Source organism: Scyliorhinus torazame, chromosome 8 (assembly GCF_047496885.1).
Source record: "Scyliorhinus torazame isolate Kashiwa2021f chromosome 8, sScyTor2.1, whole genome shotgun sequence".
Taxonomy (NCBI): Eukaryota; Metazoa; Chordata; class Chondrichthyes; order Carcharhiniformes; family Scyliorhinidae; genus Scyliorhinus; species Scyliorhinus torazame.
The window spans coordinates 18,042,736-18,331,093 of record NC_092714.1 but is presented as its reverse complement, the minus strand read 5'-3'; the positions used below and the strand labels follow the sequence as shown (position 1 = coordinate 18,331,093).

General features: G+C 47.1%; 1 long non-coding RNA gene across 1 annotated transcript; it reads left to right on the top strand.

Moving 5' to 3' along the window:
- Positions 1-143,587: 143,587 nt before the first annotated feature.
- LOC140427665 (uncharacterized) lies at positions 143,588-249,809 on the top strand. The gene is made up of 3 exons (XR_011948584.1): positions 143,588-143,771; positions 214,082-214,198; positions 246,624-249,809. It is a non-coding gene; the product is annotated as an uncharacterized lncRNA (long non-coding RNA).
- The last annotated feature ends 38,549 nt before the right edge of the window (positions 249,810-288,358 follow it).

Here is a 288,358-nt window from a genome sequence, read left to right as displayed (position 1 = left end):
CAAGAATAAGGAGGTCATGCCAAAGTACAGAGTGCTTTGGTGAAACTATAGCAGGTGTACTGTGCGCAGTTTCTGGAGATGGTGCGATAAAGGTTCACCACATCTGTTCCTGGAAAGAAAAGTTTGTCCTATATTGAGAGGCTGGGTAATTTAGAAGAACGAGAGATGATCTTATGGAATCATACCAGATTGTGAAGGGGCTTGACAGGGTAGATACTTAAGGCGTTGTTTCCCCTGAGTGGGGAATCTGAAACATGGGGGCAAGGCCTCAGGATAAAGGGGCTCAATGACTTAGGGCTGAGATGAGGAGAAACGCCTTCACTGAAAGGGTTGTTAATCTTCGAAATTCTCCTTGACTGCTACTTCGAAGTACTTCCTTGACTGTAAAGCATAGGACATCGGAATTAGGAGAAGCAGTAGACAATTCAGCCCTTCAAGCCTACTCCGCCACTTAATCAGACAGAAATGTATCTATCTCTTTCTTGAAACATTTAATGACTCAGACTCCACTGGACTCTGGGGTCAGAGAGTTCCACAGATTCACTCCCTTCTGCGGGAAGTAGTTCCTCCTCATCTCAGTTTTAAATGTAACGCCTCTCAACCTCCATCTGTGTCCTCTCATTCCAGGTTGCCCTACAAGGGGTAACATTTGGTCTTCATTTACTTTATCAATCCCTTTTAGTATTTTATATACCTCAATCAGATCTCTTCCCACCCTTCTAAACTCCAGCGAATAAAAGCCCAAACTGTTTAATCTCTCCTCATACGTCAACCCTTTCCTCCCCGGAATCAATCTGGTGAACCTCCCCTGAACTGCCACCAATGCCACCACACCCTTCCTCAAATAAGGAGACTAAAGCTGGACACAATGCTCCAGATGTGGTCTCACTAACACCCTATATAATTGCGACACTTCACTGCTTTTACACTCCAGTCCTTTAGCAATAAACCCGAACATTCCATTTGCCTTTTTAATTACAAGCTTTACCTGCATATCAACCTACTGTAATGCATGAACAAAGGCACATACATCCCTCTACCCAGACACATTTTTAATCTGCTTTCCAATGAGAGAATAATTTGCCTTTCTATTTTTTCGGCCAAAATGGATAACCTCACACTTACCCACATTAAACTCCATCTGCCAAATTTTGTCCCAATCTCCCAGCATATCTATATCTATCTGTAAAATGTTTATCTCCTCTTCACTGACTGCTTTTCCACCTATATTAGAATCAACCCCAAATTTTGCTATGTAACACTCTGTCCCTGCTTGCAGATCATTTATATAGATTGTAAACAGTTGAGGTCCGAGGACTGAACCCTGCGGCACCCCGCTAAAGAAAAAAGAGCAAAGAAAAGTACAACACAGGAACAGGCCCTTCGTCCCTCCAAGCCTGTGCCGACCATGCTGCCCATCTAAACTAGTATCTTCTACACTTCCTGAGTCCGTATCCCTCTATTCCCATCCGATTCATGTAATTGTCAAGATGCCTCTTAAATGTCACTATCGTCCCTGCTTCCACCACCTCCTCCGGCAGCGAGTTCCAGGCACCCACTACCCTCTGTGTAAAAAACTTGCCTTGTACATCTCCTCTAAACATTGCCCCTCGCACCTTAAACCTATGCCCCCTAGTAATTGACCCCTCTACCCTGGGGAAAAGTCTCTGATTATCGACTCTGTCTATGCCCCTCATAATTTTGTAGACCTCTATCAGGTCTCCCTCAACCTCCTTCGTTCCAGTGAGAACAAACCGAGTTTATTCAACCGCTCCTCATAGCTAATGCCCTCCATACCAGGCAACATCCTGGTAAATTTCTTCTGCACCCTCTCAAAATCCTCCACATCCTTCTGGTAGTGTGGCGACCAGAATTGAACACTATACTCCAAGTGTGGCCTATCTAAAGTTCTAGACAGTTGCAACATGTCTTGCCAATTCTTTTACTCAATGGCCCAGCCAATGAAGGCAAGCATGACGTATGCCTTCTTGATTACCTTCTCCACCTGTATTGCCCCTTTCAGTGACCTGTGGACCTGTACACCTAGATCTCTCTGACTGTCAATACTATTGAGGATTCTACGATTCACTGTATATTCCCTACCTGCATTCGACCTTCCAAAATGCATTACCTCACATTTGGCCGGATTAAACTCCACCTGCCATCTCTCCGCCCAAGTCTCCAAACAATGTAAATCCTGCTGTATCCTCTGACAGTCCTCATCGCTATCTGCAATTCCACCAAACTTTGTGTTGTCTGCAAACTTACCAATCAGACCAGTTACATTTTTCTCCAAATCATTTATATATACTACGAACAGCAAAGGTCCCAGCACTGATCCCGGCGGAACACCACTAGTCACAACCCTCCAATCAGAAAAGCACCCTTCAATTGCTACTCTCTGCCTTCTATGACCTAGCCAGTTCTGTATCCATCTTGCCAGCTCACCCCTGATCCCGTGTGAATTCACCTTTTGTTCCAGTCTTCCATGAGGAACATAAGAACATAAGAACTAGGAGCAGGAGTAGGCCATCTGGCCCCTCGAGCCTGCTCCACCATTCAATGAGATCATGGCTGATCTTTTGTGGACTCAGCTTCACTTTCCGGCCCGAACACCATAACCCTTAATCCCTTTATTCTTCAAAAAACTATCTATCTTTGTCTTAAAAACATTTAATGAAGGAGCCTCTACTGCTTCATTGGGCAAAGAATTCCATAGATTCACAACCCTTTGGGTGAAGAAGTTCCTCCTAAACTCAGTCCTAAATCTACTTCCCCTTATTTTGAGGCTGTGCCCCCTAGTTCTGCTTTCACCCGCCAATGGAAACAACCTGCCCGCATCTATCCTATCTATTCCCTTCATAATCTTATATGTTTCTATAAGATCCCCCCTCATCCTTCTAAATTCCTACGAGTACAGTCCCAGTCTACTCAACCTCTCCTCGTAATCCAACCCCTACAGCTCTGGGATTAACCTAGTGAATCTCCTCTGCACACCCTCCAGTGCCAGTACGTCCTTTCTCAAGGAAGGAGAACAAAACTGAACACAATACTCCAGGTGTGGCCTCACTAACACCTTATAAAATTGCAGCATAACCTCCCTAGTCTTAAACTCCATCCCTCCAGCAATGAAGGACAAAATTCCATTTGCCTTCTTAATCACCTGTGGCACCTGTAAACCAACTTTTTGCAACTCATGCACTAGTACACTTAGGTCTCTCTGCACAGCAGCATGTTTTAATATTTTATCATTTAAATAATAATTCCTTTTGCTGTTATTCCTACCAAAATGGATAATCTCACATTTGTCAACATTGTATTCCATCTGCCAGACCCTGGCCCATTCACTTAGCCTATCCAAATCCCTCTGCAGACTTCCAGTATCCTCTGCACTTTTTGCTTGAGCACTTATCTTAGTGTCGTCTGCAAACTTGGACACATTGCCCTTGGTCCCCAACTCCAAATCGTCTATGTAAATTGTGAACAGTTGTGGGCCCAACACTGATCCCTGAGGGACACCACGAGCTACTGATTGCCAACCAGAGAAACACCCATTAATCCCCACTCTTTGCTTTCTATTCATTAACCAATCCTCTATCCATGCTACTACTTTCCCCTTAATGCCATGCATCTTTATCTTATGCAGTAACCTTTTGTGTGGCACCTTGTCAAAGGCTTTCTGGAAATCCAGATATACCACATCCATTGGCTCCCCGTTATCTACCGCACTGTTAATGTCCTCAAAATATTCCACTAAATTAGTGAGGCACGACCTGCCCTTTATGAACCCATGCTGCGTCTGCCCAATGGGACAATTTCCATCCAGATGCGTCGCTATTTCTTCCTTGATGATAGATTCCAGCATCTTCCCTACTACCGAAGTTAAGCTCACTGGCCTATAATTACCCGCTTTCTGCCTACCTCCTTTTTTAAACAGTGGTGTCACGTTTGCTAATTTCCAATCTGCCGGGACCACCCCAGAGTCTAGTGAATTTTGGTAAATTATCACTAGTGCATTTGCAATTGCCCTAGCCATCGCTTTTAGCACTCTGGGATGCATTCCATCAGGGCCAGGAGACTTGTCTACCTTTAGCCCCATTAGCTTGCCCATCACTACCTCCTTGGTGATAACAATCCTCTCAAGGTCCTCACCCGTCATAGCCTCATTTCCATCAGTCACTGGCCTGTTATTTGTGTCTTCCACTGTGAAGACCGACCCAAAAAACCTCAGCCATTTCCTCACCTCCCATTATTAAATCTCCCTTCTCATCCTCGAAAGGACCAATATTTACCTTAGCCACTCTTTTCTGTTTTATATATTTGTAGAAACTTTTACTATCTGTTTTAATATTCTGAGCAAGTTTACTCTCATACTCTATCTTGCTCTTCTTTATAGCTTTTTTAGTAGCTTTCTGTTGCCCCCTAAAGATTTCCCAGTCCTCTAGTCTCCCACTGATCTTTGCTACTTTGTATGTTTTTTCCTTCAATTTGATACTCTCCATTATTTCCTTAGATATCCACGGTCGTTTTCCCCTCTTTTTACCGTCCTTCCTTTTTGTTGGTATAAACCTTTGCTGAGCACTGTGAAAAATCACTTGGAAGGTTCTCCACTGGTCCTCAACTGTTTCACCATAACGTCTTTGCTCCCAGTCTACCTTAGCTAGCTCTTCTCTCACCCCATTGTAATCTCCTTTGTTTAAGCACAAAACACTAGTGCTTGATTTTACCTTTTCACCCTCCATCTGTATTTTAAATTCCACCATATTGTGATCGCTCCTTCCGAGAGGATCCCTAACTATGAGATCCTGAATCAATCCTGTCTCATTACACAGGACCAGATCTAGGACCACTTGTTCCCTCTTAGGTTCCATTACATACTGTTCTAGGAAACTATCGCGGATACATTCTATAAACTCCTCCTCAAGGCTGCCTTGACCGACCTGATTCAACCAATCGACATGTCGATTAAAATCCCCCATGATAACTGCTGTACCATTTCTACATGCATCAGTGATTTCTTTGTTTATTGCCTGCCCCACCAGAATGTTACTATTTGGTGGCCTATAGACTACTCCTATCAGTGACTTTTTCGCCTTACTATTCCTGATTTCCACTCAAATGGATTCAACCTTATCCTCCATAGCACCGATGTCATCCCTTACTGTTGCCCGGATGTCATCCTTAAATAACAGAGCTACACCACCTCCCTTACCATCCACTCTGTCCTTCCGAAAAGTTTGATACCCTCGGATATTTAACTCCCAGTCGTGTCCATCCTTTAATCATGTTTCAGTAATGGCCACTAAATCAACTCATTTACCTTATTCCGAATACTACGAGCTTTCAGGTAAAGCACACTTATGTTGGCTTTTTTACCTCTGTTCTGAATCTTAACACCTCGATCAGTAACCTCTCCTAAGTTATATTTCCTCTTAACCTTTCTCCTAATTTTCCTTGTCGCTGAACCCATATCTTCATGTAACAACCTGCTGCGTCGCTTACATTAATGTTTTCACTTCCCGTTTTATTCCTTGTCAAGGGCCTTACTGAAGTCCAGACAGACAACATCCATTGCCCTACCTGCTTCAATCATCTTTGTGACCTCTTCGAAAAACTCTATCAAGTTAGTGAGACACGACCTCCCCTACACAAAACCATGCTGCCTCTCGCTAATACGTCCATTTGCTTCCAAATGGGAGTAGATCCTGTCTCGAAGAATTCTCTCCAGTAATTTCCCTGCCACTGATGTAAGGCTCACCGGCCTGTAGTTCCCTGGATTATTCTGGCTACCCTTCTTAAACAGAGGAACAACATTGACTATTCTCCAGTCATCCAGTGCATCACCTGAAGACACTGAGGATCCAAAGATTTCTGTCAAGGCCTCAGCAATTTCCTCTCGAGCCTCCTTCAGTATTCTGGGGTAGATCCCATCAGGCCCTGGGGACTTATCTATCTTAATATTTTTCAAGACGCCCAACATCTCGTCTTTTTGGATCTCAATGTGACCCAGGCTATCTTCACACCCTTCTCCAGACTCAACAGCCACCAATTCCTTCTCATTGGTGAATACTGATGCAAAGTATTCATTTCGTACCTCGTCCATTTCCTCTGGCTCTACACATAGATTCCCTTGCATATCCTTCAGTGTGCCAACCCTTTCCCTGGCTACCCTCTTGATTTTTATGTATGTGTAAGAAGCCTTGGGATTTTCCTTAACCCTATTTGCCAATGACTTTTCGTGACCCCTTCTAGCTCCTTGCTTAAGTGCCTTTCTACTTTCCTTAAATTCCACACAGGCTTCATCTGTTCGCAGCCTTTTAGCCCTGACAAATGCCTCCTTTTCTTTTTGATGAGGCCTGCAATGTCTCTCGTTATCCAAAGTTCCCGAAATTTGCTGTATTTATCCTTCTTCCTCACAGGCACATGCCAGTCCTGAATTCCTATCAACTAACATTTGAAAACCTCCCACATGTCAGATGTTGATTTGCCCTCAAACAGCCGCCCCCAATCTAGGTTCTTCAGTTCCCGCCTAATATTGTTAGAATTAGCCTTCCCCCAATTTAGCACATTCACCCGAGGATCACTTTTATCCTTGTCCACCAGCACTTTAAAACTTACTGAATTGTGGTCACTGTTCCCGAAATGCTCCACTACTGAAACTTCTGCCACCTGGCCAGGCTCATTCCTCAATACCAGGTCCAGTACAGACCCTTCCCTAGTTGGACTGTCTACATATTGTTTTAAGAAGCCCTCCTGGATGCTCCTTACAAACTCTGCCCCGTCTAAACCCCTGGCACTAAGTGAGTCCCAGTCAATATTGGGGAAGTTGAAGTCTCCCATCATCACAACCCTGTTGCTTTTACTCTTTTCCAAAATCTGCCTACCTATCTGCTCCCATATCTCCCGCTGGCTGTTGGGAGGCCTGTAGTAAACCCCCAACATTGTGACTGCACCCTTCTTATTCCTGATCTCTACCCATATAGACTCACTGCCCTCTGAGGTGTCCTCCCGTAGTACAGCTGTGATATTCTCCCTAACCAGTAGCGCAACTCCGCCACCCCTTTTACATCCCCCTCTATCCCGCCTGAAACATCTAAATCCTGGAACGTTTAGCTGCCAATCCTGCCCTTCCCTCAACCAGGTCTCTGTAATGGCAACAACATCATAGTTCCAAGTACTAATCCAAGCTCTAAGTTCATCTGCCTCACCCGTAATACTTCTTGCATTAAAACATATGCACTTCAGGCCATCAGACCCGCTGTGTTCAGCAACTTCACCCTGTATGCTCTGCCTCAGAGCCATACTGTCCCTATTCCCTCGTTCTCCCTCAATGCTCTCACCTTCTGACCTATTGTTCCCGTGCCCACTCCACTAGTTTAAACCCTCCCGTGTGACACTAGCAAACCTCGCGGCCAGGATATTTATGCCCCTCCTGTTTAGATGCAACCCGTCCTTCTTATATACGTCACACCTGCCCCGTAAGAGCTCCCAGTGGTCCAGATAATGGAAACCCTCCCTCCTACACCAGCTGTTTAGCCACATGTTTAGCTGCTCTATCTTCCTATTTCTAGGCTCACTGGTACGTGGCACAGGGAGTAATCCCGAGATTACAACCCTAGACGTCCTGCCTTTTAACTTTCTGCCTAGCTCCCTGAACTCCTGCTGCAGGACCTCATGCCCTTCCCTGCCTATGTCGTTAGTACCAAAATGTACAATGACCTCTGCCTGTTTGCCCTCCCCCTTCAGGATGCCCTCTACCCGTTCAGAGACATCCTGGACCCTGGCACCAGGGAGGCAACATTCCATCCTGGAGTCTCTTTCACGTCCACAGAAGCGCCTATCTGTGCCCCTCACTATAGAGTCCCCTATGACTATTGCTCTTCTATGCTTTGACCCTCCCTTCTGAACATCAGAGCCAGCCATGGTGCCACTGCTCTGGCTGCTGCTGTTTTCCCCTGATAGGCTATCCCCCCCAACAGTATCCAAAGGGGTATACCTGTTCGAGAGGGGGACAACCACAGGGGATTCCTGCACTGACTGCCTGCCCTTTCTGGTGGTCACCCATTTCTCTGCCTGCACCTTGGGTGTGACCACATTTATATTTCTGCTACCTATGACACATTCTGCCACCTGCATGCTCCTGAGTGCATCCAACTGCTGCTCCAACCGAACCATGCGGTCTGTGAGGAGCTCCAGTTGGGTGCACTTTCTGCAGATGAAGCCATCCGGGACGCTGGAAGCCTCCTGGACATGCCACATCTCGCAATCAGAGCACTGCACCCCTCTAACTGACATTGCGTCAATTAATTAGTAAATTAAAGTTAAAAGTTTTCTAAAAAGTTACTGTTAACTATATGTTTCCTAGCACTAGATTTCTACTATAAATGTGAAAGCTCGATCTCTGGCTTAGATACCCCTCGAAATTATAATTAAGTAATTATGGTTAATTAGTTTACCAATGCTTCTTTTTTAAAATTTGGTGTTGATTCCCAACCAGCCAATCACGCCACAGCTTTTCTCTGATGTCACTTCAGCCCCCCCCCCCCCCCCCCCCACATACACACAATTTGAAAAGGTAATAAAAGTAAAAATGAGTAAAAATCACTCACTTACCTTCCGAGGGTCTCAGATGCTCTTCGGTTCTCTCCCTGCTGATTAAAAGTTACAGGCCAGAAGAAAGAGAGAGAACAAAACAGTAGGGACAAAGCACCTTCTCCCACTCTGCACCGAATTACCTCACTGGTCGAGAGACCATGCCCTACGCTTGTATCTATATGCATGTATCTGAATGAAAATAGAGTACACTGATTGTGTGGTGCACAGGGTACATATTACATCCAGTACATTGTGTGTGAAATAAATGATGTGCACAATAAGCAAGATGTGGAATTAATGTATTACAATGTCTGACATGAAAAGCGAGTCTGATGCTTTTCTCTTGGGAAAAGCTACATGAAGGAACAAGTTGAATTCAGTTGTCAGATGCTTCACGAAGGAAGAAGAGTGTGTCAGATGGTGCATTGAAGCTCATGAAGATTAAGGGCGAAAAGTTCAAAGCAGAAACTATCAGAGTAATATGGATAAAACAGGAAAAGACAAAAATAAAGATTGTGGTAGAGGTGGTGAGTTATCAGACTGATGGTGAAAAAGGCAGAATTTCCAGTTGCCAACCTTTTTCTTTACACTTTGCAACATCCTCTGTTATAATGGAAAGTATTTCCTGTTACATTTTTGTTTCTTGTGCTGAATGAGTATAGGCATTTCAGCTTCCACAGAATTAAGACTTCTCCATTTTTTTCCATTTCCGTCTTAGGGATGAATTCTTCGTCTCCCGAGCTGCATGTTTCTAGCCAGCAGCCATCGCTGACTGCCGGATTTCCCATTGGAGTCATCCCACGCCGCCGGGAAAACTACGGGCAGGGGTTAGCTTCCGGCAGAGAATTCACCCTCAAGTCTTCTGTTTCCCAGCTGTCGGAATGAACATTGGGAATCATTAATTGACTGTAGAAAAACCTTGGTCTGCGTGCATGTGTTCCTCAACAGGCACTCACAGACTGCACTGTCATGATATTCAAGAGAACATCACAGCACATAACCACATACATAATGATAGACAGAGCAACGGACCAATTAGCACACATAACACGACAGCCAATCACAGACAAGAGCATACACAGTACAAAACAAGAAACACAACACTTCCTGGGCAGTCCATCAGGAGACGGCACAGGGCAAGGACCTCAAAGCCAGACACTCACACAGTCACCACGTGCTGAGTACCAAGTTTGTTGTATAAATAATTTAACAGAATAAAACTGCGTTGTACCAATCGCAACCGTGCTGGTTCGTCTCTATATCAGAGCACCCAACACTTCATGCACCGGAAAGGCACGTCGGAAAACCAATGCTTAAGGGCAGGCAGCGAACATTCCCAGGAATCAATGCAGATTAAGCCTCACTCAGCGTGGTAACACAGCGGTTAGCACTGTTGCTTCACAGCTCCAGGGTTCCAGGTTCGATTCCCGGCTGGGTCACTGTCTGTGCGGAGTCTGCACGTTCTCCCCGTGTCTGCGTGGGTTTCCTCCGGGTGCTCTGGTTTCCTCCCACAGTCCAAATATGTGCACGTTAGGTGGATTGGCCATGCTAAATTGCCCTTAGTGTCCAAAAAGGTTAGGTGGGGATGCTGGGTTAAGGGGATAGGGTGGAGGTGTGGGCTTGGGTGGGGTGGTCCTTTTGAGTGCCGGTGCAGACTCGATGGGCCAAATGGCCTCCTTCTGCACTGTAAATTCTATGATTCTATGAGTCTCCATTGCCCCAACAAAGTAGTTAAAAGCCCAATGTGGCATTTCCCGTTTACTAAATCTGCCCAATTAGTACCTATCCTGCAATTCTGTCAATTTAGTTTCCAATTTTCTGCATTTCCTAATCCTTTGAGCTCCCGAGTGTTATTTGAATTTAAGACCAAGTACTCGGGGTAGAGGGCAATGCTCTGACACAGTGTTCACCTTATTTAAATAAGTGTGTAAATTTGTACCCTCACCAGAAACCCTACCAACCAATAAACAACAGTGCCCTCAATACAAACGCAGCTGAGGTCAAATGCAGACTTAGACATCAGGCTGCTGCAGAGGGAACAAGAGGTGAGTATTCCTTTCATTTTTAGAAGTCAATTGAACGCTGTCAAACATCCCTAACCACGTAACATATAATCAGCCGGCGCTGAGTTGGGAAGTGATTGCCAGTTCTAGCAGGAGACTTTGTATATCAGAACATAAGAACGTAAGAACTAGGAGCAGGAGTAGGCCATCTGGCCCCTCGAACCTGCTCCGCCATTCAATGAGATCATGGCTGATCTTTTGTGTGCTCAGCTCCACTTTCCGGCCCGAACACCATAACCCTTAATCCCTTTATTCTTCAAAAAACTGTCTATCTTTATCTTAAAAACATTTAATGAAGGAGCCTTTACTGCTTCACTGGGCAATGAATTCCATAGATTCACAACTCAGTCCTAAATCTACTTCCTTTATTTTGAGGCTATGCCCCCTAGTTCTGCTTTCACCCGCCAGTGGAAACTACCTGCCTGCATCTATCCTATCTATTCCCTTCATAATTTTATATGTTTCTATAAGATCCCCCCTCATCCTTCTAAATTCCAACGAGTACAGTCCCAGTCTGCTCAACCTCTCCTCGTAATCTAACCCCTTCAGCTCTGGGATTAACCTAGTCAATCTCCTCTGCACACCCTCCAGTGCCAGTACGTCCTTTCTCAAGTAAGGAGACCAAAACTGAACACAATACTCCATGTGTGGCCTCACTAACACCTTATGCAATTGCAGCATAACCTCCCTAGTCTTAAACTCCATCCCTCTAGCAATGAAGGAGAAAATTCCATTCGCCTTCTTAATCACCTGTTGCACCTGTAAACCAACATTTTGTGACTCATGCACTAGCACACCCAGGTCTCTCTGCACAGCAGCATGTTTTAATATTTTATCATTTAAATAATAATCCCTTTTGCAGTTATTCCAACCAAAATGGATAACCTCACATTTGTCAACATTGTATTCCATCTGACTGACCCTAGCCCAATCACTTAGCCTATCCAAATCCCTCTGCAGACTTCCAGTATCCTCTGCACTTTTTGCTTTACCACTCATCTTAGTGTCGTCTGCAAACTTGGACACATTGCACTTGGTCCCCAACTCCAAATCATCTATGTAAATTGTGAACAATTGTGGGCCCAACACTGATCCCTGAGGGACACCATTAGCTACTGATTGCCAACCAGAGAAACACCCATTAATCCCCACTCTTTGCTTTCTATTCATTAACCAATCCTCTATCCATGCTACTACTTTACCCTTAATGCCATGCATCTTTATCTTATGCAGCAACCTTTTGTGTGGCACCTTGTCAAAGGCTTTCTGGAAATCCAGATATACCACATCCATTGGCTCCCCCTTATCTACCGCACTGGTAATGTCCTCAAAAAATTCCACTAAATTAGTTAGGCATGATCTGTCCTTTATGAACCCATGCTGTGTCTGCCCAATGGGACAATTTCCATCCAGATGCCTTGCTATTTCTTCCTTGATGATAGATTCCAGCATCTTTCCTCCTACCGAAGTTAAGCTCACTGGCCTATAATTACCCGCTTTCTTCCTACCTCCTTTTTTAAACAGTGGTGTCACATTTCCTAATTTCCAATCCGCAGGGACCACCCCAGAGTCTAGTGAATTTTGGTAAATTATCACTAGTGCATTTGCAATTGCCCTAGCCATCGCTTTTAGCACTCTGGGATGCATTCCATCAGGTCCAGGAGACTTGTCTACCTTTAGCCCCATTAGCTTGCCCATCACTACCTCCTTAGAGATAACAATCATCTCAAGGTCCTCCCTGTCATAGCCTCATTTCTCTCAGTCACTGGCATGTTATTTGTGTCTTCCACTGTGAAGACCGACCCAAAAAACCTGTTCAGTTCCTCAGCCATTTCCTCATCTCCCATTATTAAATCTCCTTTCTCATCCTCTAAAGGACCAATATTTACCTTAGCCACTCTTTTTTGTTTTATATATTTGTAGAAACTTTTACTATCTGTTTTTGTATTCTGAGCAAGTTTACTCTCATAATCTATCTTACTCTTCTTTATAGCTTTTTTAGTAGCTTTCTGTTGCCCCCTAAAGATTTCCCAGTCCTCTGGTCTCCCACTGACTCCCATATGATGCTGGTAAGAGGTGAAAGCAGCAGTCTTGAGGTATGTGGATCGCAACTTCCATTCCTGCCCTGGGCTGAGTTAGCTGGGGGAGCAGGAGGAGGCGCTGCAACTGACCTCAGTGCCCAAGGTATTAATGACGATTGGAAGAATCTTTTGCTGCAAAGTCTATTTATTTGTCTTTTACAAATTTAGAGTATCCAATTATTTTTTCCAATTAAGGGGCAATTTAGCGTGGCCAATCCACCTATCCTGCACATCTTTGAGTTGTGGGGGTGAGACCCACGCAAGCACGGGGAGAATGTGCAAATTCCACACGGACAGTGACCAGGGGCCGGGATCAAACCCGGGTCCTCGGCGCCGTGAGGGAAAGTCTATTTGTGAGTGATGGATGAGAACAGAAAGATGGGGGGCGGGATTCTCTGATCCTGAGGTTAAGCGTTGACGCCGTCGGCAACGCCGTCGCGTTTTCCGACGGCATCAACACGGCCTCAGGATCAGCCATTCTGGACCCACAGGGGGCCAGCAGGGCACTGGAGCGGTTCACGCCACTCCAGCTGCTGATTGGGCCGTGGAATGGATGCTGGGTGATGCGCACATGTGCAGTGGTCCGGCACGAACCCGCGCATGCGCAGTCCCACCGGCGCGATTTCCGCACATGTTTTCCCCATGTCTGTGCCGGCCCCGACCCAACATGGCACAGGAGTCCAGGCGCCGGCGTAGAAGAAAGGAGGCCGGGAGACAGAGAGGCCAACCTGCCGATCGGTGGGTACCGATCATGGGCCAGGCCACATCGGAGGCTCCCCCCGGACCGGACCCCCCCCTCAGGCCGCCCGCGGACCTTTCAATGCCGAGGTCCCGCCGGCTCAGAGCATGTTAGAACGGCACTGGCGGGACCCGGGTTTTTTTAAAGCCGCTCGGCCCATCTGGGCCGGAGAATCGCGGGGGGGGCCACGTGGAACGGCCCCCGCCTAGCGCCGCACCAACTACGCCAGCCCCAATGGATTCTCCGCAGAGAATCATGTCCCGGCGTCGGGGCAGCGTGGTGCGATTCGAGCGGCCCACCAGTGTGGGGTCGGAGAATCTCGCCCGAGATTTCTTGCGTCTGTTGCAATTCATAAAATAAATGGAAGTAAAAAGTAAGTGCCCAGAATCATGCTCAGTTGCGATAATATTTTCTAATTTTCTGTGACCATTCTCTTGCACGATGAGAATTTTGAAAGGCATCACTTCTAATGCTCAATTCGTAAAGAAAACTTTATTCTCACAGGTAAAAAGAGATTTTAAAAAGGTGATGAATAAGCGGGTGAGATTGTTTCTTCCCATAAGAATCTGAACAACATGTACTTTTTTTTAGCTTTCTTTGGCAACTTGAAAAGATCTTATGGCCCCTGTGTTGAAATCTCTTTGATCCCTGTCCATCTTGTAGAGACTCAGAGGAAGACATGATAGAACACTCTGTAAAGAGAAATACCAAAGCTTAAAAACTAAGAGGTCACAAATGCTGGAACAGACATGCATGTTATCTTGTATCAGTCAATTAAGCTGGGGTGGAACGGTGGCACAATGGTTAGCACTGTTGACCCACATCACCCGGAACCCAGGTTCAATTCCAGCTTCGGGTGACTGCCTGTGGGGAGTGTACACGTTCTCCCCGTGTCTGCGTGGGTTTCCTCCGGGTGCTCTGGATTCCTCCTACAGGCCAAAAAAATGCCGGAGAGGTATATTGGCCGTGATAAAATGCTACTTAGTGTCCAAATGGTTAGCTGGGATTACGGGGTTGGGGTGGGGGCGTGGGCCTATGTAAGCTGTTCTTTCCAAGGGTTGGTGCAGACTTGGTGGGCCGAATGACCTTCTTCTGAAATGTAGAGATTCTATGACCTGCTGCTGCGGGAAGGCATGGAAATTTATTGATGATACCTTTTACACAACACAGTTATCAGCCCCATAGTTAGCGGGGGAGCTCCAATTCCGGCCACCCCAACACCATCAGAATTGCTGTCTCACCCCCCCCCCCCTACAAAGAATGCACACACGGTAGCACGGGCAGCACGGTAGCATTGCGGATAGCACAATTGCTTCACAGCTCCAGGGTCCCAGGTTCAATTCTGGCTTGGGTCACTGTCTGTGCGGAGACTGCACGTTCTCCCGTGTGTGCGTGGGTTTCCTCCGGGTGCTCCGGTTTCCTCCCACAGTCCAAAGATGTGCGTGCGGGTTAGGTGTATTGACCATGCTAAATTGCCCTTAGTGTCCAAAATTGCCCTTCGTGTTGGGTGGGGTTACTGGGTTATGCGGATAGGGTGGAGATGTGGACTTGGGTAGGGTGCTCTTTCCAAGAGCCGGTGCAGACTCGATGGGCCGAATGGCCTCCTTTTGCACTGCAAATTCTATCACTCTGTGAGTCTAAATAAAGAGCCTGCCAAAGACCCCCTAAATAAAGAGACACCCCCCACAGAGACCCCCTAAATAGAGAGAGCCCCAACAGACTTCCTAGAAAAGTGACCCCTGTCAGGAAGCCCCCAGAAAAGATACCCCTGCCTGTGAAACGAGAGAGCAGTTCAGGCAGAGGCAGTGGAAAAGAAATCACTGTTGCTCCACTCATCCGGACATTCTTGGGCAGTCGTGAAGCGTCGAGGATGACCTGCTTCCAGTCCCGTGAGGTGGGTTCTGCGGTGGGGGAATAAACCAGTCTTGGATCCGCAGACTCTGCCACACGTTTGGCAGGTGCTGTTTGATGAGGTGGGTAGGTGGGACGTCCTGGATTCTGCATTCTCCTTCCACTGTTTACGCTTGGTCTCCCCGTGCTCCACCCTGTGACACTCGAGACGATTGGCACCTTCGCGGATGGTTTTTCTCCAGTTTGTGTATTCTAAGGCAAACGATTCCCACGTGCCAGTGGGGATGTTGCACTTATTTAGGGAGGCTTTCAGAGTGTCCTTGTAGCATCTCCTCTGCCCTCCTAGTGATCGCTCGCCATTACGGAGCTCGGAGTACAGTACTTGTTTTGGAAGTCTTTCTGTTGGGCATGCAAGCAATGTGGCCCACCCTTTGCAACTGGTCGAGCATGACCAGAGCCTCGCTACTGGGGATATTGGCCTGAGAGAGGACACTCACGTTGTAACGCCTATCCTGTCCATGGATTTGTTGGATTTTGCAGAGGCAGTGTTGGTGATATCTCTCCAAGGATCTGAGGTGTCTGAGGTCTTTGAATACTCAGTGTCTGAAGGCTGCACCAGCGCAATGGAATCAATGTTTGATTTCGTCATCAATATCTGCTCGCTCCGAGAGAAGGCCCTTGAGGTAAGGGAATGACCCACATTGTCCAAGGGCTCACCGTGGATCTTGATGGTTGTGGGACAGTTTTGTGTGGCAGGAGCGGGCTGGTAGAGAACCTTTGTTTTCTGGAAGTTTAGTCTGAGGCCCAGTCTCTCATAAGCCTCGGTGAATGTGTCGAAGATGGTTTGTAGCTCGGCCTCTGAACGTGGGCACACACAGGCATCGTCTGCGTACTGCAGCTCGAGGACAGAGGTTGGGGTGGTCTTGTTTCCAGCCTTGAGGCGTCAGAAGTTGAACAGGGTCCCGCTTATCCGGTAGGCTAGGTCCACTCCAGCGGGACCTTCAGGGTGATGGGGAGGAGTGTTGCTGCGAGGAAGCTGGAGAAGAGCGTTGGTGTGATGATGCAGCCCTGTTTGACCCCAGTTTGCACTCACATTGGGTCTGTGGTGGTTCTGTTTGTGGAGATCATGCTTGCATGTCATCGTGGAGCAGGCGGAGAATGGTGACGAATTTCTACAGGCAGCCGAATTTGAGGAGGGTGCTCCACAATCCCTCATGGTTGACAGAGGAGGGCAACACGGTGGTGCAATGGGTAGCACCGCAGCCGCACAGCACTGAGGCCCCAGGATCGATCCCGGCTCTTGGTCACTGTCCGTGTGGAGTTTGCACATTCTCCCCGTGTTTGCGTGGGTTTCACCCCCACAACCCAAGGATGTGCAGGGTAGGTGGATTGGTCATGCTAAATTGCCCCTTAATTGGAAAAATTAATTGGGTACTCTAAATTTAAAAAAAATGGGTGACAGAGTCAAAGGTCTTTGCACGATCAATGAAGGCCATGGACATGTAGCGCGCTGAAGATCATATCCATTGAGCCTCTCGATTGGTGGAAGGTGCACGGAGACTCAGGGAGGAGCTTTTCAGCGAATGGGAGCAGGTGGTTGAGGACAATTCACGCAATGACCTTTCCCGTGGCGGAAAGTAGGGACTGGTCCATAGTCGGACTTGTCACCTTCCTTGAAGATGATCACAATTATGACTTCTTTCAGATCATCTGGCATGTTCTCTTCCTTCCAGACAAGGGTGTGGAGGTTGTGGATTCTTGTCAAGAGTGCATCTCCCGCCGCATTTTAGTACATCTGTGGGGATTCTATCTGCACCATGGCCTGTTATTCATCAGTTGTCGGATGGTTTTTCGACCTCATTGTAAGACGGGATTGCTCTGAGATGGTGGCGGGTAGCATGTTGCGGGATAGTGTCGAGGATGCTTTTGGCAAAGGCTGTGTTTTGGTTGAGGAAATCCTCAAAGTGCTCTCTCCAGCGATTTGTGATGCGCGGGGGCTGGGGGGGGTGGTGGTGGAGGGGTGGATTGGCCAGCCGCAGGGCTTCGCTATTGGGCTACATGCTCAAAATGGCAGCCTGATAGCGGGATTCCCTTGGGAATCGATCACAATTTTCGCCATGCATAAATTCGCATGGCTGAGCATTGGGAATCGCTTAATGTGAATGCAAATCAGTAGCAATTCATCTCCAGCGGAAGAACCTGGCTGGGATTCCTGCCCTGCCTCACCCGTTTTCTGGTGTGGTGCGCCCCGTCGGCAGTGGGATCCTCCATCCCGTAAGCCAGCCAATGGGGTTCCCCATTGCGGACACCCCCAGGCTGCCGGAAATCCGCGGGCATGAGTGCGCTGCCAGCGAAACGGAGGATCCTGCCGAGAATTTCTCCCATGATTTTGTTCACTCTTTATGTCTGGAGTGCTCCTTAACTTCCAGACATGGTTGACTGGTTGTGAAGGACCGAGGTGGGTGACGAGGGGGGGGGGGGTCTCTTTTATGGTGGATTAGTGAACAAATAATCACTGGACAAATAATGCATGTACCCAGGTTAATGCTGTGGAGGCATGGGTTTGAATCCTACTACAGCAGCTGATGGTATTTGTTCAATGAATTAAATTTCGAAAATGAAGCTGGCCTCAGTAATGGTGACCATGAAATTATCATTGATTGTTGTAACAATCCATCTGTTTCTCTAATGCCTTTTAGGGGAGGAAATCTGCTGCCCTTACCTGGTCTGGCCTGCAAGTGACTCCAGAACAACAACAGTGCGGTTGACTCTTAACTACCCTTGAAATGGTTCTGCAAACCATTCAGTTCGAGGGTAATTTGGCAGGAGCAATAACTTCTGACATTTCCAGTGCCACCCCCATCCCATGAAATAATTTTTAAAATGCTACTTCAGATGACTTGAAGTAACAAAGGAGATTTGGGTGGAGCACAAACTCCAGCAGGGAGAAACTGGGCGGGATTAGTTGTAATTGTTGCCAAATTAATGTATTACCACGTCCACGTTTTTAATTTAAAAAATGAAACCCACGTCTGAGAGTCTTCAGAATCAAAGGAAAATTCATTGCAACATTCCGTGGTGGGAAAGGGGTTGGGGGAGATCTTCCTTTACTTCTGCTCTGTCACTGCACTGTTCAAGTTTATATTATCAAAAGCCATAGCTCCACTGATCATTCGTGCAATAGTAGAGCTGTGTGCTGCTGTTTGGAATCATAATCCTCTTCAGAGGGACAAGCCTTTCATCCAAACAGTAAAGGCACAACTTCCTTTGACGTCAATGCAGAGTCATCACAGAACATTAAGGAGATAAAAGCTTGGGAACAGACCCATTGCACCTTCCTTAGTTACTCCTATGCTGTTAAGATGACTTGTAGGACGTCAGCCTTGGCTGTACCTAAGTAGGGCTCTCGCCTCAGAGTTTGAGATTTGTGAGATTAAGTCGGGCTCAGGAGACCTAAGCAGATAAGCCTAATGCAGAGGGATTGCTGCACTCTCAAAGAGTGCCATCTTTTGTCTGAGATATTTTAGACTGAAGCCCTGTCTGCCTTCTCAGATGGATGTGCCATGTGACATAACCAGATAATAAGACCATACGGCCATAAGACATAGGAGCAGAATTAGGCCACTCGGCCCATCGAGTCTGCACCGCCATTCAATCATGGCTGATATTTTTTCATCCCCATTCTCCTGCCTTCTCCCCACTATCTCTGTCTGACAGACACTCAGTGATTTGACCTCCACAGCCTTCTGAGGCAAAAAGTTCCACAGATTCACCACCCACAGGCTGAAGTAATCCCTTCTCATCTCAGTTTTAAAGGATCATCCCTTTAGTCTGAGATTGTGTCCTCTGGTTCTAGTTATTCCTACAAGTGGAAACATCCTCTCCACGTCCGGTCTATCCAGGCCTCGCAGTATCCTGTAAGTTTCAATCAGATCCCCTCTCATCCTTCTGAACTCCAATGAGTACAGACCCAGAGCCCTCAAACGTTCCTCAGACGACAAGTTCTTCATTCCAGGGACCATTCTTGTGAACCTCCTCTGGACCCTTTCCAAGGCCAGCATCTCTTTCATTCATTGAGGATGAGGCATAAAAATTGGCCAAGATCACCAAGTAGAATGTCTTTGAAATAGGCAATGCAGTTTCAAGTCTCCTCTTCATTGTGTATTTTATGTTTGCCCTATTATGTATTTTATGTTCATGTACGGAATGATCTGCTTGAGCAGCAAGCAGAACAATACCTTTTACAGTCCCTCGGTTCCCGGGACAATAAACCAATCCAATCCAATGATTTTCAGCCATCTGATAGGCCAAAACGGGGTTTAGTGCCTCATCTGACAAACACCATCCGTGACAGCGCAACGCTCCCTTAGCCACTGTCGATCATCGATATTCCAGTGGAAACCAGCTGATCTCTCACGGTGTGGGTCCTCATCAGAGCTTTCACCCTGGTCCCATTTCTCTGTTCTCCCCCTTACCGATAAACCATTTCTCTCTTCAAATATTTAATTACCCCTTAAGTGTTGTGATTAACATGACTGCAATAGACTGGGCAGCATGGTAGCATAGTGGTTAACACAGTTGCTTTACAGCTCCAGGGTCCCAGGTTCGATTCCCGGCTTGGGTCACTGTCTGTGCGGAGTCTGCACTTTCTCCCTGTGTCTGTGTGGGTTTCCTCTGGGTGCTCCGGTTTCCTCCCTGTGGTGGTATGTATTAGGGGTAATACGGTACACCATGTGTCGACAGGCTATTGGTGGAGGGATGCCAGGTCCTGATAGGATCTGCCACCTACTGGCCTGATCTCCACCCAGAAATGCCGGTATAAGAGCCCAGTTTTTCCCTCCATTTCCCTCAGCAGTTTTATTCTGTAACCACGCTGCTGGGGATAAAGTTCTGCTTAATAAAGCCTTCAATTGACATTACCTCAACCTGCCTCGCGTCATATTGATGGTGCTACACTCTCCCACAGTCCAAAGATGTGCAGGTTAAGTGAAATGGCCATGATAAATTGCCCTTAGTGTCCAGAAAAAAGGGTAGGTGGGGTTATGGGGATAGGGTGGAAGCCTGGGCTTAAGTAGGGTGCTCTTTCCAAGAGCCGGTGCAGACTCGATGGGCCGAATGGCCTCCTTCTGCACTGTAAATTCTATTAAATAGCTACTTTTCAAGATGTGTTCAGCACCTGAACAACCGGTCGCATTAAAAAATAAAAATAAATAAATAATCTTTATTGTCACAAGTAGGCTTACTTACACTGCAATGAAGTTACTGCGAAAAGCCCCTAGTCGCCACATTCCGGCCCTGTTTGGGTTCACAGAGGGAGAATTCAGAATTCTCAGCTGGTACAGGAATTGAACCCACGCTGCCTGATCTTATTCTGTATCACAAACCAGCTACCTAACCCACTGAGCTAAACTAGCTAACCTGACCCCTGCTTTTCAGCTTTGAGGGAAAATATTTGTGGTCCCTTGTTGTTGATGCAGCAGCCAATGAAAACAATTTTCCTCATTCAGACACTTTCATTATATCTACCCTCATAACCTTCTCTCCCGAAATGGACACAGGTCTGGAATCAACATGTCACTCACCACAACAATTTCCTTTTGTCCTTGGCATTATGCTGGAAAATCTATATGACCTCTCCTGCATGACTTCAATGTTCTTCCAAAGTGGGGTGCAAATCATTGTATACTGAATGTAAATGGTGACCCCTGAACATGCACAATGCTTCCCTGCTGAAGTAGAACAAAATGAAGGCAGTTTGCACTTAATCCTGTTGAAGGAAAATGTTGACTGACATTAATATTTGATCTTGAAATGGTTTTCTGGGGGAGGCAGAGTGCACCATGTCCTTAAGTAGTCACTGGGGTGACATGAGTTGCCTGCCATTTTAAGTGGTGGCACGGTAGCACAGTGGTTAGCACTGTTGCTTCACAGCTCCAGGGCCCCAGGTTCGATTCCTGGCTTGGGTCACTGTCTGTGCGGAGTCTGCACGTTCTCCTCGTGTCTGCGTGGGTTTCCTCTGGGTGCTCTGGGTTCCTCCCATAGTCCAAAGATTTGCAGGTTAGGTGGGTTGGCCATGCTAAATTGCCCTTTAATGTCCAAAATGGTTGGGTAGGTGTTATAACCTGCCTACTTACCATTGGCTGGGGACTAATGACTATCCCACAATCCTGTGGGAGTATGAGCTTCCCCAATGAGAGAGGCGGAGAAACCACTAGTAAACTCCTAGTATAAATAGGCTGGCCAGTTCAGGAACCAGGAGGAAGGAGTATGTAGCAAGGGAAGTTACTGCTACTGTTATATATATATATATATATATATATATATGTTATAGTAAATAAATGTTATTACTTTGTATCCTTAAAACTCGTGCTGGATTCTTCGTGGCCCTTACAAAACTGGCGACGAAGGTAAAAGTGAATAGCTGTCTACACTGCTGAAGCCACCTCCCTGGATTTTTGTTGGATACAGGTTGGAAGTTGTTTTCTATTATACCATGCCTCTGTACGGACGTTTGGATGTTTTTGATGCTGCGCTGGAAAGCTGGAACCAGTACACACAACGGATGCGTTACTATTTCCGGGCAAACAATATCACTGAAAACGAGCGCCAGGTGGTCATATTGCTCACCGCCTGCGGCCCGCATACGTTTGGGATGATTAGGAGCCTTATGTACCCAGCTGCGCCGGACACCAAAACGTTTGATGAACTTGTGAATATAGTGGGGCAACACTTTAACCCAACCCCGTCCACGATAGTCCAGCGTTACCGGTTTAATACCGCTGAGAGGACCCCTGGAGAATCCCTTGCCGATTTTCTATCCAGGCTACGCAGGATTGCGGAGTACTGTGACTATGGTGAGACCTTGTCAGAAATGTTACGCGACCGTTTGGTTTGCGATATTAACAATGCAGCCACCCAGAGAACATTGTTAGCGGAGCCAACATTGACTTTTCAACAGGCCATTCAAATAGTCTTGTCCCGAGAGGGCGCAGAGCGAGGAGTACAGGAGCTACAGGGAATGGAAGTGCATGCCTTGGGGCGCAACCCTTTCCGCCCAAAAACGTCCCCCCGCACTCCTGCGGTACCTTGGGCGAGGCAACGTCCGGCCCGACGCCAGTGGCCATCGGACATTTCTCCCCGAAGGGAGCCTTCTCCAGAGCCAATGGATGAGGAGCCATGTCCATGTCAGACTTGTAGGCGCCGACCCCGTCGCGGACGGCGGTCCTGGGGACACCAGAGGCGCCGTCGTTCCGACCGAAACTGGGACCAGCCCAGGGGCCGTAACTGGGACCAGCCCAGAGGCCGTACCTTCCATGTGGATGAACCTGCGGCGACTATTCCTGAGGACGTGGAGACGGAGGACGACTGCCTGCAGCTGCATTGTGTGGCAGCTCCCCGTGTGGCCCCCATTAAGGTGACAGTATGGGTCAATGGCCACCCGCTTGAGATGGAGGTGGATACTGGCACAGCGGTCTCCGTGATCGCCCAGAGGACATTCGATCGCATCAAGCAGGGTATACAGACCCTTACATTAACCGACTCACAGGCCAGGTTGGCCACCTACACGGGGGAAGCACTGGACATTGCAGGAACTACAATGACCCCTGTTGTCTATGGACGCCAGGAGGGGCGTTTCCCACTTATCGTGGTGCGCGGCCATGGGCCCAGCCTGTTGGGTCGGGACTGGTTGCGCCATTTGCGGTTGCAATGGCAGCACATCCTCCAAACAGTTTCTGAAGGGTTGACTGAGGTGCTAGGACGATACCCAGATGTATTCCAGCCTGGTTTGGGGAAAATAAAAGGGGCCGTAGCCCGTATCCAAGTTGAACCAGGAGCCACGCCACGCTATTTCCGGGCGCACCCAGTGCCTTACGCCTTGCTCGAGAAGGTAGAAGGGGAGCTCACTCGTTTGGAGAGTTTGGGTATTATCAAGCCCGTCCGTTTTGCTGACTGGGCAGCACCAATTGTACCTGTAATGAAGCCAGATGCCGCAGTTCGCTTGTGTGGCGACTATAAACTTACAGTGAATACAGTTTCCCGACTCGACCGATATCCAATGCCTCGCATAGAGGATCTCTACGCGAAACTTGCAGGTGGACTCTCGTTCACAAAATTAGATATGAGTCACGCCTACCTGCAGTTGGAGCTGGACCTTGCCTCCCGACCATATGTAACGATTAATACACACCAGGGCCTGTATGAATATACACGGTTGCTCTTTGGAGTATCCTCTGCCTGCACAAATTTTCAACGTGTTATGGAGGGCATTTTGAGAGGTTTTCCACGCGTGGCTGTCTACCTAGATGACGTTTTGATTACAGGGACGTCGGAGCAAGAACATTTGGAAAATCTGGAGGCTGTCCTTAGACGCCTTTCGGAGGCTGGAGTCCGTTTACGTCGCACAAAGTGCGTATTTCAGGCAAAGGAAGTAGTTTACCTAGGTTATCGGGTGGACTGCGAAGGTCTGCACCCCGTCGCAGAGAAGGTGCGTGCAATTCAACATGTCCCCGCCCCGACGGACACTTCGCATCTTCGTTCTTTTCTCGGTCTCGTAAACTATTACGGGAAGTTCCTCCCCAATCTGGCAAACTACGCTGGCCCCTTTGCACCTTCTGCTAAAGAAAAATCACACCTGGGTTTGGGGTCAGCCGCAAGAAACCGCTTTCCGGCGGGTAAAGCAACAATTGTCGTCGTCTGGGTTACTAACCCACTATGATCCTGGAATGCCTTTGCTCGTCACATGTGATGCATCCCCGTATGGTATTGGGGCCGTCCTGTCCCACAAGATGGAGAACGGGGCCGAGCGACCGATAGCTTTCGCCTCCCGCACATTGACTGCAGCGGAGAAAAAGTACGCGCAGATCGAGAAGGAGGGCCTGGCAGTGGTTTTTGCGGTGAAACGCTTCCACCAGTACGTGTACGGCCGCCATTTCACTATCGTGACTGATCATAAGCCTCTGCTGGGACTTTTCAGAGAGGATAAGCCAATACCGCCCATTGCTTCTGCACGGATCCAGCGCTGGGCTTTGTTGCTTGCTGCATATGAGTATTCGCTGGAGCACAAACCAGGTACGCAGATAGCAAATGCCGACACACTGAGCCGATTGCCTTTATCGACCGGCCCCATGTCGACCCCCACGACCGGTGAGGTGGTTGCAACCCTAAATTTTACGGACACCTTGCCTGTCACGGCATCACAGATCCGTGAGTGGACCCAGACGGAGCCAGTCCTGTCAAAGGTTCGGCACATAGTCCTGTATGGTGGGCAGCATAGACAGCTCCCAGGCGAGTTGCGGGCATTTTCCTCCAAGCTGTCAGAATTCAGCGTGGAAGACGGCATCCTCTTGTGGGGGACGCGTGTGATTGTCCCGGAAAAAGGCCAGGAGCTGATATTATCAGACTTGCACAATGGGCATCCGGGCGTGACCAAGATGAAAATGTTGGCCCGGAGTTATGTCTGGTGGCCAGGCCTCGACACCGACATTGAGAAGGTGGCCCAAAACTGCTCCATTTGCCAGGAGCACCAGAAGCTTCCGCCGGCCGCGCCCCTACATCACTGGGAATGGCCAGGGCGGCCTTGGGCACGCTTGCATGCAGATTTCGCAGGCCCTTTTCAGGGATCCATGTTCCTCCTACTAATTGACGCCCAGTCCAAATGGCTAGAGGTGCATAAGATGCAGGGGACAACGTCCTGTGCAACAATTGAAAAGATGCGTTTATCGTTTAGTACGCATGGCCTCCCCGAGGTGCTGGTCACGGATAAGGCACTCCATTCACGAGTGAGGAGTTTGCTTGGTTCACAAAGATGAACGGCATCCGCCATATCCGCACTGCCCCTTACTACCCGGCTTCAAATGGGGTGGCAGAGCGTGCAGTGCAAACATTCAAAAGAGGCCTAAAGAAGCAGTCTTCCGGATCAATGGACACGAGACTGGCTCGCTTTTTGTTTACGTATAGGACCACCCCCCATGCAGTGACTGGGGTAGCTCCCGCAGAACCCCTAATGGGCCGGCGACTTCGCACCCGCCTTAGTATGGTTTTCCCGGACATTGGCGCAAAAGTACGGCGCACACAAGAACGGCAGGGACAGGGATTTTCTCGGCATCGTCCGATTTGGCAGTTTGCGCCCGGTGACCCAGTATTCGTTCGGAATTTTGCTGGTGGTGCCCAATGGGTTCCTGGTGTAATCTTTCGCCAAACGGGCCCTATATCTTACCAAGTGCAAGCCCAGGGTCGTCTCCAGCGAAAACATGTAGACCACGTTCGGTCCGGAAGATCATCCCCTCAAAAGATTCCCCGCCCCCGGAGCTCATTTCAACAGCCGCAGAGACCAGAGACAAGGGAAGGTAGTCCTCACAATCTTCCACTGGTGCCTCACTCGAAGCCTGCGCAGGTCGTTACGGGTCCGAATGGAGATAGAGACGCTGTCATGACGGAGGCAGCAGACTCTGACTCCGAGATGGAGACACAGGATGCATCAGAGGGGGAATCCTCGGGTCCACAGGCCGTGGATGTACAACCGCGCCGTTCATCACGGAAGCGCCGGTCTCCGTCTCTTTACACGCCACCTGATCCAGTGCCGCATGCAAATGGCGTCCGGCCTGCGGCCAAATGAGTCCGACGCCCTCCTTCGCCAGGGTCTTCGGTGGATTCTTTGGACTTTGGGGGGGAGGGATGTTATAACCTGCCTACTTACCATTGGCTGGGGACTAATGACTATCCCACAATCCTGTGGGAGTATGAGCTTCCCCAATGAGGGGGGCTTAGAAACCACTAGTAAACTCCTAGTATAAATAGGCTGGCCAGTTCAGGAACCAGGAGGAAGGAGTATGTAGCAAGGGAAGTTACTGCTACTGTTATATATATATATATATATATATGTTATAGTAAATAAATGTTATTACTTTGCATCCTTAAAACTCGTGCTGGATTCTTCGTGGCCCTTACAAAAGTAGGGTTACGGGGATAGGGTGGAAGTGTGGGCTTAAGTAGGGTGCTCTTTCCAAGGGCCGGTGCAGACTCGATGGGCCGAATTGCCTCCTTCTGCACTGTAAATTCTACGTAAATTATCATTGAATGTTGCCTCCCAATTGTCTGTCGTATCAAATACTCTGCACAGACTATCTACATATTGTGCTGTCTCTAAAATGGGATTACAGATCCTAGAGAGACTGCCTATTGCAGTGGACACCTGTGAGAGAATTGTTGGATACTGAGGTAAGTCCAACATTAAGGTTACTCTGTGGTATGAACACAAGAATTCTGAGAAACAAGGAGGCAACACTCCAAGCTCAAATTAAACACTAATAACTTGACTAGATTAGCAGGATTGTCAGTTATCAACACAATCCCTTCTCGTAGTTGGCCAAGTTACTCTGGCTATACACTAAACCACCTTTGAGCACAGATACCCTATTTTATCAGGTGAGCAGGATCTTCCATTGACAGGATCATATTGTCCTACCAAAATCAAGATTAAGCTGCACTGTCCAAAGATGCATGAAATCCTTGGCGGGATTCTCTCGTCCCGCGGCAGAGTGTCCACGTTGTCGTAAACGCCACCGCATTTTACGACGGCGTGAATGGGCCGCTCCCAGGACTAATTCTGGCCCCTACAGGGGGCCAGCATGGCGCTGCAGCAGTTTACGCCGCTCCAGCTGCCGATCCTGGCGCGAACTGGGCGCCGCAGGATCGGCGCATGCGCAGTGGCTTCCTTCAACGCGCCGGCCCCAACGCAACATGGCGCAGGGCTACAAGGGCCGGCACATAGGGAATGAATCCCCCAGCCAGACAGGCCAGCCCACCGACCGGCGGGCCCCGATCGTGGGCTAGGCCACAGCGGAGGCCCCCTCCCCACCCCGGGGTCGGAGCCACCCTCCCTTCCCACAGGCCGACACCCGACCCTTCTACGCTGAGTTACCGCCAGTTGAGAGCAGGTGTGCACAGCGCCGGCGGGACTCAGCGCTTCCACGACGGCCGCTCGGCCCATCCCGGTGGGCGGGTTGCATAGAGCAGCCCGTGCCCAGCGCTGCGCCAACCACACTGGCGCCGATTCTCCGCTCTGCAGAGAACCGCGTGCCAGCGTTGGGGGGGGGGGGGGGGCGGGGGGGGCAAATGTGATCCAGTCGCGGGGATTCTCCGGGCTGAGAGAATCCTGCCCCCTTTGTCCAAACCACGACAAGCCCTGAGCATGAACACAAGTTTGAAATGTTCTTCAGTAATTCCAATTCCTTGTGGCCACGGCAAGATCTTGGTCAGTAATGTGTTCCCTTGGTCAATGGATAACAAAACAGTTCAAGCTCTTTCAAGTTCCTGGCTCTGTTCGGAGAATTTAAACCAAGTCCATCTGACAAAGTATAATTTCTCTGCATTTCAAAAGAAATATTGTCAATCAGTGAGAGTTTGTTTTCCAGTTTTGCAGCATCTAATACACCCATATTAGCATTAAAACAATATCCTAGACAACATGTCTTCAGGTTCTTATGATATGTAAAACATCTCCTTGACATCAAAGTGAAGCGCAGCTTTTGAACATCCTTGCTTTGTTAAGGTTTCCTTCATTTTTATGAGTTTTTATGTTTAAAAGTGCTTCTGAGTATCTGTCATTAATATAATAGACATTAATGTCTGCAGCTGTTACAGCCAATGGGATTCTGCATTTAAGCTGTTAACTTCCTTGGTGAGATAGCCTCAAACGTCTGAAACAGAAATTTGAATCACAGTAATATTACCGTCTCTTGCATAGGGTAGCCATCCGCCATCACACCCCCTCCCATCCCTTTCTATTTACTTGATGCCTACACGGAGGCTCCTCGAAGAAGTGAGGGAGGCACGCTTCCTCAGCACGCACAGATCCATCCCAATGGTCACCATCATAAAGGCCAGGACAGGATCAACCCCAGGGCACACCACTAATGTAGAAAGAGGTTTAATGACCTCACAAGGAGGAACAACACTTTTTTGTCTCACTCTTTCAGCCAGTACTGTTATAGTTACTGACAGATGTCACCCATCAGCAGTGACTTCCCCACCCAGAGCCGGCATTTAATGGCTGATTGTTTTTCGACGTGGCCAATATTATGAAGGTGATGGAATCTTTCTGACGGTGTACTGTGACCAAAAGAAGAAGGAAAAGAGAGAGAGAGAGAGAGAGAGAGGGCAAGAGAAAGATACAACCAGAAGAGAAAGAAGGAAAGAACAAAGACGTGCATTTATATATAATGCTCATTTACAGTCACCAGGGGGGTGGATTTTCGACCATCAGTAGTGCGGCCGAGGATCGAGCTAAAAACGGTATCGGCACCAAATGTGTTACATGCCCTGCGCCATCGAGAGGATGCAAATGGATTCAAACAATCCGTTTGCATCCCATTAACGGGTTCAAAGCCATCGGCCGGGATTCACACAGGTGTGGATCGGTGCAGTTATTTTCCAGCATGGCGCTGATGTAGTGGATCCCAAAATCACCTCATCCCCCCCACAATGCAAATCCTGCCTATTCCAGCACACCCCCTACCAGATGTTTATAAACATCTAGGAGATAAGTGGGGGCTGCATGGTGACGCATTGATTAGCACTGGTGCCTCACAGTGCCAGGGACCAGGGTTTAATTCTGGCCTTGGGTGACCGGCTGTGTGGAGCTTGCACAATCTCCCCGTCTCTGCGTGGGTTTCCTCCTGGTGCTCCGGTTTCCTCCCACAGTCCAAAGATATGTGTGTTAGGTGGGTTGCCCATAATAAAATTGCCCCTTAGTGTCCAGGAATGTGCAGGTTAGGTTATGGGGATAGGGCATGGTGGATGAGGGAGTGAACATGGGTAGAGTGCTCTTTCATGGAGTCGGTGTCGACTCGATGGGTCGAATGATTTACTTCTACACTGTCGGGATTCTCTGAGTCTATGAAATGCTTTCACTTCCTCTTTTTCTCTGCGGAAAGCACTTAACTGCTTTTTATGTGGTGAGGACCTGTCATTCATATCTAAATGCTTATAAACATTCTGGCAAGCTTCACTGCAAGTACTTGAAATGGATTCAAGTATGAAGGGAAATTATAATAAACACTCCACTCCAGGCACCTGGCTGTCTGGAAGCTATTACACTGTCAGTTGCATCCTACTAAAAGTAATTTCTCTTTTAAAGTGCATAGAAGCCTCGCATAAAAAGGATCTGAGGTGATTTAAAGCCTTGTTATGTGTTTTGGCTGTCAATGAAGTAACAGCTGCTGCTTTCAACACTTCTGCCTGAGACAGCCGTTGTAAGGGACTGGAACATGAAAAAGCAATGATTGTTCACTATTTCTGACTAAAGATCTGTCCTTTAGTTTACAGGCAGAGGTGACTACTGGGGGAATCTCTGATATCGAGATCTTTGATATGGGTGTCTCTAATATGGGGGGCCTCTTATATTGGGGTCGCTGATATGACTAGTCTCTGATATAGGGGGGTCTGATATAGGGGTCTGGTATGGGCATCTCTGTTGGGAGTCGGGTCACCCTCATTCGTGTGGGGGAGTGAGCTGTATTTCCCGTGATGGTAAGGGGGAGGATGCCCCTCCTTGTCAGCGTGGGAGAGGGTGGGGAATGTGCATTGTGGGAGTGAGGGGGTCAGCCCTCCGGACCTCGGTATCTGGCCACCTGCCAAAATGGAGGCCCGAGAGTGGGATTCCAAACTCGCACTAGAAATTAGCTTCGCAAGGGAAAGTGAATCCCTCCTGGGCTCCGCGCCTCGCACCAGCGCAGACCCAGAGCAATTATACTCTGGCGGGAGAGCTTAATCTCCCAAACAGAGAATGCTGCTGCAGATGTCTCAAAGTGTTAATGAGGCACTTCTGACGTGTTGTCGCTGTTGTAAAAGAAAAGTAGAAGACAACGAGGAACAGAGGACGAGGAATCGAAGGAATGTGAAGAAAAAGAACGGCAGGTAAAAAAGAGGGTAGGAGAGAGATTTGAGTGAGATCGGAGGGGAGAGAAAGAGACTGGAGGCTGTACTGGAATGTGGAGTTCAGAATCTCACTGCTGTTTGCCGATTTTAGACAATACCGCATCAGTGCGGAGCAATCTTCACAGATTACCAAGAATTGTTTCAAAGAAATGAACAGGGACTTTTCCTACAGCTCTTTATTTGCCTGGTTACTTTGGGGAAATAGATTGATTCAAATGGTTTCTGAGAGGCGCAAGCATGCCTCACATTTGTAAAGGAGCAGTGTGAAAGGAATGGTGCTTGCTAAGCTGACAGTGTCATTAAGAATAAAGACATCTAAAATCCGTTCCAAGTTGAGAGGTGCAGGCCAGAGGTTTTTGTTCTACCTTCCTCAGGCCAGACCTGTAATAAGGCACAGCTTCCAGCTCCTGGCCGGGTGTTTAGCACAATGTCATTTGGCGCCCGTGTCATTCTTGGTTCCACTGACACATAAATCCAACCTGACCCTCCAGTGCTGGATTGAGCGACTGTCATCTTTCAAATGAGGCACTTAACCAAAGCCCCGTCTTCCCTGCCAGGTGGATATAATACCACAAGACATAGAAGCAGAATTAAGCCACTCGGCCCATCGAGTCTGATCCGCCATTCAATCATGACTGATATGTTTCTCATCCCCATTCTCCTGCCTTCTCCCCATAACCCCTGATCCCCTTATTAATCAAGAGCCTATCTATCTCTGTCTTAAAGACACTCAATGATTTGGCCTCCACAGCCTTCTGAGGCAAAAGGTTCCACAGATTCACCACCCTGTGGCTGAAGAAATCCCTTCTCATCTCAGTTTTAAAGGAACGTCCCTTTAGTCTGAGATGGTGTCCCCTGGTTCTAGTTTTTCCCACAAGTGGGAACATCCTCTTCACGTCCACTCTATCCAGGCCTCGCACTGTTCTGCAAGTTTCAATGAGATCCCCCCTCATCATTCTGAACTCCATCGTGTACAGTCCCAGAGTCCTCAAACGCTCCTCATATGACAAGTCCTTCATTTCGGGCCTATCATTCTTGTGATCCTCTCCTTGATTGTCCCTCAATCAATATCACTGAAACAATCATGCTGTCACTTATTCCAGTGCTGTTGATTGCACTTTCATCTGTAAAAATGTGACTATTGTGCTTCCTACTGGGTGACTCGAAGGAAAATAATACCTCCGTGGGTTCAAAAGTACTTTGCGATATCCTGAGATCATGAAAGGTGCGACATAAATGTAAGTCTGTCTGCCTTTATCTCTGAGCCTCCATCCATCCATCTATTTTGTTTTACAACCAATTACTCGGCCGCAGTATCAAATCCGTCTCCTCGAACAACGGCGGTGGAATACTTTTGTTGTTGCTGCAGGATCCAATAAACTATATGGCGCCTACATTCACAAAGGCTGACTTCTCACCAGTGATTCCACAAATTCAGGTGGTCCGGTGCCTTGATCTGTCTTTGAGAGCGCCGCAGTGCTGGTGGCGACTCAGGCGCTGGCTTGGCCTTTGGTGACTCCGGGAGCGTGTCGAAATCCTCTTCATCCCCGGGTGGGAGCAAGGGGAGGGCGGGTTGTCCTGGAGCGGGGGCTGTGGTGGGGTGCGCTGGGGGGAGGGAGCGTGGCGCCGGGGCAGTGTGTGACCCAGCTGGTACCAGGTCCCTGAGGGAGACTGTGTCTTGGCAGCCATCGGGGTACGCGACGTAGGCGTACTGCGGGTTTGCGTGGAGTAGCTGTACCCTCTTAACCAACGGGTCTGCCTTGTGGAGCCGCACGTGCAAGCGGAGGAGAATGGGTCCTGGAGCTGCCAGCCATGTTGGGAGCGAAACCCCGGAGGTGGACTTCCTGGGGAAGGCAAACAGATGTTCATGGGGGGTTTCATTATTCGCGGTGCACAGGAGTGACCGAATGGAGTGAAGTGCGTCGGGGAGGACCTCCTGCCAGCGGGAGGCTAGTAGATATCTGGACCGTAGCGCCAGCTGGACGGCCCTCCAGACCGTCCCATTCTCCCACTCCACCTGCCCGTTTCCCCAGGGGTTGTAGCTGGTCGTCCTGCTCGAGGCAGTGCCCCTATTGAGCAGGTACTAGCGCAACTCATCGCTCTTAAATGAGGATCCCCGGTCGCTGTGGGTGTAGGCGGGGAAACCGAATGGAGCGAAGATGGTGTTGAGGGCTTTGATGACGGTAGCAGACATCATATCGGGGCATGGGACGGCGAAGGGGAATCGGGAATACTCATCGACCACTTTGAGAAAGTACGTGTTGCGGTCGGTGGAGGGGAGGGGCCCTTTGAAGTCCACACTGAGGCGTTCAAAGGGGCGGGAGGCCTTCACCAGGCGCGCACGGTCTGGCCGGTAGAAGTGCGGTTTACACTCCGCGCAGGCCTGGCAATCTCTGGTGATAGCCCTGACTTCCTCGATGGAGTAGGGCAGATTGCGGGCCTTAATGAAGTGATACAAACGGGTGACTCCTGGGTGACAGAGATCGTCGTGCAGGGTCCAGAATCGGTCCACTCCGCTGGCCCACGTACCTCCTTTGAGCTTACCGGTGTTATGGGTGAGGTGTTTTCAGAACCCCAAAATGTATCATGGAGTTCAACCAACCACTTCCTTTAATGGATTTGTTGCTTTTCCTAGCACACGGCTTTTTCCCTAGGTGTGAGATTACAATTATGGACACGTGGGTTTTTAAACACAAAACAGTGTTTATTCCATGAACTCAACTTAACATCTTAAATAAACATTGGATCTCTTAACACCCTTACTTCAAAGATAACTCAGAAAATATTGCAAAAGTAACTAATTCCTTAAAATGTTCCTTCAAACTTCCGAGAGACTTAACACCTTTAAACAGTATCACATCAGGTTAAAGGATATATATATTTTCTGTAGAATGGCAGAGATATATTAGCTTGGTTGACTTCAGCTCTAGCACCTTGCTTTCTTCCTGCAGCTCTCTGGAAACACACCGACACACACAAACTGCTTTTTCCAACTGCAAAACGAAACTGCAAAATGGCTGACCTGAGCTCAGCCCCACCCACTCTCTGACATCACTGTTTTCTTAAAGGTACATTGCTTAAACATCCATGTCTGAAAGGTACTCTCACATGACACCTCCCCCCAAGAAAAAGAATAAACCATCAACTTCAAGATGGTTTCATTTTTCACTTTTGCACCATCCACTAAGAAATGTACACAGTAAATATACCTTTTTGTTTAAAAAAAAAAACCATGCAAACAGGTATAATAATATAGTCCATTTTTCTTTGTTCTTCTTCCTCCAACCAAAATCCTTCTCAATTGATCACATTTGTGACAAAGCAACGGCTATCACATTTTCCCGTTCTGCCACATGTACTATTTTTAAATGAAATGGCTGTAACAATAAACTCCAGTGAAACGGCCTTGCATTGTTATTCCGGAATCGCTCCAAAAACGTCAAAGGATTATGATCAGTATATATAATGGTGTCAGATGGATTGCTGGTCACATAAATGTGAAAATGTTACAAAGCTAGCACCAAACTCAAAGTCTCCTTCTCAATCGTCGAATACCTTTTCTGGTGAGAATTTAATTTCTTTGAAAAATAACCAACAGGCCACTCTAGCCCTTCGTCATCGTCTTGTAGAAGCACCGCACCTACGCCCACATCACTCGCATCAACAGCCACTTTTAATGGTTTGGTATAATCTGGGATGATGAACACAGGAGCAGTGGTTAACACAGCCTTCAGGCCATCAAATACCTGTTGAAACTCCGCTGTCCACTGGAATTTGTTACGCTTCTTCAGCAAGTCCGTCAGTGGAGCGACCACACTGCTAAGATTTGGTACAAATATCCGGTAAAATCCACTCATACCAAGAAATCGCATTATTTCCCGTCGTGTCCAGTGTATCGTAAACTCCCCAATAACGTTTGTTTTCACATCGCGTGGGATCCTGTCCGATTTGTATGGCCAAGGAAAGTGACTTGGGCTTATCCAAATTCACTTTTGGCTATGTTTATCACCAAACGCGCCTCCTGAAGTCGATCGAATAACTCCCTCAGATGTCTTAAATGTTCTTTCCATGTCTGGCTGAAAACTACCAGATCGTCGATGTACACCGCACAATTGGGTAATCCTGAAACGACTTTGTTAGTTAACCATTGAAATGTTGCTGGGGCATTTTTCATGCCAAATGGCATAACTTTGAACTGGTATATATCATCTGGAGTCACAAAAGCTGAAATTTCCTTCCCTTTCAAAGTATCTTTTAAGCATATCCATATGACACACTCGGTTAGTCTTCCTTCTATCTGGTGTTTTTACCACATAATTCACCTCACTTAATTTCCTTTCAATCTGATACGGTCCACAAAACCTAGCTTTTAAAGGCTCCCCTACCACTGGTAACAACACTAAAACTTTATCCCCACTGGCAAAACTACGAACTTTCTTGCCGCTATCCGTTTCATCACATTTTGTGCAACTTTCAAAACTTGTCCAGCCAATTCACCTGCTCTATTTAATCGTTCCCTAAAATTTGACATGTAATCCAATAGTGTAATTTCCGATTTCTCACCCACCAATTTTTCCTTAATCAATTTAAGGTTGGTGGAATTGCGGGTAGCGATGAGGACTGTCAGAGGATACAGCAGGATTTAGATTGTTTGGAGACTTGGGCGGAGAGATGGCAGATGGAGTTTAATCCGGACAAATGTGAGGTAATGCATTTTGGAAGGTCTAATGCAGGTAGGGAATATGCAGTGAATGGTAGAACCCTCAAGAGTATTGAAAGTCAAAGAGATCTAGGAGTACAGGTCCTCAGGTCACTGAAAGGGGCAATACAGGTGGAGAAGGTAGTCAAGAAGGCATACGGCATGCTTGCCTTCATTGGCCGGGGCATTGAGTATAAGAATTGGCAAGTCATGTTGCAGCTGTATAGAACCTTAGTTAGGCCACACTTGGAGTATAGTGTTCAATTCTGGCCGCCACACTACCAGAAGGATGTGGAGGCTTTAGAGAGGGTTCAGAAGAGATTTACCAGAATGTTGCCTGGTATGGGGGGCATTAGCTATGAGGAGCGGTTGAATAAACTCGGTTTGTACTCACTGGAACGAAGGAGGTTGAGGGGCGACCTGATAGCGGTCTACAAAATTATGAGGGGCATAGACAGAGTGGATAGTCAGAGGCTTTTCCCCGGGGTAGAGGGGTCAATTACTAGGGGGCATAGGTTTAAGGTGAGAGGGGCAAGGTTTAGAGTAGATGTACGAGGCAAGATTTTTACGCAGAGGATAGTGGGTGCCTGGAACTCGCTACCGGAGGAGGTGGTGGAAGCAGGGACGATAGTGACATTTAAGGGGCATCTTGACAAATACATGAATAGGATGGGAATAGAGGGATATGGACCCTGGAAGTGTAGAGGATTGTAGTTTAGTCGGGCAGCATGGTCGGCACGGGCTTGGAGGGCCGAAGGGCCTGTTCCTGTGCTGTACATTTCTTTGTTCTTTGTTTGTTCTTTAAGTGGTCCTCTGACCTCATGACCAAAAATTAGTTCAAAAGGACTAAATTTGGTAGACTCATTTGGTGCATCCCTAATTGCAAACAGTACGAATGGAATTCCTTTATCCCGATCCTCTGGATAATCATGACAATAAGCCCTCAACATTGTCTTTAATGTCTGATGCCACCTTTCTAACCCTCCTTGCGATTCTGGATGGTACGCAGATCATTTAAATTGTTTTATTCTTAAGCTATCCATAACTTCTTTGAATAACTTTGAAGTAAAATTTGATCCTTAACCTGATTGAATTTTTGTGGGTCGTCCATATCAAGTAAAGAATTCAAGTAACTCCTCCACAATACTTTTTTGCTGTAATATTACGTACTGGAATGGCCTCTGGAAACCTAGTAGACACATCCATTATAGTCAAAAGATATTGATTACCACTTTTTGTTTTCGGAAGCGGTCCTGCACAATCGATTAGGACCCTTGTAAAAAGTTCCTCAAATGCTGGAATGGGTATTAAGGGCGCTGGTTTTATACTGCTTGAGGTTTCCCTGTCACTTGACATGTGTGACATGATTGACAAAATTTAACTACATCTTTATGTAGTCCAGGAAAATAAAAATGTTTCTGGATTTTAGCTTGAGTTTTCCTTATTCCCAAATGACCTCCCACTGGTACCTTATGTGCAACTCGCAACACTTCCTTTCTATACCCTACCGGCAAAACTACTTTATGAACTTCTGCTCTCTTTTCATCCACCTGTATATGTACAGGTCTCCATTTTATCATCAAGACATCATTTTTACGATAATAACACTCTGGTATACTCTCAGATTCCTCTTCCGTTTATGCTTTCTGATATATCCGTTTTATTTCTACATCTTTCTGTTGTAACTCCGCCAATGTTCCTGAACTAAAAATATCCGCCTCATCCTCCACCTGTTCTTGTTCTTTTTCAACCATCTGATCAAAAATCGTTTCTGATAATTGCACTTCAACTTAATCTTCACTCTTTGATTTCTCCTCTTGTCTTAACCTGTGACTTTGCGACCTTGTTACTACACAATCCGGAAAAATTCCAGGATATTCGTCCTTCAACACTTCAGTTGTCTGATTTTCCACTGGCTTATCAACCACAGTAGGCATCACTCCCACCTGCGATCCAGCTATATCATTACCCAAGATAAACTGTATTCCTGGACAAGTTATTTATCTACTACTCCTACTACCACTTCACCACTCTTCACTGGACTTTCCAACCTTACCTTATATAATGGAACGCTACTCCTGTCACCCTGAATTCCACTTATCACCACCTTTTCTGGCAACATTCTTCGCAAACTACATAATTCCTCATCTCTTACCATTAAAGATTGACTAGCCCCTGTATCTCTTAAAATTGTGACTTCTTTACCTGCTCCTCCTGATACACATGAGGAAACTTTACCCACACAAGTAAATTCTTTAAAGACATCTGGCACCTTCTTAACAATTACTTCTTGAACAGGCTGTACAATCGTTTGCACCTCCTTCGCTTCCCTTGGCCTTTCCTTTACCACTCTAACAAACCCCACCGTCTTATCCTGTTTTACCACATCAGCCTTCCCAGTGTTTTTCTTCAACCAGCAACACTGTGACTTTACATGGCCTATTTTATTACAGTGAAAACATCTGAAACTTTTCATTTCTTTTCCATCCCCTTGGATTTCTTTTTTAATCTGAGGTACACTCTCTTTATTGTCTCCCATCAGATCACCTTTACCTTTACCACTTGAGTATTTCTCATGTCCCCAGTTTCTATCCCTCACTGGCTGAAACTGACGTTGGAAACCAATCTTTGATTTATGAACTAATTCATAATCATCTGCCATTCCCACTGCTAATCTTGCAGTTTTAACCCTCTGTTCTTCAACATGAGTTCTCACAACATCAGGAATTGAATTTTAAACTCCTCCAAAAGTATAATTTCTCTGCGAGCTTCATACGTTTGGTCTATTTTCAAAGCCCTTATCCACCTATCAAAATTACTCTGTTTGAGCCTTTCAAACTCCATGTATGTTTGACCAAATTCTTTCCTTAAATTTCTGAACCTTTGTCTGTAAGCTTCAGGCACTAGCTCATATGCACTTAAGATGGATTTCTTTACCTCCTCATATGTTCCAGATACCTCCTCCGGTAGTGATACAAACACTTCACTAGCTCTACCTACCAGCTTTGTTTGAATCAGTAACAACCACATGTCCTGTGACCATTTAATTTGTTTAGCTACCTTCTCAAATGAAATGAAAAAGGCTTCCACTTCCTTCTCGTCAAACCTTGGCAATGCTTGGACATATTTAAATAGATTCCACCAAGCATTCGACTATGATGCTCGTTCTCATTCTCCTCATCACTATCATCCAACTGTACATTTCCCTTTCCGTCTGCCAATTTTAACTGATTGTCATGTTTCATGGCCATTTTCTGAAGTTCAAACTCCCTCTCTTTATCTTTTTCCCTGATCTGTATCTCCCTTTCTTTTTCTTTTGGTTCTGCAAGGGCTATTCTTTCTTTTCTCCTTTCTTCTCTCTCCTTTTCTTTTTCCTCTCTCTCTCTCCTTCTTTCTTTTTTCCCTCTCTTTCTCTTTCTTTTTCCTCTCTCTCTCTTTCTCTTTCTTTTCCCTCTCTCTCTCTTTCTCTTTCTTTTTCCTCTCTCTCACTCTCGTATTCAAGCCGCTTTAATTCTTTCTCATGGTCCATTTGTTTAATTTGCAACAGAATTTTTGCCATTTCCAATGAGTCAAACTCTATCTCAGGCAATTTTAAATGCTTAACCACCGCCCAAATCATCTCATCTTTTCGCATTTTGTCAGGTAATGTTAACTGCAAAGTTCTTGCCAAATCTAACAGTCTGCTTTTCATTTCTGTCTGTAAAGTACTACGTGTGACATTCTCCACCCCCAAAAACTTCTGAGCCTCTGAAAGAGCCATTGTTCACAACACTCTCCCCACTTAAACTAAAATACCACACCGGAAAAGCTACAATCCTTCACTCTCTTTAAATTCACAAAAGTCAATCCAATAGATAGACTTTTATCCCCCTTGAGTCCCCAATTGTTATAGGTGAGGCATTTTCAGAACCCCAAAATGTATCATGGAGTTCAACCAACCTTTCGCTTTTATGGATTTGTTGCTTTTCCGAGCACACAGCTTTTTCCCTAGGTGTGGGATTACAATTATGGACATGTGGGTTTTTAAACACGAAACACTGTTTATTCCATGAACTCAACTTAACATCTTAAATAAACATTGGATCTCTTAACACCCCTTACTTCAAAGATAACTCAGAAAATATTGCAAAAGCAACTAATTCCTTAAAATGTTCCTTCAAACTTCCAAGAGACTTAACACCTTTGAACAGTATCACATCAGGTTAAAGGAAATATATTTTCTGCAGAATGGCAGAGATATATTAGCTTGGTTGACTTCAGCTCCAGCACCTTGCTTTCTTCCTGCAGCTCTCTGGAAACACACAGACACACACAAACTGCTTTTTCCAACTTCAAAACGAAACTGCAAAATGGCTGACCTGAGCTTAGCCCCACCCACTCTCTGACATCACTGTTTTCTTAAAGGTACATTGCTTAAACATCCATGTCTTAAAGGTACTCTCACATGACACCGGGGCGATACAAAATCTCGTAATTGTAGGTGGAGAGCCTCATTGATCCTATCAGGGTCGCCAAAGTGTTTTTAACTAGGACTTAATCTTATGGCCCTGCTCTGTATTCATTTCTTGATGGGCAGACAATTCAGTTGAACAGGCTTCCTTGGCTTTGCTGCTAAAGCTTCAGCAATACACCGGGAGAAAGCTGAAAATGCCAAATTCACCCAGTGTCTATTTTACCCTGGGGACATATTCAAGTCCAATGGCATCTGCCCCTGACACATAGGGCAAACTTCTAAGTGTGATTTTGGTGGGAAAAATGGGGAGAATCCCGCCAGCTGTTCCAGCATGATTTCCATTGCAATTCATCTACATTCCTTTGCAGCTTGGGGAGATTCTTACCAAATTCCCTCACACTTCAATTTTATTTCTAGCACGAAGAACAAAAGATGCCAGCAAGACCGGTTCCTCCCTTTTTTAAAGGGTGCCCAGATCTCAAAGTTAAGGTGAAGGTCACCCACAAGCCCCCCCCCCTCCCCCACCCACTGAAATCAACAACGTCCACAGAGATGGGTAACACCCACAGCCCTCACCACTGAAACGGCAAGCACCCCTCCATCATAAAATGTCCGTATCACCCATCCCACCCCCCACGCCCTCCCCACAAGACATGCCGAGATGCGGGTGAACCGGCCCCACCCCCATTCCCATTATGGGGGTCGCTGAGGGGACTCCACCCACCTTTAAGGACCCCTCATTCAGCCCCTCCCTCTTTCAGGGTCCCCATGCACTCACTTCAAGGCCCCCCCTTCATGCTCCTCTTACACACCCCACCCTTCATACCCCCTTCATACCCCCTTCACCTCCCCCATTCATGGCCACGCCCCCCCCTCAGGACCCGTCTCCCACGATGCCCTTTGACAACCAGGCACTGTCTGTGACACATGACGCGGTGCCAACCTGGAATCCCTGCATTGCTAAATTGGCAGTGCCAGATTGGTACTTCCAGAGTGACAGTGTGCAAGTTTGCCACTTTCCTGGTGCCAAGATGCCAGGTTGGCACTGCCAGCGTGCCAGATTAACACTGACAAGGTGCCTGGGGCAGGGCCAGGGCACTGTGAGACACTGTCAGTAATGCGTTCTTTCAGCTGAGATCTTCAATCAAGGCCCTCAGTACCCTCTCAGTGGACAGGCAGGACCCCATGTTGCTATTTCCCTGACAATATTCCCACTGAACCAACATCACAAACAAGTTGGAGCAGTGGACTGCAAAACAGTATGTAATTGGCACTTTGGGATGTACCAAGGCTTTTTAAAATTCATTCATGGGACTTGGGTATCGCCGGCTGGGCCAGCATTTATTACCCATCCCTAATTGCCCTTGAGGGGGCAGGTAATAGTTAACCACGTTGCTGTGGGTCTGGACAAACATGTGGACCAGATCAGGTAAGGATGGCATTTCATTCCCTGAAGGACATTAGTGAACCAGATGGGCTTTACGCCAATCGACTAATCATAGAATCATAGAATTTACAGTGCAGAAGGGGGCCATTCGGCCCATCGAGTCTTTGCCGGCCACTGGAAAGGGCACCCCACCTAAGGCCACACTTCCACCGTATCCCCGTAATCCAGTAACCCCATCTAACGTTTTTGGACACGAAGGGCAATTTATCATGGCCAATCCACCTAACCTGCACATCTTTGGACTTGTGGGAGGAAACCAGAGTACCCGGAGGAAACCCACGCAGACACGGGGAGAAAGCGCAGGCTCTTTTTAAAAAATAAACTTAGAGTACCCAATTCATTTTTCCAATTAAGGGGCAATTTTAGCGTGGTCAATCCACCTACCCTGCACATCTATGGGTTGTGGGGGCGAAACCCACGCAAACATGGGGAGAATGCGCAAACTCCACAAGGACAGTGACCCAGAGCCGGGATCGAACCTGGGAGCTTGGCGCCGTGAGGCAGCAGTGCTACTCACTGTGCCACCGTGCTGCCCTCGAAGGGCAGACTCCACACACGCAGTGACCCAAGCCGGGAATCGAACCTGGCGACCCTGGAGCTATGAAGCAACAGTGCTAATCACTGTGCTACCATGCCGCTAATGGTCATCATTAGACTTTCAATTGCAGATTTTTATTGATTTCAAATTTCACCATCTGCAGTGGTGGGATGTGAACCGTGGGTCCCCAGAGCCTCACCCTGGGACTCTGGTTTACTCGTTCTGTGACAATCACCACCCCCTGGTATGGAAGGTGTTTTATAAATACTGTACAAATCAATACTTTTCTTTCGTTCATCTGCAATGGTCTGCAAAGTTTTCTTCTTGAAACCTATCTTTGACACCGGGTGGCCACATGTTGACGAGCAACTCAGTCAGCGACAGGATACATGTTTCCTTGCTTCAGCATTAATCAACCTCGAGGAGGAGATTGTTTGACTTCTGAATGAAGCAGCAAGTGCGGGCAGAGGGAATTGGCCAGATGCCGTGATGCAGCCGGCTTCAAGGAGCTGAGGCAGATACGAAGAATCAACATGTTGCGTGCTGTTGCATCCTAAACAAGAACACAGGGTTCTGCATGCAGCAGATTGTCGCTGACAAGTGATTAGCAATAGCCCCCTACTCGACTGTCCCAAGGGCGAAAGAAACATGCATAGCTATTGAATGCACATCACAGACGCCTAAAAATAAAACACATAAAAGTGGAGCTCATTATATGTACCGTCAAAGCAACTCTTCCCCGGGGAGATTGAGAAATGGCCTTGCAGGTATTCAGGTAGCGTTGTGATTTAGCTCCCCCACACCCCTCCACCCCACCCAACACTTCCGCCCTGTGGTAGCCACCTCCCACCATCCCCCACAACTATCAACACCACCCGACTCTGATGCAGACTGGCGAGATGTCGCACCTATTATCAATCTCGATTATGTACAAACACATTCAGGGAGCAGATATTCTGCTTCTGTGCATCCCTCTCAGCTCTCACTAATAAGGAGTCACATCACATCAAATGCGAGGCAAAGCTGTCAGTCGTTGTTTGAATTGTTGATGGTTGCTGAAGGAGTCTTGTATGACGCAACACTTTGTGATGTGACTGAAATAATACACTGTGCGATTCAGGTCCGCAATTCACAGGGATAATGTGGCTGATCTATGTGCGTGATAATGAATTCTCCTTGTTTCCTTCCCATCTGGTACCAACAGCTGTACTTCCTTGATGTATTATATATCATGATCTCCTACAAGTATGTAGGCCAAAAATGACAACTCTCTTGTGTGGCAATTCAGCACATTTTCCGATTATATTTTGACATTGTACCTCGTAAACCTGGCTGACGAAAAGTTCCCTGGAGATTAACAATCATTCTTTCGTGGAAATCACCGAAAGGTAATTCATAACATATGCGCCAAATGGACTAATTCCACTCTTTGCCAGATTCCCCACGTGTTGTCCTGGTACGAATGAGGGTGGTACCACTGTTGTCTAGTTTGATGCACCTGTTGTCTAGTCTGGTGCGAAAGGATGGAGGGAAAGGTGGCTACAGTATTGACTCTGTGAAATGCTGTCAGACAGAAATTAGAAATATAATTCTCCAGGAAACCTTCAGGAGGCTGAGCATGTTTTGGTAAAGAAGTGAACCTCAACCAGATGTTTTAAATGATTAACGATATTGTGCGCCAAATTTACAGAACGTGATACAGGCCATTTGACCCGACAGTTCCATGCCAGTGTTTATTCTGAACATGGTTCAAGGTAGCGCCCCTGCCTCTGAGTCAGAAGTTGTGGGTTCAATGCTCACCCCAGGACTTGATGACCAAGGGAGGTGCGCTCATAACGAGGCCCAACAGACAGAGTGTCAGCCTGCAAGTCTTTCCAACACACATCAATGGCTAGCGGTAAGAGCGGGAGAGACTGCTAGTCAGTCATGCTTGATGTGGAGTGGCGCCGCTCAAGCTACAAGCCCCTGGTGACAGACTAACAACTTGTTCCAGGAGTGACTAGCTATGGAAACAGACAAAAGTCTGCCTTAATGCACCAAGAAGTGTGGGAAGGGAATTGAAATGGAATTCTCAACAACGACTCTCGTCTCATCTTGCTTCCTCTCACTCTGTTAATCTATCTTACTTTCCCTTTCTTCCTCATGTGTTCATCTAACTTCTCCTTAAGTGCACCTGTGCTATTTGGCCAAGCTACGCCCCTGACAGGAAAATTGTTCCCCATTCCAACCACTCTCCAGATAAAGATTATTGGATTTATTACCGACCTATTATAGTTGTGACCTCTAGTTTTGGGCTCCACCATAAGTGGAAATATCCGCTTTAAATGTAATTGTAAGGACATCTATTTGGCTAGCTTTTCTCTTTTCTTGAGAAAGGAGCCGAAGCCATCTCATAAGGATGATAAATGGATAATCAAAAGCTCTCAGTCTGGTGTTATTCCAAATCTTTTTTTGGACTTTCTCCAGTTTTGGACTCTCTATCAGTTGTGTAATATGGAGACCAAAACCGTACAGCGATGGTCTGAACAGTTTTTCTGCCTCAGTGATGGGTTCAAAAAGGTGACAGGATGGGTTGCGTTCAGAAGTCAGGCAGAGAAAATGAAGCTGAACGGGACTGATTAACTGAGATAAGATCAAGAGACGGTGATATACATTGCTGGGGGTTGAGGAAAATGCTGAGCAGGCAATTTGGGATTGAACAATGATAAACACTTAGAGTTTAATCGCCTGCCTTGCTCCAATTCCTTCCTCGTCCCGCTGTTCTCACGTTACATGGAGTTGGTAATGGGGCTTCCTCACCTTTTACATCAGCCAGAATTTTCCAGAGAATTGACAGGTGGTTCCAGAGCCACATGCCCCTTCCTGCCATGAATGCCCCCAATTTTATCCAGCTATCGACTGACACCGATATGCGCCAGATTGCCTGCCCCGATGGCTGGCTTCTTCTGTGGTGAACAAGTGCTGAAGTGGGACTTTAACCCAGGCGCTTATGGTTCAGGGAAAGTATAGCTATGTACCCAACCACCCCCGTTATATGTTTAAATTGTTAAAGCACCTCCAGTGACGAGTGCTGCTAGTTGATGAGAAGCACAGAGGTATTTTTTTCTTGTTTCAGCTTTATGTCCTATTTTTTTGCATCCTGTTATTTATTTTGGCACGACTCCACTGCAGCCTGCCAACTTTATGACAACTGAGTCTCTTTCACAGCAGGAGCAATAACTCCAAGTGGAATGTGAGTTTGTATTTTGAAGAACAACTTGATAATTAAGCCCAATTTTAATTGGACATTTACGCGCTGCCTTTTCCAACGGTACGATCCATGATCCCCGCCCAGCGCCTCCATAGGAGGTGTGGCGTTGTCCTTGCCTGCGCCGCGTGGTGCCCCGCTGGTGAGTAGCGGCTTGAGGGTGGCTGGTATGGCAGGGCGTGGGGTGGAGGATGGGGGCTGGGGTGTGGGGGAACCCATGTGGCTGGTGTCACTCTGCAGAACTAGGGGCCAAGATGGATTGGATGGATTTTGTTTATTGTCACGTGTACCGAGGTAGAGTGAAAGGTATTTTTCTGCGAGCAGCTCAAACAGATCATTTAGTACATGAAAATAAAATAAAATAAAAAGAAAATACATAATAGGGCAACACAAGGTACACAATGTAAATACATAGGCACCAGCTAGGGTGAACAATACAGGGGTGCAGTGTTAATCAGGTCAGTCCATAAGAGGGTCGTTTAGGAGTCTGGTAACAGTGGGGAAGAAGTTGTTTTTGATCCTGTCTGTGCGTATTTTCAGACTTTTTTATCTCCTGCCCAATGGAAGAAGTTGGAAGAGTGAGTAAGCCGGGTGGGAGCAGTCTTTGATTATGCTGCCCGCTTTCCCCAGGCAGCGGGAGGTGTAAATGGAGTCAATGGATGGGAGGCAGGTTCGTGTGATGGACTGGGCTGTGTTCACGACTCGCTGAAGTTTCTTGCGGTCTTGGCCGGAGCAGTTGCCAAACCAGACTGTGATGTAGCCAGATAGGATGCTTTCTATGGTGCATCTGTAAAAGTTGGTGAAAGTTAATGTGGACATGCCGAATTTCCTTTGTTTCCTGAGGAAGTATAGGCGCTGTTGTGCTTTCTTGGTGGTAGCATCAACGGTGTACCAGGACAGATTGTTGGTGATGTGCACCCCAAGGAATTTTAAGCTGTTAACCATCTCCACCTCGGCCCATTGATGCAGACAGGGGTGTGTACAGTACTTTGCTTCCTGAAGTCAATGACCAGCTCTTTCGTTTTGCTGGCATTGAGGGAGAGATTGTTGTCCCTGCACCACTCCACTCGGGCCTCTATCTCCCTCATGTCCTCTGACTTGTCGTTATTCGAGATCCGACTCACTATGGTCGTGTCGTCAGCAAACTTGTAGATGGAGTTGGAATCAAATATTGCCATGCAGTCGTGTGTGTACAGGGAGTAGAGTAGGGGGCTACGTAAGCAGCCTTGTGAGACCCCGGGATTGAGGACTGTCGTGGAGTAGGTGTTGTTGTTTATTCTTACTGATTGTGGTCTGTGTGTCAGAATGTCGAGGATCCAGTTGCAGAGTGAGGAGCCAAGTCCTAAGTTTTGGAGCTTTGATATGAGCTTGGCTGGGATTTTGGTTTTGAAGGCTGAGCTGTAGTCAATAAATAGGAGTCTAATGTAGGAGTCCTCGTTGTTGAGATGCTCTCGGGGTGAGTATAGGGCCAGGTAGATGGCATCTGCTGTGGACTGTCATGATATTCATGTGAACATCACAGCACATACACACACACATAATGATGGACAGATCAACGGACCAATCAACACACACAACACAACAGCCAATCACGGACAAGAGCATACACAGTACAAAGCAGGGAACACGACACTTCCTGGGCACTTGAGGAGGAGAGAACTCAGGGCACAGACCTCATTGCCAGCCACTCAGAGGTTCACCATGTGCTGAATACCAGAGTTTACTATGTTTATAGTTCAATGAAATAAAACTGCGTTGTACCATACGCAACCGTATTGGTTCGTCTGTGTGTCAGAGTACCCAACACTTCATGGTACAAGGAGTGAATTGACACCGACCCACAAATCTGCCATCCTGCGCCATGGACACCATCAACACACCGCAGCCGCTGCAAGTCGCTGGGAACCTCGGCGTAAATTGGAAGCTATTCAAGCAGCGCTTCCAGCTCTTTCTGGAAGCCAACGAAAGAGGGAGCGCCTCGGACACCAGAAAGATCGCCATCCTCCTCACCACCGCAGGGCAGCACGCCATCCATATCCACAACTCCCTGGTGTTCGCGGAAGGCGAGGACAAATCCAAATACGAGACGATCCTTCTCAAGCTCGACCAACACTTCAACGTCGAGGTCAATGAAAGCTTCGAGAGATATGTCTTCCATCAGCGCCTGCAAGGTAAGGATGAGCCCTTTCAGTCATTCCTTACCAATCTCCGCATCCTCGCGCAGTCCTGCGGTTATGACACCACCTCAGACTCCATGATTCGGGACCAGATCGTTTTTGGGGTCGCCTCGGGCACCTTACGCCAGCAGCTTTTAAAAATAAAACGCCTCACCTTAACCTCCGCAATCGAAGCCTGTGTCTTGCACGAATACGCGACTAGCCGCTATGCACAATTTCAGGCGACCAAATCGGCGCGGCGGGGGTCCTACGCGGCCGGATCGGCGAGCCAGGTGCCCCACGAGGCCGTACGGGTCCAGGCAATCGAGTTCCTCCCGGCCTGTGGCCCGGACGACGTCGGCCATTTCGCGCGCTTTTCGGGGCCTCCCGCTCTTGTGCGCACCAAAACCTACGGCAACACTGAGGAACGTGATGCGTAGGCACGCCCGACGCAAGATCGAACTGCGCATGCGCAGTGGTGCAACGAACATCATGACATCACGACGTGCGGCAACTGTGGAGCTGCACGTTTAAAGCGGCAATGTCCTGCAAGAACCCGACAATGCCTACGCTTTGGCAAGGTGGGCCACTACGCTGCTTACTGTCGAGCAGCTCAACCAGTCAATCTTCCACAATTCCGACAACCTCGCAGGGACGTGCGGACCATTCAGCCTCCCCATTACGAATCTTCCCCAGACGACATCCAGACCGGTGACACAGATGACCGAGACGCCTTCCGTGTTGTGGTCATTGATGGGAACCGAGTTAACACGATCAATCCGGGTGATGAATGGTGTGCCACCCTGACGGTCAACCGATCGCCGATAACTTTCCGCCTGGACATTGGCGCCTCCACCAACCTCATAGCATGGTCAGCCTTCTACCCCATGAAGGTCAGACCACCAATTCGGCTGTCCCGGTGCAGGATGGTCGACTACAACGGAAACGTTATCCCGGCCATGGGATCCTGCCAGCTCCAGGGGACACACAAAACACACACGGCCACACTCTCATTCGAGATAGTCGGCTCATCGAAAGATTCCCTGCTCGGCGCACAGGCATGCAAGGCTCTCCACCTCGTGCAACGAGTCCACTCTCTCTCTCCAGACGGATCGTCTGACTTCCCGGATGCAGAGTTTAAGGCTCAGCTCCAATCGCTCCTCGCCCACAACCAGGAGGCATTCGAGGGCATGGGAACACTGCCATACACCTATAGAATTCGGCTCAAACCAGACGCCACCCCGGTCATTCACGCACCTCGCAGGGTCCCTGCGCTATTCAAAGACCGCCTCAAGCAGCAGCTGCAGGATCTCCAGGACCAAGTGGTCCTATTCAGGGTCACGGAGCCCACGCCGTGGGTCAGCTCCACGGTGTGTGTCAAGAAGCCCCCCGGCGAGCTCCGGATCTGTATTGACCCAAAAGACCTCAATAACAATATTATGAGGGAACATTACCCCATACCCAAATGGGAAGAGATCACGAGTGAAATGGCCCAGGCGAAAATATTTACCAAACTGGATGCCTCTAAAGGCTTTTGGCAGATCCAACTAGATCCGTCCAGCCGAAAGCTGTGCACTTTCAACACCCCTTTCGGCAGGTTCTGCTACAACCGAATGCCATTTGGCATCATCTCGGCATCCGAGGTCTTTCATAGGATCATGGAGCAGATGATGGAAGGCATCGAAGGGGTGCGCGTCTACGTGGACGACGTCATCATCTGGTCCACGACACCACAGGAGCACATCTATCGTCTCCAACGCGTCTTTGCACGCATACGTGAAAACGGCCTGCGCCTCAACCGAGCCAAGTGTTCTTTCGGCCAAACCGAGCTGAAGTTCCTGGGGGACCACATTTCCCGGTCAGGGGTCCGCCCGGATGCAGACAAGGTGAGCGCCATCACAGCCATGCTGCAGCCAGCAGACAAGAAAGCAGTGCTACGCTTCCTATGCATGGTCAACTTCCTGGGGAAGTTCATTCCCAACCTTGCCTCCCACACGACGGCTCTGCGCCACCTCGTCAAAAAGTCCACCAAGTTCCAGTGGCAGCACACACACCAGCAGGAATGGGAGGAGCTCACCACGGCACCTGTACTGGCGTTTTTCGACACGTCTCGTGCTGCTAAAATCTCGACTGATGCCAGCCAGTCCGGCATTGGGGCAGTGCTCCTGCAGCGGGATGACACTGCGTCATGGGCCCCGGTCGCCTATGCCACGTGGGCCATGACCCCCACAGAGCAGTGCTACTCGCAGATCGAAAAGGAGTGCCTGGACTTGCTCACCGTTTTAGACAAGTTCCATGATTATGTGTATGGTCTTCCCCGGTTCACTGTTGAAACTGACCACCGCCCCCTGGTCAGCATCATAAACAAGGACCTGAACGAGATGACCACTCACCTCCAGCGCATCCTACTTAAACTTAGGAGGTATGACTTCCAACTGGTCTACACCCCAGGGAAGGACCTTATCAATGTGGATGCCCTATCGAGAGCAGTGAGCACGCCGCCAGATTCGGAGGGGTTCGTATGTCAGGTCGAGGCGCAGGTGGCCTTCACATCGGCAAATCTGCCAGCTGACGACTCCAGTCTGGCCCGCATTCACAGAGAGACTGCGGCCGACCCCCTTCTACAACGTGTGATGCGCCACATGATGGGAGGGTGGCTCAAAGGGCAGTGCCCGCAGTTCTACAATGTCCGAGACGACTTGGCCGTCATTGATGGTGTCCTTCTGAAGCTGGACCGGATTGTGATTCCGCACAGCATGCACAAGCTGGTTCTGGACCAACTACACAAAGGCCACCTGGGGGTCGAGAAGTGCAGAAGCAGGGCCCGAGAGGCGGTATACTGGCCGGGAATCAGTGATGATATTGCCAATGTGGTGCTCAACTGCCCAACCTGCCAAAGGGTTCAGCCAGCGCAACCTCCTGAAACGCTTCTGCCCCATGAGCTGGTGACGTCCCCATGGGCGAAGGTGGGTGTGGACCTCTTTCACGCGCTCGGCAGGGACTATGTCATCGTCGTTGACTACTTCTCCAACTACCCAGAGGTCATACGCCTCCACGATTTGACGTCGTCCGCTGTCATAAGGGCCTGCAAAGACACCTTCGCTCGCCACGGCATTCCGCTGACGGTCATGTCGGACAATGGGCCAGCCAGGAATGGTCATCGTTTGCTGCCTCATATGGCTTCACACACGTGACGTCTAGCCCTCTGCACCCCCAGTTCAACGGAAAGGCGCAGAAGGGCATTCACATTGTCAAGCGGCTCCTCTGTAAGGCTGCTGCTGCCGGATCGGATTTCTGCCTAGCCCTGCTGGCCTATCGCTCAGCCCCACTAGCCACTGGTCTCTCACCAGCCCAGCTGCTGATGGGTCGCGCCCTCAGGACTACTGTACCTTCCATCCTGGTGCCCACGATCGACCATGCTCCGGTACTGCACAAGATGCAACTGCAGCGCCGGTCTCCAGAAGAGGTCATATGATACACGGGCAACTGATCTTCCCACCCTGGCCCCTGGAGACGAAGTCCGCATCCACCAACCAGAAGGTGGCTGGTCAGCACCTGCCGAAGTTCTCCGACGCGCGGCTCCCCGCTCATTCCTGGTTCGCATGCCTGATGGATCCGTTCGTCGGCGCAATCGTCGGGCTCTTCGCCTGCTATCACGCTCGCTACGGGACCTTACACCGACACCGTGCCCTCCTGTTGTTCCTGATTTCGACTTTGTGGAGCTGCCTGCTACCATGCCCCTTCCGTCATCGCCCGTGGCCAGGCCCGTTCCTCAGCCGGTGGTTCCAGACCCACCCTTGAGGCAGTCAACCCAAATTCGTCGCCCACCTACTAGACTGGACTCATGAGACTGTTTATACATGCAACCACTTTGTTAATATGTTTATGTTCTTATCGTTACAGGAATTCGTTTTATCGTTCAACGTTTCCCCGTTCTTTGTTCATGGTACAACCTCGTTGTTATGTCACACCCGACATCGCCCCTTGTATATAGTTAAGCCCCATGTACATGCTGTAAGTATTGCACACACACACATTTAGCTACACTCAGTATACTCTATTTATAACCACGTAGGCACTTAATCCTGTAAAAAAGGGGGGATGCCATGATATTCATGTGAACATCACAGCACATACACACACACATAATGATGGACAGATCAACGGACCAATCAACACACACAACACAACAGCCAATCACGGATAAGAGCATACACAGTACAAAGCAGGGAACACGACACTTCCTGGGCACTCGTGCAGGAGAGAACTCGGGGCACAGACCTCATTGCCAGCCACTCAGAGGTTGACCATGTGCTGAATACCAGAGTTTACTATGTTTATAGTTCAATTAAATAAAACTGCGTTGTACCATACGCAACCGTGTTGGTCCGTCTGTGTGTCAGAGTACGCAACACTTCATCGGTTACGCCAGTATGCAAATTGCAGTGGATATAGGCATTCTGGGAGCATGGAGTTGATGCGTTTCATGACCAATCTCTCGAAGCACTTCATTATGACTGATGTCAGGGCCACCGGACAGTAGTCATTGAGGCATGTTGCCTGGTTCTTCTTTGGAACCAGTATGATTGTGGTCTTTTTGAAGCAGGTGGGGATCTCGGAGCATCAAACATGTCCGCGAACACATCTGCCAGCTGGTCTGCACAGGCTCTGAGTGCACAACCTGGGATCCAGTCCGGATCGGTCGCTTCCGCTTAAGTTTCTGCTCATATGCCGGGAGAAGGAGCACCGTCTTATGGTCTGATTTTCCAAAGTGCAGGCGGGGGATGGAACGGTTGGCGCCTTTGATTTTTGTGTAGCAGTGGTCAAGAGCGTTGTCGCCCCTGGTGGGACAGGAGATGGGCTGGTGGAATTTTGGCAGTGCATTCTTGAGGTTGGCCTTGTTGAAGTCCCCAACCACGATGAACAAGGCCTCCGGGTGTTCTGTTTCGGTGTTGTTTATAACTGTGTGCTGTTCGTCCAGCACCTTCTTCACTTCTGCCTGGGGTGGGATGTAGACCACTGTGAAAATGGCTGAAGTGAACTCACGTGAAAAGTTGTGTGGGTGGCACGTCACAGTCAGGTATTCCAGGTCCGGGGAGCAGTAGGTCACCAGGGTCACCACATCCAAGCACCAGGAGGAGTTGATGAGAAGGCATATCCCTCTTCAGCAGTGCTGACCACTGTGCCACCATGTTGCCCACTAACTATTCCAACTATCTTTGCCTTGTCAGAAAAGGTGGCTACAATGCAGCCAATCCCTTCATCCAGGTTATTAATATAGATCATAAATATCTAAAGCCCAGCACTGATCCATGTGTACTCCACTACTGACTGTTTGTTACATCCTCAAAGAACTCTACTAAATTTGTCAAAGGTGAATTGGTTATAATCTCTTAAAATATTCTAGATTCTGGCCAAGTCCCACTGTACTGGAAAATCGAAAATGTAACAGATCCATTTGCAAAAGTTGTAGACAGAAAGCAGGAAACTATAAGCCAGCTAGCCTAAGATCTGACATTGGAAAATACTGGAAGATGAATTCCCTTTCATAAAACCATTTTGGCTCTGTTTGATTGTAGTCTGATTTTTGTAATGTTCTTCCTTTACTTCCTTAATAATGGATTCCAGTATCTTCCAATGTCAGATCTTAGGCTAGCTGGCTTATAGTTTCCTGCTTTCTGTCTCCAACTTTTGCAAATGGATCTGTTACATTTCCGATTTTCCAGTACAATGGGACTTGGCCAGAATCTAGAATATTTTAAGAGATTATAACCAATGCATCCACTGTCACTTTTAAGAGACAAAAAGGCAGGCCATCAGGTACAGGGGACCTGTTAGTCTTCAGTCCCAATAGTTTTCCGAACAAACTTTCTCTAGTGATACTGTTTGTTTAAAGTTCGTCCATTTCTTTTGTCTATTGATTTTTTGAATACTGTTTTTGAGATGTTCTTTTGTGTCTTCTACTGTGAAGATGAATACAAAATACTTGTTTCAAATTCCTGCCATTACCTTGTTTCACATTGTTTTTTCCCCAGTCTCAACTCTGAGGGACCATCATGTACTTTAGCTACTCTCTTCCTTTTGTAAGGATCCTCCTGTTCAAACTTGGTTCCCCTTTGATATTTCCTGTTACCTTTTTCCTTTATAACTTGTGTGCCTGGACAGTTGCTGGGACTTATGTCTTTGAGGTGGACATCATCCTTTAATTTTAGCCCCTCCCCCCCCTCCAGGTACTAGGTACAAAGTGGTCTGGCCCAAAGAGATCCCCGGAGCAATGTGCTATATGGTTTGATCCAGTGATGATCTATTTGGTCCAGAGATGACCTTTTAGAAAGTGAAAAAATTGAGGGAGGACTGAGGAATAGGGCCAGTATGGCTCTGAGGAAGAGCAGACAGGGAGATGTTGCTGAAAACAGCAGGACTGGTGGCCTGTAGTGCATATGGTTTAATGCAAGAAGTATAACAGGTAAGGCAGATGAACTTAGAGCTTGGATTAGTACTTGGAACTATGATGTTGTTGCCATTACAGAGACCTGGTTGAGGGAAGGACAGGATTGGCAGCTGAACATTCCAGGATTTAGATGTTTCAGGCGGGATAGAGGGGGATGTAAAAGGGGTGGAGGAGTTGCGCTACTGGTTCGAGAGGATATCACAGCTGTACTGCGGGAGGACATCTCAGAGGGCAGCGAGGCTATATGGGTAGAGATCAGGAATAAGAAGGGTGCAGTCACAATGTTGGGGGTTTACGACAGGCCACCCAACAGTCAGCGGGAGATAGAGGAGCAGATAGGTAGACAGATTTTAGAAAGGAGTTAAAGCTACAGGTTTGTTGTGATGGGAGACTTTAACTTCCCCAATATTGACTGGGACTCACTTAGTGCTGGGGGCTTAGACGGGGCAGAGTTTGTGAAGAATATCCAGGAGGGCTTCTTAAAACAATATGTAGACAGTCCAACTAGGGAAGGGGCTGTACTGGACCTGGTATTGGGGAATGAGCCCGGCCAGGTGGTGGAAGTTTCAGTCGGGGAGCATTTTGGGAACAGTGACCACAATTCAGCAAGTTTTAAAGTGCCGGTGGACAAGGCTAAGTGTGGTCCTAGGGTGAATGTGCTAAATTGGGGGAAGGCAAATTATAACAACATTAGGCGGGAACTGAAGAACCTAGATTGGGGGCGGATGTTTGAGGGTAAATCAACATCTGACATGTGGGAGGCTTTCAAATGTCAGTTGATAGGAATTGAGGACTGGCATGTTCCTGTGAGAAAGAAGGATAAATACGGCAAATTTCGGGAACCTTGGATAACGAGAGATATTGTAGGCCTCATCAAAAAGAAAAAGGAGGCATTTGTCAGAGCTAGAAAGCTGCGAACAGATGTGTGGAATATAAGGAAAGTAGGAAGGCACTTAAGCCAGGAGTCAGGAGGGCTAGAAGTGGTCACGAAAAGTCATTGGCAAATAGGTTTCAGGAAAATCCCAAGGTTTTTTACACGTACATAAAAAGCAAGAAAGGCTTGGCCCACTGAAGGACAGGGGAGGGAATCTATGTGTGGAGCCGGAGGAAATGGGCGAGGTACTAAATGAATACTTTGCATCAGTATTCACCAAAGAGAAGGAATTGGTGGATGTTGAGTCTGGAGAAGGGTGTGTAGACAGCCTGGGTCAAATTGAGATCCAAAAAGACGAGGTGTTGGGCGTCTTGGAAAATACTAAGGAAGATAAGTCCCCAGGGCCTGATGGGATCTACCCCAGAATACTGAAGGAGGCAAGAGAGAAAATTGCTGAGGCCTTGACAGAAATATTTGGATCCTCACTGTCTTCAGGTGATGTCTCGGAGGACTGGAGAATAGCCAATGTTGTTCCTTTGTTTAAGAAGGGTAGCAAGGATGATCCAGGGAACTACAGGCCGGTGAGCCTTACGTCAGTGGTAGGGAAATGACTGGAGAGAATTCTTCGAGCCAGGATCTTCTCTCATTTGGAAGCAAATGGACGTATTAGCGAGAGGCAGCACGGTTTTGTGAAGGGGTGGTCGTGTCTCACTAACTTGATAGAGTTTTTCGAGGAGTTCACAAAGGTGATTGATGCAGGTAGGGCAGGGGATGTTGTCCATATGGACTTCAGTAAGGCCATTGACAAGGTCCCTCATGGCAGACTGGTACAAAAGGTGAAGTCACAGGGGATCAGATGTGAGCTGGCAAGGTGGGTACAGAACTGGCTAGGTCAGAGAAGGCAGAGAGTAGCAATGGAAGGGTGCTTTTCTGATTGGAGGGCTGTGACTAGCGGTGTTCCGCAGGGATCAGTGCTGGGACCTTTGCTGTTCGTAGTATATATAAATGATTTGGAAGAATATGTGTAACTGGTCTGATTAGTAAGTTTGCGGATGACACAAAGGTTGGTGGAATTGCGGATAGTGATGAGGACTGTCAGAGGATACAGCAGGATTTAGATCGTTTGGAGACTTGGGCAGAGAAATGGCAGATGGAGTTTAATCCGGACAAATGTGAGGTAATGCATTTTGGAAGGTCTAATATAGGTAGGGAATATACAGTGAATGGTAGAACCCTCAAGAGTATTGACAGTCAGAGAGATCTAGGTGTACAGGTCCACAGGTCATTGAAAGGGGCAACACAGGTGGAGAAGGTAGTCAAGAAGGCATACGGCATGCTTGCCTTCATTGGCTGGGGCAAGTCATGTTGCAGCTGTATAGAACCTTAGTTAGGCCACACTTGGAGTATAGTGTTCAATTCTGGTCGCCACATTACCAGAAGAATGTGGAGGCTTTAGAGCGGGTGCAGAAGAGATTTACCAGAATGTTGCCTGATAGGGAGGGCATTAGCTATGAGGAGAGGTTGAATAAACTCGGTTTGTTCGCATTGGAACGACGGATGTTGAGGGGCGACCTGATAGAGGTCTGCACAATTATGAGGGGCATTGACAGAGTGGATAATCAGAGACTTTTTCCCAGGGTGAGAGGGGTCAATTACTAGGGGGCATAGGTTTAACGTGCAAGGGGCAAGGTTTAGAGGAGATGTACGAGGCAAGATGTTTACACAGAGGGTAGTCGGCTACTTTCATTTCCCAGAACTTGACTAGCTCTCGATCCTGATTGGGGCTGGTTTCGGAATAGAACATAAGAACTAGGAGCAGGAGCAGGCCATCTGGCCCCTCGAGCCTGCTCCACCATTCAATGAGATCATGGCTGATCTTTTGTGGATTCAGCTCCACTTTCCGGCCCGAACACCATAACCCTTAATCCCTTTATTCTTCAAAAAACTATCTATCTTTATCTTAAAAACATTTAATGAAGGAGCCTCTACTGCTTCACTGGGCAAGGAATTCCATAGATTCACAACCCTTTGGGTGAAGAAGTTCCTCCTAAACTCAGTTCTAAATCTACTTCCCCTTATTTTGAGGCTATGCCCCCTAGTTCTGCTTTCACCCGCCAGTGGAAACAACCTGCCCGCATCTATCCTATCTATTCCCTTCATAAACTTATATGTTTCTGTAAGATCCCCCCTCATCCTTCTAAATTCTAACGAGTACAGTCCCAGTCTACTCAACCTCTCCTCGTAATCCAACCCCTTCAGCTGTGGGATTAACCTAGTGAATCTCCTCTGCACACCCTCCAGTGCCAGTACGTCCTTTCTCAAGTAAGGAAATCAAATCTGAACACAATACTCCAGGTGTGGCCTCACTAACACCTTATACAATTGCAGAACAACCTCCCTAGTCTTAAACTCCATCCCTCGAGCAATGAAGGACAAAATTCCATTTGCCTTCTTAATCACCTGTTGCACCTGAAAACCAACTTTTTGCGACTCATGCACTCGCACACCCAGGTCTCTCTGCACAGCAACATGTTTTAATATTTTATCATTTAAATAATAATCCCTTTTGCTGTTATTCCTACCAAAATGGATAACCTCACATTTGCCAACATTGTATTACATCTGCCAGACCCTAGCCCATTCACTTAGCCTATCCAAATCCCTCTGCAGACTTCCAGTATCCTCTGTACTTTTTGCTTTACCACTTATCTTAGTGTCGTCTGCAAACTTGGACACATTGCCCTTGGTCCCCAACTCCAAATCATCTATGTAAATCAGATTGTGAACAGTTGTGGGCCCAACACTGATCCCTGAGGGACACCACTAGCTACTTATTTCCAACCAGAGAAACACCCATTAATCCCCACTCTTTGCTTTCTATTCATTAACCAATCCTCTATCCATGCTACTACTTTCCCCTTAATGCCATGCATCTTTATCTTCTGCAACAACCTTTTGTGTGGCACCTTGTCAAAGGCTTTCTGGAAATCCAGATATACCACATCCATTGGCTCCCCGTTATCTACCGCACTGTTAATGTCCTCAAAAAATTCCACTAAATTAGTTAGGCACGACCTGCCCTTTATGAACCCATGCTGCGTCTGTCCAATGGGACAATTTCCATCCAGATGCGTCACTATTTCTTCCTTGCTGATAGATTCCAGGATCTTCCCTACTACCGAGGTTAAGCTCACTGGCCTATAATTACCGCTTTCTGCCTACCTCCTTTTTTAAACAGTGGTGTCACGTTTGCTAATTTCCAATCCGCCGGGACCACCCCAGAGTCTAGTGAATTTTGGTAAATTATCACTAGTGCATTTGCAATTTCCCTAGCCATCTCGTTTAGCACTCTGGGATGCATTCCATCAGGTCCAGGAGACTTATCTACCTTTAGCCCCATTAGCTTGCCCATCACTACCTCCTTGTTGATAACAATCCTCTCAAGGTCCTCACCAGTCATAGCCTCATTTCCATCAGTCACTGGCATGTTATTTGTGTCTTCCACTGTGAAGATCGACCCAAAAAACCTGTTCAGTTCCTCAGCCATTTCCTCATCTCCCATTATTAAATCTCCCTTCTCATCCTCTAAAGGACCAATATTTACCTTAGCCACTCTTTTTTGTTTTATGTATTTGTAGAAACTTTTACTATCAGTTTTTATATTCTGAGCAAGTTTACTCTCATAATCTATTTTACTCTTCTTTATAGCTTTTTAGGTAACTTTCTGTTGCCCCCTGAAGATTTCCCAGTCCTCTAGTCTCCCACTGATCTTTGCTACTTTGTATGTTTTTTCCTTCAATTTGATACTCTCCCTTATTTCCTTAGATATCCATGGTCGATTTTCCCTCTTTTTACCGTCCTTCCTGTTTGTTGGTATAAACCTTTGCTGAGCACTATGAAAAATCACTTGGAAGGTTCTCCACTGTTCCTCAACTGTTTCACTATAAAGTCTTTGCTCCCAGTCTACCTTAGCTAGTTCTTCTCTCATCCCATTATAATCTCCTTTGTTTAAGCGCAAAACACTAGTGCTTGATTTTACCTTCTCACCCTCCATCTGTATTTTAAATTCCACCATATTGTGATCGCTCCTTCTGAGAGGATCCCTAACTATGAGATCCTGAATCAATCCTGTCTCATTACACAGGACCAGATCTAGGACCGCTTGTTCCCTCATAGGTTCCATTACATACTGTTCTAGGAAACTATCGCGGATACATTCTATAAACTCCTCCTCAAGGCTGCCTTGATCGACCTGGTTAAACTAATCAACATGTAGATTAAAATCCCCCATGATAACTGCTGTACCATTTCTACATGCGTCTGTTATTTCTTTGTTTATTGCCTGCCCCACCATAATGTTACTATTTGGTGGCCTATAGATTACTCGTATCAGTGACTTTGTTGCCTTACTATTCCTGATTTCCACCCAAATGGATTCAACCTTATCCTCCATAGCACCGATGTCATCCCTTACTGTTGCCTGGATGTCATCCTTAAATAACAGAGCTACACAACCTCCCTTACCATCCACTCTGTCCTTCCGAAAAGTTTGATACCCTCGGATATTTAACTCCCAGTCGTGACCATCCTTTAACCATGTTTCAGTAATGGCCACTAAATCACAGTCATTCACGATGATTTGCGCCATCAACTCATTTACCTTATTCCGAATACTACGAGCATTCAGGTAAAGTACACTTATGTTGGCTTTTTTAGCTCTGTTCTGAATCTTAACACCTCGATCAGTAACCTCTCCTAAGTTATATTCCCTCTTAACCTTTCTCCTAATTTTCCTTGTCGTCGAACCCATATCTTCATGTAACAACCTGCCGCGTCGCTTACCATTAATGTTTTCACTTCCCGTTTTATTTATTTTAGTATTCCTGGTCCTATTCACTGAGCTCCCCCATGTCACTGTACCTTGTACTGTCGCCCTTTTTGATTTTTGACTCTGGCTTCTCTGCCTTACACTTTCCCCCTTACTGCCTTTTATTTCTGTCCCTGTTTTACTACCTTCCAACTTCCTGCATCGGTTCCCACCCCCCTGCCACATTAGTTTAAACTCTCCCCAACAGCTCTAGCAAACACCCCCGCTGGGACATCGGTTCCAGTCCTGCCCAGGTGCAGACCGTCCGGTTTGTACTTGTCCCACCTCCCCCAGAACCGGTTCCAATGCCCCAGGAATTTGAATCACTCCCTCTTGCACCATCTCTCGAGCCACGTATTCATCCTATCTATCCTGTCATTCCTACTCTGGCTAGCTCGTGGCACTGGTAGCAATCCTGAGATTACTACCTTTGAGGTCCTACTTTTTAGTTTAACTCCTATCTCCCTAAATTCAGCTTGTAGGACCTCGTCCCGTTTTTTACCTATATCGTTGGTGCCTATGTGCACCACGACAGCTGGCTGTTCATCCTCCCCCCCCCAGAATGTCCTGCAGCTGCTCCGAGACATCCTTGACCCTTGCACCAGGGAGGCAACATACCATCCTGGAGTCTCGATTGCATCCGCAGAACCGCCTGTCTATTCCCCTTACAACTGAGTCCCCTATCACTATAGCCCTGCCATTCTTCTTCCTGCCCAGCTGCGCAGCAGAGCCAGCCACGGTGCCATGAACCTGGCTGCTGCTGCCTTCCCCTGCTGAGCCATCTCCCTCAACGGTATCCAAAGCGGTATATCTGTTTTGCAGGGAGATGGCCGCAGAGGACACCTGCACTGCCTTCCTACTCTTGCTCTGTCTTTTGGTCACCCATTTACTATCTCCCTCAGTACCTTTCACCTGCGGTGTGACCAACTCGCTCAACGTGCTATCCACGACGTCCTCAGCATCGCGGATGCTCCAAAGTGAGTCCATCCGCAGCTCCAGAGCCGTCAAGCGGTCTAACAGGAGCTGCAACTGGACACACTTCTTGCACGTGAAGGAGCCAGGGACAGTGGACGTGTCCCTGAGCTCCCACATCGCACACAAGGAGCATGACACGGGTCTGAGATCTCCTGCCATGTCTTAAACCTTCGGTTAACTTCAACAATTTACAATTTCCCCCCCAAAAATTTAAATAAATAAATAAACAACGAAGAAAAAAATAAATAAATATACCAATGTTCCGGAAACACACAGACAGGCTCCACCTTGCAGATTTTAAGCTTCACTTCTGATCAAGAGGCTTGGGAGATGGGGATGATCTCTCTCTCATCTGATATCCTGTGATCAAAGACCTTTCTCTCTCTGCACAGCCTGTGAACTGTTGGCAAGTAGTCAGTTTTTGTTTTGCTCTATCAGCTGGAAAGCCAGAGCTCAAAATTCCCTCTCATCTGATGGGTTCTTTCTGAAGGTCCATGATAAAGACCTTTCTCCCTGCAGTCAATTTGACCTGCAGGAGAATCCAGTCCAGCGCCACCTTCAGGCAGACAGGCTTGTTTGAAAACCCTTTTACATTCTCACATGGAGGACTCTCGACGTATCTCAGTGGGGCTGATAATTAATGCAATGAATGCAAGTTAGAATTGAACAGAGCTGAGCGGGATCTTCTGTGTGAAAGCACAGGTCAATAAAAGTGAAGGTGACTCCCCAGAGGAAGTCATAAAGCCTAATAATTCCAATTGAAGGTTCCAGCTGGACGTTTCAAACCAACATGCGGGAAGTGTGTCCAGCTGCAGCTCTTGACAGACCGCATGACGGCTCTGAAGCTGCAGATGGACTCACTTTGGAGCTTCCGCGATGCTGAGGCAGTCATGGATAGCACGTTTAGCGAATTGGTCACACCACAGATTAGGATTGCTGAGGGAGAAAGGGAATGGGTGACCAAAAGGCAGAGAAAAAGCAGAAAGGCAGTGCAGGTGTCCCCTGCTCTCGCTCCAAAACAGGTATACCATTTTGGATACTGTTGGGGGAGATGGCTCGCCAGGGGAAGGCAACAGCAGCCAGGTTCATAGCCCCATGGCTGGCTCTGCTGTACAGAAGGGCGGGAAAAAGAGTGGAAGGGCTGTAGCCATAGTGGATTCAATTGTAAGGGGAGTTGATAGGCTGTTCTGTGGTCGAAAACGAGACTCCCAAATGGTATGTTGCCTCCCAGGTGCATGGGTCAGGGATGTCTCAGATTGGCTGCAGAACATTCTGAAGGGGGAGGGTGAACAGCCAGTGTCGTGGTGCATATAGGCACCAATAATATATGTAAAAAACGGGATGAGGTCCTACAAGCAGAAGTTAGGGAGTTAGGAGCCAAGTTAAAAAGTCGGAACTCAGAGGTAGTAATCTCAGGATTGCTACCAGTACCACGTGGTAGTCAGAGTAGAAATAAAAGAATAGGCAGGATGAATGCGTGGCTTGAGAGATGGTGCAGGAGGGAGGGGTTCAGATTTTTGGGACATTGGGACCGGTTCTGGGGGAGGTGGGACTACTACAAATTGGCCTGGGCCGGACTGGAACCAATGTCCTTAGGGGTGCTTTTGCTCATGCTGTTGGGGAGGGTTTAAACTAATGTGGCAGTGGAATGGGAACCAAATGAGGAGGTTAGTGGACAGTAAGGAGGTAGTAACTAAAGCCTGTAAGGAGCTAGATCATGAAGTCAGCGTGACTAAGGGGAAGAGTAGGCAGGGAGCAGATGATGAACGCAAAGGGACTGGTGGTCTGAGGTGCATTTGTTTTAATGCAAGAAGTGTAGTAGGTAAGGCAGATGAACTTAGGGCTTGGATTAGTACCTGGGAGTATGATGTTATTGCTATTACTGAGACTCGGTTGAGGAAAGGGCATAATTGGCAACTAAATATCCCAGGAATTCGATGCTTCAGGCGGGATAGAGAGGGAGGTAAAAGGAGTGGAGGAGTTGCATTACTGGTCAGAGAGGATATCACAGCTGTGCTGAAGGAGAGCACTGTGGAGGACACGAGCAGTGAGGCGATATGGGCAGAGCTCAGAAATAGGAAGGGTGCGGTAACAATGTTGGGGCTGTACTACAGACCTCCCAACAGCGAGCGGGAGATAGAGGTACAAATATGTAAAAAGATTATGGAAAGATGTAGGACCAACAGGGTGGTGGTGATAGGAGATTTTAATTTTCCCAACATTGACTGGGACACACTTAGTGTCAGAGGTCTAGATGGAGCAGAATTTGTAAGGAGCATCCAGGAGGGTTTTCTAGAGCAATATGTCAATAGTCCAACTCGGGAAGGGGCCATACTGGACCTGGTGTTGGGCAATGAGCCCGGCCAGGTGGTTGAAGTTTCAGTCGAGGATTACTTTGGGAATAGTGATCACAATTCCATAAGTTTTAGAATACTCATGGACAAAGACGAGAGTGATCCGAAAGGAAGAGTGCAAAATTGGGGGAAGGCCAACTATACCAAAATTCGGCAGGAGCTGGGGAATGCGGATTGGGAGCAGCTGTTTGAAGGTAAATCCACATTTGATATGTGGGAGGCTTTTAAAGAGAGGCTAATTAGAGTGCAGGACAGACATGTCCCTGTGAAAATGAGGGATAGAAATGGCAAGATTAGGGAACCATGGATGATAGGTGGAATTGTGAGACTAGCTAAGAGGAAAAAGGAAGCATACATAAGGTCTAGGCGACTGAAGACAGACAAAGCTTTGGAAGAATATCGGGAATGTAGGACCAATCTGAAACGAGGAATCAAGAGGGCTAAAAGGGGTCATAAAATATCTTTAGCAAACAGGGTTAAGGAAAATCCCAAAGCCTTTTATTCATATATAAGGAGCAAGAGCGTAACTAGAGAAACGGTTGGCCCACTCAAGGAGAAAGGTTATGCGTGGAGTCAGAGAAAATGGGTGAGATTCTTAACGAGTACTTTGCATCGGTATTCACCGAGGAGATGGACATGACAGATGTTGAGGTTAGGGATAGATGTTTGATTACTCCTGGTCAAGTCGGCATAAGGAGGGGGGATGTGTTGGGTATTCTAAAAGGCATTAAAGTGTAAAAGTCCACAGGTCTGGCTGGGATCTATCCCAGGGTACTGAGGGAAGTGAGAGAGGAAATAGCTGGGGCCTGAACAGATATCTTTGCAGCATCCTTGAACACAGTTGAGGTACCGGAGGCTGGAGAATTGCTAATGTTGTCCCTTGTTTAAGAAGGGTAGCAGAGATAATCCAGATAATTATAGACCAGTGAGCCTGACGTCAGTGGTAGGGAAGCTGCTGGAGAAGATACTGAGGGATAGGATCTATTCCCATTTGGAAAAAAAATGGACTTATCAGTGATAGGCAACATAGTTTAGTGCAGGGAAGGTCATGTCTTACCAACTTAATAGAATTCTTTGAGGAAGTGACAAAGTTGATTGATGAGGGAAGGACTGTAGATGTCATATACATGGACTTCAGTAAGGCATTTGTCAAGGTTCCCCATGATAGGCTGATGGAGAAAGTGAAGTCTCATGGGGTCCAGGGTGTACTAGCTAGATGGATAAAGAACTGGCTGGGCAACAGGAGGCAGAGAGTAGTAATGGAAGGGAGTTTCTCAAAATGGAGAACTGTGACCAGTGGTATTCCACGGGGATCCGTGCTGGAACCACTGTTGTTTGTGATATTCATAAATGATCTGGAGGAAGGTATATGTGGTCTGATTAGCAAGTTTGCAGATGACACTAAGATTGGTGGAGTAGCAGATAGTGAAGGGGACTGTCAGAGAATACAGCAGAATATAGATAGATTGGAGAGTTGGGCAGAGAAATGGCAGATGGAGTTCAATCCGGGCAAATGCGAGGTAATGCATTTTGGAAGATCCAATTCAAGAGCGAACTATACGGTAAATGAAAAAGCCCAGCGGAAAATTGATGTACAGAGAGATCTGGGTGTTCAGGTCCATTGTACCCTGAAGGTGGCTGCGCAGGTTGATAGAGTGGTCAAGAAGGCATATGGCATGCTATCCTTCATCGGAAGGGGTATTGAGCACAAGAGCTGGCAGGTCATGTTACAGTTGTATATGACTTTGGTTCGGCCACATTTGGAATACTGCGTACAGTTCTGGTTGCCACATTACCAAAAGGATGTGCATGCTTTGGAGAAGGTGCTGAGGAGGTTCACCAGGATGTTGCCTGGTATGGAGGGCGCGAGCTATGAAGAGAGGTTGAGTAGATTAGGATCTACTGAGGTTGAGGGGGAACCTCATTGATGTATAGACAGGGTGGACAGCAAGAAGCTTTTTCCCAGAGTGGGGGACTCAATTACTGGGGGTCACGAGTTCAAGGTGAGAGGGGAAAAGTTTCAGGGAGATATGCGTGGAATGTTCTTTACGCAGAGGGTGGTGGGTGCCTGGAACGCATTGCCAGCGGAAGTGGTAGAGGCGGGCACGATCGCGCATTTAAGATGTATCTAGGCAGATACATGAATGGACAGGGAGCAGAGGGATACAGATTCTTAGAAAATAGGCGACAGTTTTGATGTGTTGGGTACTCTGGATCTGTGGCGACTGCGTTTACCTTAGCAGTAACATAGACAGGCTACCAACACTTGTAATAGTACAACTCTATTTTATTTAACTAAGAGCTGTTAAACATACTTGCACTGTGGGTCGACACTATGTTAGATTGACTGAAGACCTATGCCTAACCTGACCATCCTGTACTGCGAGCACATGGTGGATGTTTGTGCTACTGACTGCGGGCTCTGTCTGTCTCAGAGGCTGCATCGCGAATGAGCGGGAAAATTAGTGCCCTCTGTCTTTTTTGGTGACCGTGCCCTAACTGATGATTGGCTGCTGTGTTGTGTGTGTTGATTGGTCTTGCAGTGTGTCAGTCAGTGTGTGTCTCTGCACCATCATATACTTATGTGTATATTATGACAAGTTTTAGATAGAGGATCTGGATCGGCGCAGGCTTGGAGGGCCGAAGGTCCTGTTCCTGTGCTGTAATTTTTCTTTGTTCTTTGTTGAAACGAGTGGTTTCAGTGCTCCGCATCTTGGGAAGATAGCCAGCTACAAAGACTGCAACATCAATAACAAAGATGCTCATCTCTCATCGCTTTTAATCCCTATTATTGTGACCCTTCCCCTGCCCTCTGTGCAGTATTTGGGTAGAGGGTGGGACTGAAAAACGGGATAACAATCAGATTGGCAAGCCGTTAATCTAGTCTCACTATTACATGTTTAACTCTGCTCTTGTTAGAAATAAACAGTTATTGTGTTTTACTTACAGATCTGGGGCGTCATTCTCCGACCCCCCGCTGGGTCGGAGAATGGCCGTTGGCCGCCGTGAATCCCGCCCCCGCCGAAGTCTCCGCTCCCGGAGATTGGGCGGGGGCGGGAATCCGGCCGCGCCGGTTGGCGGGACCCCCCGCTGGATTCTCCGGCCCGGATGGGCCGAAGTCCCGCCCAGGAATTGCCTGTCCCGCCGGCGTAAATCAAACCTGGAATTTACCGGCGGGACCAGGCGGCGTGGGCGGGCTCCGGGGTCCTGGGGGGGGGGGCGCAGGGCGATCTGACCCCGGGGGGTGCCCCCACGGTGGCCTGGCCCGCGATCGGGGCCCACCGATCCGCGGGCGGGCCTGTGCCGTGGGGGCACTCTTTCCCTTCCGCCTCCGCCACGGCCTCCACCATGGCGGAGGCGGAAGTGACTCTCCCCGCTGCGCATGCGCGGGAAACTGACAGCGGCCGCTGACGCTCCCGCGCATGCGCTGGGAAACTGACAGCGGCCGCTGACGCTCCCGCGCATGCGCCGCATTTCCGCGCCAGCTGGCGGGGCAACAAACACCATTTCCGCCAGCTGGCGGGGCGGAAATCCCTCCGGCGTCGGCCTAGCCCCTCAATGTTGGGGCTAGGCCGCCAAAGATGCGGAGACTTCCGCACCTTTTTGCCGGCGCGATGCCCGTCTGATTTGCGCCGGCTTTGGCGCCAGTCGGCGGGCATCCTGCCGTTGGGGGAGAATTTCGCCCCTGGTGCCTGATTGGAGCAGTCAAGGGTGAAACATCTCAAAAAACTATATCTGAATTATTGGTCAATTCACTTCTGTTGGGCCTGTCGGGATAGAGCTGACCACGCCCTAGCCCAGGGTTTTTTTAAATGTGTTCATGGAATGTGGTTGTCACTGGCTGAGCCAGCATTTATTGCCCGCCCCTGAGGGTATTTAAGAGTCAACCACATTGCTGTGGATCTGGAGTCACATGTAGGCCAGACCAGGTAAGGATAACAAATGTCCTTCCCTAAAGGACAATTAGTGAACCAGATGGGTTTTTATGACAATCGACTATGGTTTCATGGTCAGGTTCAGACTTTTAGGCCGGGATTCTTCAAAACGGCGGCTAGGTGTTGACGCCGGTGTAAACACCGGAGTATTTCACGCCGGCGCCAACGGGCCTCTTGGCCCAGCAATTCCGTGGCCCACAGGGGGCCAGCACGGCGCCACAGTGCTCCACGCAGCTCGTAAGGAGATAGGAAAGAAAATAATTTTACAACTTGGGATAATTTAAAATAACAAAAACAAGTATGGATATTATTGACATTACATTAGGGAGAAAATTCCAGAGTTTAGGGCTCAGGCATCTGACACCTCAAATACGAACGTTCCAAAGACTTGCCACTCGATGGGACTATCCTTCCATGAAGAAATGGCTGTATGGAATGGCTTCCTCGGTAAAATTGTTATTGCTCTGTTGGTCTGCACTTTAAATTCAGCTTCCCTTTCTAACATACAGGAAATTCATTGATGTGAAGGACTTTGAGAGTGGATGGGGCAATACCAGGGCAAAAGGGTGCAGGAAGAGAACTTCAGAGATTGGGGGATATATGGCTAAGAGGTCAACAATGAAGCAGAAGTCACAGAGAAAAAGGAACAACTTGGTGGGGCTGTCGGTGGCTGCTAATGTTTTGTGAAGTGAGACCACGATGAGATGTGGAAGTGACGATGAGGACAGTTTAAAAAAAATTAGTAATCATTTAGCCAGCAGCAAGTTTGCTGTTTTCAGGGCATTTGCCATCTCGGGATGTTTATCTAGGTTACAGGTGCCACATAATGCCCTTCATTATTGTTGGGTTTAAGTTGAGAAACCAAGGTCAAGATCCTAGAAGGTGAACACCATCAGAGTTAAAAAGAATAAGTAGATGAAGATGATGGACTGCAGTGTGATTTCTAATCGTGGAAATATCATTCCCCGAAGACTTACAGTCAACGAAAGCATCAAGGGGGAGGGAAAGGGAGTAGAATAGTCGTTATGCTACTTGTCGCCAGTCCTTCAGCAAGAACACATTGAGCTTAAATGAAACCAATATTTAAAAGCGGACAGAAAAAGTCAATGTGTCAGCTCTTGGCTCAGCAAGAACCGGAGAAGTTGATTTTAAAATGACTGACACTGCTGAGTCACTGGAGGTCAGATCCTGAAGCCACTCCGTCAGCAAGAACGCAGTCAACTCAGAAGAAGCCAAAAGGAAGTACTTCAAAAAGGCCATTTGCAATGGACAATTTTCACAAAATGGCCAAATTTTCCATTCCATGGAACAGTGAAACTGGACCTAAAAAATAGCTTGATGCAAATTAACACATGATAATTAAGCCAGTCGACGAAATGCGCCTATCCAAGGTTTAAAAGATTGTCTCAACCATCAGGTTGTTGTGAACCTCTGTAGAAATTAAAATAATACATACTGGCAAATGAGCGCGATGTAGCTTGTGTTTTAATGTGCTGCCATATTCCTCGGAATATTCCTCTTTGCCACAAAAGGGTTTGAGTACAGGAGTACTGAGGTCTTGCTGCAATTGTATAGGGGATCAGTTGGACCTATGTTAGACGGCATACTGTGTGCAGTTTGGTCCCCTTACCTCAGAAAGGGTATTATTGCCAAAGAGGGAGTGCAACGAAGGTTCACCAGACTTGTTCGAGGAATGGTGGGGCTGTCTTCTAAAGAGGGATTGGGCAAATTGTCCTGTATTCTCTAGAATTTTGAAGAATGCGAGGTGATCTCATTGAAACCTACAAAATACTTAAAGGATTAGACACGGTAGATGCAGGTTAGATCTTTCCCTTGGTTGGGGAGTCTGGAACTAAGGGGCAACTTTTCAATGGAGTGGCCACTTAGGACTGAGATGAGGAGAAATATTTTTACACGGACCTTTGCAAATTGTTGGAATTCGCTATGCCAGAGGGTTGTGGAAGCTCAGCCATTGACTATGTTTAAGGTGGACTCAATGAGCCGAATAGTCTCCTTGTGCACTGTAAATTCTATGATTCTATGAACGAGATTGATAGATTGCTGATTAACAATAATATAAAGGCTTTTGGGGATAATGTGTGTAAAAGGCTTTAAAGTATCTGATCAGCCATGATCGGTTTGAATAGCAGAGCTGAATCAATGGGCTGAATGGCCTGCTCCTATTCCTATATACCTATGGAATGTTAATTGCCAAGAACTCTTTCATGAGGGACAAACCTGATGATGTGAAACTAGGATCTTCCCCTCAAAACACATGTTAACTGACCCAGGATCTGAGATTGTTGCAATGTGTAAAAATGTATGGATTCGGGAGGTGCTTGTGGAGAAACGGTGACATAGTGATAACTTCACTGCGCTAGTAATCCAGGGACCCAGACTAATGTGCTGAGGACCTGGGCTCAAATTTGGCTATAGTATCTGGTGGAATTTAAATTCAATTAATAAACCTAGGATTGAAAGTTAGCCTCAGAAATTGGTGACCATGAAACTAGCATTGGATTGTCATGAAAGATTTTTTGGATCATTAATGTTTTTTAAAGAAGGAAATCTTCCGTCCTTACCCGGTCTGGCCTACATGTGACTCCAGAGCTGCAGTAATGTGGTTGACTCTTAACTGCCCTCTGAATTTACTGACATTTCTCTTTCAGGAATGCCTTCCATGAAGGAGGACTACTTTTCTCTCTGACGGGATTTCCGTTTGTCCCATGTTATACTTCTCCCTCTCTTCAGTGCTGGTGAAGTACCAAAAGGACTGGAAAAATTTCTCCTCTTACAGATGCTGTAAGGCCTGCTGAGATTTGGGCCAGCATCCTCTGTTCTTGTTTCACATTCCAGCATCCACAGTATTTTGTTTATTTTCCTCACTTCAAGGGAATCAGGAACGGGTAACAATTGGATTGGATGAACTAAGGTAAAGGAACAGAGAGCAGCAGCTTTGCAGCAACCCTTCAGTCTGAGTGCAGCACAGCATTTACAGCTACAGTGTTTGTGAGGACGGTATTGATTTAACTTTAAAGGGAGCTGGTTCTGATATTTGTACATCCGTTGATGTTACAATACACTATTGCACAGAAGAGTTGTGAGCCTTGACCATTTTCTCCAACTGGGCAGAATCAGGCTACATCTCAGGCCAGAATTTTACGCTCCCTGCCCCGGTGAGTTCTGAGGTGGGGGTAGGTGGAGGAGTGTAAAACTGCAAGGGTGGGATTTTCTCTGGGACCCCGCTTGGTGGCGATTTTACACTGGAGTGGGCAGTGCCTTAGAGGGCAAGCCTGGTCTTGCACCAATTAAGACCCCTAAGTGGCGATTTAAGGGCCGCTAATGGGCCCTTTCTAGCCCAGGCTAGATTTTTCGGCAGGTAGGCCAATGATAGATCAGCGGGGGGTGGAGGGCAAACTTTAGCCTTGGGCAGGAAATCGATCGAGGTTGGTGTGGGGGGGGGGGGGGTGACACTTACATCAGAAACTCCCTTCTGACTGACGACGTTGCCTCATTAGGGCCAGAGCCGGGATCAAACCTGGGATCTCGGCGCCGTGAGGTAGCAGTGCTACTCACTGCACCACCGTGCTGCCCGAGGGCTTGGTGACTTTGGGACCTGCCCCCCCGACCTATTCACCAAGACCCCGATCACACCTCCCCCCCCCCCCCCCCCCCCCCCCCCCCCACCACCACCCACGCCGACCCCGATTGACCCTCGGGCCTTCCCAATATGATTGGCCGGCAGCTCTCCGAGGGCAGGACTCCTTCACTGTGATGGACGGAAGTCCCACTTTCTGCCAATTCAGGCCTGTCAGAGGGTGAAATGGCATGGGGCCTGCTGGAGTTGGCGGGGATATTTTCCCTGCCAACTCTTCAGATGGTGGGTGCCGAGCCTTTGCCATCCTGAAAAGTCCGGCCTCGGTGCTTGGAGTAGCAGAGGGGAGGTGCAGATTCATCTACCCACGGACTAGCTACCTGGAGATACGAGTTCAATTCCCCCACCTTGAGTACCTTGGGGATTTAAGTTTGAAGAGTTAAATAAATCTTGAATATAAACAAAAAAGTATAACAGTGGTACTGAACATAAAACCATCAGAGTTTCATTAAAGATCAATACTTACGAGGGCGGGAAATGTACCAACATTACCTCGTTTGGCTTATATGCCACTGTCGAGCCAGATATTCAGTTGTATTTAAGAAGGAGGCTGACCATGTAGAGGGCAATTAGAGGTGGGTAATAAGAGCTGATGCTTCCACAAAAGCCCACAATCACTGAGTAAACAAGAACAAGTTTGCTTGTTTAACACAGGGAAAAAATCCCTCAGGTGCTTCAGAGTATAAAATTATCAAATGGGTTTCACACTGAACAACTGAAAGAGATATGAGGGCAGAATTTGATCACCAGGGGAGGCATTGAAGAGTGAATATAGAGATAGAGGAGGAGGAGAGAGAGGGGGAGATGTAGAGGTTTAGCGATGAAATTCCAGAGTTTACCTCTGAAAGCATGGCTGCCAACGGGGGAATGATCAAAACCATGGATGAGCAAGAGACCGGAATTATCATAGAATTTACAGTGCAGAAGGAGGCCATTCAACCCATCGTGTCTGCACCGGCCCTTGGAAGGAGCACCCTACCCAAGCCCACACCGCTACCCAATCCCCGTACCCCAGTAAACCCACCTAACCTTTTTGGACACTAAGGGCTGGTGCAGACACGATGACCAATCCACCTAACCTGCACATCTTTGGACTGTGGGAGGAAACCGGAGCACCCGGAGGAAGCCCACGCAGACACGGGGAGAACGTGCAGGCTCTGCACAGACAGTGACCCAAGCTGGGAATCGGACCCGGGACCCTGGCTCTGTGAAGCGACTGTGGAGCGCAGAGATCTCGGAGGGTTGTGGACCCAGAGAAGATTACAGAAAATGGAAGGGTGGGTTCAAAGAAAGATTCGAGCCCCTTCACCAACAATTTTAGAAGGAATAGGAAGACTGTAGCTTTCTGCGTAATAGATGATCAAATAAACACCGAACCGCAACCCCCCCCCCCCCCCCCCCACCCCTCAGATCAATGACTAATAATCAATGTCAATGTCCTGAATTGGTTCTGACTGGAAGCAGTTTCTTCAGGTATTTGTTTAGGCATCCTGAGGGAATAGATTACAGATTCTCAGAAGCTTTTGAGGGCTGTTTTTTTTTGCTCCCTCCGACATGGTTCTGCATTCCCTCTGGAAGCAACTCATTCTTTCAGAAGCTACCTTTCCTGCGAGTCTGTTGCATCCGTTAGCTCAATGCTTGTCATTGTCAATCCCTGTGGGAGGTGCTATTTATGGGTTTACTGATTCTGTCTGCAAGCTGAGTTATTGTACAGAGAATATCCTGGAGCACATGTGGAAACTCCTCAACCAGACCTGACCCCTTTGAGATGAAAAGAAACAGATTTTCTTTTATCAGACGGATTGGGGAATCTGCTTATTTCAATGATTGTCATCTGAGGCTCGAGAACGCCAAGTTCTGTTCAGGAGGCCAACCCATCTCAAGCCCTCAACCCAGACTCCTACTCCCTCTATTCACACTCACATATCAAGAAGGGAGGGCGAGAGAAGCACGTAATCATAAAATCATGGAAAATATGGAACTCCGGGCCAGGTCACATGACTCCAGCACGATGTTCGAAAACCATAAAACCATTGGGCAGAGTCAATGTGGATTTATGAAAAGCAATAAAAGGAAAATACTTTGGGTGCTGGAAGTCTGAAATAAAAACAGAAAGTGCCGGAAAAACTCAGGAGGTCTGGGAACATCAGTGGAGAGAGGACAAGGTTTTACTGCTTCTAGTCCAACTTGGCATCTTCCATAGACAAGTCACGTCAACTCTGATTATCGCACCAAAGTATGATTCTCTCTTCACAGAATGATGTCGGACCTGCTGGGTTTTTGCAACACTTACTGTTTTTATTTGATGAAGGGGAAATTGTGCTTGACAAATCTGTAGAGTTTGAGGTCGCAATAAGCAATAAAGGGGATTAAATCGATGTGGTGCATTTGTATTGCCTTAAAACTTTCAATAAGGTGCCATCCAAGCAGCTATTCGTCAAAATTACAATTGTTGGATTGGAGGTAAAATATTAGCATGGATTAAGTGTTAGTTATCACGACAGGCCCTTCCTCGCATTTGTGTGAGAGGGAGAACAAAGGCAGGGCTGCCTGGAGCCTAAGTCTTCAAAGCCTCGATCTTGGATCTTTGAACACATCTATTTGACACATTTATTCAGGATATCCTGGACAGGTTTCCCTCCATCACCATGCCACCAACCCTTGGCCTGGTCTCTGTCTAGCCATGACACCCCCACCTCCACAACCCCTTTTTCAGGTGAAGGATACCCTAGAGGTCAAAAGATGAGTGTTCCTCCCCTTTATTCATAACTGCGCATGGCAACTACGCATTGGCCTGCGTGATGATAGCACCCTACCTCAGACCATTTCAGCTTGTCTCCATTACCCTGGACACTCTATCAAGAGAACATTGCTATGGCATGATGGAAAGACTTTCTGCATCATCCCCTGTCAACCATGACCATTGAGCAGGGAGTACGGAAAAGTGTGGAATGTGGATCCGCTCCTTGGTGGAATTCGCTGCCATCGCTTCTTCCCTGCCTCTGATCAGAGCAGATGGCAAATCAAGATTCAACGCCAGCTTTAGACCTGGATCGATTCTCACAAGGACGTGATTCATTTGCTTTGGGGTGACACGGTGGCACAGTGGTTAGCACTACTGCCTTAGAGCATCAGGGACCCAGGTTCAATTCCGGCCTTGGGTCATATCATAGAATTTACAGGGCAGAAGGAGACCATTCGGCCCATCGAGTCTGCACTAGCTCTTGGAAAGAGCACCCTATCCAAGGTCAACACCTCCACCCGATCCCCATAACCCAGTAACCCCACCCAACACTAAGGGCAATTTTGGACACTAAGGGCAATTTAGCATGGCCTATCCACCTAACCTGCACATCTTTGGACTGTGGGAGGAAACCGGAGCACCCGGAGGAAACACACGCACACACGGGGAGGGCGTGCAGACTCCGCACAGACAGTGACCCAAGCCGGAATCGAACCTGGGACCCTGGAGCTGTGAAGCAATTGTGCTATCCACAATGCTACCGTGCTGCCATTGTCTGTGTGGTGTTTGTACATTCTCCCTGTGTCTGCGTGGGTTTTCTCCAGGTGCTCTGGTTTCCTCTCACAGTCCAAAGATGTGCGTGTTAGGTGGATTGGCCATGATAAATCACACTTACCGTCCAGGGATGTGCATTAGGTTATCGGGTTATAGGGAAAGGGCGGGGTGGACGGAGGAATGGGCATGTTAGAATGCTGATTCAAAGGGTGGGTGCAGACTCGATGGGCTGAATGCCCTCCTTCTGCGCTGTAGGGATTCCAGGTTTATATGTTTCAATGCCCCTTCCACCACTTGAAGCTCAAGAGCAGATCTCAGCCCAGCCTGCTTCCCCATGGAGTGAACAAATAATTATTAAGGTGCCCCTTCACCCAGCCAAAAAGAGGAGTCATTAACTCCTTTCACCAACTGAGACCTCGACCATATCACTGTCCTGGAAACTTTATAATCACTGCGCAATAATGTTCCACATTGCAAGATGGTGTATATCCAAGTTGTGAGTGCTTCCAGCACCTTCTAACTTCCCCTGGTCACCGACCAATTTCCTCCCATCCTCCTTCGGCAGTGCCTCCTAATTCCTCACCCTCACACGCCAGCCTTTCCCCATTACCCTTGGCCTGATCTGTTCTCCCTCCTGTTCCCCTCGCTGCGCTGTTGATGTGCCCATGTTCCCCCCCCCCCCCCCCCCCCCCCCACCGACCCCTCTGACCTAATCCAATCTGACCTAATCCAACTGCCATCTCTGACTGCAACTGTGCTGCCTGAGTCTCAGTATCTTCCTTCCAGCCTCCAGGTCCTAATGCAGTAACTCACAGACCATGCCCTTTTGACACATATCTCTAAGCCCGTCACTGCCCAGAGAGGTCATCATCCACCCAAGAATGGGACCAAGACATGTGTGACGTGATGAGCCCTCCAACATGCCCCAGTGACTCTGGATTCCTTCACTGGAGTGTCCGACGAGCAAGCCGCAGACCATCTCCCACCGTCCCCCAGACAGCCTCCTACCCTTCCCCGGACAGTCTCCACCTTTCCCTGTTAGTACTGCTTCCCGTATCCAGCCTTGGCTCAGCTTCTGCTGCTGGCACCCAGTATGATTGAGACTCTAAACAGTCGCCAGAGAGAGGCAAAAGCCATGTCTACTGACCTCAAAGTTGTGGATGAGGCGGAACCTCCACAGGTGAGCACCACTTATATACAGTCCTGAATGACCTAATTCCCCATTGGGGGAGAACTTAATCTGCAGGGCAAACTTAATTCTGGCAAGGTGGCCTCTTCATGAGCATGCATGAGATGCTACCGCATGCAAAGGCAGCTCCGAACATTGTTCATCGGGAAACTCTACCCATTTTTAACAGGCCTTGAAAGTCCTGGGAACAAATTACCAACAGGTCAGCCTGCCATCGGCAAATGGATTCTTTGCCTCATGCTGAATTAATCCCCCCCCCCCCTCCCCCCCTGGTGGGACTTGGGCGATCCCCCTCTTTGGCAGGAAAACTAGAGAAGTATAATATTTTTTAAATGGGTGGGGAAATGAGAAATGTCGATCGTTCGAGAAATTTGGGTGCCTTTCTGCATTAATCAAGGAAATTAAATATGCAGGTACAGGCTATTACAAATGGATATTAGTATTTATTATAAAGTTATTGAAATATAAGAGTGAAGAAACTACGACAATTTTATAGGGAAAACCAGACCTGAATATTGTGTAAGGTTTTTGCCTTTCTTACTGACAACGTACTTGTCTTTAACAGAGTGCAACTGACGATTCACTGATTTCCAGGATGACAGTCATAGAGGTTTGTAGCACGGAAAAGGCCCTTCAGCCCACCGTGTTTCCGTCAGTTAAAAGAATCACCCAACTATTCTAATCCTATTTTCCAGCACTTAGCCCATAGCCTTGTATGCCTTTGCATTGCAAACACATATCTAAATACTTCTCAAATGTTATGAGGCTCTCTGCCTCCACCATCCTTTCAGGCAGCGAGTTCCAGACTCCCACCACCCTCTGGGTGAAAAGGTTTTCCGTCACATCCCCTCTAAACCTCCTGCCCCTTACCTTAAATCTATGCCCCCTGGTCATTGATCCTTCCACCAATAGGAAAAGGTTTCTTCCTGTCTACTCTACCTATGCCCCTCATAATTTTATACATCTCAATCATGTTCCCCCTCAGTCTCCTCTGCTCCGAGGAAAACATCTCCGGTCTATCCAATCTCTCCAGCTCAGGCAACATCCTGGTAAATCCCCGCTGCACCCTTTCCAGTGCTATCACATCCATCCTATAATCTGGATTCCAGAACTGCACACAATACTCTCGCTGTGGCCAAACCAATGTTTTATATAGTTCCAGCATAACCTCCCTGCTTTGAAACTTTATGCCTCGGCTACAAATGCCTTCTTAACCACTGTATCCACTTGCCCTATTAACTTAAGGGACCAGTGCACATGCACAACAAGGTCTCTCTGATCCTCAGTGTTTCCCAGGGCCCTGCCGTTTATCATGTATTCCCTTGCCTTGTTTGGCCTGCCCAAGTGCGTCACCTCACACTTATCTGAATTAAATTCCATTTGCCACTGATCAGCCCATCTGACCAGCCCAACAAGATGCTTCTGTAATCGAAGGCTATCCTCCTCATTATTTACCACCCCACCAATTTCTGCACCATTCGCAAACGCACAGACCAACCCTCCTACATTCATGTCTAAATTATACCTCAGCTATTCACAATATATATTAATGATTTGGATGAGGGAACAAAATGTAACATCTCAAAGTTTGCAGATGATACCAAGTTGGGTGGGAGGGTGAACTGTGACGAGGATGCAGAGATCCTACAGTATGATCTGGACAGGTTGGGCGAGTGGGCAAATCAATGGCAGATGCAGTATAATTTGGATAAGTGTGAGGTTATTCACTTTGGAAGCAAATACAGGAAGGCAGATTACTACCTGAATGGTTGTGATTTGGGAGAGGCGAATGTTCAGCGGGACCTAGGTGTCCTTGTGCACCAGTCATTGAAGGTAAGCATGCAGGTGCAGCAGGCGGTAAAGAAGGCTAATGGTATGTTGGCCTTCATTGCGAGAGGTTTCAAGTACAGAAGCAGGGATGTGTTGCTGCAATTGTACAGGGCCTTGGTGAGGCCACACCTAGAATATTGTGTGCAGTTTTGGTCTCCTTTTCTGAGGAAGGATGTTCTTGCTATCGTGGGAATGCAGCGAAGGTTTACCAGACTGATTCCAGGGTTGGCAGGACTGTCACAGAGATTGACTCGGTTAGGATGGTTCTTGCCGGAGTTCAGAAGAATCAGGGGGAATCTCATAGAGACTTATAAAATTCTAACAGGACTAGACAGCGTAGATGCACGGAAGATGTTACCAATGATAGGTGTGTCCAGAACCAGGGGTCACAGTCTGAGGATTGAGGGTAAACCATTTCGGACAGAGATGAGGAGACATTTCTTCACCCAAAGAGTGGTGAGCCTGTGGAATTCATTACCACAGGAAGTAGTTGATGCTAAAACATTGAATATATTCAAGAGGCGGCTAGATGTTGCACTTGGGGCGAATGGGATCAAAGGCTATGGGGAGAAAGCAGGATTGGGCTATTGAGTTGGATGATCAGCCATGATCGTGATAAATGATGGAGCAGGCTGGAAGGGCCAAAAGGCCTCCTCCTGCTCCTATCTTCTATGTACCTATGTACTTCTATAAACCACAAACACCACAGGATTGTTTCATGAAGAGAAATTGCGTAGACTGGAATCATATTCCTTGGGGTAGAGAAGAATGAGAGGTGATCTCATCGAAACATAAAAAATGCTTGACAGGGTAGATGTTGAGAGGATCTTTCCACTGGATGGAGAGTCTAGAACATGGTTTCAGCCATTTAGCACAGAGGTGAGGGGAAATTTCTTCACTCAAAAAGTTGTGAGTCTTTGTAATTCTCCAGCCAGGAGATTGGTGGTGCTCAGGTGTTGAGCATACTGGAGACTGTGATTGACAGACCTGTGTATACTGAAGGAACCACGGGAGATGCAGATAGTGTGGGAAGGTGGCGTTGAGGTGGAAGTTCAGCCATGATCTTATTGAATGACATGGCAGACGTACGGTGACGGAAAACTGGCCCCTGTTCTATTCCTTAAGCCCTTAAATTTCCACCCCACACCTACTCATGTCAAGCCCTGGCCCCAACTCATTGATAGACCCAGAACCCCAATTTAGCTCTCATTGGCCAGTGGCAATTTCCAGAAAGTGGGTAGCACCTATAACAGTTGGTCCAATTGGTCCAATTGATGCTAGCTGATTTCTATGGGCATGATTTAATGGAAATGAAAAAGAGTTCCAATTTGGGCGCTTTTAGCGGGGTATTTCCCGGTGTTTGCAGTAGGGAAAATGACCCCCTATTAAACAGGACTCTGCTTCCTATTCAGGCCTTGGTGAGAAAAATCCCACCAAGGCCGCACTTAGACTCATTTCCTGCCCTAACAAGCTCACCCCTTCCAACCTGGTAGTGTAACCTGGACACCCATTGTCAGGGTAGCACCTGAGGGTGCCAGGGTACCATCCTGCCCAGGTGAGATATACCGAGCACCCTAAATATCTCGAGAGGCCTCTCGTGAGATCGACCCGCTTCATCGCGTCCTGAGTGGGGCACGATGTAGCCGTTAGGTCATGCCCCATGGCTTCATGTGCTGTGAACTTCTTTGGAAGAGCTCAACGATGCAGACTAAACTGGGACCAGAACTGAATTGGACACCAGGGGCGGGATTCTCCCCTACCCGGCGGGGCGGGGGGTCCCGGCGCCGAGGAGTGGCGTGAACCACTCCGATGTCGGGCCGCCCCAAAGGTGCGGAATCCTCCGCACCTTCAGGGGTTAGGCCGGCCCCGGAGTGGTTTGCGCCACTCCTCGGCACCGGGACCCCCCGCTCCGCATCCGCCAGCCGGCACGAGTTGCCGCATGCACGGGAGCGCCAGCATGTGCTGGCGCATCCCAGCGCATGCGCAGAGGGCTTCGTCTCCGCACCGGCCATGGCGGACCGGTACAGCCACCAGTGTGGAAGAATAGAGTGCCCCCACGGCACAGGCACGCCCGCGGATCGGTGGGCCCTGATCGCGGGCCAGGCCACCGTGGGGGCACCACCCGGGGCCAGATCCCCCTGCACCTCCCCCCGAGGATCTCGGAGGCTGCCTGCGCAGCCAGGTCCCGCCGGCAAATACCTGGTGTAACATACGCTGGCGGGACTGGCCGAAAACGGGTGGCCACTCAGCCCATCGCGGGCCGGAGAATCGCTGGGGGTTGGGGCGCTACCAGCGGCCGCCGACCGTGCGCCGCGATTCCCGCCCCCGCCAAATCTCTGGCGCCGGAGAATTCGGCAGCCGGTGGGGGCGGGATTCACGCCGCCCCCCCGGCGATTCTCCAACCCGGCCGCCCCAGATCTCTTACAAGCCCAATTCCTAACTGACCACACAGCAAGAGCCCTGTCAACTGGAATAGCAAAGTGAGAATGGGAGACCTTTCCTGGAACAATCAGGTGACAGTTCTTCTGGGGTCTTCGTTAAATCAGAGAATAGTACAAAGAGCAAGAAGGAATAAAAGTCTGCGCTGTTCTTTCAAAGCTAGTTCCAGTCCCATGTCCTCTCCGCATATCGCTGGAATTATTTTCCCCTCCAACTCCCTTTTGAAGCTACGATTAAATATGTAACCACCACCCGATCGGGCAGTGCATTCTGAATCCAAACCACTCATTGCATCCAATTTTACATCATGTCATCTCTCGTTCGTAATTCAGTCCCTTCTGGTTATTGAACCTCCAACCATTGGAAAAGGTTTATCTTTCTCTTCTCTATCTATCCCCTTCATGATTATTGACACCTTTATCAAACCCCCTGACTGACATATCTGTGTGGAGGGAACCCTGAACCCCTCAATCTCAAACCCCCCCCCCCATCCTCCTGATCTTGACCACCATCACCCCCACCCACCTGAGGTCCAACCACCCTCAACCTCCAACCCCCGCCAAGCCCCATGCCCCCCCCCCCCCCCCGCCCGACCTCTGACACGGGAGGGTGAGGAATGGCTGACTTCCACCCTGAGGAGGCTATTGCTCAATTACTCATTTTCCGTAGTATTGTACACTGGAATATGCCTCATCTGTACATTGGTCACACCATCAGCATGTGTTGAAGTATTGGAGAATTTGATAATCCTGAATTGCGGGTAACTAACTTCGAATACATCAGCATAAATGAACGTTTACAGAGCGTATTCTTCAACAGAAGGTTGAGCATCCACGCTGCCTTTGCCAAAGTTAGTTGGACCTGTCTTCCAGACTGAGAAAAATGAACCATTTATTCTAATTCTAGGGCTCATTTCCAAAGCTTGTGCTTGCAAATATTCAGGACTTACTTGGATAGATCAACAGCAAAGGAACAACAAAGAATAATTTCCTAAACATTTTGGGGGGGGGAAATCAGACATTTATCTTTTTATGGGTGAATCTGGACCTTAAATTTGAAGCTATGTGTGAACAAATCACATATTGGCCTCCATATAAAAGCTTGCATCTCAATGTTAAAATATTTCAGTGAACTCTGACTGTCTTTTGGATGGGAAGTTAAACAAAGGCCTCGTTCGTCCCTCTTACAAGGACTTAAAGATCACGTAGCATTGGCCAAAGAAGAGCAGGGATTTCTCCCCAGTGTCAGAGCTGCTATTGATCCATCAGCCAATATCATTAAACCAGCTTACATAGAATTACAAAGGACATAAAGAGTAAGAGAAGACAAAAACTCGGGCGTCATGGCAGACAAGACGTCCGCTCCACAGTGGTGTTTTTCACTCTTAGCTACCCTCTGAAATGGCCCATCAAACCTAGCTGTTTTAGGGAATGTAGGGATGAGCAGGAAATGCCCACATCCCACAATCTAGGGAAAAATCAGGCCATTCTGCCCAATTAGTCTGTGCTAGCGTTCTTACTGCAAACATTCCATCAACCGCTTCTCAACCTCCCAGCTTATTTCCCTTCCTTTCACGTACTCATCTAGTTTTCTCTGAAAAGCATCAAAGTTATTTGACCCGACTGCCCTATGAATAAAGGAAAACTTCCTTATTTCCCGAATGGATCAATTGGTAAATATATTACACTTGTCGCCCCAAATTTTTCTTTTTCCCCCACAAAGTGGAAACACCTGCTCCACCCAACTCATTCACAACCTTGTCAGGTCACCTCTCTGGGGTAAATAAACTGGTTCCATCACGGGCAGGACGGAAAGTTCTGACGGACCATTGAAGGTTCCGTTGACCTCGGAGGGGCCGGAATTTCAGGGGCGGACGGGCCTGGAAAATCCTGCCCAAAGTCTTTTAGCTGGTATCCTCTCGTTGCTGTTCGTGGGACCTTGATTTGTGTCCATGAACAGCTATAGCTTCCTCTATCGTGACAATGCCAGCACTTCAAATGTACTTCTGTGTCTGCAAAGCACTTTGTGATGTACTGAAGCTGTGAAAGGTGTTATGTAAATGCTGCCATTGAAGATAGATTGTTTTCTGAGATCGCACTTTTAGTGATGTTCACACATAAACATTTTCTGCTCTTGTGACCCATCTTGTGTTAGCTATCTTTATACACAACATCGATGTCATATTATTTTGACTGAACTACTTTGGTCACCCCAAATTCCTCGGCCCGCTATCTTAAAGAACCTGATCGCCCATCTGTATGATGTTGCAAGTTTGTTTACAGTGCAAACTGCACGAACACATCACACCAGCTCCTTGTTATACCTTTCCGGTCACGCATTCCCTGACACAGCTTGTTGATCAGTGGGAAATGAATCTGTGCTGGGACAAACTGAGGAATGGCAAAGGGAGGGAGCTCCAATGGTTTCAGACTCTGCCAGGGAAGTCCTGGTGGAGGAGTTCATAGAATCTCTACAGTGCAGAAGGAGGCTATTCGGCCCATCGAGTCTGTGCCGGCCCTTGGAAAAAGCACTCTACTTAAGCCCACCCCGCCACCCTATCCCCGTAACCCAGTGACCCACCTAACCTTTTGGACACTAAGGGGCAATTGGTCACGGCCAATCCACCTAACCTGCACATCTTTGGACTGTGGGAGGAATAAGGAGAACCTGGAGGCAGCACGGTAGCACAAGTGGATAGCACTGTGGCTTCAGAGCGCCAGGGTCCCAGGTTCGATTCCCCGCTGGATCACTGTCTGTGCGGAGTCTGCATGTTCTCCCCGTGTCTGCGTGGGTTTCCTCTGGGTGCTCCGGTTTCCTCCCACAGTCCAAAAACGTGCAAGTTAGGTGGATTGGCCATGATAAATTGTCCTTAGTGACCAAAACGATTCGGAGGGGTTGGGTTACGGGCATAGAGTGGAAGTGAGGTCTTAAGTGGGTCGGTGCAGACTCGATGGGCCGAATGGCCTCCTTCTGCACTGTATGTTCTGTGTACTCTGTTCTATGGAACCCGTGCAGATATGAGGAGAACGTGCAGACTCCGCACAGACAGTGAACCAAGGCAGGAATTGAACCGGGGTCCCTGGAGCTGTGAGGCAGCAGCGCTAACCACTGTGCCACCGTGTTGCCCCTTGGAGGACAGAGTTCTACCACCATGGGATTGGAGGAATGGCCGTTTTTCAGGAGGCCCATCCAGCTACAAAATCAAAGGACAGTCAAATTTGATAGCCCCGGATGTCAAATTAGAAGCCAATGCTAAGGTCCTGGAATTGACACTTCAATGCACCAAATTACTCAGCTAGCAACAATCTCTTCCAATCCGAACTAATATCTAACACTCTGTGTTTCACCTCACCCAGTCACACTTGACAATGTTGCAAGCCCGATGCCCTCATTTGTTCACATGGTCAGCTATTTAACCTGACAGTCACATCGCCCAAATAGATTACATGGCACTCACTGACAACCATTGCTGAAGCTTTGGCCAGCAGCTGGGTTGAAACCATTGAAGATGACAGCGTCCTCATACTTAATTCTGCTTCATAAACCCCTTATCTCACAATTTCTCCCGATTTGGTGGTGTAGGCACGGACCTCTTACTTGCCCCACCAGCTCTCACCACACAAAAACCTTAACCTGAGGCCTTTATTCCTTTCAGATACCCAAGGATGGAAACCCTGGCCAGGCAGTGGAGTGACAGTGATGAGAGAGTGAGAATGAACCTGCAGCACTGACATTGTTTTTCACACACGCAGTCACCAGCTCAGATGCACACACTGCCCACATCTTAGATTAGAGGTGGAATCTGCGTGTGGTGAGGGAGCAGGTATGTGTGGGCAGCATCACCCCTTAATCACCCCCCCCCCCCCCCCCCCCGCACATACACACACTGCACTTTGGTGAGTTATAAATCAATTAATAGTTTGTAATACTTGTGATTGTCTTGGAAAACACATGGTGTAGGGCTGGTAAAGGATAGAGTTTTCACTCCTGAAGTGTGGACAAGTCAACTCAATAGTTAAAGTCATACGCCTCAATCATTGCAACATTTTATCGAAGAGTTGAACTTTCTGCAGGCCGGTCTTGTTACTAGGAAGTTATCTTGCCGTGTTGTTGGACTAAAGACACTACAGGTTTGGAGACTGCAACAGGCAGACAGGCAAATATAGCAGGAAAAATAAGGACATCCTGTGAGCCCGGAGCAGCAATCTTTCAGAGGCAAGTCGGGGCATGTCGTGGTTCAAGAGTCCTTGTTTATTTCTTTTATTCATGTAATGTTCTTGTTGGATGGCCTGATTTATATTACAAGAACACTTGTAGCTAAAGCTAGAAATGATTTATTGACATTACCTGTGGGACAAATATATACAAAACAACAGATGAATAACAGTATGAACATGCACAAGCAACCTCTCTCCCAGTTTCCTAGTTAGTCTGAAGTCACCTGACTCTAACATTCATATGCTAATGAGACTCCTAGTGGTCAGTCGGTGAATTACAACACAACTCTGATATCACCACAGTTCTCATTTCTTTTACTGCATTATTTTTGGTCCAAGCAGATGAGTACTTGACAGAAACGTGTTCCAAGTTTTGTATTTTGGAGAGACCAAACCAGGCTCGTCAGCACGGAGTGACTCTTAGAAACTGGTTTTGGAGGAAGTCGGTTCAATTGACGAACTGGCAACCGATGGGTAGGCCGGGACAGTGTTCTTCTTGACAACAGTTAGCAATTGGCTCCTGCCAGTTGGTGTTTTCGGAGAGAACCTGTCAGAAGACTCTAAACCCTCGAAGGAAGAGGAGATGTGTTTACTGCCTCTCTCTCTTCCGCTGCTTGCCTGCTGCCTCTGTGCGTCTGCAGTGAAGATCATTACAAGCTGAAGGAAAATAAAGTACCCGAACCTTCAGAAAGAAACTAACTGGAAAATATCCATCTGAATCAAAGATCCTTTATCCTTTTATTATATTGTTATTTCTCTTCCGTTTCCACCATCCTTTCCCTTCTGTGTTGTTTGCCTGTGTGTGTCTGTGAAGAAGTCGGGGTGAGTTAGAAACATGAGGGCGTGGTTGGGAATCAGGGGCGTCATTCTCCGACCCCCCTCCGGGTTGGAGAATGGCCGGGGGCTGCCGTGGATCCCGCCCCCGCTGGTTGCCGAAGTCTCCGGTACCGGATATTCGGCGGGGGCGGGAATCGGGCCGCGCCGGTCGGCGGGCCCCCCCCCCCGCTCGATTCTCCAGCCCGGATGGGCCGAAGTCCCGCCGATAAATTGCCTGTCCCGCCGGCGTAAATTAGAGTACCTATTTACCGGTGGGACAAGGCGGCGTGGGCGGGCTCCTGGGTCATGGGGGGGGGGGGCGCGGGGCGATCTGGCCCCGGGGGGTGCCCCCACGGTGGCCTGGCCCGCGATCGGGGCCCACCGATCCGCAGGCGGGCCTGTGCCGTGGGGGCACTCACCTTGGCGGAGGCGGAAGAGACTCTCTCCACTGCGCATGCGCGGGAAACTTTCAGCGGCCGCTGACGCTCCCGCGCATGCGCCGCCCCGACATGTCATTTCCGCACCAGCTGGCGGGGCAACAAAGGCCGTTTCCGCCAGCTGGCAGGGCAGAAATTCCTCCGGCGCCGGCCTAGCCCCTCAATGTTGGGGCTCGGCCAACATTCCGCACCTTTGGGGCAGCGCGATGCCCGTCTGATTGGCACCGTTTTGGGCGCCAGTCGGCGGACATCGCGCCGTTTCGGAAGAATTTCGCCCCAGATCTTTTTCCTATTTAATTATAATTACTTTTAATAATAAAGGTTACTTATGGTTAAATTTACAAACCTAGTGACTGCCTTCAAGTTAACTCAACCAAAGTCACGGATATTAATATAAAATTAAATTTCGCCTCATTGCAACTCTGGGTCAAGTCGGGCTGAAATTGACTGCACACTAGCCCACGGTGTCGTAACAACTGGCATGTGTTCACTTCACTGACTCTGTTTAAGAGAAGGGCGCTTGGCACATGCAAGAGGATAAAGGAAAGTGTTACAATCTGGTAACCACTGTTACAGAAGAAGGACCCTGAGCTCGGAGCTCAGAGAAGAATATCAACCATTGAAGATGGAGGACCCTGAGCTCGGAGCTCAGAGAAGAACAACCATTGAGGAAAGAGGACTCTGAGCCCGGAGCTCAAAGAAGAAGATACCTGGGTTGAATGACTGAAGCCTGGCCAGTTCCCTCACCAACACGGGTAATACTGAGTACTCAGCCATGAGTCTGTGTACTATCTTCTCAGAAATCTAGCTTAAGCTAACGCTTTTAAAGAAAGTAGAGTTGTTCTAAGTTCAGGTGTTTTCTTGTTTCTATCTCAGCTGATCAAGCAGGGTCTTGGTCAACAAGACCTCACGATATTACCGTCTCCAGCTCTTAAGGATTAGGTGTTGCTATGCTTTCTGCTGTTTCACCCATTGTTCAATTCTTACTGACTGCACTTAAAGAATAAAAAGGGAGATCCACATGTTTGCCTTATCATGTTATTTGTCGCAGCTTCTTTACAAATATAATGCTGAGCTTTCACTGATTAGCCTCAACGTGGATTATTTTTGCAGACATTCGGGCCGGGATTCTCCTTTTTGGGGATTAAGTCCCCAAGCCTGCCGGAAAACGGGCGAGAATCACTCCGGACTTTTTCCTCGAACGTCTGGGGTGATTCTCCATTTTCCAGGGGGCGAGCCAGAGCCCGGTGTGTGTCCCACATCTCTGGCTGCCGGCAGGGCCCTGCTGTCCAGACCCACGGCAAGCAGGTCCAGCATGCGCGCGCAGCACACCTCGGCGCGGGCGCCGCCGACATGGCGGAGCCACACAGCGGGCTCACGCGGAGTAAGGTAGGTCCCCCCCAGATCGTGATCGCCCTCCGATCGGTGGCCCCCAATCGCGGGCCTGGCCACCTCTGAGGACCCCCCCCCGGAGTCAAATTCCCCCCACATCCTAGCAGGACTGCCATCGTGGCCGTGGGTCCAAGCTCCCGCCGGGTGGTACCAGATGCAAACCACGCCGGCGGGAGTTTGGCTGATCGACCACAGAGAATCGCCATGGGGGCCTATTTCAGTGGCCCCTGACTGACGCTGCAGGGACCGCGCAGGTGTGATTGGCCGGAGAATCGATGGCCCGGCATCGTGGCGGCGTGGCGGGAATTTCCCGCGCTCCTGCCGATTCTCCGACCCGGCGGGGGCTCGGAGAATCCCACCCACAATTTGGGGGTTTGAGACAATCACGTCCTTCGTTTCAGAATGACACATTCAAGTCAGGAAGTACCTTTTTGGATGGTTTCCAGGGATGTGCAGTGATACTTCTAGTCTAGAATGTGTCCTTTTGTGCTTTTGAGACAGTGTGGCAGTTTTTGAATCCACAGAGAAAGCTAGATGACTCTTTGCGCATAGCTTCCACACTTCCTCTAGTGTCCATTTTAAAGAAAATAAAATCCTTTGCAGAAGATTCCACACTCACTACAATTCATGTTTTAAAGCTATGACTGTGCATGCCTTTTTTTGGTGTGACAATAATAAGAGAAGGGAGGGAAAGTATGTATGGGACTACTGGTGAATCGATACTGTTTACTGGTATTGTTACTGCACTCAGTTGAGTTCTTCAATTATCGTCCAAGTGAAAAGAGGGTATCGAGATTGCCTCTCCACTTTCCTCTTCTCCTCAAACTCTTGCCATATAGTTGCTGGCAGTTATGAAGTGTTGAAGGGTACAGGTGTCACGATGATTGACGAAAATATAGAAATACTCATAGAAGTATTGAACTTAAAGACCTGTCTGTTTTAAAAAATGGACATTCAGGCCAAAAATGGCGGAGGATATAAGGTCAGTCACTGGCTGAATTACTGGTGTGCAATATTTGGAGAGAGAGAGACAATGGAAGCACACTCTGTTTACAAAGAAGGATATCTACCTCAAGCTAAAAAACGAGTCATACAGAAACTAATGGCCATCTCCTGTGGAGATAATGGGAGCTAATTATCATCTCAACACGAATGATGCGCTGAGCCATATCCGAGACCAGTTTGTGGATTTCACCTTTCGGGAACAAATAAAGACTGGCATAAAAAACAAATGCAAAGTTTGGTAAGGTGTGGACTAGTAATAATAATAATCACTTATTGTCACAAGTAGGCTTCAATGAAGTTACTGTGATAAGCCCATAGTCAACACATTCCGCCATCTGTTCGGGGAGGCCAGTACGCGAATTGAACCAGCGTTGCTGGCCTTGTTCTGCATGACAAGCCAGCTGTTTAGCCCACTGTGCTAAACCAGCCCCAACTGCTGCGGGCGTCAGAGGATATGTGAAACAAAAGCAGAAAGCCAGAACGGCAATGTGGCACAGTTGTTAGTATTACTGCCTCACTGCGCCGAGGCCCGGTTTTGATCCCAGCCCCAGGTCACTGTCCATGCAGAGTTTGCACATTCTCCCATTGCCTGCACATGTCTCATCCCGCAACCCAAAGATGTGCAGGGTAGGAGGATTGGCCACGCTAAACTGCCCCTCAATTGGGAGAACTTTTTTTTTGAAAGAAGGAAAAAGCCAGCCAGCAGCAGACACCCCTGCAAAAGTATTTTTTTGTTGTAGGTACCTCACTCCCAGTCTGATTACTGAGGAAAGCCACGTCAAGCAAAGCCAGAGCTGTAAAGAAAGCAGGACATCTTCTCAGCAAAAACTACAGAACACTGGGACCTTAAAACCACTAATTCGGCTGCCGAAGTCAGGGCGACGGGAACCACATTCCATCATCTACCCAAAGAACAAAGAACAAAGAAAAGTACAGCACAGGAACAGGCCCTTCGGCCCTCCAAGCCTGTGCCAACCATGTTGCCCGTCTAAACTAAAATCTTCTGCACAAACTAAAATCTTCTACACACTAAAATCTTCTACTCTTCACAGAGATGTTAAGGACTGATTCATATTCTTCTCTTTACTCACTTACTTTGGACTCAATTCTCCGATCTAACCTGCATGAATGTGTATGCATGCAGTTATTTTAAAAATCATTTTCTTGTGTTTAGTGGTGAATAAACTCACGCTTTCTTTCACTCAAGAAAACCTGGTTAAATTGTGTCCTTTGGATACTTAAATATGACAGAAATCTTTGGATTCTCACTGTCTTCAGGTGATGTCCCGGAGGACTGGAGAATAGCCAATGTTGTTCCTCTGTTTAAGAAGGGTAGCAAGGATAATCCAGGGAACTACAGGCCGGTGTACGTCAGTGGTAGGGAAATTACTGGAGAGACTTCTTCGAGACAGGATCTACTCCCATTTGTAAGCAAATGGACGTATTAGTGAGAGGCAGCACGGCTTTGTGAAGGGGAGGTCGTGTCTCACTAACTTGATAGAGTTTTTCGAGGAGGTCACAAAGATGATTGATGCAGGTAGGGCAGTGGATGTTGTCTATATGGACTTCAGTAAGGCCTTTGACAAGGTCCCTCATGGTAGACTAGTACAAAAGGTGAAGTCACACAGGATCAGGGATCAGCTGGCAAGGTGGATACAGAACTGGCTAGGTCATAGAAGGCAGAGAGTAGCAATGGAAGGATGCTTTTCTAATTGGAGGGTTGTGACGAGTGGTGTTCCACAGGGATCAGTGCTGGGACCTTTGCTGTTTGTAGTACATATAAATGATTTGGAAGAAAATGTAACTGCTCTGATTAGTAAATTTGCAGACGACACAAAGGTTGGTGGAATTGCGCATAGCGATGAGGACTGTCAGAAGATACAGCAGGATTTAGATTGTTTGGAGACTTGGGCGGAGAGATGGCAGATGGAGTTTAATCCGGACAAATGTGAGGTAATGCATTTTGGAAGGTCGAATGCAGGTAGGGAATATACAGTGAATGGTAGAACACCCAAGAGTATTGAAAGTCAGAGAGATCTTGGTGTACAGGTCCACAGGTCACTGAAAGGGGCAACACAGGTGGAGAAGGTAGTCAAGTAGGCATACGGCATGCTTGCCTTCTTTGGCCGGGGCATTGAGTATAAGAATTGGCAAGTCATGTTGCAGCTGTATAGAACCTTAGTTAGGCCACACTTGGAGTATAGTGTTCAATTCTGGTCGCCACAGTACCAGAAAGATGTGGAGGCTTTAGAGAGGGTGCAGAAGAGATTTACCAGGATGTTGCCTGGTATGGAGGGCATTAGCTATGAGGAGCGGTTGAATAAACTCAGTTTGTTCTCACTGGAACGACGGAGGTTGAGGGGCGACCTGATAGATGTCTACAAATTTATGAGGGGCATAGACAGAGTGGATAGTCAGAGGCTTTTCCCCAGGGTAGAGGGGTCAATTACAAGGGGGCATAGGTTTAAGGTGCGAGGGGCAAGGTTTAGAGTAGATGTACGAGGCAAGTTTTTTACACAGAGGGTAGTGGGTGCCTGGAACTCGCTACCGGAGGAGGTGGTGGAAGTAGGGACGATAGTGACATTTAAGGGGCATCTTGACAAATACATGAATAGGATGGGAATAGAGGGATACGGACCCAGGAAGTGTAAAAGATTGTAGTTTAGTCAGGCAGCATGGTTGGCACGGGCTTGGAGGGCCGAAGGGCCTGTTCTTGTGCTGTACTTTTCTTTGTTCTTTGTTCTTTATTGGGCCTAGGAAAAGGGTTCCAAAACGGAATATGTCCTATTTTAACATGAATCTTGTTGTGACCAACCAAAGGGATGGAATAAAGGAAGGACCCACCAGTACATTACTCCTCACCCAGGGGGCACTACAGTTTGGGGGTGTTCCAGCCGGAAGTTAACAATTTGAGGGATCTTGTCCAGGCCAAAAAATTTGGGGAAGCTCACCTGAGGGCCGTTCCTAACACCATAAACCCTGATACCCACTCTGCTGAGAACTGTAGGGCTCCTCCAGAGGAGTGCAAATGTGTTTTTCAGCTGGCTAATGTCCTGCTCTATTACATTCCACAAGGCAGCTTGGTTTTCTTTGTGTGCGTACTACCCATGTATGTAGAGACTGTGCACCAGGGTCACCAGACATGCCAGCGGTGTATGGTCCTTGTTACCCACATATCACCCTTTGATTGCTGAGCTGACTGTCATGCAGCTGGGACAAGAGAGTGCTGCAGGACAAAGGTATCATGGCTGCTGCCATGGCATTGTTACAATACCACAGTGAGTACACGGTCAGTCCTAGCCCCACAAATCTCGGAGTCCGAACATAATTGTATTATGGGATGGGATCCGGAGGCCAGGGACATTCTTTGGGTAACGGGGTGTACCGTGAGGGAGCAGCGCCTTACCGTAGAGGGGTGGATGAAGCTTTCCGTGCTCCCGGAGTCAAGAAGGCAGGATGTCTTGTGCCCATCAACTTTCACCGTCGTCGTCGCGGTTGCGAGGTTGTGAGGCCGGGACCGGTTAAGCGTAATGGAGGCGAGCAGCGGCTGGTGCTGGTAGGCCCCGGGCTGGTCGGTGGCAGTGACAGGCAATGAACGGCCAGAAGAAGTTCCCGATGAACCGGGGTCCTGAGGTGCCATCCAAAATGGCACCGAAGATGGCAGTGCACACGGGCCGCACGTGGTCTGCAGGGACGAAAATGGCGGCGCCCACGGGTTGCACATGGTGGGTGCAGGAACGCTGGGCCTAGAAACTGCAGCGATCGACCGGGCCTGGCACACAGCAGCAAAATGTCCTTTCTTTCCACAGGCCTTGCAGTTTACACTCCGCGCTGGGTAGCGCTGCCGGGGGTGTTTGGTCTGCCCGCAGAAGTAGCACTTGGGCCCCCCGGGGTTGGCTGGCTGCTGCGCGGCGCAGGCTTGGGGTGGGCTGTGGGCGGAAGCTGGTGGGGCCCATGATGTCCATGAGGGTGCCGTGCGGTCGGGAGCGTATGACTGTACGTTACGGGAGGCAACAGTCAGTGAGTTTGTGAGCTGCCTGGTTGCCGCAAGGTCGAGCGTACCCCCTTCTAATAGGAGCTGGCGGATGTACGCTGACCCCACGCCCGTAACAAAAGTGTCCCTGATTAAACGTTCAGCATGTTCGACTGCCGAAACTGCCTGGCAATCACAGTTCCTCGCCGGGATGTGCAGGGCATGCCAGAAATCATCTAAAGACTCACCAGGGAGTTGCTGTCTCGTGGACAGAAGGTGCCTGGCATACAGTTTCTTGATTGGGCGAATGTAATGTGCTTTCAGGAGCTCCATTGCTTCCATGTAAGTAGATGCATCCCGGATAAGGGGAAAAATATCGGAGCTCACCCGTGAGTAAAGGACCTGGAGCTTCTGTGCGTCCGAGGGTGGGTCCGTCGCGGATCGGAGGTAGCTCTCGAAACAAGCGAGCCAGTGGTCGAAGGCCGATGTGGCGTTGGCTGCTTGCGGGTGCAGCTTGATCGCTGTAATATCTCTGCTTAATAAATTGACACACTATCAATTACGATGAGACAAAAGATGAGAGTAATCGAGGCTTTATTAAGCAGAGATGTGTTGCCTCCTGCAGCTGCCCTACCAGAAATGGTAGCAGCTCAGTGTGCACACACATTTATACTCCGCCTACTGGGCAGAGCCAGCAGGCAGGGATCTACCCCCGTACCTGTAGTCAGGAGCCTTACCGTATTACCTCCAATACAACTATTATACAAACAATGGTGACTACCACAGATGGCAGAGTTTCTTCCCTGAAGGGCATTAGCGAACCAGATGGGGTTTTATGACAATCGGCAATGGTTTCATGGTCATCATTAGGCTTTTTAATTCCAGATTTTTATTGAATTCAAATTTCACCATCTGCAGTTGCGGGATTCGAATCCGGGACCCCTGAGAATGACTCTGGGTCTCTGGTTTACTAGCCCAGTGACAATACCACGACGCCACCACCTCACAGTGAAGAGAGAGAAAGAAAGCTTTGAACTGTGCGGCTGGAGCTGCAAGTCTGAGATTTTGGACGAGGGCACATTGTTGGTGCAACATAAATAAAGCCTGCCTTTGTATCTAACCACGTCATGTCTGACCCGGATACTGAGGCCATTGGGTACTTGAAAATTGTTCTGTCACTCAACACAATAACAGCCCTCACAAACAAAATAATTAAAATGCACAAAATAGAATCAGAACATTCTATCTATATCCTCAATAATAATAACACATAAGAAAAATTCAAACCTGATTTTGAGTTACCAATCTAGCCACGTTCATTAAATAACAATTATAATCTGTAATCTTGTTCCATAACATCATCAGACAGCTTGATTAGGTTCCAGCCCTGCAATTGTCAGCAGGAATTTGGTATTCTAGGTACAATCCACCCATGATTTCCTGACTGGATACAGTCATTAATTACTCTCACTGCAGTATGCACTAACTATACACAGGAACATACTTAGAAAATAGAAGCAGGAGGAGGCACCAACTACTTCATGTGGTAGTAAATTCCACAGATTCACCACTCTCTGGGTGAAGACATTTCTCCTCACCTCAGTCCTAAAAGTTTTACCCCTTATCCTCAAACTATGACCCCAAGTTCTGGACTCCCCCACCATCGGGAACATTTTTTCTGAATCTACACTGTCTAATCCTGTTAGAATTTTGTGAGTTTCTATGAGATCCCCTCTCACTCGAAACTCTAATGAACATAATCCTAACCGACTTAGTCTCTCCTCATATGACAGTCCTGCCATCCCAGGAATCAGTCTTCCTGGGAGAGGGTGCACCTTCGCTGCACTCCCTCCATTGCAAGAACGTGGGGCGCGATTCTCCCATCGGGCGGTGAAGTGCCGACGCCGGCGTGAAAACGGGAGTGTTTTACTCCGGTGTCGGCGCTCGTTCCGAGACCCGATTCTCTGGGCCACAGTGGGGTAGCACAGCGCTGGTGTGGCCCTCGCCGCTCCAGCTGCCGATCACGGCGTGAACCGGGCGCCGCGGGGTCCGCGCATGTGCAGTTGGGCCGGCGCCAACTAACGCATGCGCAGTGGCCTTCTTCCCCGCGCCGGCCCCGACGCCAAATGGAGCAGGGCTACATGAACCGGCATGGAGGAAAGGAAGCCCCCCCCGACAGAGAGGCCGGCCCGCCGATTGGTGGGCCCCAAGCGCGAGCCAGGCCATTAAGGAGCCCTCCCCCCCACCCCGGGTCGAACCCCCCTCCCCCCCCACAGGCCGCTCACGGACGCTTCAACGCTGAGGTGCCGGCGGCTCAGAGGATGTTAGAACGGCGCCGGCAGGACTCGGCTTTTTGGTGATGGCCATTTGGCCCGTCTGAGCCAGAGAATCGGCGCGCCAGCCCATGCCGGCCCAGGCCAGAGAGTCGCCGCATACCCCGACCGATGCCACACCGACCACATCGGCCCCAGTGGCGCCGACTCTCCGCTCTGCGGAGAATCGCGTCCCGGAGTCGACGCGGAGTGGCGCGATTCTCCGATCCGGCGGGAGGTCGGAGAATCCCACCGATTCTTCTTCAGAGAAGGACACCAAAACTGCACATAATTCTCCCAAGTGTGGCCTCACCGATGCCCTTAACAATTGCAGTAAAACATCTCTGTTCCTGTACTCAAATCCTCCCACTATGAAGGCCAACATACCATTTGCCTTCTTTACTCCCTGCTCTACCTGCGTGTTTACTTTCAGTGACTGATACACGAGGGCACCAAGATCTCGCTGAGTATCCACCTCTCTTAATTTACACCCATTCAAATAATAATCTGCCTTCCTATTTTTGCTTCCCAAGCGGATATCCTAACCTTTATCCACACTATGCTGCATCTGCCATGCATCTGCCCACTCACTCAGTCTATCCAAATCTCGCTGAAACATCTCTGCATCCTCCTCACAGCTCATCCTCCCAACCAACCTTGTATCGTCTTCAAATTTGGAAATAATACATTTAGTTTCCTCACCCAAATCATTAATATATAATGTGAACAATTGGCATCCTAGCACAGATCCCTGCGGTACTCCACTAGTCAATGCTGCCAAAGAGAAAAAAACATTTATTCAACTGTTTGCTTACTAGCTTTCTATCCATCTCAATACGCTACCCGCAATCCCGTGCACTTTAACTTTACATATTAATCTTCTATGTTCTTTATTAGTGTCACAAGAAGGCTTACATTAACACTGCAATGAAGTTGCTGTGAAAACCCCCAAGTCGCCACACTCCGGCACCTGTTCGGTTACTGAGGGAGAATTCAGAATGCCCAATTCACCTAACAAACATGTTTTTCAGGACTTGTGGGAGGAAACCAGAACAGCTGGAGGAAACCCACGTAGACACGGAAAGAACATGCGGACTCTGCACAGACAGTGACGCAAGTGGGAATCAAACCCGGGTCCCTGGTGCTGTGAAATGAGACCTTGTCGAAAACCTTCTGAAAGTCCTGATAACCAACATCCACCGGTTCTCCCTGGTCAACGCTATCAGTTACCTCTTCAAATTATTCTCGTAGATTTGCCAAGCATATTTTCCCTTTCATAAATCCATGCTGACTTTGTCTCATTACACCACTGCTTTCCAAATGCTTTGCTATGAAATCCTTGATAATGGACTAGCAACTTCCCTACTATTGAGGTTGGGCCTGTTTTCTCTCTACCTCCCTTTTTGAATAGCAGGGTTATGTTAGCTACCCTCCAATCTGTAGGAACTATTCCAGAGTCCAAAGAGTTTTGGAAAATGACCACCCAATAGATCTACAATTTCTAGGGCCACTTCCTTATGTACTCTGGGATGAAGATTATCGGACCCTCGAGATTTATCCGCCTACAATTCCATAAACTTCCCCCAAACTATTTATTTATTAATACTAATTTCCTTCAGCTCCTCATTAAAACTTTTTCTTCAGAACTTCCAGTATATTATTCATCTTCCTTTGTGAAGACAGATGCAAAGTACAGATTTATTTCCCTAGTTATTTCTTTGTTCCCTGTTATGAATTCTCCTGTTTCTGACTGTAAGGGGCCTACATTCGTTTTTATAAATCTTTTTCTCTTTACATACCTCTAGAAACCTTTACAGTCAGTTTTTATGTTCTCTGCTGGCTTACTTAAGATTGTATTTTCCCCTTCTTAATCAATGCCTTGGTCCACCTTTGTTGAGTTTTAAACTGTTCCCAACCCTCAGGTCTATTGTTTTTCTTGCTAATTTATTTGTCTCTTCTTTGATTCTAATACTAGTTCTAATGTCTCTTGCAAGCCAAGGTTTGGCCACAGTACGGTAGCTGTTTAGCACAGGGCTGAATCGCTGGCTTTGAAAGCAGACCAAGGCAGGCCAGCAGCACGGTTCAATTCCTGTACCAACCTCCCCAAACAGGCGCTGGAATGTGGCGACTAGGGGCTTTTCACAATAACTTCATTTGAAGCCTACTTGTGACAGTAAGCATTTTTTCATTTTTCAGTTCCCTTTCCACTCTTGCGCCAAATAGGAATAAATAACTTTTGGAGTTCAGCTATTCGTTCCTTGAATGCCTGTCATTGCCTCTCCACTGTCCTTTCTTTTAGTCATGTTTCCCAGTCCGTCATAGCCAGTTCATGCCTCATACCATCATAGTTACCAGAATCAACTAACGCACTATCCACCTTGATAAAAAATTCTATCATATTATGGTCACTCATCCCGGAGAATTCACTCACAACTGGATTGCCAATTATTCCTTACTTATTGCACAACACCCAGCCCAAGATGGCCTGTTTCCTTGTTGTTTCCTCAACATACTGGTCCAACAAACCCTCCCATATACACTCCAGAAATTTCTCCTCTATTGTACTGATTCATCCAATCTGTGTGCAGATTAAAGTCGCCCATAATCACAGATGTTCGTTTATCACATGCATCTCTGATTTCCCGTCTAATGCTATTCCCAACATTACCACTGCAGTTTGGTGGTCTGTATACCACCCCTGTGAATGCTTTTTTCCCTTGATGTTTGATAACCCGACCCAGACCGATTCCACATCATCTGTACTAATATCTTTCCTCAATATTGTATCAATATCTTCTTCAATTAACAATGCAACTCCACCACCTTTACATTTCTGCCTGTCATTCCTAAAAGCTGAATACCCCTCAATGTTTAGTTCCCATCCTTGATCACCTTGGAGTCATGCCTCCATAATCCCAACTATATCATATCCCTTTACGTCTATCTGCGCAACTAATTCATCCATTTTATTTTGAATGCTCTGTGCATTCAGGTACAAAACCTTAAAAGGATAGTGCTTTTAACATTCCTTGTCCCATTTCGTAAGGGCGGCACAGCAGCACAGTGGTTAGCACCGTTGCTTCACAGCGCCAGGGTCCCAGGTTCCATTCCCGGCTTGGGTCACTGCCTGTGCGGAGTCTGCACGTTCTCCCCGTGTCTGCGTGGGTTTCCTCCGGGTGCTCCGGTTTCCTCCCACAGTCCAAAGATGTGCATATTAGGTGGATTGGCCATGCTAAATTGCTCTTAGTGTCCAAAAAGGCGTAGATGAGGTTACTAGGTTACGGGGATGGGGTGGGGGTGCGGACATGGATGGGGTGCTCTTTCCAAGGGCCTGTGCACACTCGATGGGCCGAATGGCCACCTTCTGCACAGTAAATTCTATGATTCCCTACTATTTTTTACTGTATCCTTATCTGATAAGGCCCTTGATTTCTCTGCCTGTCACTTTTCCTATTCTCCTTTCTGTCTTTTTCTCTTGTTCTTGATTCCCCCTGCTCTGAATCTGTACGCAGGTTCCCATCTCACTACCGTATTAGTTTAAACCCTCCCCAACTGCCCGAGCATGTACCCATCCTCCAACGACATTAGTCCCAGTCCTGGCCAGGTGTAACCCATTCAGTTTGTACAGGTCCCACCTCCCCTAGTGCCAGTCCCAATGCCCCAGGAATCAGAAACCCTCCCCCTCACACCATCTCTTCAGCCACGTATTCATCTGATACATCCTATTACTCTGACTAGCACGTGCACTGGTCGTGATCATGAGACCACTACCGATGAGGTCAGACTTCTCAAATGTTTTCCGAACTCCCTGTATTCTGCTTTTAGGCCCTCATCCCTTTTTTACCTATGTCATTGGTCCTGACGTGTACCACAACCACTGGCTGGTTACCCTCCCCCACCCCCCCACCCCCCTCTTCGGAATGTTCTGGAACCGCTTTGAGATATCCTTGACCCCAGCACCAAGGAGGCAACATACCTTCCTGGAGTCTCATTTGCAGCCACAGAAATGCCCATCTATTCCCGTTACATTTGAGTCCCCTATAACTGTTGCATTCCCACGCTTTTTACTCCTCCCCTCTGCAGCAGAACCATGGTGCAATGAATTTGGCTGTTGCTGCTTTCCCTGAGAGGTCATTCTCCTCAACAGTTTCCAAAACAATATACTTGTTTTGCAGGGGAATGGTGACGGGAGATTCTTGATTCCTGTACTGCCTGCCCAGCTCTCGTGTTCTAACTGGTGGTCACCCATTCCCTTCTTGCCTGTAGAACCTGAGCCTGCTAGCCACAACACTCTCCACCTCCTGAATGCTCCACAGTGTCCCCAGCCTTTGCTCATGCTTCTAAACCCGGGCTTCCAGGAGCTGCAGCTGGAGACACTTCCTGCACACATGCTGGCCCTAGGCAATGGAAATGTTCCCGGTCTCCCACATGGAGCAAGAGGAGCAAACCAAGGCTTTAAGTTCTCCTGCCATGACGTACCCTTTTCATTTAAAGCTTTGGAAGATGCCTGATATTAAATTGTAACCAATTCTTTAGGGACTTTCTTTCCTTCTCTTTGTTACTACCAATTATAGCGCAGACAGATTATAAACCTCAAAGCTTATTTTCAAACTATCAGTGATGAAAGTTGTGATGACTGAATGACCTTTCCCAATACTTACCAATCTGCTGTCTCCCTTGTAGCTTCAACATCAGCAGCAGGGCAAGGCCACTCTCTGAAGATTTTAAAAGTTACCAAACAAGGAGAAAAAGCACCTGTTCCCGCTCTGCACCGAATTCTCACTCTGCTTCAAAGTCCCAAGTTTAAAATTCAATAACCCATTTGGTTTAATTGTTGACCTGTTATCTCAGTCATATGTCATCGTTCATATTTGTGGTGCTATCAGTGGAATAAGAATGCAGCAAAAAATACACTTTATTTGACTCCCACGATGAGAACCAAGTGCTCTGTCTGGAAAGCAACAAACAGCATTTAGTTCAAGGAATATGTTTCTACGGAAATGGTTATTTCTCTCCAGGTTTTCTCCCCTGTCCTCCTCCCCTTCCCTGAAGACAGAGGATAAAGCTGATTTACAATGCCACCAGCAGTAATGAATGTTGTTTGCGAGAGCACAGGGGAACTCAGCTCAGGCTGCACGTTATATGGGAACAGGTAATTTAGTTGTCCATTACTCAAGCACCATTATGCGGCAGGAGGAGAGCAAGATAATCACTATTCACTGCCTCCAATGTTTGCTCCTCTCATTCTGAACTCTGCAAGAGGAGATCATAGATTTTTCTGCCATTAAGGCAGAGACCAACGTTCCCTTTGTTACTCAAGTATTCCCTACTCAATCCATGACCTTTTTATTTAGTTTCCTTCCCATCTGCTCCATTTTTACTAAACTGAAGACCACCCAAATTAACTTGAGGCCCCGTTGCTGGCTAACTTACCATCAGTAAATTATTTCCTCATTTCAGACACTTCGCCCAACTTTCAAAATCATCACTGACAACCCCATCACCCAAAAAAATCTTCCCTTGATTCCTCTTCTCCTGGAAGGCACTGGCCATCTTCAACCCCTTTCCTTTTACCATTCCTTCGATGTGCTGGTACCTCCCAGGTCAGATCGGCTGAAGAGTCCATCTCTTCCTCCAATCCTTTTGTGAACTTTTCCAAGAAGGGTTTCCCTCCGGAATGACACTGCCCAAAACCCTTTGTTGTTGAGGCCATGGTGCATCATTCTCTTTCCCCGCCCTCAATCTCCTCTGCAGCATTCAAAATTAGTCCACAAAATTAAAGCACTCTATTTGTCCAGCTTGGTGGGTTGCCAGTTATTTGCTTTAGGCCATTCCTTTTCCACTCAGTACATCTCCAGCAATCGAATATTTTCAGATTGCCTTTTGTGCCTGCACTCACTGGAGTTTAGGAGAATGAGAGGCGACCTTATGGAATTCTCAGGGGCTTGACAGGGTAGGTGCTGAGAGGCTGTTTTCCCTTGTGGTTGAGTCAAGGGCCGGTGGGCATAATCTCAGAGTAACGGGTCGCCCATTGAAGACAGAGATGAGGAGGAATTTCTTCTCTCAGAGGGTATTGAATCTGTGGAATTCTCTACTACAAAATGGCTGGCTCATTAAGTACATTCTAGGCTGATAAAGACAGATTTTAATCAGTGAGGGAGTCAAGGGTTATAGTGATAAGGCGGGAAAGTGGAGTTGAGGATTATCACATCAGGTCATGATCTCATTGAATGGCGAAGCAGACTCGATGGGCCGAATGACCTACTTCTGCTCCTATGCCTCATGCCATTTGATCACCTCTGGAGTATCCCAAGGAAAAACCATTCAAATCCCTCCACTTCTCATCTACAAGCTACCCCTTGCCATGTTAAATTCTTTGCTGGAATTAAATGTAGGTGACAAAGGTCTCACTGGTTGGCCAGAGACTCAGCAAGAGTACAGCGTCAGGCACCCCCAATCAGGCACTCAACTGGACAATGGCAGGTCTCATAACCAATGAGACCGGGGCAGAAGCCACGCATGATTAGAATTACCAGCCAATCAGATGTTGGCAGCTCTTCATTGCTCAGTGGCGCCCTTGGGGAACCAGTGGCTGCTGCTGGTAATGCACCCACCCGAGGCCCAGGACCTCTGGGGGAACCAAGTCACAGGCGAATGATGGTCGGAGGAGGTAGGGGAGGGGAAGTAGGAGGGCCTGGCAGCAGGATCCTGGGGTGTGGCTCTCAGCGGAACCCCCTACCTGATGCCGAGTCTCTCCATCAGACACTGGGGGCGAAATTCTCCGTTATCGGCGGAAAGACTGCCGATCGGCGCAAAAAACGGCGCAAATCCGACTTGCGTCACGTCGGAAAAATGGGTCGAAAGTCTCCGGCCCGAAATGGGCTAGCAGCGACGTAACGGGATCCGCGCTTGCGCAGTGGTTCACGCCGTGCAGCGTCATACGCGCCGCACGGCGTCACGGCTCATAAGGCCGCGCTGCTCCCCCCCACCCGACCGGAACACCCGACCGCAACACCCGACTGGATGGCTGGCCGCCGCTCAGCCCCGAGGTTCGAGTCACGGGATGTGGAGGCGCTCCTGGACGCGATGGAGCAGAGGAGGGACGCCCTGTATCCCGGGCACGGCCGCAGAGTTGCCCCACGCCACAGCCGGCGTCTGTGGAGGGAAGTGGCAGAGGCCGTCACCGCTGTGGCCCTGACACCACGGACAGGCACCCAGTGTCACAAGAAGGTGAACGACCTCGTCAGAGCAGGCAGGGTGAGCCTCCCCCATATCCCCCCTCCCCCATATCCCCCCTCCCCATATCCCCCATATCACCCCCTCCCCATATCCCCCCTCCCCCATATCCCCCCTCCCCCAAATCCCCCCCTCCCCATATCCCCCCTCCCCCATATCCCCATATCCCCCTCCCCATATCCCCCCTCCCCCATATCCCCCTCCCCCATATCCCGCCCTCCCCATATCCCCCCTCCCCCATATCCCCCATAACCCCCCATATCCCCCATATCCCCCTCCCCATATCCCCCCTCCCCATATCCCCCCTCCCCCATATCCCCCATATCCCCCCTCCCCATATCCCCCATATCCCCCCTCCCCATATCCCCCCTTCCCCCATATCCCCTCTCCCCCATATCCCCCCTCCCCCATATCCCCCATATCCCCCCATATCCCCCCTCCCCCATATCCCCCACTCCCCCATATCCCCCCTCCCCCATATCCCCCCTCCCCCATATCCCCCCTCCCCATATCCCCCTCCCCATATCCCCCCTCCCCCATATCCCCCCTCCCCCATATCCCCCCTCCCCCATATCCCCCATATCCCCCCTCCCCATATCCCCCATATCCCCCCCATATCCCTCTCCCCCATATCCCCCATATCCCCCCCTCCCCCATATCCCCCATATCCCCAAGTGAATCCAGCCCTAACCTTAACCTCTGCAATGCACGCGCAACCGATGGCGTGCATTCATATACCTGCCTAACAATGTTGCCTTTTACCCCTGCCACCCCCCCCCCCCCCCACAGGATAAGCGCGCACACAACAATAGGGAGCATGTGAGGACTGGAGGAAGCCCCGCTGATGAGAGGCCACTGACCGAACACGAGGAAAGGGCCCTGGAACTGGCTGGCGGTCCTGACGACCGGGAGGTTGCTGATGCAGAGGTCGGGGGCGTAGTAGCAAGTGAGCCACCGACAGCCCGTCCCCATATCCCCCCTCCCCTATATCCCCCTCCCCCATATCACCTGATCACTGCCTGATGTCTAACCATGCATGCTTCATTGTGTATCGCAGGACCAAACGTCCAGGCACCCATCCCCGCAGATGCACACCGCCCGCAGGATGCCCCTCGGAGACCACGGGAGACGGAGAGACCCGGAACCTCCAGCATGCGACGCCCGCAGGATGCCCCTCGGAGACCACGGGAGACGGAGAGACCCGTACCCTCCAGCATGCGACGCCCGCAGGATGCCCCTCGCACACCACGGGAGACGGAGAGACCCGGACCCTCCAGCATGCGACGCCCACAGGATGCCCCTCGGAGGCCACGGGAGACGGAGAGACCCGCACCCTCCAGCATGCGATGCCCGCAGGATGCCCCTCGCACACCACGGGAGACGGAGAGACCCGCACCCTCCAGCATGCGACACCCGCAGGATGCCCCTCGGAGGCCACGGGAGACGGAGAGACCTGGAGCAACAGGGAGACGACACCCCCGTCACGTGCGGGAGCGACCACCCAGCGACGAGGGGGGCAGCCACAGGCCCCCGTCACATCCGAGCCAGGACACCACTACCCAGGACACCACTACCCGGGACACCACTACCCGGGACACCCCTACCCAGGACACCCCTACCCGGGACACCACTACCCGGGACAGCACTACCCGGGACACCACTGCCCAGGAAGACGAAATACCGGACAGTGACTCAGAGTGGATGGGTGGAGACGAACCCCCACCCCAAAGTGCCATGGACTCAGAGTGGGACGAAGAGCACGACACAACGCCACTGCTGTCACCAACACCCTCCACCATCGCAGAAACACTCACCTCGGTTGGGCACTTTAGTGATGAGGCGTCTGGTACACTCACTGGTGCGCACAACACAGCCGTCCCGGTACAGCAGGTGGAGGTAGGAGCAGCAGAGGGGTGGGGCGGTCGGAGGGCAGCCCAGCCCAAGTGAACATCTGCCGCCCAGATGGATCCTGGGTACCTGGAGTTACCACACCCACACATAGATCCGATGCAACCACTGACCCGGAGACGAGCGAAGAAGGTGACGGGCGGCTTGCGGCGGCTGCAGTCGCAGGTGGAGGAGTCCACCCGCGTCCAGGAGCTGGGAGTGGTGCCGGTCATGCGTGCCACCCAAGCTGACACCGCACGGGTGGCGTCCGCGGTGGAGACAATGGGTGCGACGGTGTCAGACATGGGGAACGGTCTGCGAGGCCTGGGGCTTTCCGTGCAGGCGGCGTCTGTGGCCCAGTAAATGGCTGCCCTCTCACAGGAGGCCATGAGCCAGTGCCAGCGCCAGATGGCAGAGGCGCTCAACGCCATAGCCCAGTCTCTGCAGGCCATGGCGCAGTCTCAGCAGGCCATGGCCCAGTCTCTGCAGGCCATCGCTGAGGGCATCGGCGCCAGTGGCCATGTGCGAGCCGGCGTCGCACTGTCACAGACAGGGTTTGCCAACCCCCTGGGCTCCATGGCTGCAAACCTGCAGACCCCTGTCGATACCAGCACGGGCCTCCAGGACTGGCAGCGCCAGATGTCGGGGGGGGGCGTCGGATGGCCAGTCCGTTCGCATCCCCCACCCATGTAGAGGCCTGGAGGCCATCGGGCACTTTGAGGGAGGAGGAGGTGGTGTGGTCCGTCCCGGCTCCCCCTGTAGGGGAGGTCCCGGTACACCGCGACACCTCGGACTCCCCCCCTTCCGTCCCAGGTGCATCGGGTGGGCAACGGGCAGGACAGGCTGGCAGCTTGCCATCCCAGTCGCCCGGGCTGCAGCCTGGCCCATCTAGGCCAGGACGCCCCAGGAAACGGCCGCCAAAGGGATCCAGTGTCAGAGGGCAGGAATCACAGGAGTCCACCTCCAGTTCTGCTGTACCGTCTGGGGAACCACGTAGACGTAGTCAAAGGGCCCGTAAGGCCAAACAATTAGACACTGAGTAAGTTGGCACGGGTGCAGGGCACAGATGAGTTTTAGGGGCTAGGGCACGTGCATGAACTCCTTTGGTTATTAAAGTCAATGTTACACCTACAGAAGCTGCCTTTGTCCTCTGTCCAAAGCGTGCGGGGGTGTCATGTACGTTGAGCGCAAGTGTGTGTGTGAGGGGTGGTCTTACCTCAGCCCCAGGTGAGTCTGCCCCCTTCCCCCTGGGCCGCCATCAACATCCCCCGGGCAGAGGACGGGACCGTGCGCTGCAGTGTCACAGCCGCATGCATGGATGGTCCGGGTGGATGGTGGTACTGTGGCCATGGGTCAGACATAGTCCAACGATGTAGAGCCAGGAGCTCACCGCAGGGCGGGTTGTCATCATCCTCCATGGCCTGCAATAGACACGCGTCCACCCGCAACTGTGTGAGCCCGGCCCGTTGTGCCGCAGGTCGATCGGCAATGGGAGGGGGTGGTGTGCATGTGGGTGGGGTGGGTGGGGTTGGGGAGGGGGGTGAGGGTGTTGGGTGGGTGGATGTGTGGGGGGTGTGGGTGGTCGGCTGTTGCCATGGTGTGCGGTCTGTGGCCATACTACCCGATTCCCACGCCCATCTAGTCAGTGAAGCGGGCGTCTATCAATCTGTCCCGTGCCCGCTGGGCCAGCCGGTAACGGTGGACAGCCACCCGCCTGTGTCTACCCCGTCTGCCCTGACCATTACACCCATCCCCCTCATCTGGGGAGGACTGCGCCTCTTCCTGCTGCTCCTCCACTCCGCCCTCCTCTGCCTGCGGCACATCGCCCCTCTGCTGGGCTATGTTGTGCAGGACGCAGCACACCACAATGATGCGGCCGACCCTATCTGACCGATACTGGAGGGCGCCCCCAGAGAGGTCCAGGCACCTGAAACGCATCTTCAGCACGCCAAAGCACCTCTCTATCACTCCCCTTGTCGCTACATGGGCATCATTGTAGCGGTTCTCCGCCTCATTGCGTGGCCTCCGTATAGGCGTCATCAGCCACGATCGCAATGGGTAGCCCCTGTCGCCCAGCAACCAGCCCCTCAGCCCGGGATGGCGTCCCTCGTACAAGCCGGGGATGGATGTCCGCGACAACACGCATGAGTCGTGTACACTGCCTGGGTAACGGGCGCAGACGTGCAGGATCATCATGCGGTGGTCGCAGACCACCTGTATGTTCATCAAATAGGTCCCCTTCCTATTGGTGAACATGGCCCTGTTATCTGCAGGTGGCCGCACGGCGACGTGCATCCCATCGATCACGCCCTGGACCATGGGGAATCCGGCCACGGCAGAGAAGCCCACGGCCCGGGCATCTTGGCTGGCCCGGTCCACTGGGAAGCGGATGTAGCGGTGCGCCATGGCATATAGGGCATCTGTCACTGCCCGGATGCACCGATGCACCGATGTCTGCGATATGCCGGACAGGTCCCCACTCGGTGCCTGGAATGACCCCGTTGCATAAAAGTTCAGGGCCACCGTAACCTTGACAGACACGGGGAGAGGGTGTCCCCCGCCAGTGCCACGCGGTGACAGGTGTGCCAGCAGGTGGCAGATGTGTGCCACGGTTTCCCGCCTCATCCGGAGTCTCCTCCTGCATTCCAAGTCCGTGAGGTCCTGGTATGACTGCTGGGGCCGGTACACACGGGGCGCTCTCGGGTGCCTCCGTTGCCGTGGGGCCGCGACGTCCTCCTCCCCCTCCTCGTCCTGTCGGTCAGGTGTCCCTCCAGCCTGGGCGGCTGCCGCCTGTCCCTCTGCGGCAGCCTGCGCCGCCTCTCTGGCACGCTCCTCCTCCTCCTCCTCCTCCTCCTCATCCAGGGCAACATAGACATGAGCGGCTGCCGCCACGGCGGCCAACATCGCTGGATGATCGGAAAACATGACGGCCTGGTGGGGGGGAGGGGAATGACGACATGTCATCATTGTCCATATCCCCTCCTCCCCCCAGCCAGGTGGCATGGACCGTATGGGTCCAACTGTTGAAGGCTGGCACCTGGCCAGGTGGACCAACTCACTTGCCCTCGCATCCCCCTCCCCGGCACGGACCCCCCATCCCCCTACCCGGCACGGACCCCCCATCCCCCTCCCCGGCACGGACCCCCCATCCCCCTCCCCGGCACGGACCCCCCATTACCCCTCCCCGGCACGGACACCCCATCCCCCTCCCTGGCACGGACCCCCCCCCAACTTCCACCCGGCACGGACCCCCCCCAACCCCTTCCCCGGCACGGACCCCCCCCCATCCCCCTCCCCGGCACGGACCCCCCACCCCCCTTCCCGGCACGGACCCCCCATCCCCTCCCCGGCACCCACCCCCCCCAACCTCCAACCCGGCACGGACCCCCCATCCCCCTGCCCGGCACGGACCCCCCATCCCCTTCCCTGGCACGGACCCCCCCCCCCAACCTCCACCCCGGCCCGGACCGCCCACCCCCCTCCCCGGCACGGACCCCCCCCCCAACCTCCACCCCCGGCACGGACACCCCCCCCAACCTCCACCCCGGCACGGACCCCCCATCCCCCTCCCCGGCACGGACCCCCCCAACCTCCACCCCGGCACGGACCCCCCCCCAACCTCCACCCCGGCACGGACCCCCCATCCCCCTCCCCGGCACGGACCCCCCCCCCAACCTCCACCCCCGGCACGGACCGCCCCCCAACCTCCACCCCGGCACGGACCCCCCATCCCCCTCCCCGACACGGACCCCCCCCCCACCTCCACCCCGGCACGGACCCCCCCCCAGCCTCCACCCCGGCACGGACCCCCTCCTGGCACTCCCCCGGAGCCCAGCCTATTCTAACCACCCCCCCCCCCCCCCCCGCCGCACACACACACACACAACCCGAGACACACCTCTCGTCACGCATTCAGACTGCGGCCACGCCATCGCCTGCCCAGAGCCAACCCCCCAGGCCGTCACTCACCTCCACGCTGGTCGGCGTGACCCTGGAGCACAGGGTCACGCCGATGAAAAGGAGGTTTGATTCACGTCGACGTGAACGGTCATCACGTCGACGGGACTTCGGCCCATCTGGAAGGGAGAATATCGGCAGGCCGAAATTCGGCTGCCTTGCACAGACCCGTGACATTCTCCGACGGCAGCGGCGGCATTAACGCCCCGCCGACTTTTCTCCCTTCGGAGACTTCGGCAACCGGCGGGGGCGGGATTCACGGCGGCCAACAGCCATTCTCCGACCCGCTGTGGGGTCGGAGAATGACGCCCCGGTTGTCTTTGAAAATCCCCCCTCCCCTACACACACCCACCCAGAAAAGCCCACAGACAACCCCAGCAAGGTTTCTGCAAAAGCAGAATCCCTCCAGCTGCTGGGAAAACAACAGCAATAGTGGGTTGAGGACCTTAACTGGTCATTACTTCAGGACCTCAATTAAGGACCAGCATTTTGAGTGAATATGGCAACAATGATGTTGGTGAAGGAGCGGAATGGACAATGAGTATCGTGCCAGGGATGCCAGTCGAGTGAATTTTGTTTTCCTGGATGGTGTTAAGCTTCATGTGTTGTAACGGCAACCCACCCCGGCAAGCGATGAGATTTCCATCACATTACTGTCTTGTGCCTTATAGATGGTGGAAAAGCCTTCAGGGATCAGGAAGTGAGCCCCTCATTGCCAAGCACTCAGCTTTTATCCTGTTCTTTAGCCCAGGGCGGCACAGTACATCTTTACATATTGGGTGTTGATGGCGGGAGTTTTGGCTCCAATGGTGCCATTGAAGTTCAAGAGAAGATGGCTGAACTTTCTCTTGCTTGAGATGGTCATTGCTATCCCCTATGTATTCTGAATGTAACATGCCACTTTTGAGCCCAGGTCTGTATGCTGCCCAGCTCCGTGCTGTAGGCTGAATGGACTGCCTCATTTTCAGAGGACGTGTGAACTCAGCTGGGCTCTGTGGAATCGCCAGCATCGTGAGGACTTTTTTTATTGGCGATGCTGACAGACTAATAACCTGCTGCCTATGATTTCAGTCGGCAATAATCTGCTGATGATGAAACTGAGCAAAGAATTTCAGGCTGGACAGTACAGAGTGCAGACTAAGTCAAAATTGCTTCAGGCCATCTTGTTATTGAACGATAACCCTTGGGTGCGAAAGAAATAAACTAATCTTCTTTTAGTCTTATTGGGAGCACACTTTCTTTCAAACTCAATGGTTATGGCTTCAAATTCCGCTCCACAGACTAAAACTCGCAAATCCAGGCTGGAGTACTGGGGGGAGCACATCAGTGCTGGAGGTGTCATCTTTTAGCTTTGATATTAAACCACAGCCCCCGCCTGCCAGCTGAATGAATGTACAACTACTTTCAGACATCCTGAACGATGCCATATAAATGCAGATTATTTATCTCTCAAGTAGTTGGGTCAACATTCACTTGCGTAAAGTTATGCTGGACGACAACTGGGAAAGAAACGAAATGAAAATCGCTTATTGTCACAAGTAGGCTTCAAATGAAGTTACTGTGAAAAGCCCCTAGTCGCCACATTCCGGTGCCTGTTCAGGGAGGCTGGTACGGGAATTGAACCTGCACTGCTGGCCTTGTTCTGCATTGCAATGCCAGCTGTTTGGCCCACTATGCTAGACCAGCCCCTAAAATGAGAAGGAATTAGTCATTCCCTCATCTTCTGCTAACATTTTATGGCAGGGACAAGATGGGTTGCCTCACACTATTATTCGGCATGTTTTGGCAGCGGGTAAAGGAACCGATTCACTTACCGCACCAGGAAAACGTTATCCCTTGCTTTGATCTGAAAATACAGAAACAAAGAACCGAAAGGTGAACACGAACGACAGAAGCTTGGTTGTACGAAACTTGAATGTTGCTGAAATGAGAGTCATGTTGCCAAAGTATTTTTGTCTTGTACTACGCAGGACAAACAATAATGAGCGAGACTTTCCAGTCGCTCCGTGGCATGTTTTCTGGTGACGGCAGAGGCGACTCGCTCAATCTTCCATGCCCACCGATGTCTGCGGAGTTTTACACGGCACACCTGTCCTGCCGCTGAGGAAGGGCCGGAAAACCCTGGAGTGGTTATCAGGAGGGGTTATTGGGTTACGGGGATAGGGTGGAAGTGAGGGCTTAAGTGGGTCGGTGCAGACTCGATGGGCCGAATGGCCTCCTTCTGCACTGTATGTTCCATGTTCTATGTCCAAAGATGTGCAAGTTGGGTGGATTGGCTATGCTGGTGTCCAGGGATGTGCAGGCTGAATGGGATTGTGGGGGTGGGGGGGGGGGATTCGGCTGGGCGGGGTAGGGGGGCCGGTGTAGAGTCGATGGGCCAAGTGGCCTCCTTCTGCGCTGTGGGGATTCTATGGATTCTTTTCAGGAATGAATGAAGAAATGTCCAATTCTGATTCCATTGAAACGTAATGACGCGTCCATCATTCTGTACTGAATGCGGAATTTTCCTCAACTGCCAGTCAATTTGGGGAAACTTAAGGAAATGTGCTAATCATGAAAAATGAAAATCATCAATGTGGAATAGTGCAGAAAAAGGGCAGGCTGAGATGAGGGAAGCACATGGTAAAAGTAGGCAGATTGCATCCAGAAAAGAGACAATACACTGCGTCCAATGGGCTGGACAATATTTTCCCATTAATTCATTTTCTTCTTAAATATAAATTCTTAGGAAAAATCTATTTCCTGTGTCAGATATCTAGAAAAGATTGCCAGAGCACGTAGTTGATGCTGGGCCAAGTGGCACTTGTACAAGAGAGCTAAATCAATACGAGTTCAGAAGAGGGACTGAGAGTTGTAGAGCTCTCTTGTTTCAGAGGAATGATGAAGAGCAAGAGGTGGGAGGTGGGGGTAACAGGCGACGCTGGTGCTGAGAAGAAAGGCTCTGAAGTCTGGGTAGATATCACTTCATGACTCCATGGGTCAAACAGGCTTCTCCGACTCCTGGCTTTCTAATGCAGGAGTGCCCAAATTGTGGGTCACAGCCGACAGAGGGGTTGCAGGCCGAGATTTTGGGGTTGCAAGCTATGGGGCAGCAATGGCAGGCGTGGAGCTTGGACTGAGTTGCGGCAGCTGTGAGGCCTCTTTTGAATGCTAGTGATCTTGGCCCTTTCGCTGCTACCACTATTGTTGTTTTCAGGAGTTTCCCCTATGTAGTGGATTGAGCTGCCTGTCTCTTTAAGACAGCACAGCAGAGGAGGGTCGCCTGGCTCCCAGCGCTAATGTGGACCGAGAGCAGGTGATCACCCCAGAGGGTGGAGTCCCCCCTCGGACAGAATATATCGGGGAAACATGTAGTAAAAACATGTAGCGAGGGCCCTCTCTGTACCATTGTTCCTAGTTATCAATAAACTCTGTTGGTTCACATGAAGTTAGTTTTTCTTAAGTTTTCGAATTAAGGGACAATTTAGCGTGGCCAATCCACGTACCCTGCACATCTTTGGGCTGTAGTGTGAGACCCAAACAGACACGGGGGGCGGGCTTCTCCAATCCCGCGGCAGAGTGTCCATGCCGTCGTAAACGCCGTCGCGTTTTACGGCGACGTGAACGGGCCGCTCCCACGTCTAATTCTGGCCCTTACAGGATCTCCAGCTGCAGATCCCGGCGCGAACTGTGCGCCGCGGGATCTGCGCATGCACAGTTGCGCTGGCACCAACGAGGACATGCGTAGAGGCATCGGCGCCAACGCGCACATGCGCAGTGGCCCTCTTCAACGCGCCGGCCCCGACGCAACATGGCGCAGGGCTACCGGGCCCGGCACGTAGGAAAGGAGGCCCCCAGCCACAGAGGCCGGCCCGCCAATCGGTGGGTCCCGATCGCGGGCCAGGCCACATCGGAGGCCCCCCCCCGCCCCGGGGTCGCGCGCCCCCCCCAACAGGCTGCCACCCGACCCTTACACGCCGAGGTCCCGCCGGCCCAGAGCAGGTTAGAATGGCGCCGGCGGGACTCGGCTCCTTTCCTACGGCCGCTCGGCCCACCCGGGCTGGAGAATCGACGGGCCAGCCACATAGAGCGGATCGCGACCGGCGCCGCGCCAACCACACCAGCGCCAATGGCGCCGATTCTCCTCACTGTAGAGAATCGCCTGCCAGCGTCGGGGCGGTGTGACCCGTTCGCGGGGATTCTCCGGCCCGGCGCGGGGCTGGGAGAATCCCGCCCGGGGAGAATGTGCAAACTCCACACAGACAGTGACCCAGGGTCGGGATCGAACCCGGGTCCTTGGCGCCGTGTGGCAACAGTGCTAACCATTTTGCTCCACCGTGCCTCCCTATTGTTCACATGAAGAGCCTCAACTCCATCGCTGTCAGGCCACGACACTGACAACGAGGATAAAATTGATTAACCACAGCCAACCTGTGAGTATTCGGTTAAATTTGATTATGAAGTGAGGAAAGACTCCCCCAAATGCCTGTTGGGAAAAAAAACATAGTGCCAGACCCTGAGGCACCGATGCACAGCAAACCTGAATTGGCTCAGACAGTCAGAAGCTTGGGAGGAGGTAGAGCAAAAGCAACCAAAGAAAAATAACCATCAGAAACCTGGGGCGTCATTCTCCGACCCCCCGCCGGGTCGGAGAATGGCCGTTGGCCGCCGTGAATCCCGCCCCCGCCGAAGTCTCCGGTACCGGAGATTGGGCGGGGGCGGGAATCGGGCTGCGCCGGTTGGCGGGACCCCCCGCTCAATTCTCCGGCCCATATGGGCCGGAGTCCCTCCCAGAAATTGCCTGTCCCGCCGGCGTAAATCAAAGCTGGTATTTACCGGCGGGACCAGGCGGCGTGGGCGGGCTCCGGGGTCCTGGGGGGGAAGCGGGGCGATCTGACCCCGGGGGGTGCCCCCACGGTGGCCTGGCCCGCAATCGGGGCCCACCGATCCGCGGGCGGGCCTGTGCCGTGGGGGCACTCTTTCCCTTCCTCCTCCGCCACGGCCTCCACCATGGCGGACGCGGAAGAGACTCTCCCCACTGCGCATGCGTGGGAAACTGTCGGCGGCCGCTGACGCTCCCGCGCATGCGCCGCATTTCTGCGCCAGCTGGAGGGGCAACAAACGCCATTTCCGCCAGCTGGCGGGGCGGAAATCTCTCCGGCGCCGGCCTAGCCCCTCAATGTTGGGGCTCGGCCCCCAAAGATGCGGAGCATTCCGCACCTTTGGGCCGGCGCGATGCCCGTCTGATTGGCGCCGTTTTTTGCGCCAGTCGGCAGACATCGCGCCGTTGGGGGAGAATTTCGCCCATGATCTGTGATCCTACGTTTAAGAAAAAGGGAGCTGAAGCTAAAAGAGGAAATCAACAAAGCAGTGAAAAATGGAAGATATGTGGAACCTGCCACAAAAGCCTGGGAAAGTGAAGAGGCCGAGGCTCCAAGCAGGAGTGGGAGTCGACAGTTTTTGCCAGGGATGACTTCGACCTGTTCAGGAAAAAGGAGAAAAAAAAGTTTTAAAACCAGCCCCGCGGATTTTCGAGAGCACTGGATCCATTGGTGAAAGTGACGGCACATCGGGAGAAAGCAATTTTCTTTTCATTGAGAAAGTTTTTCCACCCTAGAAGAAAAGAACAAGTGAAAGAGTTTTGAAGGGTGACCATATTGAGGAGCTGCAGGTTCCTGCAAATTTCCTGAGGTGTGGAAGAGAGAGAGGGAAACAGCAGATGTGAGTGAATTGAGTAAAAAGTTTTCATCAGTCTTAAAGTGGGAACGCATTTGAAGTTGTGCAACATTAAATCAACAACCACCAGAAAGCACAAAGGACAAGAGACAGGAAAGTCAAAGAAGACTCCCAGATAGAGGGCAATTTTAAAAGGGGGTCCATTAGTCACGGACGACTTCAGAAAAGATCGTGAAGTCTCAAGAAAGAGGCACTTCAATGGAAGACCTCGAGGAAGAGCCAACGCTGGAGCTCAGAGGAGGTAATACGCCCTCACGGGAGAGGCCACACCAGACTCAGAGTAGGCACCGAAAGGAGCCCCAGAGAGGGTGGAATAATGGTCAACCCCAACCCAAGTGAGGTGGGGAGGGGGGAAACAGTAGTGGACTCCAACCTCAGAGAGTGGAGGGGGAAACCGCAGAGAGAACCCAGGAAGTGGGCAACCGAAGACCTCAAAGGATTAAATGAAAAGCTGAAGAGAACGAGACTCATTTGCATTCCATCGTGAGACGTTCCTTGGAAGTTTTGGCAATGCGCGACAAGCAAGCTGTAATCAGTCAGAAAGTAAGACAAGCCACAGCAGAAGGAGAGCTGGGCGGAAAGGAAAAAGAGTTGGATAGAGTCAGCCAAAAAGTGCAAGTAGTGAATGAGTTATTAATATCGTGACCCTGACCAAAATGAACAAGTTCGGCCACAGAAGAGTCAAGAAAAAAATACAAACACTCTGCCAAAGGTGGAAATGACTAAGAAATCTATCAAGGCCATTAAGAAAGAGTACGACATTCACCAGCCAGGGTAAGGGAACGAGAGCTCCAGCCTTAAGAAATAAAAAGGTCGGGTTGAGAGAAAAAATACCAACAGAATCCAACAGAGGTCATAGAATGGGACTGGAATAGAGCCAAGGAAATCCCGAAGTAATGGGAGCCCAGTTTTTTGTGATCGGTGAGAGAACCTCTAGTCTCAGAGTGAAACTGATCAAAGATGTGACCCACGGCGTTCACGTAGGACATCCTGTATCGTCTGCTGCAAGAGTCATTCAGACTTCATGAGAAATAAGACTGATCGTTTAAAACAGGATTTGTCGATAAAGGAATCTGAATTCCTTGCCTTATAAACCAAGCTTGAAATATTGAACAATGAAAATATTGATTGTAAACTGCACATTGAGGTGCTCAAAGAATCACTCACTGCTAAAAGACAGAGAGCTATCATATTTCAAACAGAGGATACCAAAGTTGCCTCACTGGAGAGAAATGTTAGGGGATTAGAAGGTGAAATTCCAATGCGGAAGATTAATGGAGCTTTGAGTACTAATGACTGGGAAGAGGAGCTTCAACAAATGGAGGTTTACAAGAGCCATTATTGGGAATTCTTTGGAGATCTGTGTGGACTATTATACAGTGAATGGTAGAACCCGCAAGAGTATTGACAGTCAGAGAGATTGAGGTGTACAGGTCCACAGGTCACTGAAAGGGGCAACACAGGTGGAGAAGGTAGTCACGAAGGCATACGGCATGCTTGCCTTCATTGGCCGGAGCATTGAGTATAAGAATTGGCAAGTCATGTTGCAGCTGTATAGAACCTTAGTTAGGCTACACTTGGAGTATAGTGTTCAATTCTGGTCGCCACACTACCAGAAGGATGTGGAGGCTTTAGAGAGGGTGCAGAAGAGATTTACCAGGATGTTGCCTGGTATGGAGGGCATTAGCTATGAGGAGAGGTTGAATAAACTCAGTTTGTTCTCACTGGAACGAAGGAGGTTGAGGGGCCGACCTGATAGAGGTCTACAAAATTATTAGGGGCATAGACAGAGTGGATAGTCAGAGGCTTTTCCCCAGGGTAGAGGGGTCAATTACTAGGGGGCATAGGTTTAAGGTGCGAGCGGCAAGGTTTAGAGTAGATGTACGAGGCACGTTTTTTACACAGAGGGTAGTGGGTGCCTGGAACTCGCTACCGGAGGAGGTGGTGGAAGCAGTGACGATAGTGACGTTGAAGGGGCATCTTGACAAATACATGAATAGGATGGGAATGGAGGGATATGAACCCCGGAAGTGTAGAAGATTTTAGTTTAGACGGGCAGCATGGTCGATGCAGGCTTGGAGGGCCGAAGGGCCTCTTGTGCTGTCCTTTTCTTTGTTCTTTGTTCTTGTATTCAATTGAATGATCAACTGCCAGTCATGTGGAAAAGACACATGAGCTTGTGAAAGGGGCATTCAGCAGAGAGTCAGAAACTGTCCCGTTTTTGAGGGTGCGGCGGAGGACAGAGCAGCGGACAAACCCAAAGAAAGAACACAACTGATTCAGGGACAGGAACTGAATGGATTGCGAAAGCAGAGCGGAGGACTAGAGATTGGTTGCGATCCTTTTCAGTGAGAGAAAGTTGCTGTGGCCTAAAGGAAGCCGCAGTGATTGTTGAAGAAACCCGAGGTGTTCAGTAACAGATTATAACATTGGCGGAAAATGCCAGTGGATTAGGAAATTCCAGCAAAGAGCTGGAAGTTGAGGCGTGAACGTTGATGGAGCACCGTTTCCATGACTGGATTGGATTTGATTTGGTTTATTATCCCATGTACCACGGTACAGTGAAAAGTATTGTTTTGCATTCAGCTCAGACAGGTCATTCCGCACATGAACAAAAGTCAGAGAGCATACATCAATACACAATATAAATAGACAGACAGAGGCATTGGGTGAAGCACACAGGAGTGCAGTACTACTCAGTAGAGAAAATGTGTGAGAAGATCAAATCAGTCCATCAGAGTGTCCTTAAGGAGTCTGGTAACAGCGGGGAAGAAGCTGTTTTTGAATCTGTTAGTGCGTGTTCTCAGACTTTTGTATCTCCTGTTCGATGGAAAAAGTTGGAAGAATAAATAACTCGAGTGGGAGGGGTCTTTTATTATGCTGCCTGCTTTCCCAAAACAGCGGGAGGGTTCATGTGAAGGACTGGGCTGTGTTCGCGACTCTCTGTAGTTTCTTAGTCTTGGAGCGAGCAGTTGCCATACCAGGCTGCGCTGTAGCCAGATAGGATGCTTTCTATGGTGAGACAAATGGATTGAGAATAAAACTAGAACACACTGAGGTGAAGGATCAGAAACCAAGAAGAACACCTGAAGCATCCCAAGCAGAAACGTCAGCTCTCAATCGAGTGGGAGTTTGGGAAGGCAACAGTTGGGAAATAAAGTTCAGTTGAAATGAATTCGGACGTAGGTTAACAACTGCATTATCTACAGGGAACTCTCTGATCACCGAGGAGCCACTTGAAGCTGTCAGTTCATCCAAGGGTACTTCAGATGGTGACCAAGAGAAGGAAAAGGAGTTGTGAAGAAATAGGTAAACCGGCTGTGGGAGATGGAGCTGGAACGGGCTCAGACCAAACTGCTCCTGGTGGTGCCGGAGTGAAAACATCGAGGGGTGGAGGAAGAAGCCGATGTCTGGTATAAACAATTCCTCATGTCCATGTCTGGCTTAAAGAACTCCTCATGTCCAAGCAGGAGATTGGTTGATGCTGAAGATGAAGGAAACTGAGATGACTTGCCAGAATAAGATCGCTGAAGTGATCAAGCAAATAAATATGCACAACGATTAATGTGGTAACAAGGGCGATGGAAAAGATGAAAAGAGAAATGCTAGAATGAGGAGGGACTTAATCACACAACCAAAGCACCAGAAACAGTGTGCCATAGAATCTCTTCAATAGAGAAGGCGATCATTCAGCCCATCAAGTCTTCACCGATCCTCTGTACTATTGTCCCTTGTTATCAATAAACTGTGTTTGTTCACATGAAGAACCTCACCTCATAGCTGCCAGGCCACCACACCCCACACTGAACAAGTCCACCTCACTCCACACCAGTTAATCACAACCCATTACCAAACCACCTCCTCCCTCACCTCCAACAAATTGGGATCACACATTGTTTGAAGCATTGGAATGGGATCACAGTGGAGAAATGTTTGGAAGACATTTTTCTAAAGTAATAAAGAATGTTATAAGCCGACTTAAGGGGAAACAAAATAAATGTAATATTAGGAATGTAAGAAATGTCTCAATAACAACAACTTGCAACTATATAGTGCCTTTAACTTGTTGCGACATAAAAAAATATGACACAGAAGTGTTATCAAACAAAATTTGACACTGGATCTCTTAAGGAAATATTAAGACTTAAGGGAGGAGAAAGGTGCTATGGGAGAGAGATTTAGAGAGGGGATTCTAGAGCTGCAGGCCAGGCAATGAAGACATGGCAGCCAATGGTGAATTGAGCAATTTTGAAGAATTGGAGGAAATTAAAGGGTTTTTGGGACAGCAGAAATTACAGAGATAGGGTGAGGCAAAACCGGGGAGAATGTGAAAATATGAGAATTTTTAAATGAAGTCATTGCCAGACAAGGGTAGGTCAGACAATGAGAGCTTTATAATGAAGGTGAGAGGTGATGTGTGATTGTGCTGTGGATTGCCTTGGAAAATATTTTACTTCAAACATTAGTGATTCTAATCTTTCGGAAAGATAGATGGAGACAGGAAGCTCTTGCATGTTTGTCGTTTTCGAGAGAACTGATTTAGAAAGATGTCTGGCAAGGGATACCGAGTGAGAATGCATATTGAGAGGCAAAAGCTGAGAGCTCATCTGGGGGAAGCAGTCAAAAGAGGTATCGTACCCTGTCAATAATCCAAACAAACCCGAACCAAAGCACATTTCAGATATGTCAAATGGTTTCAAGACGCAATGGCATTTTTCACACATTTGCAGCAAAGGAAATAGTCTGTGTTTACTACTTCATTAAAACTGCAACGTTTTGAAGTGCTTCTCCAGTACAATAGATGCAAAGGACACTTGCAGTTAAGGTTGATGCAAAGATTTAACAAGTAAGGTCTGAAATAATTCACCGTTCGTTACACAGGCCCAGGGTCCAAGTATGAGTTTGGATTGTTGAGCAGTTCAGGAATTTAAGGTGACATGCACAATTGGTTTCTGAATCCATCTTGAAGGTGAGTTATTCGCCGTAGGATTCCTAGCCTTTGGCCTGCTCTGGTAGCCACAGTATTAATGTGGCTGGTCCAGTTCAGTTTCTGATCAATGGTAACCCCCAAGATGTTGATTGAGGGGGATTCAGCGACGGTAATGCTGAATGTCAGGAAGAGATGGTTAGATCCTCTCTTGCAGTGGATGGCCATTGCTTGGGACTTGTGTGGCGCGAATGTAACTTGCCACTTGTCAGCCCAAGCCTGGATATTAACCAGGTCTTGCTGCTTTTGGACATGGACTGCTTCATTATCTGAGGAGTCATGAATGGTGCTGGAAATTGTACAGTCATTGGCGAACATCCCCACTTCTGACCTTATGATGGAAGGGTCATTGATAAAGCAGCTGAAGATGGTTGGGCCGAGGACACTACCCTGAGGAACACCTGCAGTGATGTCCTGGAGTTGAGATGATTGACCTGCAACAACCTCAACCATCTTCTTTGTGCCAAGTATGACTCCAACCAGGAGAGTTTTCCCCGATTCCCATCGACTCCAGTTTAGCTAGGGTTCCTTGATGCCATACTCAGTCAAATGCTGCCTTGATGTCAAGGGCAGTCACTCTCACCTCACCTCTGGAATTCAGATCTTTTGTCCATGTTTGAACCAAGGCTGTAATGAGATCAGGACCTGAGAACTCACTCCGAGCTTCAGTGAGCAGGTTATTGCAAAGTGAGGATTGCTTGATAGCACTGTGGATGACTCCTTGCATCACTCTGCTGATGATGGAGAGTAGACTGATAGGATGGTAATTGGCTGGGTTGGATTTGTCCTGTTTCTTGCTGGGTTGGACTTGTCCCCTTTCTTTTGTATAGGACACACCTGGGCAAGTTTCCACATTGCCGGGTAGATGTCAGTGTTGTAGCTGTGCTGGAACAGCTTGGCCAACAGCGTGGCACAGGCCTTCAGTACTATTGCTGGAATATTGTCAGGCCCAGTGCGTTTTCAGTAGCCAGTGCCTTCAGCCATTTCCTGATATCAAGTAGAATGAATCATATTGGCTGAAGACTGGCATCTGTGGTGCTGGGGACCCCGGAGGCTGAGATGGATCATCCACTCACCACTTCTGGCTGAAGATTGTGGTGACTGCTTCAGCCTTGTCTTTTTACAGATGCGCTGGGCTCCTCCATCATTGAGGATGAGGATATTTGTGGAGCCTCCTCCTCCAGTGAATTGTTCAATTGTCCACCACAATTCACGGCTGGATGTGGCAGGACTGCAGCGCTTAGGTCTGATGTATTTGTTGTGGAATCACTTATCTCTGTCTATCATTTGCTGCTGATACTGTTTGGCCACAAGTAGTCCTGTGTTGTAGCTTCACCAGGTTGGCACCTCATTTTTCGGTGTGCCTGATGTCGCTCCTGGCATGCTCTCCTGCACTCTTTGTTGATCCCCTGGATTGGTAGGAACGGTAAAGTGGTGGATAGGCCAAATGATGAGGTTGCAGATTCTGGTTGAATACAATTCTGCTGCTGCTGATGGCTCACAGTGCATCATGGATGCCCAGTCTTGAGTTGCTAGATCTGATCGAAGTCTATCCCATTTAGCACAGTGGTAGTGCTACACAACATGATGGAGGGTAACCTCAATGTGAAGACGGGACTTTGTCTCCACAAGGACAGTGTTGTGTTCACTTCTTCCTGGTGCCTGGTGGTCTAGAGATTAGGATTCGGGGGTCCCACCGCCGCAGCCCAGCTTCGGTTCCCGGTCAGGGAACATTGCTTTTTGAGGGTGGCGTGGTGGCACAGTGGTTAGCACTGCTGCCTCACAGCGCCATGGACCCGGCTCCAATTCCAGCCTGTGGGAACTTGCTGTGCACATTTTGGCTGCTGTGCTTCCCACATTGCAGCAGTGACTACATGCAGCCACATGCCCCCTGAGGTTTTGAAAGGTGCTGCATTTGCTGCAAGTGTGGCTATTTTAGCACTGAGAACTCACCATTTTGCAGCTGCTGGCTCCTGCAATTTGAACCCTCCGTCACATGTGGCGAGCAATTTGCCTGCTTGAATCTTCCCAAGTTCAATGGGATCCTCCGAAATTGTACCAGCTCTGCGGCCATTCTGCAGTCCATGGGCTGGATTCTCCGTTTCAGGGACTATGTCCACACCATCGTAAAAGCTGTGGCCTTTGACGTCGGAAAAACTGGCGTCAAAAGGCCACAGATTCACTGCCCTTCAGGGGGCTAGCAGCGCCCCCGATCGGCCGCGCGCCCGACCCGGACCGCCCGCTCAAAAATAGCCCGGTCCCGTATGAGGCACCCCCCTGCCCTCCGATCGGCCTGCGCCGCCACGCGAGGATCCCAAACGGCTGGGACCATGTTAGAAATGCGCCGTCGGGACTTTGGCCAGTCGGGGACGGGGAATGGAGTGGCGGGCCTCCAGCAATGACCGCAGGTAGGGGATACGGGGTGCAGCAAACATCCCGGGAACGCCGCTTTTCGGGGGCCGGAGAATCGAGGAACCAGCACCGGTCCCAATTCCATGGATGGAAATGGATTCTCTACCCCGGCGCCTGTTGCGATTTCACCGTCCGGGTGCGAAACATCCAGCCCCATGTTCTTGGAAACTTTGCAGTGACCTTCTTTCAAGTTGTGCATTCAATACCTTCAGTCCCAGCAATGCACCATACAATGCAGACGAGGCTTTTGTTGCTGACACCAGCATAATTTCAGGATTCTAATACTAATCAATAAATCCGAACTTATCTGCAACAGCACCTAAATTAAACCTCGACAAGAAGAACCCCTGTAGCCAGTAGCATCATAAAACTGATCCCACTCCAGCGACTCAACTGGATGAACGGAATAAGATCTAATTATAGCACATCAGTGTGAAGTACTTCCGTTTTCTTATCAGACATTCTCATGACTTTCCAGTGAGATGACACATTTAGCTCTGCATCTTTGTCTGCTCGGCGCTTACCTTCTACAAACACAGACTTGTTTCACTTAAGGTCCTTGAAAGGCAACAAACAAAGGAGAAATTCAATTTATTAGTTTGAATGCGTGTGAAACTGAAGTACATTTTGGAAACAAGCTGCAGTATTGATCCTATACTATATGATCATATCTTACTCCAGATGATCATTCACTCCAATAGGGAGGAACTTTTCAATAATTCTTGAGCAGGAGCGTTATTGTTAAGTTACACAATAAAACTTAGGAATAGTAAAGAGTTGTATGGCTGATCAGGTGTCCATTTGGTTCAATTGGTAGCATTCACCACCCCCATGAGTCAGAATGTCCACTACAAAGACTTGAACACAAAAATTAGTTCGCCACTTTGCTGCCGTATCAAAGCATAATGCACTGTCAGAGGTCCCACCTTTCAGATATGCTGCTGACCCAATCTGCCCACTTAGGTGGGTGGCACAGTGGTTAACAATGCTGCCTCACAGCACCAGGGACCCAGGCTAAATTTTGACCTTGGGTGACTATGTAGAGTTTGCATATTCTCCCTGTATGTGCGTGGGTTTCTTCCGGGTGCTCCGTTTTCCCCCCACAGTCAAAAGATGTGCAGGTTAGGTAGATTGGTCATGCTAAGTTGCCCCTTAGAGTCCAAAGATGTGCAGGTTAGGTAGATTGGTCATGCTATGTTGCCCCTTAGAGTCCAAAGACGTGCAGGTTAGGTGGGGTTACGGGGCTGGGGTGAGGAATTGGGCTTAGGTAGTATGATCATTCAGAGGGTCAGTGCAGACTCGATGGGCCATATGGCCTCCTACTGGTTCTAATAGATCCCCTGGCATCACTCTGAACGGAGGTCTCCATGATGTCCTTCCAATTATTTATCCCACAGGGAACATCACTTAAACGGATCATCTGGTCACTTATCTCTGTGCTGTTCATGGGATCATTCAATATGAAATTTGGCTGCTTTGTTTCCAACAATGCAACAGAGACTACAGGCAGTTTTCAGTTGCTCCAGCTCCGAGACCGGAAATTCCGGAAATTTCCATCCAAGCCCAATACACCTTTAAATGGTACGCCAAATTTTCCATCCCGCCCATGATTGTTAAGTAATGGGTTAAGAGACATTGCAATTAGTTGTCTCATTTATGTTAAGTATCCATTAATTGACACTGATATGTAAAGGGGCTTCAGGTGGCCTCTGTGAGGTGATGTATAGTTAGAGTTTTGTGCTAAGGCTGTTGGAATGAAATAAATGTGTGTTTGTGAAAAAGGAACAGAACTTTAGACTCTTCATATCACAGCAACTAAAACGTCTTACAGCGATGATTCCCATGCCGGGAGAGACCAGTAAATAAATGTCCACGTGTCAAATGTACTTTGATTGACTGTAAGAGTGTTTTGCAATGTTTCAATATAATGGAAAGCGGTGGCATAAACGCAAGTCTTGAATTTTCAGCAATTCTGCTCTCTCACCAGGCTTTGTTCCATCAGAGAATCTGAAACGGTTTCTCAATTTCAGACAATGTTTTGTTTCCTGCCTACATCCACCTTGGGTAAACCAAAACGAGAACCATTCAGCCCATCATGTCTGCACCGGCCAACAAAGAGGAAAATGAAACCAGCCACTCTAAAATCCCACTTCCCAGCATTTGGTCCCTAGCTCTGCAGGTTCCAGAACTTCAGATGTAGGTCCGGGTATATTTTTATCATTTGAGCACTTCTGTCTCGACCAACAACTCAGGCAGCAAATTCTAGATGCCCACCACCCTCTGGGTGAAAATGATTTTCCGCATGTCCCCTCTAACCCTTCTACCAATCACCTTAAAACGGGGAAACAAATCTTTCCTGTTTACCCCATCCCGGCCCCTCATAATTTCCTAAACCTCAACCTTTGGCCTCCTCTGCTGTAAGGAAAACAACCCTAGCCTATCCAATCACTCAGGTTTCAAGCCCTGGCAACATTCTTGCAAATCTCCTCTGCACTCTCCCCAGAGCAATGTCCTTCCTGTAATGCGGTGACCAGAACTGTACACAACATTCCAGCTGTGGCCTGACCAGTTTTTTATACAGTTCCATCATTGCCTCCCTGATTTTGTAATCAATACCTCTCCCTATGAAGGAACCCATTCTATTTGCTTTCTTGACCTGTCCACCTGTCCTGTCACCTTCAAGGACCTGTAGGCATGCACTCCTTTGACTCTCACTTCCTCAACCCCTCTCAATGTCTTCCTGTTTATTGAATCTTCCATTGCTTTGTTTACTCTCCTCAAATGCATTGCCTCACACTTTTCTGGATTGAATTCCATCTGTCACTTCTCTGCACACTCAACCAAATCATTCATATCATTCAGGAGATGACAACTCTTCGCCTCACTATCAACTACACGGCCCATTTTTGTAACATCTGCAAATTTCCCAGTCATGCCTCCCACATTTAAGTCTAAATCATTAATATATACAGCAAACAACAAGGACCCCAAGACTGATCCCTGTGGAACACCACTGGAAACCATTTTCCATTTGCAAAAGCATCCATCAACCATAACCCTTGCTTCCTGTTATTGAGCCAATTTGGGACCCAACCTGCCACCTCCCCCTGTTTCCCATGAGATCTCACTTTTCTGGCCAGTCTGCCATGTGGAACCTTGCCAAATACCTTACTGAAATTCATGTGGATCTTATCCACTGCACTCTACTCATAAATCCTTTTTGCTACTTCCTCAAATAGTTCTATCAAGTTAATAAGGTACAAAATTCCCCGAACAAAACCTTTCCACTTGGTGAAGGGATCAATAACCGAGGGCACAGATTTAAGGTAAGGGGCGGGAGGTTTAGAGGGAATGTGAGGAAAACCCTTTTCACCCAGAGGGCGTCTGGAACTCGCTGCCTGAAAAGATGGTGGAGGCAGAGACCCTCATAACATTTGAGACGTATTTAGATGTGACCTTGCGATATCAAAGCATACGAGGCTATGGGCCAAATGCTAGAAAATTGGATTGCAATATTTAGGTGGCTGTTGTTGAGTGGAGCAAACGGGATGGGCCAAAATACTTTTTGTCTGCTTTAGACCTCCATGACTCTGAAATCATGTTGACTCACCCTTTAAATCCGTGCTTTTCTAAATGACAGTATATCCTGTCTCGATGAATAGTTTCCAATAATTTGAACACTACCAAAGTCAGACTGACTGGTCTATAGTTTACTGGTCAAGCCCTGGAACCCTTTGAAAATAATTGTATGCAATTCTCAGACCTCCAAGCCTCTGCGACCTCATCTTGAATAATCCTCAGAGCACCTGTTATTTCTTCCCTGGCTTCTTTCAATGGTTGGGGATACAATCCATCTGGTCCTGGTGGCTTATCCACTTTCAAGGATGCCGGCCCCTCCAGTACTTCCTCTCTCACTCTGTTTATCATATCTTTTGAAAAACAGTTCAGAGTACCCAATTGTTTTTTTCCAATTAAGGGGCAATTTAGCGTGGCCAATCCACCTACCCTGCACACCTTTGGGTTGTGGGGGGGTGAAATCCATGCAAACACGGGGAGAATGTGCAAACTCCACATGGACAGTGACCCAGAGCCGGGATCGAACCTGCGACCTCGGCACCATGAGGCAGCAGTGCTATCCATTGCGGAAACCGTGCTGCCCTAATCTAGCTATCATATCTAATATTCCACGCTCCTCTGTAACTAGAATATCTGAACCATCCCTTTCCTCAGTGAAGACAAAGTGCTCATTGTGAACCCTGCCCACATCTTCTGAATAAACCCAGAAGTTACCATGTTCATATTTGATAGGCCCTACCTTTTCCTTAGTTAATCTCTTGCTGTTAATGAACTGGTCAAATATCCTAGTATTTTCTTTGATTTTTCTTGCCAGTATATTTTGGTTTCCTCTCTTTGCTTTCCTAATTTCCATTTTTACTTCACCCCGTACTTTTAATATTCCTCAAAGCTTTCTACAGTATTAAGCCTCTTGTGGCTGTCATAAGTTTTCTTTTTCTGCTTTATCTTCGTCTGTGTGCATTTGGAAAACCAGGGGGCTCTAGTTTGGGCAGTACCATTTGTTTTCTTTGTGGGGACATGTCTACACCATGCCCGTAGAATCTTGCCTTTGAATGACTCCCCAACTACTTCATCTACTTGTCCAGTTTCATTTCCTGAGACTAAATCTAGAATTGTGCCCCCTCTCATTGGGCTGCAGTTCAATAATTTTGCACCCCCTGTGACCTTCGCACTGTTTGTATCCCAATTGATATTAAGGTAGTTGAAGACCCAATGATTACTATCCTATTTTATGTGCACTCAGAAATCTGTCTACATATTTGCTCTTGTAACTCCCTTCCACTATTTGGGGGTCTGTAGGACAGTCCTAGCAGTGTGGCCACCCCTTTTTTTATTTCTGAGCTCAACACATATGGTCTAATTTGATGCTTCATTTAGTATATTAACCATCCACACAGCTGTAATTGATTTTAACCAATTATGCTACACCGCCACTTTTTCTATCCCTTTCCCTATCCTGCCTGAAAGCTCTATATCCAGTCATTGGGCTGCCATTTTTGCCTCTCCTTAAGTCGCGTTTCCGTTATTGTGATGATATCATGTTGCCTGTGCCTATCTGTGCCCTCAGCTCATCGATTTCATCTACTATGCTCCATACAGTTTCATACCATAGAATCATAGAATTTACAGTGCAGAAGAAGGCCATTCGGCCCATCGGGTCTGCACCGGCCCTTCAAAAGAGCACCCTATCTAAGCCACACCTCCACCCTATCCCCGTAACCCCACCTAACATTTTTGGACACTAAGGGCAATTTATCATGGCCAATCCACAGAACCTGCACATCTTTGGACTGTGGGAGGAAACCGGAGCACCCGGAGGAAACCCACGCAGACACGGGGGAGAATGTGCACACTCCACACAGACAGTGACCCAAAACGGGAATCAAACCTGGAAGTCTGCCACTGTGGAGCAACTGTGCTAACCACTGTGCTAACGTGCTGCCCTTACATACCTGGTAAAATTGCCAAATTCCTGCGTTCTACACTTTTTAATCTGTGCTGCTTCCAACTTACAGAGTCACTCACTGATTGTCCAATTCCCATTCCCTGCTCTGAATTTGCTTTCAGGTTCCCATCCCCTCTGCAAATCTAGTTAAAACCACCTCCAGCACTAGCAAATCTCCTTGCCAGGATCGTTATGGTAGCATGGTGGCACAGTGGTTAGCACTGATGCCTCACAGTACCAGTGACCCGGGTTCAATGCCAGCCTCGGGTCACTGTCTGTGTGGAGTTTGCACTTTCTCCCCGTGTCTGCGTGGGTTTCCTCCGGGTGCTCCGGTTTCCTCCCACAGTTCAAAGATGTGCCGGTTAGGTGGATTGGCCATGATAAATTGTCCCCAAAGATGTGCATGTTAGATGGGGTTACAGAGATAGGGTGGGATTTGGGCCTAGGTAGGGTGCTCTTTGAGAGGGGTGGTGCAGACTCGATGGGCCGAAAGGCATCCTTCTGCACTGTAAGGATTATATGGATACTGTCCCAGTCCTGTTCAGGTGTATGCCATCTGGCTTGTTTGGTCCCAATTTTCCCAAAACTGGTCCCAATGCCTCAGAAATCTGATGCCCTCCCTCCTCCACCAGCGTTCCAGCCACGTGTTTAATCTCTCAATTCTCCTGTTTCTATACGTGCTTGCACCTGGGATTGGGAGTAATCCTGAGATTACCGCTCCTGTTTTTCAATCGACCTTCCTCGCTCCCAATAGTCTGCGTTCAGGACCTCATCCCTTCCCGACCCAAGTCCTTGGTACCAACGTAGGCTGTAACCTCTGGCTGATTACCCAACGCAATAAGAATGTTCTGTGGCCACCTCATGACATCCTTGACCCTAACATGAGGGAGGCAACATAACATCCTGGAGTTATGTCTATAGCCACTGAGATGCCTGTCCGTTCCCTTAACCAACAAATCCCCTATCACTACTCTTCTTCCCCTCTTCTTTCTCAACCTTTTGTACAGCAGTTCTACCTGTTGTGCCACAATCCTGGCTCTGACTTCACTCCTCTGAGGGAGCAATGCCTCAACCCAAATGGAAAACTGATTGGTGAGCGGGACGTGAGAGGACTCCTGCTTAGTTTTCTTGGACTGCCTGCTGGTCACCCACCCCCTTTCTGCCTCCAGGCTCCTCAGCTGCAGTGTGACCATTTCTCTGAACCTACTATCTACTGAGCTCTCACCCTCCTGGATGCCCAATAGTGACACCAGCCGTTGCCTGAGCTCTGAAACCCAGAGCTCAATTTTCTCAGCTGAGGATCCACGATTTCCCACATGTTACAGGACTTACATTCCACATGACTGAGCTGTCCTGCCATTGTTTCAAATTACTTTCCCGATGGTAACTTTATTTTACTTTAGTTTACTTACTTTACCTGGCCTTGATTTAACTGTATTTTCCTATTGCTTGAGTTTCTTACTTAAATGTAAATTGCCCCTTCTTTTAAGAAGAATGTGTTTTTCTAATTGTCAGCTACTTGATGATCGTCCACAAAGCAGTTTCATACAAATCTCTTGTGATGTTAGATGCTGACAGCCTGGTTTAGTATCCTGTTCTTGGTGCTGCTGGATTCCTAGTTTGGTGTCCTCTCACACTCCCATCGAGGTGCTGCTAACTGCCTGGCTCAATGTCCTCACACACCTTCCTCTTGATACTGCTACCTGCCTGGCTTGATGTCCTCCTCTCGCACTCTCCTTCAGGTGTTGCTGACTGCCTGTCCTAGCTTTGCATGCTGGGCTATTTTCCCTTAGCCAATTGCAGCATTTAACATGACAGCTTTACGGCCCGACCATGTTTTGTGCTGGATCTAATCGTTCTTGCCTCTTCATGTTTGTGCTATGCTCTATCCTATTCCAACAACGCATTCCTCCCTTTTGTTTAAAGTCTTCATTACCAGGATGTTAATCACCTTAGAATTATAGATTTGCTAGGTCCTGTGCCAGCAATTTGAAGGAGAGGTATAATTAGTTCCATCCCTCTGTTGCCCAGTTTGTCCACCTATAGTCCTGAAAATTTATGCCTTCAAATATTTATCCAATTCGCTTTTGAAAATTGGTAGCCATGATGTGGAGATGCCGGCGTTGGGACTGGGGTGGGCACAGTAAGACGTCTTACAACACCAAATTAAAGTCCAACAGATTTGTTTCGAATCACTAGCTTTCGGAGCACAGCTCCTTCCTCAGGTGAATCATAGAATCATAGAAGTTTACAGCATGGAAACAGGCCCTTCGGCCCAACCAGTCCATGCCGCCCAGTTTTTACCATTAAGCTAGTCCCAGTTGCCCGCACTTGGCCCATAACCCTCTATACCCATCTTACCCATGTAACTATCTAAATGTTTTTTAAAAGATACAATTGTACCCGCCTCTACTACTACCTCTGGCAGCCCATTCCAGACACTCACTACCCTCTGAGTGAAGAAATTGCCCCTCTGGGCCCTTCTGAATCTCTCCCCTCTCACCTTAAACCTATGCCCTCTAGTTTTAGACTCCCCTACCTTTGGGAAAAGATGTTGACAATCTACCTTATCTATGCCCCTCATTATTTTATAGACCTCTATAAGATCACCCCTAAGCCTCCTACGCTCCAGGGAAAAAAGTCCCAGTCTATCCAGCCTCTCCTTATAACTCAAACCATCAAGTCCCGGCAACATCCTAGTAAATCTTTTCTGCACTCTTTCTAGTTTAATAATATCCTTTCTATAATAGGGTGACCAGAACTGCACACAGTATTCCAAGTGTGGCCGTACCAATGTCTTGTACAACTTCAACAAGACGTCCCAACTCCTATATTCAATGTTCTGACCAATGAAACCAAGCATGCCGAATGCCTTCTTCACCACCCTGTCCACCTGCGACTCCACCTTCAAGGAGCTATGAACCTGTACTCCTAGATCTCTTTGTTCTATAACTCTCCCCAACGCCATACCATTAACTGAGTAGGTCCTGGCCTGATTCGATCTGCCAAAATGCATCACCTCACATTTATCTAAATTAAACTCCATCTGCCATTCGTCGGCCCACTGGCCTAATTGATCAAGATCCCGTTGCAATCCTAGATAACCTTCTTCACTATCCACTATGCCACCAATCTTGGTGTCATCTGCAAACTTACTAACCATGCCTCCTAAATTCTCATCCAAATCATTAATATAAATCACAAATAACAGTGGACCCAGCACCGATCCCTGAGGCACACCACTGGTCACAGGCCTCCAGTTTGAAAAACAACCCTCTACCACCACCCTCTGCCTTCTGTCGTCCAGCCAATGAAGAGGTGGTTCCAGAAACATATATGTAGACAAAGTCAATGATGCAAGACAATACTTTGAATGCGAGTCTTTGCAGGTAATTAAGTCTTTACAGGTCCAGATGGAGCAACTGGAGAAAGGGATAATCACAGGTTAAAGAGGTGTGAATTGTCTCAAGCCAGGACAGTTGGTAGGATTTTGCAAGCCCAAGCCAGATGGGGGGGCGAATGTAATGCAACATGAATCCAAGGTCCCAGTTGAGGCCTTACTCATGTGTGCGGAACTTGGCGATAGATTTCTGCTCGGCGATTCTGCGTTGCCGCGCATCCTGAGGCCGTCTTGAAGAATACTTACCCGAAGATCAGAGGCTGAATGTCCTTGACTGCTGAAGTGTTCCCCGACTGGAAGAGAACATTCCTGCCTTGCGATTGTCACGTCAACACATCATCGATGACGATGACCATCTTGCCAAGGTCATCCCCACACCCCCACTACTTGCCTTCAAACAACCACGCACCCTCAAACAGACCATTGTTTGCAGCAAACTACTCAGCCTTCAGAACAGCGACCACGACACCATACAACCCTGCCATGGCAATCTCTGCAAGACGTGCCAGATCATCGACATGGGTACCACCAGTGCACATGAGAACACCACCCACCAGGTACGCAGTACATACTCGTGTAACTCGGCCAACGTTGTCGACCTCATACGCTGCAGGTAAGGATGTCCCGAAGTGTGGCACATTGGCTAAACCATGCAGAAGCTGCGACAAAGGATAACTGGACATCGCGCAATAATCGCCAGGCAGGAAAGTTCCCTTCCAGTCGGGGAACACTTCAGCAGTCAAGGGCATTCAGCCTCTGATCTCCGGGTAAGCGTTCTCCAAGGCAGCCTTCAGGACGCGGGACAACGCAGAATCGTCGAGCAGAAACTTATAGCCAAGTTGCACACACATGAGCACAGCCTCAACCTGGACCTGGGATTCATGTCGCATTACATTCGCCTCCCACCATCTGGCCTGGGCTTGCGAAATCCTACCAACTGTCCTGGCTTGAGACAATTCACACCTCTTTAACCTGTGAATATCCCTCTCTCCAATTGCTCCATCTGGACCTGTAAAGACGTAATTACCTGCAAAGACTCGCATTCAAAGTATCGTCTTGCATCATTGACTTTGTGTATATGTTTCTCGAACCTACCTCTTCATTCACCTGAGGAAGGAGCTGTGTTCCGAAAACTAGTGATTTGAAACAAACTTGTTGGACTTTAACCTGGTGTTATAAGACTTTTTACTTTTGAAAATTGGCATTGATTCTGCAAGTACATTCCAGATCATAACAACTTGGCATAGAGTGAAAAAAGAATCTCCTCTATAGTTCTATTGTTAATTGCTTCATGTCTGTACCATTCCATCACCAATCACCCTGCCAGTGGAAACAGTTTCTCTCAATGTACTCCATCAAAATCCCTCAAAGTCTTGCCCACCTCATTGGAGCCTTATATCTTTCAAAAAACTTCCACTAATATGATTTATTCTGTATCGGCTCCATCACAAAGGAACAAGAAGAGACACATTTCTTGCAGAAATGAGGCCATGACATCCTTATGACATATTTCGAGGTGACTAATTTCATTGCATTATTTGTCAAATGTTTTAAAAATTGTTTGCTGTATAGTTTGAGGTGAAGTATGATATTCCTGTATAAACATTCAGGTTTTAATCTTCGTCGGCATGTTTCCCTGTCAGCCCTCCTGTATTACTAAACTGAAATAAAGGCATTTCAAACAGGCCATGGATGGTAAACACAACCCACTTGTCTCTTTTCTGCAATAGCAACAATTTGCACTTGCATGGCACCTTCACTGGAGTAAAATATCACACAGCAGCACTTCACAGGAATGTTATCAAACATATGAGAACATTAACAGGAACCTGGGGCGTCATTCTCCGACCCCCCGCCGGGTTGGAGAATCGCCGGGGGCTGCCGTGAATCCCGCCCCCGCCGGTTGCCGAAGTCTCCGGTACCGGATATTCGGCGGGGGCGGGAATCGGGCCGCGCCGGTTGGCGGGCCCCCCGCTGGATTCTCCGGCCAGGATGGGCCGAAGTCCCGCCGATAAATTGCCTGTCCCGCCGGCGTGGATTAAACCACCTTTTGAACGGCGGGACAAGGCGGCGTGGGCGGGTTCCGGGGTCCTGGGGGGGGCGCGGGGCGATCTGGCCCCGGGGGGTGCCCCCACGGTGGCCTGGCCCGCGATCGGGGCCCACCGATCCGCGGGCGGGCCTGTGCCGTGGGGGCACTCTTTCCCTTCCGCCTCCGCCACAGTCTCCACCATGGCGGAGGCGAAAGAGACTCCCTCCACTGCTCATGCGCGGGAAACTGTCAGCGGCTGCTGATGCTCCCGCGCATGCACCGCCCCGATATGTCATTTCCGCGCCAGCTGGCGGGGCAACAAAGGCCGTTTCCGTCAGCTGGCGGGGCGGAAATCCCTCCGGCATCGGCCTAGCCCCTCAATGTTGGGGCTCGGCCCCCAAAGATGCGGAACATTCCGCACCTTTGGGCCGGCGCGATGCCCGTCTGATTTGCGCCGTTTTGGGCGCCAGTCGGCGGACATCGCGCCGTTTGGGGAGAATTTCGCCCCTGATGTCCCAATTTGTAGTCTCTAAATATTACACAAGGGCCACTATGGTGCTCCATTAGAGTTGGCTTCAGTGTAACCTACAATCAACAGTCAAAAATCATCATTTCCAACCCTCGTGTTGAGGATCATCCTTCCTTGCAGACGGTGGGTGAAAGTGTGGTAGCAGCTTTGGCGGTGGATTTAAAGATGGCTTATAAACCCTATTGTACCCTTACACATTCTCCCACATGTGGTGTTCTTTGTTATTCGTGTCATCAGGATGCATGTTGTAGTGTTCACAAAGGCCACAGAAGCGAAGTTCATTCACAAAGCTAACTTTTAATGGTGCTTCGAAAATGTGTTCCTTCTTCCTCAACCATGATTTCCTATCTACAGTTGTTGACAGGGCCCTCAACAGTGTGCGGTCCATCTCCCGCGCCACTACCCTCACCCCCTCCCCTCCCTCCCAGAACAAGGATAGAGTCCCCCTCGTTCTCACATTTCATCCCACCAGCCTTTGTATGCAAAGCATAATCTTCCGTCATTTTCGCCAACTCCAGCGTGATGCCACCACCAAACACATCTTCCCTTCACTCCCTCTGTCAGCATTCCGCAGAGACCGTTCCCTCTGAGACAATCTAGTCCACTCCTCGAACATACCCAGTACCTCTCCCATCACCCATGGCACCTTCCCATGCAATCGCAGAAGGTGTAACACCTGTCCCTTTACCTCTTCCATGCTTAACATCCCAGGCCCCAAAATACTCATTCCAGGTTAAGCAGTGTTTTACTTGTATCTCTTCCAATTTGGTCCACTGCATTCGCTGCTCCCAATGTGGTATCCTCTATATCGGAGAGACCAAACGCAGACTGGGTGATCGCTTTGCTGAGCACCTTCGGTCTGTGCGCATTCAGGACCCTGACCTTCCCGTTGCTTGCCATTTTAACACAAGACCCTGCTCCCATGCCCACATGCCTGTCCTTGGTCTGCTGCAATGTTCCAGTGAAGCTCAACGCAAACTGGAGGAACAACATCTCATCTTCCGGTTAGGCACGCTATAGCCTTCCGGTCTTAACATCGAATTCAACAACTTCAGATGATTAGCTCCACCCCACCTCAACCCATTTGTTTTCATCTCATTTCATTTTCCCTCTCTATTACCATTTCTTTCTTTCTTGTCTTTCTTGATATATATTTAACCCTCCCGATCTTATCCACCTTTCCTTCCCCTTTCACCTCTTTGCTTCTCCCTTCCTCTCCCCCCACATATGCAGTTCACCCTCTGATGTTAGTTTCTCTGCTGTTTGGCCTTTCACATCTTTTGTTCTCTCTGGGGACTGCCATTAGCACTCTTTCCCTTGGTTTCTGTGGCCATTAGCACCCGGTTTCCATGGGTTTCTGTGGCTATGACTCATGTTTCATTCTCACTCCACAGCATAAATATTTCCTACTTTCTCTGTCTGTTGCTTTGGCGAAGAGTCATTGGGCTCGAAGCGTTAGCTCTTTTCTCTCCCTACAGATGCTGCCAGACCTGCTGAGATTTTCCAGCATTTTCTCTTTCATTTCAGGTTCCAGCATCCGCAATAATTTGCTTTTAACTTTTATTTGCACTACTTATTAAAGCTCAAGCACTTTCTCCAAAAGTAAACAATAATCTAGTAATCTACAATCTGCACATAACTAACACTAGTCTCTATCTACAACTGTACTCTGATCCCTCTCACTACTCATATGCTCTCCTCTCCAGCCTTCTCCCAGTAGCCTGTGAGTCAGTGCTCTATATAGTTCTGCATCTAGCTCCATCTAGTGGTTAATTATGATACCACATTAACCCTTTGTATTCTGAACATTTCACATAATGTCACACAACAGGGAGAATATTGGTTATGGGCTGGCAGTGTTAGTGATGGATTGCTCTCTCTCACTGTTCTTTCTCAATTGCTGCTCAAGACCTTGACACCATTTTTGCTGATGGGTCACCATGTTGATTGCGAATGGGAATCTGCTTCACATATTTTAATGTTAATAAAACAGACATTCATGGAGGCCTTGAGATTATCTTTGACACATTAACTTTGGCATCCCTGTGAGTGAGCTCCATGATGTAACTGTGAGGAGTGCTCTTGTTTGGGCATGTTTGTCCTGAGGCAGGCATTATGACCACATGATGGTTGATCTCAGCTGATGTGAGATCATCATGTTCTCGCACTTTGGTATGTCTGTGTCTTTATTTCTTCCACTTGATTCACATGATCCTTCTAGACAGCGTTGATGATGTTGCTCTCGGGCCCTGAGATAGTTCCTATAAATTGTCCATTGTATAATAGAAGAGCACAGTTTAGGGTGTTTTACATGGTATATCAACAACTTACATTGAAAGAACACATTTAAAGTATGACTGAATCACAGAATTGTTATGACACAGAAGGAGGCAATTTGACCCATTATGTCTGAATCGGCTGTCCAAATGAGCTATGTATGCTAATTTCTATCAAAATAATAATCTAAAGCCCTCTTAAATGCCTCAATTGAATAAATTTGCCTCCACCACTCTTCCAGGCAGTGCGTTCCAGACCGGAACCACTTGTTTTTTCTCACATCACATTTGCATCTTTTGCAAATCACTTTAAATTTGTGCCCCCTCATTAATGATACTTTTACAAGCAGGAACTATTTCCCCCTAACTATTCTTTCCAGCACCCTCATGATTTTGAACAAATAGTCCCATGGGAGTGTTAACAAATAAAATTTGACACTGTGTCACATATGCAGATATTAGGACTAGTGACCAGAAGCTTGGACAAAATGTTATGAGGAGGGTTAGAATTCCAGTCGGTGTTGCTACTGGATGGGAAAATCCTAGACTGGAGCCTTGGCTCAGTGTTATGGGTCCGGGTTTACGGAGCCCCAAAGTGTTTCATGGAGTTCAACCGACCCACAACTTTTAATAGATTGTGGTGTGGGAAGCACACAGCGTACTCTCCAGGTGTGATACAGCAGAAATGGACAAGTGGTTTTTAAAACAAAACAATGTTTATTCTATGAACTCAAGTTAACCTTTTAAAAACAAACATTGAATATATTAACCCCCATTACTTCAAAGATAACCCCAAAAGACTACAACATTAAATAATCCTTAAAACCGTTCCTTTAAGCATCCAAAAGACTTCAAACCTTCAAAAATAGGAGCACATTAGGTTACATTCAATATATTTATAGTCTTTGGATTGCAGAAATCAACAGACCAGCTCTGTGTTTCTTCCTGCAGCTCTCAGCAAAACACACAGACACTCACAGCGACCTTCTCAAACTGAAACTCAAAAAGCAGAAGTGAGCTCAGCTCCCCCCACCCTCTGACATCACTTCAGTAATATGATCAGCTCCATTTCTTAAAGGTACATTGCTTAAACATCCATTTCTTAAAGGTACTCTCACATGACATCAGAAAGCTGTCATGTTTTACTTTTTTAGAAACTTTTCTTAAACATGAAAAGTTTGACTGTAATATTGTACTCCTTCACTCCTCCCTTATCTTCACAAATCTACACAGATTTCCAGGATAACAACCACTGTTAAGCCAGGTGGCAGATGCCACTCAATCGATCTTCTCTAGGTTTTTTTTCAATTCCCCCCCCCAGATAATTGTCTAATGAGTGTTTTCAAACGCCACTCTCAAAGAGACATGCTTTAAAATCTTGTTTTAACCAATGCTTTCCTCAATTGTTTTCATCAAGGATCCACCTCCAGGTTTTCCAATTATCCATTCAAATAAGGCTTCCTTTCTACTGTTGGAGTCCATGTTTTCCAACTCTCCTTTCAGGATTCTTTGTCTTGAATGCTTTTAAACATTTACAGAAACTCTCAGAGATCCAGTCACTAATTGCTTCAACTATTGCTTCACAGGCTGGAGTAAGATATCCCAAAACTTATGGTCACTTCAGATATCTTTCTGACTTCTTACTAGCCAAATCCTTCTCAGCTCTATCTGTGACTTCAATGAACAGTGCCCCATTCTAGTTCCAGTTCCCTATGTTCCTTTAACTTCAGGCTTTCTGGAAACCACTCTTCATTTCTCCAATTTCCTCAACTAGCTGTTCTTTGCGTTTCTTTCACTTGATTTCATTGTGCCATACTCCATTGTGTGACTTTCCTTTGGGAAAGGTGTGAGCGATGTTTCCTCTCTCCTCGCGAAGGTCTTTCCAGCTAAAACAAAACTCAAGAGGTATTTTTCCTAAAAGTGCTCCTGGTTGCTGAGCAACAGTTCAGTCCTCCTCCAAGTGTGTTTATATATTCTAAACGCTCTCAGCACAATAAAACACAGCTTGAACTGAAACCTAAACCCCCATACATGCAAACACCGTTGTTCAACATGAGTGTAATTTAGAGTATGACCCTTTTCTACACAAAAACACTCAATTAATCCCATTTTAATATATACCTTCTTTCTAATATTTAACAATACTGATATAGATCATCTAAAACTACCTCTGTTTTCCTGATAGGAGTGTCTGAAAATAGGAGAGAGGGGTGGAGAGGCAGAAAGGATTAAGACGGGAATTCCGGAGATGAAGATTAGGGCAGCCATAGGTAAATGGGATGGCAATATAGACAATGGGCCAGATTTGGAGGAAAGCGGGTTATGCAGGGGCTTGGAGACTGGAAGAGGTTACACTGGAAAGAAAGGATGCTGACGATACGACAAGTTTGCTGACGATACGACCATAGTGGGCCGGATCTCGAATAACGATGAGTCCGAATACAGGAGGGAGATAGAGAACCTAGTGGAGTGGTGCAGCGACAACAATCTCTCCCTCAATGCCAGCAAAACTAAAGAGCTGGTAATTGACTTCAGGAAGCAAAGTACTGTACACACCCCTGTCAGCATCAACGGGGCCGAGGTGGAGATGGTTAGCAGTTTCAAATTCCTAGGGGTGCACATCTCCAAACATCTGTCCTGGTCCACCCACGTCGACCCTACCACCAAGAAAGCACAACAGCGCCTATACTTCCTCAGGAAACTAAGGAAATTCGGCATGTCCACATTGGCTCTTACCAACTTTTACAGATGCACCATAGAAAGCATCCTATCGGGCTGCATCACAGCTTGGTATGGCAACTGCTCAGCCCAGGACCGCAAGAAACTTCAAAGTGTCGTGAACACCGCCCAGTCCATCACACGAACCTGCCTCCCATCCATTGACTCCATCTACACCTCCCACTGCCTGGGGAAAGTGGGCAGTATAATCAAAGATCCCTCCCATCCGGCTTACTCACTCTTCCAACTTCTTCAATCGGGCAGGAGATACAGAAGTCTGAAAACACGCACGAACAGACTCAAAAACAGCTTCTTCCCCACTGTCACCAGACTCCCAAATGACCCTCTTATGGACTGATTTCATTAACACTACACCCTGTATGCTTCATCCAATGCCAGTGCTTTTGTAGTTACATTTTATATGTTGTGTTGCCCTATTATGTATTTTCTTTTATTCCCTTTTCTTCTCATGTACTTAATGATCTGTTGAGCTGCTCGCAGAAAAATACGTTTCACTGTACCTCGGTACACGTGACAATAAACAAATCCAATCCAATCCAGGATGAGTCCACAGAGGGATTGAATTGCAAAGATGAGAATTTTACAACCGAAAACTATTTTTAAAAATTGAAGCAACTGCCAAGGTTAATTAAGTCCAATCGGCTTATGTCTCTTCCACAAATCAACCCCACTTTTTCACCATTTCCTTGATCCTTTCCCTCCTCATGTGGACATAAATTCCCCTATTTAATAGATTTATCTGGCAACTTATTGAAGAATGTTATTGTGATTTGAGCAAAAATGTTATTTCTGATTCTGTTTTTGCATTCACATCTCTTAGTTTTGTTTCCTGGTATCTCAACCTTTCACTGTGGTGAATCATATTTAGATGTGTTTTGACAGTTCCCTCCATAATCTTGTAAACATCAATTAATTTATCTCAATGTCACCTCATATCCAAGGGAAGCTAGTATGAAATTATGCAACAATTCTTTCACAGCTTGAATGATGTAACGCATGGTGCATGCAACACTGTGTTTGTTTGGGTTGATAGCCCTCACTCTGCACTATTAGTTACAGTCTAATTAGCATTCATATCACGGATCTATACGGGACAGAGGGAGGCCATTCAGACCACCATGGCTCTGCCAGCTCTTTGAAGCAGCTATCCAACTACCCCCAAATTCCTTGTGAGTCTTCCCGTGTCGCCCTCCAAGTTTTAAAAAAAAAATACCGATCCAATTTCCCTTTGAAAATTACGGTTGAAACTTTTCTCCAGCAAATTCCAAATTGTAACAATCTGCTGGGTAAAAATATCTCCTCATCTACTCCTCCCTCCCATCCCCTCCCACACCCAAGGCTTTTATACACGCAATATTAAATTTGCAGCCTTTGTTTGCCAACTGGCCTTGTTGATAGAAAGTTTCTCCCTAAATGTCCTATCAAAACCACTCTTCATTTTGAACACACCTGCTGAATCCTCCCTTAACCTTCATAACCTTCTCTGCTCTAAGGCTACCAATCCTAGCCATGGCGATTGCATAGTAATGTATATAGTTTGATATACCACCTCCAACCAGCAGGTGGGGACAGAGATCCACTATGTGACTCCAGAGATTGGGCAGTTGGTAGTAAGTGGTACTAGAGGACAGTTGCATTAGAAGTAACTCCAGGAGAATTCCCTTATCGTTATGATTTGTATCATAGTTCCTTTAGTTATCTTTCCACATGTTCATTTTGTCAATAAACTATTTTAACTAGTAAAGAACTAGATATTCTGTGTGCATCTTTACCATCTTTAAATAGGACTTTAAACTAAAGATTGGGGGGGAAGGGAAAGTCAGGGAACCAAGAGGTGAAGTAATCAATGGGAGGCGTAGCTGCTTAGGTATACAAAAAAGCACGAAAAGACAAAACTCAGGAGAGGTTACAATAGTCCCCATCCCACAAAATATGACACAGTGTATGGAAAGGCTCAGTAAACCAAGGTCCACCACACTAAGAAAACAAAAAGTGACGGTCAATAGAGAATTAAAGGTGCTATATTTAAATGCGCGCAGTGTACGGAACAAGGTAGATGACCTTGTGGCCCAGATTGTGACTGGCAGGTATGATGTGGTAGGCATCACAGAGACATGGTTGCAGGGGGTTCAGGACTGGCATTTAAACATCCAGGGATTCACAACCTATCGGAAAGACAGGGAGGTGGGCAGAGGGGCCGGGTTGCCTTGTTAATTAGGAATGAAATTAAATCAATAGCACTAAATGACATAGGGTCAGATGATGTGGAGTCTGTATGGGTAGAGTTGAGGAACCACAAAGGCAAAAAAACCATAATGGGAGTTATGTACAGGCCTCCTAACAGTGGCCAGGACCCGGGGCACAAAATGCACCACGAAATAGAAAGTGCATGTCAGAAAGGCAAGGTCACAGTGATCATGGGGGACTTCAATATGCAGGTGGACTGGGTAAATAATGCTGCCAGTGGACCCAAGGAAAGGGAATTCATTGAATGTTTACAGGAGGGCTTTTTGGTACAGCTTGTGATGGAGCCCACGAGGGAACAGGCCATTCTGGACTTAGTGTTATGTAATGAGCCAGACTTGATTGAAGATCTTAAAGTAAGGGAGCACTTAGGAGGCAGTGATCATAATATGGTAGAATTCAATCTCCAATTTGAAAGAAAGAAGGTAGAATCAGATGTAAAGGTGTTACAGTTAAATAAAGGTAACATGAGGGAGAAACTGATTAAAATCGAGTGGGAGCAGAGCCTAGTGGGAAAGACAGTAGAACAGCAATGGCAGGAGTTTCTGGGAGTAATTGAGGACACAGTACAGATGTTCATCCCAAAGAAAAGAAAGGTTATCAGAGGGGGGATTAGGCAGCCATGGCTGACAAAGGAAGTTAGGGAATGCATCAAAGCAAAAGAGAAAGCCTATAATGTGGCAAAGAGTAGTGGGAAGTCAGAAGATTGGGAAGGCTACAAAAACAAACAGAGGATAACAAAGAGAGAAATAAGGAAAGAGAGGATCAAATATGAAGGTAGGCTAGCCAGTAACATTAGGAATGATAGTAAAAGTTTCTTTAAATACATTAAAAACAAACGGGAGGCAAAAGTTGACATTGGGCCGCTCCAAAATGACGTTGGTAATTTTGTGATGGGAGACAAGGAAATAGCTGAGGAACTAAATAAGTACTTTGCGTCAGTCTTCACAGTAGAAGACATGAGTAATATCCCAACAATTCCAGAGAGTCAGGGGGCAGAATTGAATATGGTAGCCATCACAAAGGAGAAAGTGCTAGAGAAACTAAGAGGTCTAAAAATTGATAAATCTCCGGGCCCAGATGGACTACATCCTAGAGTTCTAAAGGAGATAGCTGAAGAAATAGTGGAGGCGTTAGTTATGATCTTTCAAAAGTCACTGGAGTCAGGGAAAGTCCCAGAGGATTGGAAAATCGCTGTTGTAATCCCCCTGTTCAAGAAGGGAACAAGGAAAAAGATGGAAAATTATAGGCCAATTAGCCTAACCTCGGTTGTTGGCAAGATTCTAGAATCCATTGTTAAGGATGAGATTTCTAAATTCTTGGAATTGCAGGGTCAGATTAGGACAAGTCAGCATGGATTTAGTAAGGGGAGGTCGTGCCTGACAAACCTGTTAGAGTTCTTTGAAGAGATAACAAATAGGTTAGATCAAGGAGAGCCAATGGATGTTATCTATCTTGACTTCCAAAAGGCCTTTGATAAGGTGCCTCATGGGAGACTGCTGAGTAAAATAAGGGCCCATGGTATTCGAGGCAAGGTACTAACATGGATTGACGATTGGCTGTCAGGCAGAAGGCAGAGAGTTGGGATAAAAGGTTATTTTTCAGAATGGCAACCGGTGATGAGTGGTGTCCCGCAGGGTTCAGTGTTGGGGCCACAGGTGTTCTCTTTATATATTAACGATCTAGATGACGGGACTGGGGGCATTCTGGCTAAGTATGCCGATGATACAAAGATAGGTGGAGGGGCAGGTAGTATGGAGGAGGTGGGGAGGCTGCAGAAAGATTTAGACAGTTTAGGAGAGTGGTCCAAGAAATGGCTGATTAAATTCAACATGGGCAAGTGCGAGGTCTTGCACTTTGGAAAAAAGAATAGAGGCATGGACTATTTTCTAAACGGTGACAAAATTCATAATGCTGAAGTGCAAAGGGACTTGGGAGTCCTAGTCCAGGATTCTCTAAAGGTAAACTTGCAGGTTGAGTCCGTAATTAAGAAAGCAAATGCAATGTTGTCATTCATCTCAAGAGGCTTGGAATATAAAAGCAGGGATGTACTTCTGAAGCTTTATAAAGCATTAGTTAGGCCCCATTTAGAATACTGTGAGCAATTTTGGGCCCCACACCTCAGGAAGGACATACTGGCACTGGAGCGGGTCCAGCGGAGATTCACACAGATGATCCCAGGAATGGTAGGCCTAACATACGATGAACGTCTGAGGATCCTGGGATTATATTCATTGGAGTTTAGGAGGTTGAGGGGAGATCTAATAGAAACTTACAAGATAATGAATGGCTTAGATAGGGTGGATGTAGGGAAGTTGTTTCCATTAGCAGGGGAGACTAGGACCCGGGGGCCCAGCCTTAGAATAAAAGGGAGTCACTTTAGAACAGAGATGAGGAGAAATTTCTTCAGCCAGAGAGTGGTGGGTCTGTGGAATTCATTGCCACAGAGGGCGGTGGAGGCCAGGACGTTGAGTGTCTTTAAGACAGAAGTTGATAAATTCTTGATTTCTCGAGGAATTAAGGGCTATGGAGAGAAAGCGGGTAAATGGAGTTGAAATCAGCCATGATTGAATGGTGGAGTGGACTCGATGGGCCGAATGGCCTTACTTCCGCTCCTATGTCTTATGGTCTTATGGTTTTATGGCCACACCACAGAACATAACACCATCCTTTCCATAAAACTGAAATCTCCCATCCCTGACACCATTCCCGTAAGTCTTCTCTGCATGGTCTCCAAGCTCGTCACATCCTTAAGCAAAGCCTTTGCTTGCTATTTTGAGACAGGCACTCAAGGGTGAATGAACCATTGAAAAAGTGGGCAGAGGAATTCAGTGTAAACGTAGCTGAGCCCTGGTTACTAATACTGCTGAAAAGAGGGGCATGTTGCCAAAGCTTTTCACCTTGCACTCATCAGAATCAAAGGCAAGAATGCCAAATTTGAAATGCTCACAATAAGTTATATGACCGGAGAAAAGGGGGGGGGGCGAATTGGTTGACAGATCCACCCTGATTGGCCGAAGGGTTGTCATGAACTACAAATGTGTCACCTTCAGTGAAAAGTCTCTCTCTGTAGCGAACATGCCACGTCTACCACTCAGTCATTACTAACAAAGCACAACATACTTTCAAACCAATAAAGTGACATTTTGGACGGTGCATGGTTAAAACAATGATTCTGTGCTTACGGCAAAGTGCATGGGCAAGGTTTCTCTGGCTAGAACGCGTCAAAAATGATTATTAAAGCTTGTAAACAGTGCCAAAATGAAATAAATGATGCACGTTGATTGCTGTTCTCTGTTCTCGAGAACCGAATCGTTGGGCATTTTATTTCACGGTACACGGCGCAAGTCCCTTTAAGAAGATAGAAATAGCCTGGCTACTATATACCTCGGGCGCTTGACGTTCTCCTGTGACTGCACATTACACTGCTTTCAGGTACAGGGAGATCACATTTAGTGCACAGAGCGTCTCGCCTGAGCATGCGCCATCCCTCCCAACAGGCAGCATGGACCGCCAGGAGGGCACCTCCGAAACCCTGTCCTCCCAGATCCACCTTCGCTATTCCTAATGAGTTGTCCTGCTCGCCTAGAGTGGAACGCCGGGCAAGCATCGGGACTCAGCCCGCCCCGTGGTGAGCAGGCAAATTTCGTTATCTTTCTGTCCCCAAGTCCAGTAACTAGCCACTCGGCTTCTTGCAGCTGGCCACTTTTCCATTGATCAGCAGCCGGTGAGAAAATATCACCTTTAGCCAAATGGGACGCGCCAGGGGGAAGCAGCAATTGGAACAAACATATCACATTTATATTAAAGGGAGATGCAAGCGTTTAATGCCTGGTGATTTATTTTAAGATGTACAAGTCATTTTGGAAGTTATTTTAATCTGCCAATCATCGATGTATTATTCTATGCACCTATTTATCTATCTATCTCTCTAAACACCAATCTCTTCATATATCTATCTCTTTCTATCTATCTAAATGTGTTTATCTATTTATCTATCCATCTACCTATCCCTATTTATCTATAGCTATCTCTATCCATTTATACCTCTCTGGGGATTTTCACAGTAACTTCATTGCAGTATTAATGTAGGCCTACTTCTGACAATAATAAGGATTATTATTTTAAAGACTATCTATCTATCTATCATATGCATTTCTCTATTTATCTATCCCTGTTTATCTCCATCCAAATATCCCTATTTATCTATCTATCCATATTTTCTCTCTCGATCTATCTACCCCTAGTTCTCTCTCTCTCTCGGTGTATCTCTCTCTATATATATATCTATCTATCTCCCTATCTATCTATCTATCTATCTATATATCTATGTATGTATCTCTTTATCTATCTAACCCTATTTATTCGCTATCTGTTTATTCATCATGATTTATCTCTTTATCTATTCATATTTATTTATCTATCCATCTATCTCCCCTATGTCTTTCTTTTTCTGTATATCTATCTATCTGTCTATCTATCCTTATAGCTATCTATCTATCTATATCTTTCTATATATATATATCAATCCTTATAGCTATCTACCTATCTATCCTTATAGATAGCTATCTATCTATCCTTATCGCTATTTATCTATATCTATCTATCTATCTATCTATCAATCCTTATAGCTATCTATCTATCCTTATAGATAGCTATCTATCTATCCTTATCGCTATTTATCTATCTATCTATCTATCAATCCTTATAGCTATCTATCTATCCTTACAGATAGCTATCTATCTATCCTTATAGCTATCTATCTATCCCTATTTCTATCTATCCCTATTTATCTCTATCTATTCATCTCGAATTATTTCTCTATCTATCTCTGTCTGTCTATCCATATGTATTTATTTTTCTATTTATCTATCCATCTATCTATCCCTATCTATATTATCCATCTATCTATCTCTATCTATCCCTATCTATCTATCCATCTATCTGCAACCTCATTTACACCTATCTGTCTATCCCTATTTAGATCTATCTATCTATGTCTGTCTCTGGCTGCCTGTCTGTCTATCTGTCTGTCTGTCTATCTGTCTGCCTGTCTGTCTATCTATCTATCTATCTGTCTGCATGTCTGTCTATCTATCTACCTGTCTACCTGTCTGTCTATCTATCTGTCTGCCTGTCTGTCTATCTATCCCTATTTCTGTCTGTCCCTATTTATCTCTATCTATCTATTCATCTCGATTTATTTCGCTATCTATCTCTGTCTGTCTATCCATATGTATTTATTTTTCTATTCATCTATCCATCTATCTATCCCTATCTATATTGATCCATCTATCTATCTCTATCTATCCCTATTTATCTATCTATCTATCTCTATCTTCTATCTCCACCTATCCCTTTCTATCTATCCATCTATCTGTATCCTTATTTACAACTATCTGTCTATCCCTATTTAGATATATCTATCTGGCTATCTATCTATCTAACTATCTATCTATCTCATCCCAATGTATTTCTCTATCTGCACCTCTCAGTCTCTCTCTCTCTCTAAATACAGATATTTCTGAGATAGTGGAGTGTTGGTTGACTGATTGCCGGAGTGTGAAAGGCGATGCGCCGCCCCGGCGCGGAGGAATATTCTGGCAGAGGTTGGCATGCGATATAGTTCAGTGTGGCACTGTTTTTAGCGCCAGTTTCAGGAACCGCTCTGGCAAAGGAGCGAACATCTGACTGAGAGTCTCCGGGAACTGTCTGCACGCCGCCACCACAAGCTCCGGGGAAAATGACCTTCGCCTCACTCTACCTAATCGGATTTCTTATCTGCAGCGGGGAAGGTAGGAGGTGAAAATAATGTTAAAGAAGAATATATTTGAAAAGGGGAGAGATAGAAGCACTGACTGCATTGCAGTGAGAGAATGGGACTGAGCGTCGGAACAGCTTGCAGAGAGAATGGAACATGTGGAGTTATTAAGTCTTTTGCTATTTAAAGCCACGTTAATAAGCTGTTGGTCAGTGTATGTGGTTGTATTGTGACAGATGCCGGCTAGTTGACGGGCTGTAGTGTTTGAAGATATGGATAGTGCGGAAAATGAACCATTGGTCGCAAGCTTCCTTAACTTTCCTCCGTGTGTTTATTTATTTTTAATGCCTGTTGTGAGCCAAAGCCCCTTTACCTACATTGAAATGGCTCGCTGGTGATTCCAATTAGAAATTCTCAAGAGTTTACACATGGCGTGCGATTTTTAGACCTTTTTTTTTCTTGGAGAGTATTAGAACTAAGGTGACAGGACCCACCAAACACACACAGACACAGACTCTGTCACACACACTCCCTCTCTCACACACAGTCCCTCTCTCTCTCACAGACACACACTCCCTCTCTCACACACAGACACACACTCCCTCTCTCACAGTCTCTTTCTCTCTCTGGCACACACTCCCTCTCTCACACAGTCACTTTCTCTCTCCCTCTCTCACAGACACACACTCCCTCTCTCACAGTCTCTCAGACACACACTCTCCTCACAGTCTCTCTCTCTCACAGACACACACTCCCTCTCTCACACTCTCAGACACTCCCTCTCTCACAGTCTCTCCCTCTCTCTCACAGACACACACTCCCTCTCTCACAGTCTCCCTCTCTCATAGACACACACTCCATCTCTCACACAGTTCCTCTCTCTCTCTCATAGACACACACTCCCTCTCTCACACAGTCTCTCTTTCTCTCTCCCCCCTCTCTCACACATACACACACACAGTCTCTCTCACACACAGTCTTTCACATATTCACACACACAGTTGGGTGACTGCTTTTTGTATTTGCAGATCCCACAGTTCCAGGCTAGATTCTGTAATGAATGTACAGTTTGCTGATAACGGCTTGGGACATGGTGAATGTGATTGTTTATTTTTTAAGCATTGCCCCGGACTGAGCCAAGAAAGTGTTACAGTGCATTGGGCGAATCAGTGTTAACTGTCAGCGGCCATGGTTTGGTTTAGAATTGGCCACTTTGAGCCTGGAAGTTTAGACTGGGTGTGCGTTTGCAATATCATTCAGACAGAGAGTCGGGCTGAAATGTGGAAGAAAGTGGATTGCGAGAGTGGGTTTATCGTATTGAGCAAAGGATGGAGCCCTCCTACATGCGGCAGGTGGCGATGCAGAGCTGCTAATACCCCATCCGATTCCAGTCATCTCGCACCTTGTTCCACTCACACACACACAATCCGTGGGTGCGTGTCTTCTCTTTCTAGTGGTCTTGCACTATGCCAGGGGAGAGCTCATCCTTACCTGGCCGTAACCAGGCAGCAGTGTTGGAAGGAAGAGGCTAACTTGCTGGGAGGTCACCTGCCCAGCTCACTGCTCCGGCTCCATCAATCTGTTGATTACCACCCATGAGATTTCATTACTGGGACTATCTCTGTTAGCATTTTGCTTGTAATTCAACCGCCTTTTCCCTGGCACTCTCCGCCAACCCTTCTTAACAGACCACTGATCTTAATGCTCTGCCCTGTATTCATAACTTCAATATTAAGTGCAGTTCTGTCAAAGGAGAACTTGTCCGGCTGACGGCTTTTCTGAGGGGATTGAAGGAGATGGCATATTCGTTGGAAGAGCCGGGGATGGGGGGAAAGGCTGTCCATTTGGATGGGGGCAACGATTGTAGGGTCAGTAGAACGTTCAAGTCAAACGGCTTCAGTAGGTGAGCAGTGACTATTGGAGTGACAGTGCACACTGAGGGAACTCTGCAGTGACACTGAGGCAGTTTGGTAATAGCAACAGTCAACTTGCCCAGGTCAACGCGGAATGTGACCCTTTAGCAAGATCAGTGGACGGAAGGGAGCTGGGAGCTGTAGGGTGTGGGGTAAGGTGTATTGCTTGTGGTCGTTTACAACCCTCCAGACCCCACCCACCCTCCCAGTGAGTGTTCAGCTCCAAAATCCTCCGAACAACTCGCCTGAAGTTGAAATTTTAGCGCTTGCCCACCTCACCTCCTCTCTGTCGCATTGGCAAGTCAATGAAGCGACATCCAGGGAGTTTGGGAACTAGTCAACATGTTATCTATCTCCAGATCTGTCACAGGCACATCGATACACTCTGAAGATCTAAATGGACGTTGCGTGCTTCCAGTGTTTGTTAATTGTTATCCAAATTAGAAACGAAAATGGTGTGTGTGTGTGTGTGGGGGGGGGGGGGGGGGGGTAGGTGAGCAGGTCTGGAGGTGTTTAAACTCCGAAATCACTGTGTTCAATGTTATGGACTAGTGACAGGGACAAAACTGCACGAGGAGATGTTCGGTGGCCTTTTAAATGTGACATAGTGTGAGCTTTTATCTCTGGTTCAATCAATGTAAAGTTACAAATATCATTAGGGACAAGACAGACCAGCCCGCCCCCCCCCCCCTCTCCCCCTACCTACGGAGAAGGCTCGCTTCCCACTTACAGATGATGTGAATGTTGACTGTCCATTTACCAGTGCCTTAACTCTATTAAATGGTGACAGCGGTACTCCCTTGGTGACAGCACACAGGTCCCCTACATTCGCAGCTCAAGAGAACGATTTTCAGTTTGAAGAAATGGCCAGGCATTAAGCTAATTTGCCATTTCTTACCCCGCCCTTTCCCATTCGAGTGCACAATATTTAACGGATTATTCAATGGCGTTGTGGTGCTCAGTCACGGTTCCACTCCATGCCTGCAGCCCGCTTTGCTCCTTCACCGGGATACCACTCCCTGAAGACTGAATGGTTTTGCATGGAATGGATTGCAACTCACAAGGGTTCCTTGAGCCGCGTTTGCTTCAACGTGGATTTGAGCTGGATAGATTGGGGGTTGGCAATGGTGATCAAGAAGACAGGATTTGCTTGGACTGGGAAAAAAAACCCAGGGGGTGAAGCTGTGGTTGGGATGAAGACAGATGATGAGTTACTGTTGGGACCCAGGGAGATTTGAGGAGGGGCTGAAGACACAGAGATTGTGGTGACCTGGGCGGGGGGGGGGGGTATTTTTGAGTTGTCTTTCGCCCCCTCAGAAGAGTTTAACCTCCTCCATTGCGGGAGAGTTAAAATCCAACAAGTTCTATTAAAACAACTGCAGGGGGGAAAAATAACCATAAACATTTCATTCACACACGCAGATGTTTAAATTGATAAAAGAAGGGAAGCACGGTGGCACAGTGGTTAGCATTGCTGCCTACGGCGCTGAGGACCCGGGTTCGGATTCTGGGTCACTGTCCGTGTGGAGTTTGCACATTCTCCCCGTGTCTGCGTGCGTTTCACCCCCACAACCCAAAGATGTGCAGGGTAGGTGGATTGGCAACGCTAAATTGCCCCTTAATTGGAAAAAATAATTGGGTACTCTAAAAATAATTTTTTTTTAAATTGATAAAAGATCATCAGGCTGTTGTTTCTCATTGTGACATATAATTGAAGTAAACAGTGCATTCGGAGGTGACCTACACACTGCTGTGAAGGTAAGGCACATGGAGTGCTTTGATGAATAAACATGTCTTCAATTGGGAGTGTTTTTTTTTCCTCGCTCAGATTTCGACATGGCTGCTGCCCTTATTACTGAAACACAAGCAAGTGATCCCACCCCTTCATACATCAGTGTTGCCCTATGTCAGGGAGTGGAGTGAGAAAGAAGTGGGAACCCTAAACGGGAAAGGCAATGCTCGAATTGACTTTCGCTGTTAAAATGAAAGTTGATTTTTTTGCCTCATTGATTTTGGTCAAACATGTTCTTTTAGCACTGCAAATTACAGGTAGCTGGTGAACATCTGTATCCTGAAGGTCAGTCTTGCAAAGGAGCATTTGCTGGTTGTCAAACGCCCTTTGAATTAAACTGTCTTGTTTTATTGTGCACAAGAGGTGAATAAAAATGTGGAGAAAATGTTGGTCGAATTAGGAGCTGCCTCCGAGTATGTATCTCTGCATACGCCCCTACACCTCTGGTTCCTTGTCCATTTCCTGCTGACAGTGTCCCACTATTACAATACTCACCTGATGAAGGAGCTACGTTCTGAAAGCTAGTGGTTCCAAATAAACCTGTTGGACTTTAACCTGGTGTTGTAGACTTCTTACTATGCCCACTATTGAAAGACCAATGGTTAATCTATCTGTTGCTTACTGGCACTATTTCTCAGATTAATTAAATCCTGTCAGGTCACTTCAAAGGCCTCCAGAAGCCAACCTCTTTGCACACCTTGTCTCGTCCATTTTCCTACTTTGGGATCCACCATTGACATCACTCAAGTAGGTGTCAATCTTACTCGAGCTCAATTAATGACTAATACTGACCGGTATTTCAATGCACAACAGTTTTTTCATCTATATTTGTCTAAATGTGAGTGCGGCACTTTGAATATTTCCTGATTAATTAGAAATATAGACAGCCTGAATCAATGCTCTTAGTTATTAGCAATATGACACAAAAGAGTTGATGAGGATAACTCCAGAATGATGTGTGAATCCCTGAGATTGTTCATGGCTGGAGATGTTTTATTACTTTTTATCAATCAAACCTCCCCATTCCTGATGCTGAAAATGATCATTGTTGGTCATCTATGTCACATTCCAAGAGCAATAATATATTATGATTTGGTAACTGAAGGATGATGTCTTTTTGGTCAATGCCTGGTAGCAGCATCATAGTCCTGCTGAGAAAAGTCCTTCTGATCATTGCTTCCACTTTTATAACTTAGATCAGATTCTGTTGCATTTATGATGATAACACTTAATCATGAGAGTATCTGTCCGTTCCTGACTCCATTCTTCTACTCCGGCAGAACGCAACACAAGGATTGTGTTGAGTTTCATTTATGAGGAAACTGGCCACACCAAACACCAATTGTATGGGATCAAAGTTCAATTGTGACATGCATGTTTTTGATACATCCCTCTTCCTCCACCTTGTCTTTCTTTTTGTAAAGTTTTATTCCTTTAGAATTACAAAGCCAATGCACGGATTGAACGGGGCAAGCCCCTAATCCATCTTCTTGCTTGCTTCAAAAACCAATTCAAATTGAATCTAATTCATGGTCCCCAGACAAGGGACATACTAGAACCAAACTGACAAGAACAGGCATTATACCTGATCTCATGTTTGATCTTATCCTTGACCTTAGCCAAATGGCTGAGAAGTTTTTCTCATCTCCTTGATTAGGATGCCAACCAATTTTCCTCATTTCTTTCCTCTTGCCCCTTCATAGTCTCCACTTAAAAAACGCTCCAAGCAAAGGTGACCCAAGTTGGTTTGATAGGAGTTGAGTTGATCGAGCTTGCATTGCAGCAACCACTTTGTTGCATATGGGTTGTTCAGCACAGCATGCAAACTAAAAAGTACAATTTGAACCTGATGACATTATGCAATGGAATAATTTCGGTGGTATATTTTATATTCAGGCTGTACTATATATATGCCTCCCCTAAATAATGTAGTGTCAGATTTCCTGTGGAATCACCCACAGTGAGTTGGATGAAGCCCTTTTTTTAAAATGGAGTGCTGTGTGTGGCATAAAGAGTGGTGTTCACAAGGTGTACCTGCTGTACAGGCTGTCAATCTTGTTGGGTTCTAATCGTATGGCACAATTCATGTACATTGAAATTATAGAAATGAAAAGATTGCATTAATATTTATCCATAATTACCAGCGTGTGCGTTCCATGGCTACATAATTTGCAAACAGCCAACACTGTATATTTCAGCAAATACTTTAGTGCAGTATCTGATAAAGATTGCATTTAGCTGTCTCTCTGCCGGTTGTGCAAGCTTTAACACATCAGTGTCTACTCTAAAATGGAAAATGTACAGTGCATCAGATTGCATTTGTGAGAGAAAGGTCAATGTTTTGGAGTGGGACCCTTCACTAGCAATGAGTTGTGATGGAACCTTTACTACCTTGCCTGTGAGTGAAACCAGGGATGAGGTGTCACAGCTGAATGGTTAACCCATCTGTCTCGTTCAGTTTTGCTGCGTGTTGCTATTTTGATTCCTGATTTTCAACGTTGTGTGCTTTCCATTGACACCTTCCTAGTACAGCTACACTATAAAAGGCTGCTTTATAAATACATCCTTGTTATTACTCACTTCTGGAAAAAAACCATGTGTGAGCCACCCTCTTTTTTTCCCCCCGAGATATCTTTAACTAAATGTCATCTTTCTCGCTTTATCAACTCCAGTACACGATTCGCTAATGATAAGCTGGGTGGGCTCCCTGCTGACAAGTTTTGCTACTGAGGTGGGCAAGGATGACCACTCTCCACCCATTACAATTCCTCCCATGTTACATGAAGCTCACTGTACACATACCAATATTCAAAAGGTGACAACGGGATGCATCACAAAAGGTGAGTTGGTACTGAGCTTTCCAATTGATTTCAGTTTCATTTGGCTGGGAGAGGGGGATAATATTCGCTGAGTGTTTCAAAATAATTGGCTGAAAAAATGCCAATGAGAGATAAGGAGGAAAATGCTTTTAATTAGCAAATTGTTGTGATCTGCGACGCACTGTCTGAAAGCTTGATGGAAGTAGGCTCAATGGTAACATTCAAAAGAGAATTGGATAAGCAAAAAGCACAAATGTGCAAGACTCTGGGGAGAGAGTAGGGGGAGAGGGTCTAAATTGGATTGATATTCCAAGAAGCAGGCATGATGAGCCGAATAGCCTTTTTTTTATGTTGTATGATTTTATGATCCTTGATTCCTACTGTGATAACTGGCCGGTGGCATTATAGTGCCTAAGGCCTGGTAAAGATACATGTTCCAGCATTGGGTGAAGGCAAGACCAAGTTCAGCTGCAGTGACACTCACCCCATGCGAGATAAACCTACCGATACTCGCTGTCTCTGCTCCTGCACGCCATACAAAGTCCTGTACTGGGTACAAGTTAGTGACAGCCTCCACCGCTGCTTGGGGAATAACAGTCACCATCAAGAGAAAAGGTCAGAAAATTACGGGGCAGGGGGAATCAAAATAGATGATTGAAGTAAATTGTATAGGTAAGGTTTCCGATGGTGATATTCCTTCCATTGGTTTTATTTTTTGCTTCACGAAAAAGGTCAGTATGAATCCTGATCATAGTCTGGTTTCGCTAGATGAGATAATATTGAACTAGTATTTCTTAGCCAATCTGCAAATATTCTTATGTTGGCATACTCCCATAATAGGAAGAGACAAATCACATTGTCTTTTGTTTGTAAACTTTGAGAGAACACAAAAGGTAAGAAAGATGCGGCTTTCAAAGGACTTAATAATGTTTCCGCTTCCTGCATGGTGTCCTTTGCTTCTGTGTATGATCCAACAGTATGCAGGGCAAAGTTCATCAGCATTCTGATACCGTGATTAAAAGTGTTTACATTGCTTCCCCTCCTATCTGTGGGAGAAAAAGATGTAATTGAGGCTATTGCAATGGAATTTCATTTATTTTTCCTCAGTGAGGAGGGGAGCAGGGAGGGGGAGCCTTGACAGATTGAGTTGCACACATGGGCTGGGGTGTTGTAGACCCTGTCTTGTAGTAGTGTCTCAATGTGGGAAGACAAAGAGTTGCCATCACCAAGTTTCTGCCACGGCCTTTCTGGTGTTGATTAGAAAGAGTGCTGCAAACCTGAAGGGGAAATAGGGGTGGTATGCTGGGGGTGACGAGGGAGAGTAAATTTGGTTGTGCCTCTTTTTGCATCAGTTGGTACAAGCAGTAATGAAGTCACGGTAAATAGAGTAATGTACAAATGATGGGGCTTACTGGGTGGGAGGCAAAGGGGGGTTGTGGGTTGGGGAGGGCAGAAGGAAACAAAAGCACTGAATGTTTTGTCATGCAGTGTAGATAATGGTAGCACATGTTATTAGCGGCAGGACAAGAGAGAGGCTTGCTCAAGAGTCCATAATGAAATCGTCATCCTTGGCTGGGCTTTTCTTATTGCAGTTCTTTTTCCTGATAGCACAACAGTGTTTGTCAGCGAAGAGATGGCTGGACAAAACACAATTCACACAACAGTCTCGTTTTGTGAGCAGTCAGTACCTGAAGAGATAATTTTAGCTTTTCCTTCAATATGCAGTCGCAGTGATAACATTATTTCCATTCATGACTTCCATGTCCATTACAATTGAAATGCAGTGACCATGTATAATCACTTGCTAGTCTGTGTACGTCTTAAGGTACATTTTAGTATCCAGTCTACCAGACTCTCAGCTATTTTTGAAAGAGTAAGTACGCAACCTGGCTTCACTTAATGTGAAGGGAAATCTTTGGAAATGTGCAAATATCATTGAAGATGGCAGGACAGGTGGAGAGAGCAGTTGATTAATGAATACAATATTCTAGGCTTTATTAATAGGGGCATCGACGACAAGAGCAAGGAAGTTATGCTGAACTTAGACAAGGCACTAGTTAGACCTCAGCCTCAGTATTGTGAACAGTTCTGGGTGCCGCACTAGAATTAGGATGTGAGGACCTTGGAGAGAGTGCAGACGAGGTTTACAAGAATAGTTCCAAGAATGAGAAACTTCAGCTACGAGGATAGATTAGAGGGGATGGGACTGTTATGCTTGGGGAAGAAGAAGGCTAAGGTGTGAAGAATGTCGGAATTTCAGGTATATTGTATTATAGGCATTTTGTGCAGCAAAGGTTAAAATTCTGTGTGTGTGTGTGTGTGACTGCCGCAGTCCTGTTTAAAAATAATGCTGGTTCAAAACAAAAATATGTTTTGGGAGCCAGGATTGCAAATAGGTCATTGTAAAAAGCTTGGGCTAATGCAGTTTTGTTTGGATTAAGGAGAGTTCCATGTGGAGTTAACTAGATTTCAGCTTGGTAAGATAATAATAATGATAATCACTTATTGCCACAAGTAGGCTTCAATGAAGATACTGTGAAAAGCCCCTAGTCGCCACATTCCGGCGACTGTTCTGGGAGGCTGGTACGGGAATTGAACACGTGCTGCTGGCATTGTTCTGCATGGCAAGCCAGCTATTTAGCCCACTGTGCTAAACCAGTGGAACCTTCTTCTCCCCAAGTAGAATAGTCCCAACCTCTCTAATCTATCCTCGTAGCTGAAGTTTCTCATTCTTGGAATCATTCCTGTAAACCTCCTCTGCACTCTCTCCAAGGTGCTGACATCCTAGATGTAGTGCAGCACCAGATAACGTAGCTAAAGGCGGAGCGAAGCAGGAAGGCAGAGTTTCAGTTGAGAGTTAGATGGAGCTGTGAGCAGAAATGAAGCACTTTACTCTCACTGCAGTTCAGCTAAAGATATATCTTCAGATAGATTAGCAGTCTTTCCAAGCAGTTCACACTTGTCTGATTAGGAGCTGAGCTGAAATGATTTGAGAAGCATCTTCTGAAAAAATACAGCCAGAGCTTCTGCATGGTTCTGACAGGATTCAGATCTTTTCATTAAAGCAAAGAACATATTTGTATAGCAGGTATTCCTGAGGGTTAACTGTAGTTAACAGTGGATTGAGAGCTAAAAATGTTTTTGTTGTTTGAGTGGGAATAAATATAGCAGTTAATTGTTACTGTGCCACTGCATTGATTGACATTATTTAAGGGGTAATTGTAACTTACTTTATGGTGTGATGTTAAAGTTATTTTAATACTATGTTAGCAATAAGTTCACTTTGATATACCATATCCTGGGGCGACACGGTGGCGCAGTGGTTAGCACTTTTGCCTCACGGTGTCGAGGACCCGGGATTGATCCCGGCCCCGGGTCACTGTCTGTGTAGAGTTTGCACATTCTCCCCGTGTCTGCGTGGGTCTCACCCCCACAACCCAAAGATGTGCAGGGCAGGTGGATTGGAAGCCCCTTAATTGGAAATTTAAAAAACAAATCCACATCTTTATTTCTTCATGAAATCACTCCTGGAGGAAGGTATCCTTTCCTCATAGTCATACAAAATTAAAATAAAACATCGAGTTCTGTCCTGTATCCTAGCTATTGTTGGGGTCTGATCGGCGATCGTAAAAAAGAAATTCGATAGAGATGTTAGAAATAATGAGGGGGCTGGAAAGAGCTAGGGAGAAGCCGTTCCCACTCATTAAAGGACTGAGAATGGGAGGGCACAGGTTTAAAGTGATTTGCAAAAGAAGAAAATGAGATGTGAGAAAACTTTTTTTCAGACAGTGAATGGTTTAGGTCTGGAATGATCTGTCTGGAAGTGGTGGTCGAGGCAGGTTCGACCAAGACATTCAAGAGGGCATTCGGTGATTATTTGAACAGAAACAATGTGCAGGGGTACGGGGAAAAGGCAGGAGAAATAGCACCAAGTCATAATCCTCTTCTAAAGACCTGGTGAAGTCAATGGGCTGAATGGCATCCTTCTGCATCGTAACATTCTGCAGCTAACTTGATACCACCCAGTATTAAAATGGCTGCTTTTGTTCGTGCTCCCACAGTTCCCGTCATCTCAACACTACATTCAACTCCTTTTGGCTTTACTCTTATGGACGTAACTTGGGTCAACGATAAATAATCTTTTCAACAGCAAATCCACACAACTTCCTCTGATCTCGAACATGAGTTAATCAGGCTGTTCTATGTTGCTGGCCTTTGTGCTACTAAATATCCACTAAATCAAAGTGTTGATCATTTCTTTCTCAATACTTGGTTCGAGGGGAAACTAATTAACTCAAATCCCTGTGCTTATCTTAAAGCGTCCTTTATCTGTGCTTTGTGTGTGTCCAGCCAGATGAATGTTCAAGGAAATATGGTCACGTTTATTGTTATTTTGCACAGAATCTTGTCCCAAGTAATCTATGCAAAATTCTAATAAAAAGTGAGACAGAAGCTCTTTACTGCAAAGCACCTTCTGAAATCCTGCCAATTCTTCTGCTTTCGAAGGTGCTGTATCAATGGATGTTGTTGTTGAATTAATATTGGAGGAATAGAACACTCTGTTCCACCTGCCACACTCATAGTGGCAGATTAATTACTCCATAGATAGGCATAGTGAAGCCAAGCATCTCGCCCCACTTTAATGTGCCACCAGCTGTCTCGAGCGTCTCTTTGAGTGAGATTGCTGTTCTTTTTACTCGTTCATGGGGAGTTTTGTGACCTTTCAAAAATATTTTCCTCAGGCGACTATGAAGCAAGGACAAAGGTCTGTCGTGAATGCTAGGTTGGATTGATACGCTTCAGTTAGCCACTTCCAGGTGGAAATGGCGCACAGAACACCAAAAAACTGACAACGGGTGTGAGAGATGAACATTAACCTGATCAGATCACTCATCTTGTTCCTGTGAGAATAAGCCAAATGGTGCAGTGGACGGAACACTTCAAAGATGGATCAAATTCCTCCATTATCTTGCTCCTCACTCTATCTACAATGGCCTCCAGCCATACAGCCAACAACAATAACTTAGTTACATTGTGCCTTTGCTATAGTAAAGCATCCCAGACACTTCAAAGGGGTGTTATCAAACAACATTTGCCACAGAAGATGATACAAGAACAGGTAACTAAAAGCTTAGTCAAAGCAGTAGATATTATGGACTGTCTCTGAGAGGTGTCAAGGTTTAAGGGGAGAATTCCAGACCTCTGGTCCAACAGTCGTGGAGAGATTAAAAATTGGAGATGCCCCATGGGCCAAAGTTGAAAATTAATCCTTGATGGGCTGAAGGGTCTTTTCTAAGCTATACGACTCCATGTCTCTACAGTCTAGGCAGGGCTGGAAGCGATTAGTGATAGGTACACAGAGACATTTGAAAACGGGGATGGGAATTTTGAAATCGAGCTGTTTCTCAACTGGGAGCCAAGGTAGGTTAATGAACAAAGGGGCGATGGGTGCACGGGAATTAGTTTGAGCAAGGTGACAGACTTCTGGAGGAGCTCAAGTTTTTAGAGGGTGGAAAATGGGAGGCCTATCAGGAGTGTATTAGATCTGTCCAGTCAAGTATATGCTTGAGCCTCTTAACAGTGGATGAGCTGAGGTACCTACTGAAGTTGAGAGATATTGCAGAGATGGAATGCGTGTACACAAGATCATTCCTGGGTATAATATGAGGCCAAGATTGTGAACAGCCTGTTTCAGCCTCAGGAGTTACTAAGGGGGATGAGAATGGAGTTTGTGCTGGGCATTGAAGACCATGGCTTTGAACATCCCAATCTTTAATTGGAGGACATTTCTGCTCATCCAGTACTGTGGGGAGACTATAGCGTAGTAGTAATTTCAATGAACAGTAATTCAAAAACCAATGTTAATGTTATGGCAATATAGAATCATAGAAACCCTATAGTGCAGAAGGAGGCCATTCAGCCCATCAGGTCTGCACTAACCCTCCGAAAGAGGACCGTTCACAGGCCCACTTCCCCACCCTGTCCCTGTAACCCTGGAATCCCACCTAACCGGCACATCTTTGGACGTTGGACATGGGGCAGAATTGCACGCCCCCCAGAAGGCAGGTTCTGAGGTATAAAATTGTATGGATGGAATTCCCCCAGGACCCCGCCTCCACCGACTCAGGCACAATTTCATGCTTGGGCGGGCAGTGCCTTGGGTGGGAACCCACCCTTTCATCTATTAAGGTACTTAATGGCCACTTCCCAGTCTCAATTTTTAAGCTGGCAGAAGCAGGTGCGGCTGGGGTAGGAAAGAGAGAAATAAGCTTTCTTCCATCTTGGATGGGAAGGGGGGGTTGCCTCAATCCAATGGCTGTTTCAAATTTGGAGTACCCTCCCCTCTGGAATCTTGGAGCTCAGCACTCCATTAACCCCAATCCCTCCCCCCTAGCCTAACCCCGACACTACAATCAACTCCCTCCTGACCCCCCAGGGCACCCCCCGCCCCCCCTCCCCGGGACCCCCTGCACTTGCCTTGAGGACGGTCCTGTAGTGATATGCATCACTGTAAATACACAAGGGGTTAATGCAAATCACTAGGACTGGGTAAACACTAGAGGGAGCACCAGAAACATCATGACACACAGACATTCAACCAATAGGTGAGTAAGATAGGACACAACCAATGGGCAGTCAAGACACACCCAAAGGTGACACTACCACAAGGGGGCTATCCATATAAAAGGACAGGGTACACATGCTCTTTCTCTTTTCCATAGGCGACACTCAGAGAGACAGGGGCAGATCAGGAAGCATCACACCCACCGCATGGATTAGAGCAGACTGGTTAGTTAGATTGAGTTAGTACAGTAAGATTAGCAGGAGAGTCGAACTCAAGTAGGAGAATTGTTAACTGTTCAATGAATGTGTTAAACCTATCTCCAAGTCTGAACCTTCCTTTGTCAGAGCACACATCAAGGAAGCAGCTTATGCTACATGAAGAAGCAGAACACAACAGGTCCCAGGACATTAGCGTCCAGTACCTGTTCTGGGCACTGCAGAACTATGCATGGATGGGTTGGAGAGTTGTTGGCCAATCTCACGGGCAGTACCTCCTTCCAAGTAAGTGTTTACGGACGTCCCACCCACTGTCAATCAACACTTAAATGAGCGTTAAACGGCAGTGCGTTTCCGAGAATCGGCAGTGGCGCGTTATGCAGTGCAGGCCATCCATGCAATTCTATCCATGAGTTCAAATCCCACTATGGCAATTGGAGGAATGCTATCAAAAATCTTGGAACTGAAATCCAGTCTCACGGCAACTATGGTGTGGTAAAAATCCAATGGTCCACTAATGTCCTTCCTGCAAGGAAATCTGTTGTCCATATCCGGCCTGGCCAACACACTCGCAATGTGCTTGACTCTTAACCAACATTAGGGATGGGCATGAAATGCTGGCTTTGCCAGTGGTGGGCATGTCCCAAAGAAGAAAAAAAAATCAGCCCTAGAATTAAAATAAAACATGAACGGTTTGAGAGAGGTGGTAGTAAAGTAGAGCTGGGTGTCGTCAGTTTATACACGAAAATTAGTGCTGCATTTTCAGGCAAGTTTGCCGAGGAGCAGCACGATAGAGTCATATAGATGTGGACCTCCAGAGGTAATGGCGCACAGGCTAGAAGAATAGACATTGCAGGGGATTCTCTAGCTATCACTGGATGGACAAGCATGGAACCAGATTATAGAAGTCCCACCCAGCTGGAGGGCAGAGCCATTGGAGGAGACAAATGTTGGCAAGTGTTTGAAAAGGCAGCAGACAGGTTGAGGAGGGCGAGAAGGTTTCCCGAACTCTGCCTTTCATAGAATCCCTAGAGTGCAGAAGGAGGCCATTCGACCCATCGAGCCTGCACCGGCCCTTGGAAAGAGCACCCCACTTAAACCCACTCCTCCACACCATCCCTCGAACACAGTAATCCCACCTAACCTTTTTGACACTTAAAGGACAATTTATCATGGCCAATCCACCTAGCCTGCACATCTTTGGACTGTGGGAGGAAATCGGAGCATCCGGAGGAAGCCCACGCAGACACGGGGAGAACGTGCAGACTCCACACAGACAGACACCCGAGGCTCGAATTGAACCTGGGACCCTGGAGCTGTGAGGCAGCAGTGCTACCCACTGTGAAAACGTGCTGCCCCTACTCCAACTCTGGACCCCTGCCACAAATCCCACTGGCGGTTGTGTCTTCAGCAACCTAGGCTCTAAATTTCCTCCCTTGACATTTTCTGCCTCTCCGCTCCTCTGCAAAGATCAATCTTTGTGACCAAACCTTTTGGTCATCTGTCCTCACGTGGCTCAGTATTGTATATAACTGATAACACTTTTGTGCAGCGCCTTGAGATGATGGCACTCTGCTAAAGGTGCTATTCCTTGGGGTTGGGTGGGTGGGGTTTGTAAGGATGGAGCAGAAGGAACTTTATTTTGCAGTTGTCCATGCTTAACTTCACTCCCAGTGCCTGCGTGGCTTTCCTCCGGGTGCTCCGGTTTCCTCCCATAAGTCCCGAAAGATGTGCTTGTTAGGTGAATTGGACATTCTGAATTCTCCCTCTGTGTACCCGAACAAGTGTGGCGACTGGGGGCTTTTCACAGTAACTTCATTGCAGTGTCAATGTAAGCCTACCTGTGACAATAAGATTATTATTTAAAAGATACACTGCAATGGGGATGGTCCGGCAGGTCTGTCGTCTGCGTCGCATCAGGATTGAACTGTGCCACTGTTAGGACAACATAAAGATGAAGAAGTGATGGAGCCTGAAGCTCTCTCCAGTCACGTCAAGCAGGCCACAGTGAGGGTGGGAGAGGAGGTGGGCGTGGGTCAGGTTTTAGAAGCCAAGGGAGTTGGGATAAAGAGGGATACCATCTTGGGGAGGGGTGTATTTTTATAATTAATTTACGGGATGTGGGCGTCGCTGGTCAGGCCAGCATTTATTGCCCATCCCGAGTTGCCCTTCAGAAGGTGGTGGTGAACCTTCTTGAACCACTGCAGTCCTTCAGGTGTAGGTACACCCACAGTGCTGTTAGGGAGGGAGTTCCAGGATTTTTCCCCAGCGACAATGAAGGAATGGTGACATATTTCCAAGTCAGGGTGGTGAATGCCTCGAATTGGCCCCACCTCCTGAAAGAGGTACCAGTCCCAGCCCCCCACCCTTAACCTTCTGACTGGCAGCAGCCCACGCAGTGAAAGCTGCCAGGCTGCTTGCCTTGCCTCTGCTGTTAGCACAGTAGCATAGATGGGCAGCATAGTAGCATAGTGGCTAGCACAGTTGCTTCACAGCTCCAGTGTCCCAGGTTCGATTCCCGGCTTGGGCCTCTGTCTGTGCGGAGTCTGCACGTTCTCCCCGCGTGTGCGTGGGTTTCCTCCGGGTGCTCCGGTTTCCTCCCACAGTCCAAAGATGTGCAGGTTCGGTGGATTGGCTATGCTAAATTGCCCTTAGTGTCCCAAAAAAGTTACGTGGGGTTACGGGGATAAGGTGGAGGTGTAGGGATAAGGTGGAGGTGTAGGGATAGGGTGGAGGTATGGGCTTGAGTGGGGTGCTCTTTCTGGGGGCCGGTGCAGACTCGATGGGCTGAATGGCCTCCTTCTGCACTGTAAATTCTATGATTCCCCAGCCACACACATTATAGCATCAGAGCCTTAATGGGGCCCTTAAGTAGCTAGTGATTGGCAGCTTAAGAGCCTCCATTGGCTCACGGGTGGGAGGAGAGGGGTGTTGCAGGGGAGCGTGCTGCCTGATGTATTACCTACACACCATAATCAGGGACCATAATCAGGGAGTCTGGCATGGTTGAGCAGGAAGGCAGTGAGCGGAGCTCTTGTTCCGTTTTGCAAGTCCTCGCCAACTTCAACTAGGTTGGCTGAGACCACAAAATTCAACCCCTTGTAGGAAATAAACCCTGCCCTCTTTAACCCAGTCTGGGCTACGTGTGACTCCAGGTCCCCGCTGATGGAATTGGCCATCACCTACCCACTGAAGATGCTAACAAGTCGCTTCAGCAAGAAAACTCATCATCACCCTCCTTGAGGAATGTAAGAATTTGCAATGAATATCGGCCTTGCCAGAGACGCCGCATCCAGAAAACACAGTTTTAAAGTAAATGTTCTGGTGAATGTCGAGATTAAAGTGGTTGCTGGTGATCTAAATTACAACACGTGGTGTGGTGGAAATACACAACAGGAGTCGGGCAGCAGCGGAGATGGGAATAACAGGTTAGCTGTGGGCAGCACGAATTTCCACAAGTGTGTCAAGGTTAGGGCAAGAGGTCCCTTTGATAGGACGGAGAAAACAATAGGGGGATGAACTTGTGGTCACATTCAAGCTGCTTCTAGATGCCTCTACACTGTAATCTTCAAAAAAATACATCATGGTCTGAAATCCAGCTAGATTCTGTACGTGCTGTTCCTCCTGTCGTGGATGGAGTTCATTTTTATTGTTGAGAACGTCAAGAGATTTAGTGCTGGAAGAAAGTAGAATTATAGAATCTTGCAAGACAGGAGGAGGCTATTCGACCCACTGTGCCTGCTGGCCCTTTGAAAGAGCTGTCTCGCCCCACTTCGCTATTTTTCCCCGGAGGCCTGACAATTTCCCCCTTCATATTTTCTGCCTTGACAATTAGTGTTGAATTTGCTTCCACCACCCTTTTTAGGCAGTGAATTCTAGGACAAAGCTGCACTCACGTAAAAGATAACAATCTTTTCTGCTTGTATCCAAAATTGACTCATTGGCAGTCAGGGACGGGTAATATTGGCTGACGGGTGTTTTTGTGACTGGAAAGCTGGTTCAGTACTGGGTCTCTTGCTTTTTTTGCGGTATTTGGACTTGAATGAAGGGGGTATGATTTGGAACATGGCAGATGATGGCTGCATGGTTGAGAACTCAGATGGAAGCTACAAACTGTAAGAAACTATGAGTGGACCAGAAAAGTGCACAGGGCAGCAACATCATTCGAGATGAATAGAAGGTAATCCGTTTGGGGAAGACTAACAAGGCAGGGGGATACGCAATAGATGGTAAGGTAGAGGAACAGAGGAGCCTTTGAATGCATGTCAAAGATCCTTGAAGTTGGACACAAGGTGGATAAAAGGGTGAGGAGAAAAAGAGATGCTTGCCTTTATTGCTGAGGTGTAGGATACCAAAAGCTGTGAGGTTCTGTGAGGAATGTAAAAACCCTAGTTAGGCCACACCTGGCATACTGCATCTAGTTCTGGTCACTATACTGTAGGAAAGATAGTAGAGAATGTGCAGAAGGGACGTTGGCGGGTCTGGAGAATTGTAGTCAGGAGGAAAGTTTGGACTGACTGTAGTTGTCTTCTTTGGAATGGAAGAGGCTGAGGGGAGATCTAATTGAAGTGCATTAAATTGAGGGGTGCAGATAGCGTGGCTTTACTCACTTGGGTTGAGGGTCCATAAAGAGGGAGCCGGTTAAGGGATTTTGATGACAAGTTTTTTTCAACCCAATGATGCTGCGGGTCTAAACCTCACCAGCTGAAATTGTGATGGAGACAGGCACCCTCAAAGATTTAAAAAAACACACACCTTGGTCACACTTTTTTTACTCTTCCTTCAATTCTTCTGAACTACACCTTGATCTCTGTTCTCTTAACTCCATCCCAATTCCCTGGTTATCTGGATGGTAACTTGTACGTCAGGAAGCTTGCCTCTTTGTAGCTCTCGTTCTGTCCAGTCTTTGGGCAGAGGTGAGAAATGTTTACACCCTGCGATCCAGGGCTGGATTCTCTGATTTGGGAGACTAAGACCCCACGCTGGCGTGAAAACAGTGCTATTTTACGCCACGTTGGCACAAGATGGCAACCAATTCCCTGCTTTGCTGGGGCTAGCAGGGAGGCAGCGTAGAGCTCCCAGCTCTAACTGCCGACAAGGCCTGCAGCATTGCCGGGTCCATGGCCGCGCATGTGCACGGCGGTCTGCAGCGGCCGCAGCGTGCTTCATGGCGGACTCAGCCCGCGGACCCGGACCCAAAAGAATAGTCCCCCCATTCAACCGCTCGCGCGCCCCCCCACATTGCCCCCAGCCCCGAATGAAGACCCCCTCCTGCCCGCGGATCGGCCCTCCCCCGACTGTGGCATCGCCGGACTGAGAACGCAGCCACTAGGCGAGATTCCCGAACAGTGTGAGTACACGTAACCCACGCCTTTGGGAACTCGGCCAGTCAGGGATGGAGCATCGCGCGGAGGGCCTCAGGCAATGGCCTGAGGCCGTGGATACATGGCGCGGCATTTTTCAGGGGTTGGAGAATATGAAAACCGGTGCCACTCCCAATTTCGGCGTCAAAACGGATTCTCCCCCCTGTCGCCGAACGCAATTTCGGCACCTGGGGGTGGGGAATCCAGCCCCCTGTCTTCAACTGCTGTCAAATTAGCTAAACTAAAACTTAAAAGCTCTTCTACCTTACAAGGCCCCAGTTGCTAAGTAACTCCCACATAACTCTGCTGGCCTATTTATTTATTCTTCATGCCATAGCCCCATCTAAGCACAGTTGGAACTTAACCAACCCCACACATACAACACCTTTGTCCAGCATGAAACTCTATAGGTTTTACCCTTCCAGGCACAGAAACTTTAAATCAAACTCACTTAAAACTATACCTTTCTAATGTTTAGCAACACAAATCTAACTTAAAGTTACCTTTCTTTTCCGAACAAATGCCCATCAGAATCCTGATTGAAACCACATCAAACTTATTTCATTTCATGTTTCTACGTCTCGGCATTCAAATCTATGTTCTGGAGACGAAGGAACTATTACTGAAGGACTCCTCCATGTAACTCACAAATCATGTTTCAAGTATTCGCTATTGTACTTGCGGAGGTATTTGGTGCAAATGAAGTTTAATGCTGTCAATCTGACTGCATTGTCAAGGTGCAGATTCCAAAATTGGAATGACTGAATATTAGATTTTAATCAAGAAGCTGTCAGAAATTAGAATGCAATCTGAGATCGGTGATAAGCCAAGAGATATTTAAATATCATCACAAACAAAGACCTCAAAGCTTTGCCATTTATGATCATTCTCACTTGAGGGCAATTTGGATGACAATCTTCAAATTACCCCCCTCATGACACCCTCATTACTATTTTTGATATTTGTTCATGAGATATGTGTGTCTCTGGCTAGGCCAACATTTATTGCCCAGCCCTAATTGCCCTTGAGAAGGTGGTGATGAGCTGTCACCCTACACTGCTGCAGTCCATGTGGTGTCGGTACAAACTCAGTGCGGTTATGAAGTTAAATCCCGAATTTAAACTCAGCAGCAATGTAGTGACAGAAGGATGGTGTGTGTGACTTGGAAGAAAATTTGCAAATAGGGCTCCCATGTTTCCGTTCCCCCCCTCCCCTCCTTTGTCCTTCTAAATGACAGAGGCCGCACATTTGGAAGATGCAGTTTAAGGAGCCTTTATGACTTGCTGCTGTGTATCTTTGTTGTAGACCAGGGTTTAAAAATCTCCAAACTATATTATGGAGTTCACCTGACCTCTAACTCTTTTGTGGAATTTGGCTAAGATGAACACAAGAGGCCGCCTTTCAATGGAATTCAACGGACTTCGGAGGTGCTTTTAATCAGAAAAACAAGCTTTATTTTAAGAACTTAGTTAACATTTGTATAAACACACAGAAATAATTTTTATCAGCTGCAAACATAAAAAAACCCACACAGCTACAGTAATCTATGTATAACCCTTAATGAGTCCCCCCTGAACTGTTCCAATTCAATAACAAAATCCAAGTAAAACTAGAAACCCCTTTTCAAAGGTGTGGCCCAGCACAAGGCACTCTCACTGGTATAAGACTTGTTATTGATGCTCTGTTACCCTTTTCAAACAGCAGGTTTGAATTCCTTCCAGAAAACAATTATCTCTTTTAAGATACCAAGTAGTCTGGAACAGCGTTTAAAATGAAGATGGAGAAAAAACACTTCTTTCAACCTGTGCCGTTCACACCAGTCCCAACCCAAAGCGAAAGTAAAACCCACAGAGCCCAGCTCCACCCACACAATGATATCACTGAAGCCATGTGATAAGACAAAAACATTTCTTAAAGGGCCACTCCCATGACATCTTGCAGATATTGCATTCTGATGCCACAGTGCGGCAGCAATAGAGAGAGTGAATGCTTGAGGTGGTGGATGGGGTGCCAATCAAGTTGGCTGCTTTGTCCTGGTGTTGGAGCTGTCATGTGAGGAGTATTCCATCATACCCCTGACTTGTGCCTTGTAATTTGCCGGACAAGGTTTAGGGAGTCGGAATGTGAGCATTCCCAATCTCTCACCTGCTTTTGTAGCCACATATTTTTAAAGGCTGCTAGGTTTCTGGTCAATGATCGCCGAAGAGGTTGATGATGTGTCATTGATAATGCAGTCAAATGTTGGGTGATGATTAGATTCCATGACAGAGATGGTCTTTGTTTGGCACATGTGTGGCATGAATGCTTCACTCTCACTCTCTCTCTTGCTCTCCTTTTCTCCTCCTTCTCAACGCTTCCCCCCACCCCCTCCCCGGGGCGTGTGGATTCCTGTCCTCCTGGATGCCTCACCCAGAGACAGGCTGTGATGGGAAATGCACAATGGCATACATTCCAGGCTCAAGTGGTTGCATGAATGATGGTTCACCTTTGCAATCTCGCCACCAGCTTGGCACAGGTGGAGGCGATGATCAATAGTGACGATGCTAATTGCTGCTGACTTATCAAAATTATCCACCGTTGATTGCTGAGAAATTGTTGCTCAATCTGGTCCTTGTCAGCAGCATGAAGTGAACTTGCAATGAATCAGCAACCCATTTTACACCTGCAATGAAAAATAAAATATGGCACGTAGCTGAGCTGTCGATGTTGCCAGGAGCACATTTTATACTCTAGGCAAACACCAATCTCACTTTGATTGTGTCCAGCATAAGTGCACTGGATACCTATTATGTAGTAAAAAGGCAAACAAAGGATTCACATGATGTGTAACACATTGCTTTACGAACACTCGCGGATTGTTTGCCTGTTTAAATTCTAACGAGGGGTTGGAAAATCATTTGCATCTATTTCTGGGCCCAAGGTATTCAACGCACCCACAGATTCATGCCCGAAGGCCGGAGCCTGAGGCTCACCCAACATTAGGCCCCAGGCCTCAATTTTTCTCGTGTCAGTAAGCGACAGACGCCGGTCAAGCCCCCAGAGGCACCTGGTCAATGTCAAGGGTCAAATTTTGGCCCACTGCCTCCAGTGGCCGTTGAGAAAGAAACGAACGCCGGTTAAGGCGGGGTGGGAGTTTGGCGTTGGCGACAATCAAACGAGAAACGTCAGGAAAAGAAACTGACCAGATCAGAGAAGAGATTGGGTGTGAGGACGACATCGGAAAATGGCCAGAGGGAGGTTTGCAGGATTGCAATGGACAGAGCCGAATACCTATGGCCTCTCATGGGTCACGGCAAATCATGGATGGGCTGCCTCATCAGAATTGGCTAACAGTTATGTACTGTGGGGGTGGGGAGTGGGGGCGGGGGGGGGGGGGGGGGGGGGGGGCCGGGGGGGGCGGTGGAGAGTGCAAGGTAAATGCTGAGGGTGGACCCTGAATAGGCGGGTATTGTTCACAGTTGTACAGGAGGGAATATTTTCCCCCGTCCTTTCTTTGGCCTTTCGCAGTTCCTTTAAAGAACATCACAAGAATGACAAGCGTAACCACAATTTGCGTGCTCTTTGTCATCACCAGTCCTGCAGAAGGATTCGGAAACTGGCACAAGAGTCATGCTTCACACGATGAAGCCAGTCCAGCATCGTGCTCAGACTGATTTGTAAAACAGAATCTGCCTCGTGTCAGGGAACAAACCACTGACCGGCGATGCATTGTGGTAATGTTCTGTTTATGAGGATTAGATCATGGATACATCCAGCAACTTGATCTCTTTGTGCAGTGATCTTGAAGTTTGTCAACTAATGTGAGTGAATAGCATGTGAATACTAATTCACAGTTGCATGCATCCAATTCGATATTTCAAATTAGCATTCAGCAGAGGCACACAATGAACGATTTCTGTGGCTAGCACTCTGTGAAGTTAACGATGTGAACGGTGTTGGTCTCTTTAAAAAAAAAGCCCTGTTATGTTTCAGTTGCTGTTACATTAAAGATTCAATGCAATTAAAATAATTTAAACTGTAATCTCACCCCATCAACAGAAGCAAAGTAGATTACTGTATTAAATAAGAGTTTGCGAATGTGGCCCATCATGAGAACAGCAATGGGGTACCTGCAGAAGGGCCAGAAATTGGAGTATGAAGCACTCGGCTTGTTCTTGTTCATACCTGTGTCCACACCTGTATCCTTTCCCAAATGTGGTGACGTAATTACTTTGTGCAGTGTTACAAACACAGCTGCTGAGGAAGCCAGGCACCAGGATGACGTCCGTCTCACTTATCATAATTCTGTTTTTTATTGTGAAAATAAGGAGGAAGAGCTACTGACCTCAAAAGCATAGAATCCCATGAACACCTTTAGAATTTTAGGATTTATTCAAAATAAAAAAAAATACACGCGATAAAAGTTACACAGTTAAAATAGTCATACAGGACAAACCCCCCAAAACAATCTTGGTCTAAAGTATAAAATAAAACCACATTTGAGGCAACAACCCCTTATAGATTTTTAACCACAAAAAAATCCTATAAATATTACCTAAGTCAAGGAATTATTGTCATTTTAATAAAGGTAGACCTCACAACTTCTAAGACACTTTCATTCTGGTGTGGAATTCCAAAAGGTAGTTCGGAAACAAATTGCTTCTTAAAACAAAGAATTTCCTGACTTAACCCATGATTCAAAACTGTTGCAGCTTCTCAGAATTCCTCACAAAGGAGCTGTTCTTCAGGGCTTTCCCCCACAGCCACCCCAATTCAGTTAAACATCCTTCCTTAACTATCTTTCCCCCCTTTTATCTCCGGTTCCAGAATCTTCAAAAGTCTCTTTGAACACAAATTCCCCAAATATAAAAAGCACCTATGCTTTCTATTTTGCCTCTGCTTTTGGGTCAATCACATTTAAAATAACTTTCTCTGTTAACTCATGGAACCCCTGTGAGATGGAAATGTTCCATGCCACCTCTGAGCTCCAGCTGGAAATTCAGCAATTGAAAAATCAAGGGGGCGATTTTCCGATCCCCGCGCCGGGCTGGAGAATTGGCGCAACCACGCCACGATGCCCTGACGCCGGGGCGCGATTCTCTGAGGTGCGGAGAATCGGCGCCATTTGCGCTGGCGCGTTTGGCGTGGCTCCGGCCGCGGGCCCTGGAATTGGCGGGGCGGCCGATTCTCCGGCCCGGATGGTCCGAGCGGCCGCGCCGATACGACAGAGTCCCGCCGGCGCCGTTCACCCCTGGTCGCTGCCGGTGGGAACTCTGCGGGAATGGGCAGGTGGCAGCCTGTGGGGGAGAGGGGGGCTCCTTCACCGAAGGGGGCCTCCGATGGGGTCTAGCCCGCGATCGGGGCCCACCAATCGGCGGGCCGACCTCTCCCCACCCCCCGGGCCTACTTTCTGGCACGGCCGGCCCCTGAACACCGACTCCATCTTGAGTCGGGGCCGGCGCGCTAAAGAAGTCTCCCGCGCATGCGCAGGATGGCGCGGTCCAACTGCGCATACGCAGGATGGAGCTGTCCCAACTGCGCATGTGCCCATTTGGCACCTTGAAAGGAGGCTGGAGCGGCGTGAACCGCTCCAGCGCCGTGCTGGCCCCCTGTGGGGGCCAGAATCGTACGTAACTAGGACCGGTTCACGCCATCGTGAAACGCGACGGCGTTCACGACGGCGCAAACTCTTGGGCCCAATGTGGGAGAATCGCCCCCCAATTTCCCAACTTATCTCAGAATAAAAATTTTAGATTCAATCTATTTACTTGGTACTTACTTCACCGTAATCTCTCATTATAAATACACAAACTGAAACACCTTTAACCTTTCATCTCTTAGACCTCGCAGACAACCTGTCTATGATAATTGCTCCTGTGCTTGCTTACTCCTTAGTCTGGAGCGTAAATTAGTCTGGAGCGTAACAGACATCTACAGACTTTGAAAGATGCCCTCGTACGAATGGGATATGACACTCGGCTCATCGATCGACAGTTCCAACGCGCCACAGCGAAAAGCCGGACCGACCTCCTCAGAAGACAAACATGGGACACAACCGACAGAATACCCTTCGTCGTCCAGTACTTCCCCGGAGCGGAGAAACTACGTCATCTTCTTCACAGCCTTCAACACGTCATTGATGACGATGAACATCTTACCAAGGTCATCCCCACACCCCCACTACTTGCCTTCAAACAACCGCGCAACCTCAAACGAACCATTGTTTGCAGCAAACTACCCAGTCTTCAGAACAGTGACCACGACACCACACAACCCTGTCATGGTAATCTCTGCAAGACGTGCCAGATCATTGACATGGATACCACTATTACACGTGAGAACACCACCCACCAGGTACGCGGTACATACTCGTGCGACTCGGCCAACGTTGTCTACCTCATACGCTGCAGGAAAGGATGTCCCGAAGCGTGGTACATTGGCGAGACCATGCAGATGCTGCGACAACGAATGAACGGACATCGCACAACAATCACCAGGCAGGAATGTTCCCTTCCAGTCGGGGAACACTTCAGCAGTCAAGGGCATTCAGCCTCTGATCTCTGGGTAAGCGTTCTCCAAGGCGGCCTTCAGGACCCGCGACAACGCAGAATCGCCGAGCAGAAACTTATAGCCAAGTTCCGCACACATGAGTGCGGCCTCAACCGGGACCTGGGATTCATGTCACATTACATTCATCCCCCACCATCTGGCCTGCGAAATCCTACCAACTGTCCTGGCTTGAGACAATTCACACCTCTTTAACCTGGGGTTACCCCATCTCTGGATCTGTAAAGATTTAATCACCTGCTAATGCTCGCATTCCTAGCATTGTTTGGCATCTTTGAATTTGTCTATATATGTGTTTCTGGAACAGACCTCTTCATTCACCTGAGGAAGGAGCAGCGCTCCAAAAGCCAGTGACATCGAAACAAACCTGTTGGAATTTAACCTGGTGGTGTAAGACTTCGTACTGTGCTCACCCCAGTCCAACGCCGGCATCTCCACATCATGCTTAATCCTGGACACAGTTGCCTTTAACTACACAGAAAGTGTAATCACAAAAATATGAAAATGTATATCTCTTAACACAGCAGTGAGCACAGACAGCAGAGTACAGGATTCAACCTTCTAAGTTTGTCATCAAAATGTATTTGTTCATACTTTTTGTGAAAGAAGACGCACATAACAAAGTTCCTGTTTTTTTGGATTATCAACAGGCCGTGAAATTCGATGGCTGTTTTGAATTTTCTGATCACTAGAATTTTTTGAAATTCCAGATTAGGATTAACTTCCGATAACATTACTGAAGCGCTTAGGGCACTCCTGCCTTTATGGCTATGCCATTTGGAACATCATCAGTGTGTTAATTTAGAACACTATCACTGGGTTATTAGCAGTCAATTATCGAATATACAATTGCTTTATTTTATTAGTTTCAAGCAAAATGAAAAGCTGCTTTGATATCTGAGTGCATGACTGCCTGTTGAAAGAGGCTGATACAATATTCAGGTTATGCACAAATCATTGCACTCTGGATTTTCATGTACTGCTGAGTTGCTAAGTAGGCCACGCATTCACACTGGTTAAAACAAGGTTTAAGAGACATAATGACCGCACTCAATGTCTCTGGATTGGGGAACAATTGTTGAAAATTAATTTACGGGATGTGGGCGTTGCTGGTTAGGCCAGCATTCATTGCCCATCCCTAGTTGCCCTTCAGAAGGTGGTGGTGAGTAGCCTTCTTGAACCGCTGCAGTCCCTGAGGTGTTGGTACATCCACAGGACATCACTGCAGGAGTTTCTCAGGGTAGTGTCCCTGGCCCAACCACCTTTAGCTGCTTCACCACTGACCTCCCTTTCATCATAAGGTCAGCACCAGGGTCCCAGGTTCGATTCCTGCTTGGGTCACTGTCTGTGTGGAGTCTGCAAGTTCTCCCCGTGTCTGCGTGTGTTTCCTCCGGGTTCTCCGGTTTCCTCCCACAAGTCCCTAAAGACGCGTTTGTTAGCTAATTTGGACATGTTAAATTCTCCCTCTGTGTACTCGAACAGGCGCCGGAATGTGGCGACTAGGGGCTTTTCACAGTAACTTCAATGCAGTGTTAATGCAAGCCGACTTGTCACAATTAAGATTATCATTAGAAGCCCCCCCCCCAACATGACATATTGGCATGCAGGAAACATTACTGAGCAATAAATAGCTGTGAATAATGACCTTACTTTCTATAATGAAAGCGATAGGGGCCAGATTGATTGTGAGAGACAGAGGCCGGGACTTTCTAATCCCACCCACATCCCCATGGGGTTAGAACATAGATCATAGAACATTACAGCGCAGTACAAGCCCTTCGGCCCTCGATGTTGCGCCTGTCATGGTATCCATATTAACATATCATGGTGCAATCACACACACACACTGATGGACAGGTAGACGGACCAATCAACACACACTGAACATCACAGCCAATCACCAGTGAGAGCACACGCACTATAAAACAGGGAACACCATAGTTCCCGTTCATTCTACCAGGAGATAGCTCAGAGCACAGAGCTCACAGCATGCCACTCAGACATGCACCATGTGCTGAGTGCCTCTCTAAGATAGTGCTAGGGCTGGGTCCACAGGTTAACTGGTGAAGTACGAACCACAGCCAGAAGTTAACAGTTGTTATTGTACATAATAATAAAACAGAGTTGTACCATCTACAACCGTGTTGGTTCGTTTGTATATCGGAACACCCAACACGACAGCGTTGACCATTGAAACCACTCTAAAGCCCATCTACACTATTCCCTTATCACCCATATGTTTATCCAATGACCATTTAAATGCCCTTAATGTTGGCGAGTCCACGAATGTTGCAGGCAGGGCATTCCACGCTCTTACTACTCTCTGAGTAAAGAACCTACCTCTGACATCTGTCCTATATCTATCCTCAATTTAAAGCTATGTCCCCTCGTGCTCGACATCACCATCCAAGGAAAAAGGCTCTCACTGTCCACCCCATCTAATCCTCTGGTCATCTTGTATGCCTCAATTAAGTCACCTCTTAACCTTCTTCTCTCGAACGAAAACAGCCTCAAGTCCCTCAGCCTTTCCTCATAAGATCTTCCCTCCAGACCAAGCAACATCCTGGTAAATCTCCTCTGCACCCTTTCCAATGCTTCCACATCCTTCCTATAATGCAGCGACCAAAACTGCACACAATACTCCACATGCGGTCGCACCAGAGTTTTGTACAGCTGCAACATGGCCTCATGGCTCCGAAACTCAATCCCTCTACCAATAAAAGCTAACAAAACCGTATGCCTTCTTAACAACCCTCTCAACCTGGGTGGCAACTTTCAGGGATCTATGTACATGGACACCAAGATCTCTCTGCTCATCCACACTACCAAGAATCTTATCATTTGCCCAGTGCTCTGTCTTCCTGTTATTCCTTCCAAAATGAATTACCTCACATTTTTCTGCATTAAACTCCATTTGCCACCTCTCAGCCCAGCTCTGCAGCTTGTCTATGTCCCTCTGTAACGTGTTACATCCTTCCGCAGTGTCCACAACTCCACCGACTTTAGTGTCAGCGACAAATTTACTCACCCATCCTTCTACACCATCCTCCAGGTCATTTATAAAAATGACAAACAGCAGTGGCCCCAAAACGGATCCTTGTGGTACACCACTAGTAACTGGACTCCAGGCTGAATATTTCCCATCAACCACCACCCTTAGCCTTCTTCCAGCTTGCCAATTTCTGATCCAAACTGCTAAATCACCCTGAATCCCATGCATCTGTATTTTCTGCAATAGCCTACCGTGGGGAACCTTATCAAACGCTTTACTGAAATCCATATACACCACATCAATTGTTTACCCTCGTCCACCTGTTTGGTTACCTTCTCAAAGAACTAAATAAGGTTTGTGAGGCACGACCTACCCTTCACAAAACCGTGTTGACTATCTCTAATTAAATTATTCCTTTCCAGATGATTGTACATCCTATCTCTTATCAAAATTTCCAAGATTTTGCCCACAACAGAAGTAAGGCTCACTGGTCTATAGTTACCGGGGTTGTCTCTACTCCCCTTCTTGAACAAGGGGACAACATTTGCTATCCTCCAGTCTTCTGGCACTATTCCTGTAGACAATGATGACATAAAGATCAAAGCCAAAGCCTCAGCAATCTCCTCCCTAGCTTCCCATAGAATCCTAGGATAAATCCCATCCGGCCCAGAGGACTTATCTATTTTCACACTTTCCAGAATTGAACACCTCCTCCTTAAGAACCTCAAGCCCTTCTAGTCTAGTAGCCTGTATCTCAGTATTCTCCATTATCTTTTTCCTGTGTGAATACTGACAAAAAATATTCATTTCGCACCTCTCCTATCTCCTCGAACTCCACGCACAACTTCCCACTACTGTCCTTGACTGGCCCCACTCTTACCCTAGTCATTCTTTTATTCCTGACATATCTATAGAAAGCTTTAGGGTTATCCTTGATCCTACCTGCGAAAGACTTCTCATGTACCCTCCTGGCTCTTCTTAGCTCTCTCTTTAGGTCCTTCCTAGCTAACTTGTAACTCTCGAGCGCCTTAACTGAACCTTCATGTCTCATCTTTACATAAGCCTCCTTCTTCCTCTTAACAAGTGATTCAACTACTTTAGCAAACCATGGTTCCCTCGTTCGATCACTTCCACCCAGCCTGACAGGGACATACTTATCAAGGACACGCAGTAGCTGTTCCTTAAACCAGCTCCACATTTCAATTGTGCCCATCCCCTGCAGTTTCCCTCCCCATCCTATGCATCCTAAGTCTTGCCTCATCGCATCATAATTGCCTTTCCCCCAGCTAGAACTCTTGCCCTGCGGTATATACCTATCCCTTTCCATCGCTAAAGTAAATGTAATCGAATTGTGGTCACTATTACCAAATTGCTCACCTACCTCCAAATCTAACACCTGTCCTGGTTCATTGCCCAGTACCAAATCCAAATTGGCCTCGCCTCTCATTGGCCTATGTACAAACTGTGTCAGGAAACCCTCCTGCACACATTGGACAAAAATGGACCCATCTAACGTGCTCGAACTATAGCGTTTCCAGTCAATATTTGGAAAGTTAAAGTCCCCCATAACAACTACCCTGTTGCTTTCGCTCCTATCCAGAATGATCTTTGCAATCCTTTCCTCTACATCTCTGGAACTACTCGGAGGCCTATAGAAAACTCCCAGCAGGGTGACCTCTCCTTTCCTGGTTCTGACCTCAGCCCATACCACTTCAGTAGACGAGTCCTCATCAAACGTCCTTTCTGAAACCGTAATACAGTCCTTGACTAACAATGCCACCCCTCCGCCACTTATACCACCTTCCCTGTGCTTACTGAAATATCTAAACCCCGGCACATATAACAACCATTCCTGTCCCTGCTCTATCCATGTCTCCGAAATGGCCACAACAAATGTTCTATCCCGTGGATCTGTTGGTCCCATTGCAGTGTTTTGCATGGTCACGCGCCCTGCCACTAAGGATCCCGACCTGGGGCGGCGCCTTTGCCAGGGCCAGAGGATGCCATCAGCGGGAAGGGCTGGATTTTCCAGAGATGTTCACATATTGAGCTGTTGATGGAATATGAGCATACAAAATCGGAGCAGAATTAAGACACTTGGCCTCTCGAGCCTGCTCTGCCATTCAATAACATCAACGCTCATCTGTTTTGTGTTTCGAGTTGCACATTCCACCCCTCCCCCCCCCCCCCCCCCCCCCCCCCCGATAACGTTTGATTCCCTGGCCTAACAAGAATCTATCTCCTTCCGCCTGACAAATATTCAATGGCCCCGCCTCTACCGCAGATAGTTCAGAAGTCCCACAACCCTTTGAAAGAAAGGAATTCTCCTCATCTCTGTCCTGTAAGGGTGGCCCCTAATTTTAATACAGATCTGGACTCGGTCACAGGAGGAAACATCCTTTCCAAGTCCACTTTGTCAAGACCATTCAGGATCTTGTACACTTCAATCAAGGAATATATGTCTTGAAACCCTTTCCATTGGCTGTTGGACCACAGGAAATGGTTTTTGAAATGTATGCGTAAGGAACCAGAGAGGAGACAACACTCATTGTTTATTATGCAGTGTGTTACGGTCTCACCTGAAAGAGGTGGGAGCACAGTCCATAGTAAATTTCCGAAGGGAATTGAGGAAAGAAAGCCTTTGCTGGGCTGGAGGAGAACGGGAGAGCAGTACTAATCGAGTAGCTGTTCTGAAGCGTAGTACACGCACGATGGGCAGAATGGCCAGCATCTTCTGTGCCAAGTTCCAATGGAAACTAGACAAGCACTGGGTCAGTGGGGATATCTCCAGGTTGAATAGCCCACCGAATCACAGGATGAGGAGGATATACTTGGACAAGATGGTTGCGAGCCGCGCGTACACGTGATACGTTGCCCCAGCAAGAGGCAGGACCCTGAGGACAGAGCGAATAAAAAGGCCAATGAGTGCAGAGGGATGGGATAATTTAAGGAGTAAGTTGAATGAACTTTCCAAAGACGATGTGGAACAATATGCTTCAACCTGGCAAGTTGTTAGTTTTCTATGCCACAGCGTGTGACAGATTAAATAAACAGCCTGCTGGATGAGGAAATTGCAAGAGCAATTTTTTGTAATTTAGTGTAATTACTAATCTGTTTGAATGTCAATATTTCTTTCTCGTATTTTGAAACTGGATTTTGTCATCTCCTGCTTAGTCATTTTAATAAAGCAACTTAGGCAAAGACAGCAAGGTAGGACAGAGGAAGAGGAAATAATTTCTCACTCCAGTTGAAGGGAAAATCGCTGCATTTGCTGCTTTCCCTTCTCTCTTGTCCAAAGTCGTCTTCCTAAAGACATTGGGAAATTAATATCCTGAAATGGTCTGATGAGTAAGTTTGCGGACGACACAAAGGTTGGTGGAATTGCGGATAGTGATGAGGACTGTCAGAGGATACAGCAGGATTTAGATTGTTTGGAGACTTGGGCAGCGAGATGGCAGATGGAGTTTAATCCGGACAAATGTGAGGTAATGCATTTTGGAAGGTCTAATGCAAGTAGGGAATATACAGTGAATGGTAGAACCATCAAGAGTATTGACAGTCAGAGAGATCTAGGTGCACAGGTCCACAGGTAACTGAAAGGAACAACACAGGTGGAGAAGGTAGTCAAGAAGGCATACGGCATGCTTGCCTTCAATGGCTGGGGCATTGAGCATAAAAATTGGCAAGTCATGTTGCAGTTGTATAGAACCTTAGTTAGGCCACACTTTGAGTATAGTGTTCAATTCTGGTCGCCACACTACCAGAAGGATGTGAAAGCTTTAGAGAGGGTGCAGAAGAGATTTACCAGGATGTTGCCTGGTATGGAGGACATTAGCTATGAGGAGAGGTTGAATAAACTTGGTTTGTTCTCACTGGAATGAAGGAGGTTGATGGGTGACCTGATAGAGGTTTACAAAATTATGAGGGGCATAGACAGAGTGGATAGTCAGAGACTTTTTCCCAGGGAAAGGGGTCAATTTCTAGGAGGCATAGGTTTAAGGTGCGAGGGGCAAGGTTTGGAGGAGATGTACGAGGTAAGTGTTTTACACAGAGGGTAGTGGGTGCCTGGAACTCGCTGCCAGAGGAGGTGGTGGAAGCAGGGACGATAGTGACATTTAAGGGGCATCTAGACAAATACCTGAATAGGATGGGAGTAGAGGGATACAGACCCCGGAAGTGTAGAAGATTTTAGTTTAGACGGGCAGCATGGTCGGCGCAGGCTGGGAGGGCCGAAGGGCCTGTTCCTGTGCTGTACTTTTCCTTGTTCTTTGTTCTTTGTAAAACACTGCCCTCTGATACTTAACGTGTGTGTGTGTATATATATATATATATATATATATATATCAAGTGTATATATATATATATATATATGTCCAAAGAGTGACGTCACAGGAGAATTCACGAGCATACACTTGAGAAATCTAAGTGCTCACTTGGATCTCTTGAGGTAACATAAGGATTCAAAAGTGACATGAGGCGAGTAGAGCAGCAGATTGGGTGAGTACGGCCAGGGAAGTATTTACTACTTTTATCGCTTATAGCATGTAAGATCTTTATTTTGTGGTTTAGAGTTACTAAGGCTATATTTTGCAATAACAAGGACCAAGGAAGAAGAGCCCCTGAGAAATTGATATTATTTGATATGAAGTATCTTGCAATAGGTTTAATTTGAAAGGAGAAATCATGGCTGGAGAGTTCAAAGCTGTGATGTGCTTCTCCTGTTCTATGTGGGAAAACATGAACATTTCCAATACCTGGCACCAGTATGTGCGAAGGATGTTGTTACAGCTCCTGGAAACCCGGGTTTCAGAGCTGGAGTGGCAGCTAGGGACATTGTGGAGCATTTGCAAGGCAGAGAGCATCATGGACAGCAGGCACAGAGAGGTGGTCACACTGCAGGCTCAGACTCCACAGGCAGGAAGAGAATGGGTGACCACAAGGCTGGGTAAGAAGACTAGGCAGGTAGTGCAGGAATCTCCAATGGGCATTCCCCTGCAAAACAGATACACCACTTTGGATATTGTTGTGGGGGGAATGAACTTTCGAAGGATAGTAGCAACAGCCAAATTCATTGCAGCATGGTTAGATCTGCTGTATTGGAGAGGAGAAATTGGTAATGCAAATATCATAGGGGATTCAATTGTAAGGGAAATAGATAGGAATTTCTGTGGCTGCAAATGGGACTCCAGGATGATATGTTGCCTTCCTGGTGCTAGGGTCAAGGATGTCTCAGAATGGATCTAGGACATTATTGAGGGGGAGGGTGAAGCGCCAGTGGTCGTGGTGCACACTGGAACGAACAAAACAGGTAAAACAGTTTTTTTAAAATAGATGAGGTCCTAAAAGCCAAATATCAGAAGTTAGGAAGTAAGTTGGATTTCAGGATTGCTACCAGTGCCTTGTGCTAGTCAGAGCAGAAGTGGCAGAATATAGCAGATGAATCCGTGACTGAACAGATGGTGTGAGAGGAAGGGTTCAGATCTCTGGGACATTGGGGGAGTTGGGACCATTACAAACTGGTGGGTTACACCTGGGCAAGACTGGAACTGATGTCCTAGGGGGAGTATTTGCTAGAGGAGTTGGGGTGGGTTTAAACTAAAATAGCAGGGGGTGAGAACCTATGCAAAGAGTCAGAGGAGGGTGAAACAATGATAAGAACAAAAGAACAAAAGGGATAAGAGAAGTGATAGGCAGAGAAATCAAGGGCCAGAAACAAACAGGGCCACACGGTAGCATTGTGGTTAGCACAATTGCTTCACAGCTCCAGGGTCCCAGGTTTGATTCCGGCTTGGGTCACTGTCTGTGCGGAGTCTGCACATCCTCCCCGTGTCTGCGTGGGTTTCCTCCGGGTGCTCCGGTTTCCTCCCACAGTCCAAAGATGTGCAGGTTAGGTGGATTGGCCATGTTAAATTGCCGTTAGTGTCGAACATTGCCCTTCGTGTTGGGTGGGGTTACTGGGTTATGGGGATAAGGTGGAGGTGTTGACCTTGGGTAGGGTGCTCTTTCCAAGAGCCAGTGCAGACTCGATGGGCCGAATGGCCTCCTTCTGCACTGTAAATTCTATGATCTATGATAATGGGAACAGGAAAAGAAATGTTAAAAATACAGGCGTTAAGGCTTTGTGCTTTGATGCATGGAGCATTTGCTATAAAGCGGATGAATTAATCACGCAAATAGATGTAAACATGGCTGCAGGGTGACCAAGGATGGGAATTGAACATCCAGGGTATTCAGTATGTGATGTTAAAAAAAAGGTCATATTTTATATTTCATATTTTTTGCAGTAATGTTCCTAAAACCTGGGTTAAAGATTCATACAGCCAGTATGACTGCTAGAGCTGTGATTTAAGATTTGGTAAAAGTGAGATAATCATTGATCTTGAGAATGATTTACTTGTTTACAGATAGGTAACTAATGGAATATTGCTTATGTTTAAAGGACCCCTGGCGGACACAGGGGTATTTATGAATGGTATTGTGTTTGGTCCTGGCTAAAAGAGTGAAGGGGCATCTTGTAAGGAGCGATAAAATAATGCCTTTTGTTTTGTATACAGATGATGCAGTTAATGGAAGGAAGCAGGTCTGTCTGAAAGAATCTGGGCTGGGATTCTCTGGCCCCCCGCCGGGTCGGAGAATCCCTGGGGGGGAGGTGCGAATCCCGCCCTGCCACCCCGATGCTGGCTGCCTACTCTCTGGCGCCGTTTTTTCGGGGACCGGCGGGATTCACGCCACGCCGGTCGGGGGCCGATGACAGTGGCCCCCCCACCCGGCGTTTCTCCGGGCCCCAAAGGGCCGAGTGGCCGTCCAATTTTGGCCAGTCTCGCCGCCGTGAATTACTCACCTCACGCACGGCAGCTCTTGGGAGGTAAGAGTGCGGGGGCGGTCCTGGGGGAGGCACGGGGGGATCCTACCCCGGGGGAGGGGCCCCCACGGTGACCTGGCCTGCGATCGGGGCTTACCAATCCTGCAGGCGGGCTATTTCCGTGGGGGCCTTCTTTCCTTCTTGCCGGGCACTTGTAGGGCTCTGCCATATTGCCCGGGGACCGGTGCGGGGAAGTGAACCCCCGCGTATGTGCAGAAATACGCCGGCCGGTCTGTGCATGCGCGGAAACATGCCGGCTGGTCGGCGCATGCGCGAGTTCACGCCAGCCGTTCCGCGCATGCGCAAACACGTGCCGGCCCTTCGGCGCCGGCTAGAGCAGCGCCAACCACTCCTCGGCGTCAACCTAGCCGCCGAAAATTTGGAGAATTCCTCACTTTCGGGGACTGTTGACACCAGAGTGGTTGGCACCGATTTTCCCGCTGGCGTGGGGACTTAGTTCCCAGAAGGGAGAATTCCGCCCCTGGTCCCAGGACTCTCAGTTGAACAGAAAGTGTTTCAGTTTGGTTCGGAAAGGATCTCTCTCCAAAGATTCTGTGCAGAGAAAAGCAAAGCAGAAACCTGGTTGTTAACTTTATTCATGAGCGGTATTTAAAATATATTAGTTTGCTCAATTGGAATTTATTAGTGGGCTTTGGAATTAAGGTTTTCTCTTTTATTTGAGAACTGTTGTAGCTGTTAACTGTAAAGCAAAGGCTTTGTTGCTAATGTGGTTAATTCGGTGTTCAAATTACAATTTATTTCAACATAAAAGATACCTATTGATCAGTGTTATCACTCCTGTTGTGTGGTACCATTACCTCTCAGTTTTACAAATTGCAAATAGTTAGGTTCTCGTCCAGTATTTCGGGAGGACAGACAAAATGGAAAAGGCAGTGGGGTTGCATTTCTGCTCAAAGAGGAAATTAACGCAATAGTGAAGAAGGATATTAGCTCCAATGATGTGGAATCTGTATGGGCAGAGCTGAGAAATGCCAAGAGGCAAAACATTTATAGTGGGGCTTGTATATTGACCCCCAAACTGTGGTGGTCATGTTGGAGATGGCATTAAACAGGAAATTAGAGATGCGTGTAATAAAGGAACGTTTGTAAATATGGGTGACTTTAATCTACATATAGATTGGGCAAATCAAATTATTAACATGCCTTAGAGGAGGAACTCATTGAGTGTGTATGGGATGGTTTTCTGGACCAATACTTTGAGGAACCAACAAGAGAACAGGCAATCCGAAAGTGGGTATTCCATAATGAGAAAGGAATAACTGGCAATCTTGTTGTGGGAGGTCTCTTGGGGATTAGCAGCCATAATATAATAGAATTCTTCATCAACATGGAGAATGATGTCGTTTATTCTGACACAAGGGTCCTGAATCTAAAAAAGGAAACTACCACAGTATGAGGTGTGAATTTGCTATGACAGATTGGGGAATGTTACTTATATGGGAACCTGGATTGTAGTTTTAGGGTAAGGGAGAATGAGAGTATAGAGGTCAGGAGCACAGATTTGACGTCGCAGGAGGGGGCCAGCGTTCAGGTAGGTGGTTTGAAGTGTGTCTACTTCAATGCCAGGAGTATACGAAACAAGGTAGGGGAACTGGCAGCGTGGGTTGGTACCTGGGACTTCGATGTTGTGGCCATTTCGGAGACATGGATAGAGCAGGGACAGGAATGGATGTTGCAGGTTCCGGGGTTTAGGTGTTTTAGTAAGCTCAGAGAAGGAGGCAAAAGAGGGGGAGGTGTGGCGCTGCTAGTCAAGAGCAGTATTACGGTGGCGGAGAGGATGCTAGATGGGGACTCTTCTTCCGAGGTAGTATTGGCTGAAGTTAGAAACAGGAAAGGAGAGGTCACCCTGTTGGGAGTTTTTTATAGGCCTCCTAATAGTTCTAGGGATGTAGAGGAAAGGATGGCGAAGATGATTCTGGATATGAGCGAAAGTAACAGGGTAGTTATTATGGGAGACTTTAACTTTCCAAATATTGACTGGAAAAGATATAGTTCGAGTACAATAGATGGGTCGTTTTTTGTACAGTGTGTGCAGGAGGGTTTCCTGAAACAATATGTTGACAGGCCAACAAGAGGCGAGGCCACGTTGGATTTGGTTTTGGGTAATGAACCAGGCCAGGTGTTGGATTTGGAGGTAGGAGAGCACTTTGGGGACAGTGACCACAATTCGGTGACGTTTACGTTAATGATGGAAAGGGATAAGTATACACCGCAGGGCAAGAGTTATAGCTGGGGGAAGGGCAATTATGATGCCATTAGACGTGACTTGGGGGGGATAAGGTGGAGAAGTAGGCTGCAAGTGTTGGGCACACTGGATAAGTGGGGCTTGTTCAAGGATCAGCTACTGCGTGTTCTTGATAAGTATGTACCGGTCAGACAGGGAGGAAGGCGTCGAGCGAGGGAACCGTGGTTTACCAGGGAAGTGGAATCTCTTGTTAAGAGGAAGAAGGAGGCCTATGTGAAGATGAAGTGTGAAGTTTCGGTTGGGGCGATGGATAGTTACAAGGTAGCGAGGAAGGATCTAAAGAGAGAGCTAAGACGAGCAAGGAGGGGACATGAGAAATATTTGGCAGGAAGGATCAAGGAAAACCCAAAAGCTTTCTATAGGTATGTCAGGAATAAGCGAATGACTAGGGAAAGAGTAGGACCAGTCAAGGACAGGGATGGGAAATTGTGTGTGGAGTCTGAAGAGATAGGCGAGATACTAAATGAATATTTTTCGTCAGTATTCACTCAGGAAAAAGATAATGTTGTGGAGGAGAATGCTGAGTCCCAGGCTAATAGAATAGATGGCATTGAGGTACGTAGGGAAGAGGTGTTGGCAATTCTGGACAGGCTGAAAATAGATAAGTCCCCGGGACCTGATGGGATTTATCCTAGGATTCTATGGGAGGCCAGGGAAGAGATTGCTGGACCTTTGGCTTTGATTTTTATGTCATTATTGGCTACAGGAATAGTGCCAGAGGACTGGAGGACAGCAAATGTGGTCCCTTTGTTCAAAAAGGGGAGCAGAGACAACCCCGGCAACTATAGACCGGTGAGCCTCACGTCTGTAGTGGGTAAAGTCTTGGAGGGGATTATAAGGGACAAGATTTATAATCATCTAGATAGGAATGATATGATCAGGGATAGTCAGCATGGCTTTGTGAAGGGTAGGTCATGCCTCACAAACCTTATTGAGTTCTTTGAGAAGGTGACTGAACAGGTAGACGAGGGTAGAGCAGTTGATGTGGTGTATATGGATTTCAGCAAAGTGTTTGATAAGGTTCCCCACGGTAGGCTATTGCAAAAAATACGGAGGCTGGGGATTGAGGGTGATTTAGAGATGTGGATCAGAAATTGGCTAGCTGAAAGAAGACAGAGGGTGGTGGTTGATGGGAAATGTTCAGAATGGAGTACAGTCACAAGTGGAGTACCACAAGGATCTGTTCTGGGGCCGTTGCTGTTTGTCATTTTTATCAATGACCTAGAGGAAGGCACAGAAGGGTGGGTGAGTAAATTTGCAGATGATACTAAAGTCGGTGGTGTTGTCGATAGTGTGGAAGGATGTAGCAGGTTACAGAGGGATATAGATAAGCTGCAGAGCTGGGCTGAGAGGTGGCAAATGGAGTTTAATGTAGAGAAGTGTGAGGTGATTCACTTTGGAAGGAATAACAGGAATGCGGAATATTTGGCTAATGGTAAAGTTCTTGAAAGTGTGGCTGAGCAGAGGGATCTAGGTGTCCATGTACATAGATCCCTGAAAGTTGCCACCCAGGTTGATAGGGTTGTGAAGAAGGCCTATGGAGTGTTGGCCTTTATTGGTAGAGGGATTGAGTTCCGGAGTCGAGAGGTCATGTTGCAGCTGTACAGAACTCTGGTCCGGCCGCATTTGGAGTATTGCGTACAGTTCTGGTCACCGCATTATAGGAAGGACGTGGAGGCTTTGGAGCGGGTGCAGAGGAGATTTACCAGGATGTTGCCTGGTATGGAGGGAAAATCTTATGAGGAAAGGCTGACGGACTTGAGGTTGTTTTCGTTGGAGAGAAGAAGGCTAAGAGGAGACTTATTAGAGGCATACAAAATGATCAGGGGGTTGGATAGGGTGGACAGTGAGAGCCTTCTCCCGCGGATGGATATGGCTGGCACGAGGGGACATAACTTTAAACTGAGGGGTAATAGATATAGGACAGAGGTCAGAGGTAGGTTCTTTACGCAAAGAGTAGTGAGGCCGTGGAATGCCCTACCTGCTACAGTAGTGAACTCGCCAACATTGAGGGCATTTAAAAGTTTATTGGATAAACATATGGATGATAATGGCATAGTGTAGGTTAGATGGCTTTTGTTTCGGTGCAACATCGTGGGCCGAAGGGCCTGTACTGCGCTGTATTGTTCTATGTTCTATGTTCTATGTATCACAGTGGATAGGCAAATGGAAAACATTCAAACAGCGCATTGGTGAACTGCAACAATTGATTAAGAAGGGGTAAATAGAGTATGAATGTAAGCTTGCAGGGAACATTAAAACTGACTGTAAAAGCTTCTAGGTATATGTGCAGAGGAAAAGATTGGTGAAGACAAATGTAGGTCCCTTACAGTTAGAAACAGGGGAATTTATAATGGGGAGCAAAGAAATAACTGACCAATTAAATACATTCTTTGTTTCTGTCTTCACAAAGGAGGACACAAATAATGTACCAGAAATGTTGGGGAAATATAGACATCAGTGAGAGGGAGGGACTGAAGGACATTAGTATTACTAGGGAAATGATGTTGGGGCAATTAATGCGGATTGAAAGCCAATAAATCTCCAGAACTCGATAATCTACATCCCAGAGTACTTGAGGAAGTAGCGCTGGAAATAGTGGACGCAGTGATAGTCATCTAAAGACTCTGGAACAAGGAATTGGAGGGTGGCAAATGTAACTCCACTATTTAAAAAGTACGGTAGAGATAAACTGGGGAATTCTAGACCAGTAAGCCTATCTTCAGTAGTGGGGAACATGCAAGTCCATTCTAAAAGATTTGATAGCAGACCACTTGGAAAACAGTGGCAGGATTGGACAGAGTCAGCATGGATTTACAAAAGATAAATTATGCTTGACAAATCCACTGGAATTCTTCAAATATGTAACTAAGAAAGCTGATTAGGAGCCAGTGTATGTGGTTTGTATGGACTTTCAGAAGGCTGTTAACAAGGTCCCACATAAGAGATTGGTGCGTAACGTGCATGAGATTGGGGTAGTGTTTTGAGATGGATAGAAAACTGATTGGCACATAGGAAACAAAGAGGAGGACTACACGTGTCTTTTTCTGAATGGCAAGCAGTGACTTGTGGGGTACAGCAGGGGTCAGTGCTGGGACCAAGCTATTCACAACATATATTAATGATTTAGATGAGGGAATTAAATGTAATATTTCCAGATTTGCAGATGACACAAAGCTAGTTGGGTGGGTGAGCTGTGAGGAGCATGCAGAGATGTTTCAGTGTGACTTGGACAAGTTGAGTGAGTGGGCAAATGCATGGCAGATGCAGTATAACGCAAGTGCAGCAGGCAGTAAAGAAGTCAAATGGCATGTTGTCCTTCGTAGCAAGAGTATTTGAGTCCAAGAGCAAGGGATGCCTTGCTGCAATTATACAGGGCCTTGGTGAGCCCACACCTTGAATATTGTGTGCAGTTTTTGTCTCCTTATTTGAGGAGACAAGTTTTTGCTTTCGAGAGAGTGCAGCAAATGTTTACCAAACTGATTCTTGGGATCGCAGGACTGATGAATGAGGTGTGACTGAGTTGGTTAGGATTATGTCTGTTGGATCTTAGAAGAATGAGAGGGGGTCTCATAGAAACCTATAAAATTCTAACAGGCCTCGACAGGGTAGATGCAGGAAGGATGTTCCTGATGTTGGGACGGTCCAGAACAAGGGGTCACAGTCTAAGGATATGGGCTGAACCATTTGGGACTGAGATGAGGAGAAATGTATTCACCCAGAGAGTGGTGAGCCTGTGAAATTCACTACCACAGAAAGCAATTGAGGCCAAAACATTGTATGTTTTCAGGAAGTTAGAAAAAGCTCTTGGTGCTGAAGGGATCAAAGGATACAGGGGGAAAGCAGGAATACGTTATGGAGTTGGATGATCAACCGTCATCATAATGAATGGTGGAGAAGTTTGAAGGGCTGAATGGCCTACTTCTGTTTCTATTTTTTATGCTTAAGTGTGGTTAAGTGTTGGGAGACATTTTCTAGTGGCTGGGCCTGGGGGCGGAGGACCTTGGAATAGATATATATGTATAATCTTTAGTTGAAAATAATTCTGTTAGTATCTCACATGACTATAATTGCAATACACTCCTTCAAATTTAGCCCCTTGCATATCCTTGAGGTTTCTTTAACCCCATAACTGCTGGTTGTTTTATCCTCACCTGCCATGGCCCCAAGCTCAAGACTTCTTTCCTTAAGTACCTCTGCTTCTCAACTCCTGCTGCTTTCAAGAAGCTAAATCCGACCTCCCAGCCCACAGATATTTGGTAACATGTCCTAATTTCTTATGTGGCTTGGTGTCAGATTTTGCCTGATTACGTTGATGCGCAGTACTTTGGCTTGCTAAACCACATTAAAGGTGCTGATGATTCTAACCTTTAGTTATTTTCCGCAGTTCAGGTGCTGCCTTCATCCAAGTAGGAAATAACTTGTGTTTATGCAGCCCATCAATATATCTCAAAGCAACCTGCTGTCAATCAATCACCTTTGAAATATAACCATACCTGTCAGGTAGGGAAACACAGCAGACATCTTTGTGCCCAGGGAGGTGCCACAAACAGCAATGAAATAACAATCAGATAATCTTGTCTTATTAATGTTTATTGTGGGATAAATCTTGGCCAGGGCACTGAGAAAACCTTCCTGTTGTTCAAATATATTCCGAAATTGTCTGCCTGCATCTGAGAAGCCAGATGGGGCCTTCATCTGATGGCTTATCTCAGACAGCACCTCTATCAATGCATGTTCTCTCCGCATTGCAATCATAGTTTTGGCTTTAATAATTTAATAATGATCTTTATTCTCAAAGGTAGGCTTACATTAACACTGCAATGAAGTTACTGTGAAAAGCCCCTAGTCACCACATTCGGGCGCCTGTTCGGGTACGCTGAAGGAGATTTCAGAATGTCCAAATGACCTAACAGCACGTCTTTCGGGACTTGTGGGAGGAAACCGGAGTACCCGGAGGAAACCCACGCAGACACGGGGAGAACGTGCAGACTCCGCACACACACAGTGACCCAAGCCCGGGTCTCTGGTGCTGTGAAGCAACAGTGCTAACCACTGTGCTACCGTGCCGCTTATATTCTATACTCTCACAGGATGAACTAAACCCCATGACTTTCTTACTTGGAGCAAAATGTGCAGCCACTGAACCTAAGCTGATAATTCCTGAGTGATATGTGATGTGTGAGTCCGGATGTCAAAAGGTTATACTCCTTCAGCAGGCATCGAGCCAAGTTTGATCATGACATTCACGTGCATACACCTTTCCAGCAGGGATTGCTCAGAAACTGTGTGTTTTCTCCTCACCTCAGCTTGTAACATCCTAATTGCCACCCTAATGGGATCAGTCACCAGAGCAGAGGCAGGGAATTGAATCTGGGACCTCTATGGTCTATGTGGCTCAGTGAGATGTCATGAGGTGCATTTAATCAGTCACCCATCGGAGAACTGTGTTGTTGTGCTGGTGAATGCAGAGGGTTACCAGCATGTTACACCATTTGACAAACCACGTTTGGGATGGCATAGTCTCACAGCTGACTGTTGATGACAGGTCTTTATTTGTGCAAGATCAGATTCAAGTTGCCTAGAAACAATTGCATGACAATTTTCCCGTCCAGGGTTTTCAGGCAATATATTAAATTATGTCAGTGAGCCCCGGGATGAGGTAAGTGCCTTGTCATAATTGCTACAGATCTGCTTTTTATATTGTGCTGTTAGATCCACAAAAGCATTAATCTGTGTGAGTGAAATTCCAGTCTGTTTAATCAGCACAAGTCTCGGGTATGTGCATTGTGAAATGGGCCAACGTTTTTTGAGCCACTAGCTAGACCTTTGGGACCCCCTCGGAAGAAAGGAAGGGAGAAAGTGATGTGTGGGCCACGGAAAATGATGGTGCCAGGCAGCAAGTCAATTTCATGGTGCCAATCTCAGCACTGGCAATAATGAGCAGCTGGTGGTAGGGGCGGAGGGCTTTGTGGGAGGGGGGGGGGGGGGGTTGCTGTTGGGATACAGGAATCCCATTCTCTCAAATTCAGGCCACTTAAGATGGTTTAAGGAGTTGGACTGCTATATATCCCAGGGCAATGCAGAGAGGACACCAGTTTCTATCTGAGTAACAGGTAACAGGTTTTTAATCACAATGCTTTAAAATGTCTCCTCCATGATGCAGCTCTGGTTTCCACCACTTTCTACAGCTTTCTTTACTTTTGTATGAGTCCACACCCCAGGCTTAACCAACCGAGCACAATGAGCATCAATAGTAAGCAGACTCACAAATTCCAAGACAGAACAATTGAACACCAAAGCTGATTTCTTTTTTCCCTCCCAGTTGCAACCTCGACAGTAATTGGAGAACTCGACCAGATGTTGCAAGGGGATTAAGTGCGAGTCTTTTCCCCATTCTGTTTTGCATTCCTTCATCCCTTGCCCCTTTGCATATCCCCATTTTGTTTTGTTTTAAAATTTGCTAGTTTTATCATCGCTCTACCGTTGCTGGCTGTGCGTTCAGCTGTATAGGGAAAGATGTGGAATATCTTATTTACATCTCTTTTTTTTGAAGATGCGCCTTAAAATTTCCCTCTCCTCTTTTGGTTACCTGCCTCAATATCTCCATATCATAGAATTTTTCATAGAATTTACAGCGCAGAAGGAGGCCATTCGGCCCGTCGAGTCTGCACCGGCTCTTGGAAAGAGCACCCTACCCAAGGCCAACACTTCCGCCCTATCCGCAGAACCCAGTAACCCCCACCCAACACTAAGGGAAATTTTGGGCACTAAGGGCAATTTATCATGGCCAATCCACCTAACCTGCACATCTTTGGACTGTGGGAGGAAACCGGAGCGCCCGGAGGAAACCCACGCAGACACGGGGAGGATGTGCAGACTCCGCACAGACAGTGACCCAAGCCGGAATCGAACCTGGGACACTGGAGCTGTGAAGCAATTGTGCTAACCACTGTGCTACCGTGCTGCCCCTGTGACTCCGTGTCACCATTTTGTTTGGTCATTCTCCTGCAACGTTTCTTCGGGCATTTCACTATGTTCAAGCTGCGACAGAGATGCTGCTTTTTGGCTCCCATTTGCACTGGACAGTGAGCGTGTCTGATGTGTCACCTTGCAGTCGCAATTCACCGGCCTCCTGTAGACTGAGGTGGCAGCAGCTTGCCTGATTTGTGCTCATATATTTTGAGAATGCAATTTGCATCTTTAATCGAATGAGACTTTGTGCCCCGATTGCACGTGCCAAGCTGGAAAGTAATGAATTGAGTCATTACTGAGGCCAGGACAGAATACATCAGCCAACCACAGGTGGCTGATGTGTAATAATTGGAGGATAAGTGAAGCCTTTCAAGTGTGTAACACAAGCAACCTCGAGTGTTCCAAACAATCAAGCCTACATTCTCACCACAAGCTGCGCATCTGTGAGAATATCATTGCCCGTTTTAGCTGAGCTGATTATGGCACCTCCAGCCTGCCCAGTTTTCAGAGGTTAAAGGATTAAATGACTTAACAGCCCATGTTAACAGCCTCCTGTTCCCCTGAGATGCCACTAATAGACATTTTGCCACAGACCTCCACAGCTTTCAATCGTTTGCAACAAAGGAATTTCTAGACGAGGAAGGTGCAAACTAAGTCAAGTTTACCTTTTACCATTGTGGTATACCCGTGGTACACCGGCCGTTGACTTAACAGGGCAATCAATCTCCATCAATTTGTCTGCAGCAGACTTATAAATGACACAAGATAGACTCCAGCAGTGGAGAGCTTTGGGAACCGACTGACCATATGTCACGTTTCAAATTATTCACACACTTGATCACAAAATGTCATTTGCTGAGAGGGATCTGTCTGATTTGTAAGCCAATACAAAAGTTAATTGCCCATAACTATTGTGATGAACGGTTACTGTATTACTGTACCCTTATCATCATGTAAGGTGATGTCCCCTTTAAGACCGGGCTTGGAACCCTGGGGGACTCCGCCTCCGGCTCCGCCCACCTGGGAGCTGTATATAAGGGGCCACCTTGTGGGCGGCACCCAGTAAGCACCCGTCTCGGCACCAGGCTAGTTCTTAGCTTATTAAAACCTTCTTTACCGTTTTACTCTCTAAGCGTCATTATTGAGGGTACAACTACAAACTCTTATCATCCTGACCAGCATGGATGTAGTTTCAGGGGAGGTTCATATTTTGTCTGCCTTTGGTTTCACATATAATTACATTCTTATGGAGCTCATAGAATAGAATTTACAGTGCAGAAGGAGGCCATTTGGCCCAACGAGTCTGCACCAGCTCTTGGAAAGAGCATCCCACTTAAGCCCACACCTCCACCTATCCCCGTAAATCAGTAACCCCACCTAACCTAAGGGCAATTTATCATGGCCAATCCACCTAACCTGCACGTCTTTGGACTGTGGGAGGAAACCGGAGCACCCGGAGGAAACCCACGCAGAAACGAGGAGAACGTGCCGACTCCGCACAGGCAGTGACCCAAGCCGGAAATCGAACCTGGGACCCTGGAGCTGTGAAGCAACTGTGCTAACCACTGTGCTACCGTGCCGCCCCTTATAACAATTATACATGGATTATAGATTATAAGTGACTGTGCAGACTGAGGCTCTCGAGAGAAGTGAAGGCTGAGGGATGACCAAATTGAGATTTCTGAAATTAGGAAGGGGTTTGATGGGATAGAAATTGTGAAGTTTTTACTTCTGGATTGGAAAACTAGGGGCCATAAAACAAGAGTCACTGCTAAATCAAATAAGTGTGAGAAACCCTGCTGATGGTAAATGCTAGGATATCCCAAAACCCAGATGGGTAACTTCAAACATCGGTTTTTCGGGATGTATATGTTCAATTTAGTGCACTGTGAGAAAAGATATGCGAACCAGGGAGGGACAGTCCAGTCTTTCTGTCAACAATTAATAACAAATATTTATTAACTTAACTCATGACAAGAAGGACTATAATACACTACAACAGTACACTTAACTACACCGATGGCCATGCACACACAGCATTACATGAAGTTACCCCTTCCCAACCACCGATATTTCCTGAACTCTGAGACATAGAACATACAGTGCAGAAGAAGGCCATTTGGCCCATTGAGTCTGCACCGACCCACTTAAGCCCTCACTTCCATCCTATCCCCCTAATACCAATAACCCCACCTCACCTTTTTGGACACTAAGGGCAATTTAGTATCGCCAGTCCACCTAACCTGCACATCTTTGGAATGTGGGAAGAAACCGGATCACGCGAAGGAAACCCACGCAGACACGGGGAGAATGTGCAGACTCCGCACAGACAGTGAGCCAGCAGGGAATCGAACCTGGGACCCTGGCACTGCGAAGACACAATGCTAACCGCTGTGCTACCGTGCGAGATGCCCCTTGTTCCCCAAAAAACATCGATTATTATCTAGCTGTATGCGCTAACCCCAGCAGATAATTACCACACACGGGTTATATTTCCACGTTTGGGAAAACCATCTTCCGTTTCAGCGAAACTTTTCGGTTCGAGTTTTGGATTTGAACAGATTGCCCATTCAGCAATAATTTGTTTTCAGGGGAGACTGTTTCCTTCAGCTGGGGGTGGCTGTGATGGTAGCTGCCTCTACTGTACCCCTTTCCCCAGTTATTGCACTATGGATAGATCGTTATTTGTCTTTGATGTTACCCACCCCGTGGACCTGTTTTTTTTAGCATGCATCTGCTAATTTCCTTATCACTCCACTTTGAGGTTACCTCTTCAATACCCCATTGTTTTCCCCAGTCACAGGAGTAAACACTTGCTTTTCTCGCTGATATGCCAATTCACATATCAAAACCCCCTTCAAATAGCAGCCCTTTTAATTTATTTTCCCAATTTCATTTTTTTAATCTTTTCCCCAATTTTTAACATACGTGTAGGAGCGGTTTCAAGGCCTGTATCTTGAGTCGGCTTCCACGTGGGGTTTTCTCCTGTGGCCCAACTCAGTACAAAGAGCAGCAGACACATCAACAATCTGAAGACGGTTTAATATTCTACAAGCTTGTTTTCATGTACATGAGAGGTAAGACCTGGAAAGCTGCCAAGGTCCTTTGACAGAACAAAGACACAAACTCAGCACGTATACAACATTCAAAAATCAATAGCCCTCCCCACTTGGAGGTGATCCAATCCCTGAAGCTGCTATGTTTAAACTCACCCAATAGAATTGCAAGCAATGTTTAAACTTCACCCAATAGAATTGCAAGCAATGTTTAAACTTCACCCAATAGAATCGCAAGCAACCCACGATTGATGCCAGGATCCTCATCCTGACAGCCATGTACACTCGCATCATCCTGGGCTGTTTGTTTGTGAGAAACAGGACAACAGAACCAGCACCCTGGATTGTTTCACTATTGATTATTTATTACTGCCATGTCCTGTAAATACATTAAGAAGCCTTACAACACCGGGTTAAAGTCCAATAGGACTTTAACCCGGTGTTGTAAGACTTCTTACTGTGCTCACCCCAGTCCATCTCCAGCATCTCCACATCATGGCTAAAAATTCATGTATAATGGTCAATAATGATTACTCGGTACTCTTCCTATAATTCATCTCAATCCTTAATAAAGTAACGTATGTAAAACTAATCTAGTGGCATGCTAACCATTTAGTTTTAAGAGGTATCATCGCTGAACGCCCCCCACCCCCCCCCCCCCCGCCCCTTCAATACGAATTCAGAAAAATCTTTTTTTAGCCTGAAGAATAATTGGAATGTGGAACTTTGCGATCACATGGTACAGGGTTTTACTCTTCCCCCACCAGCAAGGCTGAATGTGGAGGGGTGAGGGGGCACAGAACATCCTGCATATGACCTTCCCACCCACTACCTATCTGTTTGAAGTTTTATGAGGGTGGGTGCGGGGGTGGGTGCGTGGGGGGGTGGGGGGGATGGGGAGCCCTAATTGGACCAGGGAGGCGCTAACAATTTGGAAAGCTTTGCAGCTTTAGTTTTACAGGCTGATGTCCAGTGAGTGAGGAGGTGGTTGAGGTTGGGGGCAGCACGGTAGCACAGTGGTTAGCACAGTTGCTTCGCAGCTCCAGGGTCCCAGGTTGGATTCCCAGCTTGGTCACTGCCCAGCCTGCACGTTCTCCCCCTGTCTTTGTGGGTTTCCTCCAGGTGCTCTGGTTTCCTCCCACAGTCAAAAGATGCGCAAGTTAGGTGGATTGGGCATGCTTAATTGCCCTTAGTGTCCAAAAACTGTCAAGTGGGGGTTACTGGCTTACGAGGATAGGGTAGATACGTGGGCTTCAGTAGTGCCCTCTTTGTAAGGGCCGGTGCAGACTCGATGGACCGAATGGCCTCCTTCTGCACTGTAAATTCTAGGATTCTATGAGAGGAGGAAACCCATTTGTGGCCCGCTATTCCCATTTGAGGCAGCTTTTTCTCAAGGGCACGCAAGGCCCCTTTGACCCACCTACCATCCTCTTGAACCCAGCCCCTCACTTCCATTCTCCTCTCTCCCGGAGACCTCCTGCACCCCTTGACATAGCAGGGGCTCCTCGGTGTGGTGGGATTGCCTGCAGTCCCAGCACTGGCCACCGCTCTGAGTTGGTGCTGCTGAGATGACCGAGCCGCCAGCCATCTGATTGGCCAGGATTTCTCTTTTCTAAAAAACACTTTTTATTCTCCTCGTTTTTCCCATTTTCTCCCAAATTTACACCCAACAACAAACAATAATCAGTAGCGAATATAATGTAAATCCCCAAATCAATAACACCGATCCCAACCTCCCACCAAACCTCCAAACACTAGCACGCATGTTAACATAAACAAATGACAAAGAGGGATCAGGAATCACCCATAGTCACCATTAACACACACAGTCCTTCTCCCCCCAACCCTCCCAGCCGCCCTCCCACTAATGTTCGATGTGATCCAATTCTCGAAAGTGCCCATGAATTGTAGAACCCCTCCATCCTTCCTCCTCAGTTCAAATTTGACCTTTTCAAGCGTCAAGAATTCCAGCAGGTCCCCCCTCCACGCCAGGACACAGGGTGGAGAGATTGACCTCCACCCTAACAGGATCCGCCTTCGGGCAATCAACCTCACACCAGAACCCCTCCTTCATACCCTCTCCCAACTCTTCCTCCCACTTTATTTGATCCCTTCTCGCGGCACCTTCTCCTCCTCCAAAATAGCACCGTAAACCACCGATACTGCCCCCTTCTCCAGTCCCCCTGTCGTCAGCACCTCCTCCAGCAATGTGGAAGCCGGCTCCACTGGGAAGCTCTGTATCTCCTTTCTGGCAAAGTCTCGAACCTGCATGTATCTAAACATTTCCCCCTGCTCCAGTCCTTACTTCGCTTCCAGCTCCTTTAATCACACAAAACGACCCCAAGAAACAAATCTTTTAGTGTCCTAATTCCTTTCTCCTCCCATCTCTGAAAATTTCCATCCCACTTCCCTGGCTCAAATCTATGGTTCCCCCGAATCGGCATTTCCCTTGACCCTGCTCCCGACCCGAAGTGCTGTCGAAACTGCCTCCAAATTCTCAACAAAGCTATTACTACCAGACTCCCTGAGTATTTCCCCGGGGCCGTCGGGAGCGGCGCTGTCACTAGCGCCTTCAATCCCGACCCCCTATCCAAACTCTCCTCCATTCTGACCTATTGGGAGTCAATCCCGCTGACCCAGCTCCGCACCTTCTCCACATTCGCTGCCCAGTAATAATGCCAGGATTTCTCTGAAGTGGCACTTCCACCCAAGATAAGGGCGGAATTCTCGTCTTAAAGCAGGCATCGCCGCTCCCAGTGTTAGATTACTGCTGAGCTGAATCCTGCGTAGGCTCCTCCACAACATTTTAGCCAGTGCTGTGGGGCCCATGGTGCCTCATAAAAACCAGCCCATGGAGCAGTTAGGGCAAATTCTGCAGATGTATTGATGAGAAAGTTAAGTAAGCTCATGATAGAGAAAGGAATGTAATAATGTGAGAAAAGTTTCATAGGGAGCATTGAGAAGCTGGGCTGAATGGTCTGTTTTGATGTCAATTCCACACATTCTTCTTCCAGGTCTCAAGTTGACACTAGGAGTCAGGAAGTACACTTATGATGAGGAGCTCTTTGGAATGGCTCGAAGAGAGTTTTAAGTGAGAGGTTTGCAGAACCAAATCAGATGAATAAGGAAGGACATTCCCTCTGGCACCTCTGCACGTATTCCCCAACCTAATGAAATTTGCCACGTTGTAGAGAAAATAAATATTTCTTTCCATTTATTTGGTGGAACACCAGACTGTTTCGCCACAGGGTGCATTAAGGGACGGGTCGTTTGATCTTTTAAAAATAAATAGTGGCGAAAGCAGAGGGTGTTCTGGGGAGCGAGCAGAAGGGCACCAGGATTAGTTTTGGGCTGCTCCAGTCAACAGACGCGATGGTCTGAAGAGACTTGTGCGTTTCTCTAGCTCTAACTGTTCTCACACTCAATGCAGACTACACGGTACCACAGTAATTAGCACTGTTGCTTCACAGCACCAGGGACCCAGGTTTGATTCCCGGCTTGGCTCACTGTCTGTGCAGAGTCTGCACGTTCTCCCCGTGTCTGCGTGGGTTTCCTCCGGGTGCTCCGGTTTCCTCCGACAAGTGCCAAAAGATGTGCTTGTTGGGTAATTTGGACATTCTGAATTCTCCCTCAGTGTCCCTGAACAGGCGCCGGAATGTGGCGACTAGGGGATTTCCCCAGTAACTTCAATGCAGTGTTAATACAGGCCTATTGTGACAATAATAAAGATTATGATTATTATGCTCATTTGAACAGCCTCTCCGAACCTTTTTTCTTCTTCAACTTCCGCCTCAACGTCGAGAGGTTTTTAAAAGTCTCACGGTTTAAAAGGCTCAGGATGATTGCAGAGAAGGCACGAGGGAGGGAGGACTGGAAGGTTATGCTGATGGGGTTTGAGGCACGGGGGAGCTCAAACACAGACACGAATCAGTTGGGCTGAATGGCCTGCTTCTGTGTAAATTCCACGTTGTCATTTGATTTTCTTTTCGTCAACTTTGCCACAAGCAAAGCAATTTAACACAATTTCGCAAAATCTGCTGAGCTGCATTGCTGCATTTTATTAATGAACTGGGGAAAAAAATTTGCAAGCATTTAGTTCTGTTAAAAAAAATTCCCTTATTACATTCTGTTCTGGTGTACCTCCCCACACCTTCCACTGCACCCCCCCCCCCCCCACCAAACAATGTGTCTCGGTATATTTAAGAAGGTCCAGTCCAAGGTAATGACTATTACAGAGCTATGAATTAGCTTTAAAAGGATTGTAATCTAAAGGTTGACTGCGGCAGCAATTTCATTAGAATGAATTGTAGACTCGGAGAAAAATACCATAGGGTTTAATTGATTTGACAGTGTTGTGGATATGCTTGGATGCAGCTGAGATGTCCAAAAGCTGTATATGGCCACACGGCTCAAAGGTGAATGTTGGATAAACTATAATGCAGCAAGGGGTTTTAATATACTGCAGTGGACGAGGAATGCAGTTCTGAAAAAAAAAGAAATATTGCAGATGGGAATTCTGCATTGAAAACATAAAATGCTGGAAATGGGGGCGGCACGGTGCGCAGTGGTTAGCACTGCTGCCTCACGGCGGCGAGGCCCTGGGTTCGATCCTGGTCCCGGGTCACTGTCCGTGTGGAGTTTGGACATTCTCCCCATGTTGCCCCCACAACCCAAAAAGATGTGCAGGGCAGGTGGATTGGCCACTCTAAATTGCCCCCTAATTGGACAAAGAAAAATAATAATAAAATAAAATGTGGGAAACACTCGGCACTTCAGCAAGCACACCTCCAGGAGCGCATCAACCCTGAAGAATTTAAATTGCGGGTAAATAATTACTGGGGAGCATTGGGTGTCGTGTCAGGGTGGGGAATTACCTGAAAAAGATGAGAGCCTAAAGTTCCCTCTCACTTTTGTTGTTTGGACTTTCTTTGCCATTAATTTGAAATCAATGCAACCATTGCAAAAGATCACAGAATCTCAAGTGATAAATGCTTTCAGCACAAATAGTCTCTGCCACCTTTTACATTAGTTTTAGAGCTGTCACACTGGAAGAACCTACCGCTCCCCCCCCCCCGAGTGGATTAATCACCGCTAACAGGTGTGGCGGTGTAGTTGTAATGTTATTGCTCGACCAATCCAAAGGCCTGGACTAGTGCTCCAGGGACACGGGGTTCAAATTCCACCACAGCAGTTGGGGGAATTTGAATTCAATCAATTCATAAATATGTAACGAAAAAGTTAGTCTCCTGAAGAATGGTGAAAGCCGAACTGGCTCACTAATCTGCCGTCCTCACCTGGTTCGGCCTCCGTGCGATCCCAGACCCACCCTCGACTGTGGTTGACCCTTAACTGCCTCTGAAGTTGTTGAGCAAGCCACTCAGTGTTGGGCAATTCCGAATGCCATAAATGCTGATCCCGCCAGCGACACATGCTATCGGTCACGTGGATTTGTGAAGGTTTGTTCAGCTTAGACCTTTTGGGCGCAGTGATAGGTGGTTTTTAAAAAGTTTTGAATGTAGCCCACTGTACCCCTCTCTAACAATCCAACAGATTGCATAGTTTTTTTAATTGATTTTCAGTGGTTTAAAATGAGGTTACCCACTGTTGATAAATCCATTTTCAGCTGTATTAATCACGCGTTGCCCTGTTGCCACTCTTAAATATATCATAGCGTATAGTTTGAAGTAATTTTTTCCAAATGGTATCTGATTGCAGTAGCTCATGGCAGATCTTGCTTTTGGCAACACACGAATAGATTTGAGCAGAGACTCTGGGCGAAGGTTGAGAAAAATCCTACCCAAAACTGGCAGAACTTGGGCACAATCTATGCCCAGAATGCATCCAGTGAAAAGGTTAACCCAATAACATCAAATTATGTTTGTTTGGCACCTTTTCTAATATAGACACATACCAAGGTGCTTGTACCACTTTTTAGAGAGTTGCATAGAATCCCTACAGAGCAGATGAAGGCCATTCAACCCATTGAGTCGGCACTGACCCTCTAAATTTAGAGCTCCCTACCTAGGACCACCCCCCCCCCCCCCCCCACCGCCCTATTCCCGTAATCCCACCGAACCGACATCTACAGTTCATCCTCTGATGTTAGTTTCTCTGCTGTTTGGCCTTTCACATCTTTTGTTCTCTCCGGGGACTGCCATTAGCACTCTTTCCCTTGGTTTCTGTGGCCAATAGCAGCCGGTTTCCCTGGGTTTCTGTGGCAATGACTCATCTTTCATTCTCACTCCACAGTATAAATATTTCCCACTTTCTCTGTCTGTTAGTTTTGACAAAGAGTCATCGGACTCGAGACGTTAGCTCTTTTCTCTCTCCGTAGTTCTATACGGTCTTGGGCCGAGCAGTTGCCATGCCAGACTGTGATCCAGCCAGATAGGGTGCTTTCGGTGGTGCATCAGTAAAAATTGGTAAGAGTCAACGTGGACAGGCCAGTCTCATTTCAGTGACTTGGGCATGCACTTATATAATAATAGAACAATACAACCATCTGGTGACAGGCCCATCATCATAGCGCTGGCTCTTTTGAAGGACAATGAATGTAGTCCCAATCCCCTGTTCTTTTCTCATATCCCTGGCATTTATTTCCCTTTCAAAAATGGATCCAATTCCTTTTGTTGAAGGCTACTACATCACCCTATCAGGAAGTGTAGTTCACACTCTAATCCAATCCCCCAATGTGAACTATTTTAACACTTGAAAATGAATGTGAACCCAGACACCAACAACAAACAAAACAGCAATAAAACAGCAAGAATATCACTTAGTATATAATTATTAAAGTTTGTGTATTATAGAACAAATCATATCAATACAAAAATCTGCATTTTTTAGTAGTTTGTAAAAATATTATTTTATGTACTCACCAATTCATTACTTTACCTGAGCTGCTCCAGCTCATGGACCTTGGCTCGGAAACAGCAAATGCTATTGGCATTCACATTTGCATTCAACATTACTGTTATATGGACTGTTACCTTGCGGCAACATCACACCATGGTTCCCTAAAGGCCATGTTGACATCATTGATTTTAATAAGAAATGAATCAAATAAATGTGAAAAATTTTCTACTGAGGATTTTGAAAGTCGCAGAATAATACCCCATGGTCCTCGAGGTAACAGATTCACAGTAGGTTTTGCTACACACAATAACAGCTTTAGGGTAAAATGGATTTAGTTCACCCGCTAAGTAATTTACTTGAATGTGGAGCTGTTCTCTTCCCAACCAGGAGAAAGAAGAGGGCTTCTGCACAGGCACAGAACCTAATGTGTAACAATGACTGAGGTTTCAGTCCAGCTCTCCATGTGGCCTGGTGGTAAAGGATCAGTAAATCCCCTCTCCCCACTTTGCCTGCCCACACAGCAACTCTGACAGTCGAAACCTCAGGCAGTGTGGGAGAATGGTGCTTCAGGCAACATTTTTTAATGGCCTTGAGGAGAAGGAAAATTCCTGAGGCCGAGAGACGTGCAGGAAGGTGGCAGGGCCACATACCATCTGGACCTCAATGTGAGGCGCAGTCTTGGAGGGAGCTTAGGGACGGTGTAGGAGCCACTCGACTGACCACTCATTGCTTCACTTTTATTTTTTCTCCATCGGCGATGGCCGATGCGGAAGTGACCCCCCCCCGCGCATGCGCGGCGATGATGTCAGCAGCCGCTGACGCTCCCGCGCATGCGCGGACTTCCGCCGCCCGGCCGAGTCCATTCGGCCCCAACTGGCATGGCGCCAAAGGCCTTTCCCGCCAGCTGGCGGTGCGCCAACCACTCCGGGGCAGGCCTAGCCCCTCAAGGTGCGGGCTTGGCCCTAAAGATGCGGAGAAATCCGCACCTTTGGGGCGGCCCGACACCGGAGTGGTTCACGCCACTCCCTCCCGCGGGGACCCCCAGCACCGCCCGGTCGGGGAGAATCCCGTCCCAGAGCTTTATACAGATTAAGTACAACGTTTTCACCTTTGTACTCTCTTGCTCAATTTATAAAGCTTGGGTTCTGAGTTGACAATCGCTTTGTTAACCTCTCCTTCCATGGTCATTAAATTCTGTACACAAACAGCCCCCAGGTCTCTCTGTTCCTGAGCTCTCATTTAAATTTTAGCTTCCATTGACTCTCCTTAATCTCCTTCCCAAAATGTATCACCAAATACTTTTCTGCGTTGAATTTTATCTGCCATTGATCAATTCATTCCACCATCCTGTTCACATCCTCTTGAAATCTATTATCACCCAACTCACTTTACTTTAATTCCAAGCATTACGTCATCGACCAAAGTTTCAAATTGTGTCCTGCACCCCAAAGCCAAGTCACCAAGAGCAGTGCCCCTCGCACAGAGGACCCGGGGGCACTACTGTACGATGTACAAGACCGTGGTGGGCCCACATCTGGGCAGCACGGTTAGCACAGTTGCTTCACAGCTCCAGGGTCCCAGGTTCGATTCCGGCTTGGGTCACTGTCTGTGCGGAGTCTGCACGTTCTCCCCGTGGCTGCGTGGGTTTCTTCCGGGTGCTCCGGTTTCCTCCCACAGTCCAAAGATGTGCAGGTTAGGTGGATTGGCCATGATAAATTGCCCTTAGTGTCCAAAAAAAAAGGTGTGTGGGGTTACTGGCTTACAGAGTTACAGGGATAGGGTGGAGGCGTGGGCTGAAGTGGGGTGCTCTTTCCAAGGGCCGGTGCAGACTTCTGGGCCAAATAGCCTCCTTCTGTACTGTAAATCTTGTGATCTATGATCTATGGAATACTGTGTACAATTTTGGTCTCCTTATTTGAAGAAGGGTACCATTGCATCAGAATCAGTTCCGAAATGATTCACTTGACCCATTCCTGGGGTGAGGAACGTAGCTTTTGAAAAAAAGATTGAACAAATTGGGTCTATGCCCATTGGAGTTTAAGAGAATGTGAGGTGATCTTTTGAAATGTATAAGGCCTTGAGGGAACTTGATAGGGTGGTTACCAGAAGTATGTTTCCCCTTGTGGGAGAGACTTAGAAGGAGGAGACACATTTCTAAAATAAGGGGTCTGCCACTTAAGGTGGAGATGAAGAGATTTTCTTTCCCCTCGAGGCTTATCAGTCTGTGGGATTGTCTTGCCCAGTGGAAGCTGGTTCACTTCATTTATTCAGTGCGAAGTTAGGTAGATTTTGTTCGGCAAGGGGGCCAAGGGTTATAGAGGAATGGAGAGGAAGATGGAGTTGAGTACAGGAGCAAATCAGCCGTGATCGTACTGAATGAATGGCAGTGCAGGTTTGAGGCGATGAATTTCCTACTCCTGTCCTATGTTCAATGCTCCCATGTTTCAGTCCAAGAAAGTCATCCACCATAATGCACTATTTTATCCCTTCGCCAATTTTGTCTCCATGTTGCAACTGCCCCCTGTTATTATCCTCTGGGCTTTACTTCTACTCACAAATCTTTTTGAAAGATCATACATAAAGTGAAGTGTCATGGTCATATCCACCCCCCACAGAACATCATCAAAAGGTATTACCAAGTTAGTAAAGTAGGATTTGCTCTTTACAAACCCATGCTGACTTTTCTTGATGCGTCTACACTTGTCCAAGTTGCTGTTAATTTTCTTCCAGATTATATCTCCACAAGATTTCCCACCACATATATTAAACTGACCTGTGAATGCTGATGCTCCAGTGCCACACTGCGGGGATGCCACCCTCTCTGAGATACTGGCTGGAATTCTCCAGCCATTCTCTGGCAGCGGGATTCTCTGGTTCCCACCGGCAGCGCATACCCGTCCACCTGACTTCCCCGGGAATTCCCATTGGCAGTGGTGGGAGCATAGAATACCACTGCTGGCGAATGGCGTGCCAGCTCCCCCCGCCGAGAAACACGTGGCTGGGAGGGCAGAGAATCCTGACTGCTGCCTTTCAGATGGGACATTAACTCATCATCCCTCTCGGGTGAATGCAAAAATACCTCCCAGGCAATCTTTTGAAGAAGACCCAAGGAGTTAGATCATAGATCATAGAATTTACAGTGCAGAAGGAGGCCATTCGGCCCTTCGAGTCGGCACCGGCTCTTGGAAAGAGCACCTTAGCTAAACCCATACCTCCACCCTACCTCGTAACCCAGTAACCCCACCTAACCTTTTTGGACACGGAGGGCAATTTAGCATGGCCAATCCACCTGACCTGTACATCATTGGACTGTGGAAGGAAACCGGAGTACCCGGAGGAAACCCACGCAGACACGGGGAGAATGTGCAGACTCCGCACAGACAGCGACCCAAGCCGTGAATCGAACTTGGGACCCTGGAGCTGTGAAGCAACTGTGCTAACCACTGTGCTACCCTGCCCCCAATTCTCCATTAATATTTATCCTTTAAGCAAACAATACTGCAAGTTCAAAAATAGAAAATACTGGGCAATCTCAACAGGTCTGGCAGCATCTGTGGAGAGCTCATGTTTCGAGTCTGGATGACTCTTTGTCAAAGCTGGAGAGAAGCGGAAATAGGGTCAGATTTGTACTGTAGTAGGGGGGGGGGGGGGGTTGCGTGGAGCACCGGGACTGGGTGGAGGGTCCACGATAGATGGAGATTGATAAAGATGTCGTGGACAGAAAGATAAAGGGAATGTTAATGGTGGTAATCAGGGCTAAGAAGGGCTCTGATCGTGGCACATTAAGAGATGAGAATGGCAGAACAATTGCGAGCAGTGTGTCAAAGGACGACGAGGAAGAGAGGTCAGGTTATTTGATCATTATTATTGTGCTGTTTGTGGGGGCTTGCTCGGTGAAAGTTGGTTGTTGCATTTCGTTCCATCAGTGGCTGCACTTCGGAAGCAACTTTGTTGGGTTATGTACATGGGGGTTTCCTGAGATGTGGAAGTGGCTATATAAATGGAAGTTCGTCTTTCCTGGTATTCCTCTTGATTTCTTTTCCCATTATGGTCGAAAGTAAAACCGAATAACCCAGCATCAGACTGTCATGGAAAGAAAAACCCTAATTTAGTGTAACCCATTGTCATGACGGATTAAAAGGCACAATGGCGAACATCTGTCCCCTTGTCACACTGTCCATTGCCACTGTTTATACACCAACATGTTATAAAAAGGCTCCACTCGTCAATTTGCCCCAACAAATTGCTATTGGGCAGCACGGTAGCATAGTGCTTAGCACAATTGCTTCACAGCTCCAGGGTTCCAGGTTTGATTCCCGGCTGGGGTCACTGTCTGTGCGGAGTCTGCGCATTCTCACCGTGAGTGCGTGAGTTTCATCCGGGCGCTCCGGTTTCCTCCCACAGTCCAAAGATGTGCAGGTTAGGTGGATTGGCCATACTAATTTGCCCTTAGATTCAAAAATTGCCCTTAGTGTTGGGTGGGGTTACTGGGTTATGGGGATAGGGTGGAGATGTGGACCTTGGGTAGGGTGCTCTTTCCAAGAGCCGGTGCAGACTTGATGCGCCGAATGGCCTCCTTCTGCACTGTAAATTCTATGATTCTATGGTTCTATGTTGCTCCAGTGGGTCCTGTTTTAAAAGACGGGATGTTTGATTTGGGGGGTGCAGGGGAGGGGGAGGGTGTTCGTGGAGAGTTAGGACCGTCTCGAGCTGGTGAGGCATCTCAACGTTGTGATAACATTGACAACGGCACATGAGCCTCCTTCTTGCAGTTGTAATGTTTCGTTACTGAGACTCTGAATGCGATACCCTAGATTTATTGAAAGGCCAACCTATTTATCGCTGTAGCGCTCCAGTAGAAAATAAGCACAGTAATTCCTGAGTAGAGGGTAAGTCGAGCAGAGGAGAAAGTTCCACGTAAGGTTCCATTCATGAAAAAAATTAAGAATGGCCAGTAAATTGCAGCAGGAGTCAATTTCACCCCCCACCCCCCCCCCTCGCCAAATCACAGCAGCTGTGCGGGACCTGGCTCTCGGAACTGCCATCAACTTGGCATCGATCCACTCTGTAACCAGCCAGTCAAGATGCTTCAATGCTTTGTTACGTGACCCGAATGCCGAACAGGATGGCCTGAATTCTTCAGATTTCTCTCACATAGCTAGCAACATGTAAACAAGGCAAACAGCGGAGCTGAAGTGAATGAACCTGAAGGGATATAAGAAATGCTGCAGCTGCTCATTGCCTTACAAGTCTCATCTTCTGCTCTCTCTGGGGCAATTTTAGTTAACTTGGAACTATCGTTTTCTCTTTTTCGCCTGTTTTCTTTCGTGTTTTCTCGTTGTGCTCTGTCCCACTCCGTATTTCTCACTCCCTTTCCCCCTCCCTTTCCCCCTCCCTCACCCTCCCTCTCTCTCTTGTTCTCCCTCTCTCTCATTCTCCCTCTCTCTCATTCTTCCTCTCTTTCTCCCCCTCTCTCGTTATCTTTCTCCCTCTTTCTCGGTATCTCTTTCTCCCTCACTCTCACTCTGTCCCCCTCTCCCTCTGTCTCTCTCTCCATCACTCTCTTCCTCTCGCTCTCTCTCTTTCTCTCTCTCCCTTTCTCTCTCTCCCTCCCTCTCTTGTTCTCCCTCTCTCTTGCTCTCCCTCTCTTTCTCTCCCTCTCTCCCTCATCCTTTTTCTTTCTTTCCCCCTCTCTCTCCAGCAAGTTATTTTCTCTCCCTCACTATCACTCTGTCTCTCTCTCTCCCCCTCTGTCTCTCTCTCCCTCACTCTCTCTGTCTCGCTCTCTCTCTCTCTCCCTTTCTCTCTTTCTCCCTCCCGCTCCTCCCTCTCTTGTTCTTCCTCTTTCTTGCCCTCCCTCTCTTTCTCTCCCTCTCTCCCTCATCTTTTTCCTTTCTTTCCCCCTCTCTCTCCAGCAAATGTTTTTTTCTCTCTCTCTCTCCCTCGCTCCCTCTCCTTCTTTCTTCCCCTCTCCCTATCTTCTCTCTCATTCTCTCATTCTCCCTCTCTCCTTCTCTCTTCCCCTCTCTCTCCCTCTCTCTACCTCTCTCCCTTTCTCTCATTCTCCCTCTCTTTCTCCCCCTCTCCCTTTTTTCTTTCTTTCCCTCTCTCTCTCTCTAGCACTCAACCAAATCTGTTGCCCGGTGTTCTCCGGTCATTGTGATTTACTTTTCCCGCCGGCAGCACCCCCCCGCCCATGGGCCTCCTGGCAGTGTGGGGAGGCTCCAATGGGAAATCCAGGGGATGGCGCATGGCAGAGAAACACATGGCTGGGGGACTGGAGAATCCAGCCGGTTGATTTTCGACACAGGGTGGTGTTGCAACCTCCATGAAGGTCAAGGGGTGTGAACCATCTGGCTCCCAGTGACCCCCACAGAATAGGAACTTCTCTGGCAATGGGGCGGGGCTTCCCCTTTAACAAGGGGAGCCCTCATAGTATAAAAAACCCTCAAGGAGAGAGATCTTTTGGAAAGTGGAGAATTATTATGTACTGAGAATAAAAGAGAATTGTTTCATCCAGCTGGCCGTTCCGTGCATGTTCATTCTGCGCGAATACAACACTGGCGACGAGGGTTAAGTGGAGCTGCTGTCAGCACTGAGTGCTGCGTACCCGGACCACTTTGTGATCTCAGGACGCCTCCAACCCACCAGCAGAGACGTCGCATGTTGGACAGCTGGAGCCATTTGACGCAGATACTGAAGATTGGGGACAGTACATTGACTGCATGCAGTATTTGTTCTTGACAAATGAGCTCACTGGGGATGAACGGCAAACAATACTCGACTCATGGCCTCTGGAAACTGAACTCCAGCATCATACAGAGTTTGACCCACCCAGATGTGCAGTTTCTTGACCTTTTGCCGCCTTAGTGGCCCTTGTCGGGAACCTATTTCACCCCAATTCCCCAATAATCGTTCGCAGGTTCCGATTTCACACCACCGCCCAGGACAAATCGACGAGTGACTTCTTGGCTCGGGTACGTATTCTGGTTGAAACCTATGAATTTGGCGGCGTATTAAGCAAAACCCTGAGAGACCGTTTTGTCTGCGGTTCCGCGACACAGCAACACAATGCAAACTTCTGTCAGAAACCCACCTGGATCTGCAGTGGGCGGTCGAGATCGGCATCTCCTGTGAGAGCGCGGAGCAGGATGTCCAGGAACTCCCAAGGCATGGCAGTCCTGAGTCTGGGACACCCGACCTGCTGGCATTCTGTGCTGCCACGGCCCGAGAATGTGGGCCACCAATGATGGAGTGAGGACCCGGATATCGAGGATTAACCAGCGGCAGCAGGCCACCAAGGCCAGAACGACAGACGGCCCAGTGAGGGCCCCCCACTCCACCGCTCCTCTGGCTGTGCTCGCCGCCCACGTGCCGAGCTTGCTGTGTGGATGAGGAGGACACTCCCTATCAGCAGCTGCACTGCACAGTGGCCCCGAGGGTTGCTCCAATCCACCTTACCCTGCAGGTGAATGGACATGCCATCCAAATGGAACTGAATAGCAGAGCGGCCGTCTCTGTGGTCAGCCGCCGCACATTTGATAGAATCTGCTCAGGCCTCCAGACGTTGGCTTGGCAGGATACCAGAGCCTGGCTTGCCACATATGCCGTGGGAGCCATTGGCGATTGCGGGCACGTCACTGGTCCCGGTTAGGTACAGGCAGCAGTCAGCAAATCTACTGCTGGTACTGGTATGTGGGAGCGTGCCGAGTTTAGATTGGCAGCGAGTCTGCCGCATGTACCCGCATGGACCAGCAGGGGGTCTTGGTGAGGTCCCCACTGTTTTCCAGGATGGCCTGGGCACCATACAGTGGGCCGTGGACCCGTTGGCCAAGCCACGCTATTTCCACACCTGGCCATTTCAGTATGTGCTGAAGTCCAAGGTAAATGCCGAATTAGATTGACTGTTATACGCACTGTTCCATCCTCCGATTGGGTAGCCTCAATTGTCCCTGTGATGAAACCAGACAGCTCCGTATACCTTTGCAAGGATTATAAGATGATGGTGAACCTTGTCTCTCATCTTCGTTACCCAGTCCCTCGAATCGAGGATTTGTTTGCTCAACTCAGTGGTGGTTACACCTTCAAATGAGCGACGCATACGTCCTGTTGATTTTGGACCCTGGCTTGCGGCGTTTTGTGATGATCAATACGCACCGGGAGTTATACATATAACCTGACTGCCTTTCGGGGTCTCCTCAACATGTGCAATCTTCCAGAGAGTAATGGAGAACATTCTACGGGGCTTACCCTGAGTGCCGGTGTATCTGGGGTCCTCTAACCAGAACCTGGCTGAGGTCCTGCGGTGTTTTGATGGGGTCAGCGACTGCCTGCGATGGGAGAAATGCATCTTCAGTGCGGGCGAGGGGACCTTGTGGACCACCATGGCCCACACACCATACAGGACAAGGTGCCGGCCAACCGACAGGCCCCCATGGTGGGCAGGCCAACAGAACTCCCTTCTTTCCTGGGTCTCATGAACTATTACGGGAAGTTTATACCGGACCTGGCTACCGTGTTATCCCCCCTCCACCGACTGTTGAAAAAGGGAATGGTCCAGCCACAGCGTTGTCTTTCACGGAAGTGAAGAGGCAACTTTCGTCCTTCCAAGTTATTGACCCATCTAAGCCGCTCCTTAGGATGTGCGATGCATCTCCGTATAGGGTTGGGGCTGTCCTTGCCCACAGCATGGACGATGATTCGGAGCGCCCCATCGCGTTTGCAACCAGGACTCTCATGGAAACAGAGAACAACGCCACGCAGGTCAAAGACAATTTAACCAGCATGTCTACTGGCAGATGTTTACAGTATTCACGGACCTAAGCCCTTGTTGGGCATGTTCGAGGTGGAGCGGGCGTTTCCCCCGAAACGTACGCTCGGATCCCGCGTTGTGTCCTGCTACTGGCTGCATATGAGTAGACGCTGGAACATCGTTGGGGGTGAAGATCTGCCACGTGGGTGCGGAGAGCAAATAGGACAGTGGCACCTCTGCTCCCTCACTTCGCTCTCCAACATCTCCCACTCCCCACCAAGTGGCCATTCTTCATGGATTCTCTCCTTCCTTTCATCATTACAAACAAGCTCATTCCGGCAGACGTAAAAAAAAAAGATGGTCAGAGCGAGGCGGCTTCTTGCAAGCTGTGCCCTATACCCTCTAATTCTATCTTTTACTCTCGTTCTTTGCTTCTAAAATTTAATTCTAACTCTTTTATGATTGTAACATTGCATTCTGCAGTCTCTCCTTTCCCTATGTCTGGATGACATGCAAGAAACAATACTTTTCACTGTATACCAATACATGTGACAATAATAAATCAAATCAAATCAAATTAAATTGGCAGCCAGAGGGTTCTGAGGCTAACAGGCTGATGTGGTCTTTATGCCTCACTATCACACCATGTAACACGATTTCCCACTTAGCTGGATCTTAATGTTGACAGAAAGACACTAAATGACTATTTTGCACAAAGAATCATACAGCACAGAAGGAAGCCATTTAGCCCCAGTCACATGAAAAGATTTTTGTCCGTTCTACACAAATAGCTGACTGAGCTGATTGTGCTCGAGATTCTAATCAAGTTAATTAAATGGAAAAAATTGAACATTTAACAGTTGAAAGGATATTAGTGAATTAAACTTGCTTGCAAGCTGTTAGAAACATCCTAGAAAGAAATACAATTTATTTCGGGTACACCATTTGCCTGAACCTAGTATTCTAACTCTGAATGATTGCCTGTTTTTCATGGTTGGAATAGGGTCAGTCTTTGGTGGCTGTGCGCAGGGCCAAGGAGATAAAATGTGGGCTGAAGTACTTCTCCTGTTTCTGGGCCCCTTCTTCCCCCTCCCCAGTTTAACATGCCCTCCAAACATGCATGATATCTTTCTCCTTTCAAGATTTACCAACCCATACACCAAATAATCCCAGAAAGGTTTTAGTAAATTGATAATGCTAATTTGAGGTTGGACGCAGATGGATCGCAATTATCCCGTGTCTGCCACATCATTCAGTATGGAGCACCTTGTTGGAACCTTGCTACAAATGTCATTTGATGCATATGCAGCGTGGGTCATTAATATTAGGAACAGCAAAGATATGATGTCGTGTTAGTTTGTGTGCACCCTATATAGGTGATCACACCGTGACTATTAAATCAGAGAGTACAAATTTTACTTGATAGCATTGTGCAATATGCTTAATTTGACAGGAAAATATCCCTTTAGTTATTTATAACACTGTGCAGACGATAACACTGATTCCAGTGACTGCCTCAGTCCTCAAGAACATGTTCTGCTCATTACACCATACGGATAAGATAATAGTAAGTTCATATTTGGGGGAAAGATTCACTACTCACAACCCAGATAAACTGCACAACACCTTTTCCATTCTGCACAAGTAGAAGATGACTTTCTTCTGCCTGGTTGCATGATATTATTCAACATAATTATTTCATACAAGGGGCATAACTGAATTCTATTTTATCAGTAATCTCACAGAGTAGAAAGATCAAATCTGCACACATACTGTGTGGAGTCTGCACGTTCTCCCCGTGTGTGCGTGGGTTTCCTCCGGGTGCACCGGTTTCCTCCCACAGTCCAAAGACTGGCAGGTTAGGTGGATTGGCCATGCTAAATTGCCCTTAGTGTCCAAAATTGGCCTTAGGGCCTCCTCCAATTTCCCCCAAACCCCCATTTAAGGATTCAATCTCTCCTCCAACCTCCCACACCAACGTTGTCCCCTAACCCCTTTCAACCTCCCATCCAACACCTCACCACTCTCAAAACGACCCCTACACACTCCTCCAACTTCTTCCGCAATCTCTTCTCCCCATCCCCCCTTTTTAAAAAATAAATTTAGAGTACCCAGTTATTTTTTTTCCAATTAAGGGGCAATTTAGCTTGGCCAATCCACCTACCCTGCACATATTTAAGTTGTGGGGGTGAGACCCACGCAGACGTGGGGAGAATGTGCAAACTCCACACTGACAGTGACCCGGGGCCGGGATCGAACCCGGGTCCTCGGTGCCGCGAGGCATCAGTGCTAACACTACCCCCTTCAAACTCCTGCCTACCCCCAGTGCCACCTTCCCACCACCTGTCCAACCTCCCGAACATGCACACTCACACACAACATCCAACTGTCTCTCAAATTTCAGGGATTTCACTTGCCATTTCTGAATGGAAAAAACTCTCTTGACAACTCCTGCTCGACACACCAACTGCTGATTCCTGATCAATTCTTAATGGCTTGGATCTTGTTGGGAAAATAACTAGATGTTAATTACACACACCGCGATTAATGTACAGATCAGCCAATTGAGAGATTTACAAACCTGAGGCGTCTTTGGGTTGAATTAGGTGACTCTGCCATTCACACCAATAGCATTTTGACTACGCGTAGCCTCTCTGTTATTTTTAAGAACACTGGATTTGCACCTTAATTGTCCATTAAACTCACTGCAGAAACTCAAATACGGTAATTAAAAACGAGTCTCCTCTTAATGACATGATTATAGAATTATAGAATTTACAGTGCAGAAGGAGGACATTCGGCCCATCGAATCTGCACCGGCTCTTGGAAAGAGCACCCCACCCAAACCCACAACTCCACCCTATCCCCATTACCCAGTAACCCCACCAAACACTAAGGGCAATTTTGGACACTAAGGGCAATTTAGCATGGCCAATCCACCGAACCCGCACATCTTTGGACTGTGGGAGGAAACCGGAGCACCCGGAGGAAACCCACGCAGACACGGGGAGAACGTGCAGACTCCGCACAGACAGTGACCCAGCCAGGAATCGAACCTGGGACCCTGGAGCTGTGAAGTAATTGTGCTAACCACAATGCTACCGTGCTGCCCCTGGTAATTACTGGACCCCTCCAGGTCAGAGAGGGAACATTTTGAACTGTGGAGTCCTTTTCTTTATTTTTTAAAAATAATCTCTGCCGAGGCCAATAACTTTCTAGGAGAAATTCAAACTTCCAACTATTAGCTGAAAGGATGGCATGTCAAGATATCACAACTAAAAATAACTTTTGCTGTATCTAAAGACAAAAGGCGATTCTCCGGCTGTTGGGATTGTTTTTTCCCACCAGCAGCGCACCCCTGCCTGCGTATTTCCTGGCGGCATGGGGTCGCTTCAATGGAAAATCCGATTGCCAAGCGGCAGGAGGAGAGAATCCCGCCACCAGCGATCGGCGCAATGCCGAGAACCACGTGACTGGGAGACGGGAGAATCCAGCCAACTAATTAAACACTTTTGTTTTCGTGGATAACCTATCCTTTAAACAACCAAATAGAATTTGCCTCTTTCTACTTCTATCAACAACTGAAAGCCAGGTTGGGTGGGAGGGTGAGCTGTGAGGAGGATGCAGAGATACTTAAGTGTGATTTGGACAAGTTGAGTGAGTGGGCAGACGCAATATAATTTGGAGGAATGCGAGGTTATCCACTCTGGTCGCAAAAACAAGAAGGCAGACTATTATCTGAATGGCCGGTAATTGAGAGAGGGGATTGTGCAACGAGACGTTGGTGTCCTCGTACACCGATCACTGAAGGTAAGCATGCAGGTGCAGCAGGCGGTGAACAAGGCTAATGGTATGTTGGCCATCATAGCGAGAAGATTCGAGTACAGGGGCAGGGATATCTTGCTACAATTAGACAGGGACTTGGTGAGGCCACATCTGGAGTATTGTGTGCAGTTTTGACCTCCTTATCTGAGGAAGGATGTTCTTGCTCTCGAGGGAGTGCAGCGAAGGTTTACCAGACTGATTCCAGGGATGGTGGGACTGATGTACGAGGAGAGATTTAATTGGTTAGGATTGTTCAGCAGAATGAGAGGGGACTCTCATAGAAACCTGTAAAATTCTAACAGGACATGACAGGGAAGATGCAGGAAGGATGTTCCTGGTGGTGGCTGTGTCCAGTACCATGGGTCATAGTCTGAGGATGTGGGGGAGACCATTTAGGACAGAAATGGGAAGAAACTTCTTCACCCAGAGAGTGGTGGGCCTGTGGAATTCGTTGCCAGAGGAAGTGGTTGAGGCCAAAACATTGTATGTTTTCAAGAAGCAGTTAGATATAACACGTATGGTGAAGTGGATCAAAGGATATGGGGGAAAGCGGGATTAGGCTATTGAGTTTGATGATCAGATATGATCATAATGAATGGCGGAGCAGGTTCGATGGGCCTCCACATCAACACCACTGGTTACACCTTCGAAGAATTACTGTATATTTGTCAAGTACGATTTCCCTTTCATAAATCCATGTTGACTCTGTCCAATCCTGTTACTGCTTTCGGAGTGCACTGCTGTAAAATCTTTGTTAATGGATTCTAGAATTTTCCCCACTACTGATGTCCGGCTGACTGGTCTATAATTCCCTGTATTCTCTCTACCACCCTTTTAAACTAGTGGAGTTACATTAGCTACACTACAATCTGTAGGAACCATTGCAGAGTCTCTGGAACCTTGAAAGATGACCACCAATCCCACTCTGGGATGTAGGTTATCAGGCCCTGGCGATTCATCAGCCTTCAATCCCATCAATTTTCTTCAATACCATTTCTCTACCAGTACTGATCTCTTCCAGTTCCTCCCTCTCACTAAACACTGTGTATCCAACATTTCTGGTATGTTACTTGTGTCCTCATTTGTGAAGATAGAACTAAGTTATGTATGGGGCTGCACAGTGGCACAGTGGTTAGCAGGAAATTAGGGACTCATGCAATAAAGTAACAGCTGTATTTATGTATCCAAATTATACTGCATCTGCCATTGGTTTGCCCACTTGCCCAACCTGTCCAGATCTTGCTGTAGGATCCTTGCATCCTCGTCACAATTCACCCTCCCACCTAATTTGGTATCGTCTGCAAACTTTGAGATGTTACATTTTGTTCCCTCATCCAAATCATTAATATATATTGTGAATTCTGTGGTCCCAGCACCGATCCCTGTGGTACCCCACTGGTTACTGCCTACCATTTGAAAAGGACCCATTAATCCCTACTCTTTGTTTCCTCTCCACCAATCAATTTTCTATCCACTTCAATACATTTCCTCCAATCCCATGTGCTTTAATTTTGCACAATAATCTCTCATGCGGGACTTTGTCAAACGCCTTCTAAAAGTCCAAATATACCACATCGACTAGCTCCCCCTTATCAACTGTACTGGTTACCTCTTCAAAGAATTCCAACAGATTTTTCAAGCACGAATTTCCCTTCATAAATGCATGCTGACTCTGACTGATCCTGCCACTGCTTTCTAAATGTTCCACTATAAAGTCCTTGATAATGGATTCAAGCATTTTCCCTACTATCGATGTTAGGCTTACTGGTCTATTATTCCCTGTTTTCTGTCGACCTCCCTTTTTGAATATCGGAGTGACGTGAGCTACCCTCCAATCTTCAGGGACAGTTCCAGAGTCTATGGAATCCCTGAAGATGACCACCAATGCATCCACTAGTTCCAGAGCCACCTTCTTAAGCACTCTGGGATGCAGATTCTCAGGCCCTGGGGATTTATCTGGCTTCAATCCCATCAGTTTTCCCAGCACCATTTCTCAACTAATGGTGATCTCCCTCAGTTCTTCCCTCTCACTAAACCTTTCATTCACCAATATTTCTGGGATCTGATTTGTGTCCTCATTTGTGAAGACAGAACCAAAGTATGTATTCAATTGCTCAGCCATTTCCTTGTCCCTTATTATGCATTCCCCTGTTTCTGTCTGTAGTGGGCCTACATTTCTCTTTACCAATCTCTTTCTCTTCACATATCTGTAGAAACTCTTAGTGCCAGTCTTTATGTTCCCTGCAAGCTTCCTTTCGTACTGTATTTCCCCTTCTTAATCAATCCCTTCGTCCTTCTTTGCTGAATTCTAAACTACTCCCCATCCTCAGACCTATTATTTTTCTTGGCCAATCTGAATGCTTCTTCCTTGGATCGGATAAGATTTCTAATTTCCTTTGTAAGCCATGGATTGGCCCTCTTACCCCCGTTGCTTTTGTGCCAAACAGAAATGAACAGTTGCTGTAGTTCCTCCATGCGTTCCTTGAATGTTTGCCATTGTCTATCCACTGTCATCCCTTTCAGTAACTCTCCCCAATCTATCAAGGCCGACTCACACCTCATATCCTCATACTTCCCTTTATTATGATTCAGCACCCTAGTCTCCGAATCACTCTCCATCTTGATAAAAGATTCTATTATGTTATGGTCGCTCATCCCCAAGGGGTCTCATCCAGCCAGATTGGCAATAAATCCCTTCTCATTACACAGTACCCAGTCTAAGATGGCCTGCTCTCTAGTTGGTTCCTCCACATATTGGTCAAGAAAACCATCCCATATACACTCCAAGAATTCCTCCTCTACGGCATTGTGGCTAATTTGATTTGTCCAAAATTACCCATGATCACTGATATTCCCTTATTACATGCATCTCTAATTTCTTGTTTAATGTCATTCCCAACCTCACCAGTGCATGATTCGGGAGTGTGGATACCTCCATGTCTGTCACATTCCCCTTTAAGTGTTACTGAGTAATTGCCTAATATGTTTTGTTTTGTAGGTTGCTGAAATCCACAGCTGCTTTGGTGGTTTTGGTACCACAGCTAGGTGCAGTTTCTTTCCCTAACAGGGGAATGGTGCAATGCTCTGCTGCTTTTCTGCACCTTTTCCTTTGCCAGTAATCTGCATTGAATAGCTTAGTTGTTCACACCACATACTAACCTCTCCCATAACATGTTATTTAGGGTGGCTCCAAAACCACAATACTGCGATAATTACTTTGGTTCATCAATGTAAGTCATAATTGATTTGCCTGGGGCTCTCACCCTTGAATTAAATTTGAATTTCTGGAGTGTGACTGATGAGCCTTCACTAAATCCATGCGTTCACTAAATGATTTGGAATTGGGTGCACTGTGTGCTGTAAGACTGTAAATGCTTGTAAGTCTTGAGTTCCACTGAGGAGAATTGTTTTCCATTTAGCCTCTTCCTCTACTTTGTTTGCTTGGAAATGCTATCCAAGCTCCTCGACATATTGTGTTCAGTCCTCTGTGCAGGACTCAAATGGTCTATTCATCTAAAGAGAGACATTCTGGTGATTTTTTTTTTCAGACGTCGAATAAAACAGGTTCCTCACAGGTGTCTGGCCAGATGCTGTGTCAGGATAATTTATCCTCGCCGCCAGATATAAAGATGAAATTGCACAGACTTCATTAATGAACACAGAAGGTATTTATTAATAAGAATAGTACAGCAGCCACAATGCTGCAGCTAGCTTCCACAGTGTCTCTGCATCGGAGCTGCTGGCACCAATAATAATCTTTTGTGACAAGTAGGCTTACATTGAAGTTACTGTGAAAAGCCCCTAGTCACCACATACCGGCGCCTGTTTGGGTACGCTGAGGGAGAATTCAGAATGTCCAATTTACCTAACAGCACGTCTTTCGGGACTTTTGGAAGGAAACCGGAATACTCGGAGAAAACCCACGCAGACACGGGGGAATGTGCAGACTCCGCACAGACAGTGACCAAGCCGGGAAGTGAACCGGGGTCCCTGGCGCTGTGAAGCAACAGTGCTAACCAATGTCCTTCCGTGCATCATGGGCTGATTCCACACCCTGAGTCCCGAATGGTCGCACAGGACATGTGACCCTTACTCTGCTGTGTTGCCCTTACAGGGTCAATCACCACAAAAAGGCAGCTGTGCAACTGGGAAAAAAAAGAACATACTTTAAAATATATTGCACATTTAATGACATTCGAATATATAAAAGCACTTCAAGCCAATGAAGAACATTTGGAAGTGTAGTCACTGTTATAATGTATAGAATATGCAGCAATGAGACACTGATCAAATAAGCTGTTTTTAGTGTGAGTTATGGGATCAATATTGGTCAAAAGACAAGGAAATCGCCACTGCTTATTTAACTTTTTCAAACTTGCCATGGAATGTTTTTAATGCTGATCCGATAGGGACCTCAGTTTATTGACACATCTGGAAGACAATACTTCTGACAGTGCAAAATTGCCTCAATACTGGATTAAGAGTGTTTAAGACCCTACTGTGGAACTTGAACCTATTACCTTCTGACTCCAAAAAGAATGTGTTACCTACTGACCCACGTTTGAAATTAAGTACAGACCCTCCGAATGTCGGGATTATTGTGGATTTTTTCAGTGTCAGTGCCTGGTGGGCCTTCTCCCGGAAATGCCACTGTCCAGGGGGCTTGACATACATTCCATATCCTTGACCCAGTAGCTATGAAGCAATGGTGATGGTCATCCTGTTCAAAATGGCAAGGAACCTGAGAGGTCTCACATCTCCTGCAAATATTGACCATCCTTGCCCTTACTGGTGGCAAAAGTCACGGGGAAGGGAAGTGCTGTTGAAGTAATCTTGAATCAGTTGCAGTAGCGCATTCTCCACTTTGAGCGCTGGGACCGGGGGATTGTTGAATGTTGCTGCAAAATACCTGCCACGTTCGGTCATCATTGTAATTACACTGAAAAATAATCTATTGTATATCCAGTGCGTTGAGACACAGAGAAGTGATGCCATTAGGCACTATATAAATACAAGTCCATCCATTCTCAAATATGTTTCCCACCATGTAGAGGTGAATTTGTCAGGTATTCACCATTAATTTTCTTTCTGGAGGACCAATTTGAAGATGATGTTGAAAACGTAAACATTTTAAAACCATATTCATAGACAAGGGCACTTACAATGCTTCAAATATTGTAAGTAAAGCACAAAGGAATAGAGAGTACCATAATCCCAGCTCTCTTTCAAACCTTTACTAATTACCTTTACTTAATTTATTATCTAATTAAGTTTTTAATGAGTGATGTAAAGACAATAGTTCTATGTTCTATGTTCTAATACATTATGAAGATGTGAGTTAATTCCTAATCAAGAATTTTAGGTCAGTTATAAATCTTGTACTAAAGACCTTGATAACGTATCTCACGAAATAATGTTTTCTATTCCTAGATTGAAAATCCTCCCCCGGCAGCCGAGCTGTTGAATTCACGGCATCTTGTTCAAAGTCATTGGGCGGGAGTCTCCGTACGGCTGCACCTGTTTTCTGGTGCGGCGCGCTCCCTTCGGCAGTGGGATTCTCTGTTCCGGCAGCCGGCCAATGGGGTTTCCCATTGTGGGTAACCCCATGCCGTCGGGAAATCTGCGGGCATGGGTGCGCTGCTGGCGAAACGGAAGATCCCGCCGACGGAGAATCTAGCCAATTGTTTTTCCAATGGCAATTCTTTTTCTTGCCACTTGGGATGTGGCGCGTCAGGATCACATTTTGTGGCTGGCGACCACGCTTGAGGAAGGCATCAAGCTTCAACTGCTTAACGTGGACTGGAGTCAAATGGAGGCCAGACTGCGTTGATTTCCCATTGGTTACAAGAGTTTGGGTTTTTATGAAAATTGGTCTGGTCCAAAATGAAAAGCTAAGAGATTTTGATTGAACTCAATTTCAAGAATTTGTCAGTGTGAGATTTGAACTTGTGTCACTTGGCCCTTTGGTTCAGAACCGCCAGTGCTACATTTCATACCTGTATATCATGGAACGTCTACCAAGACCTCTTTATCGTATTCCTGATTGTTACCCTTTAGTCCTGCCGTGTTGGCCACTAGATTAATTCCAGCAATTGTTGCTTGTTGAATTGCCTGTCTTGTAATCAGCCCTCCTCTCTGAGGGAGAAAACAGACTTTTGCTGATGCTACTAGATGCGCACAGGCCCAAGTTTCTTTGTCCAGTGTTAGCAGGAGGAGTGAATTTCCACAGATGTTCTCCACATCATCGTTAGGAGCAGTTCATTTAGCTTCTTGGGCCTATTCAGCCATTAATGTAGGCTGGTTTAACTCAGTTGGTAGGACAGCTGGTTTGTGATGCAGAGCAAGACAGTGTGGTTTCCATTCCCATACCGGCTGAGGTTATTCATGAAGGCCTCGCCTTCTCAACCTTGCCCCTCGCCTGAGGTGTTGTGACCCTCAGGTTAAATCACCACAGTCAGCGCTCCCCCTCAAAGGGGAAAGCAGCCTCTGGTCACCTGGGACTATGGCGACTTTACTTTTTACGTACTTCAACATTATTTTACTTGACTTTTCTCCCAATCTCTTGATATGCTTACCAAAGCAACTCAATAATAATAATCTTTATTAGTGTCGCAAGTAGGCTTACATTAACACTGCAATGAAATTACTGTGAAAATCCCCGAGTCGCCACACTGTGGCGTCTGTTCGGGTACCTATTCACCAAACAAGCACATCTTTCAGGACTTGTGGGAGGAAACCGGAGCACCCGGAGGAAACCCAGGCAGACACGGGGAGAACATGCAGACTCCGCACAGACAGTGACCCAAGCTGGGAATCGAACCTGGGACCCTGGCACTGTGAAGAAACAGTGCCGCCCTTAAACCTTTTCCATTAACTTTGAATCCATAGCCTCTGCTGGAGGGCATCATAAATTTCCCTTGTTTGCTGAGAGGCAGGAAAGGGGAGGGGAGATGCTTTTTGATTTCCATACAAAATGGTTCAGTATTGGATTGGATTGGATTTATTGTCACGTGTACCGAGGTACAGTGAAAAGTATTGTTCTGCGTACAGTCGAATCAGATCATTGCATACATGAAAACACACAGGGCATACATAAATACACAATGTAAATACATAGATACAGGCATCGGGTGAAGGTTCTAGGTTTAAGAATGTGCCCCCTTTTTCTAGACTTTGTCATCAGAGGGGATAGTTTCTCCATGTCAAATCCTGAAGCAGCTCAATAGATCAGCACTCATACTGTAAGCTCAAAGGTGTCAGCGCTGACTCCGTGGTAGTATTCATGCCTCTGATTCAGGTAGGCTGTGGGCTTGAACACCATCTCAGAGACCTCAGACAAAAACTCAAGTGCAGAACAGAGGCATGGCCCCAATATCACTAGAATCATTCTTTCAGGTAATGTTAAAGCTCAAACTCTTCCTACACAGAACGTAGAACATAGACTATACAGTGCAGAAGGAGGCCATTCAGCCCATCGCATCGGGTCTGCACCGACCCACTTGAGCCCTGACTTCCACCCTATCCCGTAACCCAATAACCCCTCCTAACCTTTTTTGGTCACTAAGGAAAATTTATCATGGCCAATCCACGTAACCGGCACCTCTTTGGACTAACCTGCATGTGGACATAAAGGATGTTGTGGTACTTATTGAAGAAAAGTGGTGGAATTCTCCTGGTGTCTCATCGAACAGGTCCAGTCATTTATTTTAGTGCAGTTTGTGGGACCTTGCTCCATTCCTTTCAATTGCAACAGTTGACTACAATTCAAAATGAGTTAACTTGCTTGGGGTGGGAGGGGGGACATTATGAGGTGGTGAAAAGTATCAGGTAAAAGGCATCTCTCATTTTCTATCACTCTCACACTGGTTTTTTTCTGTATTTTTACAAGATCTCTTGGCGCGGTTTCGGACACGTTTGGCTGGTTGTTTTGCGATGGCTGCAATGCTGAAATGGAGACCGCTATTCAATGGCACTTAGCCATTCTTTTGGGCCTCGGAGAGGTTTCTCCCTAGTCGAGGCCAAGCTTTGACATTTTGCCTGCACTGGGAAGCTGAATGTGCCAGCTGGACCGACTCCTCAGAGGTCATTTTGAATGGCTGCTCTGATCTCTACCCCCCACCCCCCCTCCGCACACACACACACACACACTTTCAGGACATCCCAATTATGCCCCCCCCCCCAACCTTTCTAAAGCCTCCTATACCCCCCCACCTCACAAACCACCTTTCACGGGCTAGACCTCCCCCAGGCTCCATCCCTTGGCAGTGACAACCTGGCACACTGGCAGCAGCAACTGGGCACCGTAAGGTGCCAGGGCGGAACTTCCAGGGTGCCAGGGTACCATCTTGGGGGTCTCCAAGACCCCTTCCCCCCCACCCCCCTCTCCCTCCCTGAGGTGCAATCAGGCCTGGTCCACGTTTATGGAAACCAGTACTAATGGGTGTTTGGTGTTTTGTTACCTGTGTGGTGGGTAACATGTTCTAGATACTGATTCTGTGTTTGTAAAGACTCACAGTATTGATTTTGGTTTTGTTCATAAGCCATGCATTTTTACACTGAAGTTTCTAGAGTTAGATACCTATCTTGTGAAAGCTATTCCTTCAAATTTTTGTCAGATAGTCCATAAATTAATTGATCCATTACCATAGTGTCTCTGAAATCAGCATAATCACAGCCTTGTGGTATTAACTTGAGATTTGTAATAAATTCAGTGATGGGCCCTCCATTTCTCTGGCATTTATGACAAGAGTTAAATCTTTCCAGCATCTCACCAGACTGACTCTTACAGTGTTCATCAACATTTTTGAGTATTACTTCTAATTTGGTGCTGTCTTCACCTTCTAAGTAATTAAAGCATTTATAGATTTCTCTAGCTTCATGCCCTCCTATTGAAAGTAGTCGTGCTATTTTCGTTGCGTCAGAGACCGTGCTTAAATCATTAGCTGCGATAAATATTTGGAATATCTGTTCAAATCTTTTCCAGTCATAACTTAATTTGCTGGTTGTTTCCAGCCGCCCTAGAGGTCCAGTGAGTCCCATAGTTAGTCGTCGAGGATCCATTTGCTGCGAAGTCTTCAACAATCGAATATCCAGTCTGAATTTTCTTCTCTTTTTGTCTAACGTAATCTAACTAGTTCTGTTCAAGCCAACACGCCTGGTACCATGTTTTGTTATCTGTGTGATAGGTAACATGTGCTACTCAAACCTTGGTTAGTGATGAGGTCTTCTGAATCTCGATGAAGAAGACTCGAACTCGTCCAATGGTAACAAAAGGTTTATTGAGTAACTACAACAATAATTGCATGAGTTCTTTTCTTTAACTTTGATACTAGTGATAAGGTTAACAAGATCGAACTACAGTAACTATACGTAACTCCACTAGCCATCTGAACTACTCTGCTATTGCCCTGGTCACAGTGCACCCCTGAGAGAGCCAGAGTCCCAATGTGGTTGTCTTTTATACCCCTGTTGGTCCGGGCCTCTAGTGATCATGTGGCGCTACTGGTTACACATTAACCCCTTGTGTACATGCACATATAGAGATCACTACACTCGGTTTGAGGTCTCACAGGCACAACCGTTGGGGCTCACCAGAATTCACCCGTCACATCCGGCTCTGTGCCGGGCACAATGTGGTGGCTGAATCACGCCCTTTCACTCTCTTGATTTCTCTTTCATTTTTTCTTTTTTCGCCTCACTCACTCCCTCTCTCTCACCCATCCTGTCAGCAACCTAACTAATTATCAGCTGGCCCTTCTGGCTATGTGGCCAAACGTTGCAACCCATTGTGCACATGGAGGAATGGAGAGGAAGGACATTTTAAATATGTTTGGAGTTGCATTTATTGGTGCTACTGAGGATTTTGTGCGTGTGACTTGACCTCGCATGTTGGCCTGTAAAATACAGGATTATTCCTGAAACGGTTGGATTTTTAATTATCAAATTCAGAATTAAATTCAATTGCTTGTCAATCCGAAGGACGGATCAAAGGGTTTCTTCCGGATTTTAAATAAAACGAGAGCCACCTCGGCTTACAAATTATTTTTATTTCTTTCCCCCTCATTTAATTATTTTTGGCATTCTATCTAAAACTCAGTGAGACAACGAATACAAATGTTACCAGTTTTTAATTAGTAAATCAAGAGCATAATTGAGAATATGACTGCTTACCTTGGCTACAATTCCCATTAATATCCTTCTCTTTGTTTTGCATTTTCACCGATAGACATTTTCTCAGCGAAATGTAAGCGATTCTCTTATTATCCTGCTTTTTGGGTCATGACTATTGAAAAGTCCTCATAGAACATACAGTGCAGAAGGAGGCCATTCGGCCCATCGAGTCTGCACCGACCCACTTAAGCCCTCACTTCCACCCTATCCCTGAAACCCAATAATTCCTCCTAACCTGTTTTGTCACGAAGGGCAATTTATCATGGCCAATCCATCTAACCTGCACGTCTTTGGACTGTGGGAGGAAACCGGAGCACCCGGAGGAAACCCACGCCGACACGGGGAGAACGTGCAGACTCCGCACAGTGGCCCAGCGGGGTATCGAACCTGGGACCCTGGCGCTGTGAAGCCACACTGCCATCCACTTGTGCTACCGTGCTGCTCATGGTGGCAGGTGCTGAATAATGATGACGGTACAAATACAACAGATAATCATCATGCATAACATAGATACAGACAAAATCTTAAAATAAAAATGATTGTACACTTACAGCCATTTCAGTCTCCAAATAATTACAAAGCGTTGCAAAATGTGGGTCTCCTTAATTACCAGAATAAAACTGAAACATCTACTGCACCCTGCACTGAGGACTAAACCCATAGATCATAGGTTGTCAGGTTGAGTTCCTTGAATTCTCATTCATTTTGGTAATACATGACTCGCTCGGGATTTGTCACTCTCGATAGACTTACCCACCGGCGTAGATTCCAAAGCACCCATCTCACCAAACATTCCTCACTCAGGTCAGATGGTTCCCAACCCAGCGCAATTGTCCAGAGAAGGTTAGCGCTTCTGGGCAATTGCCGGGTAAATCCTTACCTGGGAACTTCCGAGCTGAATTCCCCAGTGCATCATAAGGGTAACCCCTAAATGCGACACTTGGAAACCAGGAAGTTATGAGAGAACATCTATGAGCTTTATAAAGTAGGGATTGGGATGTCTTGTAATCTATTCGTTGTATACGTTGAAGTGTGTGTTTTCTCTTGATTCCGTCGTGCTAAGAGATGGGATTCAAGAATTTTCTCGCTGCCTGAGAAAATAAAGTTTGCCTTAAGAGGGTCTACGCTAGAGTTCTCTCGGAGGTGGCAGCCGTTCGTCGACTGGTTGGGGGGGATGAGTTCTTCATTGAGATGGTGTGGGAAGACTGAGTCGCGTGTTATTATATATTCTCTTTTTGCACTATGTTAATGCTCACTCTATTTTGTTTTATTATTGTTATTAATATTTTATTATGAAAAATTCTGGAAAACATTAATACAAATATTTTTTTTAAAAAAGGATTTTCTCGTGAACTCCAAGCAGAGCTTTTTCCACCATTCAGCAGGGAGACACCTATCCAGTTGCTTGATTGTGTCAGAGTAACTATGGTGCACGTTCCAAACATCAGTTTCAGTGCTCGTTTCTGAAAGCACTTTGGGAAGTCCAGCATTCCCAACAGCCGCTGTGTATTCAACAATGGGTCTTATGGAGCTACCAACTGGGTCAGTTTGACATACATTGCGACTCTTGAGAAAGTGTAGAAAGTGTACTTTTTCCTCGGGTGGATGTAGCTGTTACAAGGGGGCATAACTATAAGGTTCATGATGGAAGATATCGGAGGGCTGTCAGAGATAGGTTCTTTACTCAGAGAGTGGTTGGGGCGTGGAACGCACTCCCAGCTATGGTAGTGTAGTCGGACAGTTTCGGAACTTTCAAGCGGTTATTGGATAGGCATATGGAGTGCACTAGAATGATTGAGAGTAGATTGATTTGATCTTAGTTTCAGATTAGTTGGGCACAACATCGTGGGCCTGTACTGTGCTGTACAGTTCTATCTTCTATGTGAAGTCGTCCGTTTACTTTCTTAAGCATTTCATGCACTTGGTAATCCCATTTGAGACCACTTTGCGTATGACTCCTGATAGTTTATTGCACGCTTGTTGCACAATTTCAGGATCACTTATGCTCCAAGTTTTGGGCATTCAGGTTCATATGATACGCTGTTCCCATTCACTCAAAAAAGTAATTTCCCCTTGAATGTGAGATGTGTAGCCTTGATTATGATATTCCAAGAGGGTCAGCTCAGGCACAGATTTATAGCGATGAATTCCGTTCCAATTCTCTTCTCGCCGTTCCAATTCTCTTCCCGCACCGAGTGTGCACTAACGCAGACTTTTGTCTGTTTCCAGAGCTATTGATTCCCGGAACAGGTAGCTGGGCATATAGCTTGAGGGACGCCACTCCACATCAAGCAAGGTTGACCAGAGATCTCCCTCGCTCTTTTCACCAGCCATTGGCAGGTTGGAACGATTTGCAGGTTGATACACTCCAACTGTATTTTTTATTTATTTTTCCAATTAAGGAGCAATTTAGCGTGGCCAATCCACCTACACTGCACATCCTTGGGTTGTGGGGGTGAGACCCACACAGACACAAGGTGAATGTGAAAACATCACACGGACAGTGACCTGAGGCCGGCCGTGAGGAAGCAGAGCTAACAACTGCACCACCGTTCCCCCCTCCACCCACTCAAACTGTTTAACCATCTTATAAACACACCTTCCTTGGCTATCAAGTCCTGAGGTGGGACTCAAACCTGGAGCTTCTAGCTTAGAGGCAGGGATGAACCCATTGTGTCACAAGACCTCCACAGCGATGAATAGGTGTGGTGAAATCAATTCAGGTATCGTTTCTGACGGCTCGGCGGCACAGTGGTCAGCACTGCTACCTCACAGCACCAGGCTTCCCGGTTCGATTCTAGCTTTGGGTCACAGTGTAGAGTCTGCACGTTCTCCCCGTGTCTGCGTGGGTTTTCTCCCAGTGCTCCGGTTTCCTCCCACAGTCCAAGGATGTGCAAGTTAGGAGGATTGGTCGTGCTAAATTTCTGCTTGCTGCCCAAAGGTTAAGTGGGGTTACCGGGATAGGGCGGGGAATGCGCCGAGGTAGGGTGCACTTTCAGAGGGGAGGTGCAGACTTGATGGGCCAAATGGCTCCGTCTGCACTGTCGGGATTCTTTGATGGTAGGCCTAATTTGTTTTCTTGTATGACCTCAGCACGTAATTGGAAGTACTCAATTCATATTGAACACTTGTGATTCTACATTCTCTGCCGCTGCGATCGGGAATCCGGCCTTGGTGATCTCGGGCAGCCTCTGTTCAACAGCATCATCCTGGCCAGACTTGTTTAATTCTGAAGTGACCTCCTCACCCTGACCGGTTCTGCCTGACAGCTGATGAGGAGTCCAGGCAGTTCAGTGAAGAATCAACGCAGGAATACTTTCCCTTTCCTAACATCTGCTCCCTCAGCCCCATGGCTTTGAAACTGATACTTTTTGAATTGTCAGAGTCTTCCTAGAAACCCCTCAACACTTGAAAATACTTCAAATCCCCTGAGATCTTTTGAAATTCTAAGCATCCATTCAATTTCACAGAGCAGTATCTTTCACTACCCTGTGATTGACACCTTACTGGTTCAGACATAGCTTCTGGGGGGGTTACTTTATTTATTTTTCCCTTCACGCTTGGATGCATCTCAAGACAGCTTCAGGCCACTTCAAAGCAACTATTTTGTAACTGCACAAAACACTTAGCATCGTTGAAGTGATCAAGACCTGAATCTTTAGAAACATTGTGGTTAGGATCAATGGAGAGTACTTGCTATGTTGGGGGGGGGGGGGGTTGGGTCACCCTCATGCGTGTGTCGTGTTGGGGGGGGGGTTACTTGTTATTTCTGTGGTGGGGGGAAGATGCTCCTCCCTGGATGGAGAGTGATGGGAATCGGAAGCACTTGTCGCTCTGCAAATATTTGCATGCCAAAGAACTGCGATTTGCACCCGGGCGCCACTCGTAGCGACAACCGGAATCCCGATTCTCCCGCTGGTGGGACTACTCAGACTCGGGAACAGAGAATCCCGCCCATTGTCATCGACTGTTGAGAAAGTCCAAGCTCTATTGTACACCGGACAGGCTCGCTCATTGCTTGCAATATTGTGCTCTACATGTGAAACCATTTGCTAAAATCAGTTAGCACTACTGTTGATGATTTCTGTTTGTCAGCGTTAACTCAGAGCTAATTGAGGAGATTCTCAACATTATATACTGTAGACAATCCCCTTCCATTACCAAACTGCTGATGTTTTGCCACACCACTTATCATCCACTTCGCAGTGAAGCTTTCAGCTAATTTAGGAGAAATGAGTGAGATAGATGGGACACACATTCTCAACAGTAGCTGGGGTTGACTTTAGGCGTGAGAGGTGATGATGGCTTACTTCCACTGGCAGGGGGCATTGTCAATACCATGTTATTTGTTGAGAATACTTGTCAGCAGTACACTGAGTTGAAATGCGAATTCTCCTATCGAGCGCACAGGGATGCCATCAGGTCTCCCTGCTTGGGGAAAATAATCTGATTAAAGGATTTGGGCAACGTCGAGAATACAGACAGTGACGCTGGCCTGAGATGAGATTTTCTAATGTAATTACTCCCTCCCCAACAGCATCTTCTATAATCACAAATATACTCGCAAATCTCCCCGAGATATCTCATGGTCTCAGGATTATTATTTTTTTATTATGACCAGAACTGTTATCAACAAAGTATGATGGAAAGAGTGTTATAGGAAGTGGTTATGAGATTGAAGCAGTTCCTGGTATATTCTATTTTGGCCACTGTCAAATTCGAATTATTAAGTAAAAAACAAACCTTGGGCATTTGCTTGCCAGAGCATGGAATTACTCAAGAAAAGCATAGTCAGAGGCTTTTAATTATTTGGGTGCCTTCCTGACCTCAGAGTGTCCTCACATAAGACCATAAGAAATAGGAGCAGAATTAGGCCACTCGGCCCATCGAGTCTGCTCCGCCATTCAATCATGGCTGATATTTTTTCATCCCCATTCTCCAACCTTCTCCCCATAATCCCTGATCCCCTTATTAATCAAGAACTTATCTCTCTCTGTCTTAAAGACACTCAGTGGTTTGGCCTCCACAGCCTTCTGCAGCAAAGAGTTCCACGGATTCACCACCCTCTGGCTGACAAAATTCCTCCTCATCTCTGTTTTAAAGGATCATCCCTTTAGTCTGAGATTGTGTCCTCTGCTTCTAGTTTTTCCTACAAGTGGAAACATCCTCTCCATGTTCACTCTATCCAGGCCTCGCAGTATCCAGTAAGTTTCAATAAGACCTCCCCATCCTTCTAAACTCCAACGAGAAAGACCCAGAGTCCTCAACCATTTCTCCTACGGCAAGCTCTTCATTCCAGGTATCATTCTTCTGAACATTCTTCTGAACCCTTTCCAAGGCCAACACATTCTTCCTGAGATACGGGGCCCAAAACTGCTCACAATACTCCAAATGGGGTCTGACAGGAGCCTTATACAGCCTCAGAAATACATCTCTGCTCTCGTATTCTAGCCCTCTCGACATGAATGCTAACATTGCATTTGCCTTCCGAACTGCCGACTGAACCTGCACGTTAACCTTGAGAGAATTGTGAACAAGGACTCATAAGTCCCTGTGTGCTTATTTATTTCCGCATTTAGAAAATAGTCCAATAATAATAATAATCTTTTATTGTCACAAGTATGAAGTTCCTGTGAAAAGCCCCTAGTCGCCACATTCCAGCACCTGTTCGGGTAAGCTTGTATGGGAATTGAACCCGTGCTGCTGGCCTTGTTCTGCATCACAAACCAGCTGTCTAGCCCGCTGAGCTGCCTCCATTCCTCCTTCCAAAGTGCATAACTTCACACTTTTCCCTAGTGTATTCCATCTGCCACTTCTTTGCCCAAGTCCTTCAGCAGCACCCCTGCTTCCTCAATACTACCTGTTCCTCTACATATCTTTGTAGCATCTGAAAACTTAACAACAGTGCGTTTGAACTGCAGATACTGTTGTAATGTAAGAAAAGAGCACAGTAAGAAGTCTTGCAACACCAGGTTAAAGTCCAGCAGATTTGTTTTGAATCACCAAAGGAAGGAGCTGTGCTCCGAAAGCTAGTGATTCGAAACAAACCTGTTGGACTTTAACCTGGTGTTGTAAGGCTTCTGACTGTGCTCACCCCAGTCGAACGCCGGCATCTCCACATCATGGAAGAAATGAGGCAGCCAATTTTCTCTCAGCAAACTCCCCTACTCAGCACTGAGATGATGATCCAACCACCTGTTTTAAATATGTTGTTTGAAGGATAAATATTGGCCAGGTTATTGGATAACTCCCCTGTTCCTCTTAGTACCATGGGATCTTTTATATCTACCAATGTAAACAGATAGGGCCTGTGTATAATATCCAATCTGAAAGATGGTTCTTGTCGGATGGCCATTTTTATATTACTTGAACACATGTAGTTAAAGCTATAAATGATTTATTAACATTAACTGTGAGTCACATATACACAAACAACAAATGAATAACAGTATGACCCATGCACAAGCAACCTCTCCCCAGCTCCCGAGTCAGTCTGAGGTCACCTGACTCTAACATTCACTTATATACTAATGAGACTCCTAGTGGTTAGCCAGTGAATTACAACAAAACCATGATATCACTACAGGCGGCATTATCGACAGTGCAGCATTTATTCGGTCCTGCACTGTGTGTCAGCCTAGATTATGTACTCAATACTCTGGAAGTGGGATTAAATCTTTCATGGTCTGGCCGAAACAAGCCAGAGCTCAACTTGTTGCCCTGGATGAAATTTTTGATTAAGTTCTAGTTTTCATGGATTTTCATGGTCCCAGTTAAGCCGAAAATTGAGATGAGGTCAGGAAAAATTGATCTGCATTAAGAGATCCTACCTCGATTCTGGATTCAGCTATTCTCATCGGCATCAGAAATGGGGCAGGTGCGATGTATGTCCGAGTGAGGTCGTGAACTGTGATCTGGAGGTGGGAAGAATGATTCCTGCTGCACAGTTCATCTAGAAATACCACAATCACAAGTGTATCTGTGTCACTGTCAAGAGTTGCCAGGACTTTGGATGCAAAATGACAGAGTACATTACCAGTAATACATGAAGAGGATATGGATGGGCTCCTCAGAGTTGAGGAAGAATTTCTTCAGCTAGAGGGTGCTGAAGCAGCAGTGCTAACCACCTTGCCACCCTAGTGACCGTTACACGTTCAAAAACCAAGTCACAGGAGGTGCAAGAATGGGGAGAAAGAAGGTCAAAGAGCGGGCTTTTTCACCCCTACCCAACGGCGCGATCGTCCGGTCCCACCGACACCAACCCCCCGAGTTGGAATTCCCACGGGTAGAACCTGCAAGACATGTAAAACGGTGCAGACATCGACGGGACTGGGATATCCTGATAGCAGGAAATGGCGGAGGATGGAGGCGGGAGTAGGGCTTCGGAAATCTGACCCAAATTCTCAAGCGATCACCACTCCCTGAACACTACACGGGAATCCCAATTTATATCTCTGTGAGAGGCTCAAATCCTGAAACCGTCTGACAGAAAAAATGGTAACAACTAAATCAACTGGCACAAACTGGCCTCATCAGCATCAAAATTATGGAAATCAAGCATAACAGCTACCCTCCAATGTAAAAACTCATTCATGTAGAAACAACTGGTTGGAATTAACTTTTGAGAAATATTGGAAAATAACATTTGGGTGGGATTCTCCATCGGCGGGATCCTCCCCTTTGTCGGCAGCCCACTCACGCCCCCGGATTTCCCGACAGCATGGGGGTGCCAACAATGGGAAACCCCAATGGCTGGCTAGCGATATGAAGGATCCCCCTGCCGGCAAGGGTGCACCACACCAGAGAACATGTGCGGCGGGACGGAGAATTCCACCCTTTAACTTTTCAGTGCGTGCATTACTTATTGATAGGATCCAGGGGAGGACAGACCCAAATATACGAGGAAAGTCCAAGAATTCAATTCTCAGGACCTGTTAGAAACATACATAGAAACAAGAGGCAGGAGGAGGCCATTCCAGGGTGGGGTGGGGTGAACAGCCAGCTGTCGTGGTGCACATAGGCATCAATGACATAGGTAAAAAACGGGATGAGGTCCTACAAGCTGAATTCACGGAGTTAGGAGTTAAACTAAAAAGTTGGACCTCAAAGGTAGTAATCTCAGGATTGCCACCAGTGCCACGAGCTAGTCAGAGTAGAAATGTCAGGGTAGATAGGATGAATGCATGGCTCGAGGGATGGTGCAAGAGGGAGGCATTGGAACCGGTTCTGGGGGAGGTGGGACCAGTACAAACCGGACGGTCTGCACCTCGGCAGGACTGGAACCGATGTCCTAGGGGGGCGGTGTTTGCTGGAGCTGTTGGGGAGGGTTTAAACTAATGTGGCAGGGGGATGGGAACCGATGCAGGAAGTTGGAAGGTAGTAAAACAGGGACAGAAACAAAAGGCAGAAAGGGGGAAAGTGTAAGGCAGAGAAGCCATAGTCAAAAATCAAAAAGGGGGACAGTACAAGGTACAGTGACTGAGGGGAGCTCAGTGAATAGGACCAGGAATACTAAAAGAAATAAAACAGGAAGGTTCTCCACACCTGGAGTATTGTGTTCAGTTTTGGTCTCCTTACTTGAGAAAGGACGTACTGGCACTGGAGGGTGTGCAGAGGAGATTCACTAGGTTAATCCCAGAGCTGAAGGGGTTGGATTACGAGGAGAGGTTGAGTAGGCTGGGACTGTACTCGTTGGAATTTAGAAAGATGAGGGTGGATCTTATATAAACATATAAAATTATGAAGGGAATAGATAGGATAGATGCGGGCAGGTTGTTTCCACTGGCGGGTGAAAGCATCGCCTCAAAATAAGGGGAAGTAGATTTAGGACTGAGTTTAGGAGGAACTTCTTCACCCAAAGGGTTGTGAATCTATGGAATTCCTTGCCCAGTGAAGCACTAGAGGCTCCTTCATTAAATGTTTTTAAGATAAAGATAGATACTTTTTTGAACAATAAAGGGATTAAGGGATATGGTGCTCGGGCCGGAAAGTGGAGCTGAGTCCACAAAAGATCAGCCATGATCTCATTGAATGGTGGAGCAGGCTCGAGGGGCCAGATGGCCTACTCCTGCTCCTAGTTCTTATGTTCTTATGTTCTTATTCGGCTCTTCGAACCTGCTCCGTCATTCATTATGATCATGGCTCATTATCAAGTTCAATATGCTGATCCAACCTTACACAACGCGTTGGCCTCAACTACTTTCTGCGGCAGCTAATTCCACAAATTCCCCACTCTTTGGGCGAAGAAATGTCTCCTCACCTCAGTCCTAAAAGGTTTACCCTTCATCCTCAAATCATGACCCCTAGTTCTGGACTCCCCCACCAGCGGGAACATTCTTTTTGATTCTGCCCTATCTAATCTTGTTAGAATTTTACAAGCTCCTATGAGATCCCCTCTCACTCTTCTAAACTTCCTTGAACATAATCCTAACTGATTTAGTGGACCTTTATCTGACAATCCCGCCATCCCAAGAATCAGCCCGGGAAACCTTTGTTGCACTCCCACCATAGCAAGAACATCCTTCCTCAGATAAGGACACCAAAACTGTGCACAATACTCCAGGTGTGGCCTCACCAATGCCCTATACATTTGCAGTAAAACATCCCTATTCCGATAATCAAATCCTCTCACTATGAAGGCAAATTGAACAGATATTTTGCACCTTCTTCCGTATGGAAGATACAAGTAACATCCCAGAAACAAGTGTGCATCAAAAGGTGAAAGTGTGGGAGTAACGTAAAACAATTTTAATCACCAGAGCAAGAATAGAAAGACAATTATTAGAAGTAATATTTGTCAAAACCCCAGATGCTGATGGACTTCATTCCTGGGTAATAAAAGAAGTGGCTGCTCAAACAGTAGATACATTGGCTTTCAATTTTCCAAAATTCACTAGATTCTGGACAGGTCCCATCAAACTGGAAAATAATGAATATGGCTTCTGTTCAAGAAAGGAGAGAGACAAAAAGCAGGAACCAACAGGCCAGTGAGCTTAAAATCGGCCATCGGGAAACGTTGGGATATGTTATTAAGGAGGTTATCAAGCAGATTGAACATGGGTTTGAGGAAGGGAAATTGTGTTTGACGAATTTAATAGGGTTCTTTGATGAAGTAACAGTCAACGTGGATAAAGGCGAATCTCTGGACATGGTGCTCTTGGATTTCCAGAAGGCATTTGACAAGATGTCACATCAAAAATTACGAAACAAAATGAGAGCTCGTGATGTAGGGGGTAATTTATTAGTATGGATAGAAGTTTAGTTAGTAACAGGAAGCCTTGAGTAGACTTAAATGGGTAATCTTTGGGTTGGCAAGATATGGGGCTGGATTCTCCGATTGCCTTGCCGAAATTGCGCTCGGGGCTGGAGAACCTGTTTTTATTGAGGGCGCTTTGCCCCCTCAAAAACGGCATCAAGGCTGAGTACGCTGCACGCCAATGGGATGCCCTCAGGATGTCACCTGAGGACCTCCCCTAATTCTCTGGCCCCAATGGGCCAACTTCCCGACAGCGTGGGACACGTGTGCTCACAGTTTTCAGGGACCTCGCGTGGCAGCTTCGGACTGTGTCCAGTGCTGCCACAGTCGGGGGGGGGGGGGGTTGGGGGGAGCCATTCCTCTGGCCGGTGGGGAGGCTTCGGCGGGGGCTGGGGGAACTGGTGGCGGTAGTCTGGGGGTGGCCAGTGGGGATTACGGGGGGGGCACTATCTGACAGGGCGGGTCCACACACGGCCGGCACCATGTTGTACAGCGCGGCCGCTTCAGATCGGGGCTGTGCTCATGTGCATCCACGGACTCGGCAATTCTCGGTGCGTATCTGCAGGTAAAGCTGCGGGCCGAGCATCGGTGCGTTGCGGGGCCGACTTTTTTGTCGTAAGCCTGGACACTTCCTCCGGACATAGCCTCAAAATCGGAGAATCCAGCCCATGAGGTGTGGCGTTCCAAATGGAATCGGTGCCGGTGCTTCAACTCGTCACAACTTAAATTAATGACAGGAGCAAAAGCATGGTCGCTACATGTGTTGTTGACACAAATGAAGGGAGGAAAGTAAATTGTGGAGAGGACATAAGGAGTCTGCAGAGGTACATAGAACGGTTACGTGAGTGAGCAAAGAAATTTGGCCGAAGGGGTAGAATGTGGAAAAATGTGAACTTGTCCACTTTGGCAAGAAGAATAAAAAAATCAGCGTTTGTCTAAAAGGAGGGAGATTGCAGGACTCTGAGGTCCAGGAGGTTGTGGGTGCCCTGCTATTTGTACAACAAAATGTTTGTATGCAGATGCAGCAAGTGATTGGGGAGGCAAATGGAATGTTGTCCTTTATTTCAAGGTGAATGGAATATAAAAGTAGGGATGTTTTGCTCAAGTTGTACGGGTGTTGGTACCACACCGAGAGCAATAAGAACATAAGAACATAAGAACTAGGAGCAGGAGTAGACCATCTGGCCCCTCGAGCCTGCTCCACCATTCAATGAGATCATGGCTGATCTTTTGTGGACTCAGCTCCACTTTCCGGCCCGAACACCATAACCCTTAATCCCTTTATTCTTCAAAAAAGTATCTATCTTTATCTTAAAAACATTTAATGAAGGAGCCTCAACTGCTTCACTGGCCAAGGAATTCCATAGATTCACAACCCTTTGGGTGAAGAAGTTCCTCCTAAACTCAGTCCTAAATCTACTTCCCCTTATTTTGAGGCTATGCCCCCTAGTTCTGCTTTCACCCGCCAGTGGAAACAACCTGCCCACATCTATCCTATCTATTCCCTTCATAATCTTATATGTTTCTATAAGATCCCCCCTCATCCTTCTAAATTCCAACGAGTACATTCCCAGTCTACTCAACCTCTCCTCGTAATCCAACCCCTTCAGCTCTGGGATTAACCTAGTGAATCCGTCTGCACACCCTCCAGTGCCAGTACGTCCTTTCTCAAGTAAGGAGACCAAAACTGAACACAATACTCCAGGTGTGGCCTCACTAACACCTTACACAATTGCAGCAGAACCTCACTAGTCTTAAGCTCCATCCCTTTAGCAATGAAGGACAAAATTACATTCGCCGCCTTAATCACCTGTTGCACCTGTAAACCAACTTTTTGCGACTCAACATTTAGCACACCCAGGTCTCTCTGCACAGCAGCATGTTTTAATATTTTATCATTTAAATAATAATCCCTTTTGCAGTTATTCCAACCAAAATGGATAACCTCACATTTGTCAACATTGTATTCCATCTGCCAGATCCTAGCCCATTCACTTAACCTATCCAAATCCCTCTGCAGACTTCCAGTATCCTCTGCACTTTTTGCTTTACCACTTATCTTAGTGTCGTCTGCAAACTTGGACACATTGCCTTTGGTCCCCAACTCCAAATCATCTATGTAAATTGTGAACAGTTGTGGGCCCAACACTGATCCCTGAGGGACACCACTAGCTACTGATTGCCAACCAGAGAAACACCCATAATTCTCACTCTTTGCTTTCTATTAATTAACCAATCCTCGATCCATGCTACTACTTTCCCCTTAATGCCATGCATCTTTATCTTATGCAACAACCTTTTGTGTGGCACCTTGTCAAAGGCTTTCTGGAAATCCAGATATGCCACATCCATTGGCTCCCCGTTATCTACCACACTGTTAATGTCCTCAAAAAATTCCACTAAATTAGTTAGGCACGACCTGCCCTTTATGAACCCATGCTGCGTCTGCCCAATGGGACAATTTCCATCCGGATGCCTCGCTATTTCTTCCTTGATGATAGATTCCAGCATCTTCCCTACTACCGAGGTTAAGCTCACTGGCCTATAATTACCCACTATCTGCCTACCTCCTTTTTTAAACAGTGGTGTCACGTTTGCTAATTTCCAATCCGCCGGGACCACCCCAGAGTCTAGTGAATTTTGGTAAATTATCACTAGTGCATTTGCAATTTCCCTAGCCATCTCTTTTAGCACTCTGGGATGCATTCAATCAGGTCCAGGAGACTTGTCTACCTTTAGCCCCATTAGCTTGCCCATCACTACCTCCTTGGTGATAACAACCCTCTCAAGGTCCTCACCTGTCATAGCCTCATTTCCATCAGTCACTGGCATGTTATTTGTGTCTTCCACTGTGAAGACCGACCCAAAAAACCTGTTCAGTTCCTCAGCCATTTCCTCATCTCCCACTACTAAATCTCCCTTCTCATCCTCTAAAGGACCAATATTTACTTTAGCCACTCTTTTTTGTTTTATGTATTTGTAGAAGCTTTTACGATCTGCTTTTATATTCTGAGCAAGCTTACTCTCATAATCTATCTTACTCTTCTTTATAGCTTTTTTAGTAGCTTTCTGTTGCCCCCTAAAAAATTCCCAGTCCTCTAGTCACCCACTGATCTTTGCTACTTTGTATGTTTTTTCCTTCAATTTGATACTCTCCCTTATTTCCTTAGATATCCACGGTCGATTTTCCCTCTTTTTACCTTCCTTCCTTTTTGTTGGTATAAACTTTTGCTGAGCACTGTGAAAAATCACTTGGAAGGTTCTCCACTGTTCCTCAACTGTTTCACTATAAAGTCTTTGCTCCCAGTCTACATTAGCTAGTTCTTCTCTCATCCCATTGTAATCTCCTTTGTTTAAGCACAAAACACTAGTGCTTGATTTTACCTTCTCACCCTCCATCTGTATTTTAAATTCCACCATATTGTGATCGCTCCTTCCGAGAGGATCCCTAACTATGAGATCCTGAATCAATCCTGTCTCATTACACAGGACCAGATCTAGGACCACTTGTTCCCTCATAGGTTCCATTACATACTGTTCTAGGAAACTATCGCGGATACATTCTATAAACTCCTCCTCAAGGCTGCCTTGACCGACCTGGTTAAACCAATCAACATGTAGATTAAAATCCCCCATGATAACTGCTGTACCATTTCTACATGCATCAGTTATTTCTTTGTTTATTGCCTGCCCCACCATAATGTTACTATTTGGTGGCCTATAGATTACTCCTATCAGTGACTTTTTCGCCTTACTATTCCTGATTTCCACCCAAATGGATTCAACCTTATCCTCCATAGCACCGATGTCATCCCTTACTGTTGCCCGGATGTCATCCTTAAATAACAGAGCTACACCACCTCCCTTACCATCCACTCTGTCCTTCCGAAAAGTTTGATACCCTCGGATATTTAACTCCCAGTCGTGACCATCCTTTAACCATGTTTCAGTAATGGCCACTAAATCATAGTAATTCACGATGATTTGCGCCATCAACTCATTTACCTTATTCCGAATACTACGAGCATTCAGGTCAAGTACACTTATGTTGGCTTTTTTACCTCTGTTCTGAATCTTAACACCTCGATCAGTAACCTCTCCTAAGTTATATTTCCTCTTAACCTTTCTCCTAATTTTCCTTGTCGTTGAACCCATATCTTCATGTAACAACCTGCCGCGTCACTTAACTTTAATGTTTTCACTTCCCGTTTTATTTCTTTTAGTATTCCTGGTCCTACTCACTGAGCTCACCTCAGTCACTATACCTTGTACTATCGCCCTTTTTGATTTTTGATTATGGCTTGCTTCTCTGCCTTACACTTTCCCCCTTACTGCCTTTTATTTCTGTTCTTGTTTTACTACCTTCCAACTTCCTGCATCGGTTCCCATCCCCCTGCCACATTAATTTAAACTCTCCCCAACAGCTCTAGGAAACATCCCCCCTAGGACATCGGTTCCAGTCCTGCCCAGGTGCAGACCGTCCAGTTTGTACTGGTCCCACCTCCCCCAGAACCGGTTCCAATGTCCCAGGAATTTGAATCCCTCCCTCTTGCACCATCTCTCGAGCCACGCATTCATCCTCTCTATCCTGACATTCCTACTCTGACTAGCTCGTGGCACTGGTAGCAATCCTGAGATTACTACCTTTGAGGTCCTACTTTTTAGTTTAACTCCTGGCTCCCTAAATTCGGCTTGTAGGACCTCGTCCCGTTTTTTACCTATATCGTTGGTGCCTATGTGCACCACAACAGCTGGCTGTTCACCCTCCCCCCCAGAATGTCCTGCAGCTGCTCCAAGACATCCTTGACCCTTGCACCAGGGAGGCAACATACCATCCTGGAGTCTCGTTTGCGTGCGCAGAACCGCCTGTCTATTCCCCTTACAATTGAGTCCCCTATCACTATAGCCCTGCCATTCTTCTTCCTGCCCAGCTGCGCAGCAGAGCCAGCCACGGTGCCATGAACCTGGCTGCTGCTGCCTTCCCCTGGTGAGCCATCTCCCTCAACAGTATCCAAAGCGGTATATCTGTTTTGCAGGGAGATGACCGCAGAGGACACCTGTACTGCCTTCCTACTCTTTCTCTGTCTTTTGGTCACCCATTTTCTATCTCCCTCAGTACCTTTCACCTGCGGTGTGACCAACTCGCTAAACGTGCTATCCACGACATTCTCAGCATCGCGGATGCTCCAAAGTGAGTCCATCCGCAGCTCCAGAGCCGTCAAGCGGTCTAACAGGAGCTGCAACTGGACACACTTTTTGCACGTGAAGGAGCCAGGGACAGTGGACGTGTCCCTGAGCTCCCACATCGCACACGAGGAGCATGACACGGGTCTGAGATCTCCTGCCATGTCTTAAACCTTTGGTTAACTTCAACAACTACAATTTCAACAAAAAAAAACAACAAAGAAAAAATAAATAAATATACCAATGAAAAGAAACAGAAAAACAGAAACATTACTTACCAGTCACTTACCAGGGATAAAAAGCACTTCCTCCTCACCCAGCTTCGAATTTCCACCTAGATTCAAATTCCCAAACTCACTCTTAGCTATGTCTCACTCCTGGCTCTGTCTTCTCTGGGAGAACTCCAATGTGTGCAGTTCTGGCCTCCTTATTTAATTTGCTTCAGTAGCAAGCTACAGAAGGTTCACTTGACTGATTCCTGGTATGGGCGGGGTTGCAGTTTATCCTATTAGGAAAGGATGGACAGGTCGGTCCTTGTGGGAGTGACTAGAACTTTGGTTCACAGTTTTAAAGTAAGGGATCATCCAATTAGGGGCTGGTTTAGCACAGTGGGCTAAACAGCTGGCTTGTAAAGCAGAACAAGGCCAGCAGTGCGGGTTCAATTCCCGTACCAGCCTCCCCGAACAGGTGCCGGAATGTGGCGGCTAGGGTCTTTTCACAGTAACTTCATTTGAAGCCGACGAGTGACAAGAAGCGATTTTCATTTCATTTAAGGTGGAGCAGAGGAGAATTATTTTTCTCTTTGAGGGTCGTGAGTCTCTGCAACTCTTTTCGCCAGGGGGTGGGTCACTGAATATTTTAAAGGTAGAGCTAGGTAGATTCTTGATTAACAAGAGAGACAGAGGACGTGAGGGGGAGGAAGGAAAGTGGAGCTGAGGCCAAAATCAGGTCAGCCGTGATCTTATTGAATGGTGGAGCAGGCTCGAGGGGTTGAATGGCCTACTCCTGCTCGTAATTTGTATGCTTGTATCAGTAGCATTATCTAAAGGAGCCCAAGAACTGGGTCATTAATCATATCCTTGAAAATATCCGAGATGTAATCAGGTTCAGTCATGTCCCCAGCTCTCAGCTATGCAGGACCACTTCCACGTTCTGCATTTGTACATTGTCTTTAAAGATGAACCCTGCATATTAGAATCAAACAGTGCAGAAAGAGGCCATCCTACCCATCTAGTCTCCACCGGCCCTTAGAAAGAGCACCCTACGTAGGATAGGCTCCAACCTATCCATGTGACTCTACTGAGGGGCAATTTAGCATAGCCAATCCACCTAACCTGCACATTTTTGGACTGTGGGAGGAAACTAAGAAGCTCTGTGGAAGAAACCCACACAGACATGGGGAGAAAGTGCAAACTCCACACACAGTCACCCAAGGCTGGAATTGAACCCGGGTCCATATTTGTTGCTATTTTGTCGAAGAGAAACCTGAAGAATATTACGGTCAAAGCTCTCCACCTACAGGGAGCAGTCATTTGGAGAGGCCAATTTGTCAGTTCAGATTTAATTAACGCGAGAAGCTAACCAACAGTGAAGCACTTCCCACTCCAAGCCACGTTAGCCCAAGGAAGCACACATGATGAGACATATAGTTTCATAAAACTGCTTAGAATTTGGAACAGGTAGCTCAAGAACGTGGTAAATAAAACAGTCAACATGTGCTCAAAGTAAAGGACGAGGGAGTTGCTGCCAAGAGTCAATTCGTCGGAATACCGCCTGGCACACACCAAAAGAAGGTGAGCACCAGGTTCAATCCCAGATCTTTGGCACGTTAGCTGAAGGTCTCTGGACCACGTGTTCCCAAGGCCACAACACACAGACTTTCCCGTACATTGGTATTTTTTTTATTATTTGTTCATGGGACGTGCCAGCATTTATTGCCCATCCTTAATTGCTCTTGAGGGGCCAGTTTAGAGTCAACCACATTGCTGTGGGTCTGGAGTCACATGTAGGCCAGACCAGGTAAGGATGACAGATTTCCTTCCCTAAAGGACATTCGTGAACCAGATGGGTTTTTACGACAATGGCTTCATGGTCACCTTTACATTTTTAAATCCAGATTTTTATTGAATTCAAATTTCACAACTTGCCGTGTCTGAATTCGAATCCGTGTCCCTAGAAATGAAATGAAAATCGCTCATTGTCACAAATGAAGTTACTGTGAAAAGCCCCTAGTCGCCACATTCCGGCGCCTGTTCGGGGAGGCTAGTACGGGAATTGAACCGTGCTGCTGGCCTGCCTTGGTCTGCTTTAAAAGTCAGCTCTTTAGCCCTGTGCTAAACCAGCCCCTAGAGAATGACTCTGGGTCTCTGGATTAATAGTCCAGTGACAATACCATTACACCACAATCTCCCCACAACACGCACTAACAATTGAAAGCACACTTTTCATTTGAAGGAAAATATTTACGTTCTCTATTAAAAGAATGGGATAACAAAGAGTCCCTCAACCAAAAAGCAAATATAAGTGAATAGCCATGTTATTTATAACCTGGCATCGAGTATAGGATCAGTCACAAACTAGATATTACATTTTGCTAATGAAATTTTAAGATTCTTCACAAGGTATAGAATAAAAAGCGATGGGGTAATAACGAGCCAATCAAAGTACTTAATAAGCTGTCTACTTAATCTCATCAGATTTCTTTACATTCCAAGATTAAAAGTTAAAATTACCTTTGAAAGAATACTGACTACATTCCTTGAAAGTCAAACCTTTTCCCACATGGGAGATTTTAATGGAATCTATTCCTTCCCTTTCTCCGGGAACAAAGTCGGACAGGGATCTGGCATATTCTTCAGTTTCGATTTTAAAATTCAGCATCACCAAACTGAAATGTTCCATTCAACACCCAATGCGACAAAAAGGGAGGCTAACATTTCAGGAAAGTCTGACCATCAATTTCCGTCAAAGTCTTTCCATTTGAAATGCTGGCCTTGTCTCTTCAGTTCCATAAGACCATAAATCATAGGAGCAGAATTAGGCCATTCAGCCCATCGATTCTGCTCTGCCATTCAATCATGAGCCTTCTGCGGCAAAGAGTTCCACAGATTCACCACCCTCTGGCTGAAGGAATTCCTCCTCATTTCTGTTTTAAAAGATCGTCCCTTCAGTCTGAGGCTGTGGCCTCGGGTTCTAGTTTTACCTATTAGAGGAAACACCCTCTCCATGTCCACTCTATCTAGGCCTTGCCCTATCCTGTACGTTTCAATGAGATGCCCCCTCATGGCCTAAAGTCCATTTAAAGCATTTTCTAATTTAAACCTCTGGGGCAAAATTCTCCGGTATCGGCGCGATGTCTGCCGACTGGCGCCCAAAATGGCGCAAATCAGTCGGGCATCGCGCCGCCCCAAAGGTGCGGAATGCTCCGCATCTTTGGGGGCCGAGCCCCAACCTTAAGGGGCTAAGCCCGTGCCGGACGAATTTCCGCCCCGCCAGCTGGTGGAAAAGGCCGCCAGCTGGCGCGGAAATGACATCGCCAGGTGGCGCATGCGCGGGAGCGTTAGCGGCCGCTGACGGCCTTCCCGCGCATGCGCAGTGAAGGGAGTCTCATCCGCCTCCGCCATGGTGGAGACCGTGGCGAAGGCAGAAGGGAAAGAGTGCCCCCACGGCACAGGCCCGCCCGCGGATCGGTGGTCCCCGATCGCAGGCCAGGCCACCGTTGGGGCACCCCCCGGGGCCAGATCCCCCCGCGCCCCCCCCAGGACCCCGGAGCCTGCTCGTGCCACCTTGTCCCGCCGGTAAGGTAGGTGGTTTAATCTACGCCGGCGGGACAGGCATTTTAGCGGCGGGACTTCGACCCATCCGGGCCGGAGAATCGCGGGGGGGCCCGGCGGGGGGGTCGGAGAATCTCGCCCTTGATTTCCAACTTAAGTAGCTTTCATATCTCGGATTGAGTATTGACATCACTCTATCTGTTGGATGTGGGGAGGGATTTACAGCATACTGGAGTCTTCACAAATTGCAGCAAACAGAACTCATAAGCGAAACTACAGCAAAGTCTGCCGGCAACAGCAGGATTCTTTCTCCTGTAAAATGCAGTGAGTGGAGAATAATTAAACAATACAAATCCTGTGCATAAAAAAAATCCCAGTCACTTTTATCAGGCCTGGATGGGCTGAAGGAAATCATCGAGCCATCTGTGTTTGCCCCAGAACCTGTGGGATCGCTAACTGCATCCGTTCACCATCCCAGCAACTTTTATAAAAGTGTAAAGAGACCTCCTTAAGAAGATCTTCTGATATGCTTACCCTAACTCCAAACAAAGGCTGATTTCAGAAATGGTGGACAAATGTGACTGCCTACCTATACCTATCCCAAATCCCCCATGAGAGGCATGGTGGCACAGTGGTTAGCACGCCTGCCTCACAGATCCAGGATGAATTAATGTTTGTCGAGAACGAGATGCGAGATCCTGTTCAATCTAGTATGTGGTGTTACTCCTTCACACAATGTTACGATCCCAGCTAATGTTAATATTGGACCGGACAAGTCAGATCCCAGAGTGCAATCAGGCTTGATAAATCCTACCCTTATTTTACAAGCATGGACTTAAGTTATTGAACATATTCACAGGATTCTGTTGATGAACCTTTAAGACAAAGAATAAAATATTTGTTGAAACAAGTGAACTATCTCATACCAGGAAAAATGTTGGAAATATTTCAACGCAAATACAAGAAGACAATTCAAATTCCCAATATTCCTTCACCCCAGCAATATCTTTGCAAACAGGTTAACCAATGAAGAATTACCACTAGCTTGACACTGGAACAGTTGCAAATGGCTATCTTCTGGTGAACTCCTGAGCATTCACCTGATGCTTCCCACCCAATTCGTATCTCTCTTTCCAATTCTTATTTCTCTCAGGCACCCAAAAACCACACTCTAAGTTCACTATTTCTCACCAGATTTATTCCGGGGATGGCAGGATTGTCATCTGAGGACATGAGCATCACAGGCTCAGCTAGCATTTAAGAGTCAACCACATTGCTGTGGGCCTGGAGTCACATGTAGGCCAGACCAGGTAAGGACTTTAATGAACCAGATCAGTCGACAATGGTTTCATGGTGATCATTGGATTTTTTTAAATTCCAGATATTTTATTGAGTTAAAATTCCATCACCTGCCGTGGTGGGATTTGAACCCGAGTCCCCAGATCATTAGCCTGGGTCTCTGGATTACTAGTCCAACAACTATGCCACCACCTCCCCATGAATTTAGAAGAATAAGAGGGGACCTACAGGATTGGACAGACTGGATGCCGTGATGATGTTTCCCCTGACTGAGGGGTCCAGAACAAGGAGTCACAACCTCAGGATCCGGGGTAGGCCATTTGGGACTGAGATGCGGAAGGATCTCATCATTCAGCGAGTGGTGAAACTGTGGAATTCTCTACCACATAAGGCTGTGGAAACCAAATATTTAAGAAAGAAATAGAAAGATTTCTAGACACTAAAGGTGTTAAGGGGTATGAGGAGAACCGTGGAGTATGGTATTGAGATGGAGGATCAGCCATGATCACATTGAATGGTGGAGCAACTTCGATGGGCCGAATGGCCTACTCCTGCTCCTATTTTCTATGTTTTAATACTTCAACTGCAGAGCAAAGAAATTTGTTTCCTAACCATTGTCTTCCAGTAACACCTCTGCTAAACTGACCACTTTACACTCCTGTCTTTTTCTCCACTCCTTTATTTCTAAATCATTTGAAAGTGAAATGAACGTTGCTTATTGTCACAAGTAGGCTTCAAATGAAGTTACTGTGAAAAGCCCCTAGGCGCCACATTCCGGCGCCTGTTCGGGGAGGCTGGTACTTTGGTATTTTCAAGAATTATAAACAATTATGTACATTGCTGGTCGTGTTCATTCACTGGACAATACAGAAAGGTTTGTCTTTTCCTTCCCTTAATTTCTCCCATATACAGTCTGCCACCATCTGGCTCAGCGTGCAGGCCCAGCCGTCCCCCCTGCTCCCCTCCCACCCCCCACCCCCTTTTTGTCCCCCCTTGGTTAGTCTGTGGGGATGTTTTCCCATTACCTCTCCCCTTCCCCCTTTCTTATCTTTTTTCTCTGTTTTCTTTCTAACTTCCCAGTTTCCCAGTCTAATCATTGTTGCTGGCCTCGAACAGGTTCTGGAACAGGCTGTCGAACTGCCCCCGTGCAGGAAGGAAGCCTCCCTCTCATTCTCAGATGGCGTATTTAATCTTCTCCAGGTGGAGAAATTCCGAAAGGTCAGCGAGCCAGTCTGCAGCTGTGGGTGGTGCTGCCGATCGCCAGCCGAGCAGGATTCTTTGGCGTGCGATTAGGGAAGCGAAAGCAAGGGCGTCGGCCCCCTTCCCCATGTGTAACTCTGGCTGCTCCGATACCCCGAAGATTGCGACATTTGGGCATGGCTTCATCCTCACCCCCACAACCTTGGACATTGCCTCGGCGAAGGCTGTCCAGAACCCAGCAAGTACGGGGCAAGCCCAAAACATGTGGGTGTGGTTGGCCGGGCCCCGCTGGCACCGCTCACATCTGTCCTCCACTTCCGGGAAGAACCTGCTCATTCAGGTTCTGATTAGGTGTGCTATGTGCACCACTTTGAGCTACATTAGGCTGAGCCTTGCGCAGGAGGAGGTGGAATTGGCCCTGCTCAGTGCTTCGCTCCAGAGTCCCCACCCTACCACTGTCCCCAGCTCGTCCTCCCATTTTCGACTGGTCTCGTTCAGTGGTGTTTGGACTCTGTCCAGAAGCTGTCCATACATTTTCCCACAGAGTCACCCTTCTTTACTGTCTATATTTATCAGGTCCTCTGATAGTGTAGTTTCCGGGGCCCTGGGGTACCCTAATGTCTTTTTGCGGCAGAAGTGTTTTATTTGCAGGTGTCTCATTTCCTGTCCTGCCAGTAGTTCCCACTCCTCCGTCAATTCGTTCAGTATCCCCAGTCTGTGCCCTATGTAAAAGTCACTAACTGTTAGTGTGCCCCCATCCCGTCTCCAATTCTTAAAGGTGGCGTCTAGCATGGCTGGAAAGAATATGTGGTTGCCGCAGATGGGAGCCATGGGGGACATCCTAATCAGCCCAAAGTGCCATCTTAATTAGGCCTATGCTTACAGTGTGGCTGCTACCACTGGGCTTGATACTGTAGCCAAGGCCCAGAGGGTAGCCCTCTTGCGGGACACCTCCTCCCACTCTGAATTGGGTTTGTTTACCCACCCCTCACTCTTTCCGCCGTTGCTGCCCAGTAGTAGTATTGCAGGTTTGGTAATACCAGGCCACCTTTGATTTCCCTCCTTTGCAGTGTGTTGGTTTGGGAACTCTTGGGTTCTTTCCCCCCCCAACCCCACCCGGAACCTCAGCAGCATTTTCATTTTGACCGTCTGCACTCTCCCCGCCAGGGAGAGTGGGAGTGAGCCCCACCTCTGTAGGTCCTTTTCATCTTCCTCCACCAGGCTGGTCAGGTTCCACTTGTGGATCTGTGTCCAGTCTCTGGCTATCTGGATCCCCACGTTGTGGAATCTGTTCTGGGTCATTTTAAATGGGAGCCCCTCCAGCTCTGTCCCTCCCCCTTTGGGTTCACTGGGAATGCCTTACTTTAGCCCAGGTTAAATTTGAAACCCAAGAAGGTTCCAAACTCTTTCAGGACCTGCATGATTGCCTTCAGTCCTATTGTGGCATCGAGACATAGAGGAGCAGGTCATCTGCATAGAGTGAGACTCTGTGCTCTCTGTCTCCTCTCTGGATTCCCTTCCAGCTTTTCGCGTCCCGCAGGGCTATCGCTGTAGAGATCTGTACATCAATCTACATGATAAATATATGTAAAACTAGTACAGTCAATTCAACACTCGATGTCTCACTATCAGGTGATATAAAAAGGACTTTCCCACTCTTTCTGAGAGAGTGTGCTTCAGGAGAGTGAACAGAAAAGACATAGAATAGCGAGAGAGAGAAAAGCTATAAGTTATTTCATTATTACACTGTTTAGTTAGTTATCTTTACTATATTTTATTTATTTTACTAATTAAGCAATTATTACTATTAAGCAAAAAGGACTCACAAATATAATTTATATTACTCAATAAACCAGTTAATCTTTACAAGAAGACTATTGTTCATTTCATCAACTAGGCTGGTTCAAAAGAGTAATATACTATATTACACAAGGTAATATAACATGCTACCAGGTGTTTAAAATATAACATGGTACCAGAGTGATTTAAGCTTTTAGGAAAGACTAGTAAAGATTTAGAATTTTAAAAAAGAACAAATTGGACTCAACTATTCGACTACAGAAGTCATCGCAACATCGGAATCTTCGACATAAACAACTTTTCATTGGACCAAGTTCAAGCACCAAGACATCTAAAGACCACTGGTAATCTTAATTTGAATTGGAAGTTGTTCAAACAACAATTTCAGCTCTATTTAGAAGCTAGTGATTTAAAAGCTGCGCCAGATGCTAGAAGAATTGCTTTATTTCTGTCCCTAGCAAGACAGCAAGCAATCAAAATCTTCAATTCATTTAATTTTAATGCTGGTGAAGATAAAACAAAGTTTGATCAAGTTATAGCGAAGTTCGATGAACATTGCAAGGTGCAAACCAATGAAATTTTAGAAAGATTAAAATTTCATAGAAAAGTTCAAAACGTTGGTGAGCCGGTGAATAACTTCATCACAGATCTCAAACTTGTTGCTAAAACGTGTAACTACGCTGATCTCCATGATTCGCTTGTGAGAGACCAAATTGTTTATGGCATATTTGATGATACTGTCAGAGAAGCTTTCATTCGACAAAATGATTTAACGCTGCAAATCACGATAGATAATTGCATCTCCGTGGAACAGACCTAAAGTCAGTATTTAGCATTTTATCCCAAGGAAAAAAGCACAACTCTCTACCACGAGGCAGAGAAAATCAAAATGGTGTTGCAGGCAAAGCCGAAAACTGTGAGGACCGGTAGCTATCCTTCACAAGCATTTTCAGGCTCTGGACATAAGGGCAGCACGGTAGCATTGTGGATAGCACAATTGCTTCACAGCTCCAGGGTCCCAGGTTCGATTCCGGTTTGAGTCACTGTCTGTGCGGACTCTGCACGTCCTCCCCGTGTGTGCATGGGTTTCCTCCGGGTGCTCCGGTTTCCTCCCACAGTCCAAAGATGCGCAGGTTAGGTGGATTGGCCATGATAAATTGCCCTTAGTGCCCAAAATTGCCCGTAGTGTTGGGTGGGGTTGTGGGGTTGTTGGGTTGTGGGGATAGGGTGGAGGTGTTGACCTTGGGTAGGGTGCTCTTTCCAGGAGCTGGTGCAGACTCGATGGGCCGGGTGGCCTCCTTCTGCACTGTAAATTCTATGATAATCTATGACATGCAGACTATGCACAGAAATGTGAGACGTCAAAGAAGAAGTCTGCGCATGCGCGTGCGTCACTAATACATCATGACGACAATGTGATTACGTGTCAGAGGTGTGGCAACGCCCACTTAAAGGGAAACTGCCCTGCTTTTGGTAAACGCAGTTTGAGATGTCAGAAGTTAAACCATTATGCTTCGCAGTGTCAATCATCTGCAAGTTACATTTCTCCTGCACAGAAAAAATACGACAAAGTGAGAGCTGTGGACAAAAAAGAAGAAATCAACACGCAAGATTTCATGGAAGATGATGATATTTTTGCATTAGAAAATACTTTCTTCGCTGGTGTGGTTGAATCGTCCATGAAGAATGATCAACAAGCAAGCAAGAATAATCTTCAATCAACAAAGCCAGCTCATCATGAAAATGAAAAGGATCTTCAAGCAACAAAAGTTAAAGGAGTCAATGTTGTTCGCAACAAATGGATGACTCCTGTGTATATTAACACAATTCCAATTTCTTTCAAACTGGACACAGGTGCCTCAGCGTTTCTTCTGAATTCCAAGGACTTGGCCAAGACAAAAAGTCATTGTGAGATGATACCTCCAGAGTGCTCATTGAAAGATTAGAATGGCAATCCCATTTTCTCACCTGGTTCGTGTTACCTGAGTGTCACAAACAGGGACATTTATAAATGGGGTAGCATGGTAGCAGCACGGTAGCACAGTGGTTAGCAAAGTTGCTTCACAGTTCCAGGGTCCCAGGTTTGATTCCCGGCCTGGGTCACTGTCTGTGCTGAGTCTGCACATTCTCCCTGAGTCTGCGCGGGTTTCCTCCGGGTGCTCCGGTTTCCTGCCACAGTCCAAAGATGTGCCGGGTTAGGTGAATTAGCCATGCTAAATTGTCATTTGGTTAGGTGGGGTTACTGGGTTACGGGGATAGGGTGGATGCGTGAGCTTAAGTAGTGTGCTCTTTCCAAGAGCCGGAGCAGACTCAATGGGCCGAATGGCCTCCTTCTGCATTGTCTATGATCCTATGATGAACAAGTAAGATTCAAGATAGTTAATGATACTCATTCTTCTTTATTTGTAGCTCAAGCGCGTAAAGATTTACAGATCAGTCAAAGAATTTTCTTAATACTTGTCAATTGACGACACTCAAAGATGACATGCAACAACTCTTACCTGATGTATCCTGATGTAATTCAAGGTATGGGTACATTACCTTTTCAGTACAAGATACAACCGAAGAAGGATGCCAAATCGGTAATCTATCCACCTAGACATGTACCTGTTCCTCTTAAAGACAGATTAAAGGCTGAACTATCAAGATTGCAAGTTCAAGGTATTATATCAAAAATTACTCAACCTGCTGACTCGGTTAGCTCCCTAGTCTGCTTCAGAAAATCTACAGGTGAGATAAGAATCTGTATGGATCCCAAAGATCTCAATCACAATATTAGAAGAAAACATTATCCAATACCAAAGAAGGAAGACATTACTGCAGAAATGGCCAATGCCAGAATTATTACCAAACTTGATGCGTCACAAGATTTTTGGCAGATGCAACTTGAGGAATCCAGTAAACTCCTCTGTAATTTTAATGCACCTTTCTGAAGGTGCTGTTTCAACAGAATTCCCTTTGGAATTATATCAGCTTCGGAAATTTTTCATCGTACAATGGAACAAATGACTGAGAACATTGAAAGTGTTTGTGTTTATGTTGATGACATAATCGTCTGGTCAACAACACCTGAAGAGCATATGAAACGTCTTCGGGAAGTATTCAAAAGGATACACGAATATGGCCTGAAACTAAACAAAGCTAAATGCAGGTTTGCCACCTCCTCTTTGAAATCCTTAGGTGAGAACATCACAGCTGAAGGAATAAAGCCAGATGAAGATAAAGTGCAAGGCAATGCAAATTCCTAAAGACAAGAAGGCAGTTTTACGCTTTCTAGGATTTGTCAACTTTCTTGGAAAGTTCATTTCAAATCTAGCTAACAAGAATAACTGCACTACGTCAACTGATCAGAAAGAATACGATTGTGTTTGGACTGAAAAACATACTGAAGAATGGACAGATAGATTCAAAACAACAATTGATACAAGCTCCGTGCTTATCATTTTTTTATCCTACAAGACCTACTAAAATCTCAACGGATGCTAGTCAAAATGGCATAGGTGCTGTTTTACTTCAACAAGACCATTTCAATATTTGGGTTCCTATTGCCTACGCGTCAAGATCCATGACTATGACTGAGTGTAGGTACGCCCAAATTGAAAAGCAATGTCTTGGGCTCGTTACTGGGATTTCCAAATTCCACGACTACGCTTATGGTCTACCCAAGTTCACAGTAGAAACTGACCATCAATGAACAAAATTTAAATGATATGACTCCAGACTTCAGCGTCTGATGATGAAATTGAGAAGATATGCTTTCACTCTACAATATACTCCAGGTAAACAGTTAGTAATTGCTGACACTTTATCTAGATCAGTCAACACTGAAATTCTTCAAGAAGATTCGATCAATGATGTTGATTCTCAACTGCAATTATTCAGAGAGTTACTTCCAGCCTCTGATTCTAAATTACAACAAATTCACATTGAAACACTGAAAGATGCTACTTTGCTGAAAGTTAAACATCATCTTCAACATGGATGGCCGAAAGGTAATTGTCCGCAATACAAAAGCATTCAGTCAGAACTGACTATTGTAGATGGTATTTTGCTGAGACAAGATCGCATTGTGATTCCACACACCTCGAGGTCTGAAATGCTTTCAAGACTTCATGAGGGTCATTTAGGTATTGAGAAATGTAAACGTCATGCTAGACAATCAATCTATTGGCCGGGTATCAACAATGATATCTCCGACATGATATCATCATGTTCAACGTATCAGTCACAGCAAAACCATCAATGCAGAGAACCAATGCAACCACATGATCTAGTAACATCACCGTGGATCAAGGTGGTGCTGATCTCTTTCACTTATTTGGCAAGGACTATCTCATTGTCATTGACTATTTTTCCAATTTTCCTGAACTAGTGAAATTAAACAACATCACATCCAGCACTGTCATAAAGCCATGCAAGGAATTATTTGCCAGGCAGGGTATTCCTCGTATCGTCATGTCTGACAATGGTCCATGTTTTTCAAGTCATGAATGGCAAGAATTCTCATCGAATTACAATTTTGAACTTGTAACATCAAGCCCTCATTTTCCACAGCCCAATGGGAAAGCTGAGAAAGGTATCCACATTATGAAACAGCTACTGAGCAAATCAAAAGATTGACAATCTGATTTTTATCGAGCCTTACTCAATTACAGGACATCACCTTTAGTGACAGGATTATCTCCATCTCAAGTGTTATACAACAGGAATTTAAGAACAACTCTACCTCAGTTAAATTTTCCTGATCCTGAACAACATCAAACTGTGAAGAAAATTCAACAACAGAAAATGAAACAAAAGCAATATTTTGATCTCCATTCAAAAGAATTGTCTATCTATCTGAGAATGATACTGTTAGATTAAGACTTCCTGAAGGAGGTTGGTCTGACATTGCTCGCATAATTAGGCAATTCTCTTCAAGATCTTATCTGATAAAAACTTCAATGGAAACATTCTGAGAAGAAATCGTAGTGATCTACTTCAAGTCATAGATACTGTGAAGATTTTTCATAACCTTGATTTGAATAAAATAATTTCAAAACAAATTGAACAGCAACTGCATTCAAATTTGATGATCAACAGAGACATTAAAACTTCTTCATCACCTTTGATATTAAGATGATCGACGAGGGGAAGAAGAAGACCCAATCGTCTGATTTTGTGACTTTTTCATAATTCTAGTGATTGCTGTACAATGTATACACTGCATTTCATATGTAAAATTGTCTTTTAATATTTACAAGAAAATGTTTAAAAAAGGGGGATGTAGTGATCTCTGTATATCAATATACTTGATCAATGTATGTAAAACTAGTACAGTCAATTCAACACGAGATGCTAGGGGCTTTTCACAGTAACTTCATTGAAGCCTACTTGTGACAATAAGTGATTATTATTATTAGATGTCTCACTATCAGGTGATATAAAAAGGACTTTCATGCTCTTTCTGAGAGAGTGTGCTTCAGGCATGTGAACAGACTAGATGTAGAATAGCTAGAGAGAGAGAAGTTATAAGTTATTTCATTATCACATTGTATAGTTAGTTAGTTATCTTTAATATACTTTATTTCTTTTACTAGTTGAGTATTAAGTAAAAAGGACTGACAAATATTATTTATATTACTCAATAAATTAGTTCATCTTTACAAGAAGACTATTTTTCATTTCATCTGCCCGGCTGGTTTAAAAGAGTAATATACTATATTACACAAGGTAATATAAAAATTGTCAGGGGTTCAATTGCTAGTGCGAACAAGAGCGGGTTCAATGGGCATCCATGCCTTGTTCTTCTCTGTAGCTGGAAGTATTCAGAGCTGGTGGTTCAACTTTGGGAGTGTTGTATAGGGGTCTCACCCAGGCGGTGAATCCCATTCCTAGCCCAAAACGTTCCAGTACCTCGAAGATACTTATATTCGACTATGTCAAAGGCCTTTTCTGAATCCAGGGAGACGATCACCTCTGGTGTTTTCTGCTGGGGTGGGGGTGGGGGGCAGTGGGTCTTTTTCACCACTCCTGCCTTTTTCTGTCTCTGTGTCACTGGATCACTGTCGCTCAGTAACAGTAATTTATTTCCCACTTTTTTTCCCCATTGAACTTTCAACCCATTTTCCCGCATCTCTTTAACCTTAGGGGTTGTAAAACCTCATTAAAATGTATATATATAAACAAACCAAAAAGACCTGAAACCCTTTATTCACAAGTGCGGACTCCCAAGCACCAAGATGTATAAACAAAACCTAAATGAAAGTGAAACAATTTGTACCTTTCTTGAGGCACAAATGTATGTATACAAATTCAACTTTTTAAAAATTCACTGTTCCTAACAATATGGATAAACAGAGGAATATAGTAAATAGGAGGAACAGTAGCAGGCAATTTGGTCCCTTAAGCCTGCTCTGCTATTTACCTCGATCATGGTCGATCTTCAACCTCAATGTCATTTTCCCGCATTATCCCCACATCCCTTGATATGTCAATGAAGTAGAAATCTATTGATCTTTCTGCTGATCACACTCCATAGAAGATTTAACACCCTCTGAGTGAAGAAATTCTTCCTAATCTCAGTCCTAGGTGGCCCGCCTCTTATTCTGAGACTGTGCCCCCTGAACCCCTACCCAGGGGAAACATCCCTCCTGTGTCGACCTCGTTCGGCCCTGTAAGAATTTTGTATGTTTCAATGGGATGGCCGATCATTCTTCTAAACTCTCGTACAAGCCCATCAATCTCCTCGATCTCTCCTCGTAGGACAACCCCACCATCCCAGTAAATCAGTCTGGTGAACCTTTGCTCCATAAAAGCAAATTACTGCGGATGCTGGAATCTGAAACCAAAGAGAAAATGCTGGAAAATTTCAGCCGGTCTGGTAGCATCTGCAGGGAGAGAAAAGAGCTCACATTTCAAGTCCAGATGACTGGACATTTTCTCTTTGGGAACCTTTGCTTCACTTCTTCTATGGTAAGAATATCCTTCCTTAGGCAAGGAGACCAAGACTGTACATAATACTCAAGGTGCAGTCTCTCCGAGGCACTACTGTACAATTGCAGCAAGACATCTTTACTACAGTACTCAAACCTTCTTGTGATGAAAGCCAGCATACCATTTGCCTTCCTGTTTGCTGGCGAGCTTTCAGCCATTCATGATCAAGGATACCCTGGTCCCTTTCCAATCTCTCATAATTTAAAAAATATTCTGCATTCCTGTTTTTCCTACCGAGAGATTGGATTGGATTTGTTTAATGTCACGTGTACTGAGGTACAGTGAAAAGTATTTTTCTGCGAGCAGCTCAAACAGATAACTTAGTACATGAAAATAAAATAAAATGAAAAGAACATAAATAAAAATGCAACACAAGGTCTACAATGTAAATACATAGACACTGGCATCGGGTGAAGAATACAGGAGTATAGTATTAATCAGGTCAGTCCATAGGATAACTTTAAATGCTTCCACATTGTTTTCCATCTGCCATGTTCTTGTCCATTCCCCGAGCTGATCTAAATCTCCTTGAGGCCTCTTTGCATCTTTGTCACAACCCATATTCCCACCCAGTTTTGTGTAACAGCGAACAAGGAAATACTACACTGCACAAAGGCCTTTTCCCCCTTTCCCGGAAGGTATTGGTGTATGTTTCCATGGTTACTCTGAACAAGTGATCGTTCTTCATGTGTGAACTTGCAGTAATTATAGCTGAGGCTATGGTGCTTTAATTGGTATCATAGCTGACCCCAAACCTTGCCTTGCCAAATAGTCACTCAAAAGAGCCTAGTCTGAAAATGGCCCTTTCTAACCCATACTGACACAGCGGGAGAGCTAACTCTGACATGGAACAACAATAACCTGCACTTTTGTAACACCTTAAAATCTAGTCAAATGCCCCGAAGATGATTTGCAAGAGCATAAGTCGACCAACATTGACATGAAACGAAAGAGGAGATATTAGGTCAATTGATTAGAAACATGGTCAAAGAGGTACGTTTTAATGAGTGTCTTAAGTGAAAAGAGCCAGAGGTGGAAAGGATGAGGGAGGGAATTCCAGAGTTTTTGTTTAAATAAATTTAGAGTACCCAATTATTATTTTTTTCTAATTAAGTGGCAATTTAGTGTGGCCAATCCACCTAACCTGCACATCTATGTGTTGTGGGGGTGAAACCCATGCAGACATGGGGAGAATGTGCAAACTCCACACGGACAGTGACCCAGGGCCGGGATTTGAACCTGGGTCCTCAGCGCCGCAGTCCGGAATTCCAGAGTTTACGGATACTGACAGAAAGTGGTTAATAGTGCAAAGTTAATAGCAAGTATTCAGGAGCAGTGTGGCGGCTAATGTATGTAGCAGGATGGGAATAAACACTTGGGGGTAAAGGGTTAACATCAGAAGTATACACAGTGCTGATGTAATAATGATGTCAAATCACATGACACAATAGTAAGTAAGATGTTGAAGCGAGCCGAAGCTCTCACTTCATGTGGGCGGCACGGGAGCATAATGGTTAGCACTGTTGCTTAACTGCACCAGGGTGCTCCGGTTTCCTCCCACAAGTCCCGAAAGACGTGCTGTTAGGTGAATTGGACATTCTGAATTCTCCCTCAGTGTACTCGAACAGGCATCGGAATGTGGCAACTAGGGGCTTTTCACAGTAACTTCATTGCAGTGTTAATGTCAGCCTACTTGTGACAATAAAGATTATTATCATTATGTGGAGGTCCAAATGTGTAAATTCCTGCTGCAAATAAATAATTCTGGTTAAAAAACCTACAGCATACCTTTTGGAGACTAGGCCCTGCCTAAATCCCTGCCACACAACAAAACACTGTGATAAAAGCAAATTACTGTGGATGCTGGAATCTGAAACAAAACCAGGAAATGCTGGACACTCACAGCACCTGTGGAGAGAGAAGGGAGCTAACGTTTCGAGCCTGGATGACTCTTTGTCAAGGCTGAAGAGAACTGGAAATAATGTCAAATTTATACTGTTGTGGTGGGGCTCGATAGGGTGCCCGCGATAGGTGGCGATTGACAAAGATGTCGTGGACAGAAAGACAAAAGGAATGTAAACGGGGTAATTAAGGCTAAGATAGTGGCAGGTAAAAGAGATCAGAATGTGTGAATGGCAAACAAACGTGAGCAGTATGTCAAAGGTCAACAAGGAACAGGGAACAGATGGTCCAAGTGGGGTGGGGAGGAGGACAATGGTGAGGGGAAAAACCGATCTATGGAAGAAATGAAGATAAATTGAAGGTGGAGGAGGGAGAGTTCATAGTCTGAAGTTATTGAACTCGATGTTAAGTTCGGAAGTCTGTAATGTACCTATTCAAAAATGAGGTGTTGTTCAACAAAACACTGTGCTCTCATTGCAACATGGAAATATAGAAGACTTTTCAAATCCTTTTTCATCTAGTGCCAACCCTATCCTATTTCATTATCGCATTCACATAATTGTTTCATTCTAAATTAGACAATTGTCCCGGGCCTCAACCATCTCCCCAACAATCCATTCAACTTGTTCATTTGTCATCTTTAGCGAACAGTACTTCCTGTATCAGCCTTCAGCTGTGTGGACTGATCACTCCATCTTATTATCTGCTACCACCTGAACTCCAACTGTTGACCTTTATTTGTTTCTGCTGTTGGACTCTACCTTCCGGCAGTCCTTGCACATCCTGTGTAAAATTTTCCCATCCGTTTTATGTAAAATGAATGAATCCATTTAACTAGCAAAATTGTATCTTTTTGTCCTTGTGGCCACAGAGTACATTTAATTTATAATCCATTCTTCAAGGGCACTCCTTCACTCCATTCGCTGGAGCTCACAAGGGCAACCAATCAAGTTTCTCCAAGTGCTCGTCTGAACTGGTCATTGCGAGGTCATTAGCACAAGGGTAATGCTTTATTCTTTAAAAAAAATCAAAGGTGGCAGCCACCCTCCTATTCAGAGTTTTGCTTTTTGTTAACCATGTGGTACTTTGCCAAATGCTTGCTGAAAACCCATGCAGACAGCATCCATTTCATTTCTTGCAGGACATTCTTTTCTTTGGCCCTTCTCTGGAGCAAGCCAGCATGCATCGGAAGGAAAAGATGGAAAGGATGCCTTCACTTCAAACAGAACATCATATAGTTGTGGAATGAATCAAAAGGTTCTTATTGTAATCCTAATGGCTCATTGAGAGTGCAGCTTGTTGAGATGTTTTGTATCCCTTCCACTGCATGGTTCTCATTCACAAAGCAAATGCTTTTCATGCATCCTTTAAAAGACTATCCTCCTCCTGCAGCCAGCTTTTCTTTTGCTTAAGCAATGCAAGGCCACTGAAGGGCTGAGAGCTACCTCTTCATCACAGGATATTTATGACTGAGGAGTATCGTTCAGTCTCTCTTAGTTCAACCATCCAGAATGACCTTGCAAACTCTCCATTGCCTCATCTAAATCTATGAAATGATTTCAGAGCTTCTACCTCCTTCACCCTGTTAATCACCGTGTGTGGTGGAAAATTACTTTCTATTATTAGTCTTACAATGACCTAGTTTCTATTTCAAATCTGTATCCCCCTTCATCAAATTATAAAATATTACAACACAAAAGGAGACCATTCAGCTCTTGGACGACTTTCTCGGCCCACTGAAAGACCTGTCTAATGTAGTCCCATGCCAGCTTTTTCCCGCACAATCTGGCAAATTAGTCCTCTTCCAGGACACTTCCAATTGTCTTTGAAAGTTTTCATGGAATCTAAGGAAACCCAAAGTGAGAAACAATCTTTGGGGCAGAATTTTATGGCCCACTCCCACCGGAGGGGTTTTTCAGTCCCACTGAAGTCGATGGCCATTTGAAGAGCTTGCCGTATTTTCCAGCCCCGCCCCAGTTGCATCAGGGCTGTAAAAGTTCTTCTTTTAAGACTTCCCATCTGAAATTATTCTTGCGGACATTTTTTCTGTACCCTCCAATAGACAATATATTGAAGGTTAACAACACCAGCCTTTCCATAACTCCCAGGAGAAAAAAAGATTCTGCCGTATTCTCCGGCACTGGTTTTCAGGCCGGGGCGGGGCTCACGCCATGCCGGTCGGGGGCCCCCCCCGGCAATTCTCCGGGCCCAACTCGTTTTTCTGCCCAGTCCCGCCGGCGTGAAATGGAGATGGTCCCACACGGCAGGACCTGGTGGGTAGGCTGGCTGGTGCGGTCCTCGGGGGGGGGGGGGGGGGGGGGGGGATCCAGCCCCGGGTGGGCCCCCATGGTTTCCTGGCCCGCGATCGGGGCCCTCTGATCTGCGGGCGGGCCTGTGCCGTAAGGGCATTCCTTCCTTCCACGCCGGCCTCTGGAGTGCTCCGCCATGGCCGGTGCGGAGAAGACACCACCCTGCGCAGGCGCAAGAATACGCCAGCCGGTCTGCGCATGCGCGGAACCATGCCGCCGGTTCTGTGCATGCGCTAACTCACGCTGGCCCTTCAGCGCCGGTTGACGCGGCACCAGCCCCTCCGGCACCGGCCTAGCCCCCGGAAATGCAGAGGATTCCACAACTTCCGGTTGGTCCAACGCCAGAGTGGTTCGCGCCATTTTTGTACGCCGGCGTCGGGCCATTGGGGGATTCGGGGGAGTCTACAAAAGGATTTGGATCGGTCAAGTGAGTGGGAAAAGACGAGGAAAAATGTGGGAAATTATGAGGTTGTCCATTTTGGCAGGACAAATACGAAAGAAGCAGTGGGCAAGATGTTCCAGCTGTTCATGCCTGCGGGATCTTTTTGTCCCGCTGACGGCACACCCTATCATGGTTTTCCCAATGGAACGGGGTGGATTCAATGGGAAATCCCGTTGACAGCGAGGCTTGTGCTCACTGGAGTTTAGATGAGTAAGAGGTGATTGAAACATATAAAATTCGAGAGAACTTGACAGAGTGGGTGTGGAAAGGATAAACCAGGAGATGAGGAAGACTTTTTCTGCCAGAGGGCGTTAGACTTTAGAATTCTCAGCAAGTGGGGTGCAAGGGAGATGCAAAATTGAGGTTAAACTTAGATCAACCGCGATCTTATTGAATAGCAGAGCAGGTTTGAGGGGCCGAGTGGCCTACTCCTGCTCCTAGTTCGTATGTTTGTATGTGCAAGATCCCATGGCACTATTATGAAGAAGAACAGGGTTGTTTTAACCCAGTGTTCTGGCCAATATTTATCCCTCAACTGCATCGCAAAAAATTTATCGTCTGTCATTATCCTATTGGCGGGACTGGGAGCTTGCTGTGTGAAAATTGGCTACTGGATTTCCTACATTACAACAGTGACGACAATACTCCATTGATTGTAAAGCACGTTGAGACATGCTGAGATCGTGAAAGGTGAAAGATAAATGCAACTCGTCTTTATTGGCACATGAGGCATTGAAGGCAATTATTCGACAGAATCTTTTTGACTTTAAAGCGGCTGGTTCAACTGTAAACTGTCAGTTTGGGTAAATTTGCACACATCTGGTGTAATCTGAATCAAAAGAATTACACTGGGTTTGCTTTTTAACACGAGTGACTGCTTACAACATACAAAACATTGGGACTCAGAATCGACAGATGGCTCAGCCCATCAGGGGCAATGTTGGAACTCGTGACACATGGTGCACTTTTTTTCTTCTTCCCCAACCATTTAACTTCATGATTGTCGGACCTCTTCAAATTTCTGATCATGAAACTTTAATGGCTCAAGTTCAGCATTGGCGGTGCAAATTTAGGAAATTATCCTCTTCAGTCTTCCGTTTCTTTTCATGAAGCCGGGCTAGGTGTCAGCAAAAGTGGAGAAGGCAGCAGGCTAGGGAGACTGTTATCCTGCTAGTTGCACAAAGCTGATCTCAACAAGACTGCTGCTTTTAAGATGGCAAGATTTTTCCATACGAGACTCGATGGTCCCGGATGTCTGGAAGAGCTTTGCACTTCTCACCGTCTGAGACCGGGAATTTTAGGGTCGAGGAAATTCTATATACATCATGCCTTTTCTATACTCTATCACTCTCTGTTCATACAATCGTGCAGCACAGAAGGATGTGACCTTGTTGGGCCAGAAGCAGTTCTATATTCAGCCAGAGACATTTATAATTCGACTGTCAATGCTGCTAAATAGGAATTATTTATTTTTATTATTATTAATACCAGTCTAAATTAACTAATTTAATCTAAAATAATACTCAACCCTCTTCCTCTGCTGGTACATGTGTGTAAGGTAGCCTCAAGTGCACAGAATGTACAATGCAATTTTCAATACACTACCGTGTCCTTCTTTGAAAGAGCCAGCTAAGGTAACCGTATCCCCTCATCTTTCTCTTCCACCATTCATATGCTGAGGCCATTCAGCCCATCCAGTCCATGCCCAAGTTTTGAAAGAGCTACTTGATTCCTCCTACTTGCATTGCTCTTTCCTCATAGCCCTGCAGCTTTGTGCTCTCTGTGCCTGCCTGTGTCTGCACATCAGTAAACAGTTTCACAGTGTTGTTATCCTTTGGGAATAGAATCTAACCCACTTTATCTCAGTATAACTCAACTGAACACTTCTGGTCACACCCAGTCAAATGGTATTAATCAACCCTGGCGTTCCCAATTACCTGTGACTAACCAACAGCGTTAGTCAGTACTGGTAAGCCCAGTCATGAACACAGCTCAGTTTTGGTCCATGGAGGCTTGAACAGGAGGTGAGGTATTTTGTTAAAATGGTGCAAGAAGATTCAGAGGAGGACGTTGGGGTGAGGGAAATCTCTCGAGTTGTGTCAGTCATACTTGCCTGCAGTGCTGTGACAGTCATTTTGAAGGAATTCCTGACACCAAGAAATATTGAACTCTCTGGCTTAAATCCAATTATAATACATGAAGAAATATCAAAATCCTTATAGAATTAAAAGAATTTTTAATTTATAATGGAGAATTTCCATTATAATTTTACTGATGGCGGGAGGAAAATCCCTGCATAATGCGCATTAGATTGTGAAGGTTTAAAACCAAAATCACGTTAAATATCATCTCAGATTATTTATAACGCACACGCATTGCTTCCCATTCTTTCACCTGGGATGCATGCCAAACCCATTTTAGTCAATATGTTCAGTTAGAAATCAGTGCTACTAATAAGTAGCTTGAACCCAGCATCACTGTAAATATTTCTTTGGCTGTTTCTACAATGATCGTTTTTTAAATTAAAAACCTGAATTAAAATTAATTAATACACCGAAACCACGGCGTTTGCTTTCCTTTAAGCCGTGCGGACGCCAATTTTATCAAAAGGAGGCATGGCCTGGGGAAGGGCATGCAATGGGGCATCCCTTGAAACACCTTGATGCCTTGTCACAGCAACGACCTGCATTTGTCTAGCTCCTGAAGCTGAAGAACAAAATGCAAATACAACTGACGCTCGGTCGACATTTAAGTAGAGAAAAGGCTTCTAACCACAACTTCTTCTTCCTCCCCCCCTCCCGCTCCCCGAGAACACTCCCATTTTCCCATCCTGAAACCCTGAATGGATTGTAAAACTATTTTCAGCCTGTTCAACCCTCAAAATAAAATGAGAAGAGAAAGAAGCTGCAAATGTTGGAAACCTGAAGCAAAGAGGAGAGTGACGAGGAAATATTCGTACTTCTCGTCTGAGATGGGTTAATATCTCACATGGAAAAATTGGTGGTCAGAGCCATTCACTCAGTTTGCTCTCACCCCCTGAGATTAGTAATGTGTCCGATACCTTGCTCCCCATGTGCTCTCCATTCGCTCTGCTTTTGGTTCACGCTGTCCTCTGATCAGTCCTCCAACCAGACTCTGTACTTGTGGTGAATGTATTCACCAGATAGGTGATATGCCTTTATGGTTTGGTGTGATATGCCTTTAAGGCTTGGGTTGGAACCCCGGTGGGCTCCGCCTCTGGCTCCGCCTCCCCGGGGCTGTATATAATGTTGCGTCCAGCGGGTGGCACTCAGTCTGTACTGAAGTCTCTGGCTCGCTAAGTTCTTTGCGTATTAAAGCCTTCATTCACTTGATTTCTCTCTCGTGTCATAATTGATGGTTTATCAGTACTTGTTCCCACTCGAAACATAGATCTGTCTTTCTTTATCTTCAGATGCTGGTTTACCCGCTTCCTTTTTCATAAGCCTCAGCAGTCATTGCACTGATTAGTTCACAGTGCTGTGTTCTGCTAGACTGGACAGTGTAATATCCTGGGGTTAAACAGGTCATGGGACACTTATGAGATGGGGAATACACCCCCCCCCCCCCCCACTGAGGGGCGGGGTTGCTCCCTTCTACATCCTGTATAAAACAGGAGGGCCATGAACCGTGAGCTGGCCTCTCGAGTAGAGTAACTGCTCTGTCCTCTTGTTCTGTTCCATCCAACCTTTTTCCTTTGACTCACCTGTGTGGTTTGCTGTGGACTCCTTTCCAGATTCCTTTTAAGAGACATGTTTGGCTGGTCACACACAAGACATTTCCTCCCATCCCACAAGCCTTCATTGACCCACAAACCTTGACTCTATCACCCGACTGTATTAATTGCTGCTCTAGGGGGGTGAGGGGAGAAACGAGTGGAAGACCAAGGCCCATTCGAATGGAGTGTCTAATTTACTGGAAAATGATTCACTCTATGTAGGATCATACAGAATCATAGAATTACTGCAGTACGGAAAGAGCACCCGACACTGGTCCGCACTCCGCCCACCCCATAATCCCACAACCTAATTTGCACATCTCTAGTCACTATGGGTCAATTTAGCATGACCAATCCACCTAACCTGCACATCTTTGGATTGTGGGAGGGAACCGGAGCACCCGGAGTGAACCCACGCGGACAGGGGGAGAACGTGCAAACTCCGCGCAGACAGTTACCCAAGGCTGGAATCGAACCCAGGTCCCTCGTGCCATGAGGCAGCAGAGCTAACCACTGTGCCGCGGTGCACCCTGGAGAAGAGGTCATTTGATCCATCATGCTCTTTTGCACAAAGTATCCAATCATCCTACGTTGAAACTCGCAGGAGACCTCTCGTGAGATTTGCGACCCTCGAAGCGCATTGTGAGATTTAACAAAATATCGCGATACATCGCAATCTGGTTCTCGACCTCACTGGGTGTGCTCCTGATCCGCATAATTAAATCCGCCATTTTATACCCCCCCCCTCCCGGGGTCGGGGATAGGGCAGGGTGGCACTGCCAGGAATTGGATCCAGGCAGTAGGGGGGGGGGTTGAGGTGGTTTTCCCGGGGGCCTCCCCGGCTTTGGGGTGGGTCAGAAATGGGGAGAGGGGCTGAATGTGGGGGCAAGATCGGGGCAGCCAGCCAAAATGATGCCCTGATCTGAGAGGAGATTTTCCTGCTGGGCTCCCCAGCAGGAAATGGCTCAACTGCGGCCTTGGCGGGGAGAAACTCCCTGAGGCCCCCCCAAAAAATGGCAAAGCGCCGTTAAATAGCTGGGTGCTTCTCGGCACTGTCGCTGTCGAGAGCCACTCTGCTAGATTCACCCGAAACCAGAGATAGAGTTTCTTCCGCTGAATCATGCTCAATGTTTCAAGTGGGGCAGCATGGTAGCACAGTGGTTAGCACAGTTGCTTCAGAGCTCCAGGGTCCCACGCTCGATTCCCGGCTTGGTTACTGTCTGCGTGGAGTTAGTACTTTCTCCCCGTGTCTGCGTGGGTTTCCTCCGGGTGCTCCGGTTTCCTCCCACAGTCCAAAGATGTGCAGGTTAGGTGGATTGGCCATGATTAATTGCCCTTAGTGTCCAAAAAGGTTGAGTTGGGTGGGGTTACAGAGACAGGGTGGGGGTGTGAGCTGAGGTAGGGTGCTCTTTCCAAGGGCCGGTGCAGACTCGATGGGCCGAATGGCTTCCTTCTGCACTGTAAATTCTATGATAAGTGGCTGGAATAAGGGTTTGGATCAACCTGAGCCCATTGGTCTAGTGAAAATGTCCTACGCTAGTTTCTATATTACCACTTTCCATAATATTTCACATACACCAGCAATGAGAAGATTGCACTGGCTGTGTGTTCATGCAGCAATATACATCAGCTTTGGGCTCATAAAAAAGTTAAAACCCATAATAAACACCTAATTAAACATGATTGATTGTATGGCGTCCTCGAGGTAAAAAGGATAAGTGCTTATACACATCTGTTCTTACAGATCTCAGTGTGAATTCCTGTACACACAAGGTACGCAGCAGGAAGAGGGCAATATCTCAAGAAACATCAGATCCACGTCCTTGCTTTCAGCTTCCGTCCATATTGAGCAAACAATGCACGGATGTTTGCACGCCTTGAGACGATTAGTGACAGAACAATATAAATGACTGAATGCTTCATAATTTCATTATGATTCTCTGTCCTTTATTTCACCCTCGACTCCTTGGCTTTAGCTTGCCCAGTGAATTGGGGAAAATTGAATGCCCTATAAAGCCATGAAGCAACTCTCTAAGAACACTGGCAATTCCTGGGCAATCCGTTTATCATCACGTGGAATTAAATATGAATGCAGTCACCAGTAGCGGGAGTAAGCCCAGTTAGCTCGTCAATCTGATCTTGTTGCTTGCTCAGGGGAAAGAAAGACCTGTATAACCTGTCACAATATGCCAGAAGCACTGTTTATGTGTAAATGATGAGGGACAGTTTCCCCTGAGGAGATAAGGACACCATCACGAGACGGTTTCATTCCCTGTTAACACGAGAGACCATTGTTGCTGCCTATGTCCTGGAATGTCTGCCTGCTCCCAACTGCAACACCATTCCGGACCAGTGTCCTGTAGCTAGGTCCTTGGCACTGTTGAAAAACTGGATATCGCTACTCACCTGCTCACTTCCCCTCGGTAGTCAATGGGCTAGCTTCACGTTTTTGTAAAGGGGTACTAAACGACACCCGCGAGACTTCTTGCTGGAGAGTCAGGCAATCTCTGGGAGGCCGCAGCACTCGACTTCAATCTCGTCAATGAGATTGAAATGAATGCAAATGTGGGTTAATGATACTCTCGCCATTGTTATGGGCGAGGCGTTTTCAGAACCCCAAAATGTATCATGGAGTTCAACCAACCTCTCCCTTTCATGGATTTGTTGCTTTTCCGAGCACGCGGCTCGTTCCCCAGGTGTGGGATTACAATTATGGACACGTGGGTTTTTAAACACAAAACACTGTTTATTCCATGAACTCAATTTAACATCATAAATAAACATTGGAACTCTTAACACCCCTTACTTCAAAGATAACTCAGAAAATATTGCAACAGTAAATAATTCCTTAAAATGTTCCTTCAAACTTCCAAGAGACTTAACACTTTAAACAAAATCACATCAGGTTAAAGGTTTTACTATCATGAGTTTAAATCACCCAAATGATCCAGAGATGGTCTTTTATGGCAGAGATCACAGCAAATCCAGCTCACTGCAAAACACAGACACTCACAAGCTCTTTTCAAACTAACTGCAGCTCTCTGGAAACACACAGACACACTCTTTTCCAAAACTGAAACTAAAAACCTGCAAAATGGCTGACCTGAGCTCAGCCCCACCCACTCTCTGACATCACTGTTTTCTTAAAGGTACATTGCTTAAACATCCATGTCTTAAAGGTACCCTCACATGAAACCATTTTGGGGCGAGATCCAGAACTGACCATCAGGAGCGGGTCAGGTGAACCACAAAATGGTTCGCACCCGGAGAGAATCTCAATTTTGACCTTCCCTGCTATTCACCATCATAACCGGCGCAACGCGGTCGCTAAATCGCAACCTACACCTTAGCAGTCTAAGAATTAAGTTGCAAGTGTGTTTGTGACACTCAAGATGGTTGCTATAAATGGAATAAGTTGAGGGCACCAATGAGAACTGAGGGAGGGCAGCACGGTGGCGCAGTGGTAGCACTGCACCCTTGTGGTGAATGTATTATACCAATAATCCACCATTGTATCAGTACCATGCTTTGCCTTTGTATTTGCATCTTGTGCTATGCTGTTGCTCTTGTGGGCTCCACCTATGGGCCATTGTATGGCATCATCCACAGGGGAACATGTTGGGACATGTATAGGCTCCGCCCATGGCTCCTCCCCTTGAGGGGGGTGGTATAAAGAGCAGTCGACCTGGAGGCGGCGCACAGTATTGTGTCAGTCGCAGGCAGGCATTGTTCTAAGTTGATTAAAGCCACGGTTCACTTTTACTCTCATCTCGAGTGAATTGATGGTCGCATCAACCTTCACGGCGCCAAGGTCTGGGTCACTGTCCGTGTGGAGTTTGCATTTTCTCCCTGTGTTTGCGAAGGTTTCGCCCCCACAACCCAAAAAAAAAATGCGCAGGGTATGTGGATTGGCCATGCTATATTGCCCCTTAATTGAAAAAAAAAGAATTGGGTACTCTAAATTTTTTTTTTTTTAAAATAAAATGTATTATGAGAACTGAGAGAGAGTGGCCACGTGCTTCACTTGTGTCGACTAGTTAATAGATAGTTAATAGACAGAAGGGGTGTTTGCTGCTGGTTTTACACTTCTACATAAAATATGCTGAAGTCCAAGTGTTGACTCTGCAGCAGAAAGAATTCTAAAAGAATGACAAATACTGGCATCGTATGGTACAACATTGACTAATATTGTCGCTTGTCCTGTTCCACACTATTAGCTGTGACACAATGGGTAGCATTCTCATCTTTCAGCCAGAATTGTAAGCATGAAACCTGGACTAGCACTCTGAGACAGTATTGAAGAAGCATTCAACTGCTGAAGGAACCGACTTCCATCAGTGGAACGATTAAACCAAGGCCAGACCTGTCCACCCGGTTCGACCGAAAAGACCCGGGATGCTCTTTTATTTGAAGAAAAGTCGAGGACCTCCCAGTTTAGACCAATATTTGTTTCTCAATCCCAGCATCACCAAAACAGATTATTTGGCCATCATCACATTGTGGTGTGTGGGAGTTTGCTGCGTATAAATTGGCTGCCGTGTTTCCTAAATTACTCCAGTTGACTACGGAGAGAGAACAGAATTAACATTTCAGGTCATTATCCCTTTTTCATCACTTACGTGTGATTGCTGGCTTAAGGAGTTGAATGTTTGATTCTTGTAGTTCTGGCAAGCAAATATACAAAACCAACATCACGGGCTATTGGGGTGGCATGGTGGCATAGTGGTTAGCACTGCTGCCTCACGGCGCTGAGGACCCAGTGGCGATCCCGGTCCCCGGGTCACTGTCCGTGTGGAGTTTGCACATTCTCCCCCTGTCAGCGTGGGTCTCAACCCCACATCCCAATGGTGTGCAGGGTAGGTGGATTGGCCATGTTAAATTGCCCCTTACTTGAAAAAAAACCAATTGGGTACTCTAAACGTATTTCTTTTTAAAACACGGGCTATCTTTCTCAAAAGAGTATCCATATCTGTCCAATTTGCCTATATGATTGGAAAATAATCACCCTGTAAAGCCCATCATTAGTCATGGAGTGGATAATCCTTGTTGAGACTCACTAAAGGATCCATGCACAGTTGGACAATAATTGGACATTTATCATGAATTTTCTATCTGCAGCTGCACTCCGAAAGAACACCCGACCGAGGTCCGTGCCCCCACCAGTCCCCGTAACCAGGTAATCCCACCTAACCTTTTGGACACTTAAGAGGAAATTTAGAATGACCAATCCACCTAACCTACTCACCCTTTGGACTGTGGGAGGAAACCCACACAGACACAGGAAGAATGTGCAAACTCCACACAGTCACTCGAGGCGGTGTTGAACACGGGTCCCTGGTGCTGTGAGGCCGTAAGGTCCCGGTCGCCGGGAGAATCCTGCGAACACACATTTAAATGAACCCGGTGGCTCATCTGAGTTTGCTGATTAGGATCACCGCCAATGAGGGCGAGATCCACGTCACAACGTCTCGCGAGACTCCGTTAAAGCTCGCGAGGCGTTTCCAGCAGCGGAAATCTTGCGCGAGATTCAGCGGCCACCAAGTCGGGTGCGACGGAGCCGTTATATCACGCCCTATGATCCTATGATTAGTAGGAAGGAATTCCTGTATTTTGGCCAAGCAACAATGAAGGAACAGCGATACAGTTCCAAGTCAGGATATTGTGTGTGAGTTGCGTATGCCTCATTGACAGTTCCCGTCCAATAAACATTGGATAAACTGTGCTCATTCATCCATTTGCTAGCAGCTATTTGACTTGTGCTGTCTTGCGACAGCTACAGTGTGGGCAACTTATCCATTGTGCAGCTTGGGAGGTAAAATGTCCCAAAGGAGGTTTTACGGAGTGAACAATGGGCAAATATCAGTGAGTGAATCCAGGCTGCGCTTGTGATGCAGAAGATCACACCTGGGAGAACATAAATGCACTTGTGGCGGAGGAACTGGTATTTTAAAAAGCTGTATCTGATTATTAATGAGGTAAATCTAGCATCTAAGTAGCGCCTACCTCCTCGGTACTTGTAGCATGAAAGTTCCATTTCACATTTGTATTGCAATACTCTTTATGTGTTGATCGTGAGCTTTATCAGTTTTCAACTGCAGCCAACAGTCTACTGAAAACCACAGCAAATAAAAATTATGACCAAGATCACAGTGGAGTCTCATGACACAACGACCCTTATTTCTCCAACGAGATGTTGCGATTGGAGGGTAGCTACGTAATTCAAATGGTGTGTGAAATCACTCCTAGTCAGTCTCAAGAGATTGATGTCGGGAGTGCTGGATGGGGGAGTTGACCAAACATCTCCATTTTGCTTGGGACATAGTGTCGCTCTACATCGTCAGAAATAGCAACCCATCGGAGGAGATTTGGAGCGCAATTCTTCGCTTGGGAGATTGTGTCCTGCCGCCGGAGCTGAATTTCACCTGATTTGCGCTCCCAGCAGGATGCGATTCCCAATCCTTCACCATTCAAATTTATGCGTGGCGAGGATTGCGAGGGATTCCTGAGGAAATTATGCTATCGGGCTACCATTTTGAGCAGCAGCCCAATAACGAGGTCCCGTGGATGGCTATTGCCCCCTCCCCCCAAGCGCAATTCAACCCCCCGCCTTGGATTTTCTTGGTGTCCTCCCCCCTCCCTGTGTCAGGGTAATCCGACCCCCGGAGAGCCCAAAAATAAAGAGAACTCGCCAGAGAACCCCAAATAAGGAGTTCTCCCACAAACACCTCAGAAAAATGACCCTGTCAGGAAGCCCCCAGAAATGAGGCCCCTGTCAGGAAGTCTCCCAAAAGAGAGACCTCTTTCTGGAAGCCCCCCCAGGAAAGAGATATCTGTCAGGAAGTCCTCTATAAGAGAGACCCCTGTCTGGAAACTAGAGAGCAGTCCAGACAGAGGAAGTGAAAAGAATTACTGCTTTAACGCTCACCTGGGCAATACCACATGCTGGCTCAGATATAGGAAGCATCATCTGTCAATTCCTGAAAAGAGAAAACAGTCAGCTGTGATTAAACCCCCTCAGATCTTTGATCTGCAAGGAAGGCATTCATTTCCCTTTGATAATAATTTTATCATGCTGTGATTGACAACTTCCACACTCCCCCAGCTGTCAGCATTATTCCACTCATCTTCCTTCACGTTGAGTAACTTTGAAGTGCTCCAACCATAATGTTTATCAACATCAAGCTTTGATTGACAGCTCCTGGACGACTTCAAACAGAATTAAGTGCTTTCTAATCATCTCCTTTCACAGTTGAGTGATTTTGAAGTGGTCAGCTGGAAATTAAAGCACTTAATTCTGGGGGTGTCTCCTTATTTAGGGGGACTCTGTGTGGGCTCCCTCTGTTTAGGAAGTCTTTTTGGGTCTCTTTTTATTTAGGGTCTCTGTGGGACATCCCTTTATTTAGTCAGTCTTTGTGTGGTGTCTCTTTATTCAGGGCGTCTCTGGTGAGGGGTCTGGTGGGGTGGGAAGGTCTTGCATTGTCAGCGGGAGGGTGACTTTCGGATGGACTTAAAGAGTTACGCCCTTGGCCCACCTCGAGGTTCATTGCGTCAGAGCCACGCTTTCCAGGACCAGTAGTGATTCTCACCCAAGTGATTCCCAGCCCAGAGGACCGGAGAAACACGCCGGTCTGGAGAATATGCAGCCCGACTCATTAAGCTAATCCATCCTGCTGGGAGCGCAAATCCCGCTAGTGTGAGGCGCAAAGATCACCTTTTCTTCACAATCGCTGCCCTTTATGTTTCTTTCTGGCGTGCTTCATCTTTTCACGAAAGTGGCCTGATCATATTTTCCGATGGGAAGGTTGCCTGATTTACTTTCCTCACCCACGAAACCAATGTTTCCCAAAAGTCAATCCTAACGTGGAAGAAAAATAAAAATCAAAGCTTCTAATTTATTACGGACTCTCGGGATGTGTCGACAAGAGGATCGAGTGGCGCAAATTAAGAATGAGCTGGGTGATTCTTATTACACATGGTGCGCTGGTAATAGTTTGCCTTCTCCTTGGTTTTTAAAGTATTTCCCACTTTCTTGTCAGAACAAGCGGAATTACTAAATATATTTCCACTCAGCACTTCTGCTCATGTCAGTTGTGGCTGTGTGAGTTGTCCTCTCACATGTGAGTCAGAGGATTATGGGTTAGGATTGCGATAGAAACATGAGCTCACAATATAGGCTAACACTCCAGTGCAGTACTGAGGAAGCGCTGCATTGCTGAAGATGCGTTTTTCTTATGGGACATGAAGCTGAGATTCCTTTTCCTCTCCCAGGTGGATGGAACTGATTCCATGCCAATGTTATGATGAAGAGAAGAGGTGTGACCTGGCCAACATTCATCCCTCAATTAACGGGTTATCTGCGCATTGCTGTCTGTCGGAGCTTGATGTGAACACATTGGTTGACCGACTTCTACATCCCAACAATGATTATGGTGGGGGATGTTGTATAAAACACCTTAAAGTACCAAACCATTGATTACAGTATAGTAAACCACCCAGGTAGCTTTAGAGGGACGGTCGTAGGACTAATTGTCCAATTGGAAAAAAAAAGAAATCACAAATGAATGCAGGTGATAATGGATGGGAATACTTAAAAGGGCTAAGCATTGGGGTGATGCTGCCAGTTAGCTTTTCTCCTGACCTTGCCAATGTACCCAACATCAGGCAGAGGTTCCATTATAACCAGGCAGGCACATTCAGGACCCTGACCTTCCCGTTGCTTGCCATTTTAACACAAGACCCTGCTCCCATGCCCACATGTCTGTCCTTGGCCTGCTGCAATGTTCCAGTGAAGCTCAACGCAAACTGGAGGAACAACATCTCATCTTCCGGTTAGGCACGCTACAGCCTTCCGGTCTTTACATCGAATTCAACAACTTCAGATGATTAGCTCTACCCCACCTCGACCCATTTGTTTTCATCCCATTTCACTTCAACTGCTTTTTACCATTTCTTTCTCTCTTGTCTTTCTTTATATATATTCTCCCCCTCCCATCTTATCCACCTTTCATTACTCTTTCTCCCTTTTGCTTCCCACTTCCCCTCCCCCATATCTACATCTGTCACAGTTTACCATCTGATGTTAGTTTCTCTGCTGTTTGGCCTTTCACATCTTTTGTTCTCTCTGGGGACTGCCATTAGCACTCTTTCCCCTTGGTTTCTGTGGCCATTAGCACCCTGTTGTCAGGATTTCTGTGGCTATGACTCATCTTTCATTCTCACTCCACAGTATAAATATTTCCCACTTTCTCTGTCTGTTAGCTTTGACAAAGAGTCATCGGACTCGAAACGTTAGCTCTTTTCTCTCCCGACAGATACTGCCAGACCTGCTGAGATTTTCCAGCATTTCAATTTTGCTTTCAGGCCAGCACATTATTGGGTGGTAGATCAACTTGACAGGGGGCGATAAGCAGGCATCATTAACATGGCACAAGAAACCTTACTCATGGACATGCCTGGAACGCTAACATTTAAAAATATTTGGGCCAATTTCTTTCTAACGCTGAAATACCTGGGAGCGTCCAGCTGGGCTGTAATCCCATTAGTTCATGGGTCGAGATGCCGCATTGGTCTCACCGAATGAGTCACTTAGCATTAAAGGAACTAGAAGTACAGATCAGGAGTTGGCACCATTTCTGGCCCCTACGTTGCATCCCTGCCTGATTTACACCTAGAAGGTGCAATTAGGGGCACAGATTTTTGGCTCCGATATTTTCACATTCTGCCCTGCAGAGTTTTACATCTAATGGATTAGTTTTGAAGTGTAGTCTCTGTGCAATTAATCTGTGATTTGTCCTCTTAATTATTGAAAAGATGAAAACCAGCTTTGCTTCCCCAATTAGTCACATCGGATGTTGACATTACGTGGACCACAGGTGTCTTATCCAGCACCTCAGGCACTAACTCTGTGCAGCAATGAAGGACCATACTCAACAATGGAAGTTGATTGAGATTCCAACCCAAGGCCTTGAGGAAAGAATGCTATAAACTCAGCCTCAAACATGAGTCAATCTACCTGACAGGAGGCTGGTGGGGGGAATGGTAAAAATGTCACACTAATGCAGCAGGGGACAGCTCTTATGAGGCTGGCATTGTGGTGTTTTGTTGAGAGGCAATGGAAGGTGGACTCTTCATTATTTGAGCATGTCCAAGCTGTAAGTGATTTTATTGGGAGCGGTCTAACGGAAAAGCTTCTAAAGGTCATTTGTGGCAGGTTTTGCCAAGAGTTTCACCTTGGCCCTGTTGGCGAGCTACCCACCTCTATCTAACCTTACTTTGTCACTTATTTGGGCCCTGGGGAGGTTTTTTCCCAGTCAAGTCCACACGCGCCAGACCAGCTCCTCAGAGATTGTGCCACCATTTGGAAATAGCCCCACTCATGGGCAATGTCACCCCACACACCTTGGGATTACCCCCCCCCCCCCAAGTGGTGGTACCCCGCTATGTAGTGGATGAGACCCCCTCTTTTCAGGGCTTCCCATGCCCCTTTTTGCCACTCCCCTTCCAGGACACCCATCTTTTAACCCCCCCCAAAGTTCAGGAGGCCCATTCTTACCCACCCTCAGCCCCACCCTTCATACACCCCTCCACCCTCCATTTATGGGCATGGCCCCCTTCTGTCCCTGAACCTGGCACCTGGGCACCCAGGCACTACCATCCTGGCACCCTGCTGTGTTCCTGCCAGCTTTTCAGTGCCACCTGGGTACATTGGCAGTGGCAGGATGGCAGTGCTAAGGTGCCAGCCTGGCAGTGGCAAGATGCCCACGTTCAAGGGATTGGACCAGGGGGGCACCCTGATCACCCAGGAGCCTCTGTTGGCCTGGAAGGCCACCCGGTGCCGTTCCGCCTGGTCCATGTTTGTGTGGATCAGTGCTGAATCGCGCCCAGCTGGATGCTCCATGGCGAGGCCGGTAGATGCAGGAGGCCGACAGATCCCGGGTCAGCAAGCCGAAGCAGGGTTTAAATCTACTTTGGCGTGCGAGGTTTGGTCCTGCCCATTGTGAACGGGATCCTGATCGCGAAACCCCATGAGAACCAGGTAGGTCGTGTGAGCCATACTGGCTATTGCGAAGCCCATGGGAGACTTCTCCCGGCATCGATCAGCCGCTCGCCGTTCGGGTGCAACGCGGTCGGTAGATCGCACCCATTGTCTTCTGTGGGTCCTCTCATGACTGAATAGTCCAGTGCAAGATTGTCAGGCACATCCACAGCACAGATACAGTGTTTGCAGCAATGACAACTACACGAAAGTGGAACATGATCTCTACAGACCTAACTGAAGCTACTGGCAGAGTGCGTCGACCTGGTCAATGACACTTGCTCTTCATGCCTGGATGTTCAAACAACTTTCCTTTAATATCTAATTGTTCTTTCTGACATTTCACCTTGGGCTGCTCGATGCTGACATGAAATGTAGAGGTGCTCCATTTCGAGGCATCTAGAATTCCTCGATTTGAGAATACGAAAAGCATGAATATAAATGACAACAGTGTTAATAGGCTCTTGGATACTGATTCCTGCACGTCAAATGCTTGAAGGTTGGGATTGATGTGTGTACCTGATACCACATTTATCTCTGGATTACCTGAGACTTGCTGATGGATTTCCTATTGTCCCTTTTAACAGGCTGAGGTTTAACTTGACTTCCTTTAGTGACAAGCAATTTCGCTGAAGTAGAAAGAAAAATGCATGTGTGGGTGGCCTATTCCCACCTTTTTGTTCCCAAGACAGCATGAACAAGGGAACTGATTGGACCAAGGATCTGGCAACTTTTGAGATCATTCAGGAAGAAGGTCGGCCAATGAAATTATCCGTTAGTCCCCTTCCTCCTCGCTCAGCCCAATTTGACTGAGGTTCATGTGACACACATGCTGAAGGAGAGAATCATTTGACTAGAATATAGAACTTAGAAATAGGCCATACAGTGCAGAAGGAGGCCATTGAGTCTGCACTGACTCACTTAAACCCTCACTTCCACTCTATCCCTGTAACCCAGTAACACCTCCTAACCTTTCACTAAGGGCAATTTATCATAGCCAATCTACCTAACCTGCACGTCTTTGGACTGTGGGAGGAAACCGGACACCCGGAGGAAACCCACGCAGATACGGGGAGAACGTGCAGACTCCGCACAGACAGTGACCCAGCGGGGAATCGAACCTGGGACCCTGGCGCTGCGAAGCCACGTTGCTAGCCACTTGTGCTACCGTGCTGCCCATAAATTTAGAATACCCAATTCATTTTTTTCCAATTAAGGGGCAATTTAGCGTGGCCAATCCACCTAGCCTGCACACCTTTGGGTTGTGGGGGCGAAACCCACGCAAACACGGGGAGAATGTGCAAACTCCACACGGACAGTGATCCAGAGCCGGAATCAAACCTGGGACCTCGGCACTGTGAGGCAGCTGTGCTAACCGACTGCGCCACCGTGCTGTCCCTAGTTATCAGAGGTTTATTTCAGAAGTTCATCCACAGACATGGTTCAGTTAGGAGTATTTATGAGTCAAGGCGATATTGGTTTGGGCTTTACTCCAGGGACATGAGCAAAAAAATCTAAGCTGTCACTTCTTCTGGAGTACGGGGGAAATGTTGCACTCTGAGGTGAGATCTCTCTGATGGGGCATTATACCGAGGCTCTGGCAGGCCGGGTGTGTGGACAGGAGAGCTGTGGACTTGTCCAAGTGTCCTGCCAAACATCAGTAAGATAATCTGGGCATTTACATAATTTCCAACTGTGGGAACTGTTTTAGGCCAGGGTTTAGAGAATACCAAAGTGTATCATGGAGTTCACCTGACCCACAATTTTTAATAGATTGTGGTATGGGGAGCACACGGCTCACTTTACAGGTGTGGTAGAGCAGAAAATGGACCAGTGGTTTTTAAAACAAAACAATGTTTATTCTATGAACTCAGGTTAACCTTTTTAAAACAAACAGTGAATATCTTAGCAACCATTAATTCAAATGCACCCCCCCCCCCCCAACGAATACAACAATAAGTAATCTGTATGCTGTTCTTTTAACATCCAAAAACTTAACAACCTCTAAACAGGAGCACATTAGGGTTTACATTCAATACTGAGACCTTTTTACAATTCTGAGTTCGCCAAATGATCCATAGATAGTCTTTGGATGGCAGAGATCAACAGCAGTGCAGCTCAATGAAAGAACACAGACACACGCAGCTCTTTCTCAAACTGAAACCCAAAAAGCAGAAGTGGCGCTCAGCTCCACCCGCACTCTAACATCACTCCAGTAACATGAGCAGCTCCATTTCTTAAAGGTACATTTCTTAAACACCCATTTCTTAAAGGGTACTCTCACGTGACAGAACCTACTTTGCACAAATTGCGTGCCCTCACTAGAAGACAACAGTGATGACAAAGGTGGCTTCAAAATGCTTAAGGGTGTCTTGAGATCACGAAAGGGGACACATGCAGGCTTAATAGAAACGTAATGTAAAAGACAAATGATTTCAGCAAAGAACCTGAAATCGTTCAGATTCTCTGTATAAATCACCACGTCTCTGCCCATCTCCAGCACCTGTTATGAGGTTGACAGTAGTTGGCAGTAAATAAAGGCATACAATAAACAGGAAAATTGATGGTGTTTATCATGGTTGTCACTGCACACAGCACGCCTGCCCACAAGCCTTGGGGAAATGGCAGATCTAAAAAATAAGCAATCATTTGACTTTTAAAAGCAAGTCAAGCATATTTTATATTGATTATAATTCTGCAGCTGTAATGGACTTGCAGGTAAGGGGAGAATCATTTGAATTCACAGTTCGGTTAACCGTGTTGATCCAAATAGGCTTTCTCATCTGTATCCATCTTGTGGTGTTGTTAAGTGCAGGATTCTGAATTAAGAAATCTATCCATTCAAAGTCTGACCTTTGAATCCCAGCCTGTGTCTCGATGGCCTTGGTATGCTCTCGGAGTGTTATAGGTGGTGGAGGCAGATTCAATTGTGAAGTACAAAATGTGACTGGATAAGCACCAAAAAGATAGCATTTGCGTGGCAAAGGGTCAGGCAATGGGATTAACATAGAACATATAGTGCAGAAGGAGGCCATTCAGCCCATCGAGTCTGCACCGACCCATTAAGCCCTCACTTCCACCCTCTCCCCCTAACCCAATAACCCCTCTTAACCTTTTTGTCACTAAGGGCAATTTAGGGGCTGGTTTAGCACAGGGCTAAATCGCTGGCTTTGAAAGCAGACCAAGGGAGACCAGCAGCACGGTTCAATTCCCGCACCAGCCTCCCCAAACAGGCGCCAGAATGTGGCGACTAGGGGCTTTTCACAGTGACTTCATTTGAAGCCTACTTGTGACAATAAGCGATTTTCAATTCATTTTCATTTATCATGGCCAATCCACCTAACCTGCACGTCTTTGGGCTGTGGGCGGAAACTGGAGCACCCGGAGGAAACCCACGCAGACACGGGGAGAACGTGCAGACTCCGCACAGACAGTGACCCAGCGGAGAATCAAACCTGGGACCCTGGCGCTGTGAATCCACAGTGCTATCCACTTGTGCTACCGTGCTGCCCAAAGATTGGCTAAATATTTCTCACAACACTGAGTCAATCGGCCACATGACCTCCTTCTGTACTGTAACCATTCCATGGTTCCACAATTCCGTTTAATTAGTTATTCAAATGAAATCTACAGGCAGATTACACAGCCGACACAAACTTTAATCACAATTTCTAATTGTGTATTTTATTTGTTTTTTCAATTGTTACGAGCATAGCTGACAATTGACAGTGTGAGATTGATGGAGCTCTCAGATATCTCAATGCTTGGTAACATTCTCCCAACCCCCACTCCGCTGCCCAAATTTGACCCAACCATGAAGGACCCTTAGACATTTTTCCACATTAAGTCGAGCAGATACTGGCCCATTGAGAACCTTTTTCCCCTTCATCTGCCCCATACACGGTAAGTACCAAAATTGAGTTGTTTGGAAAAATCCAGCTGGTTGCAAAGCACTTTGCCAGAAAATGGGATAACGTAGAGGTGAAAACGCCTCACATTTCAGAAACAACAGGCTGATGCAATGGGGGAGATAGTTAATGGAGGTTTCTCCAACTAAGTTGTGGACTCTAGTCTTCACACGGTCCATGGGGAATATTACAAGTGAACAGTCAAGAAATATTATTTGTTTATTTATTCATTTACTGGATGTGGGCTTCGCTGGCTAGGTCAGCATTTATTGTCCATATCTAGACTGTCGTCAGAAAGTGGTGGTGAGTTCTCTTCTTGAACCGCTGCAGTCCCTGTGGTGTAGTTACACCCACAGTTCTGTTATGGAGCGAGTTCCAGGATTTTGACCCAGCGACAGTGGAGGAAGGGTGATATATTTCCAAGTCAGGATGGTAATGATTTGGAGGAGAACCTCCAGGTAGTGGGGTTCCCAGGTGCCTTCTGGGCTTGTCCCTTGAGATGGTAGTGGTCATGGATGTGGGAGGTGCTGTCTAAGGAACCTTGGTGAGTTACTGCAGTGCATCTGGTAAATGGTACACACGGCTGTCCTGTTCGGCAGTGGGGGAGGGATTGAATGTTTGTGGAAGAGGGAGCAATTAGGTTAGCTGCTTTGTCCTGGATGGTGTCGAGCTTCTTGAGTGTTGTTGGAGCTGTGGTGTGGCCGCATTTGGAGTATTGCGTGCAATTCTGGTCGCCGCATTATAGGAAGGATGTGGAACCATTGGAAAGGGTGCAGAGGAGATTTACCAGAATGTTGCCTGGTATGGAGGGAAGATCTTATGAGGAAAGGCTGAGGGACTTGAGACTGTTTTCATTAGAGAGAGGAAGGTTAAGAGGTGACTTAATTGAGGCATACAAGATGATCAGAGGATTGGATAGGGTAGACAGTGAGAGCCTTTTTCCTTGGATGGCGATGTCTAGCACGAGAGGACATAGCTTTAAATTGAGGGGTGATAGATATAAGACAGATGTCAGAGGTAGGTTCTTTACTCAGAGAGTAGAAAGGATGTGGAATGCCCTGCCTGCAACAGTAGTGGACTCGCCAACACTAAGGGTATTCAAATGGTCATTGGATGGACATATGGACGATAAAGGAATAATGTAGATGGGCTTTAGAGTGGTTTCACAGGTTGGCGCAACATCGAGGGCCGAAGGGCCTGTACTGCGCTGTAATGTTCTATGTTCTATGTTCTGTACTCAATTAGGCAAGTGTATTCCATTACTGTGTACTCCTGACTTCTGCCTTGTAGATTGTGGACAGATTTTGGTGGGTCAGGAGGTGAGTTACTCACCATAGGATTCTTAGCCTTTGACGCACTCTGGTAGCCACAGTATTAATATGGCAAGTCCAGTTCAGTTTCTGATTAATGGTAACCCCCATGATGTTGATTGTGGGGGATTCAGCGATGGTAATGCCATTGAATGTCAAGAGGCAATGGTTAGATCCTCGCTTGCAGTGGATGGCCATTGCTTGACACTTGCGAGGCGCGAATGTAACTTGCCACTTGTCAGCCCAAACCTGGATATTGTCCAGGTATTGCTGCATTTGAACATGGACTGCTTGATTGTCTGAGGAGTTGCAAATGGTGCAGTGCAGTCATCCGCAAACATCCACACTTCTGACCTTATGATGGAAGGGAGGTCATTGCTGAAGCAGCTGAAGATGGTTGGGCCGAGGACACTACCCTGAGGAACTCCAGCAGTGATGTCGTGGAGCTGAGATGGTTGACCTCCAACCACCACAAACATCTTTCTTTGTGCCAGGTATAACTCCAGCCAGTGGAGAATTTTCCACCTGATTTCCATTGACTCCAGTTTTGCCAGGGCTCCTTGATCCCGTACTCGGCCAAATGCTGCCTTGATGTCAAGAGCAGTGAATCTCACCTCACCTCTGGCATTCAGCTCTTTTGTCCATGTTTGCTGAGTAAGTGCCACCTGATAGCACTATTGATGACTCCTCCCAACACTTTGCTGATGATGGAGAGTAGACTGATAGGGCGGTAATTGGCTGGGTTGGATTTGTCCTGTTTCCTGTGTACAGGACACATCTGGGCAATTTTCCACATTGCTGGGTAGATGCCAGTGTTGTAGCTGTATTGGAACAGCTTGTTTAGGGGTGTGGCAAATTCTGGAGCACATGTCTTCAGTACTATTGCCGGAATATTGTTAGGATCTATCTATCGTCTTTGCAGTATCCAGTGCCTTCAGCCGTTTCTTGATATCACGTGGAGTGAATCGTATTGGCTGAAGACTGACACCTGTGATGCTGGGGACCTCCGGAGTAGATCAAGATGGATCGCTTAGCACTTCTGGCTGAAGATTTTGCCAATGTTTCAGCCTTGCCTTTTGTACAGATGTGCTGAGCTACTCCATCATTGAGGATGGGGATATTTGTGGAACCTCCTTCTCTAGTGAGTTGTTTAATTGTCCACCGGCATTCACCGCTGGATGTGGCAGGACTGTAAAGCTTAGATCTGATATATTTGTTGTGGAATCGCTTAGCTCTATTACTAGCTACTTATGCTGTTTGACACACAAGTAGTCCTGTGTTGTAGCTTCACCAGGTTGACACCTCATTTTTAGGTATGCCCAGTTTTGCTGCTGGCATGCCCTCCTGCACTCTTCATTGAACCAGGGTTGATCCCCTGTCTTGGTGGTAATGGTAGAGTGGGGGATATGCCGGGCCATGAGGTTGTAGATTGTACAATTCTGCTGTTGCTGATGGCCCACAATGCCTCATGGATGCCTAGTCTTGAGTTGCTAGACCCCATTTAGCACAGTGGCAGTGCCACACAACACGATGGAGGATATCCTCAACGTGAAGACAGGACTTTGTCTCTTCAAGGACTGTGCGGTGGTCTCTCGCATCGATACTGCTATAGACAGCTGCACCCAGCAGTAGACAGTTTGGTGAGGATGAGGTCAAGTATGTTTTCCCCACTTATTGGTTTCCTCACCACCTGCTGCAGTCCCAGTCTAGCAGCGATGTCCCTTAGGATCCGGCCACCTTGGTCTGTGGTGGTAGTTCCGAGCCACTCTTGGTGATGGGCATTGAAGTCCCCCACCCAGAGTAGATTCTGCACCCTTGCCACCCTCAGTGCTTCTTCGAAATGGTGTTCATTTACCAGGATATTGCCTGGGCTGGAACGTTTTAGTTATGAAGAGAGATTGGATAGATTGAATTGTTTTCCTTTGAGCAGAGGAGACTGAGGGGTGACATGATTGAGATGTATAAAATTATTCAGGGCTTGGATAGAGTAGAGGCCAGATTTTTATTTTATTTCATAGAATCTATGGATCCCCTACAGTGCAGAAGGCAACCATTCAGCCCGTCAAGTCTTCACTAACCCACCCTTCCTAGCCCCCACTCCTCTGCCTTATTCCCAAAACCCACCTAAACTGCACACCTTTGGACACTAAGGGACAATTTAGCATGGTCGATCCACCTAACCTGCACATCTTTGGACACTAGGGGGCAATTTAGCATGGCCAATCCACCTAACCTGCATGTCTTTGAACTCAGAGGAAACCGGAGTGCCTGGAGGAAACCCACAGAGACAAAAGGAGAATGTGCACACTGCACACAGACAGTCACCCAAGGCAGGAATTGAACCCAGGTCCCTGGCGCTGTGAGGCAGCAGTGCATTCCTTTGTGATGTATGGGCATCGCTGGCAGGGCCAGCATTTATTACTTATCCCGAATTGCCCTTGAACTGAGTGGCTTGCCAGGCCATTTCAGAGGACATTTAGGAGTCACCAAATTGCTGTGGGTCTGGAGTCACATGTAGGTCAGACCAAGTAAGGATGGCAGATCCCCCTAACTGGAGCACAGAGATCTCTGAGGGATGTAAGGCTAGATTAGATTACAGAAATGGGGGCGGAGTGCGCAAGGCCATGGGTGAATGTGAAGGCCAGGAAATTAATTTGAAAATTGAGGCATTGGACTTGAGGCCAAGGTAGGTCAGTGAGCAGAGGGGTGATGGGTTGGAGGATGCACGGGAAAAGGTGTTTGGTGAGTCATTGGGTACAAGCTGCAGCCTTTTGGGTAAACACATGTTTATGGAAGGTACAAGGTGAGAGGCTGGCCAGTATAATACAAATACAGTAGGATCTTGTGGTGTTGATGAAACACTTTAGAAATCCTGGTGTAATAGATGAAAACTATGTTGAAACTCATCAACGCTAAAATGACAATGAATTATATTTCTCCTTTCATGTTGACATTGTTGACCTGCTTCCAGTGAATAAATAGGTAATTTACTCAAAGATTATGATTTCATAAAACACCACAAATTGAACAAAGCCACCTTGAAAATGGAACAGGTTTTCAAGAAAATGACTCAATCGCTTCTAAGAATAAATATTTTGCAAAAGGAAAGAAAATGACAAAGAACTAAATGTTCTTGCAAAGTCTCAGTTAACAGCTCCGGTCCAGAACTTCCCAACTCCAGATCTCCAGGCAGATGTACCCTGGAGATGATGCTCACCCCACCGCGCTCCCCGGGATGTGCCAGCATCCCTACAACGTTCCTCCGCATACTTTGAACCAAAACTGCCCGGGATATTCTGATGGGTGACTCCCCTACATCTCGAACTCTCTGGAAAAAGTCTCCAACTCTTGAGTTATTTTGGATGCTTCCGACTCACTTAGCTGAATCGTTACCCCAGAAAAATTAGAAGGATTGAAACTAGTTCTATAAAACCAGTAGTAACTATACTACTGACTCTCCGACTCCCCCTGTGACCTGACTATCCCAGTCTGGCCGAATTACATCCCCGAGGGTGGGGAGTGACAACTATCCCCGATCAATCTATCCCCCCAGCTCAACTACCCCCCCCCCACACCTTAACTAACCCCGATCCCCTGACTACCCTCCGACTACTTAACTACCTCCCGACTATCACCTAACCAAATACCTGATCCCCTCACCCACTTTACACACACTTACCTTTTCTTTGTCACTTCACAAAGTGGCTTTGGGACCTTTAAGCTCTCCACCTACTGAAGTACGCTGGATACTGCTGTGAAAAAGGGGCCTGACTTCCAGAATGATTGCAGCTTCCTGCAAGGATTGATGCCCTGTGTGAGTAGGAAGGATCCTCCATCGGACGATAAGGCCCCAATAAGATCACAGAAAGGTACATTTTCTCAGATCTGGGTCATAAATAAGAATTCCAATCCAGAGCAGAGGCTCTGGACTGTTCTCTCAAGCAGTCCCTCAAAGCGAGGAGGGCCATTGCCATCGAGCCCTGAGGCAGGATTTGAACCTGGACCAACTGCTCTAAAGGTGCCACAAGCCCTCAGCTGACCGGCTTACATTGTCACAGCTATCTGAACTGGTTCACCAAAGTTTAAACCGACCACTGTCAGGTACTCTGTACCGGGATCTTGGACAAAGCCAGCGCATGTGCCTATTTACCTCCGGAAAAGAACAGATTGGCCATTAAACCCCTTCCTCCCACATTCCATGCATGATCTTGGGCAGCACAGTAGCACAGTGGTTAGCACTGTTGCTTCACAGCTCCAGTGTTCCAGGTTCGATTCCTGGCTTGGATCACTGTCTGTGCGGAGTCTGCATGTTCTCCCCGTGTCTGCGTGGGTTTCCTCCGGGTGCTCCGGTTTCCTCGCACAAGTCCCGAAAGCTGCGCTTTTAGGTGATTTGGACATTCTGAATTCTCCGTCTGTGAACAGATGCTGGAATGTAGGGCCTTTTCACAATAACCTCATTGCAGTGTTAATGTAAGCCTACTTGTGACAATAAAGATTATTATTATTATGGCCTTGATTTAGGATTCAACAAACCCTTTTGATCTTTTCTGAGGAAAAATCTGATGTTCTTCCAGGTCCTCCTGAAAGGTAAAAAAAAAATAGCCGAATATGGCAACAATTCAGTGAATATGCTTTGTGTGTGACACTTCTATGAAGATTAGAAACCTTAACCTGCCTGTTCCCAGGTGAAGACTAACCTGCTGTTAATTAACAGCATTTTCCTCTTGCGATTTTCAGCATTCACAGATCTGCTTCTTATTAATGAGGCACGTGTCATCCATTCCCGCCCGACTGACCAGGTCCATGATCCAATCAGTTAAACACCACTCAATTTCCACTCAATATGTGATTTGCTCTCACACCTTTGAACCTGCTGGAATAACCAGTTCAATACTGAAGGTAGTTATTGCTCCAATACTCCACTGGCAAGGCTGGGAGTTTATTCCACATTCTGGTGACTTTGTAGAACACTGCAGCACAGAAGGACACCACTCAACCCATCATTCCTGTGCTGTCTAATTAGTCCCAGACCACTCCTCATTCCCCTTTAATGCTACAAATATTTTTTTTTTTCAGGTAGTTTTTCAAAGAATGATTCCAGAGAGTGTGTACATCACTGGCCAGGCCATTTATTGTCTATCTCTAATTCCCAAAGTGCTGGTGAAACACCTTCTTGAACTGCTGCAGTCTATGTAATGTAGATGCACCTACAGTGCTGTTAGGGAGGGAGTTCAAAGATTCTGACCCAGTGACAGTAAAGGAGTATTTTCAAGTCAGGATGCGATGTCGCTCGGAGGGGAATTAGCAGGTGGTGGTTTTCCCAAGTGCCTGCTGCACTTGTCCTTCTAGATGGTAGAAGGACATTCACATGGTGTGGGTACACACAGCGTGCTGTTCACTCTCTAATTTCCTTCTGAAAGTTGCTACTGAATCTTCTTCCACCACCCTTGAAGACACAGCACCCCAGATCATAATAATTTATTGGGTGAAGAAGATTTAATTTCTGTTCCCGTCTACTTTTATTTCTTTTGCCACCTAACTTGAGGACACATATTAAAGTTACCGACCCTCCTGCCAACATAATAGGCGCGATCCAATGGCAATGCTGCGCCGAAAAAGCAGCTCGCTGCGATCTTGCGAGACGGTGTGAGCGGGATCACCTTTTTGCAATTCTGCATATTAGAGCGAGAGAGCTAGTCTCGCTTTAATGTATAGGTTCCTGGGGTACCCTTCGCCTCGGAGACCTCCGGCGAGCGCTGTTCAGCGCTGGTCCCTACAAACGGCTACCAGACCGGCAGGGCACTTGTGGGGGTCTCCGAGGGGATCGGAAGCCCCAGGTGCATGCCCTTTGGGCAGGTTGGTACACTGGCACTGCCAAGGATCACAGGTGACACTGTCACTGTGCTGGCGATCAGGTCAGGTTGCCCTGCGCGGGTGTTGGGGGATGCGGGGGGTGGGGTTACTGGGGAACCTTCCATAGTGTGTTTGGGCTTAGGAGGAGGGAGAGTCAAGGATCCCATCGGAGTCTCGAAGATCGGAACTCCATTTAAAATGGTGTCCCGATCTCTCGTTATCCTGAGGGGTTTCGGCGAGCAGAGCTCATTGCTGTAGAAAATGCGGCGATGTGCGCCCTCAGCCATGCGTTTCCTGCTGTAGCCCCTTATTTAATGTGAGTGAACATAGAACATCGAACATAGAACATACAGTGCAGAAGGAGGCCATTCGGCCCATCGAGTCTGCACCAACCCACTTAAGCCCTCTCTTCCACCCTATCCCCGTAACCTAATAACCCCTCCTTTAGTCATTAAGGGCAATTTATCATGGCCAATCCTGCACATTTTTGGACGGTGGGAGGAAGCCGGAGCACCCGGAGGAAACCCACTCAGACACAGAGAGAACGTGCAGAATCCGCACAGACAGTGACCCAGCGGGGAATCGAACCTGGGACCCTGGCGCTGTGAAGCCACAGTGCTAATCACTTGTGCTACCGTGGTGACCCTGTTTTGTTTTATGTGAAGTATTTGTTCAATCCTACCAATGTCCTCTGGCTCCACCCACAAGTTTTGCCCTTGGTCCCTAATGGGCCCTACTCTTTCCCTGGTTATCCACTTCCCATTGATATATTTAGAACATAGAACATACAGTGCAGAAGGAGGCCATTCGGCACATCGAGTCTGCACCAACCCACTTAAGTCCTTCCACCCTATCCCCATAACCCAATAACCCCTCTTAACCTTTTTGGACACTAAGGGCAATTTATCATGGCCAATCCACCTAACCTGCACGTCTTTGGACTGTGGGAGGAAACCGGAGCACCCGGAGGAAACCCCCGCAGACACAGGGAGAACGTGCAGACTCCGCACAGACAGTGACCCAGCGGGGAATCGAACCTGGGACCCTGGCGCTGGGAAGCCACAGTGCTATCCACTTGTGCTACTATGCTGCATTGTATAGTGGCATTGTATAGCATGTGTTTTCCAGTGCTGTAACTGTCGAGAACACACAGCTGAATGCATTCGCTATGGGACTTTGTTCCCTTTTAGTTGAATCGCGCCCAACGCGTTTCCAATTTCACTTTATCAAAAACATTTAATAATTTTGAACACCTCAATTGAATCTTCTCTCAACCTCTCTCCTCAGAAGGAGAACTATTCTACCATCTCTGGACTCTCCAAATATCTGAAATCCCTCATGCCTGGTACCATTTCATACATTTCTTTGCAAGGAGGCAGACTTTTTTCCAATCCCCAGTCTTTACCTGAAGGTTATTATTTAATTATATATTTTCTCCAATGTTCGGAAATCAAGCTGGGTTTACTGGTCTGTTTCTAACTACATTAACCATCTCTCTGTGGGCTCCATGGGAAGGGTCCAGATATATTTATATTTATCTGTATTTTTCTTTATATATCATCTTTAAAGTGACTTGCTATGTTTTGCTTCAGTGTATGAGCTTCATCAAATAAAATTGAACACTTTGACACATAAGCAAACATGAGAGAGAAAGAAAACTTGTATTTCCTTTCACATCTTCAGAGCGTCCCAAAGGCACAATGCACTGCTGCAACACATGAAAGCTTCTTCAACAGCAAATCAAAGAAGTCCAAACCTTGACCTCTACCATCTCGAAGGCCAAGGGCAGCAGACACATGGAAACACCACCACCTGCAAGTCCCCCTCCTGGCCACACACCACCCTGGCTTCGTACTACATTGCCGTCCCTTCACTGTCGCTGGGTAAAAATCTTGGAACTCCTTCCCTCTCTAACAGCATTGAGTGTGTACCTACAGGGACTGCAGTGGTTCATGGAGTCAGCTTACCACCACCATCTCCTTTGCATTAGGGATGGGCAATAAAAATGCTGGCGTAACCATGTCCAAAGAACAAATATATTTTTTAAAATGTAGTTTTGAAATGTAGTCATTGTTGTAATATAGGAATGTGGCAGCCAATTCATTCACAGCAAGCTCCGACAGACGGAGGTTGACCAGATAATCTGATTTAGTGACGTGGACTGAGGGCTAAGTATTGACCCAGACGCTCGAGCTAACTTCCCTGCTCTCTTCAAAAATGAGGTGCTGCATTCTCTGATCCTGGGGCTACACCGTCGTAAACGCCGGAGGGTTTTACGACGGCGTCAACAAGCCCCTAGGATCAGCGATCCTGCGCCGCACAGGGGGCCAGCACGGCACTGGAGAGCCTCACGCTGCTCCAGCTGGCAATACGGGCGCCAAAACGAACGGCGCGAGTCCGTGTATGCGTGCTATGGCCAGCGCAAGTTTGCACATGCGCGCTACGGCCGGCGCGAGTTTGCGCATGCGCGTCAGTTGCCTTCTCCGCGCCGGCCCCGAAGCAACATGGCGGAGAGCTACAGAGGCGCGGCGCAGAGGAACATAGGCCCCCACCAGGATAAGCCCGCCCGCCGATCGGTAGGCCCCGATCGCGGGCCAGGCCTCCATGTAGGCCCCCCAGGGGTCAGATCCCCCCCCCCCTCTCACCAGGTTGGCCTCCCGCTACATGAACACCGAGGTCCCGCCAGGTAGGACCATACAAGAACGGCGCCGGCGGGACTCAACCTAACTCGGCAGGCACTCGGCCCATCGGGAGACTCACCGGGGCGGCCGCCAACCGCGCCCGCGCCAATGCGGATTCTCCGGTCGGAGTGGCATCACATGAATCTCGCTACCCCCGGCGATTCCCCACGGGGTTGGAGAATCCCGCCCAGGATATTCAACCCCATGTGTCTGCGCCGCCATTCAATAAGATCTTCCAATGTCACAGTGTCAGCCTTTGGCAGTTGATAGGGAAGACACAAAAAAGGATGGTGCTCTAGTCAAATACGAAATATTTTTAAAAAACAGTATGATTTAAGAAATAGTTCAATATGCAGGATCGATTTGATCTGATTGTGGTTTTAATGCTACCATCCTGCCTACCCCCAACTCCGTTGATTCCCTCATTAGTCAAACATCTATCTACCTCTTGCCTTAAAATATTCAATGACCCTGCATCTATCTCGATAGAGGGTGCAGAGGAGATTCACCAGGACGTTCCCTGGGCTGGAGCGTTTCAGCTTTGAAGAGAGACTCGATAGGCTGGGGTTGTTTTCCTTAGAGCAGGGAAGGCTGAGGTGGGAACTGATTGAGGTGAACAACATTATGAGGGACAGAGATAGGGTTGATGGAAATAACTTTTCCCCCTTAGTTGAGGCATCAATAACCAGGGGGTTATCTCCAGGCAGGAGATTTAGAGGGGATTTGAAGAAAGAATTTTCACCCGGAGAGTGGTGGGAATCTGGAACTCGCTGCCTGAAAGGGTGGTTGAGGCGGGAACTCTCACAACATTTCAGAAGCATTTCGATGAGCACTTGAAACGCCTTAGCATACAAGACAATGGACCACGTGCTGGAAAATGGGAGTGGAATGAATAGGTGCTTGATGGCTAGTACAGACACGATGGGCCATCTGTGCTGCACAGCTCCATGACTCTATGGCTCTCTGGAGAAGAGTGTTCCACAGACTCATGATCTATGGAGAGAAAAAGAATCTCCTAATCCTACATGGGAGATCCCTTATTTTTAAACTTTCCCCTCGTTCTAGTCTCTCCCACAAGGGGAAACATCCTCTCAGCTTCCATCGTGTCAAATCCCCTCAGGATATTACAAATTTCAATAAGGGCAGCACGGAGCCCGGCTGCCTCACGGCGCCGCGGTCCCAGGTTCAATCCCGGCTCTGGGTCACTGTCCATGTGGAGTTTGCACATTCTCCCCGTGTTTGCGTGGGTTTCACCCCCCACAACCCAAAGATGTGCAGGGCAGGTGGACTGGCCACGCTAAATTGCCCCTTGGAAAAAATGAATTGGGTACTCTAAATTTATTAAATAAATAAATAAATTTCAATAAGATTCCCTTTCAATCTTCAAAACTCGAATGGATACAGGCCCAACCTTTACTTGTAAGCTAACTTCCTCATACCAGAAATCAGGTTTGAGTGAACTGCTTCTCATACAATGATCTCCTTTCTTACATCAGGAGACTAAAGTTGTACGAAGTACGATAGCTCTGGTCTCACCAATGCCCTGTACAGCTTTAGCAAAACGAATATATACCATTCCCCTTGCAGTAAACACTAACATTCCATTTGCCATCCTCAGCACGTGCTGTACCAGCAGACAAACCTTTTGAGGTTCATGTGCCAGGACTAACGTTGCCAACTGTGTTCAAATGTATTCCTGGAAATTTCATTGCATGGCATGGTCCCATGCCCCAGCCATTAGTCGACCAACACATCCCAGTGACGCACTCGCCTTCCTACGCCAATTGGCGAGGAAAGAGACTCATTGCCCAGTCGGATGATGCTTGCCTGCCAGCCAAACAGTCCTATTTTCAACGTTTTTGTCACTGGCGAAGAGAAATGTTCGAAGAAAAGTTCAGACCATATTTTTTTGAATGACCCAATGGTTTCTCTCCAGGGTTGCACAGAGCGTTTACCTGGAGATTGATCTTCGCTTCCAGGAGAATCCAGACCAATCCTGAAAATGGGTAGGCTGTGGTGGGGGGCAGGGAATTCCAGATCTCAGGGCTAGAGGCCAGCGTTGAAGGAGCACAGATAGCTTGGATGGCTGTAGGGCTGGATAATGGTAGATTCATGGAGGGGCTCGGCAGTGGAAGGATTTGAAAACGAGGAAGAGAATTATAAAATTCAGACATTTGTTTAAGCGGAACCAACGTCGATCAGCGCGTAAAGGGATGGTGAGTGAACAGGAGGGAATGTATTCGAACACTGGCGACGGTGTTTCGGGCTGACCTCAAACGTCGGGGGCTGGATTCTCAGGCCCACCCCAGTCGCTTGGTTCTCGGCAGCGGGAGGCGGCCTGCTGCTCGCTGGTGGCGGGATTCTTTGCTCCAGCCACTGTCACCGGGCACTCCCATTGGAACCACCTCACGCCGCCGGGAAGCCTATGGGCGGGGTTGCGTTGCCAGTGGGAGCAGAGAATCCCGCCCCCAGCGAACGGTCGGAGAATTCCGACCATGGAGTATAGACTGTGGGAGTGTGGCCAGGGATACATTGGAATAGTCAAGTCCAGATGGCAGAAACGTGAGGGAGGAGTTGGCAATGTTACAGGAGTGGAAGGAGCAGTCTTCACCAAGGCACGGATATGTGGAGAATAGCTCAAACTGGGATCAAATCCAACATCAGGGTTACGACCAATTTGGTTTTGCCTCAGACAGCTGCCAGGAAGATGTATAGTGGCAATAGACAAAAGAACCGTCCCCCCCAATCTCTAATCGAAGGGGATTTCTGGTCATTCTATACTGGGTGTCAGCCGAGTTCTCCAGCGACGCCGCTGAAGGAGTTAGCCAGCCTCTGAATGGTCAGCAGCTCTTGGCGGCTGCCCCCCACCCCCCTGTCCCCTGCATCCTGATCCTGTGGTGATATGCATCACTGTAAATACACAAGGGGTTAATGTAAATACAGTGGGACTAAGTAAACACTAGAGGGAGCACCAGAGACGTCATGACATGCAGGCATACAGCTAATGAACACATAGAATAAGACACGACCAATGAGCAGTCAAGACACCCACTACCACAAGGGGGTAACCCATCTAAAAGGACAGGGCACTCATGCTCTGTATCTTTCCACAGGCGACACTTAGAGAGAAGGACAGGGGCAGATCAGAAGCATCACACCTACCACGTGGCTGAGAGCAGACTGGTTAGTTAGACTGAGTTACTATAGCAAGATTAGCAGGAGAGTCGAACTCATAGAGAACTGTGCTAATAGTCCAATAAATCACATTGAACTTACTTCAAAGTCTGGAGTATCTTTTGGTCAAAGCTGCATCGAGTTGCAGCCTGTGTTATCCCAGAGTACATAACACATCAGACCCCTTGGAAGGCCCTTTGGCTTACTACCTGATTGGCTTGTAATTTGCTGCACCTTCCCCAAAGGAGGCAACATGGCTCTCCAGCCAGCAGGCCAGGCCCCAGTGATCTCCTTAAAACTCCCCCCTCTATCTCTCTGGTCTCTGTGATTCACATTGTTATTTGAACATAGAGCATACAGTGCAGAAGGAGGCCATTCGGCCCATCGAGTCTGCACCATCCCACTTAAGCCCTCACTTCCACCCTATCCCCGTAACCCAATAACCCCTCCGAACCTTTTTTGGACACGAAGGACAATTTAGCATGGCCAATCCTAACTTGCACGTCTTTGGACTGTGGGAGGAAACCGGAGCACCCGGAGGAAACCCCCGCAGACACGGGGAGAACGTGCAGGCTCCGCACAGACAGTGCCCCAGCAGGGAATTGAACCTGGGACCCTGGCGCTGTGAAGCCACAGTGCTAGCCACTTGTGCTACCGTGCTGCCATTGGCATGATCTAATGTCAGCCACTGGGGGAATCTAATACCTATAAATTCCTTCATTAATTCTTCTGAATTGTCTCCCTGATGTGATTGCCAGCTGATGCTATTTATCACCTCTTTATAGTTACTATGGTAATACCAGTCATTTTTAGTAGCAA